General features: G+C 33.8%; 16 protein-coding genes and 1 long non-coding RNA gene across 27 annotated transcripts; 9 read left to right on the plus strand and 8 right to left on the minus strand.

The window, feature by feature from the left end:
• The first annotated feature begins 15,517 nt into the window (after window positions 1–15,517).
• On the plus strand, window positions 15,518–62,480 carry LOC106711417. Its single transcript, XM_045686324.1, has 32 exons — window positions 15,518–15,638; window positions 28,455–30,871; window positions 30,960–31,024; window positions 31,160–31,347; window positions 44,785–44,990; window positions 45,181–45,364; window positions 45,644–45,829; window positions 46,018–46,261; window positions 48,078–48,254; window positions 48,624–48,782; window positions 48,882–49,100; window positions 49,247–49,360; window positions 49,457–49,667; window positions 49,839–49,992; window positions 50,075–50,180; window positions 52,708–52,869; window positions 52,945–53,100; window positions 53,178–54,362; window positions 54,444–54,514; window positions 54,592–54,695; window positions 55,007–55,160; window positions 56,138–56,297; window positions 56,563–56,681; window positions 56,906–57,005; window positions 57,902–57,974; window positions 58,613–58,735; window positions 58,867–59,007; window positions 59,137–59,270; window positions 59,578–59,734; window positions 59,885–59,984; window positions 60,675–60,771; window positions 62,242–62,480. The coding sequence occupies exons 2-32, from the start codon at window positions 28,462–28,464 to the stop codon at window positions 62,317–62,319; spliced, it is 7,737 nt and encodes a 2,578-aa protein (XP_045542280.1). The 5' UTR covers window positions 15,518–15,638; window positions 28,455–28,461; the 3' UTR covers window positions 62,320–62,480.
• Window positions 62,481–64,930: 2,450 nt separating this feature from the next.
• On the minus strand, window positions 64,931–121,560 carry LOC106711540. The gene is made up of 20 exons (XM_045685948.1): window positions 121,367–121,560; window positions 101,392–101,449; window positions 91,107–91,192; window positions 75,537–75,674; window positions 70,792–70,875; window positions 70,379–70,516; window positions 70,090–70,226; window positions 69,692–69,894; window positions 69,353–69,514; window positions 68,768–68,957; window positions 68,338–68,491; window positions 67,689–67,799; window positions 67,253–67,362; window positions 66,876–67,150; window positions 66,559–66,785; window positions 66,253–66,477; window positions 65,962–66,110; window positions 65,706–65,837; window positions 65,293–65,423; window positions 64,931–65,058 (listed from the first exon to the last, which is right to left on the minus strand). Exons 4-20 carry the CDS (start codon window positions 75,666–75,668, stop codon window positions 64,985–64,987), a joined length of 2,634 nt encoding a protein of 877 aa, XP_045541904.1. The 5' UTR covers window positions 75,669–75,674; window positions 91,107–91,192; window positions 101,392–101,449; window positions 121,367–121,560; the 3' UTR covers window positions 64,931–64,984.
• On the minus strand, window positions 109,831–112,204 carry LOC106711868 (cysteine-rich with EGF-like domain protein 2). 3 transcript variants are annotated; one of them, XM_014504302.2, is made up of 4 exons: window positions 111,994–112,118; window positions 110,943–111,917; window positions 110,832–110,866; window positions 110,097–110,169 (listed from the first exon to the last, which is right to left on the minus strand). In XM_014504302.2, the coding sequence occupies exons 2-3, from the start codon at window positions 111,902–111,904 to the stop codon at window positions 110,851–110,853; spliced, it is 978 nt and encodes a 325-aa protein (XP_014359788.2). In that variant the 5' UTR covers window positions 111,905–111,917; window positions 111,994–112,118; the 3' UTR covers window positions 110,097–110,169; window positions 110,832–110,850. The 3 variants fall into 3 exon arrangements, with proteins under 3 accessions (XP_014359781.2, XP_014359774.2, XP_014359788.2); XM_014504295.2 differs by lacking the exons at window positions 110,832–110,866; window positions 111,994–112,118 and adding an exon at window positions 112,136–112,204 and having other exon boundaries at window positions 109,831–110,169; XM_014504288.2 differs by lacking the exon at window positions 110,832–110,866 and having other exon boundaries at window positions 109,831–110,169.
• Window positions 121,561–122,612: 1,052 nt separating the features above from the next.
• LOC106711910 (xaa-Pro aminopeptidase 3) lies at window positions 122,613–127,819 on the plus strand. The gene is made up of 10 exons (XM_014504333.2): window positions 122,613–122,767; window positions 122,841–123,115; window positions 123,306–123,455; window positions 123,906–124,042; window positions 124,486–124,724; window positions 125,131–125,301; window positions 125,892–125,998; window positions 126,075–126,212; window positions 126,743–126,863; window positions 127,453–127,819. The coding sequence occupies exons 1-10, from the start codon at window positions 122,737–122,739 to the stop codon at window positions 127,620–127,622; spliced, it is 1,539 nt and encodes a 512-aa protein (XP_014359819.2). The 5' UTR covers window positions 122,613–122,736; the 3' UTR covers window positions 127,623–127,819.
• A 2,177-nt stretch (window positions 127,820–129,996) lies between these two features.
• Window positions 129,997–145,561, minus strand: LOC106711729 (amidophosphoribosyltransferase). 4 transcript variants are annotated; one of them, XM_045686201.1, is made up of 14 exons: window positions 139,074–139,130; window positions 138,539–138,738; window positions 137,069–137,177; window positions 136,656–136,802; window positions 134,935–135,058; window positions 134,614–134,744; window positions 134,404–134,522; window positions 134,256–134,291; window positions 133,303–133,392; window positions 132,259–132,417; window positions 131,890–132,017; window positions 131,035–131,256; window positions 130,752–130,872; window positions 129,997–130,336 (listed from the first exon to the last, which is right to left on the minus strand). In XM_045686201.1, exons 2-14 carry the CDS (start codon window positions 138,729–138,731, stop codon window positions 130,182–130,184), a joined length of 1,734 nt encoding a protein of 577 aa, XP_045542157.1. In that variant the 5' UTR covers window positions 138,732–138,738; window positions 139,074–139,130; the 3' UTR covers window positions 129,997–130,181. The 4 variants fall into 4 exon arrangements, with proteins under 4 accessions (XP_045542157.1, XP_045542155.1, XP_045542153.1 ...); XM_045686199.1 differs by lacking the exon at window positions 139,074–139,130 and adding an exon at window positions 138,909–139,066; XM_045686197.1 differs by lacking the exon at window positions 139,074–139,130 and adding an exon at window positions 145,447–145,561 and having other exon boundaries at window positions 129,998–130,336.
• Window positions 145,562–148,586: 3,025 nt separating this feature from the next.
• LOC123723479 lies at window positions 148,587–151,365 on the minus strand. The gene is made up of 3 exons (XR_006756762.1): window positions 150,762–151,365; window positions 150,344–150,427; window positions 148,587–149,443 (listed from the first exon to the last, which is right to left on the minus strand). It is a non-coding gene; the product is annotated as an uncharacterized LOC123723479 (long non-coding RNA).
• A 2,319-nt stretch (window positions 151,366–153,684) lies between these two features.
• LOC106711899 (multifunctional protein ADE2) lies at window positions 153,685–158,144 on the plus strand. The gene is made up of 8 exons (XM_045686303.1): window positions 153,685–153,849; window positions 154,407–154,610; window positions 155,643–155,900; window positions 156,284–156,409; window positions 156,632–156,717; window positions 157,053–157,221; window positions 157,407–157,624; window positions 157,902–158,144. Exons 1-8 carry the CDS (start codon window positions 153,831–153,833, stop codon window positions 158,091–158,093), a joined length of 1,272 nt encoding a protein of 423 aa, XP_045542259.1. The 5' UTR covers window positions 153,685–153,830; the 3' UTR covers window positions 158,094–158,144.
• A 510-nt stretch (window positions 158,145–158,654) lies between these two features.
• LOC106711744 (uridine-cytidine kinase) lies at window positions 158,655–165,566 on the plus strand. 2 transcript variants are annotated; one of them, XM_045686353.1, is made up of 6 exons: window positions 158,655–158,850; window positions 159,256–159,515; window positions 159,884–160,026; window positions 161,112–161,209; window positions 161,399–161,447; window positions 165,191–165,566. In XM_045686353.1, the coding sequence occupies exons 1-6, from the start codon at window positions 158,662–158,664 to the stop codon at window positions 165,325–165,327; spliced, it is 876 nt and encodes a 291-aa protein (XP_045542309.1). In that variant the 5' UTR covers window positions 158,655–158,661; the 3' UTR covers window positions 165,328–165,566. The 2 variants fall into 2 exon arrangements, with proteins under 2 accessions (XP_045542309.1, XP_045542308.1); XM_045686352.1 differs by lacking the exon at window positions 165,191–165,566 and adding an exon at window positions 162,228–162,605.
• Window positions 165,567–170,729: 5,163 nt separating this feature from the next.
• On the minus strand, window positions 170,730–194,289 carry LOC106711754 (dual specificity mitogen-activated protein kinase kinase 7). 4 transcript variants are annotated; one of them, XM_045686671.1, is made up of 16 exons: window positions 194,004–194,289; window positions 185,358–185,437; window positions 184,866–185,009; window positions 184,306–184,533; window positions 183,778–183,957; window positions 183,205–183,351; window positions 182,844–182,920; window positions 181,580–181,825; window positions 180,715–180,813; window positions 179,928–180,009; window positions 179,493–179,593; window positions 179,235–179,314; window positions 177,444–177,522; window positions 175,840–175,937; window positions 173,098–173,146; window positions 171,949–172,118 (listed from the first exon to the last, which is right to left on the minus strand). In XM_045686671.1, the coding sequence occupies exons 1-16, from the start codon at window positions 194,143–194,145 to the stop codon at window positions 172,040–172,042; spliced, it is 1,911 nt and encodes a 636-aa protein (XP_045542627.1). In that variant the 5' UTR covers window positions 194,146–194,289; the 3' UTR covers window positions 171,949–172,039. The 4 variants fall into 4 exon arrangements, with proteins under 4 accessions (XP_045542625.1, XP_045542627.1, XP_045542626.1 ...); XM_045686670.1 differs by having other exon boundaries at window positions 173,098–173,218; XM_045686673.1 differs by having other exon boundaries at window positions 172,043–172,118; window positions 173,050–173,218.
• An 823-nt stretch (window positions 194,290–195,112) lies between these two features.
• Window positions 195,113–213,892, plus strand: LOC106711764 (receptor-mediated endocytosis protein 6 homolog). Its single transcript, XM_045686322.1, has 31 exons — window positions 195,113–195,585; window positions 196,322–196,545; window positions 197,699–197,866; window positions 198,100–198,312; window positions 198,781–198,964; window positions 199,371–199,556; window positions 201,224–201,330; window positions 202,021–202,161; window positions 202,281–202,495; window positions 202,963–203,080; window positions 203,460–203,601; window positions 203,707–203,813; window positions 204,417–204,525; window positions 205,112–205,235; window positions 206,380–206,483; window positions 206,591–206,692; window positions 206,952–207,016; window positions 207,124–207,268; window positions 207,351–207,445; window positions 207,734–208,384; window positions 208,987–209,123; window positions 209,197–209,368; window positions 209,668–209,779; window positions 210,199–210,419; window positions 210,711–210,856; window positions 211,011–211,100; window positions 211,584–211,698; window positions 212,125–212,272; window positions 212,745–212,858; window positions 212,929–213,093; window positions 213,731–213,892. Exons 1-30 carry the CDS (start codon window positions 195,274–195,276, stop codon window positions 213,073–213,075), a joined length of 4,914 nt encoding a protein of 1,637 aa, XP_045542278.1. The 5' UTR covers window positions 195,113–195,273; the 3' UTR covers window positions 213,076–213,093; window positions 213,731–213,892.
• A 3,512-nt stretch (window positions 213,893–217,404) lies between these two features.
• Window positions 217,405–220,302, minus strand: LOC106711889 (40S ribosomal protein S23). The gene is made up of 5 exons (XM_014504311.2): window positions 220,203–220,302; window positions 219,693–219,852; window positions 218,284–218,482; window positions 217,788–217,877; window positions 217,405–217,485 (listed from the first exon to the last, which is right to left on the minus strand). Exons 1-4 carry the CDS (start codon window positions 220,204–220,206, stop codon window positions 217,809–217,811), a joined length of 432 nt encoding a protein of 143 aa, XP_014359797.1. The 5' UTR covers window positions 220,207–220,302; the 3' UTR covers window positions 217,405–217,485; window positions 217,788–217,808.
• A 515-nt stretch (window positions 220,303–220,817) lies between these two features.
• Window positions 220,818–221,275, plus strand: LOC106711998 (DNA-directed RNA polymerase II subunit RPB9). Its single transcript, XM_014504437.2, has one exon. It carries the CDS (start codon window positions 220,860–220,862, stop codon window positions 221,238–221,240), a length of 381 nt encoding a protein of 126 aa, XP_014359923.1. The 5' UTR covers window positions 220,818–220,859; the 3' UTR covers window positions 221,241–221,275.
• A 2,586-nt stretch (window positions 221,276–223,861) lies between these two features.
• LOC106711771 (ectin) lies at window positions 223,862–239,846 on the minus strand. The gene is made up of 7 exons (XM_045686478.1): window positions 239,590–239,846; window positions 238,926–239,066; window positions 236,230–236,308; window positions 225,174–225,323; window positions 224,557–224,686; window positions 224,272–224,361; window positions 223,862–224,184 (listed from the first exon to the last, which is right to left on the minus strand). The coding sequence occupies exons 1-7, from the start codon at window positions 239,778–239,780 to the stop codon at window positions 223,994–223,996; spliced, it is 972 nt and encodes a 323-aa protein (XP_045542434.1). The 5' UTR covers window positions 239,781–239,846; the 3' UTR covers window positions 223,862–223,993.
• Window positions 239,847–241,049: 1,203 nt separating this feature from the next.
• LOC106711959 lies at window positions 241,050–242,566 on the plus strand (the record flags this gene model as incomplete). The annotated part of the gene is made up of 2 exons (XM_014504394.2): window positions 241,050–241,270; window positions 241,583–242,566. A coding segment is annotated over exon 2 (984 nt), but the record flags the coding sequence as incomplete, so codon positions are not given.
• Window positions 242,567–243,751: 1,185 nt separating this feature from the next.
• Window positions 243,752–247,793, plus strand: LOC106711786 (casein kinase II subunit beta). 2 transcript variants are annotated; one of them, XM_045686016.1, is made up of 8 exons: window positions 243,752–243,849; window positions 244,099–244,174; window positions 244,246–244,348; window positions 244,803–244,902; window positions 245,093–245,184; window positions 245,691–245,880; window positions 245,998–246,095; window positions 247,663–247,793. In XM_045686016.1, the coding sequence occupies exons 2-8, from the start codon at window positions 244,103–244,105 to the stop codon at window positions 247,692–247,694; spliced, it is 687 nt and encodes a 228-aa protein (XP_045541972.1). In that variant the 5' UTR covers window positions 243,752–243,849; window positions 244,099–244,102; the 3' UTR covers window positions 247,695–247,793. The 2 variants fall into 2 exon arrangements, with proteins under 2 accessions (XP_045541972.1, XP_045541975.1); XM_045686019.1 differs by having other exon boundaries at window positions 243,800–243,892.
• Window positions 247,794–247,887: 94 nt separating this feature from the next.
• LOC106711970 (BTB and MATH domain-containing protein 43) lies at window positions 247,888–249,203 on the minus strand. The gene is made up of 2 exons (XM_014504406.2): window positions 249,017–249,203; window positions 247,888–248,939 (listed from the first exon to the last, which is right to left on the minus strand). Exons 1-2 carry the CDS (start codon window positions 249,020–249,022, stop codon window positions 247,959–247,961), a joined length of 987 nt encoding a protein of 328 aa, XP_014359892.2. The 5' UTR covers window positions 249,023–249,203; the 3' UTR covers window positions 247,888–247,958.
• Window positions 249,204–249,455: 252 nt separating this feature from the next.
• On the plus strand, window positions 249,456–255,869 carry LOC106711803 (protein SMG7-like). Its single transcript, XM_045685991.1, has 17 exons — window positions 249,456–249,606; window positions 249,777–249,876; window positions 249,946–250,071; window positions 250,171–250,289; window positions 250,400–250,729; window positions 250,829–250,981; window positions 251,328–251,421; window positions 251,572–251,755; window positions 252,136–252,297; window positions 252,453–252,606; window positions 252,738–252,869; window positions 252,954–253,153; window positions 253,257–253,366; window positions 253,440–253,550; window positions 253,664–254,917; window positions 255,164–255,274; window positions 255,670–255,869. The coding sequence occupies exons 1-17, from the start codon at window positions 249,575–249,577 to the stop codon at window positions 255,754–255,756; spliced, it is 3,459 nt and encodes a 1,152-aa protein (XP_045541947.1). The 5' UTR covers window positions 249,456–249,574; the 3' UTR covers window positions 255,757–255,869.
• Window positions 255,870–261,223: the final 5,354 nt, after the last annotated feature.

Genomic DNA, 261,223 nt, shown 5'->3' on the forward strand with positions numbered 1-261,223 from the left:
AAATGTCTCACAAAGTGTATCGTTCCAATTTTAAAATGAATTACTGACGTACACATCGAAATTTTCTTTTATATAATAAAAGATAAAATAACGACGTTTGCAAAAAGTTAAATGTCAGTGTTGTCGCGTGCCGTGACTAAAAAAAGATATCCTAGGTCATATGCGGTTTCCTAGCTCAATAAATGTTAATTGCATTAACCGTTGGCAGATGTTTACGTATAATTTGCAATAACCTTTAAGTTACCTTTAAGTTATAAATTACTTCGTTCTATTGAAATGAGATCTTTTCTTTATCGATTAAGTTAAGAATGTAAAAGTTTACTGATTTTAAAATCTGTCAATCTATCTGGTGAACTTTCGGTTAAACATACATTTGACATTTGTTTATTGATTTTTGATACATATATTAAAATTTAACCGGAAAAATCAACTGTCGTAACACTTTTATTGATATGTACAATTTATCATCCACTACCTTTTGTACGCTACTCCGTCCGCGCGAATTAAAAAACTTAATTTAAAAAACTTAGTGCCAAATATCATCTAGATCTATTGAGTCGTCCCGGTGAGACCTTCAAACAAGCATCCATCCATCCAACATATAAACATTCGCATAAGATTGTTTTTGACAAAACAGAGACTGTAATAATATGATAAAATATAGTATAGTATGTCTCTTTCTATATTAAATCCGACGTCTTAAAGATTTAAACATAAATAACGAAATAAAAATTCAAAAGAAATGTAGTCAAAATTCACACTTTAATTTATTAATCGTTCGTAATTATTGTCGGTTTTCAAAACATCGAATTAACGCACATCTGAGTAGTATGCAAATTGTTACAAATTATTTATTTATTTTTATTTATTTATTTATTTATTACATGGAAAACTTACAGCTATATTAATCTAAATAACTCTAAAATGGATGACTGAAAGCCAATAACAAGTTTTCACTTATAGCAATTTTATATCTGAGATGAGCAAACAAATACCGCAACTATTAAGCTAAAATAATATAAAACAATGTAAGCTATTTTAAAATATATACATATATATTAACAGCAACAGTTCACATGTACATTTTATTTAAAGAAATCAAGAGCCAAGCACTTTCGTGCCGAGGATACACTCGTCATGAATGGATCGAAATCGTGTTGCTTACAAATTTTGTTAAAGTTTGCAATTGCACGCACAATATAACTATTTTGTCTGTAATTTGATGACGCTTTAGGCAATAGCAAAGGCGGTATTGAACGAATTGATTTGCATGGGACGTTTATATATAATTTGGACAATAAATCTGGGCAATCTATTTCGTTATTAAAGATTTTTAGGACGAAGATAAAATCTGCAGTCTCGCGTCGAATGAAAAGCGGCAACAGATGATATTTACGACAGAGTTCAAGGTAGTTCCCGGAGTGGTAAGAGATTTTCTGATGGAAGCAAAGGTACTTTATGAAACGTTTTTGGATGTTTTCAATACGATCTATGTAACAGTGGTAACGCGGATTCCAAACTTGAGAAACGTATTCTAAAAGGCTACGCACAAATGTACAATACAGAATTTTAAGGGTTTTGGCTTCATTAAAACAATTGGAAGTACGCATTATAAACCCAAGTGATTTAGACGCTTTTTTAACAATAGTGTCAATGTGAACATCAAAAAGCAACTTACTATCGTGAAGAACACCTAAGTCGCGCATCGCATGACATCTAGGTAAAGGTTGGCCAAGTAGATAATAGTTTGTGGCCAGAGCAGTACGCTTTCGAGTGAATGTGACTACTGAGCACTTAGAGACATTGAGGTCTAATTTATTGACGCAGCAGTACTCTTCAAGCCGCGAAAGGTCCGCCTGAAGTACCGCCATATCGTCCAACGACGATATTGTGTTGAAAATTTTCATATCATCTGCGAAGCAGAGTAGTTTAGACGATTTTAGACACAAGGAAATGTCATTAACATATATTATAAATAACAACGGACCGATCAAAGAACCTTGCGGAACACCGCTAGGAACATGGACCCAGCTGGACATGTAATTATTGAGAACAACGGCCTGCGTTCTATTTTCAATATAAGACAAAAACCATCTAAGTAGATCTCCATGTATACCTATGCAGTTCAACTTATGCAATAGGATTTTATGGTCTATTCGGTCAAATGCCTTGCTATAGTCCGTGTAGATGACGTCAACCTGTTGGCCATTATCTAATGCAGATGTAATGAAGTCGTTGAATAGAATTAAATTAGTTGTAGTTGATCGACCTTTTAGGAAACCATGTTGAAAGGTATTAAGCGACCTAGCAAGAGTGGGATATAACTGACTATACACTATTCTTTCAAACACTTTGGCTATTATACATAATTTTGATATCGGTCTATAATTTGTGATTTCCGTTTTTGGTCCTTTTTTGTGCACTGGTGTAATAAAGGCTGACTTCCAAATCTTAGGGACTACACCTAAGGACAAAGATTTCTCAAATAACATGGTGATAGGTATAGAAATAGATGATGCACATCTTATTAGTAGTTGTGCTGATATGTTGTCCGGACCGGCGGATTTAGAAGTATCAAGATTACGGAGTTGATTCGACACCTCCTCAAGTTTGATTTCAACAGACCAGATGTCTGCTGTAGAGTTAGATGAATGTAATATAGAAAGAGGGGCCCGATTCGAGTTAATGTTACTAGCAGCAGTAGGATCGAGAAAGTTAGAATAAAAGTATGAGGAAAATGCTTCACAGATAGTTTCACCTGAATGAAGCTGTACGTCGTTGTAAGCAAGCGTACTAGGGATAGCGTTAGAATTATGGCGGTTTTTAATAAAGGTCCAAAAGTGTTTCGGATTAGCTTTTATAGAATTCTCTGTTCGGCTTAGGTAAAGATTGTAACACTCCCTTTCCATGAGCTTCACTCTGTCACGTAACAATTTGTAAGTCTGTTCGTCTGATTTATTGCCATATTTCTTGAATTTCTTAAAATATTTATATTTCTCCCGAATAGATTTAATAAGTGATGCATTGTACCACGACGGATATGAACTTTTTCTTATGTATTTGTGCGGAATGAATTTATTTTGAAGTTCAATAATTTTCTGATTAAAATATTCGACAGACGCATCCATGGATCGTAACGAGAATTCATGTTTCCAATCAACCGCCAAAATTTCAGCATTAAGTGATTGAAAATCACCTTTGTGATAGAAATAACGAACTCGCGGTGCACTGTCTAACTTGGGTATAGCAAAAAGGTCAAAATTAATTATCAATGCTTATGTTATGTTTATGTTATGTTTAAACTAAATTTAACTGAAAATAAAAGTTTGTTATTTTTATACAATAATAGTTATTAATGCTATAGAGATAGTTTCTACATTCGCTAGAAACTAAATTGATACATTAATTCAACGAGCTATTCTACCATTATTGGTAGGGCGTAACTAAAAATCAAAGCGGTCGTTATTATAAAAGATTTTTGCTCCAAATACATAACTGTCACATTAATTCAAAATGTTTAAAGTACTAAGCATCACCCCTATCTTAACTGTCTTTATACTGCAGTTTCCTTAGGGTGGTGTTTAAAAAAACGTGGGTAAGACATAAAAAGTCTGCAGGAGGACGAAAAAAAAATTAATAATACCTGTCTTGTTTCAGAATTGATTTAGGCTTACACTTGCAAAAAACGCAAAGAGATAATGTGATTTTTTTAAAAGCATGTCTAAGTAAAATTTATTCATCGTACATCTTTTAAAACTGGCGGGTTTTGAAAAGGTTTTTTTCTTTAAAAAAAATGTACTTACGTGTACACCTTTTTTGTAGCAACCACTATAACGAATGCGACATGTATTTTTAAAGAATTAATACATAAGTATATTTTATATATTATACTTATTCCTAAAAAAATAATCCATCGAAATAAAGTTCAACTTATATAATAAAAAGCTGTCGTCCGCGACTTCATTCCAGAGGAATTAAAAAAGTCTATATGTTCTTCCAGACTATGTTCGACATCTGTATCAAATTTCATTAAGATCCGTTGAACCGTTCCGGAGATACCTTCTAACAAACATCCATCCATCCATACAATATTAGTAAGATAGCTTATACTTTTCACAAAGCTGTAATTTTAAGAAGCATTAAAAACAATTGTACTGTTGTTTTTCTAGCGTGAATTAATTATTATTTGTTTCGTCGATTTAATTTCTTTCAAGTTCATAAGAGACGGGATTTTATCATGATTAGCCTTTTTGAGCTCTCGATCTTTAAGTATAGTTGCATGTGCCCTGATCACGGTCACGAGCTGAATATGGGTACCTCAAAAAGGCTAATTGTGGTAAGAATCCTTTCAAGAACTTGATGTCAGTAAAATATCATTACCACTAGAACGGCAGCATGGATCTCGATGAAATATGTTACAGATGTAGAACACAGTCTGGAAAAACACATATGTGTAGTACACACATATGTTCTTCTTCTTTAATCAAGTTTTTTTTTAATTCCGTGCAGACGGAGTTGCGTGCGACAGTTATTAATAAAATAAACTAGAACGTACTCTACATTAAATCTTTTATTCATAATCTGTATAGGTAAGTGGGCGACATTAATACGAAGTCGGCACGCAATCCCTTTTAGTTACAATTTCCGTTCGTTTAGTACTCACCCCAACACCGACTACCATCACCTCGTAACGCCTTGCAAAGGTCGATCGTGAGTTCGTTACATTCCAACAATGACCTTTGTTTTTTTGCTGTATTATGCTGATAACGTCCAGTTACGACTTTATTTATGGGTTAACTATGTTACTACGAAATAATGTTACTTTAATTAAATGTATTTTTATACATTATTGGCCATTTTTATAGAAGAGGAAAAGGAGCTGCTTGTCGTTTAATGTTTAATAGTGCCCATGAATCGCAACATCCGAGAAACTGCAGATAAGTTATTAACATTAAGGGAGAAGTGCACTTTTATCTTGAAGGACCATAAGTTGCAAAGTATGGCAAATTGTTTCAATATAATTTTCGACGATATTTAAATATTGCTCTATGTAGAGCAATGGAACAACAACTTAATAAGTTTTCATTGTTTATTTGTGAATCGACAGCTTTATAGTGATAGCAAATAGAAACGCTTGATAAAAATTTTCTTTTCATAACCCGCTAAAGTAGAGAATGCTGAAGAATGAGAACTGAGTAGAGTTGCCAAGTATTAGGAATTAGATAAACATATTTTTATAATGTAACAAAACAATTCTATTCCTAATTTGTACAACAACTACATGTTAAAATCGGAACGAAACAAAGGAACATCGATTTACACAACTACCCCTGACAGTGGCAACACATCATAATGAAGTAGTCGACTATAATGTTACATTTATTCCGCGAACACCTCTCATTGAGTTCAACCCTTTGTCCACCGGAGTGGAGGCGGCCCACTGGGCGCAGCGTGGGCTCTTTGTGACCTCGAACAATCACCGGACGAAGGGTTGAATCGACGTGTAATGAGCACAGTAAATCTTTGACACGTGCACATTGGAGGGTTTTGTTTCGTGTTTTGCCGCTTGAGGCGAATAAATAGACGCCGCGGGGTGTTTTGATGAAATTAGATGCGTACGTAATGAATCAATTATAATGTAAATAAATGCATAATTTTATCAATGTAGCTGATGCGTGTGGACATTGCTAGAAACATTTCAAATGCATATCTGGTATATGATAAAACATGACACGACTATAATAAAAAAATGAAGTAATAAAAAAGTGCTTCACTTCATTTCTTTTGAAGAAATGTACAGGTTACAACAATCTACAAATTAGAAACATTTCTTGGTTTGCCATTTACTCTCAATTAAAAAAAAAAACTTTACTATCACTAAGAAACCTAGAAAAGCCCCAGGAGTGGACGGACTTCGAGCAGTCGATATCATGAAATTGTCGGATAAAATTGTACACGTGATAACGCGATTAGTTAACGTCAGTATCCAAACGGGGGTTTATCCCAAAGAATTAAAAACTGGTATCGTACGACCTATCCACAAAGGAGGCAGTACTCTGCATTACGATAAATATCGTCCCATTACTATATTACCAGTAGTTGATAAAATCGTTGAAAAGCATATAACCGGAACAATCCAACATTTCTACAGATCTCACAAAGTTTTATCTGAAAAGCAATATGGGTTTCAAGCTGGAAAAAGTACTACTCTCTTATTATCTAAATTCACCGATGATATTAATGCTTGCCTTAATTCAAAAAAACATGTCATATTAATATTTATTGACTACAGCAAAGCCTTCGACATGCTTAAACATGATCTGTTAATTGAGAAGTTAGATAATAATGGCATAAGAGGAAAATTTCTACAGTGGTGTAAAAATTATCTTAATGATCGCAGCTACCAAGTAAAAGTCGGAACGTCGTACAGCGATAGTGTACCTGTTACGTTAGGAACAGCACAAGGTTCTGTTATCGGTCCGCTTCATTATCTGACCTACGTCAACGACATCACCATGGTCATTAAACATTGCACTGTGTACCAGTTTGCGGATGATACATGTCTGATGGCTGCTGACAGAGACATCGCGGTGGCTGAACGCCAGATACAATCGGATTTTGAAGCGCTTTGTAAATGGTCGCATGATGCTGGTTTAGTACTCAATGCTGACAAAACTAAATTTATGCATGTGCATTCGAGCCACAATCGGTGCTCTCCGAATAAAATTATTAAAATTTTAGCACACAGTCACATGTGTCTCCACAGTAGAAAGTGCACATCTAATTGTGTGCCTCTTGAGCAGGTCCATGAGCATAAATATCTTGGCCTGGTTATAGATGATAGGTTTAGTTGGTCGCGACATATAAATAAGACATGTGATAAGCTAAGGGCAATCATGGCTAAATTTTATATAATAAAAGATAGAATACCTTACAATGTTCTAATAACTATGTATATGGCGTTTGTAGAAAGTATAATATCATACGGATTAAGTAGCTACGGACGAACTTATAAAACATACCTAAAACAAATATATAATATACAATATAAAATTTTAAAACTAATAACACCAGCGAAAATAAAACAGAATTATTCTAAAGACCCTATAAAACTATTTAAACATTGTAAAGTAGTTCCAGTACACAAAAAAGTAGAATATAACTTATTAGTTGAACAATATTTTCGGAATGAAATTCAGCATCCAATTAATCATAAACTTACAACTAGGAGTATAACAAATAAAAAATTGTCAATTCCAGAACATGTCAATGTCTATGGTATACGTACATCAGAATATATAATTCCAACATTAATAAATAATTTACCTTCTGAAATTAAAAATAACATAAACTACAAAAATTTAAAAAACATACTTAAAGACCACTATCTTAAATCCTGAGCGTTATATAATTATTACCCGTTGTGCACCCTGTATATGACGGTATGAGCGATCTCACTTAGTTGCTGTTTAAAAAAATTAATCTAAACTTACCTTCAGTTATATTTCATAGCGTAGTACCAAAGTGTCTGGACAAACCCACGATAGGTTTATAGACACTTTTAATATAACTTTTTATTTTGTACCCTGTTTAATATAAATAAATAAATAAAAAAAAAAAAAAAAAAAAAGAAAGTAACGACGTACAGTTAGTTTATGTTGTCTTTCTTGTATGTTTATTCTCTAACAATAATGAGATAAGATTGTACAATAAAGATCATGGTATGCTTTCTACTTGTATGAACAAATAATAATTACAATAAACACTATAGTTTGGTAGTCAATGACAATTTTGTGATCTCCCACAGCGCGACATATTAAAGATAACGAACAATGTGATATCACGGATGCTTATAAAAATGCAATGATTGGGCAGTTTTCTCTACATTCAAGTATCGCTGCGATTTTCTACTTTATACCCTTGTGATAAAGTTTAATTTCGCAGTTGTTATTTGTAAGTTTGTCATAGGCCGCCCGCAAGGTACGATGTCGAATTTGATAAATGCACTTCGAGTGAATGTGTTCGTAATTTAGATGTTGTAAATGGACAATGTATCAATTTATCGGCGATATCAAACGCCTTTTATACCGCAAAAATGTTATGTCATTCTATTTAATATATTTTATTATAAAAATATTATTTATATATTAAATTATATCATAAAAATTACACGGTTTTCCGTTACTTTTTATTATGAATTTTTTTAATCAAAATATTATTTGCTTTTACAAGCATAATATTATTAATGAGCTAAAAATATTTGCTAAAATTGGCCCATAATTGTAATTTTAATAATACTATATTGTTTTTTTATTTTTTATTTAACCGTTTACCAGAAATTATTTTGATAACTTCATTAGTTCACAATTTTATTATAAAAACACCCTATAAATTATAATAACATAAAAGGGCAACACTAATACCATTTATTTTTATTGCTACAGTGTATATCAACAAATTAGATTATCTGTATCAAACAGATGGCAAGCAGCAGTTGGTGTCCAAATAGAGATTTAAAAAAATAAAATAACCCGAATAACGTTCGGGGAAATAATAGAAAACTTTTATCATAATTTTAATGCTGCTGACAGAATGATAAAAAGGTATAACGATGATTTTTTTTCATTATATGATAGTTATGTGAAAAATATTAAGTCGAAATCAAACCAATTACTGTAAAAAGATTTAACTTCTTAAATATTGTGCTGTTAATTCAAGCTTTATACAACTAAACTTTAATAAATTATTTAAACTAAAGAGTCTTATATAAAAAACGTCTAAAACGATCAGTATCAGTCCGCCCTATTTCGTGTTGATTTTGACAGTTTAACAAATACTCGGGGCGCCATATTGGATAACAGGTGGCGAAACGGAACAGATTTTATCTTTTAATCTAATTATATAACCGTGAAAACAAAAAAAACGTTAAAAGTTGACTGACATGATGTGTAATTTGATGTAGACAAGACTTTATAATAACAAGATGAATCTCGAACAATTTTCTAGGTTATAAAGTGTAATTAAAATAAACAAGTTAATAATCTTTAAACTGCTATGAACCGATAACTCTAGATAGTTTTTCTTGGTCGAGAAAACTAAGATGTAACCTAAATAATTAGAAAAAAGAAGAAACAAGAATAAAAGATGATTTTAATTATGTATTCCCTAACATTCTCCTTTATGGCTTGCTTCTCTGTGATTTCTTCTTATCTGTTGTCTCGCTAAGAAATTTCATATTGTCAAGGAGAGCTTTGAAACATAAGCTAAATTTTGCTATCATAATTCTTTTTTTTTTTTTTTTATTTATATCATAAGGTGGCAAACGAGCAAACGGCTACCTGGATTCGCCGCAATAGCGAGGCGACCGTTGCCCATAGACATCCGCAAATGCAGATGCGCTGCCTACCTTTAATCAACGGAGAAGAGGACGCACAGAAAGAGGATATTTCTCTTTCCTATGCGTCCCCTCCTCCGCCAAATCCACTTCCCCTTCCCATCATTTTCTAATAAGAAAAAGGTGGGAAGGGAAAGAGGACTAAAATTAGGCCTCCGGTACCACACTCATCAGACGAAACGCGGAATTGCTTCCACTTGACGCCTGTCTTCTGTGTGGTCGTGGTATTGCACCGGTCGACCCGGCCAATTCGTGCACCCAACAAATATTGTTGTTGCGGGATCTACCACTGTTAATAATTCTTACTAATATTATAAATGCGAAAGTTTAGATGGATGGATGTTTGTTAGAAGGTATCTCCAGAACGGCTGATTTCGCTGAAAATTGGCATAGACGTAGAAAATAGTCTGTAAGAACACGGGCTATAAAGCTAGAAGCTTTTACTTTAAATTCCGCGCTGAAGGAGTCGCGGGCGACAGCTATACTAAAATTCTAAAACCAAGATAGTATGTAGATTTATTTTCATAGCTTCGATATGTTACACTTAAAGTTTTAATGATAATTGATCACACGCACCCTCTTAACATTAGAATCACCCCCTACCCCACAATTAAAGCACTCAACATTATACCGATCGTACATTATTTTGGTATGTCGCGTAAATTGGTAATTTTCTCACGTGTTTAATTGGTACGGACCACTGACACCTGCGGTCACGTACCGGAACGAAGTATTGGTACAAATGCACCGACTTTGTTGTGTTGGTTTATAAGTGACCAGTTACCGTTATATTTGAGTAATGTGATATTTTTTATAGTTAGATGCCTTAGTAAAGAAATAGTACTTCTTCAATCTTACTAATATTATAAATGCGAATGTTTAGATAGATGGATGTTTGAAGATATCTCCGGATACTCTACGGATCATGATAAAATTTGGCACAGATGTAAAACATAGTCTGAAAGAACACGTAGACTACTTATTACGTTTTTTTTAATTCCGTGGGGAAGGAGTCGCGGGTGAAAGCTAGTGTTTTTTTTATAATTTGTCTAACATTAAATCTAATGAATAAGGAAACAATTTACAAACGATTTTGTTTGTTTTAATGATTTTAATGGAATGATGATAAATGGATATAACTTCTGTTACGGACACAATGCTCTATTACATGTTGTTACACTTTTTCTTGAGATAATGTCAAAAATTTATATTTTAAAAAGCATTAACATTTGTTTGTAAAAGTCCTCAACATTCCTTAAATAAATAAAAGGCAGGCTAAATGTTACGTAACACCTGTTGTTGACGTATAATTAGGAATTTGTAAAAACTCTTCCTTGCAACATAAACACCGACAGACAAATGGATGTTAAACTGTATGGTGTTCAAAGTGTTTCGTTATTTAATTTATTAAGTATAACAAGTTATTTTACAGAAACACAATACATAAAATGCATGTAGCATAAATAATAATTTTAAAACTAGAATCGCAGAAGTCTGAAATCCTTTTAGACAGTTGTTCCTTTACTATAATTATTTAATTCTGCATTTTATAACGTAGATTTTAAGTAAAAATACAATAATTGGTATATCTGTAAATTAAAAAATAAAATAAGAGTTATTTTATGAACCTTTACCTTCCCGTCAAAGTACCGTGAAAATCGGTGCAGTCGTTCTGGTAAAACAACCCGGAACTAACGCGGCCAGATAGACAGACGGAAACTTTAAAAATTGGTTTTTTCTTATCTGCGTGTGTACAAAATATGATTTTTACATACAGACTCTCTATTACTTGTCATCATCTCATTAATATTATAAATTCGAAAGTTTAGACTGATGGATGTTTGTTTGAAGTTATCTCCGGAACGGTTGAACGGATCTTGATGAAATTTGGCACAGATATAGAACATAATCTGAAAGAGCACGTAGGCTTATTGAGTTTTAAATTCTGCGCGGATGGAGTCGCGGGCAAAAGCTAATAATATATAAATTCTTACTTATACGCAGGAGAGTTTGAGCTCCACTGGTCTACATTTATTTCAATAGCAGGTGCATAACATAAGCACAAGTCAATAAACGGTATGTTGTATTCTAATATTTTTTGCGTGCTAAAATATACTCATTTCTTGCATCCTAATATTTTACTCCATATCTTGTACTCCTAATTGTTAACAAATACTTTTTAATTCAATGTCTTATAATGTAATTTGGAGATGTATGAAAAGTTAAATAAAAATTGAGACATTTTTGACAAAACACTCGTAAATATTAATTGCCTTACATATTGCCTTCCCTCAAATTTTCTTTGAAAAAAAGAGACAAAAATGTAAAATTAAGTTATAATTATAATGAAAACTTTTATCTTAACTAGCTTACGACCGCGACTCCGTCCGCGCGGTATTAAAAAAAACATGACAAATAGCCTACGTGTTCTTGCAGACTATGTTCTACATGTATACAAAATTTCATCGAGATCCAATGAGCCTTTCCGGAGATACCTTCAAACAAACATCCATTCATCCATCCAAACATTCGCATTTATAATATTAGTACGATGGAAGTAATTTATTGTCATATGGATAAAAGAGAAATGTACTTTTTGTGTATTTTATTTACAAAATAACGTTCGTTCAATTTTTTGAAAATTTATCGTAGTTTTTTTTTTTAAGTAAAACCGTTGTCTGTTCATTAGATTGCGTCACGGATGTATTAAATTCGCGTTATATTTCGTTCCGGAGTCGATCTTTAACGTTTTTGCTCATTGAAAAATATTTCTTGTATTGTCTTGATGTTTTTAACGTACACCTATATTGTCTATTTCAAGTGTGGTTTTGCTAGAATGTAACAAAATAGACTTATATTTAACACGAATGACTGATGAAAAGAAATATCTGAGATCATAAAAAATATTAAACAAAAAATAAAAACCATTAAACCGTATAAGCGGAAAAATTAACGACTACAAAAGTTGTTCCTCAAAGTACAGTTTTCTATACTTTTATTTGTCTATCTAACTACATAACGACTAAAGTTTTTGTAGCTCTTTCAAACTAAACACTTTGTTCACACATAAATTGTTTTAGAGTTTCTTTTTTTCGCCGCTAGGGGATTTTTTTTAGCATTTATAGTATTAACGTGAATCCCGAGTGTTTAATGTCAATTAATCGTAAAACAATAGACAGTAAATTACGGTTTAATATTGAAAAATATCATCATCAACCTGCCCTTATCCCTATGGAGGGTCGGCACAGTATGTACTACTCCTCCATACTATCAGCCGTCATATCTGAATTGACCCTCTTCTTACGCATATCCTCCTTCACACAATCCAGCCATACTTTCTTTGGTCTTCCTAATATTGAAAAATATCCAACTGCATATTATGAATTTTGAAAAAAGTATATAATGTTCATTATTTGTAGAGATATAATAAGCTTGTTCATACAAGCTTATTATATCAGTGCGACAGAAAAAAACTACCGTAATCTGATATATTTATTTTCAAATATCTTGGCAGCTCAAGGACATCAGCGTGTCCCGCTACACGTAAAATTGTGTTCTGCGCAGTAAAATTAAGAGCCACAAATATATTTGAAAACTATTATGCCTTAACTATGTTACTACTTATAGATTAAAAAAAAAATCACGTCTGTATACTGAACCCCTTTTTAAAATATTTTACGATCTCGGTTATATGTAATATCAAGTTAAGTCGAGGTTTATTAAACTAGCATTAAAATGTTTTGTAACTTATTTTATTACGGGTATAGTTGGGGTTCTATGTTATTATAAAATTTTATTATTCTTTATTATTACTTACTAGCTTTTACCCGCGACTCCGTCCGCGCGGAATAAAAATAAAAATTATGTCTGTTTCCTGGTTCTAAGCTACCTGCCCACCAATTTTCAGTCAAATCGATTCAGCCGTTCTTGAGTTATAAATAGTGTAACTAACACGACTTTCTTTTATATATATAGATTATTAAAAAACATCTGATTGAAGTGTTGTTTTTTTAAGAACGAAAAGTGATATCGTGTTTTAGGACATGTAAAAAATCTTACTTCTTACTAATATTATAAATTCGAAACTTTAGATGGATGGATAGATGTTTATTTGAAGATAGATATACGGAGATCCGGAACGGCTCAACAGATCTTGATGAAATTCGACACAGAAGCAGTACAGAGTCACTAAAAACACATACGTAATTATTACGATGAAGTCGCTGACGACAGCTATATCGTAATAAAAGGACTTAACAACACTAGCCGGTGTACTTTATACTTAAGATTAAGTATTAAGTTAAAGTAAAGCGTTACAATTGGTTGCTATGGTTACTTTTAACTATTGGAAAGCGTTACTCGACATAGTTTAAAATGATCATCTCCAATCCGTTACATTTCGCTTGCCGTAAACTAAACGGTGTGGGTAAATAGTTTTAATTACGTACGGTTCATCGTGCTTTGCAAGTTGAGCAAATTGTTTAATAACAGTCAAGTGTATCGGGCCCACTGACCAAGATACGTTGTGTTACTGTTAGATAGTGAAAGCCGCCCATTTGAAATTCGGCAAATTATAATAATAGTCAAATTGCATAAAAATTCACACAGTACTTTTTCAACGCTAGTAAAAAGATCGATATGTACGTTATAATTTTCAGTGCTGGTTGGTTAAAATGGAGGTACTGAATAACTTTTTAAAAAGTTTATTTTTTACTTAATTTAGAGTTCGTTTGATATGGGATTTGCAGAATTCATATTTTGCACAAAGCAACAGTATTCATAATTTATCAGTAACATGTCTAACGATACGGAACAGCTAACGGATTCCCGATGACTTGAGAGTTTTGATACTTTTCTCTCAGCAATGCGCTACTATTTACAACTGTACGAAATGTCTTGATACTTTCACTTTTGTAGTCATACCTGTAAAATTAAAGGCTATATATAGATAAACATATTATTATTTCTGTTTTGTCAGAGATAATCAGAGGGACAACTATATGTTTTATACACAGATTATGGTCTCAGAAACCAACGATTAATAAACTAATATAATCGCTAATCGGTCAAGGCGCTTAAAGTATTCCATATAACGAACATACGTAAGAAAGAAGAAGAAACAAAAAAAGAAACTAGTTTATTACCACACAAGTACAAGAGAAAAAAAAATCACACCACATATTTATGAAAATAATTTAGAGAAATGTGGTAAAAGGAGCCAACTCAGCGTATGCAGAGACGGCCTAAACAGTCCCTGCGCTGGTTTTCAGTTGGCTCCTTTACATCCACCTGAATAATTACATAACATGGAGGGATAACTCAGTCTATTATATTATATAACATCCACTTCAATGACCGTACGAAAAAACATACAAATGACACGTAAAAGAAAACAAAAAAAATAAGGTAACCTAACATGAAAAATACGTACGAGTAAACTAATAAAAAATAAATCGTTGTCACACTTTAATTGTAACATTATATATCAAACTAGCTTTTACCCGCGACTCCGTCCGCGCGGAATAAAAAATAGAAAACGGGGTAAAAATTATCCTATGTCCGTTTCCGGGTTCTAAGCTACGTGCCCACCAATTTTCAGTCAAATCGATTCAGCCGTTCTTGAGTTATAAATAGTGTAACTAACACGACTTTCTTTTATATATATAGATAGATATGAACGACATATCAATATCAATATAAATATATTACACGCGAATTAAAAGGGGTAAAATATACTTCAAGTAAAAGGAAGCTGTGAATATTTTATATAGATACTCTTATCAGAAGATCGTCTAGCAAACGATAAGGCGCCAAAACAAAACAGCAGAAAAAAAAACAACCCTAAGGTATATGCGACCGTTCTATTACAATACTTCGGACATCTCTGTCGCATATATACGTAAATGATTGTGTAAGAAAGAGATAGAAGGTATATAGCAATGTGACAGTCCCCAGGTAAGTTCCATGCTTGAATTTATTTGGACACGAGCTTTTCGCGCGAAAGCACGTCCGCGTTCAGTTGTTCGATTTGTCCGGTTTAAATCAAAAAGTGAATTGAAGATTTTTTTTTTAATTTCGAACTTATTGTGAAAATTTTTAAATAAAAGAATTTTTATTTTTAAATTTTATAAAAGACACGTGTTGTAATGTGATTGTGCGACAGTTGGATTTTAAAAGTGACATCGGGAAGATCCTTTTGTGCAATGCAATATAGGGATATCCTTTGAAAAAGGACACAGAAGCGGTAAGTTTATTGTAAGATTATAACATACGTGGAGGGAAGTTTCTATAATAAAGTAGTGAATAAATCAAATAAATTTCATCTAATATATAAAATTCTCGTGTCACAGTTTTCGTTGCCATACTCCTCCGAAACAGCTTGACCGATTCTCATGAAATTTTGTGAGCATATTGAGTAGGTCTGAGAATCGGCCAACATCTATTTTTCATTTTTTTTTTAACTGCGCGCGGACGGAGTCGCGGGCGACAGCTAGTATTGTTATATATTCTTTCAATTAACTTATACTTATTTTATATACAATTCCACTAAAATAATGTTATTAAACCAATGTAAATACTGGTTATATTTAAAAAATGTGGCTAAACATTTAAAATAAAAATAAAAAACTTTTAAAAGGTTCAGTTCTATGTTTGAATAGGATTACTGTTTACAATCGAGTTTGGCGCGTAAAATGCAGGTAGAAACATGAGGAAAGATTGGAGTGGGATGAAGGTTTAGTTTTTTTTTAAATCATTAATTCCGACCGTCATTTATAAGAGTCATTTAGACATTAGCATACTAACAGCCAGGTATTTGAAAGTATAGACATCTTTTGGATAGTCGTATGTTATCTTTTTTTAAGAATATTGATGGATTAGAGATTAGACTTTAACTGGTTTGAATTAAAGTTGAATTTCATGCAATCCATATTTAAAATAATTTTATTTTAAGGTTCCAAATATATGGTAATAATATATTGTAATGGTGTAAGAGTTCACTAGCAATATAAGGAATAATATTACAAGAGGTACATCTAAATTATTACATTAAAAACAACGTATGTATATATATCTTCATTTGTAAATTATGTAATGAACAAATGGATTAAGCCTTAAAAGTTCATCGTTAACATTGAAGTTACCCTTTCATTATTATAGATGGCGCAAGCAGTATCTAAAGTAGCATTTTAAACGGAACTGTTTTACGGAGAGGAATAAAAAAAACACTTAATTTGTGTCCCATATTTTCTTCCAGGCTATGTTCTACATCTAGAGCCGTTTTAGAGAAAAGTTCTAACAAATATCCATCCATCCATCTGTACATCCATAGATCCAAAAAATCGCATTTAAAATATTAGTATCACAATGATTGCGTTTTTATACATTTAGCTCTACCTTACATTACGCTGTAAGAACCATAAATTCCATGAAAAAAGTCTAAATAACATTTTGTACATCATGTAGTCTTACTTGGATATACATTAAACTAATTCTATAGAATTCAATTCAATGCTATGAATAAAAAATATAAGGGCCCTTACACACTCACTTGAGGAAACAAACAATAAAACAAAGAGTCATAACAACCACTTCTCACGCTCTCCTATATCAGCTTACCTTCAAGGGTCAGTAATTCCATTAATTAGCGATAGACAGAGACAAACAATTATTTTCACCGTCTACAAGAAAGAGTGAGCAAAGTAAATAGATTATTACACACCCTTACAGTTTAGCGGAGCGTACACGGATTTTTTGCACGTTTTTTCTTTCAGTCTGTGAACGGCTTTTACAGTCTGTTGCATTCGCATTTAATAGAATTTAAAAAATATAATTATTGTTTTAAAAATGTGGTTAACATATAACTGTTAACCACATTTTTATGGACCCAAAGAATTATATACCTTAAAATAAAAATCAGGATCATAATTGAAATTTCAAATATTAACGTGCCTTAGTTTTTCCCTCTGATCGAAGATTCACAATGTTATCGCTAAAAAAACATCGAAAACATGTCAAAGAATTCAGTAGTGATTTTAATAATCATAGTCAAAATCTGTTATAACGACATCGAAGGGACTACTCATATTGAGTCGTAAAAACCGATAGTTGTAACAACCGGTGACAGGTATTAATAGGAAAGATATGTATATAACATTCAGCCAGGACCTTTGATTTTGGTCAATTTAACCGGTATGTTGTTCTAAACGATGTCGCCATAAACGGTTTTGACTGTATTTTTATTACTAAACAACACACAAAGACAAGCCCTTGAAGGTAGGGTAAAAAAATTAAACAAATCGTTATTTTTAGTGACAATAACTTGTACACACTTAAGTCTTCCTTATGGCGTCATGCGAATCGTAAAAATGTCTTCCCACTGCATTGTTATTGTAATTTATGTGATTAGAATATTAAACCGGGAGTGCGCATTTAATTAAAATGGGGTTCATTTTTTTGTTTCGACGAACCCAAGGATCAATTTTTAATTTTATAACAACTCTCAAGGGTTTTTAATCCACCAAAAAAGAAAAGCCGTTTAAAATTACTTTAAGCTGAGGCATCTTTAATAAGGAGGCTTAATTTTTTTGCGTGCGATTTTTTGGTAGGCGCTCTAAAAAATAGAGCATTTTTTCATTCGGAATAAGATTTTAATAAATTGAATAGCTTTGATATGTTTTTTTTACTATTCTAAACGGCCAGTCATAAATTTTTTTTATCGTTCTCACGAAAAGGTACCCCTACATTTTGATAACAAGTGAAGGTTGGAATAAAAAATATGTCAAGATATTGTAACGAAATGCGCAGCAGTAAAAGGGGTTGAATCGAGTGCACCCAGGAACTAAATTAACTGATACCGATCGAACTTTTAAACCGTTGTTGCTCCACAAGACTCCATTAAGAAGAAATAACATCCGCGTGCTCTTTATTATTGCAACACTGGATACTTGATTTTTTTATGTTTTATTTCTGCAAACATCTTTGTAAGAATAAAAAAAAAATGATCTGGTAATTGTTTTGATAATTTTATTTTATAAAGTGTATTAATTAATTGTAAATTTATATTCTATCTAATAGGACTATTATATAATGATTCGCTTAAAATTGTACTTCTCACAAGAAATATGTCATAGAAATTTTATATCCACTTTTCTTCATTAACTTAGGTAATACATTTTTGTATTGATTTTCACACGAAGTACAATAAAATAATAAACAAATCAAACTAACTTCCGAGTATCTTCTATATCACCAAAACCGCAAACACTTACCATATATAACAAAACTATCTAAAAAGCTATAACTTACGATCTGATATACGTTTTCAATGACATTAAATTTTGCTACATGTCCCCAACCCCCAGGTGTCCGGCCCTGTAAATCACCCTGCTTGGCCTCATGACCTTAGGGTTTTAAGGATTAGGGTACGATATTCCCAGGATATACGAGGTGGTAAAGTTAAATAGATAACATGCGTAATAAAGATATCCATGTATATTTTATCTATTTAAAATGAACATTGTTTTTTAAAAAAAATTGATAAAAAATTACCAATTTTTTTTATACCAAATGTTCTTTTAGACTTCAATGCTTGTTCAGATGTTTCTTATTATTGCTATATAATTACATTGTCAACCAAAAAAATCGCTGGAGTTTTGTAAATTTAGAAAAATGTTATAAATTTTTTGATTTTTTTATGTTTTATTTCTGCAAACATCTTTGTAAGAATAAAAAAAAAATGATCTGGTAATTGTTTTGATAATTTTATTTTATAAAGTGTATTAATTAATTGTAAATTTATATTCTATCTAATAGGACTATTATATAATGATTCGCTTAAAATTGTACTTCTCACAAGAAATATGTCATAGAAATTTTATATCCACTTTTCTTCATTAACTTAGGTAATACATTTTTGTATTGATTTTCACACGAAGTACAATAAAATAATAAACAAATCAAACTAACTTCCGAGTATCTTCTATATCACCAAAACCGCAAACACTTACCATATATAACAAAACTATCTAAAAAGCTATAACTTACGATCTGATATACGTTTTCAATGACATTAAATTTTGCTACATGTCCCCAACCCCCAGGTGTCCGGCCCTGTAAATCACCCTGCTTGGCCTCATGACCTTAGGGTTTTAAGGATTAGGGTACGATATTCCCAGGATATACGAGGTGGTAAAGTTAAATAGATAACATGCGTAATAAAGATATCCATGTATATTTTATCTATTTAAAATGAACATTGTTTTTTAAAAAAAATTGATAAAAAATTACCAATTTTTTTTATACCAAATGTTCTTTTAGACTTCAATGCTTGTTCAGATGTTTCTTATTATTGCTATATAATTACATTGTCAACCAAAAAAATCGCTGGAGTTTTGTAAATTTAGAAAAATGTTATAAATTTTTTTTATATACCTTAGGTATTCTTTCACATTTTTTTCCGTTGATTCTTAAAGGCTTTAAAAACATGTTAAAAATTACAACACCTGTCTTTTACTAACAAATATCAAATGCTGATAACAATTGCACCCTTTAAATATCCAAAAAAAAAACTTTTAAAAGTCTACCGGTATTTACTTTTAAAATTAAAACTTGTTTTTCAAGTAGACAATAGACTAGACTACTTTTTGCAAATAAAAAATTACGAAAGGAACGAGGACGAACGACAAAGTTTTGTTAACAATTCAAGTTAAATATCAAAGGGTAGAAAACGAACAACACTGAACTGAACAATACTGTATCCTTGTAGACTACATCTATGCCAAATTTCATCAAGATCCATTCAGCCGTTATGATGATACCTTCAAACAAACATCCATCCATCTATACATTCGCATTTACAATATTATAATATATATTAAGTAAGATAAGTAATTATCACTTTAAGTAAAATAGTACTTTACAATATTTACGACTTCCGTGACCATTTCTCTATCGTTTCCCACGTCGATGCTCCCGCGTTACTTTCCATCACCTTAATGATATAATTCACAGATAGCGCAAACTAATTACAGATTAAAAATAATTGCCTTGTTACTCGACCATAGAGTTACTTTATTAATACAACCTCTTTGTTTAGTTTCACTCATTATCTTCCTAATTGCTGTTATAATGATGTAGTTTAATATTTTCTACATAATTCATACTTTTATTGTAATAGTTCCTATGTTATGTAGATAAAAAAGTAACATACTCAGAAAAGTTCGTCATCTTACTTCTTACTAATATTATAAATGCGAAAGTTTAGATGGATGGATGGATGTTTATTTGAACAGATCAACGGATCTTGATGAAATTTGGCACAGATGTAGGATATAATCTGGAATAGCACATAGTTTACTTAGTAAGTCCGCGCAAGAGGAGTCGCGGGCGATAGCCAGTTTTAAATAATTTTGTGACAAACGAAATACTACACTATGAATTCTCGTTAATACTGTTTTAAAATAGTTCAACTTATCGTTCTATACTCATAGAATAAAAATGAAATTTCAATCAATTTAAGATATGGGACTAGTTTTAAAGAAATAAAATTATAAATCAAACTAATACATTAAAAGATATGTATGAAAAAATTAGTAATAACTCATCCAAGGGTAACGAAAGCCCCACATATTCCTTATAAGTTACATGGAATAATAATTCTATAATTCGTAAAGACTCCGATATTCCCGCCCCTAAATATTGCCTCGTAAATTTCCCATAGACCGAGACAACGGCAATTGTTGACGAAAATAAATCACTACATTAACATGAAGTTTGTTTGGTCAAAGAAAAAAAGTTCGAGAAAAAAAAAAACTAGATCGGATTTTTTAACTTGTAAGCAAATTTAACTCTTACTACTTAATAGTTAAGGTTGAAAAATGTATTAAACTTCTTAAGTAAGGGCGCATCTGCAATCTTCAAAGATTTTTGCACACTTCCTCAAACAATAACAAAAGAAATGTGAAGTTAGGTTAACAATACACTTGGGAGATGAGCCACGATCAGTTGCTCTAGATTGCGTAACAATTAAAAATTCTTATTAAATCACCGATCGAGGTATCTATTGTGTATACAACAATAGACCCAATTTCGAAAGGATGAAGGTTTCTTTACCTTTGACATCTGCTTTTGAATTCACATTCCGTTATTTCTTGCACAAAGTATTGCTGTTGTTGAAGTTTAAGATTATTACATTAAAAAACTTTAGAAAATTTTCCATATTAGATTCCAGTAAATAAAAATATTGATAACAGATCCAATGTATGCACAAGTTTGAATGGATGTATGGATGCTTGTCACTACATAACTAAAGGTATGAGAAGTAAATTTAGAACAGCTGAAATAGCACATAAGCTACTCAGTTTTTAAATTCCACTCAAAGTCGCCGACGATAGCTAAATAAAATAAAATACAAATTTCACTCGCTCCCCTTAGCATATTATCATAGTGTCCGCTAGGTGGCGCTATCAACCACATGTCATGTTTAGATTTACGTAATAGATAAGGCCTTGTAACATATTGCTAGGACGTTAACAAGACATGTTTTAGTTTATTGACCTAGGTGTGTTTTGAAATAGGTGACATCTGGACAAAAACCTTGAATTTTGGCCGGATATAACGGAAAGTTTTGGCCAATGTTCGCCAAAAGTACATATGTTTATGAAGCCATATTGTATCATAACAAAATGTTAATTATAATTAATATTTTTAACGGTCATTTAAATTCTAATGTTTCAGAAGTAAATGAATATTATTATCTTCTAAAGATGACGAAAAAATTCGAAGAATAGCATAATAAAAATAAATCCCTAACAAAACAATCTTACGTTTCAATTTGTGACCGGCCCATTTCCATCGCCCTTCCCACTTCTCCTATTGTTTACGTATTCTCTTTTTTATTTCTAATTTAAAACTCAAAAACTACGTTATCTATCGCTGAAACTGTTCTTACGTTCTTATATGTCTATATCTAATTAGATTCCAATTAGAATATTTATTGGTTTTAACTTATATTTGAATCAGTCATCGCAAACATATTGTCATCCCACTCGTTATCTCAGAAAAAAACGAAGACGACACTATGTTTCTTTGGAGGTATTACGACAGTGGAAACACCACTCAATAGACGTATGAAGTTATAATTTGCATGTCTCTGATCTGATAAACATAGACAATGCGTAGGAGTCAAAACAATAAATGGTGAAGTAAGCGTAGAGCATTGTTACCCAATTCCTTTGACTTTTAAAAGACGGGACTTGTCATGCGCGTACGTTCCGAACTTTCGAATGAAAATGAGCAAGTTTTAAACTTGTTTATCTAACCGTTTTTGTGAGTATAGTTTTCAGTTTATGATAAACTCAACTAAATACGTCTCAAATTTAAGTGTCAGTGTGATATTCACGAAAAGTTGCAGAATTGATTTAGTACAATGGCGATTATTTGCTTAGTTCGTTACTCTATAGTCAAAGCCTAATCGTTGGCCTTGTGATTTGCCAGTTATGCTGTTGCAATCGATTCCTTAACGGACACAATGGGTAATCTGTGTCGCCTTCGAATGATTCATACAAAATGTATCAAACAATGTTGCATATAATTAAGAAAAGTGACACCGAAACAATGATGTTATGCAAAAGTATACCACTACCATAAAATAAGAACTTTGTTAGTTTCTTCCTTATTTTTTTCTAAAAGTCAAATTTATTATAACATTGAAGAGAAATAAAGTAATGAAACTACATGTAATTGCTAACATTTATCGCGGCGGCGGCGCTACTAATTTGAAATGGGGGCGTGCGGCAGCTGCGCCCGCGTCTCTTGACTTGCACACTACTGCTCCAAAGGGTTACCTTACAGGGTTGCCACTTTTAACACGTTTTAACTCTTAAGTCTGGAATGTTATTGAATTTGATAGTTGATAGATTAAATTATTTTTCTTCCAAAAGTACTCCACTAAAATTCAAGTAGGTTAACACATTCAGTGCCAGCGTCTCATCTAGCGAGTTAATTTTTGTCCTAAAACTATTTAGTGGCATTGTATGTGTTAGGTAAAGGTAACAAAGTTCAATGCAATATCTATTATAATATTATCTGTATCTATAATCTAAAGTTTTCAAATAAACGTTTTTAACTACGTTGGTATTCTTGAAACTGACGAGACTACTTAGACTAACTATTTTTTTTTTAATTTTTACCTTTGTTAGAAATTATGAATAAGAAATGAAGCCGAAACGGTGTCAAGCAGGTTTAATCTTATTAAATATAAAAAAAAGACTTTACATTTAATGACATTATAAACTCATATTGCTATGAAGGTGACAACCCTGCTCTTAAAAGTACTACAACTTTCACTGCATTTGTAGATCGTAAATCTATTGAGTTAAGGTTCTGTTTTGTTTTTATTAAACAAAAGCCATACAATTGTGTTAATTTGTAATAAGTGATATTTAGTTTGGATTCAGATATCAAATACTGAGTGGTTTATTGGATAATGTTTACTTTGTTGAACGCGGTTTGGTATCACTTTATATACCTATCGAAACAATTACGATTTGATTTACGTATTAATTTATTTATAATAACTAGCTGTCGCCCGCGACTCCGTCCGCGCGCAGTTAAAATGGGGGGGGGGGGGGTTATGAAAAATAGATGTTGGCCGATTCTCAGACCTACTGAATATGCTCACAAAATTTCATGAGAATCGGTCAAGCCGTTTCGGAGGAGTACGGCAACGAAAACTGTGACAATTTTATATATTAGATATATACATATTATTATACTTACAAAATGTTGTGAATGTTGGGCCACCAAGGTTTCAGATGAAAGAAGATTGCATGTAGCTGAGATACGTATGCTATGATGGATGTGTGGTGTGGCAAGAAAAGATAAAGCTAAGAATATGTATGTCAGAGGAAGTTTGAAAGTAGCGCCAGTTATTGAGAAATTGAGGAGCAGAAGGTTAGCGTGGTTTGGATAGGTATGTTATGCGGAGGGATGATGTCCCATAAACAAAAAGGTAAGGAGATTGAATGTGGATGGCTATAAAGGTAGAAGAAGACCAAAGAAAGTATGGATGGATTGTGTGAAAGAGGATATGCGTAAGAAGGGGGTGAATTCAGATATGACGGATGATAGAGATGTATGTAGTATGTGTGTAGTGTGTAGTACATACTGTGCCGAACCTTCATAGGGATAAGGGCAGGTTGATGATGTTACAAAGTGATTGGAGTCTTAATTTATTGATAAGGGGAGTGTCATTAACAATATTTTCAATATAACCGGTGATTCTTAAATTTATATGGAATTAAATCAAAATTTCGCTATAAATCAGATCACCATCACCATCTCTGGCCTTTCTGCCCAATGTTGGACAAAGGCCTTCTCCGACAAAATTCGTAAAGCTCGTGTTTTAGTTTATTCAAATTTAATGTAGGTACCTACAGTCAAGCACATTTACATTAAAAATAAAATTTTACGGGTCACAGTCATGTTCATGACATTTTCCGGTATCGTTCGCATATTAAAATATTTCCGAAATAAATATACCAGAAATGTATTTAATTTGTCGTAATAAACAAGGCAACGAGGGAAACGCACGCAACAATGTATATATTTTTACTGAATTATTCATGAAACGTACGCCACCTGCCGGCGTAACCGACAAACATTGTCAATCGATAAATGATATGCTAAGAACAGTGCCTAAATTAAATTAAAATATTATGTTCAAGAACACTTATTTGGTAGGTTAAATATTTCAATAATCACAGAAAAAACCGTAGTCTCAAATACAAAGAAAAAAAATGCTCTAAAATTACAAAAACAAAAACGTAACATTAATGATTCAGTTACAGTAAACAAAAGTGATGGGGTTAAAGTATTTAAAAGGAAATTAACAAATAAAAAACCTTTTCAAAACATTAGTACAAGAACTTCAATTTAAAGATTTCCCAATAAACTTTAGTACGTGATTATACCAATGACCTAATTTAGCATTCAATTAATATTCGATCCATATGGGACAGAATCTTTACATACATTCAAAAGCCGACGACAAACTTGCACTGTCAAATCATCCAAGACACTTACAAAGGAAAAAGTATCCGTTTTGGCACAAGCCGGTTCCCGTACTTGGCAAATGTTGCAATATTAACTTCCTTTATTTGCTATTTATGTCACTCTTAATGACACCACCTCTAGACCGAAATTTACTTATTTTGATATCACTTTATTCTTAGGTATACAGCTTCTTTCAGATCTCAAATACAAAACTAAATTCAAGATTCGAATCCGCTAAAACGTGTTCCATTCAGTACATACGTTGACATTATTCAAGCAATGTTGCCAGTCTAAATGCGAATTTTATATCATTCTAAACCTTATGCAGTCACAGGATCATGAACTTGATATTATCGAGCCGCAATATAATCTGTGGCGCATAAGAAACTTTTTGTTCTGCCACCCCAAGTTTCAAGTCGAGACGTGAATTCGATATTAAAAAATGCTCCAGAAGAAATCTTAAATTCAATAGTAATTTGACGTTAACGCTAGGGAGAGGATAATAGTCGTACGCCCTGTTTTTGCGGTGTTGCATTTAGTTCGCAAAATCTCCGGGGTCGTTTTGTGTGTACACTGGTTTCTGAGCACAGCATGTGTCTGTCAATGTACTGAGGGAATGAATGCTCGCCGAGATTCAAATTATACACTCAATTTGGTTAGTTAAGGGAAGTATGAGTTATTGCCTCGGCGTAACCGAAGTGAAATCGGCCATTTTGTAAGGTTTAACAAAGCTTTAATTCGCAGCCAATTTTTTGGTATAATGCCCTGCCTGTTATTTATTGTATTCGTAAGCAATTAGGCATTATAATTAACTTATTGTATTTAAATATTCCTTAAAGTAATTAAAATAATATTACTGCATACATTATAATGTAAGTATAAAGGTCTAGTAAAGGAATAGGTGTCGCTCGCGACTCCGTCCACACAGAATTAAAAAACATAATAAATAACCTATGTGTTCTTTCAGACTATGTTCTACATCTGTGCCCAATTTCATCAAGATCCGTTGAGCTGTTTCGGAGATACCTTCTAACAAACATCCATCCATCCATTTATAATACTCGTATTAGTAAGAAGTAAGATTTAAATGCAGTTTAATGCATATTTTTTACTCAGTATGTATTTCTTATAACAGAAATACACAAATATACAAAAATTTTAATTAACGCTTTTGAAATGTATTACTGTGTATTAAGTTATAACTTTAAAGCGGTATAACTTCAAATTTTATAGATCTGTAGTAAAACTATGAGAAATACAGCTTTTACTGTGTTATCTGGGACACAAGTTATAATTTACTTGTGAATAAGGTTATAACGGACTGCTTTTAACTTAAGATTTATTACTTAAGTGCTTTATGATTGTGAGGTTTAAAATAAAAAAGTAAGATGCTTATAGAGGTAGACAGAGATTCTGAATTTTCATTATAAATAATCTCTGTTATCGTCACCAAAATGTATGTACATTTCAGTTGCTTTGTATAAAACGACATTTCATAAAGCCATTCGATTACAGATACTTTGGTATTGTTCAATCTCGAATCTATTTCACACATTTCAAATGGACTCAATCTAAAGCGTGTCTAAGCCATGGCTCACGAGGCTGCCGTTATAACTATCAAATGCACGAAGTCGTAGTATACGTCGCAGAACCTTAGCTAATCGCCAAAAACGACCTGTGCAATTTGTACTGTCACTATTGTATTGTTGTAATTTAAACTTTAATTCTATTAGAAATAAGTGCTAGTTTGTAGGATCATTAAATTTATTCATTAATGCATTATTGATGTATCTAGATACTTGTGATTTATAAGTCTACTTTAATTAAGTTACCAGATTTGGTTTTGGAATTTGATTGGTATTTCTGACGTGTTAACTTTATGCCTACATCTTGCAATCTTTTTAAATAATTCTACAAATTATTTATCTAACATAACCTAACTTGTTGATATAATTCACAAATATTTTATTACTAACTTTGGCTTTTAGTTTTAATTGGTAAAGGAATCTAACCTGATATATTTACTAAATAAAATTGAACACATTTAGTATGTGTTTCTATATTCTTATTTTGACAACTTTGTTTGCGAAATACAATGATATGGTAGCTGTATCTATATAAAAAAAAAGAAAGTCGTGTTAGTTACACTATTTATAACTCAAGAACGGCTGAATCGATTTGACTGAAAATTGGTGTGCAGGTAGCTTAGAACCAGGAAACGGACATAGGATAATTTTTACCCCGTTTTCTATTTTTTATTCCGCACGGACGGAGTCGCGGGTAAAAGCTAGTTTCTAATATCTCTTACAAGAACATTCCTCGTATCTAACGGTTGTGGGAATGGTACAGAGTCGTGACAAATCGACACACTGTCAGCGCACGATGACAGATTACAATGGCGGCCGGCTGGTGACACGGCGCAGCAAAAAGCGCGCCAAAGAAAATCTCATCTGTCAAATTGCTCGCGCTCTTTGTATTGTTGCCTGAATAACGTTAACCATATAATCTTTCTTTTCTTCTCTTTTTTCTATCTTTCTTTTATTCTTTATAATTCATGTGAATTAATTATCAAAAGAGCTGTGCTAAGAAAATTGACAAACACTTTTTTTTTACTTCAATTTCCTTTGATTAATTTCGATAATAATTACAGTAATTTTATAATTGCTTTTCTGCTTTTTCAACAGTAGACAGTAGAGTAGTAATAAAAATCCTATTCTATATTTTATAATCTTGCTTCGTAGGTGTAAGTTACTAAACATATAACTGATATAAGTGTTAAGAAATAACAATAACATTTTAATACGCTTACGATTTGTCTAGAATTGATAAGAAACTAAGTTGTGATCATGCGATGTAAAGTTCAAGGAAACCTTCACAAAGTTGCTTATCTTGCTTTATAACATCTATTAATAACTAAGTTAACTTTAAACTTTCGTGTTAAAACTTCCATAATTCAACTTTACGTACATGAAGACATAAATTTTACTTTACTTTATTTTATTTACAGGTGCAAAATGCTGAAGTGGGCAGTATACAAAAAGAATCAGGATGGTCAAACGATTATCCCGCAAACAGAAGTTGAAGACAGTAATTCAAATAAACGTTACAATGAAAGAGCTCGTAGATCGTTAGATGCGCAAGTGGTCAAGAAAAGCAAGAAACCAAGTCGATATCAAAGGCGTTCTATGGGAGCAACTGGCAGAAAAAATAATAACAATGGTATAGATAAAGAAAATATAAATTGTATTGGCAATACTCCTAATTACTATAAACCAGGATTCATTAAGAATACTGAAAATATCGCCTTGAAAGATGTTAGCAATATAACGCCTACTTCTGTTACTCCTGTAAAAAAATTTGGTAAAAACAAATTTTATGCGGATAACGAAAAAGATGAACTATCACCTAAATTACCACCGACTCCTCCGTCATACAGTAGAAGAGTTAGAGAAGCAAAGAAGAGAAAATTAGAAATGAGTAGCTTAAACAATAGCGAAACTTTTACTAGAAACCTTTGCGCGTATAAATCTGAAAGAAGAATAAATAATGTTGACAGAAGTCTTTTATGTTCACAAAAACTAAGTCATAGTACTTCTGAGCCATCTTTAAACGATCTCTCGGACAGACTTAGTGCAACAACGACCAGTAGTAGAAATTCACTTAATATGGAAAAGTATACAAGAAAAAATAAACCTATATGTACAATTAAAACCACAAATCAGGACATTGTTGAAATAGAATACGATAAAGATCTAGTTATAAACTGTTTAGAAAAACCATTAGTCATCGATAAACATGAAATAGAGAAATCTACGTTGCCCATATTTGGTCACAGTATATTTATGGACAATCCTGTTTATTTAAAAAAGAATGAAGATTTGCCAATTAGTATAAGACCTTTGAAAAGAACGAGGAAAAAATCAAGTGACTTTGAAAGTTCCTTTAAATCGCCATGCGGGGATAAAAAAGATACACATTCTCTTGTTAGAGACGGATGTTCGCCAATATCGATGACACCGTTGTCCGTAAAATTAGAAGCACTAAGATTTAGTGCAATGAGTACACATGAAATTAATTTAACTAAAAGGGCTACTCCTGTAAGTGAGGTAACTCAATACTTTCCTAAAATTGAGAATCCTTTCAACTTAATCTTAAAAGATGAAGAAACCTCCACAGAGATGGAAAATAAATTTATATTAGGAAAAGATTCGTTGACAAATGCGTCTGAGTCTACGGTGTCGACTACTCAAATGGGTGATGTAACGCTCGAGAGAATGATAGAAGACATCATAAAAAGTACAAAAATTATCAAATCTAAACGACGAATACTAAAAAATATTCCTGATCCAAAATTGACTGTGGAAGAAGAAAGACCTCCTTTAGACACTGTCAAAGATTTGTTTGTAAGACCTCAAACCGAGCACAAATCAAATTTAATTAAAGAGGCGAAGTACGTAAATTTATCTCGAGAGAGTTCGGTATCGCCTAAAAATAGCCCAACAAAGAAGATGTTGCCTGTTCATAAAGTCAATGATAAGTTACTAAAAAACGTCCCGATAGGTTGTTTTCTATTAGACGATGGAGATGGTTACAACGAAAGAGAAGTTCGTACACCTAGCAAACTAGATGATGAAATAGAAATAGAACAAGATAGGAATGTAAATAAACCATTAAACAGATCATATTCTTTAAGTGCCTGTAGTAGTAGAAGTAACTTGAATTACACATTATCAGAATCTACACCTGATTTATTTACTTCAAATGCGAATGTCCGATTAAGAAGACAGAGATGTATACGTAAAAAGAAAACTGCAAAAAGCAATGAAAGTCTGTGTAAACAACAACAAATGGATCGAAACTCCCCTAAACCTTCATTACTGCGTACTCTGGAAATGGGCATACCTAGCCCCGCATTAGAATTGCAAAATGTATCGTTATGTGAACCTCTTAATTCCCCTTTCCTGTTTCACCAACCCAACGTATACGAAAATGAAAATATGCATAATACATCCATTTTGACAAATGTTTCGCACAGCAGTTTAATGTCTTATAAACCAATTCAACAAAATATAAGATCTAGAGAATTATTTGGTTTAACTTTGGAAAATGGTATACCTAGCCCTATAACACCAGCTATGGGTGTTAAACGACAAAGCAATGTTCTCAGTGAAGAAAGGGCGAGTAAAACTAGCAAATTAGATGAAGACATAATAACTAACGATGCATTAACTCCTGTATTAGAATATAAGTCTACAAGACGATGTCTGACGTATTCTCTTGAGGAAAGTAGTATTAATAGCAGTGAAGAAAAACGGAGAAGCGTAGCTAGTAACCGCTTAGAGCGTAGTACTGATAGATTTCAGACATTAAAAGCAACGATAGATCTAGAAATTAAAACTAGACAAGACACAATAGATGTTCACGGTGAGTGGTGACTATCGAACTCCTTTTTAAACTTTCTGTTATTTTTTAAATAGTAAACACTTTTTTCATTATCTGTTTGTATTTGCAGTTATTCGATGTCGAGATCTTCAACGACCATCAGGACAAACGGAAGACATTAATGCTTATGCTAAGGTAATGTTAATAAATAAAGAACATGATTTTTTTTTATAGTGAAGATAATCTATTTGGATTAATTAAACAAGATATTATAGACAGACGACTTAAGTAAATTTATAATATTTTAAAATAAATTCATTATTTTAACAGGTCGTCATAACTGATGTGAATGAGAGCCAGTCGCTACCATCTCAGAGGTCAATATTCCAGCGCACCTCGGTTCTGTACGGGAAACGAGAGCCGGAGTTCCAACGGCATCTGAAGCTACCTTTACCGATTGCTGTGTACGATTACCAGATGCTGCACGTCTCTGTCTGGCACCGTGACAAGAAATACAGGTAAGATTTAATGAAGAATTCATTGTCATTTCACCAAGACAAGTATGTGTCCTTCTATGAATAATAAGTACCGATTAGTTATTGTCTTTAAATTGTTGTCTGTTTTTAAGACTTAATTGGTAGTTACTATTGATATTTGATTTTTTATTGTGACAGTGTTTGTTAGACCGCTTTATAAATAAATGTGAAAAGCGAATTTCATAGTTGCAATTTTAGTTAAGGGTATAACAATTTTGTGACATCAACAAAAAAATTGGTTAGATATTTTTACAAAAGACGGGATACCAGATTTCTGAACTAAAACTAATGAACTTAAATATTTATTCTTATCGACACCGCATCTAAATCTATCGAAAAGATCACTATCGTAAAAGGATCGCAAATCTCATCGGTAGCTGAAAGCACCTTTTGAAAGGGGGCTTGGTGGCCGCATGAAAAATTTTTCACTCTTCCCCATCAAGTACCGTTCATACATAAGATATCGGGGGTGGAAATGACGCGAACGTGGGACTGCGCACATCGATCGATGGCAGGGCGGCGCAACCCCGGCCAGTCGTCGTCCTAACTCCACGCTGTGAGTGTCCATTTTATTTGCGACCCGGTGTTTTAGAATTACGCATTGAACATAGCTGTGTTGTGTACGATCTCGTTTGTGGATTGTGTGTGCACGACGGATTTATTGTGTCTATCGGCTCCGGTGTCAATTTGCTGTGGTTTAGGAGTAATTTTGGTAAGGGTCCCAGTGCCGGGCGGCTACTGATAGTGTTTGACATGTATCCGAACACGTTTACGATTTCTTTTGTTTGATCGCTACTTAATTTTTAACAACTTAAATATGACTAAGTATTATTTAAAATATTATTTTACTTTGTAGTTAAAATATCTTTCATTTTGATTTTAATTCAAATGATTGATAACTGAATCATTGTTACGTATCTTGCCGGCCGTATACGAATATTAAGTGAAACAAAATCAATTGAATAATTTTATTAACCTTTCGTACATATCTGAATGGTAAATTTAAATGTAACTATGTCATACATCTTACATAAAAATCTCTCCCGTATCATATTTATGAGTTTGCCCACATTTCGGTTCAATATTTGACGACTATAATTTGACTCCATTACAAATGTCAGAACATTGAGCTCATTCCATTAGGTAAATATTATTTTATGGTTTTCTTATACGATTAAGCTTTTATGCTTTATACAATAAAATACTATTAAAACTAAATTATTATAAGATAAGAGCGTCGGTGGCTCAGGGATTAAGCACTTGACTTGTAATCTGCAGGTCCTGGGTTCGAATCCCGCCAATGTGTTTTTCGATTTATATACATATGTACCGACGTTCTTACGGTGAAGGAAAAATCGTGATACAAACTGCTCATATCTGAGAAGAAATTCAAAGATATGTGTGAAGTCAATCGACTAGCACTGCGCCAGCGTGGCCTACTATGGCCTAGTCTAGTCACCCCTAATTTGAGTAGGCTCCGAGACCCTCAATGGGGTCGTAATGCTGATGATAACTAAATTATTAATACTCATCATAGTAAACAGTACTTATTTTAATCTCTCTCTCTCTCTCTCTGTGTCGGTCCCTCATTTCTGAGGATCGTGGTCAGCATGTGCAGGGTCACATCTGGAGCGGATGATATGCCTCCACCGGCTCCTGTCCAGCGCGTCTCTCACGACGGTATAAAATTTTGTGGACGACAACTCCTTCATTTGGTCAGTCCATCTTGTTGGTGAGCGGCCGCGTGCGACTTATTTTAATAAAAAGAGAATAAAGGAGTATTAAATGTAACATAGAATTTAAACAATTTTGTAAATTGGGTTTCCATAGCCCAAAGATTAGTACAAACATATGACATAGTCCTTTTTTCCTTGCAAAAACTGAAATATTAATATGTTTACGAGTGGAAGTGGAAACTGGTAAAGTTGAATCACAAACAATGGAACATATCCGAGAGAGATATGTCATAATGCAACGACTTGTAGTGTCATTAGTTGGAGCGCTGGCGAGCGTCCAATTTTCCGAAACCTTGGAATTTGATATTGTCATGAGTGACAGATATTCTTTGCTATTATCACTGTTACTAACCAAGGAAAAAGAGGTCATTGTAGACTGACAAAGACCCGGTGGGCAATCCAGATAAATTTATCTTACTATATCTAACTTTAAGAGGGGCAATTATAGACCGACAGAGTCATAGTCATTATAGTCAATATAAAAAAGAGTCCAAAGATCCTAGGAGGACAGTAGCTGACTTATCAAATATGTCATTTTCTATGTTTTATGGTTGACTTATTTTGTAACCGCGATAACAACGTATCTCTACAGGGTCAGTTAAGTTAATTAGTCTACGAAAACGAGGTTCATTATTAAAATAGACTACATCGATACATCTACGGCGTAGCATTAGTCTACGTCTTGAAAAAGATTAATCGATACTCGTCGTATAACTTTACGTAAAACAAACCTACGTAAAACTCTTAACAAACTTTAACTCGTAAAACCTTAAGCGTAGTTTTCAAGTCTCAATTAAGATTTTCTTTTATAAGATTTTTTTTTACATAGAGGTTGTTTTGCAAAGCACTAATCGCATGTTTTTATATCATAAAATTGTAGAGTTCAAATTTCATCCGCGATTTTTAAATAAACTAAGTAACTTACGAGTTGAGATTATCGTTACACGCAGGGTAAATATCAAATAGTAGTAATATAGTATATTTATTTTTCCCCTGGCCTAAAAGGATAGCGTTTGTGACCTTTTTTAATCTAATCTTAGAAAAATCACCCATTTGTGTAGATTCGACCCATATTTTGTTAAATAACACATGTGAGAAAATAAATAGATTTTAAATGTTAATAACTGAAACGTTTAAATAATTCAGTATTAACGATCTGTAGTCGACTTTCAAATGAAACAATGTGCTCCCCATTCCGAAGGTTGCGCAATAAATAATAGAATAGAGCGAATGAAACAGTTGTGTCGACCATTTTAAATATTAAATTACTCATGTCCGTATGATGAGTTATAGAGGTTTGTACCATTTATGCTCAGTCCTTTTTAATAAATTGCTAAGTTAACCTAGTACATGTGTGTTATCAAACCGTGGACTTCCACTGCTTATTAACACACATATAAAGATAACAAATAAAGATGAGTTTTATACACATAGTTACAGCTACTATGTTATATATAAAACCAATTAAAATTAAAAACAAGTTATCATTTAGTTTACAAATTAAATTTAAGGTTTGTAATTACAACAAAATCAATATAGCTAAACGTGAACGAGAGAAAACATCCCAGCCTCGGACAAGTCAAATAGACTTTCCACTCGGCCATTGTTGGTTTACTTCTTAATCAAACACGATATTTACCTTTGCCCCCGTACAGTGAAAATATTATAGGGTTCGTTTGTACAATACAATTTTTATTTCTATAAAACCAGTAGATTATTGCAGGAAAATGTATTTAAAGTTTAGAGATATTACTTAGTTACATATTATTAAGCAATTGACTGAATATGAACACTGTTCGTCTCCACCTCAAAGTTCTAGAAGTCTTAAGTGTTTTAAAATTACATATATGTTAAGCCCAACTGTAACGTTCTGTTTTGCATACGTATGTCTCAACTACAATCTAACTGAACTGTTAAAACTGAAGGTGTAATGGATTTTAAACTAACAAACATTTCATGCGATTATAGTTTCTGTTAACTATTACAACAATATAATAGTAAAGTAAAGATATAGAATTATCATCTCCCTGGCCTTTTCCCACTCACGTAGGGTCGGCACAGAAGGTTTTACAAACCTTAAAGTTTTGGCTTAATTTTTTACGGCCGGCCGCCTGCCTGTCGCCAACCCTACTTGGGAGGAAAAGATAAAAAAAAGCCAAAGAAGTAAAGATATAGAATGTAACTAAATAATAACACAAATAAAATTTGTAGGTAATATTGACCTAGTGAGACGATACAATAGCATTTGAGGATTAACCGACGATAAGCTGTCCATTTGTTTCCAATCGTTTACGTCACTGTCTATTGTGTTTTGATTTGATAGAGTTAAAGAGTTATAATTTAGCATGTAAAGAAGAATTTGTTTAAGTGATTGATGGAATGTATGCTTCACTTACAGTTGGTTTCTGAGACCAAAATCTCTATATAAAATATATCATCAAGTCATTATCTGACAAAACAGCGATAACAATATATTTAAAACTAGGATTTTAGAAATTAGGACACAATTTTCATTTAATTTATAAGATTCCTAGTGAGATTGTGACAACGATCCAACGCTCAAAAATGTCAATTTTTTATATATAAGTTCAGATTAGTAGTTCGTCTACTTATATTTTTTTTAATATTACTAGTCGTTAGCCACGTGCTTTCTTGAGCTAGTAACCTTCACTCTACTGTAGATGTTCCAGTTTCCAATTCCGTCTACATTGGAACACGAAACATTGTCTCTGGCATAGTGACTGACTCTCAAAAGATACGTTACTAGAATTTTTCTTAACGTTGAGTAATAATTGAAGACGCTTGGGCACACTAAAGGGCACTTTTCATAATAATTCAGGTTTTTTGTTCTCTTTTTTAGTAAACTTAAATGTTGACGTTACATTTTTAAATTGCAGTTAAAAAAAAGAAAACATAAGATGTTTCTTTTTGAACGTTAAAGTAAGAAAAGCTTATCATCACTATGGGAAATAAATAGTCAAATATTCCTATAGTAATTTTTAAAACAATTTAATTCCTTTTAAGTCATTGGAAATTGAAGAATTGTATACATAACTACGTAATGGAACCTTGCATTCAAATATTTAAAATAAACTAACCTCAAAACATTCAACATTTTATCATAACAAAGATGGCGTTTTGCACATAGAGTTATGAGTAAACATTTCACCGAAATAGATAAATACAGCACTCAAAATGGAATTACACTATTAATTCGAGGGTGTAGTAGCGGTTTACGATCATGGCCATTTATGGCTAGTGTATTTGTGTACAAATCGCGTTTATGAGTGTACATAAAACTACTATGCGGACTCGTGGGAGCCGAGTATAGGGGATGTTTCTATTAGGTTCTACTAAATTCTTTCGTTTTATATGAGTGATAAGTTAGATTATATACAATGTTGTGTACCTATATATTCTAGTTTTAAAAAACAATAAGTAAAATGAGCGAGCGTCGGTGGCTCAGAGGTTAAGTACTTGATTTGCAATCTGCAGGTCCTGGGTTCGAATCCCGCCATGTACAGATGTGTTTTTCGATTTTCGATTTACATACGTATATTTGACTTTTTTACGGTGAAGAAAAAAATCCTGATGCAACTTGCACATATCTGAGAAAAAATTCAATGTCATGTGTGAAGTCAACCAACATGCACTGGGAACAGCGTGATTGACTATGGCCTAGTCACCTCTAAGTTAGGGTAGGCTCTGAGCTCCTCAGTGGGGACATACAGTGACCTGATGATGAATGATAAAATGAGCGAATTAATTATGTTGATATAATAAATCCTATCAAGCTAGGAAGCGTTTTTTCAATGAGTTTCTTAACTATATGTTTGATCCGAGACAATATGTACGTTAAAACCGTTTAATAAAGTCGAAATTAATATTATATTTATAAGAACAACAAATAATCAACAAATGTGTGTACCACATATTGCATTGTAATCACTAGACTACAATGCAATATGTGTAATTACACACTACTAAGTTGCCAGCGACTTCATCCGCGCAGAATAAAAAACATACTAAAAAAAATGTAATATAATAAACGTGAATTAATCAAATCGGTTCAGTAATTTCGGAGCCTATTCAATGCAAACAATCAAATCTTTTTTCTTTATAATATTAGTATAAATATTAAAAGTCCGTGACGACGTTGCTAATTTTGACTTACTAACCTATCAATTAATATTAAAAAGTTAACTTGCATTAAAAATTAAGTATTAAAGTATTATTTTTTCCGTCATAAACATGAAAAGCTACGTTAAAGTTTCATTCTCATGTAAAGTGTACAAGCGAGAATGTCGGTTCATTTCAGTGTTATTGTGTACAACGTAAAGGCAATGTGGCGTACATAGACAACAGTTCTTTGTGCATTATTGTTGGAAATTCAAGTGTTACAGTCAGCGTTTGACTGCGCTTTGCTATTCTTCAGCGTTGAATGTTTTGATGCTTTTATTTGTTACAAACGTTCACTTTGAAATGTTTGGACTAAGGCTAATGCTATACAGACTTGCTTATGGGAACTTAGATTATAAGTTTAAAAGAAACTAAGTCAACAAAAAAAATTGTACATAATATAAGTTTGTCTAATGATTAAGCAAAATAACTTATTGTAAATAAATAATAAAAAAAAAATGAAGTCGTTAAATAAATATATTCTATACTAGCTGTCGCCCGCGACTCCGTCCGCGCGCAGTTAAAAAAAAAATGAAAAATAAATTTTGGCCGATTCTCAGACCTACTGAATATGCTCACAAAATTTCATGAGAATCGGCCAAGCCGTTTCGGAGGAGTAAGGCAACGAAAACTGTGACACGAGAATTTTATATATTAGATTTAGAAATCCTATATTTATTAAAAAAAAACATACAATGTTATTCTTGTATTATAATCCTTTACCTCATTTCAACATGAAAACATTTCCTTGTACTCAAAACAATGCGAGAACTTTACATTACAACTTCACATAATGACGTTGTTTTCATCTATTATGACCGTTAATACTTGCTTGGGAAAAGAGGAAGGGGAGGGGAGGTTCAATTACCTCGTTGTTACGCGTACTTTTTCCCTTTCCATGAATTTCCGTGGTGTAGCCGCTCGTTTAAGACAAATGAACATCTGTAGACTGCGTTATTTATGTAAATGAATAACTAATTTTCTTTTCAAAGCTATTTCTGTGCATTTATATGAGAAGGAAGAGCGTCAGTGGCTCAGGGGTTAAGCACTTGTAATCTGCAGGTCCTGGGTTCGTATCCCGCCATGTACATTTATCCGACGTTCGTACGGTGAAGGAAAACATCGTGAGGCAACCTGCACATATCTGAAATGAAATTCAAAGATATGTGTGAAATCAACCAACCCGCACTGGACCAGCGTGGTTGACTATGGCCTAGTCACTCCTAAGTTAGGGTAGGCTCCGAGCCCCGGAGCCTCCGGTGGGAACGTATAGTGAGCTGATAATGATGATATAAGAAATTACATATTATTGGTATGACTAAGAGTCATAATAACTAGTCTAATATTGACGTTTTTTAATCGAAAAGATATGAATTATGAATACCCAAAAAAGAGCAACATTTAAAAGAATGAGGTATAAAAATCTGTCCATACCTTTGTCTTTGCTTAAGAACGGAGACAAAGACCGTTGACCCGGTGTCGGTTGATTAAGCAAGCATTCAGAAGTGTGCCATATAAGACGCACCCTTCGTCACGGCGCGCCCTCCGCTAACAACCCGCAAAGGTCAAGAATCCTGCATCACTTGACAACAGACCGAGTCGTAACATTATTTACAGAAACGGGTAATTTTTATGAATAAACTCTCTTACTAATATTATAAATGCAAATGTTAAGATGGATGGATGTTTGTTTGAAGGTATCTCCAGAACTGCTTAACGGATCTATATGAAATTTGGCATAGATATAAGTCATAGTCTGGAAGAATAAATAGGCTATTAAGTTTTTTTTTTAATCTCTGCGGAGGGAGTCGTAGGCGCCAGCTAATAATCCATAATTTAAGAAATCTAAGGTACTTTTTTGTGCCATCAAAACTCAAGGTTTTATTTAATAAGCAGTATTGAATCTCTCAGTGGGGACGTATAGTGAGCTGATGATGAAATTCATGTTGAATACTTATGTTTCATAGGGATATATACGAGATGTTTCTGTAATTTTTCTAAGGCTAGGTGTGCTTTATTTAGCCTCTAACCATCCCTAATATTGATCTTTCAAATACCAAAAATACTACCCAAAATCAATACTATTTAAGATTATCACGCTGAATTTCTTCCGGTGTATTTAATTCTAGCATTATGTTATTTAACGTAACAATATAACAATTACGAAACGACATTTAATGTATTTACAAATTAGATTGACGGACTTTTTTAATCTATATTCAATTAGTAAATTAACTCTAAAGCAGAAAAGTCGGATCTCGAACGAATTTGATTCGAGCGAGCATTGATTCATTATATAATACATTTACGATATTGGTTTGGAAATGACGTTGTTAGGAAAGAAAGATCAAATGGAACATCAATATATCTCTACCACGTTCTTTGTTTTCTTTCATGTTTTATTCCAGTTATAGCTTTCAGATGTTTTACGATAATGGCATTATTATCATAAGAGATGAAAACTTATGACACAGATAAAAATAAACAATGATAACTATAATATGTCTATGTCTCTTTAATAACCATGTTTACGAACATAACATCAAGCAGCAGACACTGAGAAACTCTTAAACACTTGTCTTATTATTGTAACTATTTTTGTAACATATTAATTAAGCAGTTAATTAAACTTAGGAATACTATTATTTTTCTAGGTAATTAACCACAGTGGACACTTTGTCTTTCTTTTAGAGTTAGAGCTAAACAGCACTCAATTACGTTCACGAACGAAAAGATTTTATTATGCAAACCATTACTATGGACGTCCGAAGTCCATTATAAGAGTACATCGCTACATTCCTTCCAGTGCGCCCCAATTCATAACATTATATTCTACAATATGTTGCAACACCGGCCCCGGAGTGTGTTGACAGTGCACACCGCGCATCATAGTTTAACCTTTTTTCAATTTTTTTTTTGTTAGTATTCTTTCATTGTTTATTAAATTAGTCATGGTCACTAAGAAAAATCTTCACCATAAGTCTTCAGAAAGTATTTTATTAACAGATCTTTTATTCATTATCAACAAGCACATTGATCGAATAACTAAAGAGTCCTTCGCGTACACATCAAAAAATAATTTGGTATAATATGTGTACAACTAGTATGTTTTGTATAAAAAATATTCGTTTAAATGACAACGCTGAAGGTAAAGAATTTTGGTACAAAATCATTAAATTATCTTTTCACACAATTGCTTCGACAAACATTAAAGTTTGTAAAACTTTGTGCGCCAACACCATGTAAGTCAGATTAGGCCTGGAAGATGATAAAAGCTACGACAAACTGCATGTTCTTTTTTAACTGTTGGGTTGCATTTCTAAAACACTGAATCATTTGTTGAATACTGGAAGACTAGACTCTAGAAATTCGTTTACGTAATTTTATAATTGGAACAAAACATCTTAATACTTTGAAATTGTGTTTATGCATAATAAATTGTATCAAACATAACAATGTTTCCATTATCAAAGGAAGCATTCATAGAAGCAATTTATTTAGATTGGTAATATGTCGAGCGGTCGCGTGTTTTTCAAACATTTGTAATAAAACAAGTCGCCATTCGCTCAAACGGTTATTTAATACTCGAATACAAGCGCTGACATGGAAACCTTGTTCAGTCTCGGTCAAGGGAATTGGAAATAAATTATTAAAATAAGAAAGTATCAAATTGTATGTTATCTAATCTTTAATTAGATAACACAATTTATTATATAGTAAGTAATTAAAATCTAGGATATACTTATTACATTATATAAAAGAGTGAAATTATTATTTGTTCACGGAAAATTATTTTTGATTTAAAGAAAATTTCTTAACTATTCTTCTAATAAATTTTACTGGTTTTGTGATTTTAGTCGATTTCAAGATATTTTCCATTTAAATAAACATGCGCAGTGTTCAATTTCTCTTTCATTATTGCTGCTACAAAACTGTACTATTTACTATAACAATATCTTATTGAAGTAAAATCTCAAAAGATTATACTGCACCATTCACAAAATGTTTAATTATATATAGTTATATGGCAATTAATAATTAAAAAAGTTTTCTAGTTTATTCAGCATATTCATTAGCTTTGTCTTTTAAAAGAGCTCAAGATAGTTCAGCGATGTTTTAATTTTCCATCGCCTCCTTTGTTCTTTATTCATTTGTTGGAAAACCTTTATGTACTTTCGTGATCAAAAGCTTTTAAAAAAATGTTTTCACTTTTGTGTAACACCAGTATTATTATTTTAAGCCTAGTTTTAAAATGTTTTATGAATTATACATTTGGTTAGTCTTGAATAAATTACATTTACTAGTTTCTTTGAACTACTAAGCTAAAAGCGACTTCGAAAGCACTTCTTGATGTAAAAAAAAATAATATACCGATATACTCCTAGTAACAGAACACTAAAATTTTTCAGTAAACACCAAATAAGATAAATTGTTAACCTAACAAGAAAAAGACAGATATAGAGATGTCTTTTGTCTCACAAACCGTTGCCGGACTGAGTCAGACGAAGCGCGAGGAGCCAGTACCTCGTCAGCACTGCTCCCACCAACACGCACACCGCCACTTCGAGCTTTGCAGGAAGAATAGCTTGCCCGAGCGAGATCCTCCCGAACCTAGGACCAGAAAGAACAGCCTGCCCGCCGATATCCTCGATAGACTGACAGAGACTTCGTCAACGACATCTATTAACGAAGAGTGACAACTATCGCCGTAAGTCAATAATCGGTGTCCCCCCTGTCACTCTATAGTCGCATGGAACCGCACAAGAGGGACAGGCTTCGTGGAACAGGCCCCTTGCATGCTTAGAAGCTTGTGTGACCACCTTAGGGATGGAAGTTGCACGAAAATGTATAGATGTTTTGTATACAAAATTGTGTTTATGTTCAATGTTATACATAATTATGTATATATTTCAGGATGTTATACAAACAAGGCAAAGTAGAAATAAAAATGTTGATTTGTTTTAATTACTTTAGAGTGTTTATTTGTCAAACATTAAAAAATGAATACGAAGAACTTTATGGTGATCGTAAAACTGCAAATTAGTTTGTAAAGTTTATAACGCAATTAATTAAACGCAAAAAAAGAATCTACGAGTTTTTAAAATTAAACGTCTATTCGTTTATAGCTCTATAATTAGACTAGTACCAGGTTCAAATAAGGAGTTGTGCTAGATTAACGTTACGCTAATCATTATTTAATAATTATAAAAATAGTAATAAAAAAGCTAGTTAATATAATTAAGGATATAAATTGCAAATAAAATTACAAACAAATTTTTTTTTTAGTATTAAATAACTACTAACAAAATATCGGCTATAAAAAAACCTGTATTTAAAAACAACTTTTCTTGGCTCACTTATAATGTAGAGGTTGTAAATGTGAACTCATTGTGGCGCGGGTCACGCGAAGTTTTTCTTTCAGTGTAAGAAATACTAAATAATGCCGACATGCAATCATACACCCATCGTGGTTAAAGATGTGTATATAGCATTTTATAAGAAGCATTAATAAATGAATACTCATAGATATACGTTGTTTCAAGTCGAAAAAAAACTATGTAAACGAAGGCTTTATTTCGAAGGATTGAGTTCATGTAAAAGTGTTAAGAAAAAGTCTATTTAGAAAATTATTTTCTTGAGAATAAAATTTCGTAAACCATTTATGAATATTTTTATAAGCTGAAACTTGCGTTTGACCACCATCCAGATTGAGTTGAAATGGTACGTGTTAGTAAATACCTATTTACTGTTCTGTTGAGTTTACGTTACATTACAGTATTAGTTTCACAAACATATTATATTAAAGGATAAGGCCCTTCGTACACAAGACAACATAAATTTTCAAAACCAATGTTGTATGGTTGTGTCGCGATATACGTAGCGTTTGCTCCGTACACACAACATTAATCGTCGACGCGAATCGTCTATTCGGTCAGTACAGGCATGGCGAATACATTTCAACTGATAATAGATTTGCTCCGCCATCTTGAAAATTGCAGCGACTTTTCTCCCGACAATCTTGACAAACAAATTGCGAGCGACTCTATTTGGCGATGACAGTTAGAAATTTCGTCAATGCGAGCTATTGCGTGATTCGCTTAGCGAGTAAAATCACCGGGTTTTGAAGAATTAAGTTGTCTTGTGTAAGGCTAAAATCAACTGTCGTCAATTTTACAACTTTTTTAAGGCCGGTCAAGATAGTAGATATTAAGGAGTTTAACTACAATAATTTGCATATAGCTGAATAAATAGGCAGCTTCTATATTTTAATTGACTGGAGTATTTGGAATGTATCATAAAAGATTAAGTTATAGTTTCACGGTCACCTAATCTACAAATCTATTTACCTTATAGCACAAAGTCATGGTGCGTTAAGATAATTCAATGCGGGAATTTTCTACCAGTCATCGTCTTACGATCAACCCATTCTCCTTACATTTATTGGAGCTTTCGCCGAATCATGTTCACTGAGTGAAAATTGATGTCGAGAAAGTCGATTCTTTAGTGCATATTTCTTGATTAACTTGAAACCTTGTCTTAAGTAATCTTATCGATTCGATGCTTTTGATCGATGCTTGGATTTTAAATGAATAGTCCATATCTTAAATGCCTGAAGAGAAACTCTATCTCAATCTATCAAATTGTTTAATTCAATTTCTATATATCTACGAGTATGTTCAGATTACACTGTTCTATAAGTATTATTTTATACTGCAAAAAAGATTACAAAGAAAACCTATAACTCTATTGTGGACTTAATCTTATTTTGATTTCGAGTTTACAATTTACGAGGAAAATTTTAACAAGAATCGTACATGTTTTATCGATGTAGTACAAAGAAAGGGAAGTTTTCTATGATCTCACAAGGAGATTAGACACGTTCTTTATATCTATATCTTTCATACTTTATTTGTGAAGAATTTTTATCTTATAAATAGCGTAGATCTTTTCCTTTTTCTTTTTAAGAAAATATGTAATTTAACGTTCGATCAATTATTATCAAAAGTTACTTACTTATGAGTTCAAATTAAATTTTTACCAATCTGTGTCGTACAAAAATGAGTCGGGACAGTAAATGAATAACTACTAAAATGATTTACCTTCTCGGTGCTCTGATCACCACTTGTTGGTAATCGGTCACTCTGGTGTCAGTCGAGTTAGTAATCAATAGGCACGAGCAATGCTGCCCTGATAAAGTAAAACCTCTATTGCATCGTTCCACGTAAGCACATCAAATCATCTATCTGATTCCACGGCTGCTAGAAAACTGAGACCAACTACCCTTCCAGCACAAGCCTTACCGAACCGGTGGAACCTGTGGAATTAATGTGTTAAGCAACAGAATACGCAAACAAAGAATATTGTAGCAAAACCGCCATGTTGTTGAAAATTGCCCACTTACTGGTTTTAAAGAACTAATTTCGAGATTCTGATACAATTTCGAATAGTGTACGTTTTTAAACTTATGTTGATGATATGAAAGCATGTCTTTTTCTTGTTGCAGGCGGAGCGAGTTTCTAGGATGCGTCTCGTTCCCGTTAAAAGATGCGATTAAGAGCGACGTCAACGGCACGTATTTCTTACAGTCGGGGCGGCAAGGTGCGCCTGACAGATGCGCTAGGGACCGCGTGACCGACGATCGCCGCAACATGGCCACCGATAATACAGAGACAAGCACCAGTGAAGGTGCTAAAGAGAACCAAGAAAAAGGTAAGAATAGCTGAAAAACGAACGAATTAAAACGAGAATTTGCGCTTCTGCAAATAACTTGGCTTGTAAATCGAACATCCATTCTGGTTCATGAATTGTGGCCATTTATAAAATTCTTCTTTCGCGGTTTTTCTTCTATGAATATAGAGTAGTATACTAGTTAGATTCAGAAGAATCATGTATCTTCTAGCAGTGGCAGCGAATGGTCCGGCATCAGCGTCCGGCAGTCAAGCACAGGCGGTAGCTGCGGCACTGCAAAGGGAGGCGGACGAGCACCTCTTTCTGAGATATCTCGAACTGGACCCACCTGAAGACCCGTCAGCGCCGCGCCGAGCGCAGAGGAACGGGAGGACTCCATTCACAACTACGAGGAAGTAAGTATAATAATGAAGGTTAAAACAATCATTCTAAACGATCGTCGATTAACAATGGAAAGGACAATTTAAAATTATTGAATAGAAAACTTTGTACCTCTAGTAGAAGTATTCACTAGCGAAGGAAACGTGCAAAATAATAAGTTTGAGAGATCATAGAAAAACCAAGTAAATTAACTTTTATTTCAAAGTTACTTTGGTTAATTTCCAGGACTTCCTTGTTGTTTTTCAAATTTCGAGTACTTCGGTTTTCTTTAATATTGAGTTATATCTTTTCAGACTGGTTCGCGGTACTGGTGGTGGATTCGGCTTCACTGTGGTCTGGACCAGACCACCTCGAGTGGAGCGCGTGGCGGCAGGTGGCGCTGCGGAGCGCGCTGGCCTCAGAGCCGGAGACTACATCGTTTTTGTTGGCAACAAGAACGTCGTCACTGCTAATGAAGAGGACGTACGGAACCTTGTCAAGTGAGTGCTGATACCTACTTAGTTTCCAAGTATTAAAAACTCACAATACCCTTTCACACCACTTCTAAATTTGCTAAAATTACTAGCCCGAAGTTCAATGCATTAATCAGGTTGATGATAGGTGTGTGTATAAAACGACCTTATTAGTAGTCTATCAAATCTTACAAAGCTATTCAACCTCATTTCAGATCAGCGGGTCAAACGTTAACACTAGAAACGTTCAGAAGAGTGCCACAGAATGGCGTGGGCATCCGTCGGATGGCCCAGGTGTCGATACCACCGCCGGAGTCGACGCCCCCCGCGCCCCGCTCGCCCCGCGCCGTGGCAATGACGTCCCCCGCGCCCGCGCGACCTCCTACCGCTTGCTCATCCACCAGCCAGTCCCTTGATAGACGCAAATTGCATCTGCCGCAAGTTACCTTCTCCAAGGAGGTCGGTAATGGTATTATTGTTTGAGAAGCAATGTTCTTCAACTGTACACATTCAACGCTCGACATTCACCGGCAGTTCCACTCATCTCAGATTTTCCCAATTACACATGTCAACTGCGAAATTGTTATTAAACACTACCTATTATCATTAGATATGGTACGGTCATCGTCCAGCATAATTTCTATTCGCCTTCTTATCTTAACCTATATTAGGGTGTTCGAAGGCCTACGATTTTTTTTAATTTATTCTTATATATCTATATGTACCACTTAGCATTAACTTGTACAAGTATACCTTGTACTTATTTTATGTATGAACTTTTGGACTATTGAATTTAATGTTTCGAATTTGAATTCGTGCTAGTCATGTGTAGAAGAAATTTCAAATTATTATTTTTTAGTAATCAAAATTTAATGTGGTGCTAGTAGTTAGTATATTCTTAGTATCTTTATTAGTCATTAAAATCTAGCATTTATTGATTTCTGTGTGGACATTTTGTTTTAGTTTTAATTAAGTTCTGTTTTGTACAGTTTTAGGGTATTATGTTATTTATTTTTAAGATCATATTATGGAGACTTCGTAATACATTCCATTACGTATAGATTTATTTATATTTTTTTAATGTACAGTTATTTAATTTAATTTAAGTATATTAGGTTTTATCAAATTATTCACAAATGGGGAATTGTTACGTTTAAGAAAAACACTCTTTTGTTATTTTTATTTTGTTAATTTTTTCATTTAATTTGTCACATACAGCGTGTGTTATTTTGTGAATATATTTTTTCTAATATTTTTTCTTTAGTCTTAATTTTGTGTTGCTGTAATGGTTAATGGATGTAATTGGTTAATGGAACCGTTGGTCTCCTCTGCTGAAACACCTGTACAAAAACATTTCTATCTCTGTTTTCAAAAAGAATTAGAAAGAGACGACAATTTGTTTTGTACATGCTTTTCTGTGGTGGAAACCTGCAGTAATAATCATGATTTGTAATGAACATTTGAGTTAATTTTTTTCATTTCTGTTAACATTATCATTTTTTTTTCTTTAATTTATTGTTCGCTAATTTATGTTTTTTTTATTTAAGTGCAAATAAATTTTTTGCTTTTGATTATTTTCCGTTTTATTTCTTTTTTTGTAACACTTTTACTTTAAAAATACATTGACTAATACTAAGAACACCAAAATGGCCGCTAAAATATTTATTAAATAAAATAAAACATACAACAACAGTATTCAAGGACATTTGCACTGTACCTTATCAGTTAAGTTTGAAATTGAAGGATCAAAATGCATTGGTAGACTTAACCAAGTACCTTTTCACCGTGAAATAAACGTTAAATATATTCATCATTCTAAAATGCAATGAAAGAAATAAAGAATCTATTATGATTGAAAATGATTTTTCTAAAGAAAATGATAACAAAATAAAAACGTTTTTAACGTACAAAAATACGATCTATATACTGATTTTAGAAGACCAATTTTGAAGCGTCAATAGACTGGCCTAGTTATGATATTAGATTAATATCAAGTTCCGCCATTCTTCTACTAGCGTAAAACATACCCTAGAACATGTCTACAATCTTTTAGTTTTTTTAAATATACAATAAGCCAATAAATCATTTACATTTTCACAATATGGTATAATACATAAGGAGCCATTATTGAGCAACATTTGCACATTCATTGTAGAAACTAAAAACGTTGTAAAACATACTCTTTATATACATTACTAAAATACTTTTAGTACATAATGACCTAAACATGCTTGAGTAAAGGACCTTTCGTGACCTATTATGCCCATGTTATCAGACACCAGGGGCATCAACTGACGGCAGAAAGCGCGCGCTCCTCGCTGTGGTAGCGCGGGAGCAGCATTACGCGACATGCCTACAGTTTGGTCTGGTGAGGTTCGTCTCACCTCTTGCCGAGAGGGCCGACCTTATCGCCCCTAGTGATCATCAGCTGTTATTTCAAAATATTGAAGAGGTGAGATATGATACTATAAATTCAGTAAACGAGGAACTGATGAGATTTATTAAGTGACTACATAATGATATAGTCACTTAAGAAAAAGGAGAAAGAGAAGAGAAGAGAAACGTAAGAAAGAGGATTAGTGAATCGTATCAATGGTTACGGTAACATCGATAAATTACAGATACCTTACAAATCATTATATGGGACAAATGAAAGAAAAAGATAAAAAGCTGCACAAAATCCTATGTTAAGTTTTGTTTCCCATCTCCAACAAGTAGTCATTCATCGAGTTATTTTTTCACTTATTAATAAAATTCTTAAGCATGTACTACAACAGAAGTTTGAAATATCATTAGCAACAGTACCTTGTTTTTATTCCAGATCTTCAGGTTATCTGAAGATATCCTCGACCAAGTGGTGCAAGATGACGGAGAGATACAGACATCGACGGTTGTCGCGGTGTATTTACAAAAGACCCCTGTGTTCCTTAGTCTTTATAAGAAATATTGTTTAGGACTTAAACGAGCTGATTGTGTATTGGTAAGATATTATCATAAAATTATTTAGAATACAAATTTGCATCCACAATCCCCAAAACCAAATTGTAGAAGCACTCTTAACCAATTCCACCACTTTCAGGTAAAAAAATCAAAAGACCCAAGTGGGGCGTTTTCTCGTTTCTGCACAAGTCCTCCAATACCAAGGAGAAGACCTGACATCACGTCATTAGTGCACAAGCCACTGGAGCAGTTTAGAGAATTATTGAGACTCATGCGCACCGCCGCCATTTCTAATGGTGCTGGCCCTTATGATCAGCTGGAAAAAAAACAGTTGCAAATCATCGTTGAACAGTTGCAGGTAATATCTTCATTCTGAAAACACAACTTTAGAGACCTTTACATTGCTTGTAAATAGTTTAAAAAAGTCTTAGCGTATGTAGTTTTCAGCGTTTTTTAAATTGGAAGAAACAGATAACTGCTAAGATTGTGTTTATTCCATTTCAGGGTAGTTATCAAGATGTTACCGCTGGTTCCGGGTTGATGGGATTAGCTGGTGATGGCAAACCTTTGCTGTCTGTTGCTGATCTGGAGAGTAGACTGGTGTTCACTAGGTGTAAGGTAAAGTAACAAAATGAATAACCAATGCAGTTAATATTATGGCCAAAGACTGCCTTTTGTCATTCGACAAACTCTAAATAAATTGGTTGTTTTCAGCCCTTCGTGTTAAGCACTGCGGGTAGGCAGTGGATATTCGGTGGCGAGCTGTCTCGGGTAGAAGGTAGAGCGGTTAGACCGTACTGGGCGCTCCTGTTCAGCGATCTTCTTCTATTCGCCACCGTGTCAAGAGACCGAGTGCTATTTGTCACCGAAGAGCCGGTTTCACTAGGATCGGTATCGGAAGCTCAATTTAATATCAGGAAAAAAGGTAAGCGCGATTTATTTGTAACAAGCATCGTTTTTAATAATAAAATCGGCAGCTCAACAACAATCTAATGATATACAAGGATGTGAATCTTACTTTGCGAGTCATATTCTTTAACTTAAACTGTTTTGACAAAAACAATAAGTATCTTATAGTAAATCTTCTTACATTTAGCGACGGAATTCCGGCTCATACTTGGCCGTGCGGGCGGAGAAAGTCCGTTGGTGTCCTGCGCTCCCAGAACGCCCGGGAGATCCCGTCCTATTGTTTTACGTGCGCCATCCATAGACTTGAAAGCTGTCTGGCAAAGTCTACTTCAAAGGCAAATGTAAGTATTAAGACTTTGTACACCTTTAGCGCTTCTAAATGTACTATATGTTGTGTTTATTACACGAAATGTTGCTTTCCAGTTATCGAGCACACACAATGTCCGGGACGCCACTCGGATCACCGTTGGATTCACCAGACCCACAGCTCACCTTCTCGCTGGCTACCCTGGACTCGCAACAACGCCAGGTATCAGGATCCAGCATCCAACGTCACTCAAGCATGGCACTCTTACCAGCCAGCTCTTACCGGTCACATCTTAATATGTTGGTAGAAGAACGACCTGAAAAAGAAGTTAGAGTTAGTTTCGACGTTCGATCTTACTCCGAATCTCCCCTTCCCCAACCCGTTAGAGGTCCACTAAGTTCAGTGTGGAAAACCGCACCCACTCCCGAAACACCTTCGGCTAACCTCTCCCCTGCTGAGTCGCAAACTTTTTCTTCGCATTTTGTGTCTTCGTCCAGTATCGAAAAGAACGAAGAGAGACCTACTTCGCCCAGTGCACAGGTTACATCTGATGGGTGTGAAGATTATTCGGAAGTGTCTCCTTGTAGATGGGAATCATTCGAGGCGGATCTAGCATTAGCCGATTTAGACGTCGACCCTTCCTATAAGCATGCCGTCGAAGAACGTATCTTTCTTCCCGATGACACTCTCTTGCCGCGCGTCGCTTTACCGGAGCGGCCAACGCCGCCGGCGTACTTGGAACTTTGATCCGCGGAGTCGGATCCGGAGTTGGCAGAAGCCTGCCTACATCGGATCCTAAGTAGAAAATTCAGTTAGGCTCTTTACCAAAATAATTCCCCTCGGGTGAACCTTTATTGCGTTGACCTAATTTAAATTCACGTCCTGTCCTACCTTTTATAAAGTCTGACTTATCGTTGTTTTCTGAGACCGTAACACTTCTATAAAATATTTTTATCTCTGTTTTGTCAAAGATACTGAGAGGGATGATGTTTTAAACAGGGATTTTGGTCTCAGAAACCAACAATTTCTCGATAAAGGAATATTTGCAGCATAACTTGAAAAAAATTAACTTGGATTGAAAAAAAAATTCTCAACGATGAGAATCAAGGTTGTGGTAGTAAATTTTGAGAGACATATTTTCGAACGTAAAAGATATAAAAAAAATAATTCAAATTATTTTGAATAAAATAGCGTTATTCCTAGAACTTAAGCCCCTAAAACGAGTAAGATACCTTTTACTTAGTTAATCCCAAATGTATTTGATAACAAAAACCCATAAGTAATATCAAGCGCTGGTTTTGCTTGATCATTCCAATTTTTATGCCAACATTTTACAATTTACAAGAATTTTGTGTCAAATGTAATATAGGGTACCAATTAGTAGCTATTTATATGGTCTCATTACGTACTACATTTTACAATTCGTCGCTTTTTAAGTCTTCCGTCCTTTTCTTATGATGCAATGTCCTTTTTTAGTATTTTATCTGTAGCAAATGAAACAAGCACTTATACCTTATTCCATGTATTTCTGTAACATCATTATGTATGTTAATTCGCGGTAAATAATTATATTTCTAATAGTCTTTTGATAATGTTACAAATTAATGTGAATTTTCAGTTGATGTAGTGTTACTATTTTGTACAGGTCATGTGGATATTTGGCGATCAAATTCGCGATATTTCTTCTCATGTAATCCATCATAGAATTACTGAAGTATTTTTTTTTTCAATATCGCTTCTTTATTGTTAATATGAGCACTCACCAACATTATCGTCACATGTACATATGTATTACAATGAAAAATGGTAGTCGAATCGTGTTGAACGTAGTTGATGCTTTCTATTTAATAACGTATTACGCATTTAATTTTAAAAAATCCATACTTAGATAATAATATTTAAAAAAAATCGCTAGTATCGTGAAATGTTCACATAACCTATTCCGGGGACTTTTTTGTATGTCTTTTTTACAAGATAAATTCGTAGTTAGAATCGATAAATTTCGATGTCTTTGGCTGTGTGTAATTAAAAAAAAAAAGAAAAAAAAATTGATGATAATTTTGAGAAAGTCTTGGTTCTTGTTTACAAACAATCTTGGAGCAAAGGTAAAATTTTTGATGTTTGTGTTCAGTTTCGATTCGATATATTTCTAATGGGTAAATAAACATTATCAGTGGCAAACTACTCTTTTTATTTCGCAATCTTTATAAGAATCCAAAATTCAACGACGACAAACCTTTTTATATTTTTTTATTAACGATCTACCATTTTTCAATGTATTACATAGTAAAAATTAAACAAAATACTTGCATGTCGCATTGTATTCTTTTATTTTACTGTAAATAAATTTTTTCTTTGCACAACTTTTAAAAATAGTAGTCAATAATTAACTTTATAATTAAATATCGTAGTTTTAATAAGAAAGAATCGTTAATATTTCATAAAAACACCTATAAAATTACGTACACAAAAAAAATTAAATTTTAAAACATTATTACACAAAACAAATTACTAAAACAATATATTTGTTGCCTAAGATAATATTTCTTTATTAAAATTTTCAACTATTTTATAATGAATTGTATTGTAAATTAATTATAAATTATCTATCATATAAAATGAAATCATTACTTTTCACATTTTTATTGGTAAGTAAGTACATAATTTATATTACCAATTTGGTTAAGTATAATATACAACTACTTAATCCAATATGTATATATGTTTGAAAATGTGTATGTCTGTACAGCAAACAAGACGTAGTTCTGCTGAAACTCAAACGGGTGCACATGGCAGTGCCGTGGACGGGGCTAGAAGTACCCGTAGTAGAGGATCTACACTCCATTTGCAAAGATGGATGACGCAACTCCCTGAAGCAGAGGAATTAGACCCACCAGAACCTGATATGGAGGTCATTAAATCAGTGATTCAAATTTATTGTCATTCTTAAGACAAAAATGACCAATATCATGATTATTTTACACAGATGTGGAGCATAGAAGAACTAAGGAAGAGATCCAAAGAATTGAATCTACTAGAAGTAGCTGATATTGTAGCAAAGAATGACGAAACGAAAGAATCATCGCCAGAAAAGAAGGAAAATGACAGAAGTCCTTCAAAAAGTAGTAATTCTGACAGCCAAGTGAGTTTGTAATTCTAGTCAAAATATGTTTACTGTTTTAGAATATAATTTTTTACATTTTCTTTATTGTTTTACAGATAACAGTGCGAACTAGTCCCGTAGTGGTTGATACGATACCTGTATGTAGACAGTGCCACAAAAAATGTCTATCGAAACCAAATAGTCCGTTAGTATCACAAAAAGAACCACCTGTTACACCTAAGCCCAAAAATGAAACGTCACCGCAAACATCAGCTTCAAATAAAAGCACTACTAGCAGTTGTAGTGCTAACTGTGATAATCGAAAACAAAAATTTTTCTGCCATTTAGAACGTAAAGGTGCAATTAAAATACGCCCTGAAGACGCTCCGAAAGCTGCCCTAAAAGTAATTGACTCAATTGAACAAAGCCAAAAGATGCTAAAATCAACTTCGTATGACTTGAACACTGATTCAGCAATATTAAATAGTGGTATGACACGAAGTCGCACAAAAAGTCGTTTGGAGCTTAGAAAAGACAATTCAATTATGTCACCTAGCCCTACTTCTAGCAGTAGAAATAGTCCCCTTTCAACTAGTCATACGACTTGTAGTTCTATGGTTTTTAATTCTAGTTCTAATGACTTAAGAATTTCTAATTCAAATATAACTAATCAAGTTCAGTGTGTTATCGCTCAAGAGAAGTATATCAATGAAGTGAAATGTGTTGAAAGTATTACGTTAAGTAAACCTCGATCATCTTTATCGAATTATTCGTCTCCAGCGTCAGCAAAGAAGGAACAAATAACAAGACAAAAAGCGGAAAATGTACTCAATAAAGTATTAGGAATGAACATTATAACAAAACATGAAAATGTTGGGACACGTTTAAAAACTTCTTCAGTGTTCTTAGATGACGATTCACTGCACGAAGATGATAACGATTTTAAAATAGGACGTGGAATGCGAAGATCGCCCAGAATGGGAATAGCGGCTGTTAGTAAAATGAATGGAGATATAAGTAAAAAGACTGATATAATTGATGATGTTAATGATAACGTAAACGCAAATGATACGTTGTCAGATGAAGAATTAGAATTGGGACCACTTATGTTAATGGGTCTATCTGCGATTAACCCTGCTGCTCATCTCATGCGTGTGGAGCCTTTTAAAAGAAGTTCTGATGTTAGCCTCAACAATATACATTCGAGACCGGCCAGCCTTTGTTCTGTGAAGTCTGAATCACCCGTGCCTAATATTGCTATAGTTCCACCCACACCTGATTACAATTCAACAAATAAGACTGTAAGCTTAATTACTTTGACGTTTATTCATTTAAGATGTTTTTCATCAACGCCTTTATTTTTATTATTGTTTACTTTTTAGGATGGTATTTTAGATGATTCTCCTGAATCACCCGATGTTCCAGAAGACCTACCCTACGTTTCATTGAAAAGGTTTTTCTTTATTATTTTATATTCGTAACTTTTTAAATTAAATGCAAACGTTTTATTAATTACTAAATTCATTTTAGGTATGGTACAATGTCAAGCCTCGAGAGACTACCGTCTGATGAGACGGATGATGGTAACGTAAGACTGACAACACAAGAGCCTGAGCCGAAAATGCACAATTCAGGTACAATATCTTTACCATCATCAACGTTATTTGAAATCATCTATCTTATATATATAAAAGAAAGTTGTGTTAGTTACACTATTTATAACTCAAGAACGGCTGAATCGATTTGACTGAAAATTGGTGGGGAGGTAGCTTAGAACCAGGAATAGGACATAGGATAATTTTTACCCCGTTTTCTATTTTTTTTTCCGCGCGGACGGAGTCGCGGGTAAAAGCTAGTAATACATAAATATTTGATATTTATATTATAATATGAAATTTTATTTGTAAATACACATTTGCAATCATTAATTCATGATTAGTTTCAGCAACAAATACGGTAGCAACTAGTACCGCTGGCGGTATTATGGGATGGACGGCAAGAGCTGGTTCATTTGTTGTTGAAAAAATGAACATTTTTAGTTACACTGAAAGTGTTCCAAATACTTCAATAGCTCATAAGCAACCTTCTTTCCTGGAAAGGTAAGCTTAATTTTTTATTCGTATATGAATACGCTTCCTACAATATACTTATTAAACGTTAATTATTCTAAGCAACTGATATTTTAATATAACGTTGAGCGTTTTCAATTTGTTTCTATCCACAATGGGTTTATCTAATAAAATCTTTTTTTCCTTCTTCTTCTGATATCACCTTTATCTCTATAACAAAATATATTAACTATTCCAATATGTTAACTTTCTTAAAGATCTATATCAATTTTGTAATCATATAACATGTAACATTTCGTAGGTGGACAAATGACTCAAGATTCCAAAATTCGATAAGTATGTCGTGTGAAGATCCAAAAAATATTAATTTTTTTTTGAGTGTTTTATAGTTTGAATTAATATCTTTTAATTAATTTTTAACGTTATGTATATATTTAGTTTTACTCATATTTGTAATAACAGTTATATTTTATAGGAAGTTTTTTCTAGCTGTTAAATTAAGGAATTATAGGAATAAAATTGTAAAATTTCTTATAGATATTTAAAACCTAACTTTAGATTTTAGTTTACGTTTAATGTTATTTAATTAAAGGGATTAAAATTTATGATTTAGTTTTAGTTGATTTGCAACTTTAATTCAAAATACTACTTAGTTAAACTAGTTAATTATTTCAAAGTTTTTCTTAAATTAAAAATTAGAAAGTTATTAGTTCGTTACTTAACTAATTTAAGATAATTTTAATTCTGATTAGTAGACATAGGATCATCAATTTTACCGTATATTAAAAAGAATTTATTATTTAGAAAATGCAATATTTTGTACATATAGATCATTCTCGAAGTAACTGTATTAGGGTAGAGTTCTACTGCCGTAACATTTTTATTAAAATACAGTGGTATCTGTTTTAAAGTGATGAAAGACATGACAAAAACAAGTGTCGCGGCAGTGGAGTACTAGGATTACGATTCATAACCATATGTGTATTAATATATTATTAATTAATCAGATGTTTGGGAGTAAGTGATTGGAAGTCAACGTTAGGAACTGAGGAAGGTACCACTGAGACTGGTGAAGGTAGTGGTGCGAGCGGTGAAGAAGCGTGGGGAACACCATCCTCTGGAGACCTATCAGACAATCTCCCCGATTCTGATCATGGGACACTTTCGGTTAGAAAATTTGTATAAACATCTTATAGTAGATACGTAGACTTAAAATGAACAAACGACAAATGTAAGTAAGAAATCAACGTTCCGCTGAAATACGCCTTCAAAGACTAGCAAAACCTCAATTTTTTTACTCATTATTTTTTTTACATTTCTTTTGATATCAATTCGGCTTGAAAATTATTACATGTGACTTGTTTAATTCTTGTTGTTAAGTTATAGTTGTAGTGGTGTTAAAATTGTGTGAACAGAAGCATTACCATTACAGTCATCAACTAAGTCATCATCATCGTACGCCGGTGACGATGACACTGAGCTTATGATGGACGAACTGTTGATGGCACCCACACTAACTGGCCCAACGACTTTAAGACCCTTATTACCCAGGTGAGCCTATTATTAATTTTCACATAAATTCAGCTTTTTAGCAGCTTTATCTCTAAGTTTTGCATTTCGTTTCCTCCATTTTACCCCACATTTTGCTTGGAGTATTGCACATTTCTCTTAAATTCGCTTCAGTGTAATTTTAATTATTTAGCTTTGGTAGATGCTAATTTAAAATATGTACATCAGAGAAGATCAAAGAAACTAACTCATAATGTGTGACGTAGGGATGTTTTTAGGAGAAGACTGGAGCCTTTACTAGAAGAAGAATGTTCAGACAGTGAGAGTGAAGATAACAAGCCTACCCCTACCAATTCTGATGACCAGGTGAATACCTTCAATGAACCTTATAAAGTTATTGCTAAAATCATTAGTCGACATATGAAACTAGACAACATAAGAAAGGGTAAAAACCAACTTAGTTATAAAACGATAGTTCCGTCGATTATTTGTCGTCGTGTGAATTTGTACCTGAGTATGTTAAACTCGATATGTGGATAATGTAGGAGACAATCATAGCATGTTGTTAACCCCAAACCCTTAAATGTAAAAAGCATGTGTCATTGCACGATTCCTGCATAAGAATTGCATTGGAATATCGGACTCGTAGTTGCGGTGATTTGTTTCTAGGTCTAGATTTATTTACAGATAAAATGATAACTGTTACACAGGACGAAACAAATCCACAAATGTAGGTAACAATTTAAAACTAAAAAAATACGAACGGTGACTATCTGATCGGGTCTTTAAGTCTGTGCTAGGCTCGGCCACGTCCCTAGATATCTGCTTAAAATATAAATCTACGTCAGAATGTACAACTTAACCAATGGAAGATAATATCGAAAAGAAAGAAAAGAAAGAAAGAAAAAACATTTATTGCCACACAAAAAATATAAAATCCAAAAAGAAAATACACACACATACAAGGCACAAACTTGGTACAATAATGTGGCAAAAGGGAGCCAGCTCAGCGAAGCAGGGGCAGACTAAACTGCTCCTGCGCTGGTTTTCAGCTGGCACCTTTACTAAAAAATAATAGTAATAATAAAAAATAAAGGAAAAAAGCTTCTGTTGACATTCACCAGTGGTACATAGTCGTAGGTTAGTTCGTGATCGAGTCTCGAGTCGACTTCATCATCATTGGCAAACCGCTTTGAGGTGTAGACAGTAGCTAGGTTATGTCTCACGTTGTGACTGGTCCGCTGGTGCGGCGCTTGGCGCAGGGCAGCGGGCGTGGCCTCGGTGCTGACGACTGCTGCGACGCGCCGCGCCTGCCGTCCTCTGCTTCCGGCCAAGGTGAGTTACAAAGAAAAACAACCAATAACTATCTAACTATTATATCACTCTACAAATTAAAAATATATCGACACAAGCATTTAGATTTCATGACGTATTTTCAGTAAGTAACTTTTGTTTAATAGATCTTTCAGATATTTTCACAAATATTAAGGAGTCTACATTTATCTTTCAGCATAGAACCAAAATTTATTATAAAATATTATCTGAAGTATCTTTTCGAGATATCCACAAATCACAACATGAACAAGTAACGCAAATACCCAAGCAGCATGAAATATGCATGATTTATGTATTTTAAACACCGTAAATCTAAGCAGTATATTTGCTTAATGTCTCTTATCCCATACCTTATTTTAATCGGCTCAGCATGAACAATGTCTGCAGGCATTTCACCCACCTTTTCTTTTAAATGTTTAAATGCAATCACAAATATCGATATTTATAAATAATGTCAATCTCTTTAAATATTCTTAATATCTTTGCAGCTGTTTCATTTTGTTAGACTTTTATTTTCATGCGCACACCACTGACTCCATTTGCGATAGCAGATTCAAGACTTTTATATTAATACTGTATAGACATAGTTGCTTTTGCTGTTCCTTTGATGACTGCTAGTATTGGGATGTTACCAGCAGCAGAGGACGGGGGTGCGGGCGACGCACGGGATGCTGGAAGGGCGGCCGGTGGTGCCGTCGCGTCAGAGCTGAGCCCAGAGCGGACGCCAACCAACGAAGCGCCCTTGATGCCCTTACAATCTGGTAACTAACATTTTACTTGAAATAGTAATCATAAAATAATAATTTAGAAACAAATCTTTGGCTTGGCTAAAATTGATTCCTCTTTAACTAACAGCAATACATTGCAATGCAATGACATGTGTTTTGTTTAGTTTCAAAAGAATGTGCGGAACGAGCCGGTGCTGGTGTTGGCGGTCGTCGGGGCTCAGCCAGCTCGGCCAGCACGCCCTCCACACTCGAGCGTACCACGATACACAATCCCACGCTGACCCCACTACATCAGCTGTCACCAGGTCAGTCTATGATAATCATGAAGTTGTTATGAAATATGTGACCTTAGCATACTAATTTTACGGTATTAAAGTTGGCTTTTGATTGAAGCGATGGCGGAAGCTTGATTTTCTAAATATGTCTGGTGCCAGCTTCGGAGCCCCCCTCAGTCCCGGAGCCGAGCCCGCCGGAGACCAGGCCGCGGTCGCCGGAGGAACGACTCAGTCCTCGCGCCGAGATGCGCTTGGCACTGGACCAGGGCAAGGACATGCTGGCAGAACAGGAGGTAAATAGCTTTTTCTTTTATTGCCCTCCATTGTTGTCCTCTTTGGTTGGCCGTAAGTTTAGCGAAATTATCCCTTTTAACTATGATAGGATTATAATATTTAGGAGACTATACTATTTACTATTGGTAATACTATCAAGAAGGCTGAATGATCGGATATGAACGAAATAAATCTTTAAAGCCAGAAAAAAATAGTTAAACCTCAGACAAACTAACGAAAGTTCCAGTAATTTAAAGTAACATATTTTCCAATAGTCTTGCGGCAGAATCTCTGTCTCTATATCTTCTGCCTGCTCTTGGTAACTAGCAGGGTGGCGTGTCCGACCCCTGGTCGTTTCGCGTGGCGTGCCAACGGTCGCTGCTGCGACGAGTGGCGAGCGCCGACGCGGTGACTCTGTGCCGCGCGAATCCACGCCGCACCGTCCCGCATACTACTTCGCGCAGTTCTGTATATGCTTGGAAGCGTAAGTTTTGTATAAATTAAATGGTCTTTACTTAATAATTATCTTTTTTAATGTTAGTCTGTCTGATAATGTAAGTTTTTATTTATTTTCTTTATTGTAATGGAATATTTGCGTTTCTTTTAAAACAAGCTATATTTGTGAAACATTCAGTTCCAGAAAACGAGAAACTTATGGAGATGGAGCAACTGGCACGAGCGGAAGCTCAGACGATGCGTTCGCGGACGCGCTCTCAATGCCAGAACGGGAAGATGTACGTATTCAATACTTTTTTCAAGTTTAGTTAATTTACAAGACACTTTAAATGGTAACTTTTTTAACAGTGGTAGTCGACAGCAACAACATTTTCCGTAATTCCACGTACAGTCTGATGGGTGTAATGCCGGAGTCCTAATTTTAATCTTCTTTCCCTTCCAACTCTTTTCTTATAAGGAAAGGATGGGAAGGAGAAGTGGATTTGATAGAGGAGAGCACGCATAGGAAGGGAAAATTACTCTCTTTCTGTGCGTCTCCTGCAATTGCAGATGTCCATGGCCATTTCGGCGAATTCCGGTGGCCGTTTGCTCGTTTACTATAATGTAGAAAAATACTTATGGACATTACGGATAAAATGAAATATAAGAGGGTCATTTTTAACCAGGATGGTTGAAATTATCGCGATTATAGATACCAAAAAAGATATTATTAGATACCAAAAAAGACGTATGGGACAAATTGAATAAAAAAGGAAGGAAGGAATGAAGGCGTTCGGGCTTAGTTGAAGTTAATAGAGTAAGTAGTTAGTGTGACGTCATTGAAGAAATAAGCAGATTTTACCATGATTTCTGACAGCAAAGAGATCCCATACGTTCTCGATTTTCTTAATGTTCATGGGCTTATAAATATATTTTTAACTTTGGGGAGAAAATTACAACTCCTCACCCTAATGAAGTTCTGTTTACAGATTGGGTTTCCTCCGGCGCCGAGCGTCATCCGATAGCCCCCGCCGCGAGCCGTTCATGCCAGGAGGCGAGCGGCCCTTCTCTCCCCGGCGCACCACCGTGAGCAACCACGGCTATTACAAGATTTGCTTTGTAAATGGCTCCCTCTGAACATTTCACCTACACACATTAGCTTCTGAGCGTGGGTGTAGCTATTCGGACTACCGATATTTATTGAAATCCTAATCGTATAAGAACCTTTTTATTAATACTTGATATAGTGACATAATTATTAATAATGTGAAATAACAGACCGGTACATCTTTGGTAAAACTTTTTGACCAGTTTATCGGTGGTGTAGTCTTGTTAAGTTTACGTAATGTTTTAGCCGTCTATAGGTGGCTATTGTGCTGTGACGATAGTCTATGTCTCGTTAGTTGATATTAGAATGTAAAAAAATAGTTAAATATGTCTTTACCTTCAGATTTAGAGGTACTCGTGCATTCTTTGCGCCAGCCAAAATGAAAGCTTAAAATCAAAATAATAAACTTACAGAAGAAAATTAGAGTAGACGAATAAAAATAAGGAAGATACTATAATTAGGAATGCCTAGACTTTTACAATTTTAACATTTTTGGATTTTTTTTTTTTAGAATTATTTCTTCATTCGGTTTTGAAGACCAGAAAGTCTATGTTGGTTTAAACTAATTTAAACTCCTCGAACGTGAATTTCAAATTATATTTCTTTCTTAGCTAGTGATTTTTTTAGTATAAGACCTACTTAGATAATTGATGCTCAAAAATAAGTGAGGATAATTCAAAACAAATAATAAAAAAATTATAAATCAAAATTGTTATAATAATAAATAATTTAGTGATTAGAGTTTTATTCAAAATTAACTTGAATGCCTTTCGGATATAGTTATTAAAAATGTTATTTCTAATTGGATGATGTTTAAATTAATTGGAAATTAAAAGTTTTTCTTGACTTACGATTGTTAATATTTATGCAAACGCTAATATAAAATGTCCATTGCTTAGTAATTTTCAGCTTAAATATAATTTTGTTCTATGGAACTGATCTGTCCATTTTATTCGGTACGATTTTTAATTGAAATATATTTTGTAATAAAAAAATCCATTGCTCTTTTCACTCACCCTGCTGCTTAGCATCCCTTTCCTTATAACCTCACAGAAACTTATATATTCTTTCAAGTAGATCTTTGGCATTATTTTTTTTAACAACACAAAACCAATTTTTTTTTTATTTAAATTTATCACGAGGTTCAAGCATTATGGCGGCTTACGATTAGCCACATATGTAAGCAGGAGGAGAATACTCGATGGGCCCACTGCGGGAAGTAGAAAACTTGCACACGGTGATGCCACCGCATCCTTTTACGTCTTGCCGATACCTAAAATTTTCTTCTGTGTAGCATTTCATGCTAAAATTGTAAGCCGCTGTAAAGTTTGGATGACATTGTTGCACTTTTAGGAAAACACTTCCTTTGTCTGTCGCACACACAAATAAGAAATGAGTTAAAATTTTGTGAAAATCAATCGAAAATGTGTAATATTATTTTCTTCCAGGAGAAGCACATGGACAAACGATTCTGGAAGCAGGTGAACAGAAGACGACAGTCTCTCGGTTCTATCAGTCAAATATAAATATATAGTGAAGTGTTAAACTGTAACAAATTAAGACATCTTAGATGAATAACGTAAACTAGCAAATACTGTGTCATGGACAATTAGTGTGAAGTTAGAAGTGCGGACGTATTTTATGGCTTTGGTTGAAATTGTGTGTTAAAAAAAATGAGGATACAATACTTTTAAATGAAGGTTAGAAAGTAAAGGATGCCAAAGTGTCAAGGATATGAAAGAAATTGCCAAAATATTACGAATGGGACCTCGCGATTTACTTCATATCGTAGATAGATCTAATAATTGTTATATTAGGCTCTATCATTACATAAAACGCAAGAGTGGTCCTACGTTAGTAGTAAACGCGACATGGTGAGATAGTTAGCGACACGATCGATCGAAAATTTCGAGTTTTACATTTTGTCGAATTACGTCACCTTGTCCTTTTTCCTCTCACGAAGGACCATCAGGTGAGGCCTAATATTGTTATTTATAATATAAAGTTTTTGTTTGACTTTTCTTATATTAGTCGTAAAAAAATGCCTTCGTATTAGGTGATATCTTGTAGGAAGCTTGATATCTTTGTATAAAAACTTTAGCTATTTCTTTGTGATGCTGTTGAATTTTAATATTAAACGTAAGCTCTTTTTTATAGAATTCATTGTTATCTAGTTGTCTTTAGGTATATTTACACGCTATATCTAAAAAGTTTTCTTAGTGTTGTATTTTTTAAATCTGTTGCACATTCTTGTATTTTGCTTTAATATTTAACTTTATATCATCTAATCGTTTTTCATTTATCTTATAAAAAGAACTGTTAAATGGACGTAAGTTTTAAAACGAATTTTGTAGTTGAATTACAAAAAAACATTTCACCTTCGAATTTATTTAGTTATAATAAGTGCATATAGATGTTAAATAATAAAATTCGATAATTATTTGTGATTCATTTAAACAACTTTACTAAGATCAAAAATAAATAATTTTTATTTGTCAAAACTTTTATTTCTGCCTAATAAAATTTAACGAAATCATTACTCTACGAAGGAATTTTCTATATATAGTTAGTCTTCGGATCAAACGACAAATAAAAAACATTCAAATTGTTAAAAGTCATGTAATTTTTGCTTACAAATATCAATTATACATTCTCGTACATAAAATTCATACATCAAAATTAAGAGCGGACTGTTCAAAAATTGCTTTCCATTAGCACCACTAGTTTACTCGCTTTAATTCTGTGTTTCACAACATTAGAACGTCTAATTAATTCTTATACTAAATTTAGATTTAGATTATCGAAGTACTTGAATAAATTTATGTCATCTGTCTCGTTCCCTTTAAAAAAAAGACATCAATATGTGTTAATGCAAGAGTTAAGGCAGTGGAGGTGATAAACAGCAATGTGGTTATTTGTTATAATGTTATAAAACTACCTATTTAAGTATGATTAAAAATATACTATTTTAAAATAGTTAATTGAGCGCATTTCTCAAACTTATTCATACCTCGGGTACATAGCAAAGAAGGCAAGAGGTTAATTTTACAATACGGAAGGAAAATTTACTATCTTGCCTAATCTGCTAGGTTTTTTCCCAATAAAAGAAACTTTTATATACAAAATAGAAGAATATATTGTCCTTAATAATACAATCTAAAAATCAGATTAAGTTTAAGTTAATTTAAAGTTGACTCTCGTAGGTTCTTCCCTCGTAAAGAACCTACGTCCTTTCGAAACTTTGCGATTTAGAAAGAATGAAAAAAAAAAACAGGTGATGTAAAACAGTAAATTTTTTTTTGTTCATTTTTTTTAAATGCTTTGTTCTAATAAAAATTTCGATATGTATATATTTTGGCACGTTGTTAGTAAATATTAAAGAAGCCTTATATATATTTCAAAATTAAGTTATTTATGTTTTCGTTATATTACTGGTAGAGATAGTACATTACGATGTTAACTTTACGTAGTTTTACATTTTATTTAAGTTTTATTTTCTTAAGGAAAAATATTTTTTAAAGGAAGCACATTCATTTGTTATTGAAAGCAAAACATTATCAATATTATATTATGTAATTAAAAAGTATTACTTATTGGAATAGAATTTTTAATGTGGCTTAATTTTTTTATTGTTTTACAATTTTGCTAAGCCAAAAAATAAGTTAATTTGGAATATAATTTTTCACTTTAAAATTAAACATAATTGGACGGTATTATTTCATTTCTAAGTAAACAAAAATTCTGTATATCACTAAAGTTTTATGAAAAACCTTAAATGTCTATTTTCAGTGATAGTGCAAATATAATTTCCAAAAAAATAAGAAATATAAAAGCGTAAATATATTTCTTTCAATTTATTTAATATTACATAGATCACATTCATCTGCGGTTTATACTTAATTTATAAGTATTATTATTTTAATATTTAAAAATAGAGAATCGCTTAAAATGTTTTTGTATAAAATATTGAATAAAAACTAATTTTACTTATTTATTACTTTTAGCTTTTCAAATTTTCTAATGGAATATTTTTCAATATTTATATTTTTTTTTTTTCAAATTTAGTTATCAAAAAATTTCCAAATATTGTAAAATTAATATTTATACAATGTTATTTATTATGACATTTTATTTTATATTAAAACTTATTGTATTTTTATGCGTTATTGGCAGCAAGACTTGTTTGTAGGCTTATTCGCGCCATTCTCTTGACGCCTGGAATGTTCGGACCTCTGATGAAGTGAATGTTGTCAATCCTTGAGCACCTGTAATATGAACTTATATATTTCTGTCCGTACTTCACAACGGAGTAACGTTATTTAATATAATTTCATTTCATCTATTATAAATAATAAAGCGTAAAGAAACACTTCTTTACAACGCAAATATATCTCTGCGCATATACTCGTATATTCTTCGATTTTATATACTCATTTCTTTAATTTCTCACCTTTACTAGTGTTTTTTAAAAGTAAATCTACCAGTGTTAAGTGTGTTACCTCTAATCCGGCGGCCAGGTGTGGGGGTGACATCGCCATCAGGCGCCGTCCATTGCTCCACCACCTCAGTGTTGGAGCGCGCCAGCGACGGCTGGCTTACAGACCGGTTTAGCGAGTGCCGGGACCAAGATCTAAATAATAGAATTTTCTAGATAAATACACAATTTTTCTCTAAATCAATTGTTTTACTGCATACCAACTGCAATAACCCTTACAAGAAGAGAAGAAAATTTAGAAAAGATGCATAAAATTCAGAAAATTCATACAAAAATTCATATTATGCATATTTTTATATAAATATTATTATGTAACAAACATACAAATGATTAAACTTGGCAAACAAAGCAAACGGCCAAATAACGATTTATTATACACTTTTCACTTGACAAACTTATTATAAAACAGTATCTTACTGATGATTGTTGAAGGGTTGTTCATTGTCGCTGTCGTCGTCATAGTATCTGCCCAGCAGCGTGCCTGCAGATACCTCTGACTGTGTGTCTGCCTGCTCCCGCGCGTAGTCCACCATCATCTCGGACATCGACCTGCATCATAACATGACAGTCAAAAGTAGAAAAGAGTCATCGCCAGATTTAGACTGTAGAAGAAGTCAGTCAGAAGTAACTAGTTGCTTTGTAGAAATGGATCCTACTATATAGGTATATGTACCTCATATCGACGTGGTCGCTGCGGTATGAGGAGCGACGTGAGCGCTGCGGCTCCCGGAGTGATGTCGCGTCGCTGTCGTACTCGTACAGCGTCGGCAGAGAGCTGCGCCGCGACCGCGAATCCCACTCGGTCTTCTTGCGGTAACGGTTCTACATGGACATACTAATTTATTGAACGTTCTTCGTATCAAGAAGACTTGGCTAACTATGACTAAATCAAAAAGTTGAGATTCTGCAAAACCTAAAAAAAAGGTATCGTTATACACTTTTACAGATTTTACATTGGCTTTACCTTAGGTTTATCCTGTGGTGGAGACAGGATTCGTATGATGACTTCCCACTTGGGGGGCGTGTAGAGCGGCGCGAAGCGGTGGTCGTGTGCCACTCGGGAGAAGTCCTCGCGAGTGGAGGACCTGGCCAACTCCCGCCGCAGCGTGCTCTCATGTGTGATCAACTCACGCCAACGAAGACGCTCCTCGCGGGTCAGCCGATAAGACCGCTCAGATTCTGCTAGTACCTGCAAGACATGAAAAGAAAACATAAATGAACCTATGTATACACATACCCTACATTTTCATTATTTTTCTTTTACACTTACCTCATCTTGAGCTTCTGTCTTCAATACCCTGGTGAGAACAGTCCAGTTAGAAGGCACAGGTGGCGCCGGAGTGGGGTCTGGCACGTCTTCATCATCTTCTTCTCTGTACAGTGGATTACGAGCCGGTGGAAGCTCCGGCAACAGGGGAAGGTCGGGAGATGACGGCTGGTATACTTTTCCGGTTTGCTTGATCAGCTCGGGAGAGAACAGATCTGGACCACCTTTACCTGTTCAAAACAAAAACATATAATTAGCAAAAATTTACACTTCTATATGAATAGATATCGCTTGCTGGTATAACTTATGCTATTACTAACCAATAAACTTCTGAGGTGGCAAAGACAGTGGAACTCTTTCCATCTTGGGTGTCAAAGTCATTCCTGACGCGCTGCTGATATCCGAGAAGTTTTCCCACTGTGCCTCAGGCAGCGTGTGGTTCCTTATGGTGACATCGAACTGTGGCGGTGGCGCCGGCACCTGTCGGTACTCTGTCACCAAACGTTTGTGTCGCTCGATGTCTTCTATGGTCTTCTTCTCAGTGATAGTGCGAAGGAACACGTCATCTACTACGTGAGATGTTATTTCTGGCTTCCTATAAATCAACATCATAGTTATTAAAATTCTAAAATCTTAAAGATACTCTTTATAAGTACTATAATATTTATTGCCTTTTCACATTAGCCTTATTCTTTACCTTGCAGGTATCATTGGGGCATCCGGTATAGGTTCCAGGCTTTCCATGGTCAGTTCCTGTTCCTCTGTCTCCAAACGTTCTGTCATCATGGGTGGTGGTGGAGGAGGTTTCTGAAATGTATCCAATTTATAACACTTAAAGTAATTTTAGTTAAAGTAATCCGTAGTTATAAGCTTTTAATTGCTGCTAGAGACAGATTATTCTATTAATAACAAAGCAACTAAGTACATACTTTACTAGATTGTAGATATGAGCATAGATAAAAACACGAAATACAAAGAAATACATCAAAGATATAGCATACTCACACAATAGAATAAACAAAGCGACAGTCACTAAAAACTATAAGAAAAGTTACCATTTGGGCTAGCTAATGGTCGTTACACTTTTCATACCATCACCAAAATCAAAGTTTGTGGGAATATCTTGTTGCTACCTTGATGTGGAACATCCTTGCATGTGTCGCATCGGTGACCTCGGTGACAGAGTGCGTGTCGGTCATCTCAGTATTGAGAGAGACGATGGATCGCGGCCGACGAACCCATTCCTAGTTAGTCGGATGAACGTGATGTTGGTTATGCAGTGGTGATATTGTTAAAATTAAAACATATTTAGTTTTTTTAAAACATTTAGGTAATTAATAATAGAATATATTATAATAGGAGTTATAAATACATTAATAATTATGTTGCCAGAGTTTAGCATTTATAACTCGAATGCTCTTTTTTAGCAACTTAATGTTATTTGCAATTCAAGATAAACAGTTAAAACGAGTTGTGCTTTTGTGAGATGTTAAATGATAGTGAGTTAAAAATTATTACTTCTTTATTGATGTTATTTCGTAGCTCACTTTAATAAATATTTTTTGTAGTTTTAATGATTAATTTTATTGATTTACTTTCCATTTAGTCATTTATTTCATTAATTTATTTTTACTTTTATTTGAATAATTTATTAGACATATGGATTCATATTAAGATAAAATATTACAAGCAAATAAAAATTCCAGTGTAACCACATCAAACGTGAAAGGTAAAGTGTAAGTCACAAATCCACTCTTTGCAAAGCAAGCGTGTGTTAGTTACCTGTCGTTCGCGGTTGACCTGTGAGTATAGTGCGGGGTGTCGCGGCGGGCGGGCGGGGGGCGCGGCATGTGCGGCGCGGGCCGGCAATGGCAGCGCGCCCGGCGACACCGTGCGCACAGACTCTTGGCGTTCATGCTCTTCAAACATTACATCTCTGTGAAATAATGCATACTGTTATGAGCTGATAAAAATATAGATTTACTAGTGTAATATCGAATTTGAACCTTTAGTCAAGTTTGTATGTTTAACTGTCAACGTCATATGGAAACGTTCAAATTTGATTTATAAGATGGCCATTTCAGAATTCATTTTTTTTTTTATTTTAATTCTTTTTAATTCTACAATTATTAGTAGAGTACTTACTGTTTTGTTGTTTGCTGGTAACTATTTTATTAGTTCACTACATTACATTGAAAGGTTCTCAACTTACCTAATACTTCCACCATCAACTTCCTCGGTGGCTGTGATGGTGGACGGTGGCGAGGGCGGTGCGGGCGGCCGCTGCACCCTGACGCGCACGTCGAAGGCAGGCGGCACAGCGCCGGAATGTCCCGCGTGAACGTGCGCTGCGTGCGAATAGCGGCCGTTAGATGCGCTCGTCTCGTGCATCTCACCGTACCCTGTTAGTTGTTATGGTGTTATACACAATATGGAATGATATGATGATGTGTCGAGTGGCATACACATATATGTACTATGTTAGACAAGGTGTGCGGGAGGACTCATACTTTGGGTGCGATTAGTACACCGTTCGCTATTCATTCATCAGTTTGCCCATATACTTGTACTTGTTAAATTAAAACAACATAAATATTGTAGTAGTGAATGAGGTGATACTTAAACGAAACTTTAATAAATTTTTACAAAAAATTAGATATGAAACATAGATAATGACGATTGATCGATTATTTGATGAAATTTGTTAAAAGATGATGTATTTGTAATTAAATTTCAACATATATAATACACATCACACAAATGTGCAGAAAATACGAGCCGAGATGGCTTTACTAACCTTCACTCTGATATGACTCGTCCATCATGAATGCCTGGTTGGTGTGAGCCTCCGCCTCGCTTGGCGTCTCCGATGGGTAGTCAGAAGGAATCGTATCAGACGCTACACTAGCACTCTCCGCCGCCACTGGGTATACAGGGTGTGCTCGAGGTATTTTTACTTCTGTACGAGTAAAATTAACAACATCACTTTCAGTGCTGCATTCACATTCACGTATTACATGCGAAAAACATAAGCCTAAGTGGCTACTTGTTGCTACAGGAAAAACACAGGACTTCCTTTAAAACCGCCATTTTTGAATTTAGACTTGAAAAATGTTTAGTATCGTAGGAGACCAACCTTGTATACTCTCTCTGCTAACTATAGATGCGGAGGAGTCATCAATCAGCCTCCTCGGAACCGGCAACGCGCGTCGCCGTAGACACAGGTAGGAAACGCCAAGCCCCAAGAGCAGCAGCGTTAGGAATAGGATCGCGCAGATGATCATCAGAATGTGAGTGCCCGCCAAAGGCGCTATACCTGGCGGCGGAACTGGCTCAGGACTGTAAGAATTTTTGCAAATTATAATAATCGCACAAAAGTGATTCTAATTTTAGAGAACATTGTGAAAGTCCAAGTTTTTATTCAGGTTTGTTAGAGTTTTTGTAGCAAAAGACATAGAACTACTTTTACTAAATGAGTCAATTAGAATGGACAGGTTTTCTAAGAGTTTCAAAATAATTAGTTAAGTATCTTACATAGAAACGTAAGGTATAGCCTTTGCTACAACGGGCGGCGGATAGCGACAGACAATGGTGATGACCTCGTCACCGTCCATCTCCAAGCCCGGGTGGTAGCGCACAACAATGTTGTTTGTGAACACGCGGAGAGGATCCTACAGAAATAATCAGATATTAAATAAAGAAGTTATTAAACTTACTAATAGACCACATTTTGAGATCAAAAGTTCAATTTCGCAAAACTTTCGTAGCTGAATGATTCATAAGGGAACGGTTAGATATTTTCTGAACAGTACAAGACACCAACCTGATTGGTCCCACATCCTTTGAGTGGCACCTCTAGCTTGTAAGAGGTCGCTCCCTTGCCTGCGACCTGACACGCTGAGTGTCTATCGAATTCGGCATACGCGATGCCGTAGAATTTTTCGTTGAACTTTAATTCGATCTGCAAACAGTAATAATATTTTTAAACATTACATTAAGATTTGAAACCTCAGTCAGTATATGCTGCACAGATTGGATACTGATCTGAAGTGAATAATTACCCCCCAGGGCATAGTGCATTTTTAATGCATAGCTAATGTGTATGATTGAATGAATGGTTCAAAAAGGTGGCGATCTTTTTTTATAGGTTTAATACTTTTTTTAATTTCAGATTAGTGTTAATATATTTTTTGATTTATTCAAATGTAATAGTGATATAAATATTAGTTTACTGACCTGCATTGAACCCGCTGAACAGTTGAGCGTCGCTCTGGTCCTATTTAAGAAGATAACGGGACTCAAGTCATCGAGTTTAGTCACCTGGAAGTAAAATATTATAATATCATTTATCTCATAATTGTAGAATAATTCGCTATATAAGAAATACCATAAAAAATGACGATTATGATGAAAAACTCAACAACAGTGAAAACTTGCTTTCAATTCCTTTGTATCGTTTTCCAAAATTAAAAAGGTAATACCCAACTAGACTGCTAAGTATTACAAAATCACTAAGCATTAATACAAAAAACCCCTTTTTAACCGACTTCAAAAAGTAGTACTGTCTCTGTTCTCTGTTTTATCAAAGATTACGACGATGATATTTTTTTAAGATTTTGGTCTCATAAACCAACGTTAAGTCATTGAAAATATAGACAAATAAAAAAATACAGTCGAATTGATAACCTCCTCCTTTTTGAAGTCGGCTAATTAAAAATAAACAAGTTTAAGATTATCCGGATACAAATTAATCAGAAAAACTTCTGCTGTGTAACAAAAGAAAAATAAAATAATCCAAGGAGGATTTATTATTGGGCGCGATGTTGGAACCGAAAATATTTAAACAGTAATTCTATATTTAGTCTCGCTGCAACCGTCGCTATAAATCCAAAAAGCTAATTATTGCCTCGCGGCTGTATCTATCCGATAACGTGTTTCCATTGTATCATCCGTATGATGCAGTGAAAATTCAGGAATTTAAGAAAGTTGAATTTGATTTTTTTTCATGATCGAACCAAAATATTGAATGTTCCTTTAAATAATTACATATATTTACTATTCAAAAAATCGAAACAATCGAAAAACATTTCTTAAAATTGAGAAAACAATTCGGAAAAATGTAATTCGGATTAGAGCAAATACGGAAGAATCCACCGAACGAATGTACTCATCAACATGATATAAAAAAGTGATTAAGACTACTACAATTAATTATAATATATCTAAAATAATATTCATATCGTGACGTCTCTTACAATGGAGCTTTGAAATACCACCACGGGCTATTCTACAACGATAGCTGTATCCATCATTGCTCTGTCCAGCACACAACGATATCTACTCCCAACAATGCCTCCTTGCAAATAATTCTCCGCTCGAAGCCCTCCATTAAGATAAACCTTATAATACCTACGGATTTATAACTCCTTACGTTCTACTTGTATGTTTTATTTACAACTTTTTATCAGATTTATTAGTCAGTAGATATCAAGAATTATGAGCGTAAAGTATTAACATAGTCTGAATTAATATAATGGTGCGATTTATGACTTCTCTCTGGCAGATTACAAAGTTCTATTAAGTCTTATAAAGTTTCAAGCTGTCGCCCATGACTCCGTCCGCGTAGAATTAAAAAAAAAACTTAATAAGTCTATGTGTTCTTCCAGACTACGTTCTACATCTGTGCCAAATTTCATCAAGATCTGTTCAGCCGTTCCGGAGATACCTTCAAACAAACATTCATCCATCCATCTAAACATTCGCATTTATAATATTACTAGCTTTTACCCGAGACTCCGTCCGCGCGGAATAAAAAATAGAAAACGGAGTAAAAATTATCCTATGTCCGTTTCCTGGTTCAAAGCTACCTGCCCACCAATTTTCAGTCAAATCGATTCAGCCGTTCTTGAGTTATAAATAGTGTACCTAACACGACTTTCTTTTATATATATATAGATTAGTAAGATATCTTTGGAAATACAATTATGAATCCGTATTGATATGACCTCATTTTTCAATGATGATTTTAAACATTTAGAAATGCCACTTGGATGATAACAGTTATGTTAACATCAGCGACATCTAATGGTCACTGGAGAGTACTACCGTAGCTATAACACAAGAGTAATGCTGTACGCAATACATCTCGGGAACGGTATCTCTCGCGACATGTTGTGTTCAACATTGTTCAACGTCATGTCAGACATAAACTACTCCTACAATGTTGAATAATTTTATACTTTACTCTGCTAACATAATTATGTAGAATAACACAGAAGTAATGATGATGATGAGGAACATTTAAAGAATGTTATTTGAAAATCTGTAAATTATTTATCTGTGCTATATAAGCTGACGGATTACGACTGACGAGGAAAAACTTAAGATTCTAAAATTGGTGAGAAAGAGCCTTACAAAAAAGAAAATACTTGTTTCGTATAAAAATTTAGAGATCCACATTTTCTATATTAGATCGGACTAACCTTAATTTGGAGCAAATTCTAACAAATACAAGTACAATGATTTGTCAATTTGGAATTCTCAGTTTATTTCTGAGATCAAAATCTCTATATAAAACATATTGTTATCGCTGTTTTTGCCAACGATAATAAGAGAGAAGACGATGTTTTATACAGAAATTTTAGTTTAAAAAACCAACGATAATAAAAAGAAAACCGCTCCAACAAGTGAACAACGACAGAAAGCGTGCAAAGAAAAACCGCAGTTATCCATCAAAATTTACAATATGATTTGCTCGTCAACAAAAACCCACTTGACAGATTCCCCGCTGTTAACTAACTTGAAACCTGTTCTAATATTATTCGTGAGCAAAATACTTGCGGTACAAGGAAAAAATATATTCACAGAAACGCATTGCAAATATAGCGCGCTCCTGTCACTATCTTCTACCTTGATCAACATAATTTAAACTTACAGCCCGTTTACTGGTACTCTCAAATGTTACCTTGAATAAAGTTGTAATTTTTTTTTCTTTAAAAAAAAACATTAAGCAAATTATTTGAAACTTACTAACATTTACTTCAAAGAAAAGCATATAATAGCGCATTTTAATCTATAGTTAAAATTTCCATCTTATATTACAATCTAGAAAAGATTAACAAGTGCGTTTTACGAAGTGTCACATTTTGTATATATCTCTAGTTATAAAACCTTTACGGAGTTTAGTTCTGGAAAAGTTCAGTCCTTAAAAGAGTATACCTTTTTAAACCTAAATACAATCAGAAGACCACATCAATCGACAATAATAGTATTGTTTTGTTTTGCGTAACGGACAAATAATTACGTCTCAGAGGTTGCTGTAGCCCACATTCGATGCCGATTGATTGTAATAAGCTGTGCCGTTGCATTACGGATGCTGGTCATTACAAAGTAATTATTTTTTTTTTATTTAACGGTATACAGTTTTGGTCATATATCCAGATGCTTTGTTCGATATATTCTAACAGACGTTGTCTCTCTTAGAATATGGAGTGTGTCTTAAATAATATTAAGACCTGTGAAGCAGTTCTTCAAAATTTTTATTATTATCATCCAAATTCTTTTATATTTGTTAGATTTCTGTCTTCTAAGTGTACTTTCCCAAATATTAACCCTTAACTATTAAATGTACTGAATTAGAAGTTTCAGACGAAATAAATGCCATGCTCGTGCATTATGAATCTACTCGTAACATATAAAATTCTCGTGTCACAGTTTTCGTCACCGTACTCCTCCGAAACGGCTTGACCGATTCTCATGAAATTTTGTCAGCATATTCAGTAGGTCTGAGAATCGGCCAACATCTATTTTTCATAACCCCCCCCCCACATTCAGTTTTTTTTAACTGCGCGCGGACGGAGTCGCGGGCGACAGCTAGTCTAATATATAAAATTCTCGTGTCACAGTTTTCGTTGCCATACTCCTCCGAAACGGCTTGACCGATTCTCATGAAATTTTGGGAGCATATTCAGTAGGTGTGAAAATTGGCCAACATCTATTTTTCATAACCAGACCCCCCCCCCATTTAGTTTTTTTTAACTGCGCGCGGACGGAGTCGCGGGCGACAGCTAGTAGCTTATAAATTTTGCGTTTAAAGATTTCGTGTTCCTCCCTTCAGGGATTGTATATTGTATATTGTTCTTCAGAACAATATACAATTCGAATGAATGTTATCTTAAACTCGACACATAAATGTTGGAAAAAGTTATGTAAATCCGACCGGCTTTCTCGTCCTCTTCCTGAGTTAAAAATAATGAACCTTTTATAGTTAAAGAATTAAAATCGCTTCCCACTTATATTGGCATATCATAAAAACTTTCAACCATAAGAACAATTTTCGACCTAATTGCATCGTGAGCGTCAAATGAATCACTAAAATGGACAGGTAATAAACGTCCTCAACTGTACACCGTTCGAAACACGAAAGCATTTAGCAATAAATTTTTCTAAATCAGACTGCCATCATTACCATCACGGTACGATAATTATCCAACTCGAAGTGCGATATTTTAATCGACTGTTCAAATCTAACGATGCTTCAAATTTGTTTTACTTTAATGATCGATTGCCAGAAAAAACATCGCTTGAATGATTACAGTTCATTCGCTAAGACTCCGCCTAATTAGGGTTGCCAGGTCGCCAAACCTACTAGCCGGACAGACCAGCCAGTATGGCCGGACATTTGGGTAGAAAGGTCGGACATCCTATATAATTTAGAATTTTGTCTCAGTATTAATAGGTACACTCTAGTTTGGGAAATGTAAAAAACCTAACAAAAGTCGGAAAACCGTTTATTTTGGCCGGACATGCAATCAAAAAGCCTAATGTCCAGCTTTATCCGAACGCCTGGCAACGCTACGCCTAATAATCTTAGCAAAGAAATCTTTTCGCAGACAATTACAATAATATTATTACTGATTTCGTACAGGAGACTAAAGCCTGACCCACAAAGGGCTGTAGAGTGGAGAAGTATGAATACTGACCTTCCCATCCAGAACTGTCTGCTCCGGCAGCCCCTCACCCTGATACTCAATATTGTTCGCCTGAGAGTCATAGTTCGACTGCGCATACGCAGCGGCCGACAAGCATGTCAATATACACCACAATAACGCCATCTTTATCTGAAACAAACAAATCGTTCAATTAAAATTTATAAGAAGAAAATAACTGATTTTTTTCTAGAAGACCAATCGTGCACCAGTTTTTGCGTCGTAGTGCAATGTAGAACATGTTTGGGCTAAAATATACATTATTGACGGTCGAGTTGGCGATTGTAGCTTTTATGGCGAACACAATTATATCTAAGGACTTACTATCCAAAGTTTAAAGTTGCGGAGAGAGGAGTTTTTATTAAATAAAATCGTACTTAGGTTAGTTATTTTCACTACTTTTGATGTAACTTTGACAGTTTTATTTTATAAGTGGTCAAAGGTTTTTATTTTATACAGCCATAAGTCATGTATGCTACTAAAATAAATTAAAAAAAATACTCTATTTAATTCGATTAAAGTTTTTTAAACCAAACGTATTATTTACTTTAATTTTTATTGCGAAATGTATCTTAAATTGATTAAAAATAATAAAAATCTGACATTTATATTGTTTAATTATTTCATAATTTTGAAGACACGGAACGCAAAACTACGAAGTAGCAAAGAGTATGTAACCATTTCATAGTATACTAGCGAAATGTTTACATACTCTTTGGCATTATCTATTAACGGTTTTTCAGTTGCGTGGCGTCATTGTGGTATTAAATTCTTTGTAAATTTGTATTGTAAGGTTGGATATGAGTCACAGAACCGAATCAGTCAACCCCGACACCACGTGGTACTTTCTGCCCTACCCCTAGAGTGTTTATGAAAAGCCGGAGGCGCGGAGGGGGAGCAGCCCCTGCTGCGCAGGCGAGTATAGGCACCCGCGCCTTGTTACGCTAGGGCGGAGGGGCTGCTCATCCCATAGCGCCGGAGACGTTGCAAATTTCTTTTGTTAGGGAATCAAATTCTGCCTATTTCATATGTTTTTTTTTGTTATTTTTTTTTTAATTTATTTTAGTAGCATACATGACTTATGGCTGTATAAAATACAAACCTTTGACCACTTATAAAATAAAACTGTCAAAGTTACGTCAAAAGTAGTGAAAATAACTAACCTAAGTACAATTTTATTTATTAAAAACTACCAGTCTCCGCAACTTTTAACTTTGGATAGTAAGTCCTTAGATATAATTGTGTTCGCCATAAAAGCTACAATCGCCAACTCGACCGTCAATAATGTATATTTCAACCCATGTTTGATTGTTTGTTTGCTGCTCTGAAACTACTGAACCGATTAGAAAAATTATTCCAATGTTGAAAAGCTACACTATGAATAGGTGATATAGGCTATATTTATTACTAGACTTCAATGAAACCGCGCGGACAAAATCTAGGACTGTTAATCGGTATTAAATGTGAACAGTTGTAAATTCTATTTTCTATAAATACGAGTATTAGTTATACTTTATGTACCATTCGTACAAGAAAGTTGGTTAAAATCCCGACTACTATCCAGTTCTCATCATTTCTACAGCGTCAGTTTCACTAAGAAGGTTTACGATCGGTTACTGTATACAGTATCAGTTTCAAACATACTCTCTAGCTTGTTGCCTGTGTTACGCGATATCGGGTTTAAAACGAAAGTTCTTATCAGGTTTCTACTATTAATTATCTGACCCCAAAAATTGTCCTGTAAATACAATGAAAAATAAAAAATAATATGTACCCCAAAAACTTTCCTTTGCGTTCTAATGCTGGTTGTATAGTAAAAAAAACATTTTACAGGACATATTTTGGTTAAGACAGCTGCAAGATAAACCTTACTCTAAACTCATCAGTTCTCCAATTTCATTACCCTTTTCTTCCCTTTCGAATTTTATCCAAAAATCTCGAGGTAAAAAAAGTGCTATATTTAATCTCAGATAGCATTCATCAAATGCAACAAAAAGCATAAAACATAATTTCAAAAATTAATATTCACCATCTATCATCATAACTTTGGCCGAACATCATAAAGTAATAATCGAAGCGAAGATATTAACATACGGGCAACATAAAGCACGACATTTCAAAAGTCGACAAGGACATCAACTAGACCGCCCACAACGACTACTAACCTTTCACTGAGCAAGGCTGTCGGTAATAATTTCATGCTGCTGTAATGAGCGCCATGTTTGAATAGCGTTCTATTTGGTTTTTTTTGTTCTATAATTTCTACCACCGTCCGATTTGTTTACGGCCAGCCTTCTATCAACTAATGTGTTGTACGTATCTTTATTACTCTTGTACGCTTGTAATATCAATTCTGATGTCTTGTAACTTTTTATCTTCAATGTTTTAGATATCTTGAGTTTATTTTTAAATTTATACTCGTAGTTACGACGTAGACGCGTTTGCTCAGTATTTAGAAGGCGAATGAAATAGAAATACTAGGATTATTATAGAGGCATACTGCATCACATTATGAGTCGAATCGTTAGCACTTCGATAGCAATTTAGTATAGTTTTTGCTTTGTTTCCATTAGGAGATTATTTTAACGCTCGCAGTAATGCCTTAGGGCGGAGATACGGGAATTATACAAATGACTTCCAATGACCGATTCAGGGAACGCGTTCAAAATTGTTACGTGAACACTGATACCCTAACATTAACAATTTGCCGGCGTATTTACCTTAATTTTACTTCATTCCTTTAAAGGAATATGATCTTTACTTCGAATTAGTGTTGGAAAAGTTTGCGAACTACTTTGATGTCTATAGATATAAAAAAATATTAAACTATTTTAAGCTTATATGTTTTATAACGTATATTTTTGCTTCTAGTCTATTGAGTGTCATGCCACGTTTTGTTCTTTTTTTTTTCGATATACTATCTGAAATTAAATTTAAAAAAAAACAACAGGAAAATGTAATATTTTATTCCTGAAATCGAATGTATCAGTGTCAAAAATTGGTATACTAATCTGTCACGGATGCACATTTCATTACGTTGAACATATCACGAAATTGGTATTTATGTATGTACACCATGCGATGTCAAACATTGTTGGCAGGCACCCTCTGACTTTTGCCTCTTCAAGGCAACCAACTATCGATATTGCCTTAATGTTTGCAAAACTATCTTTGTCTTTGCCTTATTCATCCTTTCTATTTGCTCAAATCATCCAACAACTATTCTAGAATTTATAATTTAGTTACTATCCGAAAATCCGAGAGCGCGTAAATAAAAAAAAAAATTATTAGTGGCCAGTGTTCTTCCAGACTATATACTCCTTAATAATAAAATTTAGTAGATATACTTCAACAACTTCAGACCATTACTTATAGTAATACTAAAACAGAAGAAGTAGTTATTTCTTAATGTATTAACAATCAGTAGAACAAATGTATTAAATAAAAAGACAAGTGAAAACACAACATTACGTGTTCATTAAAAATATTACGTATAATCTCATAACATTTCATGCGGCTGTTCATTAAAGTTTCATCTCTAATTAATCCCTTTCCATACTAACACTTATCGCAACCAAACCGGTCAGCGGTTCTCAAGCTGGTACTAAATTGAACAAATCTCACGTACGCACCCGCAAACATTAACTACCAAATTTATGATCACATAAAACACCATTCGAGATATGAAAAGGACGTTGAACTCGAATTTAAAAGCAAAGCAAATGCAAAATTCAGCCACCTTTTTATGTTTGTTGAACTAAAAAAAAAAATGAATACTGATAAATTTTTATGTATAAACTTTTATTATATGCCTTATTTAAATGTAAATAATTGAAAGAGCATTTTACGATTCAAAATATCATTTAATTGAGATTTCTTTTAAAAACAAACAACGTAGTAACTGGCAGCTAAATAAAACCAGCTACTGGATAAAAATATGAATAAAAAAGTCTATAATATTAGGTCCTTACATATGAAATTGGCGTTTTGTATGGGAGGAACAAAAAGTCGAATATTTTTTTATATAATGTATTTAATTAATCAAAGTATGAACCATTATTTTCTATGCACTTTTGCCATCTCATAGGTAGTTCATTGATCCCTTTACTAAAAAAACCAGTCGGACGGGAATCAATAAAATCTTTGAAGGCGATTTGGACTGTCCCATCGGAGTTGAATTTTTTCCCTTGCAAGAAGTTATCCAAATTTCGAAAAAAATGGTAATCTGTTGGAGCAAGGTCCGGGGAGTACGGAGGATGTCTTAGACTTTACAATTGAAGCTCTTCTAATTTAGTAGCCGTCTGTTGCGCAGTGTGTGGTCTAGCGTTGTCGTGAAGCAGCAGTGGCGTGGAGCGATTGACCAGCCTAGGTTGTTTAGCCGCTAGCTTTTCCATCATGGTTTGCAATTGCTGACAATAGACATCAGCCGTAATAGTCTGGCCAGATTTGAGAAAACTGTAATGAACAATACCGGCACTAGTCCACCAAACGCTTACAAGTAACTTTTTTGGGGTTAATTTTCGCTTGGGACAGGATTTGGCTGGCTGGCCAGGATCCAACCATTGCGCTGAGCGCTTCCGATTATCGTAAAGAACCCATTTTTCATCACAGGTAATGATTCGGTTTAAAATACCTTCATTATTGTGCCGGTTTAGTAATGTAACGCAACAGTCGACGCGCGTTTGCCGGTTTGCTTCAGTCAATTCGTGAGGTACCCACCTTTCAAGCTTTTTAATCTTCTCAATTTGCTTCAAGTGAATTAAAACAGTTTTATCACTAACATCGCAGCCTGCAGCTAACTCGGACGTGGTTTGCGATGGATCCGCTTCCACAATAGCCTTCAACTCTTCATTATCAACTTGAGTCTCAGGCCGTCCACGGGGCTTGTTCTGCAGATCGAAATTTCCAGAACGAAAACGTTGGAACCAAAAACGAACTGTGTTTTCTTTTGCAACACGACCGCCATACACATCATTCACCCTTCGAGTCATTTCCGCAGCACTAGTGCCACGGCGGAACTCGTACTCGTCAATAATACGATATTTTAAGTTTTCTATTTTGTAAAATGAGTGACGCAAACAGAAAAAAACAGAAGAAAAAAAACAAATGAATGACGGTCATCGAACCACAAATACATGAGTCTATAGCTGTACAAATTTGAATTTGGAATTCCTTACCAAAGAGGAGAAATTCGTGATTAAAGTGGCCGGTACGAAAAACGCCAATTTCATATGTAAGGACCTAATATTTCTAAGTGTTAACACACAATAACATGCTTTGGTGGGAGTGATGCGCGGGGACTGCTGATTTAATTAACACATTTATAAAGCTTTCGCGTAGACGGATGCCATCTCCCACGTCGTACATTTATGAATATTTTACACGAGTGTTTGCATCTTTCATTCAACGCGTCTTTTTATAATAAACTAGCTTTTACCCGCGACTCCGTCCGCGCGGAATAAAAAATGAAAACGGGGTAAAAATTATCCTATGTCCGTTTCCCGGTTCTAAGCTACCTGACCTGAGTTATAAATAGTGTAACTAACACGACTTTCTTTTATATATATAGATTGACGCAAACTTACTTAGCATTCAAGTAATCTTAGATGAAACTTACTATAAATTAACAGTATCGATTATGCTTATTTATTTTAGTATTCACTGCCGTCAAATAACGGCAATTAACGAAAAGATTTTTCTTGAGAATTTCTTTGAAAGTTTCCGCTCGGAACATAACTTCAATATTACTTATAATTCGGTTATAGAATTGACAGACGAAATATAAATTATATTTCATTAGGGTCTTGCGTTAATCATCTAAAATATGACGTTAGCGTTGAAAAAAGTCCAAGCTATTCTATACGTACGAAGGCACGACTGATCGCAAATCGTGGATAAAAACATGAACCCATCGGTTAGGCACGCACCAATTACATATGATGGATTATTTCTTACCCTTATAATTTATTAATAAAAAAAATTGTTAACCTCGAAGCTGTTAGTAGCAAGATAATGTAACTCACGAACTAGGACAACTATGAAAGACAACGTAGATTATAAAATTATTAAATAATAATAATTCCAAAGCGTATCCAACTTATTGCCAGTCTCAGAGACATTTAACACTCAAATAGTCCCTTAGTGTAGTTCAGTTATTGTTCATACTATTTTAATATTACGAAACTATAAGTGACGATTTAATCAATCTGATTTTATCAGTGTCCAGAGTACCAGTTCCCTAACCTAATTAAAAAAAAAGTAATCCGAAGAAGTTTCACTCAAATTATACATCGAATAAAAAATTTTTGAACGATAAATACTAATGCTGTAAACCCGTAAATCAAAATAAGAAGATTCTATCCAAAAAAGGATTAAAACAAAAATAAAATTAATAGGTCCGAGGAGGAAGCTTTCGCCTATAAATCAACTACCTATTGACATTAAGTTACTAGATTACACGCAGCAACTGAGGTTTAAATATAAACTGTTCAACTACAAAGTAAAATAAAACCACTTTCGTATCATAAATTTAAACAAGCTCAACGCATTTCCGTATCTTTAGACATTAAAATAAGTAATCGAGATAAGTGACAAAATGTCTTGATGAACTTATAATATTAACATTTACTAGAAGTCCATTACCTGAACCTAATCTACTGAAATGATCAACATCTCTCTGTCCTCCACTTACGTGGGGTCGGCGCACCAAGTTTCCGTCCACCATATCAACCTATCTAACGCCATTTTAGTCATCATCTTCTTAATTTCTTAATTAAGTCACCCTTCATGCTCATCTCTTCCTAGGTTTACTTCTACCGGTGTACCCTAAACACACATACTTAAAATTCTCCTTGAAATCTTCTGAAATCATGCCAACTTAAATTACTACAAATAGGGCTGCATCAGAACCTCATATGCAATTACATTTGTAGGAAAAAAAGAAAAACTCATTTGCCAAGAAGATAATGGTGAAAATGTTTAAACAGTTCGATATCGTTGGCATATTACTCGTATAAGAGAAGAAGATTATTTTGCTCTTCGGAATTATAAACAGTATTTAATAACATCCCGTACAATTACGTACTTCCAAGTAAAATTATATTGATCGATGTTTAAAGTACTTTTTATAAGCATTCGTAACAAAAACCAACTCGGGGGCAACAATTTTATAAATAAACCGAGCGACTCGGTACGTACTGGAATGTTAAGTGTCCTGCTCGCTATTCAGATTTCTTTTTGTTTTTATTAGTTATTTATTCCAGTTAATATCCAGCACTGTTCTCATAATTTAAACAATATAAGTTTGACGGTCGTAAGAAGCAGTTAACGGATTATATAGTACAATTTTTATAGCGGGCTGATAGGTTGCTGTCTAAAAGTTAGTTAGAAGGTTTGTTTTCCTGGTCATTCAATTTAAATTTACTTTTATCTCCAAACATTTTAATAACCTTAAATGTATCTTGGAATGAATTTTTAAAGAAAAAAAACAAAGCCCAATGTAAAAGACAGGTCAAAGACATATAGATGGCGTATTACCTTAAAAAATTTGCAAGCCAACTTCAAATGGGCGACTGTGGCACAATACAAAGCGTGTTTTGTTGCCTGTTTATGATATTGCGTTGGCGTAGGCGGGATAATTAACTACCGCCCGCATCTGACACGGTGTTGTGTCAATGTTAGCGAATGTGGTTAATACAGACGAGGTTAACAACCCACTTCTTGCATCATTAATGTTGTATTTTTATGTAACATAAGAGCAATACCTTTAAGTCATAAATATCATACTAGTTCACCTAAAAACTAATGGTGTTCCTCAGGGGAGTAATCTAGGTCCCAATTTATACGTAATAAATATTACGCGCGACAAAAAACAAACCGGATCTGTTATTAAAATAAATATAAATATTGCAATAAACGAGACCAAAAAAATAATACATGATTGATACTAAAGCAAAGTAACTAATACAATCAAATCTCGCGATTTTCAACTCTATTTCCTCTACTTTAAAGGTTAAAGAGGATTGTTGAAGTTGCAGATTACTTGTGGGCAATGTGATGTAATGTGAGACGACCTCATCCATTCTTTTTCGGCTACAAAGACTTTCACTTTTGGCAAGTGCGAGATACCTGTAACCTTATTGATGCGTTGTTAAGTACTTAGTTATTTCTTAATGTATGTGCATAATTTGCGAGTTGATTGTTTTGTTTTTGTCACTTTAACGTTGCGTGATTTACGTAACTTGTTTAACTGACAGACATTCAACAAAAATAATTATTGTTAAGCTGTAGAAACTCAGTAGCTAAAATTTAAGCTTATAAAAATTGGCTTAGGTAAATATTAGATACATTTATGTTTTGGCTTTTCAACAAGTTCAACTTTCATAAAATAATCGCTGTTCAATCAACCACTAAATCGATGGCTCCTACGAATAAGGGCCAATGTGCAAATTGACAACTTTTCAGGAGAGGCTCTCATAGTTTCAACCATGTAGGAGAAGATGTCGCTTAAGCTCTTTTACTTTAGCAAAAAAACACGTTCACACCTGTAAATGTGTATTTTGTTCAGTGCATGTTGTTAATTAAAGTTAGACGTAGCTTTAACATAAAAAATTATAAATCATTAATTTGTTACTTCGGCCCTTATACATAGGATCCATCGAAATATAATTCTAAACGTCCAATATAACTGTTACGTGCTTTATCGTGTCAATGCGTTAACAACAGTCGCGGTAGAGTACTTTAAAATATTTCAACCAGTCACGCCGTCACGTCACGACCAATTATTTAGTTTACTCAAGTGTCCGAGTCAATACTGACACTTCTTTATAACTCACGGACCTACTATTTTCATTATTAATAATCTAATTTTTTGGGACAGAAAAATTAAGTTAAAATATTCTTTAGTTTAACAATGAGAAAAAGAGATGAGATGTGAAAACAAAGAATGAGAGAGAGACGATAAATTATGCTTATTGCATTGCTTAAGGCATCCCATTCCTAGAGCAACGTCTCATGAAAAATATGTAATGGGCGTCAAAACGTACATCTTAACACAATAACGTAAGGAAAAATCTTTGTAATTTTATTATTGAATAATCAAAAACGAAATAATAAAGCAGAGTTAAAATTAATCAAATTAATTACGTTTCGTTCCCGTGTCGTGTACTCTAAATAGATTTCACCAAAACTTGTACAAATGCACGTGTCGGCCTTGCAGCAATGCCCTACATTCAAATAATATAAATACCAATATAAACGTCTTTTCTTCCGTTTTTTTTTTTCATATCTGTAGTTTATTTGATTTGAAATTAACAACTATTTAATGTTACTATTCTAAACAAGCTCTAGGCTTGTTTCTGGGACACAGTTCACGACAAAATTTGAATGGTAAGATTCAAGACCACCATCGGATGTCCGTAAAGTAGTTGCAGATATCTTGGATCGCTGCGCAGAACATAATTTAAGAAGTAAAGGAGCGTAGTGAGTTGCAGGTTTAGGTCGCAATGCGTCGATCACCTTGGGTCAGGAATTTTGAAAAGAACCAAACCTTTAAACATTTTTAGACTATTCATTTACATTTAAAATGGAATATATTATTTATGAAATGAATTTTAAAACTGTACGTAATATAAATTCAATGATAAACTAATTATTTTATCTTCACCTATTTTAAAATTAAATAATCCAATTAAGTAATAATTGTTACTTGCAGTAAAATTACGCGAGGTTATTACTTCCGTTTGTAATAACCTCAGTTGCGTTACATAACCTATTTTATGTGCACTCGAGTGCAAAATTAACAAGGAGAAATAGTTTTGCAGACATATCCTGCAGTATTTTTTTGCATTGTACCAATTATTGTTCTATATAAAGATTGAAATTTATAGCGATTCTTTATATTTTCAACACTACTGTGGCCCCGGATTTATTCGTCGCATCGGGAACATTGTAAGCATCCCTATTCCTATAATTTAAGAAGCCTGCGGCGCCCTTCGACTTAGTATGAAATATTTGCACGTTTTTGCTTGAGGGCAACTATTTCAAACGCAAATCCATTTTATAAGGAATGTGCCTATTGAAGCATTATTTATTTTTTTTATTCCAAAATACTATATATACTTATAGCTAAATGACAATAAACTTCTTCGGCACAACTTTTGAATATCTAAGTAAATTAATCGTTAAGAGAATGTTGTTAGAATATTAGAGATCTTTTTCTTTCAAAGACTACAATTTAAAGAGAATTTAAAAATAATTGAACTAAAATACTTAGGACCGAAATGTAATAAAGTACTGAAAATCTTTAAAAAAAAATCCACAAGTTATATCATTACTGGCCAGTAAATAATAAACTACACTGCAAGTTGAATCTTGTTATAAAAACATTTTAAAAATGTTACGGTCAATAAATATAATCGAATTCACGTCTTGAAAGTTTACGATGTACATTGATATTAATAACAGGCTTTAAAGGATCAAATCTGCCAATCGAAGACCGAGAATGCATTCTCGAGCCGCCAATTTTTTCTCAAACGATGATCGCAACAGACTAACGACCAAAAGCATATCGAACATAAAAAAGAACATCAAAAAAAATTAAATTGGCAGTTTGATGAGCTTTAAGATCATAAACCACCTTCGTTATTTTAAAAAATAAAAAAGTTTGTACCTTTTTTCAATCTCTCTTACACTTTTAATGAACTTATCATAAAAATTAATATTATGTTAAATTACATAAATTTTATGTACACATTTTAAAGTAAATATTTATGAACACTCTTTGCTCTATTTTTTATTAATGAAGAATCATTTATTTCAGGTCTGTATATAAATAAATAAATATGAATACATAATATATTACATAGGCACAACGCAAATTATTAAAGTCAAAGCCTTTGTATTTATAATTTAGTCTAAACAGCGACAATCTAAATTACAAATAAACCATTGTTAGAACAAGACTAAACAAATCAAAATGCATAGATCGGTATGCGGTGTCTAAGCTGTGGGCTAACCAGTTCTAGCTAGCCTGTGACCTAGTATTACTAACGCACCTGGGTTGTTCAACGTGTTCTAAATGTCGTAACATTATTACAAGATTTTGCTTCATATGACATTGTAGTTTTATTTTCCTTAATTTAGGCATACCGAAAAGATTACTAAATTAATTTTAACCCCTTACCCATCATATATATTGTCAATTTAATCTTACTGATATTATAAATGCGAATGTTTGGATGGATGGATGTTTGTTTGAAGGTATCTCCAGAGGTCTCGCTGAAATTTGGCGTAGATGTAGAACATAGTTTGGAACAACATATAGGCTACTAATTATTTTTTTAATTCCGCGCGAACGGAGTCGTGAGCGACAGCTAGTTGTAAATATAATATATCTGTTAGTAATTTATTCTATACGTATCTAATTAGCTAGTTTCAAGTATCAAGATCGTTTTAAAAAACACTCAGCTCAAATATTTCATTAATGCATTATCTTTATCTTTTCACCATTGAAATTCAATTAATATTTGTCAGATGAAACATTTGTAATGATTATTTTTAATATTACAAAGGTTAAAAATAACATATCGACGAAAGATAAACGAGGTGTCAACCGATTTGTACCCCGACTGTGTTGGATCAATTTATTTTATATATAAACTCGAAATAAAGCCATAAATAATAAGCCATGTAGAGGTTAACAGTTAGAAGCGAAAAATTACTTTTTGCAAAAAGTCTCTATCACAAATTCGAAGTTAAATCCTAATTGATACGCAAGTTATAATTTTAGTACGAGAGTGCGTATTTTTTCCTAAACATGTAAACATACTAAGTCATTAATTTCTTTAAAGTAAATATATGAATGAATTTCACGAATGTATAGTCCATTGAAATCCGTAAATTTGTCTACACCTTTGGTACCTTAAGGAATTGAATTATAAAAAAAAACTTGAGAGGTGTCAAGGGACACCCGGATGGAACGAAGTTCCTTTCGATTAATTAGTGAAGAAACCAATGTTTATTCTATAAATAAAAAACTTAAGTCTTCACAAGAAGTATATTTTATTTCTATGAATTTTCGTTATATATTGTCACGTCGTTGCCATGGTGAAGTAGCGCTCATTCGTCGTTAACAAACTTACTATAGCAAAAAGTGTCGTGACAACTTTTCGTAAGAATTTTTTCCGTCTAGCCCCCTTTCACAACGCGCGATAAGGAACTTCGTTCCAATAAATATGTTTTCATTTACGATTATAAAAATATATAAATAGTGTTACATTCATGTTAACCAATCAACGGAATAATATCTTTATTCATAAATCACTTGTATTTGGAGTGCTGTCAGCGCTTTAATCAACACCTTATCGGGAGATAAATTATCGCTTGTCAGAGATCGTGAGCGCGTTTTTCGCTTTACTGGATAAATTAAAACGCAGGTAAATGTCACTGTCTGTAAATGCGATGTTAGTAGTTATCTATGGAATCGTTCAATTAAACTTTTTCTTTCATTTGATATTCTACTAGTTTTTGTAAACGAATATGTGACAAGCAGAATGAAATAATCTAATAATAAATATAGCCTAAGTTACTAAAAACATATAAAACATTCAGTCAATATCTTTGACAAAATAGAGACAACAATATGTTTTAAACCAGGATGTTTATCTCAGAAACCCACGATTAGTGATAATGGAAAAGATGTTTTAAATCGGTTCACTTGTTTTTGAATTTATTCGTTACATAAATAAATACAAAATTAAACTCTTTTACCTACATAATATTACGTACAAACAAGTAGTGTCTCAAAACAAACAGCTTAAAATGTAACGTTATTATTTATTTTGTAACCTAAATCAATGCTGACTAAAAACCTTATTTATCGTACTGTCGTTATTCATATCGTTAGTCACTGAAAGCTTATTGTAGTTTTTTATAAGAAAACAATAAGAAGCTAATGAAGAAAACATTTTTTTAATTAATATTTTCTGGCCTGGATACTAGTCCTTTTGGCCAAGAAAACATTAAATGATTTAGTGTGACAGTTATTATGACTACAAATACAAAAAAAAACTAAAAACAATACTTTTAAATAAGAACGTTGCTAAAAATAGCGTTTAAACAATAAAACCCCACCGGTTATATTTAATAAACTTTGTAGCTTGTTTCAAACGATAATAACCTGTTAAACAAAGCGTTTAAATCGAAAAAAACGTAATTTATTAACGAGTCCCGCCGCGAAGGGGTGAAATCAATTATGGCTACGATTAGCGAAAATACGTGAAGAGTTTGCACGCTAAAAGTTGCCATCCGTCATGCTGTTCTTGCAGAAATGTCAACGGTTGTTTTTTGATGGCAATACTGCATTCCGTTTCAAGTTTACGGCCATTTAAATAGTAATTTTAATGAACAATTTAATCAATAAAAACATTTGTTAGTTGAAGATTAAATTCTATTTATTATTTTAGAATTTAAATTGATACATTAACAGTCTAATCATCTTATTCTTTTCTTTCAGAGAATGTAATTCAAAAAACATTTTTTTTTTCATAGCAAAAGGTGGAAAAAGAGTAAACGGCTACTTGAATTCGCTAAAATAGCGAAGCTACCGTTATCCACACATATATGTACAAACACATATGCGTTGCCTACCTTTAATCGACAAAGGAGGTAATGTACAGAACATCTGTCTCGATTTAAGGTAGAGGATACTTCCCCTTCCTATGCGTACTCTCCTATGCTAGATCCCCCCCTCTACCCATCCCTGAGTAGTGAAAGTGGGAAAGAGTACTAAAATTAAACTTTATTTAATATTTTTTCAACATAAATTTGATAATAAGTTAGTTACAAAACTTGTATCTTGCTTTAATATTCCCCCTATAATATCAAAAATATTTTCATATTAAAAGGTTTGAATATTATCATACAATGGGATGAAACAAAGTAAAGCCGACGCAACCTGAACAATTAAAATAAGTTTGTGCATCGGTACATATGTCTCTTCAAGTTTCCAGCTCCATTCATGTGTCCGCCGTAACGAGTCGATTCCTGATAATGCCTAACATTCTTCTTCCAGCTTGTTAGTACCCCATTCATAAAATAAAATCATATTAAACCTTATTACAATGGATTAAGAATCATATTACAATCTGTTCTACCAATTTAAAAGGATTCAAGACTTAACTAGTACTCGTGAATTTTTCACTTACATCGCCGATAGATAGCGATCATGAGAAATAAAAAGGTGAATTGTTAAGAATGCATTCATCTCGGATGGTTTGAAAATTCTGTTTAGTATGTTGACCATAAGGCCATGTTCACACGGAATGTAAAAACTGCCTACCGACTATACGCAGGCTCACTACGCCTTGCGTAGCAATTGCGTAAGTATAGATGGATGGATGGATGGATGTTTGTTTAAAGGTATATCCGAAACGGCTCAACAGATTCGTACCTCTTTATAGCTCTTTATTTTGTAATAATATAGTCAAAAGAAAAGTTCAGTAAAATAACCCTTTAAAATACAATATTCTAGAGATTCAGACTATACGAGTACTGTCTAATAGGGCTAGGAACAAACAAGACAAAAGGCTACATTTGGTTAAAAAAAAACTTTATATAGAATTATAAATTCGGACATTAAAACCGAAGTCTCGCTTTGTTACCATTTTCGATTTCCACTATAAATTAAATTGGCGGGAAAATGTGAGATATCAATTATTTGCAAACCGTGACAAAAAGTAAACAGTAAAATATTACGAGTTTTAAACACATACAATATTGATGGCAACACGTGCAAAATGCATTACGACATCTTTGTAATATTTATGAATATAAATTATCACATTTGTAGATAATGAATCATAAATACGTAACTACTATCTAAAATTATACCATACCATATTTATATTAATAGAGAGACAAATTATAACAAGTCTAAGGCCCGTTGTACACAAGGCAACGTAAATTGTCGAAGAAGCAAGAATCGCGTTGCGCGCTCTCTCTACACAACGTTAAATTGTACACGCCAGTCTATTCGGCCAGAACAGGCATGAAATCATGTCAATTGAAAATTACAGTCACTTTTCTCACGACGATATTGACATATAGGAGCGTCGGTGGCTCAGGGGTTAAGTACTTGACTTGTAATATGTACAGATCCTGGGTTCGAATCCCGCCATGTACCAATGTGTTTTTCGATTTTCGGTTTACACATGTACATTTTTCCGACAACGTGATGCAACCTGCATATATCTGAGAAGAAATTCAATGATGTGTGTGAAGTCAACCAACCAGAAGTGGGCCAGCGTGGTTGACTATGGCCTAGTGACCCCTAACTTGGGATAGGCTCCGAGCCCCTCAGTGGGGACGTATAGTGAGCTGATGATGATGATATTGACATACAAGTTGGGAGCGATTGTCTTTGACGATGGCAAATAGAAATGTCGACGACGCGCGCTGTGTACTAACCTCTATAATCGCTTAGCGACTAAACTCGTCGGCTTTTTAAGATTTACGTTGTCTTGTGTACGAAATGCCTAAAATATAGTAAATACGATTTTTATTTACCTTATAGTATTTATCAGAAACCAATTAAAAATGGTGGACAATCACGTATCGGAGGGAAAGATGGCTTCATCACATTGTCCTAAAACCTGTAACAAACGAAAAATACATATAAGTATTTTATTTCATTACATACTGAAGTTCACATAAAGTTAGTCTATGTTGGCAGTATAGAAACATATAGCAAATCTCCGGATTTTCTACATGGATTTTGCAATAAAGTTAGTATTGGAAAGGCTTATTTTACTATATCTAAGTAAATCCTGAATAAGCTAATTGGAACTAATTTGTCAAATAAAGTCGTCATTAGTACAGTACATCCAAATAAACCGTGAAATACAAACTATTTTGACAGGAAGTATTATGTGGCAGATACTTAAATATATACAATGTTGTGTATATAATGTTGGTTTCTAGATAACCTGTCGTAATAAAAAGGTTAACCGTTACGCCGCTGTAGGCACTATTCCAAAGTATCCCTTGTTAACCCTTTGTATGCAGATGTGATGACGGGGACACAATAGTACCGACTTGTTGACGTTCTTTAACGCCTACTGTCTTTTGTTATAATCTAATATATTCAAGAAATGTGATACTGGTTTGAGTGTTTTAAGATCCTTATCACGATGTACAGGTATTGAATTTTTTATTCAACTGCTGCCGATTCTTTATAGAATCTATATTTTTTTATCTGTACGCGTTATGTTTTTATCTATGTACATTTTGATAATCATCTTTATGGTATACAATGGCTAATAGTAATAGAATAAAAATTCTTATAACAATAAAATTACTTCCTTCAAAATTCATAACCATATAATTAATAAATTTAAAGCTCAAGCTACGCGCACATCTTAATCGGCTAAATTAAATCAAGAATAAGTTAATTATTCTAATTTTAATTGAGGAGCGTGTTATAGTAAACTGCGCTTCTTACGTGATGCAACCTGGAAATATACGAATAAATTTAAAGTTGTTTGAAGTCAACCCGCACTGGGCGAGTGTGGTTGGCTGTGGCCTAGTCATCCCTAACTTCGGGTAGGCTCGAGCTCCTCGGTGTTGAGGTTTATGAACTGAAGACATATCCAACCATATAATATGCATTAAACAGCAATTCTTAAAATATCCTAGCTCGATTAAAAAGCGGGTAACGTAACGGAAGCGTGTCTTATAAACGCATTGTATAACAATGTTCATTCCTTCTTTGTCACGCATTACACCAGTGAATCACGGAATTGTACAACTATTGTGATTCCAGACGCGTTGGTCGCGAACATGTCAGCGGTTAGTGCTTAGTCACTATCACTGACATTGTCTGACGTTCACTTGTTTGTCGTGATGGTTATTTAGAAACTATTATAGGATGTTTATATGACCTAGGAAGCTGTCAATCTTTGTAAAGCGAATCTTTCTAACCGCAAGTTTCTATTGTTCAAACTTTTATTTGTAAACAAACTGTTGTCTCTAACATTCTCTTTGTAAAAAGAGAACAATATGTGTCAAAATAAATGTCACTACAGTCAAAATCATTTAGTAGTTAGTGCTATGGACGCCGAGTATCTATATACTAGTTATTGCCTCAACATAAACTATGTAATATCAAAACAATACAGTAACTTTATTCAGTTTTGTTGTAAAAATAATTTAATCAAGTGGTTTTTTCCTTTGCTTCACAAAACGGATGTTTAGGAAGGTCAGATTCAGAGGACCGTAACAAACATCTCTTTATTTAATATTTATCAAAGCAAAGACGTTTCAAAGTCAAGTAGTGTAATGTACTACTATGCTTTATGACTATTTTTATAGTTTTAAAAGGTTTCCGTGTATTACTATTACTATATTGATTTAAAAGATTAAATTCCATACTCAATGTAAAAATTCTAAGGAAAGTCCCTGCTCTATAATTACTATAATAAATCAACACTAAAGGGCTTCTTAACTAAATATTAAACTGAGTATGATAGTTACAAATAATAACAAAAAAATACAACTTAAATTCTAATTCAATACAATTCGAGTTCTACTTTACAGCAGTCATATAACTGTTCAGTTAAAATGCGACAAATCCTCAGTAGTACTCGCGTTTGTAGAATTCTCCGCGAACGGAATTTGATATGAGACGGTAAGTTGGTGCGACGTGATAAAGCACTTAAATTTAAGACATTTAAAGTAGTTAAAATAAGTTGAAAATAGTCTTTGCAGCAATTTCAAAACATAGTCATAGTTAGGTTGAAAACTATACGTAAATCTAGATAAATAATTAGAATCTGTAACTATAATTAAGACAGTAAAACTTCATCAAATGTCATACTGAAATACGTCTACAAAACTATATTGTCATCCCTTTTTACTATCTTGAAAATAAAAGAGATGGAAAAATGTTTTATACAATTATTTTGGCAGTGGAAACGATTACTTTGTCCTGTGCATTTTACAATATTCTAGTCCTACCATTTAATAATGCACCTTAATGGACCTGTAATAAAGTTTATTACGGAGAATTCAATATGTATCTAACCGCAACCTGCCGTGATCGTTTCTAAGAACGGCAGCAACCGACGTGCTGTCATCGCACGTGATGCAATGCCTTAATGAGGACGTGCCATACGAGCTGCTGCCAGACGGAGATGAAAGATGTGTGACAGAGGCATGTGCATAACGAAATTTTAATTTGTTTTAAAGGTCTTTTAAACAGTATTTATATTATTACTATCTGTCGCCCGCGACTCCGTCCGCGATGATTTAAAAAAACGCGTAGCCTATGTGTTCTTCCAGACTATGTTCTACATGTGTGCCAAATTTCAAGATCCGTTGAGCTGTTCCGAAGATACCTTCAAACAAACATTCATCCATCCATTCATTTAAACTTTCGCGTTATAATATTAGTAAAATAAACTAGTACATTTCGACCATATAGCAGCATAATATCATTAACTTGAACCAATAATATTGACCTAATTATTCACGCTCTAGTTACGGGTCTTAGGGCGGAGGTCGAGTCATCTCTGATGTACAAGTACTCTGTGCTTGCGATGTACTCCGATACACGATATGATACCGTTGGGATAATGATCCGTTGTATAATGTCCTACACCTTCTGGATTTGTTTAAAAAAAATATTAATCTAGGTTGACTATTGTTATTCCATGGCAAAATACAACCCCAATCACACCATACATAAAAAATTTGCCAGGCCAATAAAGATCATACGTAAAGGACAAACAGACTTGAAAATATACAACACAAGAAAGAAATGACGTATACAGTGATATACAGAATAAAATACGAATATAAATCATCATCATCATCATCATCAGCTCAATATACGTCCCCACCGAGGGGCTCGGAGCCTACCCCAATTTAGGGGTGACTAGGCCATAGTCAACCACGCTGGCCAAGTGCGGGTTGGTTGACTTCACACATATCATTGAATTTCTTCTCAGATATGTGCAGGTTGCATCACGATGTTTTCCTTCACCGTAAGAACGTCGGATAAATGTACATATGTAAATCGAAAAACACATTGGTACATGGCGGGATTCGAACCCAAGACCTGCAGATTGCAAGTCAAGTGCTTAACCCCTGAGCCACCGACGCTCTCCTATATCGCTCGAATATAAATGAAAATTCAAATTAACACATACCAAACAATTATATCAACAATAAAAAAGTTCAATTGAACAGTTAATTTAACACCGCTTCCCACAAACTCGTCTCTAGCATAATTAAAGACGTATCTGAACATTTGCAAAGGAATAATAAAAAGCGCACGAAGCCAACTCGAATGTAAAAACGCGTCGGCCATCTTTATCTCGCTTGACATGCGCCCCTTGTAGCTAGTCACTCGCGCGAGTTACTTGCGCATGCAAACGAGGCACAACAAGATACGTTGCATTACGACATATCTATGTCGCCGAAATATTGTGAGCATCGTCAGTTAATAATCTGACTAGCCATAGTATAAACTGATAGTGTACTATGTAATTTTAAAAACGTTTAAATTGAAGTTCAGGTTAGAGACGACATTTTCAAATTAAAACTAATTATTTTCAAAATATTTTTATGATCAAAACTTATTGCTATATACATCCAAATTTCAATAATTAATAAGTCTAATTTACGATTTTATACATTGATATATTTTAGTTTTTAATGTGTATAGTGAGATTTTAAAATGTCAAAATTCACAAACTATCTGTGACGTCTATAAAAGGATATCGCCTGTTAAATAACTAATTGCCGAGTTCCCAGTACCAATTCTTAAAGACCATTAATTTAAATTAAACAGTTTATCTTTACGAGAGTACTGACGCAGTAAAACGAGAAGAAATGCTTTTATACATACACCTATATAAATATAATGTATATTACATAATGTCAGTAATCATCATAAAATTATTCGTATCTGAAAAAAATATACTAAAATAAAATGTGTTTTATATTAAGATCATAATGCATTTATTTTAAAACTAGATGTCATTCGCGAAGCTGTCCATGAGGAATTAAAAAAATAATTAGTAGCCTATGTGTTCTTACACTGTGTTCAACATTTGTACCAAATTACATCGAGATCCGTTACGACGTTCTAGAGATACCTAATAACAAACATCCATACCATTCATCTATCTAAACAATAGCTCGCATTAATAATATTAGTAAGATGTTTTTTTTTTTAATAGAATTTAAAATTACATTAAATTATGTTAAGTTAAATTAAAAATAATCTGTAAAGTTTTCTTAACTCTTTTAAGATCAAGACGAAAGAAAGTCGACGCATTCCAACGAAAATGATTGCCCTACGAATTAGTGACCATTAAAAACAGAATGGGACTGGTGTCGGCGTGATCAAAGGCCCTTGCGGTTACAATCACACAATTTAGGTTTAGATTAAAAATTTAAGGTTATTTATTTCTATCAATTCAAAACATAAAGCATACTGTTATTTTAAATGTACACACTTACGGCGTGTTTTCACTGTGAGAAGAAATGGATCACAACAATATTGCTATTCCATTCTGAAAAAAAAAACAAAAAAAAAACAAAAATAACAATGACCATATAAATATACAAGTATTACAACAGTTGAAATTGCAAAAAAACATAACCTTTTTATTCAAAAAACAAAAAACTAGATGTTTATTAATCTTCTCTGAAGTAAGTTACATCTGAGTTAATATTAAAGCAACATCCATATAAGGTGGCGCGCTTAAGCTTGTATTTGCGCAAAAACAATTCGTCACCGGAAACTGACTCACATGGGTGACGGCATTTTTAAAAATAACTATAAGACGGTGATGCTTAGTATTCTACAATATAACTTAATTCATAAGTGTCACGGGTTCTGTGAAAATATATAACCACCATATTGTACTTTTACAGCATGTTAAATAGAAAAATACAAACATATATATATACAGTACATATGTGTGTACTTTTAATACGACTTATATACTTAATTACTTAAATTTTCATTTTCCTCAACAAGTTGCAAGTAAACAAAATGTAATTAACTTCTTTCAAACCCCATATAAATACGTACATTACATTATCTATACAATAAATACATTGAAAATCATAACTTCTACCAATACAATATTTTATACCAACTTAGTAAGGAAATAATTATTTTACGATCAACCAATGCTAATAACTAAGTAGTAAACAGGAAAAGAATCAGAGAATTGTGCTAATAAAATGTGCGAATTCCTTCATGTAAATTTAACTAAGAATCTCGGTGGTACATAAAAAGGGTAATTAACTATCGCTATAGTATTAAATACGCTATGATCCCATTTCGCAACACTGATCCATTTGTCGGCGTTTAATACTGTAACAAATAGAATTGTAAATAAGTTTCAATCTATTTATGTAAACAAAACATACTATAATAGTTTAGGTTATGCTTGCATTCACCAAGACAATTTCTGCTGAACTAAATAAAAAACTTTAAAAACATTTCAACCTTTTGCGAAAACTATGGAAAACATTTTTAAAAGATAATACTTGTGTGTACCGAGACTATACAGAGAACCTTATTTTTATCTCTTTTTATCCAAAGGAAATGTAAGGGACAACATATTTGTTACTACTTAATTACTTTATTCAGCCTAACAAAAGACTTCAACGAGTCATTCCAAAATATCATTGAAAATTAAGATTATTTTTAAAGACTGCAATTTCGTTTATTATGTTCCGTGTGCTAATTGACATGCAAAAAGTTCATAAAAAAGTGTACCTTATAATAAAAGGGACAAAACCAGTTAATTCAACCTATTTATAATACTTTGAACATACAATATTATGCAGAAATATACGAAAATAAAAACATATTTACATACATTCACACAAGCTCTGTAAATATTTGCTTAGGTTTTCAAACAAAAGATTCTTCGTATCAGTCAGAGATAATGGTTATATCGATACCTGTCGATACGAAGAAACTTATCGGTGCAATAAACTTTGCCGCTGCTAGTGACGTTCCCATAGTTTAGTATCGATAAAATAAAAATAAAATCTGATGCTAACAAGTTACCATTACGGTATGTAGTACTGCATCAGTACATCTCATTACAATATTTAAAATGTAATAATCATTTTAACTGTTTTTCATAATATAATGATATCACAAAACAGACACAAAGTTGTCCTTAATTTTAATGTTATTGTCCACCTAATCCATTCATATACTACTCTCAAAAATGAATATAATATTAATATTTAAAATAACTAAAAAATTCCAAAGAAAATTGGACACCCCTATTGGCTGTACCGCAATCTATTAGCAACGGGTTGTTCCGTAGTTATTTTTTTGTTTTCGCAGCGTCAATGAATGGAATCTTTGCCACTCAGTTCTATTTATTAAGCCCTTTGTCGACTACCAGCTATAAAATTGCTAATATTTATGAGCCAGATAAGAACTGTTGGATACCTCATTAAAACGTGTGCACACAACTGTACGAACAACAACCTGTATAAAACAACAACCTTCGGAAATGATTGACTAATTTTACTTGTTGTAACAATTTTGTTCCCCTTTGTAAGTTTAGTAATTTTTTCCATATGATTAGGGTAAACAAATTGTACTTGACAAAGTACAAAAACTACGGTAAAATACATTTAAAAAGTGATAAGCTAATGGTTTTACAGTTGAAGTAAATATTAAGATTACTTCTTCTAACCTTTACTTTAGGTTACGCAATATCGAGAGCTGACCGTGTTATCGACCGACAAACGGACAGCCGCGCCCTCTACATTATGTCATGCGGTTACATTTGCATAGTGCTTATTTAAGAAACACCGAAAACCACAACTTTGTGACAAGGAACGTCAACTGTCTTATAAACCTGTATTAAATCACATTTTTAGACCACATTTTCCTGTTTGTAAAAATGTCAGAAACATACAAAATGTCAAGTCATAATAAAAAATGATAAATGGTAAAACCAATGATAAAAATCACAAGGAAAATGCAGTAGTGACCTTTAAAATGTTTACTCAAACTGCATATCAAAAGCCTGAACGTCATATGACTTAATAAAAATCCTTCGTATGACACAACAAAACCATAGGTGGCGTTAGTGCGTCGATCAAGGCTTCCACAAGAGATCTATCATAATAAACAGTACCGTAATAACAGTAAATGTAACCGCCATAGCACAAGGCAGCACATTCCCGACGGACGCGAACCCGTAATGTTTTGATCAAACAGCTTCTGAAATTATCACGCTCATGATAATTCAGTTACCATTCCATCTTGAGTTTCAGAATAGACCCCCAAAACAATATACACTTCACGTCTTACTTATGCATACCTTTGTGAGAAATTTTCAATCATTTTAGGGAAAAGGGAGACCAAAGAACAATTGCTTCACTTCATTTGTGACTTCCAAATTACATAATAGTAATAGAACTGGCATTTTTACTTATTACTCTAACCGTGGGCTTCTGAGATGAAAATTTCCGTATAAAATATATTGTTATATCTGGGATGACAATATGTTTTATATACAGAGATTTTGGTGTCACACTTTCTTCGCTTTTCATAAGACACTTCGCACACAGATTAACTTCTGCAGCATCTAGCAAACGTTCAATTAAATTGCGATCGGCAATTGTTGTAATTTTCTTAATACGATGACTAAGTTGAAATTAAATAAAAAAATTGCACTTAATTTCCACACGAAAATTACAAATTTTAGTATACATTAAAGTGTAAATTTAAAATTAAAGCAAAGACAGTGACAAATTAAATATTGACAACCGATCCCAGAAATGATAGCTTTCCTTTCCAATAATTACCGCACAATAACCAATAAGAATTTCCTGAACAGTGTCAGAAAAAAAATACTGGCAACATTCCTCGGTAATATATTATAACATGTATTACAACGTATTATTACAGAATTACGGTTCATTATATCAAGTATTACAGTGTTTACAACTTGACACGCTGCTTAAATTCTCTTTAGACACTTTAAGTACACTTAAGTTGTTTAAAAAAAAACATTAATTAGAAGACATTATAAATGATAATGAAAATATTTTATAATGAGCAATTTAAACCCTATTACAACAAACTTTTGAATGTAAGTTTAATTAAATGGTAAATTTTCCCACTTATTTCGCTAAATGAACTTTTTTTAAAATTAACTAGCAAATGCCCATGACTTTGTCCGCGCTGAATTAAAAAAATCTAGTAATAAATGTACAGGCTACACGTCATCCTATTTTTCAAATCGGATTAGTTTTGGTACCTATTCAATGAAAACAAACAAACAATCAAATGTTTCCTCTTTACAATATTAATATGGATTAATACTATATTAGTTGTATTCATACAGACATACATACATTACTCACTTTCAACAAATATATTGTTGAAAGTGAATAATGTTTTTACTTTTCACATATAAATTAATTACATTCTCAAGAAAGAATCCACAAATTACACTAGTTATATCTTTTTATAACATACCAAGTCGCTCGTGTTCTGTGCACATTACTTCGAGAGAAAAAAAATTAAATAACGCATGCTAAGATGCAAAGAAACGAAACAAACATAGCGTGGGCGCGTAAACAATTAAAAAAATGTTACAGAATAAATAAGAAAATTCTTTTGAGACAGACCAAGCTCGAAATAGACTTCGTTTAAAAAAGGATTGCAAAATTACAGACTCGTCTGAGCAATAAATATTTTTACATAGACAAGCAACATGGGCGCTTGTTCTATATTGTCTCTGGTCTGGTCACATATTCATTTTTTATGCGTACATATTGAAGGATATACGTTTCTTTTCATTTGCTACTTGAACTCGATAAATATGACTTTTTACAATTCATTTGTCAAATTTAAAAAGCTGCAATTACGCAAAGATAATCCTGGAGGGAAAGAGTAAAATTTAAGAACTATAAATATAGATTCAGAAATATTTAAGGTTATAATATACACATACAAATAGAGCCATAATTATACCTATGTCTATAAAATGCGACGCTTTTTTTTCATAAGATATATCTTCACCTATTCTGTGCCGTTCCCGCGAATATGCCACAGAATAAAAATAGTTTAGATTGATTTCAACCACAATCCTATCAATGTACTATAATAATACGTAATGACCATAAGCATTTTTTTTACTCAGTCTTGCCAATCCAAAACCTAAATATTTTCACCTTATACAAAATGTACATTTTACTTTGAATTCATAAGTACTAAAACATATCAGAAAAAATACTTAAAATTTGTCACAATTTTCAAAAATGAATGGAATAAAAGCGTAATGCCCACCTTGCTTAATATGGCATTTTAATTTGACGTCTATTAATTAGCTTCTTATTGATAACTAGCTTTTACCCGCGACTATTCTGTATATACGCTACTAATCTGTAATTTGTGGCAAAAAAAACAAGTACTCGTAACATTTTTACAAAACTATTTTACTAATATTATAAACTAGCTTTTACCCGCGACTCCGTCCGCGCGGAACAAAAAAAAGTAAACGGGGTAAAAATTATCCTATGTCCGTTTCCTGGTTCTAAGCTACCTGCCCACCAATTTTCAGTCAAATCGATTTAGCCATTCTTGAGTTATAAATAGTGTAACTAACACGACTTTCTTTTATATATATAGATTATTAATTGAAGTTATGTCAATAGTTATTATAAATATTTTATTTATCGTGGGCACTTCTTCAAACAATTGTCGATTCATTTCAAAAGATTGTTACATTTCAGTTGGTTATTTTGAATGTCAGAAACATTTACGTGCAATATTAATTATAAAACCTACCCTTATGACGTCACAAATTAAATATCTCTGTGGGCCGCATCGAAAAACGTGTCGATATCTGAAAAGAAAAGAAAAATATTAATAACCTTTGATATACAAGCAAATTTAAGACCCTGTACATTGGTCTTTAAATTTAAATTTCGAATCAACATTAAAATTTTGATGGCGACCTTGAAATTTGGTATTTTAAAAGTGCCAGAGAATCTCGTTTATAAAATGATGTTACGTCATTTATTTTATTTAAAAGAATTGATTATTATTTTTTATTAAAGTTATTCGTTATTATTAAATTAATATTTTTAAACCAATATAGACAATTGTTATTTTTTTTTGAATAATTATTATGGTAATGGCCATTGATTTAATAAAGCTCTAATAATAAATTTTGATTACTTAAAATTATATTTTCTAAACGGGCTTTGCTTTCCCGATTAAATTTAAAAAGATTATATGGAAAAGTATGGAACGGACAAAATTTCAATTTGGAACGGCCTCGTATCCCTAAATATTCCAATAAGAGACCTTTTTGTCAAGAGCCTTTTTCTCGGGAGTGCAGCCAAGGTCCTGTCAATGTGACTTCTTTGACATTTAGTGGCCGGTTTCGACAGCCTCATTTAAACGTACAACCTACATTGTAATCTCAACTTTAAAACATCTTTAAATAAGAGTATCTATAAAACGAAAGAATATGGAAGGATTTTTTAATGCTAAAGGAGTAATACCATGAAGTCTGTTCCTTTTTTAAACTGCATCTTTGCATGTGAACCTTAAAAATTATACGCAATAAATTATAAGTATGAAATATTAATAAAATATGTTGTATAAACTTTTAGTATAACTCTTTATTATTAATAATTTTCTTAACTCCACGGCTAGAGCTCATTTTGTTACTATAACCAATCATATCGAGGGGTGAAAGGCTATTTGTTTTAAGCGACATTTTTTGCGATATTGACTTATATATATATTCAGAATCAGGGAATTTTTCTGATTCTGAATATATAACAAATAGGCTTCGCTTAAAACAAATAGCCTTTCACCCCTCGATATAAACCCTTGTAATCATTTCCTTTTAGTGTTTTACCGTAAATAATTAGCAATTTACGAGTTTCAGCGTAAACTTTACAGTGTGTCTATGATGTAAACGTTAAATCTTTAAACTTAAATGCATAATAGCACTTGTTAGCTAAGATATACGATGACTTGTCTCTTAAGTCGTGTAATTTTCTAAGCCATTCAAACGGACACACTGCACTTGAATGGAAGATTCCTTTCCGCATTCCCCAGGGCACCTACGCTATATCTATGACTAATAGTTAATACCAGGGTAGAGGTATGGACTTCGAGTTGTATATTACTAAGATTAGACGCTTTGCATAAACTTAAAATATGTGCGTACGTCGTAAATCTCTATTTAATAGCTATCCTTAATATGTACTATTCATAGAATAGTACATATTCCCTAAACACAAATCTCAAAATCATGAAAAATAAAACAGATACCTTAACCTTAAACCTCCTTACCTACCTTCCTAAACCTTGCCTAAAGGGACTCCTTTTAATGTTATATTTTAGTTTTTATATTATATTTTATAAGGTTTTTATTTTTAGGTTCTAGAGTAATTTTAATAATAATAATAATAAATGATTTTATTTCTTTTGTATTTAGTAAAGTTATTTAGCTATTTATCGCACAATTAACCTGAAATAGATTAAAAACACATTGATCATAGAGTAATAACACACGACTCGTATTTCAGATGATTTTATTAACGTCAGATACAAGAAAAATACATTTGCATACTCATTTCAAGGTTGTCTCCCTCTTTAATTATACTTAGACGACTGTTTGCTTTAACAGGTTTTTAAAGATGACTATAAAATCAAAGATAACGATTCCAATTCGTGAGTCATTTATCTAGGGTATTTTGTTTGACTATGATAGCAAGATTCCCTGTACAATATGTACAATACGTTTTATTGTACACTTTAAAAAATATACTCTGTATTTTTTACACTATATTAGTAATACCAAGATCTTGCGAAGTCGACAAACTCAGAGTGAACTCAGAACGAACGATATAAGAAATAAACACAAAAGCATTTCTTACGCGACTTTAAAACTTCTCGAGTGTGGTAGCATTCTATTAATTTTCGCAAATCAAGAAAACCAAATTGAAGGTTCGTTCTAAGAGCAAGACAGATTGTGTCGTGACGTGTGAAAGGCACTAACTGTAATGGGCGGTCGTGTCAGCGAGAACGGTAAACCACGATCGTACCTGTTACGGGGTGCGAGGGATGCGGGACGCGGGGGCACTATAACAATGCCCTCGGAAATAATGAATGTTATTCGCTAGACCTGTTCCGTTACGCCCCTGACACTATCACAACATGTGCAGTCAAACTTTGACAGCTGTCAACTCTTAAATATAACGCGTTTTTTTTGAAAAAAAAACTAAGTTAATTTTAACAAATCTATTGTTGATCTTTTGGAAATATTGGTTTTTCCGTTTAATTCATAATACAGATAGGCATACTAACCAAAATAGGATAAGCAGTACTAACCAAAATGTTATCATAATATAATCTGTATTGTACAAGGAAAAGCCCCAAAAATGTGTGTTATAAAATATAAAACAACTAGCTGTTGCCCGCGAATCTATTCGCACAGAATTACAAAAAACTTAATTAATAGAATATATCTTCTTTCAGGCTATGCTCAACGTCTATGCCAAACATACAGATCCGTGCAGCCTTTCCGGAGATACCTTCAAACAAACATCCATCCATCCATCTAAACATTCGCATTTATAATATTAGTAAGATAGTTTTGTAAAAATGTTACTTATTTTATTGTCACAAATTACAGATTAATAATAAAGTTATCTAACTGAAAGAAAGTGATACAACACTAACGTTACATTAGTTACGACGTCTAACACGTTCCCACAAAATCAACAATAGTGGCGATTAGTTCAAACACGTGATAGAAAGCAGCCGGGTATTGTTTCCCGTGAGCTTTTTACATCTTTACGCTCGTTGCAATAATTCATCTTTCACTAACTTTCTACAAACGATCTTACGATATTAAAGTTATCAACAACAACCGATACGCATAACGCAACGATTTAAATAACAATATTTTAGTTATTCGATTATCATTATAACTCGGTGATTTCCAAAAATCTTTGCTTTTTGATCACAACTTAAAGAATCAGACAAATAACTGTTTGTTAAGTAAATTATATAAAACCGCCTAGTCTATCTTAGATATGTTCGCGAAAGAAAACTAGTAGATCGTCTAAAGGTTATATTTTGTTACTTAAACAACTTCTTAGTTTTTCTTATTTATTCCGTAATCAAACAACTCTGGATACAGCAGTTGATTTGATTCAAAACTTTTACGTAATATCCTGTTAGCGGAATAAGCGGAACAGAAGATCGACAGAGTCGTGATACCGGCTGCTAGGTGTTAACTATGCGGGCTCTTTGCATTACGAATGTTAAAAGTTGTTTGTTCGCTGCTCACTTAGCGTTGAATCCTCGCGGAAGGGAAACGGGTCGGACCCGTTCTAAACCGCTCGAGATTAGATGTCCTATGGATATCTAGTTTGCTGTATGTTCACAGTATCTATGCATTCTTAGCATTAGTTTCTACTGCCGGAAAATTCATAAAAGAATACTATCATCTCTCTGATTCTATGTAAAAATTTGAGATAGCAAAATATTTTTGTACAGATTATTTGGCAGTAAAATCCAACGATTACATTTATTTCCCATACAATTTACCAACTGTCTTCTGGCGAATATCTTGCGCATCTTCTTTAATTAAATTAAGAAAAGAAAAAATTCCACGAAGAAAATAAGATGATAGTATAGGCAATCGGACAATAGGTACTTTTCTTATACGTTTATACGAAAGTTTACAAAATGACAGTTCAAGACTATCGACGACTTCGTTAATAGTTCGCTTGTAGTTTGGAGCAGCGAGTGACCGCCAGAGCGCGTGGTCGTCTCCGGCATGCGTGCCGCACGCAATAACCCAACGATTAGCTGCAACTAATTGTTACCTTCAGACAACTTCTACTATCGTTGTTTTAATCTCTAACTAAAGTATATCTTTACATAGTCTATACAGCTAAAAGAAAAGAAGTTTTGAATGAGAGAATCTTTTGAAAGACATTTTAATTGTACCCGAAGTAAAAGTAATATTATCTTCAAAAACTTGCATGTAGAAAATAGGAGATCAAATTCATGTCGTAAATAAATAAGCTGTTTGAAAAAATCGCATATATATTTACAGTCATTTTAAATAATGCAGTATGACTATAAACATTACCTTGTAAAGTCCGGCTTGCGGCTAACGTTTAGTGTTAACCGAGCCAAGGCTAACAAATGGTACTTAAAACACATTGTACAACTCTACAAGTTATGACATACCACAACGATATATCACTAAAAAGAAAACAAAAATACTTTATAGAATTAATTAAAAAACAGTCCTCAATAACTCTATAAAGACAACACTCTAAAAGAATCCTCGTTTGTCATACATCCTTACGAAGAATTAAAAAGGTTATTTTTGAATACATTTTAAATATCTGGTAGAAATTTAAAAAAATCAAGTGAAACTCTAACTAATTCTTCTCATTACACTTGAACCGTATATGATTTAATAATAAAACAACGGTAGCAATTTACATAAATGTAACAAGTCATTATATAACACGTGGCCATTGATCGACAGATAATGGCGTGCAAGTCACGAACGAAATATAGCGGTGTAGTGTTGCACAAATAAAAAAACAACATTGTAAAAGTTAAGCATCTATTCGGAATTTATCAATATATTTTCTTGTATTTTTCATTAATAGGTATTGTGCAAAACAATTTCAGAATGACCTTGTTTGTTTATAAAGTACAGTGAAACCTGGTTAAGTGAGACATCAAGGGACCTGCGATGTCGTTTCACTTATAGAGGTATTCCACTTACCCAGTGTCTCAGATATACAGGTATAAATAAATATCTGTCTCATTAACAGAGGGTTCCATTAATAGAGGTGAGAATACAGGTTATTTCAGTTTATCTCAGTTATTTCAGTTTGACATTTTTCAAATAAACATCTGTATGATAGTAAAGCGAAACTAAAACTGAAGGTAATTGAAGCTCAAAATTTGTACTTATGTACTTGGAATTACGTGTGGAATTTGTGGGTAGAATATCTCAGTTACAGAGGTTTATGCATATAAAATTTACTCGCTGTCTCAGTTATAGAGGTAACTATGATGATAAATCGAAAGAACAAATCCCAGATATAGAGGTTTACCTCGTCCCACTAACAGAGGTAATTCAGTGCCAAAGTGTTGGGACCTCAGCATGAGTTCCAGTTATGGAGGTTTCTCACTTATCCAGGTCCCACTTAACCAAGTTTCACTGTATTAAGCCTACGTTCACCAGTGGACGAACTCAGGCTGATGATGATGTTGATTTAAAATAGACTATAGAATTTATTTTCATTGCAAAAATATGTCAAAGGTACAAATAAAAAACTTGGCTTTGTACACATATTTATTTTTATTTAATTATTAATTACAATTGTATAAAATAATTAAACTGTTTTTTTTTTACAATTTAAAAAGCCCATGTACAACACAACGTTTGAAGCGAGTACATTTAAAATGCGAACATAAAAACCGTGTCATGGTCGACTTACAATATTGACAAGCGTGACTCTGTGATACAACTTGTAAAAGATTTTTTTATACTTTTAAAATTATTTGCGATTGCGGGTTTACCAGATAAAAATCTCTGTATATTACATAATGTCATCCTCATCATTATCTATGACAACAGAGAGATAATAATATGCAGAGCTGGGCATTAACTCGTTAATCCGTTAATCGTTAATTAACGAAGTTAACATTTTGCTTAACGGATTAACTTTTAAGTTAACTTCAAAAAGTGTTAACGCTTTTGTTAACTTCCGTTAAACTCAACTTCCGTTAATCGTTAAATTAGAAACTTGGAGACGTGCTGTCATTTTGTTTAAATTACGCGCCACGCCAGGTTCGTAAATTCAGCTATGTTAGGAGACTGTCGGCGACTCGAATGGTGAACTGATAATTGATATGTGAGGTTCACGTGCAAGTGTGATGCATCAGAACGTCCGAGAAAGACGTGACCAACAGGACAAAATCAAAAGAAGGTTCGAAATAGTATATTTCATAACGAGTATATAAAAGCACGAGTATGTAATAGCCCACATTCCGAACGCTCTTCGTCCCTGCAATACGCCACTTTTTGAGCAACTGTATTAAAACACTTTTTTACTCGTGCTTTTTCTTTAGCTTTTCCAAACTCGTGCGTTCTCTTTCCCAACTGTCAAAATAATGTCTATTAAAAAGAAAAAACAAACCACGAAGTTTATACAAAAAAAAAATGTTTGAAGTTTTTATGATTCATGCAAATATTTCTAAAAAGAAGCTCCTAATTTGTTACAATATCAGAGTTAATGATTTGATTCAATGAATTAGGTTGGTTTCATTTTATCTTATCTCATTAAATTTCATTTTCATTTCATATAAATAAAAATAATCTACCGAAGACTTCGCTGTTTGGCATAGTTCCCGTTGCCTACCCAGAGTGGGTGAAGAAAACAAAAAAAAAAAACTCTGTTTGTATTCTTTTACGGTTGGCGACATTTTCCAAACATTTTAGTTAGTTGAGTTTAATGCGTTTTTATTATAATATTAAATTGCTTCATTTTTTCGCAACTGTATTTAGAATAGTTGTTTAGTACATGGGCAGAACTGCCATTACAACTTGTTCCAACTGTCAACCCTCACCTTCGGCTGCGCCTCGGCTCGGGTAGACATTTGTCGGAACTCTTTGCAATGACTGGCTTTCCGCACTCGTAATGAAATATACTATAATGCATTCATACTTGTCTCTAATGCTAATGTTTTATAGAATTAAGATTAATTTTTATATTCATAAAAATTAATTTTATATTAATGAAAATTAATTTTCATAATTAAAAAAATCAAATTAATATTTTAAACAAGTGTCGCCACTATAAATGTGAAATTAGTATGTATAATTTTGGTATGGTTAACTGTTAACGATTAACTTTAACTTGCGTTAAATTTTCCAGAATTTAACGCTTTAACGATTAACGAAGTTAAATTTTTTATTAACGAATTAATGATTAACGAAGTTAACTTTTCGATTAACTGTGCCCACCTGTGATAATATGTTTTAACCAGAGATTTCGGTCTCAGCAACACACGGTTAATCAATTAAATGTTTAATGCATTAATTTTTAATAGGCGTAAATAAACTATTTAATCTTTTTCAAAATACAGCTCTGGCAATGAGCTGTTTCATCATTAAAATAAAAATATTAAAAAAAAATGGCTAAATTATTTTTAAATGCACTAATCTTAAGAACAAATTCTACTTATAACAGAAAAACCTTAAAATAAGCAAACGAAAATCTTAACATACTTTCACGATCAAAAGACTTAATAAAATCACCTAATTGTCTTTTGGTTCAATTAAAAATAACTTAATTTTTAACATGCAATCGTGACAAATCACACTGTTTCAAGTTTTTATTTTAAATTCGTATGTGTCATTATCATTTTTAAATGACGCTAAATGCCGTTTTGCCCACTTAAAATAAAAATACCGAACAATCGCTGTTTAAAAAAATAATGTACATTCTAGAAAAAATTATTACATTTAAATAAAAAAAAAGATTCTAAATTTAGAGAGACGACGATTTAAATTCAACATCTGCTGCATTAACAAGGCAACAAGGCAAAGCAAAGGCGTCACGGCCTTCAAGAAGCGCTCAAGGTAAAATAAATATCGGAAATTGTGCAATATGAATAAAAACCTACAAAATATAAAATAACCTCCAACAAACTCCCAATAGACTCATAAACTAAATAAATAGTACCTTGTTTTTAATTATCAAACTCAATTAACTTAAATCTCAAATATAAATATCACTGGTTAATAATAAAAAAAATTAACTGGGTGATTTATTTACATTATTTCGAATAAATATAAATCTAAGTATGATCCTGTTGTTTTTTTTTAAATATTACATTTGGCCAATTAAAGGAGACAAAAGATAATATTTTGAATTAAATAAATTTGTAATAACTACCAATGACCTAAATGGCCAAACATATAATGCTTTTGCTTTTAAAAAAATGGTATTGATTAAAAATAATAAAAATATTTTTTGTAAAAAATTGTACTCCTATTTTTGCATTAATATTTTGTACATTTTAAATAATAACAGAGTACAATTTCAACAATTATTATTATTACATGTGATAATTTAATGATAAATACAACCTCACATATTAACACATAACATTGGAACACATTTATAATTAGGAATAAATAGGATGTAAAATGTCCCAAAGTGCTATAAAAAATGTCCAAAGATCATACAAACCTACAAAAAAACAAATACACAGCTCATACATTTTACAACTAGATTTAGACTTGACCTAGCTTATTAAGGGTAACCTAACCTATAAACTTTTTATCAGATGTTTTATTTATCAATTTATGTTCTAAATAATTGTGATAAATCATAGTCTTTAAGATTCACTAAGCCAGAGTGTCCATTTATCATGCAATAATATTCAGCACCTACTATATATGTCATTACCATGAAACCTACCAAACTTCCGAGTGTTGTAGATTTTGGTAGTAAAATACCCGTTGCTATAATCAGACCGACATAAGTCATATACCTGAAATAAATTATATAATTACAAAAAAAGTAATGAGATTGAATGATGGCTATAAAGGTAGAGGAAGACCAAAGAAAGTATGGATGGATTGTGTGAAAGAGGATGCGTAAGAAGGTGGTAAATTCAGATATGACGGCTGATAGAGATGTATGGAGGAGTAGTACATACTGTGCCGTCGCTCCATAGGGATAAGGGCAGGTTGATGATGAAATTATATGATTACTTTTTGCTTTGTTTTTTGTTTATTTTTTATGTAATTAAATAAAAATTATATTTATGAAAATGTATGTAACAAATATGACAACATTTTTTAATATCTACAACAAAAAATTCCCATATTAGTGCTACAGTAATAGTATTTTTGGTTAATAGACTAATATTATAAATGCGAAAGTTTAGATAGATGGATGAATGTATAAATGTTTGTTAGAAGATATTTCCGGAACAGCTCAATGAATCTCAATGAAATTTGGCACAGATGTAGAACATAGTTTGGAAGAACACATAGGCTACTTATAACGTTTTTTTTTTTAATTCCGCGCGTCGGAGTCGCAGGCAACAACTAAATAGTGAAAATGTCCATTTATAAATATATGCCAAAAATATTATATAAATAACTTATATTCATTTTATAAACCACCACCAAAATAAAATTGATTTACCTATAAAACACTCAATGAACTACAGCTCCTCTTTTCTGTAAGAAATTCATGGCAATTAAAAAAAAAAGTCATCAGAAACATTATGTTTAAAAAAGATTTAAGTAAAATTACCTTGTTGTAGTCAGGCTATCAGATTGGTCCTCACCCTCTCTATCTGCGATACAGAGTTCTCCTTTTTTAGAATAACCTTTGGCACATTTACGGCACAGATCTGGCCCATCACCATGGCAACCTTCGCAAGACTTGTCACAAGCCATGCAAGCATACGATCCAAGGGAATTCACACAAAACTGATCCCTTTTACATTTATTAATATCATCACATTCATTTATATCTTGACAACCTTCTTCAATATCAAATACATAGCCTGATTTACACGCTACACAGTCCTTCTGTGTACCTTGACGACAGCCACCTAAACAGGATCTGTGACAACGAGAACATAGCATCTTGTTCTCATCTTTATAAGACAAATAGTAGCCAGCATCACAATCCATACAATACTCTCCGGTATATCCCGGATCACACAAACAGGTCCCATTTCCTTTTCTAGTACCATCACCTCGGCATTTACCATTTCCATTGCAGATATTGGCATGGTCACCAGGACATGGAGTACAGTCCTTACCATAATGATGTTCAGGGCAACAAACTTGTATTTTATCTATACACAAGTATGTAAATAAGTCAGCTGACTCATCGGGGTCTTGTGTCCACCATTCCTCAATAAATTCCTCGGCTTTTTCAGCCATATGGTGACATTGTACTGCATGTTTCTTCTCATCTTTGCATACTCCGTCTTGTATATCTATAAGACGCATTTCACTTCGCTTGTACGATTTTTTCAACTTTTCCTCCTCCCATGCTGCATCACCACCTTCATATTTTCCTCTAGATGTCCGTTCTAAGCCTCTCTTAAAAGATTCTATGAACAACTTGCACGCTTGGCAATCGCCGAGGTTCTTCGACTGGGTAAGTATGCCCGGGTTAATGATAGGTGCGTGTAAATTACCACAAGCCAAATTAACAAATGATAACACAAAGAAGTATCCACATAAATTGCCAAATTCCATGATGAAAATAAACCTGAAAATAACAAGTTCCTATATAATTTAAAGACGAATAATTCAATGGAATAATTAAACGAATTTTTTGCACGTACACGAAATTCCGATAGCTATTGATTATTTAATTATCTATTCAAAAATAACACTAAATAACCTCGCGAATCACACAGTCACTTTTATTAAATATAAAATGATATTTTTCGGCGTCGGCATCCAATAAATATACGAAATACTGACGTGTTTTTTCGGTACTCGCTACAAACTTGACGTTTATTTTAAGATCAGCTGTGAGTTTGACAGTGCGCCATTTCAAATACGTTCCGTTTTGCAAGCAAATGCAAACCGGTTTAAATTTAAAAAAAGGATATATTTATTATTTTAAAAATAAGAAATCAACTTTGCTGATTTCATGTAATGTAATATAGTTAAATCTTAATTAAGGATAAAAATGTTTTACTGTGTAAAGTTTATAATTATTTGAATAGAAGTGTAATAACCCAGCGAAAATTAAATGCTAATGACCCTGATATCCTTATTCGAACTAAATTAATTCTAGCTATATAAAAAAGGAAAGATCTAATCCTCAAGTTATATAAAAGGCTTGTCCGTTTGTCTCCTACACACAACGCCTACTATCATTGGATAATGTTATACGTGGGTTTGACTATGAAATTAAAAAAAACAACTGTCTCAAAATAACATGTTTCCGTTTTTAATATTATTTTATTGATTTAACCTGTTTTGTGATACTTTAAAGTACACTACACAGTCTTTAAGAACACTTCTAGCTCATGAGCGTGATTGCTTATCATTTTGTTATATAATGGTCCTAAGACATAAATTTATTCTTTTAAAATATGTGCACAGCAAAGTAAAGCTTCTTGTGTAGTGAAAGCAGGAAATTGCATAGGTGGAATTGTGTTGCTTGCACGTGCCCGCCATTAAGTAAGTCACTCTAATAGAATTAAAAATAACTTAGTACTTTAAAGTTATCGTTTTTTTTTTCAATACCAATTATTCGTCTTGCTTGAATATAAGTTGCTCTATATATTTTAGATGTTTTAAATATTTAATTAATAAATAAAAAATTTAAATAATGTAATTTTTCAAATGGCCTCATTCAATAGAGGGTTATTTTAGACAACACAATTATTAAAAAAAAACTTTTATTTAAATGAAAGTTTTAGATTAAAGGCTTCATGTAAATAACAAAAAAACATTTATGTATTTATAAGGTGCATTCAAAAGAGAATGTCAGGCTTATAAAATCCTTTTTATTTTTTAAGGCCCTGAATACAAGAAATGAATACGAGCGAATTGAAATGAATGGTATAAAGCTGAAGAGCTTGAAGTACTATTATTCATTACCCGCACAATGCACTGATAGGGATCGTGCGATTTGTATCGTGGCCATTATCGATCATACTGATCACGCCCCACACTTTACATGCCACGATTTTTTTATACAAATGATAACTTAATACTGCAGATGCTGGGACTCGAGAGCTTTCGATGCATTTACTTTCTTTTTATTGTGACTTTGAATCTTTTGTCGTAGTAATTTTATATATTTTTAGCAGCAAGTACCTGGAACTTGTATTCTCTATATGTCTGTTTTATTTTTTAGTGACCGATGTCATGTTTCGGTTGAAAGAATTCAATCAAATATTCAATCGATCTAGAAAAGTCTACTTTTGATAGAATCTAAAATTTTACCAATGTAGAACTTTGCCTTGGGCGTCTATTTAAAATGAACTATTTACGAAACCATATTAAGAAAATTTCTATTAGTGAAACAAAAATAGCAATTTTTTTAATAGCACCATATAAATAAATCTATAATAAGTAACATGCAAAAACATATCTGACCAACTATGATAGAGCAAAAAAGCTCGTCGAGGGCTATTTGCGTCAAGCATGGTACTATTGTATTAATAAGATAAACAGTTAACAAAAGAAAATAAAAGCTTGCGTGGATCGGAACGCAGTATAAAGGCACAGGGCGGGTTCCGGCCAGCCACACTAGCTTATGGCGCGCATAATTTAATATCGGCGCCACTTTAAAAATAAGTTTGTATTGTGCAGAGAACCTTCGGCCGCTCGATATCAATGTATTTTTAAAATCATATATAATTACTTACAAGACAGGTAATCAATGTGTACTTTCAATTTGGTATTAAATATCAATTTATCTGGTCATTTTTATTTTTTCTAAGTTACTCTATACGAGCTTTTGACCGCGACTCCATCCAGCGGAATTAAAAAAATTAAGAAGACTATGTGTTCTTCTAAAAAATGTTCTACATCTGTGCCAAATTTCATCTAGATCCGTTGAGCCGTTTCGAAGACATCTTCAAACAAACATCCATCTAAAAATTCGCATTTATAATATTAGTAAAATATCTCTTTACTTCAATTCTTATATCATTGTAAATATGAAACTGAAAAGTGTAATTATTTAAGTGTAAAAGTGTACAAACTTCTGTCAATGTGGACAAAATTGTCATAAAAAGTGTGTAATTATACAATTAGCATAGTCTAGCGCAATGTTATTAAAATTATAGCACCCTGTATACCACTGCTGGTCGTTTTCGCTTGTTATGTTGTATAATAAGCTTGCAATTATATACTTTGTTTTAATAGGTGGACATTTACTTAGAATCACACTATAGAAGTGTGTCTGCTTACTCGCTAAAAATCGTGATAACCGTCAGTGTAAGATGGTTTATAGGAAAGTTTTATACATATTTCACAGGATGGGTTTACATACGAATTTGATTTAAAGAAATATATGTGCAAACGTCCGACCACGACTTAAACTAAGCCCTCGTTCTCACAGGCGCTTTTTTATCGCGCGTTAACAAAGCGTTCAAACAGAACAAATACATTTTCGTTTTTAATACGGTAACGATTTTGAAATACTACGCTTTTTTATCTATCGCAGAGTTTTAATACGGCATTAAAAAACACCCGTGCGAATGTGGGCTAACATTAATATTCGCGTCTTGTCTAATAAAGTTATATTTCACCATTATTTTTCTTAAAAAATCAATGTTGTAAACTTTTAATCTAAATAAAAAAAATCGTACCGATAAATTCTGTGGGTATCCACCATGTAAAGCCAGTAAAAGTAGTTCAAACTTGCTGTTATCATTTCTTTCAAAGATACTGAGAAGCATGACAATATGTTTTAGTAGAAAAAATACGTCCAGTGGAAACCGACCGCATTGGCCAAATAACAAAAGCTAGAAGCGAGCAGCTACCACAGATTATCACTCCATTAATTGCCGAGATAAATCTCTTAGTTTTGCGTCGTCATCTCTGCTATAAGAAACTGACATATCAGATCGCACGAGTAATTAAAAGCTGATTTGAGATATGTTAATATAAAAGATATTCTTTGTATTAAAGATTATGTACCCATGTTTGATGGATGTTTTAATGAAGTTCACTGTGTTTGGAATTTAAATTGCTCTATTTCTTCCTGTTAGGTAATGTTGCATTCAATTTAAACTAGTTTTATATTTTATCAAGCTTTTTAACACTTACTATAGTTATGGAGCTTTTGAGTACGCATTAATAAAGTTTGAAATCTGTTTAGAAATGATGACTGCGTAATAAAAAAGTTTTCATTCATACAACTTCAAAGGATTCGTGCAAGGAAAAGACATAAACGCGTGGAGGATAGAAAAACAAATGAAAAGAATTTATCTTGGGAAACGAACAAAAAAGAAATATTTTGTTTTAATAATAGTAATTTTGTAATTTAAATTTACAACTTGAATCAAGTTTAAAGTTACTTTTTTCCACAATAATATAACTTAAAAAAAGCATAAAAATAGAGATACTGCCAGTTACATCAAGTTCAATTGTTAAATGTTTCTCAATTCCAATAAATGACGATTTAAGTAAGAATATGATATAGAATATACAATAATGATTATTACAATAAAGATCTTATATATGTGAAGACGTAAAACGTTTTATAGACGGCGGATCTGAGTCATGCATGACGTCATCATTGCAAATACCGCCCGGACCGGACAAGGTCTTGCGACAACTCCGCAAGGTACCTACATCTCGCCATTTATACATGCCACCGTAAAATAGTAAACAATGTCTGTTTGTAAGCTCACCATCAAAACGGCAACTAAACGGAATTTTGACGATTTAACGTATCGTTTCTATAAATAGTAGTATCAAATCCTCGTCCTGACAAACCTTTAAAATATACTTTAGTATTAAATTGGACATACATACTTGTTATGTAGTATAAAAGAGTAGCAAGATTGCGAAGTAACTAAATTCACAATCTAACGTTGACATACATAAACATTGAATTGGTGGACAGATTTACACAAAATTAATTCATTGAGTAAAATAGACTTTAACCGTTATCTCAATTTAATTGATTCCAAACTAGTTTTTTCCTCGGATGTAATTAACCGGAATAACATAAACAACTGTATTGAAGATAAACCGTCCCGAAACACACGTACACAAAACATAATATTGTCATTACAAAATCGCTGTTCTATATGCTATACTCGTACGTAGTCATGGGATCAGTATTTTTCCATAAAAGAATAGAATACAACAAACGTAAACATTTTATTATGTGGCTATTACAATCGTACTACTAATACAACTGTTAAGACTGTAATTTTATATCGATTTTATAAAGTTACAACATTTTATAAGAATAAATATAACTGGTAACTTTATTTCCGTAATAGAACGATAAAATATGAACTTTACTGGTGGTTGCGATTGTAAAATATTACGGGACAGTACATGCTGTGATGCGAAATATTATGTCTAAAAAGTTATGGCCTATGTTCATTGTAAACCGCAGATAATGCGGCCATACACAGACCGCTTTATACCGCAATGTGCAAAGTTCGCTAAAAATGCAGCTGTACACACCGACCGCTTAAGACATTCGCTACCGAGTCCGTGTATGACCGCCCTTATTAAGTTTTCACACGGGAGATATCGCTACATTTGATTTTATCACAGAAATGCTGCGAGAGCTTACAGAGCTTTATAGCCGACGAAAGCGATAAAACTTGCTTACCAAATATTTTATAATCGACTTCAACTTAACTGCCACTTTAACTTAAATATTGTGTATCTTTATATATAACTTACTAGTAGTTGCTAGAGACTAAGTCCGCTAGCGCAAAGTTAAAAAATCTTGCAATAAATATAACCTACTGTATAATAATTAACTTCAATGTTAAATTAGTTCAATTCTTTCGAAATTCATGAAATAAAATTATAGTATATTTAAAATCAAAACTGGACAATCCAGAGCTGAACAGAAAGAATTTGTTCAGTGATCAATATGAAGAAATTTTTTTTTCTTGGATATTATCTCGCTCAAGTCTTAGTTACCGTTGCAAATGAGTTTTTTTTGCAAGTGTGATATCAAAAACTTTATCATACAAAATGGCGAAGGTGTTCTAACTAATAAATAAGTCACGTAGCGACGTCCTGCAGTCGCGTCGTGTCGCCTTGCCTACAAAAAAGCCACAGCTAATCGCCGGTCATCGCTCTTTCTATTTCCTACTCAAAAATATCATATTTTATTTCCAGCCAGACGGTTACGGGAAAGACTAGTTTTACAACATGTTTTGTGTACACAAGTGTACAAAAACTGTGTAACTTCACCTAATTTGGCACGGTACACGCATAGTTTTATGCCTCAGGCTTTCGAAACAACGTATTATTTGTTTGAAACTAAGAAAAGCCTCGGGTTACGGTTGTTTGTTGAACGATGTTTGATTATATGGTCCCGGGACCAGTCATTAGTGTTAACATACTTACGTATTCGTATTTATCTTAATTAAGTTTAATATTTCAAAAGGTTTTTAAATTTACTTACTACTACTCTAACTAAAATTTAATGTGCATATACTATTGCACCGCGAGTACACCACCCTGTTATTATTATTTGGGAATATAGGAAAGGGTGCGCAGTAGACCATGTTGCCGAATTCGTTAAAATACTGGTAATGACGACGCACGCAAATCACGACGCACGCCGCCACCATTTTTTGGAAAGACAAAAAAACAAATTATAGTATTTTAAAATATTCTAAAGTACATCATTACTGAACAATTTTTTTCAATAACATCTAGACATGGATATAGTTTGCATTCTAAGTTAATACATATTTCTTAAGTGCTAGACAAAATTACAAATTAAAAAAAAATTATCAAAGACAAACACTACTTTACCTAAAACAGTTTATCCTGAATAACCTAATAATAATAATAATAAAAAATCTCTTCGAAGATTAGTACATAGAACATAAATAACACATCATTCATATCGGATTTATTTCACACAATCATAATGCAGTCGGTTCAAGAACCAAAGGGCATAAGGTCCATTCCTCAATTAGGCATTAACAAAAGCCTTACAAAACACTTGGGGGCTCTTAGAAAATAGAAAAAAACTCATTACCATCAGAAGTTAACGGCTTACTCTCCGCATTCATTTCGATAATAACGAGGGAATAGTAAAGGTTTTACGGTCTTTGACGTGTGGCTTAAAACACAAACTGCAAGCGAATTAAAAAAAAATTAAAACTATCTTGTTTTTATAGTCCAATCTCCTTCCTATTAAAAGGCAATAGAAATTAAATTGCCTGTTAACATTTATTTTTATCATAAATATCAATATAAATGGTATGTCGTTAATAAACTTGCCGTAGCTTAATCTCTCTATAAACTAACGAAGTGACTATATTTTTAAACTAAATAAGGTGTACACAAAATCAACAATGAATAAAAATGCATCACCGATAATATATTATGATATATTCACGCATTCACTAACACATGTGCCACGCCACAATCTAAAAAAAAAATAAGCAATAAAAGTGACAACTCTACAGTTTTGTACTTGATACAAAACAGAAATTGCCCGCCATTCTAGCGAGGCGTCGACTGCGCCGGCGGCGCATCCGAGTGCCGGAACTCATGTAATAGACGCATACCGGGGCTGTGAACGTTATCCACTAACTACCAAACTCAGAGTCGTTAATTAATCACTAAGAGGGACGCTTAGTGTACATTTCTCATACTAAATTTGCATTGAGACCACAGACGTTAATAATAAAATAACCTACATTTCTTTTCAGATACCATTTTAATAGACTAGACAGACCTTCGAATGTACATACTACTTTCTTATCTTCTCCACTTGTGTTACGCCACACATCCATCTTAACGTTCGCATTTTTCACCACATGTCTCTCTTTTTATCCGTTCCTTTATCGCCCAACATTCTGATCCATAAATCATGACAAATCTTACGATGGATTTTTAAATTCTTCCTTTTTTATAAGGGAATTTTGTGGGTCGCATATTAACCTCGTGCCCTGCCGTCACTTCATGTATCCCGCTTTTATTTTGTTTTTCGCGTCACGGTCAATATCGCTGTCGTTTTGGATTATCGAGCCGAAGTACCGGAAGTCGGAGCAAACTGAAATGTAAACGCCATCTAAGGTAATCTAGATAAAACTGGATAAGTCCCCAGAGTCGCAGAATAATTGTTCCGTTTTAGTTTCTAACCATCTTAAGTTATATCACTAGAAAACGACGATCAATTTGATTCATAAATAACTTGTGAATGCCCATAAATAAAGCTACAAATGAACGGACAATTTGACAAAAAAAATCAAGCCAACAATGACTATAGTATACTGAATATAAGATGAACTAGTCAAGATGTCGTTATGCCTTAAATGGGCTCTACAAATAACGCGCATTGAGCGTAAATAACTACAGATCCTTAGTTGCAGCTACCATTCATATAATTTAAGTACACATTAAAGATTACTAAATGATCAACATTCGTTTGTTTCTAAGTCGTCTATTTAACCAACCTAACAACAAAAAAAGCGCATTTATTTCGAAGGGTCGGGATAGATTTCCAGATGTTGTTGTCTATTTTTTTTTTTTTAAATAAAAAGTGTGAGATGACCTCTAATGAAGAATTCTAATGACAACATAAAATTAAAAACATTTAATTGATTAATGAATGAACATTTCTAAACCTTATTTATTGTTTGATTTGTGTACCAAATAAAACAAATAATGATTAATATTTATACAAAACACTATTTGGAAACAATATTGATAGACTATTGTCTGCAGAAAATTGCACAAACCAAACAACACAAAACAAAAGGGAAATCTAAACAACGAGCAGTAATACGTTCAGTAACCGTCGCGTCGTTATATTTAAAGAGACTTGAGTTTAGAAAGGGCAAAGGCGTATACTATTCAGCCATACGTTTGGAAACCTGATTTATTGCATTGCATATTTGTAGGATAAAGTATTTTAAAACGATCTCATTATATGGCTTATTGATTCAATTAGGAACATAATTAATTATCAATATTTTAATTTCTATCAGTGACTATCAGATCGCGGTAACTCTCCTAGAGTCGGCACGTTCAAACCATTGAAGGTTTTATTTTATCTATAAATCCGTGACTCCAAAATGCACAAAAAAAACAGTCTTACTTAAGTTGCAGTCAATTATTACATGTTAAATTTATTACAATCAAAAATATCGTTAAAACTCTATTTGTACAAACGACATATATAATGGAAATTAATTAAGATACCAATTTAAATTCTTCATACAAAAATCACATGTATGTCTTACAGCCAGATCGTTTTAATTTTTAAAGTTGAACAATAGTTAATTCAATATTTATGTTGCGCGCGATTTAATGTTGCAAATGTTATACTTTAAAGAAATGCCTTAATTTGTTGCATTTAACTTTATAATGTAATTTTATATTAAAATAATTTATTTCCAGATGTAAAACCTAGTTGGTTTATTGCTCAGTTTTAAATGTACTTGTACAGAGGCAATTAATAATATTAAGTATGATTTAATGAAGAATAAGAAATGCGAAGCCGTCGGTCAATATGCCCTGCGTGATGTGAATACGTTTCCGCATAATGACGTCTACGATATAATTATTGAGAGAATACATTATCTGCGTTGGCGCTAGATAGTCCGCCATTGTTCGTGGAAATCTTACTTTCCCGCGCCGAAAAAAACGCGGCTAAAGTTACGTAGCGTGAAATTTTTCGCAAACATTTTTAACAGCATATTAACAATTGATATTATTAAATAACTTTAAAGCGATGCCATATTTAATTTTCTAATAAGAAAAATCCACAACTTTCATTATAACTTACATGTCATAAAGTATTTATTCCAATTATTTTGTGTTAAATTAAAAAAAATACTGATAAAGCAAATAATACCTACGATGTTTTCGAACGAAACCGCAAGGACGGTTGTTAGGTAACAAATGCAAACGTCCGCAACAAATAATGAATGGCTTACAAAACGAAGAGAATGCAACCAAAACTAGGACCGAACTCGCAATGTACTAGACGCAACTAGTCTTTAAAATAAATATAAAACAAACCTTCGTATTCGTTCGCCGAGCACCGTGACTCCGATATTAATGTGAAAATAAACAAATCACTGAACGGTGTTGAAACACTGTATAACGGGCACGACACTATTTTCGCGATCGCGTTGCGATGACGTCGTTTCGTTAAGCGACGTGCGCACACGCCGACGGTCCAGCGCAGACTGGCACCGATCCAAGTCGAGAGGCGATGGTGAACGTAACGACCTTCCTTCCCACAAAACCTAGGTAGAACCTTTAAGGATATGGAGCCCAAAACTGTAGGTACCTTATATAAATCTAGCTAAATGTCGAAGTCGGTGACATAACAAATATAGTACCTACTACGTGACTGATTCATGTGTTAAAGGTTTTTTTTTATTTTGACTGAAGACGGAAAAAAATCAGTGATCATCACTTATCGTGAATTACTCTAGTCTACAAGTACTCTTCTACCCTGACGTGTTTCATCTGTGAGGAAAATGGCAGTATTGAAGTAGGTACTACTACTACTTCGTAGTTCAATGGTATTGTACACGGAGTTATGATTTTAGAAAAATGCACTTCATATGACATAAAGTTCGTTGACAGTAAGAAAAAAATTTCTAAATAATTCGGAAAATCCGTGACGCTGTGACTGTGTTACACACAGAATCAAATAATTTAACTTCGAGTATTTACTTATAGCCCTTTTTATTTTAGTGTAAGTCAGGGAAACTTCTTTAAACTTGACATTGGTGCCACGGAAATTTTAGAGGGTTAGGAATTACTTGTAAAACCTAATTAAATCGAATATTTTTTTCTGAAAAAATTTTTTTTTTGTTAAAAACATCAAACTGCATTTTTTTTGATCCTTTCCTTTTTTCAGGATCCCTATACAAGCATCAACTTCTCGCAGTTTGCACCTTGACTTTTCTATAAGATGATCAATGTCTGTAGAAAACAAAGTAAACCGATTCACAAAATATCACCTTGACTACATTAACTGGTAGGTATTTAAACCTCTAGCGATATTGTAAACTGACGGATACGGAACAGAAAACAGACGTTTCATTTACTATTGACAACGTTTAAATTAAACACAGTAAAACTAGATTGGTTAGATATTTGAAAAAACAATCCAACTTCGATCACTTATTAAAAGATAAGATATCAATAAAATGCAATATTTTTAAAATTGTAAAAATACAAATTTTTCAAAGATTTTCATTTTAAATGTAATTTTCGAACTGTTCTATAACCGTCGATGTCACTTCACTGTCAAAAAAATGTCAAAGTTGATAAAAGTTCCTCTGTTTATTTTGACCTAGATCATTTAATTCCTTTAAACAAGGACATAAAGTATTGTAATATATCTGAATTCCACTTATTTTCATAACTTTAAAATGTACAATTTCCGTAAACTTTCAGACCTTGGTAAGTTAGGTTATAATACTAAATGTTCATGTTCATTTTTTTTCATAATGTATAATGTAGATCAATTGTTTAGGCATAAGGCGAGCGAGACATCTGTTAAGGAAGAATCTAAATCAGAATAAATGGAGGTGTATGTCACAAATGGAAACTCCGCCAGAAGAAAAGATTGTACCACAATTTTCTATTCCGAAAGGAATCGTAGGCCAGCCGACATACCACACGCATCCACATATGATACCTAAGGGACATTTGACCTGTGGGATCACTCAAATGGAGTATAAAGAGAGACGGGACACTTTGGTCAACAAATTGATTGCAGAAGTGGATAATATCCATAAGAATCATGTTGTAAGATCACCTTGTCTTACCTTAACATACTTTTACATAGAAATTATTACTAAAACTAATTTTTTTCGTATTATTTTACATAAAGTATTACCTAAAATTACAAGTTTTCATGACATTCCAATCATTTGTTGTAAGATACTTTTTTTCTTAATAAATCGCAAAATTGATTATTTTGTTTGAAAATTTTCAGATTGTAATCCCCGCAGCCCGCAAGCAATATATGTCTGACAAGATCCCATATGTGTTCCGACAGAATTCAGACTTCTTTTACCTAACAGGATGTTTAGAACCATCTGCCATACTTGTTTTGGTGAAACCAGCACAGACTGATAGTTACAATGTAAGATTTAATAATTATATTGATAAATAATCTGCTTTCACTAGAAATTAATTGAAATGTTTATTAATATTCCTATTGAAACTGTCCTCGGAATTAAATAAGTACATAATGGATAACACATCTCCATTTTTTAGCTGACTTCAAAAAGAAGCAGGTTATCAAGTATTTTTTTATGTATGTTACCGCAATGCTCCGCCCCTGGTGCTCCGATTTTGATGAGATGGGTCCCATTTTTTTTTAAATAACTAGAAGACTAGTAGATTTTGAATTTAGCTTCAAAATGTGTTGCGAAAATTAGGGACATTTTTGTAAATATAACTCGCACAAAATTGTCTTTAATGAAAATACATATAGTAAATTATTGACTGAACTAATAAGGTTACTATTTGATATAAAAACTCCTTGTCATAAAAAAAAGCCACCAGATCAATGTTGGAAATATATTCACAGAGTGTACTGTTTGTGCATGAGAAAGATGCTCATGCGGAGCTGTGGGAAGGTCCTCGCAGCGGCTGCAGTGTCTCTACACAGCTGTTCAGTGTAGATGAGGCAAGACCAGTGGAAGGTTTCAATCAGTATTTAACAAAGTGAGTCATATCATCAGCTCACTATACGTCCCCACCGAGGGGCTCGGAGCCTACCCCAAGTTAGGGGTGACTAGGCCATAGTCAACCACGCTGGCCAAGTGCGGGTTGACTTCACACATATCTTTGAATTTCTTCTCAGATATGTGCAGGTTGCATCACGATGTTTTCCTTCAATGTAAGAACGTCGGATAAATGTACATATGTAAATCGAAAATCGAAAAACACATTGGTACATGGCGGGATTCAAACCCAGGACCTGCAGATTGCAAGTCAAGTGCTTAACCCCTGAGCCACCGACGCTCTTGTGAAGTGAAGAAGTGAGTCATATAAATGTCTAAAAATGTGTGTACATTAAGGGAATTTGCATAAGTTCTAAATAATGATAGAAAAGTAAGATAAATGAGTGTATTCCTTCAATAATTATCTTATTGTAATAATTACAGAGTGACATCATTGTCAAAGCCAGGTATCCTATGGTACCATAATGACAATCCAGCAAACCTCGATATCCATGACAACATCCGTTCTGTTCTACGTCACGGTCAAATCGCACTCGAAGATCCGCAGAGGGCACTGCATCAAATGAGAGTGATCAAGTCGCCCGCTGAGATTGAATTGATGAAAGAAGCATGCTATATAGGTTCACAGTCAGTTAACATGGCTATGGCTTGCACTAAACCTGGTGGGTAGGTTATAAATATTTAACTTTTTTGTCTGGTATTAATTTTATTAGACTGATTATTTTATTTGTTGATAGTTGTCGCCAGTGACTTCGTCCGCGCGTAATTAAAAAAAAAAAAAAATTAGTAACCTACGTGTTCTTCCAATCTATGTTCTATATCTGTGCCAAAATCAAGATCCGATGAGCCGGTTCGGACATATCTTCTAACAAACATCCATCCATCCAAACATTCGAATTTATAATATTAGTAAGATCACATGGAGTCTACTGTATGTTAAAAATTTTTAAAATAATGCAGGATCACAGCGCCATCTACATGTACTATGAATTTATTTTAATAATAACGCCATCTATTGATGGAAATATGTATTAGATGGAAAGTTCTGGAACAGTAATATACATATAGGTATATCTGAGCGTACCGTGGACGCGGTGCTGGAGTACACTTGCCGGCAGGCTGGGGCCGAGCACGCGGCCTTCCCACCCGTGGTGGCGGGCGGAGCGCGCGCAACTCACATACACTATGTCGCCAACAACCAGCTGCTGCATAAAGATGAAATGCTGCTTGTTGACTCAGGTAACACACACACACACAAACAGACACACAGGCATACGCACTTCAATAGTACTAGTATGCACACATATGCATATTGCACACACGTATCGTACCCGCGTGTACACACACGCCATGGTATGACATGTGTGGGTACTAAAAAAAAATTGCATTTTAAAATTAACACGTTAACTGCCACGTCAGGCACCAGTGCTTGACAGATATGGTATCTGTTAGGGCCATGTCAGTCACGAGTGCCTGACGCAAACGCATGTAATTCAAAAATTCAAATGAACCCAGGGAGCTGTCAAGCACCTTTCGGGGCTTTTTCTCTATTGAAATTGACTGACAAGGCCTCCAAAAACTATATTTCTTGGCCTAACATTTTTACGTGTAGAACTGGTTTTTATGTACATAAACTTTTTAAGGAAAATAAATACAAATAATTGATGTCAATATAACACCAAAAACAAAAAAAAAATGCCATCATCAAAATTATACTATGGCAGTTAACGTGTTAAACATCATGAAAAGTTTCAACTTAATGTATCTTTTAAAAATTAAATACTTTATGAACTTAATAACTTTAATGTCTTAAATTTCACGTAATACAGGATGTCAGAGATGGATGTACAATTCTGATATATCAAGGACTTGGCCCGTTTCTGGAAAATTCTCCAAATATCACAGGATATTGTACGAGCTGGTACTTACTGTGCAGGTCTGTTTCATTTTTAATCTTTGATTAAATGTCTAGATCAACACAGCTAGAATAATATTTCATTTATTTATTACAGAAACGTCTAATAGAACTGGTCGGAGAGCAAAGACCGCCATTAGATCAGTTATTTGACCAGATGTGCCGGCTGCTTGGCACACATCTGCAGCAGGAAGGCATCCTGCCTAAGAACATTGAAGGCAATGACCTCATCGGTGTAAGTATATAATATTAATATGGATATAATTATCTATGTTAGGGTGGCCCAAAAAAATAAAATTTTTGTTTTTTTCGATTCTCGTGTGAAAATATGTGAGTTTACTATGTTTTAAGAACCTCCACCAAAGGACAGGTTAAAAAAAATTCTTAAAAGGTCGCTCAGAATTTTTGAAAAATTCCAAAATTGCCGAAAATCTGATTTTTTTTGTTTTAATTTTTTTTTTCTCGTCATGTCAACTTTTTAAGTGTAAAATAATATAAAGATTCTGAAAAAGCTTTTACCCGCGACTCCGTCCGCGCGAAATAAAAAAATTTAGGTACACAAAATAAAAAAGTTCCTATGTCGTCTCCTAGTTCTAAGCTACCTCCCCATCAATTTTCAGCTAAATCAGTTCGACCGAACTTGAGTTATAAATAGTGTAACTAACACGACTTTCTTTTATATATATAGATTAGTAATGTTGGATATAATTAGTGTCCTATTGAGGTTATAGCAAATATCAGAATAGTTGAATAATAATTTCATAGCGCGCGTACCGTCTGTGCCCACACCACGTGTCCCACTACCTAGGTCTGGATGTGCACGACGCACCACTCGTGCGACGCCGCGTGCCAGTTGCTAGCGGAATGGTGGTCACTGTTGAACCAGGTAAAATATTTATATTGCCTTGGTTATTTTAATGCAATCACCTTTCTTTACATTCCATTAGTCGTTTGTAATCCAATATCCGACTTGCAAAGGACCAATTTTTTATGTCTTGTTATTAGTAAAATATTTGTTGTATAGTCAAATCTGGATATTTGAATCGTTGAGAGACGCTGCTATCGCAGTTGTCAGAATATATAAAAACTACTTAGACATAAAAAATTACATGACAGCTACAGTACAAAGATCTTGTGACATTTTTAAGGTGACAGGAGGGCGTTAGTGTGCTGTCATAATTTAGTTTGACTTATACCGGTTCAGGTACTTTTGTCTATACTAGCTTTTACCCGCGACTCCGTCCGCGCGGAATAAAAAATAGAAAACGGGGTAAAAATTATCCTATGTCCGTTCCCTGGTTCTAAGCTACCTGCCCACCAATTTTCAGTCAAATCGATTCAGCCGTTCTTGTGTTATAAATAGTGTAACTAACACGACTTTCTTTTATATATATAGATTTAGACGACATTTTTTCATCATTATTTTTTTTTTTTAAATTTTTAATTAAATATCTACTGTTATTTTCAACTTTTAGGTCTTTATGTAGCTCCAAATGATACATCAGTGCCGGAAGAATTCCGAGGCATTGGCATCAGGGTTGAAGACGATGTCCTGATAACTGACGGGGAGCCGATTGTATTGACTGAAGCATGTGTCAAAGAAATAGATGATATTGAAGCTATAGTTGGCAAACATAACCTTTGAAATTGAGTTGTTTTATACTTTATATGGTGAAAATGAATTTTTAATACCTCTATACATGGACAGGCTAAACACCTTGGTTTTTTGTGCCTATTTGGTTTTCGATATTTTGGCGTTGACGGAGATAGAACTGCCAGTAACATCAAAAGCTGCGTTTGAGTCTGAAATTGTCAAAAGTTGTAATTTTCAAGCAATTAACTATTTGTAGAGATTAGGGTTTTTTAACAAAACCTTTTTGCAGTCAGTGGTCGTAATTGTCCAATAAAGTATAAATTAAATAATTTGGAGACTGGCCAGTTATAATTTTTGAATATAGTCTATGACTTGCTTTAAAAAGAAAAATACTAGAAGTTTTAAATATAAACGGCAATTTTAAGGTCCAGTTAATTTTGAAAAAAGAACATTATATTATTAGGAATCCTGAAATTCTTAGATGTAGTGTTCTTATTACTTTTTTAAAAAAATAATTTTTGTCTGAGTACTACAACAATATTTCATATTTCAGAATATAGGATTTTTACCATAAAAATTAAAAAGAAAATAATTCTATCATAAATGTGATACAATTTAAGTTTTAGTACAATTTAAACAATAAATCTCTTTTATGTTTGTATATAGGCGTATTTGTTTTATACAATATAATAAAATTTAATAATAATTAAGACATTTTATTTACTGTCATCGAAAATTTTCTAGTAATTATATTTTTTATTTCATAATTGGCAAACGAGCAAGTTGTCATATGAATAAACATCCGCAAATACAGATATGTTACCTTCCCTCAATCGACAGCGGAGGGGACGTGAAAGAGGATATATCCCCATTCTATTCTTCCACACCACCGTCAAATCCACTTTCTCCCCCCTTCCATTCCTTATAAGAAAAAAGTGGGAAGGGGAAGAGGACTAATAGTCCACCAGCACCACACTCAGACGAAATGTGGAATTCTGTCTTCTTTGGGTCATCGATAAAATTTGTATTGTATACATACAGCGCCCCTAACGGGTGTAAAATACAACAAATCTGTCGATGACGTCACAATAACATATCGAAAATATTCGTGATAGACCCTCTAATATCATTAAATTCCTTTGTTTTTGATTTTTTTAATGAATACTTTTACATATGGAAAAAAGGAATAAATAATACAAATTAAATTTAATCAATGTTATTTACTAGAATAGGAAGATTTTCTTTAAGGTGAACATACACTAGAGCATTTTCTCAATAATTTCTATATAATGTAACGTTCTTACGAATGGTATAGGAAAAAGCATAGTTTTCAAAGCACGTCTGGTTCGTGAAAGTACACTAGAACATATAGAGCGGCTTGTTTTGTTACAAGTAAACGCTCTAGTCTATAACCACCTTTACATATAAATTTTCCTACACCAAAGCCCTAACTTATAACTAAATAACCTAAAAAAATATTAAATATAGGAATGTACATAGAGTAAATAACATCGAAACTTCTGGATTAAAAATTATATCTATACATATATAAAATAGGGTTTTGAGGTTTATATTTAGGTATTAGATCCTCTTATTCGAGTTAAGGCACTTTATAGGTTTAGAATCTAGATTTTTAAATAACAAACAAAAAACTATATTATATCTATTATTTAAAAAAAAACTAATTGAAGTATCTGACAATTGTGTAAGTATTTTAACATACCAATATGACTTCGCATTATAAATTTATTGAAAAAAAAAACTTTAATATTTTTGGAATTGAGTCCAAGATCCGATGTCCAAAACAATAAATCTAGTTTATATAGAAGCTTTTTGTTAAATTTTTTTACAATTTCTTTTGGATATTATAATAACTGTATAAAGGTATACATAAATGTAATTCTTTTAGTCGAAACCAGCACGACTTTCTTAAATCTATTATTAAAGACCTTACAAAAAATATGTATATAAAAATTTGACACATTCTTGTAGTAACAATAATTTCTCTCGTTTTTTAAAAATAAATGCATTGATTGTCTTGAAATTTTTTAAACAGTTTTTTTATATCATGATTAATTCATATTAATTTTTAAAAATAAAAACTACGTATTTTATAGGAAATAATAATTATTAATATAAATTAAAAATAAAACGTAGATTATTTCGAAAGGCATATTCCAACAAAATATTTAAATAGAAATATTTTTCTTATATTGATATGTATTTAATAATTCTTGTTTTAATTTTTTTTTTTTGGTTGGACCCTTCAATTTCTTGTGGCAATATAAACTTTCAATATTTTTATGCATTTAAAAATATAATATTTTATTTTACGTGTACAGACGGCTTTAAAAATTTCAATAGTCTAAGAGCTATCTGTTAAAAACAAATCACTAACCCAACATTATAATTTCTATTTTCCAACCAAAAACTTTCCCAACTAAACCAACTTTCCGCATAGGCAAGTGTTATTAAAAAATATATAAAATGACAATATACAAGAAATTTTAAACCCATTTTCCACTAACCTATATGACTATTTCCACTGTAGTCGATCGTGTAACTAGTCGCTTAGTGGAAAAGGTAATTTAGGGTCTATGCAAGTGTATTTCACCAGTCGACATCGTCAGGTAGTCCACCAGGGTATTCCCCAGTGAGACAGGCGGTGCAGTGACCACCCAGACCAGTCTCCGCACACGTCTTCATATTGTAGTGTACCGCGCTCACTAGTCCTTCCACACTGAGGTACTCCAGACTGTCAGCACCTATCATTAACACTATTTATCGATACATTCTTGTATATATTCTATACTAGCTTTTACCCGCGTCTTCGTCCGCGCGGAATAAAAAAAATGCACACAAGATAAAAAAGTTCCTATGTCCGTCTCCTAGTTCTAAGCTACCTCCCCATTAATTTGCAGCTAAATCAGTTCAACCGATCTTGAGTTATAAATAGTGTAACTAACACGACTTTCTTTTATATATGTATATAGAAGATAAGATTAATATAAAATAGATGGAAAATCACCAAAGTAGTTATGAAATGAATTAATAAGAAAATATAACTGAGTATAGTTCATATCAAATATCTTAGCGGCTCAAGATATATCTTGGCACATCCCACTACGTACTGATAAGAGCCGCAATATATTTGAAAACATATACACCTGATTTACTTACCAACATGTTCAGCCAGCTTGAAGGAGTCCATTTTGTTGGCGATGAGTTCCTCTCTAGTGGGAATGTTGATGCCCATATAACAAGGATACTTGAGTGGAGGCGACGCTATCCTTATATGAACCTAATAAAAAAATAATATCTTCATTTCATTATTAACATAAAACTGGCAAAATATAGACATCTTTTTCGTTCTCTAATAAAAAAGAGAGATAACAATATTTCACATTTTCAGCTTTAACAACCTAACCTAAAAAAAAAATTAAGTTATAATTTAATAACTGACCTCAGCAGCGCCGGCGTCTCTCAGCAGCTTTATAATAGGTCCGATAGTATTTCCTCTGACGATGGAGTCGTCAATCAATACGATACGTTTCCCGCGTACGTTCTCTGACAACGCTCCGAACTTCTTCGCCACACCCAACTGTCGCAGACGAGTCGATGGCTGGATGAAGGTGCGACCCACGTACCGGTTCTTACACAACACCTCCATGAATGGTATACCAGACTGAAAAAAAACACAATTTTGAATTTACTAATATCACAAATGCGATAGTTTAGATGAATGGATGGATGTTTGTTTGAAGGTATCTCCGGAACGGCTGAATGGATCTTAATTTTTTATATCAAAAGATGACACAAGCAAACGGCCACCTGAATTCGGTGACCGTTGCCCATAGACACCCGCAAATGCAGATGCGTTGCCTATCTTTAATCAACGGAGAAGAGAACGCTCAGAAAGAGGATATTTCTTTTTCCTATGCGTCCTCTCTTCCACCAAATCCACTTAACCTACCCATCTTTTCCTAATAGGAAAAGGGTAGGAAGGGTAAGAGGTCTAAAATTAGTCCTCCGGTACCACACTCATCAGACTGTACGCGGAATTGCTTCCACTTGACGCCAGTCTTCTGTGTGGTTGTGGTATTACACTAGGCGAGGCCCATTCGTGCACCTAACAAATATTGTTGTTGCGGAATCTACCACTGTTACCAATGAAATTCAAGTAGAATATAATCTGAAAGAACACATATGCACAAGTAATCGGTCAAGTGTGTACAAAAATGAACATATTCAGTTATAACCACTACAAGTTAAATTAGACCTTAATGTAAAGGTGAATAAGGTAGAGTACCGCACGCACCTGTCGGGCGTATCCGTGCGCGGCGGCAGTACCGGACTCGGGCACAGAGGACACGATGTCCGCGTCAACTGGAGACTCGCGCGCCAACATGCGCCCGCACTGCAGCCGCGCTGAGTACACCATTTGACCTTCACCACAACACATCAAGCATTAAAAAAAAACTTCAAATAAATTCTGTAACATGTCGTTGAAAAATATAAATCAAAGTTATAATTAGACATTTTTTTAAATTAAGTGAACGTAAAAAAGTTTCTTCTTTAAAATGAACTTGCCCCTTCTTTCCTTTCTAAAAAATGGTGAAAAAAAACTAATTGAATTATACAAGTCAGATTAATAAAAAATAACTTTTTGTAAAGTGGCAACACTCACCTTCAAATATACTATCAGCTCTCGCGAAGTAGACGTATTCGAAGATGCAGAATGCCTGCTGCTTGTCAGGCGGGCGCTCCACCACCGCCACAGTGCGGATACCTCGCCGCGACATCTCCACTATCTCCCCCGGCAACACCTCCCGCACGTAGCGAGCGCCTGACAACGTTATTGTTACAAATTCACTCATATAATTGTATTCACATATCTTAGCGGCTCTAAGTTTGCGCAAGTCGATGTGTAGAACACGTCATAGGTAAAGCACTGCTCAGTACGCCTATGACCTTGGACCGCCACGATATTTGAAAAGTAACACAGACAAATTGTACGCGTAAACAGCGTTGCCAGGCGTCCGGATAAAGCCGGACATAGGTAGACTTTTTGATTGCGTGTCCGGCCAAAATAAACGGTTTTCCGGTTTTTTTTAGGCTTTTAACATTTCCCAAACGAGAGTGTACCTATTAATACTGAGACAAAATCCTAAATAATACAGGATGTCCGACCTTTCTACCCAAATGTCCGGCCAAACTGGCTGGTCTGTCCGGCTAGTAGGTTTGGCGACCTGGCAACCCTACTCGTAAAGTACAAAGTATTTCTCTTAAAATACTTTTTTGAATAACTTTATACCATAAGCTAACCCTTATTTTACAATATCATTTCACTTTAGAATAAAAGAACTGAAATAGTATATCTTATTGGTCGCCATGGATTTGACCTTCCTCTGATTATTAATTTCGTCGTTGGATCGAAACCGAGTAATTCAAGTGTCTAGTAAATTATGTTAAAAAAAACCGAAAAAAAACTACAAAGAAGGAACAAATCTCTTTTTTTTTCTTAAAAACAAAAAAGGACAATTTTAAAATGTCATTTTAATGTATATATAAATAAACTAGCTGTCGAAAGCGACTCCGTTCGCGCGGAATTAAGATAAAATTTTAAGAAAATCAGTTGAGCCTTTTCGAAAATACCTTCAAATAAACATCAATATACATCCATCCATACATCTAAACTTTAGCATTTATAATAATGGTAAAATGTAATTACCTATTGAGAGAAAACCACAGGACTCCGAGGAGACAACCCAACCTTCAGCTTTATCATCGACTCCATTCTTAGCTATGCCATTTGTTAAAACTGAAAATAAAACACATCATTTAATTTCTCTTTGTTAAAACTGACGACCACTAAATCTACTGTTACCTAGAAATGCTAAACAAAACTATCTTTAAAAAAAATCTATAATTATGTAACAAAAATGTTACATCGCATACAGAAATAAGCATAACGTAATACTGAAATGAGATTTTTTTTTTAGAACATGCTTCAAACATTGGATTCTGTTAAATGAAAGTAGATATATGTTATTTTTTAATATAATTCCCACACATAAAGATATAAGTGAAACATGCAAACTCAATATGTCTGTCTCTCGCTGAACTTATAATTATATGTTGCGTCTCTTTCGTGTAACGAAAATTACGTGACACGTACTTCCATAAACTATTATTGACGAACAATGAAAGAACCTAAGTATCAAATGGGTTCTATTGTCGTTTTAATGCGAAAATTTAAAACAACTATTTTTCCCTAATGATTTAAAAAGCTATTTTATTAATTAACTAGCTTTAACCCTTTTTTTTTTTTAGCTTTTACCCGCGACGCGGAATAAAAAAAAATAGAAAACGGGGTAAAACTTATCCTATGTCCTTTTCCTAGTTCTAAGCTACCTGCCCACCAATTTTCAGTCAAATCGATTCAGCCGTTCTTGAGTTATAAATAGTGTAACTAACACGACTTTCTTTTATATATATATATAGATATAATCTTACGTACATAGTATATGTGGTATGATAGATGTATGAATGTAAAAGAAGCGAAAGAGTTGTGTCAAGACCGAGTTAAATGGAGGTGCGTCTCTGCCTACCCCTCTGTGTTACGGGTGTGAGTTATGTTGTTATTGTTATATAATAGTGAATATGAATGAGTGCATGCATTACCAGCTGCATGCTGCGCCGACGACTGTTTGTAGACATCTGGAAATGTTTCCTTTATTAATGGACAGAAATTATTAATATTAATATGGAAATATAATGAAAATTAAATTATGTAACGATGATTTATTAATATAATATATTTCTAACTTACAAGATGAGCCCAAAGGTAATATTTTTCCAAGACACAGCGGCCTGTTGCCGTAAGGGTCTCGTACTGCATAGATTTTGTCCTTCAACATTATAACCAACGAGTAACTTAGAGGTGCCAACCTAATGAAAAGAAATAAATTGTTTTTTAAAAATAAAATTAGCTTTAAAGTAACTCCAAAGAGGTTTTATTTGAACTATAGTTAATGTATACCTCATAAGATTGTTGATTCTGGCAGGCCAGTCGGGTCCATTGGTCTCTCCCTCGGGTGGGTTCAGACACAATGCCTGTGTGATCAGCTCCGAGTCTGAATGTGTGGACAAACCTACACCTCTACCGAGCACCTAAGATGATATAATATTGTAAGTCACAAATAGTAAGCAAGAACTCGTAACGAAGGAAAATGATTAAGTAGAGTGTTGATTGCGTAAGAAAAGATAGAAAAAACTACCTAAAATAATTGTAATATTGTTGTCATGTAGACTTTTCATATGTGGCTACACTATTCAATGACCATAGAGTAAACCATCTCACCATTTTCCTGAGGCTGCTGCAATTGACAAGCTCGCCATTGTGCGCGACAGCCAGCGCGCCGTGCGCCGTGTGCACCACAAACGGCTGGCAGTTCACCTCCTCTGACGCGGCTGACGTCGAATACCTACATAGATTAAAAAATAAAAACATTTTGCTCATGTTGCTAAATACCATAGACAACTCTACATGATGTTAATGGAGATGCGATCGAAAGATTTCACTACTTTAGCTTTTATCTCTGTACCCTTATAAGATACCCTCATATCTTAAATTTCATCATTTATTATACACTAAACTGTTAAAATTAGTAGCCTCTGTTTTCTACCATACTATGTTCTACATCTGTGCCAAATTTCATCAAGATCCATTGAACCATTCTGGAGATACCTTCAAACGAACATCCATCCATCTTAAAATTCGCATTTATAATATTAGTACGATATCAAAGTACGTAGGATTATATCTATGAAATATTTACAAAACAAACATGTGCACAACAACACAGGTCAAACGCAAGACTTCCAACAATTACATGGAGACAGTAACACTGACGCAAATTGCGTCATCTTCTACTATCTGTGGTGACCTACTGCTCTATTTGGACATCTCCACGTCAATCTTACTGTCACAATCAAACCGACCACATTGTAAACAAATGCCTGATTATCGCCAAATTAAGTCTAAATTTAATTTAATTTAAATGTTTTTTAAGAGAAGATTTAGAAACATCAGTACTTATTGAAATCTGAAGACATTCATGTTTGAATAAATAATTATATAACCAGAGACTATCGCACCAACATTTTACGCACGGGAAACGTTTTTTGTCCAACTAAGTTTTATAAATGGCTTCATTTTTGAAAGCATTTTTTTAGTATTGTTGTTATTGTTTCGTTTAAATTTCTTGAACTAACTCTGGGTTTCTAAGACCAAGATCTCTGTGTAAAACATATTGTTATCTCTGTTATGTCAAAGATAATAACAGGGATGACGAGGTTTTATACAGAGATTATGGTGTCAAAAACCAACGGTAAATCGAATTCATCTTACCGACGATTCCATTTTCAAAACGTCATTTGGCTCTCATTTTAATGACGTCACCAACGTCACTATCATTACGTCAGCAAAGTTAAGGTCAGGAGAGGATGTATTTATTAAACAACACTCAAGGCCGAAATCAATCATAAACAACAATAATAGAGCAATTTAAGTCTTGTCCAATCAAGAATTTATCTTTGTAGATCTAAAGTGACGAATGTATGTACTATTACTTTGGAACTTAACCTACTATAGGTTGGCTAAAAATCCATTGCGTTCCATTGGAGATCGTGGGATCCTCGCAGTCACATTTGAGATTGGCCACCGAGGGGTTTTTATTAAGCAAAGATCTCACATAACCCTGTCTTTCCCCCAAAAGGCAAGGCACTTAGGAAAATTCCCCCGTCCCGATACCAAAAAACGGTTGCCTTTCTATTATTTTTTTTACATTGCCTTAATTCGATTATACGTTAAAATAATTTAAACATATTTACTTATTAATAACAATTCTTTAATTTTACGGTTTGATCGATAATACTTAAAAAAAAAAATAGCATATTTTACAACGAAAACCCTTTAAATAAATTGTTTATAAATACGATATAAGGTCGTAATTTTTTATAGCTCTATTTGTTAGGGCCGCTACACACAAAGGTCAATAACATTGTCACTTTATCACTTGCCTGGTGTGCCCTATGCCAAGGTTTCCCTTCAACTTCTTCATGGCTTCATCGTTGAAGATATTATTGATCAGGCCCATGCCCTTGTGAGAATTGAAGGTCCGTGCACTCTTGCCCTCTGACGTCACGATCCCCGCCGACTCTTGACCTCTGGGTATAAACAATTATAGATTTTTTCCATATAAATAATCGTTATCTATAGGCCAAGTGGAAAAGTTACAAAGATAATTTAAGAAATAGGTCTGTTATTGATAAGAGGTAAATATTATGCCAGTTTATAATATTAATTTTTGGTAGTTACGGTAATAAACTTAAAAAAAAATATCCTGAATTGCCTAAATCTAAATCGCTTAGTAAAAGCAACAATTAGATGTAATTTTTATTAAAAAATAAATAATTTTTTATTAAAAACTGACCTGTGTTGTAACGCCACAAGCCCCAAACATATAACTTGTGCGACATCCACCTGTGTCGGCCAGTCGCCAGTACCTATAGCCCCAAACACGCCACATTCGTGTGTTAAACCTGACAACAAAAGCAAAACAATTAATAATACATTTATTGCAAATAAAAAAACATTTCCACATTGAACATAGTATTGCCACACTCAGAGTATATCAAAATGCGTTTATACTAGCTACTCCGTCCGCGCGGAATTAAAAAATATTGAATTAGTAGCCTATATGTTCTCCCAAACTATGTTCTACATTTATGGTAAACTAGCTTTTACTCGCGACTCCGTCCGCGCGGAATAAAAATGCACACAAGATAAAAAAGTTCCTATGTCCGTCTCCTAGTTCTAAGCTACCTCCCCATCAATTTTCAGCGAAATCAGTTCGACCGAACTTGAGTTATAAATAGTGTAACTAACACGACTTTCTTTTATATATATAGATAGATTTCAGCGAGATCCACGAAGCCATTCTAGATACCTTTTAAAAAACATCCATCCATCCATACATTCGCAATTATAATATTAGTACTATTATTACTTTACAGCACTCACGTTAAATTCAAAAACGCAGAAAATATTATCTTTTAAACTGTTCAATATTTGCTAAACAAAAACATAGATTGTATTGTTTATTTTCTGATCCGATCTTTTTCAGTCGACGAAGAGCCTCTCCTTATATAGTCAATAGATCATATGGGAAAAGAAAAATGATATATTACTTATTTATATTTATATTCGTATTGAATAATCGATTCCTAACAATACGTTGTCCGTTCATACAGTCGTTATCAGTATGGGTCGGCGGTGCGTTACGGCTGACCTCCGTGGAGAGTTTCATCATACCCTGATAATCCTCACTTGTTATACGACATCACGAGATATGCACGCCTAAACTTATTTAACAACATTACCATGGATTTCCACTGTCAAAATATAGATAGACGATCTTCTATATTAGTTTATGGACAGATAATAACACACAGCCATCAAAGGTATTGTAATAGCAAACCAGGTGTTTCGTGGCAAAGAGGCAAAGGCTTATTAAGCCAAATGCCAGAAGTATACAAGATTCATTCTTTGAGATAAATGACTATCACACGATTCGGCTTATTCGTATCTTTTACGAGCTCGACTTCGTCCGCGCGGAATTAAAAAAAAAACTTATTAAGTAGCCTATGTGTACTTGCAGACTACGGTTTACATGTAAGCCAAATTTAATAGACATCCATTGAGCCGTTCTGGAGATACCAAACATCCATCCATCCATACATTCGCAATTATAATATTAGTAAGTAAGATTTTAGGTGGAAAAAAGCCTGTAGGCTTATTCATACGTTACGTTATGGCTATTAAGCGGTTAATTTGTTTTAAATGAAATGAAATCTAATAGCGATTATCTAAAAATCTTTGTTATGAATTCCGCAAACCTTACCTGACTCCACAGCTCCCCTGCCGTACCTCTTGCTCCTTATTTTGACTTCCCCTTGCGTCTTGTCACACTGACAGTTGGACTGACAGCTGTCATCGTTCGCTTCCCGCGCGCCCAGCCTCGCCGTGTGAATATCACGTGACTCCTCACGTCCGCTGCTCGGCTTACATGGAGATGGTCCAACGGGACCGTCCATGTTGTGTCTGGAATACAAGAATTTAGTTAATTAGAAGAACACAAACAGGGCCATCTTAACCCAGGGGTGCAAGAGCTGTGGGGCGCCCAGCCCTCCCTAAGGCTTTTACACATTATGTTTTACTGTCAGTCTACTTCTGTCGAGAGAAAATTAAAAATTAATACGAATGTTAAATACCTGATTCTGGCAATAACTAGTCAAAAAACCTAATTTTTTTTTCCTAAAATAAACCAGAAGTCAACCAGATTACATAAGGCTAACATGTATAAAACGTGTTTGTTATTAATTAAAAAAAATCGTATCATTAACTCGCACGCGACTTGAATCAGGGCGGTGACTAACCGTACTCAACCCCCGACAGTGATTATATTGCACGAGAGTAACCAAGATCTTAATAACAACGCGTTTAATAAACAACAAACTTACAGATTACACCGAACGAAACTGATGCTTAATGTTACGCCCTAAAATCACTGATAAAAATAATTTAATTGACGTCACTTAAATGAAAATATTTTCGTCTTAAACTAAATAAGTACCTACTTAGAAAATCTACGTCATCGGGGTTATCAAGGTATCATGTTCTATTACCAAACAAAATTGTGTTATTAATGTCAATTCTATAAACTTTGACTCCTGTCTATTTTAACAGTGATGGGTCCACAAACAGCTGTTAAATAATATAACACTACGGTCTAAATCAATATTGATCAGTCTTAAAATGCAACGAAGAATCAATTAATAAAAAAAATGAACGAATTAGTTACTGGTACATCAATGGCTATTGTCAATTGGTAGAAGGCACCTTCACTGAAGGATTATCCCAAAGAATCATAAACATGCATAGGGCTCTAGTAAGAGGCGGTCAGTGCAGACGTAAAAAGACCTCAAGAATTTAACATCATCGACTTTGTCCTGGATAAATATTGTTATAGATTCATCTCAATGACTGACTGGACTGGTAAACATGGTATGCGCATATTATAAATGGGTAAGAATTACATCTGACACTGAGAACTTTATAACTATGAAGATGTACATCGGTGGAGGTTGACCTAAGAAGAGATGAATGGACTGCGTGAAAGCTGACAAGGAAGTAACGACTAAAACCATAGATCCGGAGGATCACTACCTCGTGCGTCGAATCTGCGTAGAACAGGATAAGTACATGAAGATGTTGTTGCAATCCGTAACTGTTTGTTTTTAAATCATAGATTTAATATTTAGTAAACAATGTTCGTTTCATGATGTCAAAGAAATTATGTTGCTATGTGACTGTTTACAGTTTAATATTCATTGTACTGAGACTGTAATATTATTTTTAAATGCATTAAATCTTCACCATCATCAGCTCACTATATGACCCTTCACTGAGGGGCTCGGAGCCAATCGTAAGTAAGGGGTAAATAAACCATAGCCAACCACGCTGGCTCAGTGCGGGTTGTTTGATTTCACACATAACTTTGAATTTCTTCTCAAATATGTGCATGTTGAATCACGTGTTTGCCTTCACCGTAAGAACGTCGGATAAATGTAAATATGTAAAAGCATAATCGAAAAACACATTAGTACATGGCGGGATTTGAACCTAGGACCTGCAGATTACAAGTCAAGTGCTTAAACCTTGAGCCACCAACACTCTTACTTCTTGTAAATACGATGTTTGGATGTATGGATTGATGTTCGTAAGAAGGTATCTCCAGAACGGTTCAACGGATTTCGATGAAGTTTTGCATAAATGTAAAATATTTTTTTTTGGCAAAAGTTTAGATAGATGGAGCTTTGGATGAATGGATGAATGGATGGAAGGATGGATATTTGTTTGCAGGTACATATCTCCAGAACAACAAAAACGGATAAAATTTACACAGATGTAGAACTTAGTTTGGAAGAACACATAGGCTACTTATGTTGTTTTGGTAATTCCGCACAGACGGAATCGCGAGCGACAGCTAGTTCATAATATATTAGTAAGAGAAACGCAACTCTAGTAAGTTGGACGTCAGATCAGCCGCGGGGGGTCAGTTATCTGCTGACATTTGGGTATCTTTCCACAACATGGCAATAAAGCAATTGTGCTATAAACAACAGATAAGTCCGGTGCAAAATTAACGCCTAGACTACATCATAACTTGGTTTTATAATATAATATAAACAATACAATATAAATTTGATTTATTCATATTATTTGCGCGGAATTAAAACTAGCAGCTTATCTGTTCTTCCAGTCTGTGGTCTAAATCTATGCCAAATTACAGAGTGATCCGTTTAACCTTTTTAGAGATGCGTAATAACATCCATACATGCACCTAGCTTAGAATTTATGTGAGATTCATATTCATAGGAATAGGTACTGCATTGTCTTACTACTCTACCTCATTGTTCTTCCCTAGTGTGAAAGTTATTGGCATAATTTGTTTACAACCTCTATATGTTTTAAATAAAATACATCTAGTTAGCTGCTTGCTTGTTTGTCTCAGACAAAACATATTCTAATAAGAAACAAAATTATCAAATGCTTTTTATATCGCAAAAAATAATCGGTTACATGTTCTTATAAGAACGTCTCATAGCAGACGTTTCGGCGGCGATACTGGCGAAACTAGTTTCAACTTTAAATGAATAATCACGTTTCCACTGCAAAAACATACTGTTATCTAAACTTTTTCAAGGTGCTTCGACAAGCGCTATTATTAGCAGTTAACTATAACAAGTTTTTATCCAAAAAAAAATACAACAAATAATATTATTTAACGCTCTGTGCTCTGGTTGTGTCGATAGAGAGTTTTGCTTTAAGCGAAGAAAATAAACAAAGGTGATGAAAGCATTAAACACAAAAAGTACTTTCTGGAATCACGACACCAGACCTTACGTTAGATAAACTAAAATTACAGGAACATCGCTAAAGATCGAAGTTAATTTTCTTATATGCCAGCATTAAAAATGTTTCCTACTTCTACGGGTATATCCTAACCTCAAAAACTAGGAGGTTCTCAATTAGTCTGTACGTTTTTGTTTTTATTATTGTTATTTCATAACTCCACTCCCTATTGTCATAATATTTTCATAATTCTTTTTTTATTCGAATACACCGGCTACGAGAGAAATGCATTTTGTTTGAGAATGTTTTTTATCGAAGTCTGTTGTCTTATTTAATCTACATTTAACATAACAAAAATGGAATGTTTTTAAACCTAATAACTATTCGATTGGGCAATATTTTATATATTGTAGGCGTAACTAGACTACAACTATGCAATAATAATAAGTATTAGCGACAGCTCGACAATTACGTAATTCTATTTCAACACCTACTCGATTTGAATATCAATTGCGAATAACCGTGGGTTTCTAAGACTAAAATCTCCGTTTAAAACATATATATCTTTTATGTAAAAGATAATGACATTGATAACGATGTTTTATACAGTGATTCTGACATCAGAAACTGACTGTAAGTCAATCAAACACATCCATAAAAAGTAGATTCAGCAGATATTGCTAGTTTTTGTATACGTTTGGAAAACAAGCGGTTAATTACGTCGTAAATAATTGTATGTTCAAATATGTCATTTGTATCTGAAAAAATGCGCAATAACGTAATGTTTAAAGCAATTTATTTTTGTACTATTACATATTTCTAAAACTGTACCACCCAGTATTTTACGCCAATCAGAAGCATACTAAGAGTCATGCGTAGAATGAAGTTACATCTCCTTAAATATATCATACGAGATGTAACTCTATTCATCCCAGCCCTCCAATTCAGCTAACAAAATCTTTTAAAGCGCAACTTTCGTCATCCGAGAAATCATTGTTATCAAGTCGACATAAAATAATTTACCATTTAGATAACTTTACAAAAAGATTATAAAAAAATATTAATTTAACATTTAAATCATTTTGGAACAAGGTGCATATAAATAAACTCAAGAGAAACGTGCTTGTAATAAAGCACACCATGTACAGTAAGATTTCTGACACCAAAAAACATATCGTCATCCCTGCCATTTGACGAAACAGAAATGGCAGGGATGACGATATGTTAATAAATAAGTAAGTAAATAAGTAAGTAATAAGTAAATAAATAAATAAATAAATAAGTTTTAAACGGAGTAAACGTAACTCAAATAAGTTCATATAAGTTAATCCAAGCACAAGTTTTTTCTCTAACCTCTATAATTAAAATGACAAACAGACAATCTGTAATTGAAATTTTAAAAAAAACTGTTGTAATTTTTGTATACTAAATAATAACAGACCATAGTCTAGAATATAATAGAATACGAAATTAATTTTCGTACAAAATAATTAATAAATAAAATGTGCTTCGATTTTATACGTGGAAATATGTTTTAATGCATAATATATTTTTATTACTTATGTTAATTAGTTAAATATTATTTTATTAAATTATTTATTATTAAACAGTAGCGATATAACCCGGTAAAATTAAATATTGAAGCTGCTAAACTTCGCATACAGCTGAGAATTGGTAGGGAACTTCACAAAGTCGATTTATTTGGAAAAAAAACCAAGGTCAAAAACGTCTCAAAATAGATTTATCGCGTTTCATCAAAAAATTACCTTAGACTTCAAACACGTGAAAAAGTCGTATTTTTCACCAGCCAGGGATCGAGATTTCGTCCATGTAAAATCTACTGAATTTTAGTCACTAAATTGAAAACAAATATTGTTGTTATGTTTGTTTGTTATTTAAAGTTATCATATCATAATGGTAGAGACCTATTGACAGCGAACAACAAAAGTAGGCCAATACCACATTCAAGTCAATTCAATATATTGAAATATACTGCATAGTTATTATATATTTTAATTAAACAATAATATCTTTAATTATCTTTTACTATCCAGCATCAATGGCTCAGGGGTTAAGCACTTATAATAATAATAATAATATGTATGTATAGTGTGTAATTTAGGTTTTATATATATGTATTTATCGTAAATACGTAGTATATTTATTAGTTTTTATTTTACCATTATTTATTTACTTTATCTATCATATAAAAACCAGCCAGGCGGAGACAAAATTAATATAAAAGAAATAATAATAATAATAATAAGACACTTGACTTGTAATCCTGGGTTAGAATCCCGCCATATAATAATGCGTTTTTCTATTTTAGATTTACATATATACATTTATCCAACATTGTTACGGTAAAGGAAAACATTGTGATGCAACCTGCATATATCTGAAAAGAAATTCAAAGATATGTGTAAGTCAACCAACCCGCACTGGGCCAGCGTGGTTGACTATAACCTAGTCACCCCTTAGTGTAGGCTCCGAGCCCAATAATGGTGATGTAAGCTGATGATGATATCTTTTACGATAACTAATCTTTTACCTGCTTATTGAAAAAATAATTTCACCAATAAATTTTCTACTCTGTTCGTTGCAAACCAATTTCGATACTAAAGATAAACACTTGAGGTTGCAATATAAAAGTTACATCTCATAACACATGTAACTCTTTTCAACGGATGGGTCAATAAGTTCACTAATGTCTTACTTACTCAATACCATAAAATTAAGTGAACAATACATTAAAGTTAGTTCAGTTTCAAAAGTAATAAATATAATATTTTTGGTATTTTCTATGCAATTGTCAACTAATAAACTACCCCGTAACTTTTAAATTACAAAATACAAGTATACAATGATTATGTTGAACCTGTAATTGATAATTTTCTTTAAAAATTTAAGGCTTCTAATCAAATATTAATCTTTTATTCAAATGTGACAAACAAGCGAGTAACCAGTTGGTATCGTAAGCATAAAAATAAATAAAAAGGCAACAAAACTGAAATCAGAAAAACAAAGTCTCTGACGCTTGATGTCAGAGGTAAAAGAAGGAAGGCACAATGCGCCTTCTCAACCAAAAAAAAAAAAAAAAAACAGTTGGTATCACTAAAAAGAAAAGTGATCATTGCCCAGAGACATCTGTAACAAGCTGAAATTTTACACATGTTGATTGTCCATTTGTAGTGAACAGAACAAGGGATGTAAAGAAAAAGTATAATTTCCTATATGTTATATTCCGCTGTTTCAATTAATAAAAGTTTGACATAAATACTAATAAGGTTTCTCTGAGGAAGATTGAATGAATTAAGTTATCTTATTTTTGTATTGAAATATAAGACATCATCTTGACATAATAAAAAATTAGTAATGGCAAAGTACAAATTAGAAAAACATTCAATAATAACATAAAAACAAATTGTATTGTAAGCTAAATATTCATATTCTTTAAGAATCAAAAACGAAATCTTGATATTTCCTAAAATAAATATAATTTTTCTAATTTGTGTTATAAAACTAAAATGTTACATAAATTACTATGTAACACTGGAACTCCATTAAAATTCAATGCAAAATTGTTAAAACTTCACAAAACTTAAAGTCGAAAAGAAATTTTAGAATAAAACTTAACTTGAATAATTGGATAATTCAAAATACATGAAATAGTTCACAACTTTCATGTAACAAAACAAAAAGCAATAATGCCATGCGGGGCACCACATTGTCTGTTGTTTGACGTTTACATAGCAATATTTATGATAAGTAAACTTAACCTGAGAAACTTAACACAACTTAAATCTGCACATTGCGTTATATTTTTAAGGTGTTAGTATTAATAATGTCTTAGACTATTATAAATAGAAACATTTAAAGCATTAATGCACGTACCTGAATAAGTAATAGTAAACTCAAGTGAATAACTTGCAAAATTGCGGCAACAACAACTTTGATTTATGAAGCGTATAGGAGCGACAAGTATCACGAAATAATTGAATGTCCATACATAATTGGGAGGCAATAATGTACAGCCACGATAATGCACGACCTGATAATGTACGGCCCAATAATTCATGTACAAACAATGGTTTGTTTGTACATGAATTATCAGGCCGTGCATTATCAGGGCGTACATTATTGGGGCGAGCATTATCGGCACGGGCCGATATTGTACAGCCAAATAATGTACGACCTGATAATTCGTGTCCCATAGAAAGTAGGTGTACACGAATTATTGGGTCGTACATTATTTGGCCGTACAATATCTTGCACGGACTGATAATGCACAGCCCAATAATGTACGGCCTGATAATTGGAAGCCAACATGGCGGCCACTCAGCTGTCAGAATCCTACTAGCCAATCAGGAGCGTTTAATTCTCTATGATTATGCTTCGTTTAGACTACTTTACTAGTTTAGTTGATGTTTTTGTATTGCGAAAAATTTCAAATCTCGCGCCCTTTTCGACGGTGAAAATTTAAAATAAATTAAATTAATTTAGTACATCATCCATAGGTTTTAAAAATTACTGGACAATAAATGTCCACATGATATTTGCATACTATTTTATTTTATTTAGTATTATTAATTTAGAAGCAATGACGGTGTATTTTTGAATGAATGAATTTTACAGTATGACATCCATAGTACTTCCTATTTGTAAAATTATTTCCTAAATTGATGATATGATTATGTATTTTGTATTCCCTTGTCTTTTTAAAATGTTTCTAAAATCATATGTTTCTTGAAATAGAGTTCTCACTTTGGATATGCTCGAGTTTTTATGATTTTATTCAGCGATAATATGGAATTTTAATAGTGAGAGAAATTTCAAATTAGTCCAGTAGTTTTGTAGTCCTTATAAAGCAACCAAACAATTAATCAAATTTTTCTTATTTATAATATTGGTTACCAGTTAATTTTATAATACATTATTTTATTCTATATTTTGTAATATAGCGATTTTACATAACATTCAACTTATTAAAATGTTTTGATAAAGCAATTCAAATCAAGATAAGATTTAGATGATGATATTAATTTATTTTAGTTTCTATTGAGTGTATATTTATATAACAACTCCAGGAAAATCAATTACAATCAAAACAATACAATCTACATATTTCGTTTTCCCTAAATTGCAGGCGGCCGACGGTAAAAAGTTTCAGTCAAAATTTTAAGTAGAGAGAAGCCCGAAGAGGAGTTATTTTTTTATTTTGTTTGCGAGGTTAATTTACCAAAATCATTTATATAAACAAACTTAAGTTGCTATTTGTAAGCTCAATTGTTGTTACAAGCTTACAATAATTTTCCTGACGTTTGGCGCCATAATTGTGAATAATTTTACCTGTTTTTCATAACTATATTTCTTGGTTATATAGAGGGGTGGGTTATATATCCTTGGGGACATTTTGGTAGAAACATAATTCAACACATCTACAGTTAATTCAAAAATTGACTGTCAACAAATTCCAGTTCAGTTCAATTTCAAATTTTTGTTGGATGCACACTTGCTATGAGAGCTCATTAAGATGAGTCATAAAAAGGTGTTAAAATGGGCTAACTCTACTCAGCTAAGCTTTTTGTAAAATCAATAACTTTAGCCTCCAAAAAAATTAACCAGTTTATATTCATACAATGGGTAAGGATTAATCTTAACATTTGTAAACGCGTGAGCATTCGTGGTAGGACGCGTTACGTTCAATTGTATGTTTGCCTTAATTTTTGGAAAAAATAATTTGAAATGCTTTTTCAGATATGTGCTAACATTTTTTCAAGCCCCCATACCCATTATAGCAAATAACCCCACAGAGCAATTTACTAAATTATCAATTCACCGGTTGGCTCTAGCCATCGCATAAAATAATATGACGGGAGGACTTTGTAACAGGATGGCCAAGAGTAACAGCTTTCTGTGACAGTTATTTTGTCGTTACTAAGCTTTCTAAAGGCAGGGGCATGTGGGGTTCGACCCACTAAAACCCCCTCGGTGGCCAGACTCGAGTGCAAAACAAGAAGGTTCCGGGATCTCCAAGAAACGCACCGGAACGTTGTAAGACTTGTAATGAGTAATAAAAAGAGAGGTTATTTTCAATCTTTTATTGCTTTATTCAATAAATAACATTTTACAGAACGGGATTCCATATGTAGATCCTGGGAAACAAAGTAAAAAATTAACCCATACTTTAAATTATTTAATAAAGTATTGTGATTTATACAATACAACCTAATAGAGAAAACTTTACAAATCAAAGGTTAATATATAAAACATATGTATGATAACAAAAAACTATATCAAAGAAACATTTACATAGTGATAATGAAAACAATTATCTCCTTACTACATTAACAGTTTATTCATATGCAGTTATAGAATATGATTTTATTTTTTTTGAATATTTTTTTATTGGGAAAGTTGTTAGTTATCGGTACTTGTACTAACTTTGACGTCAAAAACTAATTACATGTTTTCCAATTTTTTTTTTTTATGAGAATATTTTAAACATACTATGTGCCTCGGGGGAAACAGTTATGTGGGAGTCTCTCCCGGAAGGGAAGCATACCCACTAAACCACCTCTAGTTCCTCCTACGCATGGTAGTGGAGATACCCTGATGTATCACCACTATGAAGCTGGATCAACTACCTTAGGAAAGGCACATCGGAACTATAGTGCACTTTCATCCCGGCCCTTAGTGGGAGCTGGCGGGTCCCCCCATACCCGCCATCTCAAGGCTATTGTAACTATCCTTTTTAAAATATATACAAACTCTCGGTTTATACAAAATTTTGAAGTAGACTAGGACATCAAAATTTGTATATCTTTCCAAAGGTAGAATTTGTTATTTGTGCCAGGGATATTTTATATATGTGATCGTCTAATTTAGGACTTTGTTCTACATTGTGTTTTTATAGTAACTGATTCTTTTAGGTTATATTAGGAGTAATGACTATTCACTTTCATTCTCGAATCCGAGTTTAGTATCTCTTAATAATTAATTTAAATTAAATGAAAATAAAATTTATCTCTAACATACTTGTAAAAGGTTTACAAGCTATATTTACAATACCCATTACAAGTATCTAGTCGCTCCCCTCATTTCTTAAAAAAAAATTCGATTCGAAAATTGAACATTAGAGCGACAGACTGGGCAAATTACATAATTGAATTCAAACAAACGGTCCAGACAAGTTTGGCATTGCGTGTGACCGCATGGGATCAACACCACTTCGAGTGGGTTAGTCGCACAGATGTTGCAACGAAGGGGTTGAGGTTCGCGATCATTATCGTGGCGGGGGGGAGACGCGGGCAGGACATCGGCGGGTACCAGAATAGGAGCCTGGACCACCTCCGGTGCTACCTGCTCAATGTTATCTGCAATGACAACTTCTTGAGCGAATTCTGGGACGTTATCTACAACAGCCTCAACGCCTACGTCCAACAATCTGCTCGTTTGCACTCTCTAATCTGTTATAATTTGTTGTGGTCTTGGATTGCCAGCTGCTTGCCAAATTCTAAGGAAAACTGCCTCATACAGAGGAAGGTTCTGCATCAGGACTACAGCAGGATGAAAATTGTGTCCAGCAATTATACTGTGTACCGTTAAAATTTGGCAAATTGACAATCCAGCTGGGACAGTCAGGAATGTTCCATCGATGACTAGTACTTCACTGTCAGCGATGCAACGTTCGAAACCGCGCATGACTAATATGACAGCTTTTCCTTCCGCCACCGACACAGTGGCGAAAAGAACAGGACTTAACAAGCCTTATTAGGCCACCGCATATTCCTCCAAGGTGAGTGGCTGAGCCGGCTGTGAGTTTCTCCTCCACTTCCGCATCGATGGCAGCACACTCTCGTAGAGCAGGTGAGATGCAGCATCCGGATATCTGTAAAAAAACATTCCAAAATATTTATTTCAAACTATATTACAAAACATATCATCTTGCTAATTTTTTTTTTTGCATTGAATAAACTACTGCACTGTTTGAATATTCTTTGACTTAATAATAATAATAAAAAATGTTTATTTAGGTTACACACAAATGTAGATACATAAAATAAACAAGGTACAAATTAGTTGGAAGGTGGTAACACTAAAAGGCCTGGGCTCGGCGAATAGCTTGCCCAGAACGACAACACCGATTTTCAGCCCTCGCCTTATGGAGAATAAACCAAAAAGGAAAAATGAAGTTTTTAACTGTTGGTAAATTGATTAATCAACGAATATTCCTATAGGGATGTTTCAAATTAAAATTATATAATTAATATAATAAACTGTTAACTATGTAAATAATATATAATAATGTGAATAATAGAAAAACATAATGTGTCAAGAAAAATATCAAATCGCTCAAACTGTTATCAGGTACAGGTGTTATACCACTAAGTATTCCTAGTTTTTGGCTAGAGCAGACTTGATTGACTTCTATTATCCTATGTTACTCCTAAATAACAAAGGACACTTTTTACATAATATTTACTGTATTATTTCAAAACACAAATGATTGCACTGAAGTAACTTACATAATCTCAACAACCATTGGTAGTGTTTCTATTTACACAACCACCAGTGTATATAGATTGCACTGAAGATTTATATTTAATATTTGCATCACCTTACCTACTAGTTAATAATGCTATCATAGTTTTTCATAGTAAATCATCAATCAAAAGAAAAAATATACACACATCACTTTGGTATTCTGAACTAATTGAATGTCCAAATAAAGGGTCCATAAATAAGGTGGTATAAACAACACAATTCTTAAGAAATAGTTATCACTTACCTGGCAGCTTCTTCCTCATATATGGCATTCAGAGGAATACTCTCCTCTGAAGCCCTCCTCTTTAGTTCCTGGAACATTGTATTGCTGAAAAAAGAGAGGGTTATTTTATAACCTTGAGTAATTACTTTTAAACCGGGAAAATCCATTCCCACAGAAAAGGACCAAAAAATATAACATGGGCAGGGCTGTCTCAGAACAAAATATCCAAAATATTTTATTACATATACTGTCAAGCAAAAGTGCATATACAAACTTTGCACATCACCATGAAATTTACAACAAAACAAGTGACTTTTAGTTGTAGTTGGCTTTTTACAATATTACTTACAGTATTCTTTATGAACAATAAAACAAGCCTGCAACTCAGCCTAAAGGTCATACACTAATAAAAACAAAGAAGGTATTTTTGTTATCTCACCAATTAAGCACCCAGGGAGTAGGGGAATGATTGTGCTGCCCAATCGTCGGTCCAGCTTTAAACGTTGAGTGTCGAAATCGCAGTTTTTGAATTACTTAGAGTAATAAATCCCATCCCGCAGTATCCAGTGCGCTGGACACCGGTCGCTGGCGCACCTCATGATTGTCGAGGCCCCCCTCGAGCGACTGACCACATAAAAGTTATCATCCCGAGAAAACCACCTCGAGTTCCCTTTGTAGGGAAACTACAAGAGGAGCTCCAGGTGGCCTGGGAGCCTCAGGGTGACGGGGATCGGGGACAGCTTGCTGCTCAGCCATTACTAAAAAAAATCCAAAATTTATAGTATTTAGGTGAATATAAAAAACGTTGTGTCGAAATCGCAGTTCTTGAATTTTAAATTTGAATAAAAAGCACGAGTGTGGATAATCCAGCCAAGCACTTTAGAAACGAAATGACAGACCGCGGTTAGATTGGCGGTTCGGTTGGGTTTGAAAATAGTGTTGCCACACAAACAGTATAAAGTTTTTAAAAATTCCATCAGAACAAAAAAGAAATATTTGATTATCGTATTAAGTGAATCTAAAAGCCTCCGCAGACAAGAGACTTATTCGCACAATAGTCTAATCGGCACATAATGTGAATAAGCATGTATTAAATAAAATAAATAAATAAAAATCATTTAATTCAGACCATAATAAGTCCATACATTGTTAGTAAAATAATACTTCAGCGACTGACTATCGGTCGACCAAAAAATTGAATTGTGCTTAACTTTTAATTTTAAACCATATAAACATTAAACTATCGAGACTTCTTCATGTGCATAGCTGCAATTGGCGCATATACACTGCCGATTGTTTAGTTTACTCGTCGATTAATTCCTTTGCTGCATTTCCCCTGACGGTATTCACATAAGATGTGTACTAAAATTCTAATGCTGAATACGGCGAAAAATTCGAGTTGCTGTTGCCGCGATAAAGCATCGTCTTCACTCAAAGACGGACTGCTTGGGCACACTATAATCTTCGATAATGCAAACGAAAACTTTATTTTAAACTTTTACAACATGTTCCTTTTAACAATAATCAAAATAAACAACCAAGTCGTCATAGTAATTTTATTTAATTATTTCAATATGATTTTCTTCCTTTCTTTTGTCATTGTCATTCATTGTCTCACGTCTCTCGCCAGTAACATCAACGTCCTCCCTCGACGTGAAGACCGATAAGGTCGTACAATTTTCTCAAACTCTCAGATGTCTTTCAACTGGAGTTCAGTGGTTACTTCTCTACATTAACCTCACCATATATTAGAAACTGTCGTCTAAAGAAGTGTCGAATCCTTGTGTGTTTGGTTCGTCTGTGGAATCGTGACGTAGGTCATTGGGAGGATGTTTTACTAGCAGTTCCATCAGATCATTATTATGCACCATCATTAATGCTTCCGCATGAAAGATTCTTTAAACATCCTCGTAGAACAGTAGACGGAGCACTCTTCTCGGGAAAATTCAGAACCTGCAGGAGGTAATGAAGTTGTGTGAAACGATGAAGCTACTTCTCTTCGGCGATCCTAAAGGTGGTGATGTGGTGTTATTTCAACCTTTGCATTTTTCATAATTTTTATATTTAGAAATTGTTACGTTGACATTGTCACTGTAATTTTTAATGAAATAAAATCAATATATTTGGTGTGCCGTTTATTTATTACATCGATATGTCTGTTAAAAGATTGGTATTCTTGCTTCAGAAATTTAGTGCAGTCTTAAATTGAGGTGGAGTGTTGTGAATGGGATCTTCTTGAGGATCGAAAGAGGTTGTTGCACTATTAGGTTGATTCTATAAGGAAGATATATTTAAAACAGTAGAGAAAATATGTGCACGAGATAGAATTTTAATTTTATTATTTTACGTTGTTGTTCAATCAATTTATTAGTTTAATAATAAACATTATTTAAGTAATTTACAGTGTGTAATTCCTAACCAAATTCTATCAAACTGCGTTAAATCAAATTTATTATTTTTTAAGTATTTGTTATAATTTGTGTTACATTTTTTGTTATAGTGGCAACAAAATTTCTTTTCTTCATCCCAGTCTAAACGAGGCACAAACCATAAATGACAGAATAATCTGTTGACCAATAAGAGACCAGGTGAGCTGACCAATCAGGGAAGTGGTCATGAATTATCGGGCCGTGCAATATCACCCCCGTACCGTTAATGTACAGCCAAATAATTCGTGTATAAGTAAAGCACGGCCTAATATTCCGTGACCAGTGGTCGCCAATTATCAGGTCGTACATTATCGTGGCTGTACAATATCGGTACGGTCTGGATAATGCACAGCCACGATAATGCACGACCTGATAATGTACGGCCCAATAATTCATGTACAAACAAAGGTTTGTTTGTACATGAATTATTGGGCCGTGCATTATCGGGTCGTACAATATACGGACTCACATAATTTGAATTTGAATTGAAGTTGACTGCGAGTGAGATCAAATACGCCCATTGAGTGACCGAAATAGCAATAGATGTACGACGCATAGCTATACATGATGCTTGAAAAATGCAACACCATATTTAAAGTTTAGGAAAATTATCAAGATTATTAAGTCTGTTTTTAAGAAGAAAGATCAAATTTTAAATAGAACATTTTGACTTCAGACTTTACGGCTTAACTATGTACTTGGTAACTAATATTAACTTATATTGTATATAGTATTTCAGTAAATATAGCATATGAGTAAGATATCATTATTCATTTTAAATACTTACCTTCTTTAATTAATGTTTTTAGGATAATAAAATAACACGCAAGGCTTTCTACCTCCAAAATAGTTTTTGAAAAATTGCTTCCAGTATCAAAATGATTTAGTCAAGTTATAAATTGTTATCACAAACTCGTCAGATAGTTAACGCGTAGCTTCGAGCACGTGGTTGTATTCGAATAATATTCGTCGTCAAAACTTTATAAGAGGTTCTCTCTGTTAAATAGGTTGGTCGCGGTGCATAAATTCCTGTGTTTAGACCGTTCCATTACCAGTTTATCATACAATAATTCAGAAAAATGTCTTATCCTAAAGAAGGTAAGAATTATAATTATTTCTTTTAAATCTAGTATTATACGACTAACTTACGAAGTTTTATGTTTCGTATTTTTTTCCTACATTATTCATTGTATTGTACCTTTGGATTTGTTTGTTTGGCCTTGAACAAAACTTTTAATTTTGTTAGTGGTACGGATGGGTATTTGACTAAAGGATAACTTTTTCATTAATCCACTCATTTTTGACCTTGACCTAGAAAGATGAATAAAATTTAGTTCTAAATTTGATGTATTAAAATAGAATAATTTCAATTTTTCTGATAATTTCCATGGATAATAAAACTTTATTTGATTTCCTCCGATTCAAATATCGCATATAAAGAAGCGAAGCTTTATAAGTAATTAATTGAAGGTATAAATTAATATCTAGACAAAGTATTGATTGATATACTTTTCTTTAAAATTATAAAAGTATAGGATGTTTAAAACTTACTGATCAAAATGATTTTAAAAATTATTGATCATAATTTATAATAGAGCATTATCCTACCCTATCTTTCTACCGTAAGACTTGCTTATTTTTCTGATGTTTTTCAGTTGGTGGTCTGAAGCTGGGCACTTTGCTCATAGAAGGCAAGACAAAACAAGTGTTTGATTTACCTGAGCAACCTGGTCATTGTCTGCTGTTGAACAAGGACAGAATCACCGCAGGAGATGGCGTCAAAGCTCATGACTTGGAGGGGAAAGCGGCCATATCTAACCAGACGAATGCTAAAGTTTTTGAAATACTCAAAGCAGCCAGTAAGCACATTAGTTTTTTTTTTAACTTAAATTACTCAAATTTACTCGAATCGCAAATCATGAAGGTTAGCTTATGAATGGAGAATTATGGTTTCGAGTTTCATGAACGATGTCCTAGCTTAATTTTAATATTAAAAGCTTAAAATATGTACCAACCACCTGTTTTTGTATAGTAAAAACTATAAAAAAACAGGTGCATAAGCAAAAAGTACTTAGTGGACGGTAAGACAAAAACTTTTTGGTTTAATTGTCTCTGTAACCTCAGCTTACGACGCGACGTATACTTGCCTCTTTAAATAAAGCCCGCTACACACGAAGGTAATGAATAGGTAAATAATATATCCTATTTACATGCTACAGAAACATTTCATTATTGTATTTGTTCTAGATATATTTAGCAATATTCTGTTTGTATTACATAATCCGATATCATTTCACTTGTTTCTCCTGACCTCATATAACACCGGAGTATTATCTCGCTTGTTTGTAATTACGAAACTTAAACTATACATAACTTAAGGTCATATTCCAAAGATACTATGTAATAAATAAGCTGCTTATATACTATAATGTAAACATACCTATATCCGTTACATAAATTACGACAGGATGGTTTTGATTTTTTTTTTGTGACATAGTAGTCACTATTTGCCTTAAAGATGCATTTACAGTTTCACCGGGCTTGAGGTGACCGGGCGCAGATGGCGCTTAGCCTAAACCTCGTTTAAAAGTAACTAGGCTCGAGGTCTCCCTCGAGAGCCTCGGCTCGTGCTTTTACTTCGTTATTATTACCGGATTGGTTATGTTTTGATGTTGGTATGTCTCAGAAACTTTTTGTGAACCAATAAAAAAAAAAGCTTTTATTGAAGACGTTATTGCTTTCGCCTTTCGAAACAAAAATTCAAACATCCCTGTTCAACGTCTGACAGATAAGGACAGTGAGAAAATTATTCTTATTCAACATGGAAAGAAAACGAATGAATACACTTTTCAATTTAAAAAAAAAACTGACTAGTATACTTGTTTTTTCAGACATAAAAACAGCATTCGTCAAAATAGCGTCACCAACTGCGTTTATATCAAAGAAATGCGACATGGTGCCGATAGAGTGGGTGACGCGGCGGCTAGCGACTGGCTCCTTCCTCAAGAGGAACCCCGGTGTGCCCGAGGGCTACAGGTTCACTCCCGTCAAACTGGAGACATTCTTCAAGGATGACGCTAATCACGACCCCCAGTGGTCAGAGGAACAACTACTGTCCGCAAAGTTGAAAGTTAACGATGTTGTGATTGGTAATTTGATATTTTTTTGCAATTTGATATTTTTACTCTTTACAGTTGTACTATAACCCAGAATAGTTCCTGATAGTGAAAACCCACAGTCCATAGTTGTATACCTTTGTGGAAAGGAGAATAACTGTCTCCTCTTATGGTATCATTATTAATCATAATTTTTATTAGACTAACTTTAATTTATAATGAGGTTTCTAGGAACATACAAAATGGGGTTTGGTCCAAAATCGATTGGTCCATAGTCTGTACGGCCCAACGGGAATTACCTAACATTTTTCGATTTCTATCGTTTCATCGAAGGGGCGTACACTTATCCAGTTACCTATTTCTTATAATTCTGTAATTTCTGTTTGTTTATAAAACAAGCTTTCCTTCTTTCGCAGGACAAGATGAAGTCGACTACATGAAGAAAGTCACAGTATTGGTTTTCGAAATACTAGAGAAGGCGTGGGCATTGAGAGATTGTGCTCTAATTGATATGAAAATCGAGTTTGGTGTTGACACTGAAGGTACAAAAAAAAAAAAAATTAATCTTACATTTCTACATAATATAAGCTTTCGAATTTCGAAAAAAAGGGAATACTATAATGGCCGCCATGTACGAAATTTCGACACATGACACACGTATCTAAGATTTATATTTAAATTTCGAATAGATTTATTCTTACTTGATTGTTACTCAATTCTTTAAGTATTTTTTTTCTTTTATTTATTACGCAATATCGTTCCAGGCAACATTCTGGTGGCTGACGTCATCGACTCTGACTCCTGGAGGTTGTGGCCTTCGGGAGATAAGCGTCTAATGGTCGATAAACAAGTAAGATTTGTTTATCTCATTCTGGCAGCTATTATTATTTACAACGATGTTATTTTGTACTTAGCTATGATTGCATCATATGTACTTATTTTTTTAGAAGACACATTATTTGGTCAGATTTCGTCATCATTTAAAAATTTAAAAACAGATATTGAACTACTCTTAATTAATATTTCGCATTACTTACTGTCAGTTATAGTCTACCTTTGGTTACTTAAATGGCCGCTTAGTAAATATTTCACATAAAAATATACTAGGAGAATCTCTTATTGCCGACTCAACTGACCCTGTATCATGTACAAACAAAGCTTTACTTTTAAAAACTTTATTAACAGGTATACAGGGACTTGAAGAACGTAACCGCCGCTGACTTGGACACCGTAAAGCGTAACTTCGCTTGGGTCAAAGATCAGCTCGACCACCTCAAGCCAACAATACACCACAAAGTCGTCGTTTTCATGGGCTCCCCACAAGACAGGGAACATTGCAACAAAATTGCTAATGGTAAGTTCAAAAAAAAAGTTAGTAAATAATTCCTTTATTTCTGTAGGTATAAAATAAAAAGTTCACTATTAAAATTTTACAAATACAAGGAAACAAGTCTAGATAGTATGATACTGGGCGGCCAGAAAAAGGTAACACCAATAGAAAATAATTAAACGCATTATTTTTAATAATCCAACCAACAGCGGCCAAAGAGCTCGGTCTGGAGGTGGATTTGCGCATCACGTCAGCGCACAAGGCGACGGAGGAGACGCTGCGCATCATGCAGCAGTACGAGGACACGCACGGGGCGCTCGTCTTCATCGCGGTCGCCGGCCGCTCCAACGGCCTCGGGCCCGTGCTCTCTGGCAACACCAGCTATCCTGTCATCAACTGCCCGCCGCCATCTGACAAACTTGTACAGGTTAGAATTTCAGAATTGTGTATAACGCAAATTATCAGAAAAATGGAAAATGTTATGTGATTTTTGGATAAGATTGTGTGTGATAACATTTTTAAAATATTTAATAATAACTGAAAATTAGCCCAGTTAATGAACCTCTGAAGTTTCATATAAACAGATTTTTTCTTTTTCTGTTTTTCTTAATAATGTTACCAGTGTTAAGCCTACCTGTGCTGCCACTTGCCAGTGATAACTTATTATTTATTTTGTTAATTTTCAATCAATGTTTACCTTTAAGGACATCTGGTCATCTCTGTCCGTGCCATCTGGTCTCGGGTGTGCCACAGTGATATACCCCGACAGCGCTGCTATCATGGCTGCTCAGATCATCGGTCTCCAAGATTACCTCGTCTGGGGCAGACTCCGGGCTAAGCAACTCGAAATGAGCGCATCTCTTAGAAAAGCTGACAAACAAATCAGAAATATGTGATTTATGAAATATTACAACTATTGAAAAATTCAATGTTGTAGAATACTCGAATATTTAATCGGTTAATACCGATAAAATTCGCAATATATTAAGGTTTTTAAAATTTATTTCGAATATGTTAAAAAAATTTGTAATCATTCCAATAAATTTATTTTAAACAGGGTGTGTCTCCTTCTTCATTCTTACACAACAAAGAAAAAAACGTAGAGTTCTAAAGAGTCAAATAGGCGGTCCATGATCTCCGACGTACAAAAAGGGTAGAGTGAAACCTTGGCTATTAATTCCATCTAGCAACAGAAATTATTACTTTTTTTGTAGTGCCATTACCACAACCTGCACTAGAAATAAACGCTGATATTCCACGTCTTTCTATACATTGTCATCACAGTTGATAAGTCACCCTACTTGCAGCTGGGTATAGCACTGAAAAAATTAACCATCTTGCATTATATTATGCTACAAACAAATAAAAGATTTAATTAAACAAAAAATGTAAATTCGTTTTTTTATAACTGTAACAGTGAGACATATGACATAAATTCTCATCTTGGCAACATTAAGTCTTGAGATGTCAATATCTGCGAATTTTTTGCGAAGTCGTGTTTGCAGTTTTGGTGCATTGGTGAAAGAAGTTCCTTCCAGATATATTTTTACTATTAGAATGTCTGAAAAGCCGGCAGATTACCTTGCTACCAATGGTTTTGAAAGCAAAACTCCATTCTTAATCGGTGTAGCGGGCGGGACAGCGAGTGGAAAGGTTAGTCTCTAACACTTCAACAATTTATTGATTTTTCCTGATTCCAAGACTTGCTTACGTAAGTGAAATGAAAATGCAGACAAAAAGTTAAATAATTTTTTTACGATTTTGAATAATTATAAAGTAACATTGGTAGAAACGTGCCATAACCTCAAGGTTTGTTTGGTTCATTGTTCAAGTAACAGTTTATAAATATTTGCAGTACATCCGTTCTATGTTATTGTTTTTTTAATGGTAATGAATTGTCTTTAACACATAACTATTTGAAAGTTCGTTGTAGAAATCCTATAATTAGGACAGATTTGTTCTTTTCATTAAATTTTTAATATTGTTTCTAAAATTAGTTATTGTAACGTTTCTATCAAAGAGGATGAGTTCCAATAAGGTAACATATGTATATTTCAGTCAACAGTATGCCAACGCATAATGGAGAAATTGGGACAACAGCACAAAGAACAAACAGAGAGACGAGTTGTCTGTATCAGTCAAGATTCCTTCTACCGAACTCTCACACCGTCAGAGCGGCTCCGAGCTGAACGTGGACAGTTTAACTTCGATCATCCTGATGCTTTTGATGACAAGAAACTGCTTGCCATTCTGAAAGATATTCTAGCTGGAAAGAAAGTTGAAGTCCCAGAGTATGATTATATCACAAATTCTATAAGGTAAGTCTTAACTGAATTATGTCAAAATATGAAAGATGTTTTCTATGGTTTAGGTATGCCCGTAAGTAGCAAGTCTTGTTAACTTGTTAAGTGACTTTGTTTTAGTAAAATAAAATAAAAAAATAATATAGCCTTTATTGCTTTACAACTTGTTAACATTTGATATTAAATGCCTATTTACTAAAAACTAAATTGATTTAACTGATTTTTATTAACAGTTAAATACTTAAACCATTTTTCCAGTTTTTAATGTTCATAGAAAAATTCAAACTTTTAATAATAATAATTTAATTCCAAAAACAATATACTTAAAGCTCATTTTTCAAAAACTCTTGAGTTTATGTTGACATAAAAATATTTTTCCAAAGCCCGCATCGCTCACACACAATCTACCCAGCTGATGTTGTGCTGATTGAAGGCATCCTGGTATTTTATTTCCCGGAGGTGCGGGAACTCTTTCACATGAAGCTGTTTGTAGACACTGACTCAGACACACGACTTGCAAGACGAGGTAAGAAAATTTTCTTTTAACAGTTTACAATTTATTTTTATAAGATATCAAATTACAGATATACAACAAACTCATCTCAATAAGTAATATAGGAATGGCTAAAACGCTCATACATATGTCCGGTGTCGGCACCAACTAGTTCCTAGTAGCCGTTCCTATATTAGTTAATGATAATGTCTCACATTTGAATAATTTAAACTCATGTTCCGTTATTAACTAATTCAAGCAATACATACTATTTTATTTACATTTTATTTAGTCTATGAATATGGTACATTAATCTCTACTAATATTATAAAAAGAGTTGTTTGTATTGTATAGGCTCCAAAACTACTCAACCTATTTGAAACATTCTTTCACTGTTGTGAGGTACACTATCTCTGAGTGACATAGGCTTTATTTGTTAATAGACTTTTTTTTAATTCGCGCGGACGAAGTCGCGTGCAACTGCTTGTAGTATATAATAAAAGTTCTTTCACCATTAGGGAACTGAGATTTACTTTATAATGTATTGTAGAAATGCATTGTTTAAATTCCTTTCAAACCTTACTATTTTTAAATTTCACATCTTACTAATATTATAAACTAGCTTTTACCCGCGACTCCGTCCGCGCGGAAAAAAAATAGAAAACGGGGTAAAAATTATCCTATGTCCTTTTCCTGGTTCTAAGCTACCTGCCCACCAATTTTCAGTCAAATCGATTCAGCCGTTCTTGAGTTATAAATAGTGTAACTAACACGACTTTCTTTTATATATATAGATAGATAGATAGATAAGAAGATGTGAATGTTTAGATGAATGTATGGATGTTTGAAGGTATCCAGAACGGTTAAACGGCTTCCGATGAAATTTGGCATAGATGTAGATCATAGACTAGAAGAACACATAGGCTACTTATTAAGGTTTTTTTACACTGCTTCGAAATTGAATTGAAGGTTTTTTTAATTCCGCGCGGACGTAGTCGTGGGCGACAGCTAGTCTTTCTTATATCTTTTACTTCGTTATAAAATTATGAGTTTTATTTTTTTGTAACATTATTATGTCTTAAGATAAAATTGTCTTAACAAAGTCTTGTATATTGCAGTCCCTCGTGACATAATGGAGCGTGGCAGAGACTTGGAGCAAGTACTCAATCAATACATGAACTTTGTGAAGCCTGCATTTGAGGAGTTCTGCTTACCGGTAATAATAATTTTATTTACTATCTAGATTTCACGATAACTTATTATTTACTTGACATCCAATAACTGTACATAACCTAAAAAAATAACAAGTTATTTTGTTTTGTCAATTTTTGGATTGTTAAGTTTCCATACATAACCAAGTTACGTTTTAAGTTAAAATTAAACCTACATTTTTTTTTCTTTACAGACTAAGAAATTTGCTGACGTCATCATACCAAGGGGCGCTGATAATTTAGGTAAGATAACTCTAAAGTTTTCAATAACAGCATGTTATAGTTTATTTAATTCACAAAATACTTTTAGTATAGTTCTCCTCAAATATCTTGACTGCTCAAGGTGATCGGTGCAATGCATCGCGCGAAGTTAAGCGCCTACAAGATATTTGAAAACAATGTTTCTTTAGTTATTAAATACCTTTATAGTTTCCTTACATATAAATAAACAAAGGTCTTCCCTTGATTATTATCTAGACTTACAACACTCATAACACATGTTTTTTTTTCATAATGTGTGTTAGACGCGTATTTACTTAGGGTTGCCAGGTCGCTAAACCTACTAGCCGGACAGGCCAGCCAGTTTGGCCGGACATTTGGGTAGAAAAGTCGGACACCCTGTATTATTTAGAATTTTGTCTCAGTATTAATAGGTACACTCTCGTTTAGGGAATGTAAAAAGCCTAACAAAAGCCGGACAACCGTTTATTTTGGTCGGACACGCAATCTAAAAACCTACCTATGTCCGGCTTTATCAAGCCTGGCAACGCTATATTTATTTAAAAAAATCGGTAAAAAAAACTTTATACAATCATTATTCATTATAAAAAGTACAAAATCGTAAGTTTTACAATATGTGAACCATAAAAAGCACTAAAGGTCATAGCCACTGCAATTAACTAAAAAAAACCTTAACTTCAAACCTACCTCTTCTAAAACTTGTTGCAGCGGCTATGTTCTTATGTAGCTGCTAATTCGAATTTTACGGCAAACGCGTTAAAGTCCAATTTCTCGTTGTTGCAGTGGCTATTGACTTAATCGTACACCATATATGGGATATTATGTACAAGAAGAGACCAGCGGCGAAAGTTGCGAATGGGACTTGCAATGGAACACATCTGGAAGTTGATGAGGGGAATGGAAGAAGGATGTCAGGAAGTTCGGAGGATACTCTAAGCCGATAGCTAATGCACAAATCGGGATGTTCCATTTTGGATCTGTGACTGACGCGGTTCGGAATATTTTTTTTTTCTTGTCTTATATTCCATTTTATTTCAGTATTTTCTAACAAAGTCTGTTCCCATTTGATCAATCTTAACTATATAAGTGTCATAACTTCAAGAAACATTTTTCCAATTCGAAAGGTAGAAAAAGATTCGAAAAAAATACAGATTTTTTTAAACACCGTATAATTGTTGCCTAAATTTAAATCTTGTTATTTTTTTATTACGTAGAAAAGTAAAAAAAATGTTAGAAGTTTCCCCGCATTAAATTTTAATCATTTCTCAAGTATTTCTAGATTTAAGGATGTGTAAAAATGGTCGTATTTGCCCCAATTTGTTGTATACGCACATATGTATTGCTTTCTATGTAGTATATACATGTATTTTAAAAAAAAAATCAATCTTTATGCATTTTTAATTTCTTATTTATAAGGCTAGGAGGTTTTATAATATAGTAATATTTTAATTAGTGAGACTTAATTGACACACGTCACACGCAAATGTCAAATTTTAAAGTGTTGTCAGCATTTTTTTTGTGTCAATGATATCTGTTTTTTTTTTTAATACAAGATGACGAAAATTTAAAAACTTATTATGCCTATCACATAAAGTGGATGAACAAAATGTTTGTGTCTACATTATGACATATTATTAAAAATGTATTTCGCCTTAGTTTTTGATTATTTATTACATACTTGATTTGTATTATTACTTTTTAAATGAGAATCTATAGTTTTTATAAAAAAATTAAATTATTTAGATTTTTTATTCCTTGAAAAAAAATTACCACCTAACTATTTAAAAAGTGCAAACATCTGGCAGCACACAAAATGTCATTTTAGTCTCTCTAATTAAAAAAATTAACCTTATGATATAGAATTAATAAGATGAAATCAACTAAATAGTTGTTATAGGACCAAAAAAATTCTAAAAATTTGTAAAAAAAATAAAAATAGTTTTAAATTTGTAAACAAATAATTAAGCAGATTTTCCAATGAGCTTCTGAAAAAGATATATTTGATCCCGAAATATATAGTTATTGCTTTTTTAATTTTCTTAATATTTTTGGTATTGTGGTTAACATTTATAAGATCAATGGCCAAAAAAAAAATGAAAACAGACTAACTTTTTACCATCGTATTATGTATAGAATAAATATTATTTCATTATTTTTATTATTACTTATAAGTGTCGTTATTTTTAGGTTAATAAAATCGTACGTCACAGATCCAATACTATTTTGTAATATAAAATTTATGCTTTATTCGAAATATTAATATTGTTACGTATTTTACGTATTTATTTTTTAAGTTGGCAGTACCAAGCGGCATTTGGTTTAATAATGACGTTATCTCTTTCACACCTTCATGTGTCTTGTGCGTTTGTTTCGCTCACTCCTTTGTGATATTCGTACATTTTCCTAGAAGCTAGTTATGACGCAAATATTCGACATGAGAATATTATTTTATCCCAGTTACAAAATGTATGCGTAATAAAAACACGCACACAAAATAACAAATCAAAAGATTTGGGTAAACTATAAAAAAATGGAATTTAGCCGTTCTCGGTGGTCGTCTCACACAAATTATTTCAAAAAGGTTTAACATTTTTTAAATCTCGCATAGGGATAAAAAAATATCATCCCGAATTTAATAGATTAGATAAAATTTAAATTCTAGACAGCTATAGCAATAGACAATATTAATTTGTTTTTAAACAGCAATTTCTTTTAATTCCTTGCGCATGCGCAGCAATCGTTCCAATACATTTATGTACTGCTTTTATGTATTATTTAGGTTAGGTTATAAACTATATACATTATGTATAAGGCTGACGTTTTACAAAGTACATAGAGTAAGGAATAATTTCATTTATTTGCTTCAAATAAATATATCGCGGAATAAAGTCATCGTAAAACATAAACAAAAAATCAAAAAATTTGTTATTTTTCTATATTTAGACAAAATATAGAAAAATAAATATGGGAAAGTTGGTTCCAGTTATAAATGTTAAATTTTTACATTGGAGTAATTGTGTGTAATCTCTATATAATACAGTTGTTGTTTATATTTTTAACTATAATAAAAAAAAGTTTTCTTTTTTAAATTAATTTCTTTTTAGATTTGGAAACTGAACAACACTTAATGCATTTACACTTTTTATTTTGTTTTGTAAATTTGAATGCACAATTTTGTGTTAGCATTTTATAAAATAAATTTTTATTCCAATAAATTAGTTTAATTTTTTAACAAAAATTATAAATTGTGTTCAGGCAGAGGCTGTGCCAAATAAAACTATAGTATGAATGTAAAAAAAATGTTTGTTTTTTTTAATTTAATTTCGTACTTAGGTTAAATTTATTTCTGCTATTTGGACAAATCAACATGTAAAGTTACCTAACAAATGACTTCCTATTAACTAAGCGTTTTATGTATAAATTAAATATAACATGAAAAGAAAATAAACGGAGTTTAATTTGTTACAATGCCTTATTAATAAATAAAAAAAAAACATCATCAAAGTCTTGGTTTTATTTGAATTGCTCGCTCTAATAGTGTTCTTTGACTTATATACATATGTATTATTTTCTAGTTTTAGTATTACATAGTTATTCCTATATTCATAAAGGATACCAAAAATCACATACTAATTTTAATATAACTGATGACAATACGAAAGCAATTGCAAGAAATATTCATGAACTCCACTGGTCATACTGTTTCACAGCTTTGTTTAAAATCTAGTTGTCTATATATTTTTCAGTGGCCATAGATTTAATCGTGCAGCACATATCAGACTACCTGCGACGTAGCCCGGTGGAGAAGTTGCCTCCTCTAGGCATGTCCTCGTCTGTGCCCGGCAGCCCACAGCGCAGCGGACAGAGCAGCCGGCCGCATTGAAGTTACATCCTGTCTATTTCATTTAGTCTTATAAGGTCTGTAGTGTTATGGCTAGTGAGATACCGCACACGTTTAGATTTACATCGCATGCGATTTTCAGATTCATTTTTAGTTATAATATATTTTCTTAAATGTTTTTTCAATTCTGAAATTTTTCGTATTAGTGAAGTCAAATAAATTTGGCGCCAAAATTAAATTTTGAATAGATTAGAGTAGCGTCTTACGTTCGAAATTCTATCACCAAAGAGCAGATAGTGTGTTACTAAGTAAGAAATAATCACTAAAATAATTATTTTAATATTTATTTTTTTATTATATCCTTTAAAATATAATGAAGAAAATTATTTTCAATATTATTATTATAATAAAAAAAATGATAGTTTTAATATTTTAATTAAATTTTAATAGCTATAAATCACATAAGAAAATTATATAGACACCATAATTTATATTCTTTGTAAACATACAATTTTAAAGTATATTTATAACCTTACATTGCACATTTTTAATATTCAAATTTAAAATAAGAGCTAAAGCTAGACATTTAGTAAATAAATAGTCGAGATTTTGTTAAATATTCACGTAATAAATAAACCTTTGTGAACTTTTATTAAGAATCGAGTTGCAATAATTATTAAATGCTTTTGTCTTGTTGAAGAGGTTATCTTTTTTAGAAGTTATAGAGTAGAGGCTTTTATTTAAGATAGATTTATGTTAAAATTGACCTTAGGTCACTTGTACAGTCGGGGAATTTTATTTCCTTACCACTCCTACACTTTCTATATAACCATACATTTAATACTAACAATGTAATGAGATCAAAAACTATTCAAAGCAACACGTATAGAGCTCTTATAGTCACTATTAACTGCACTATATTCGATCGTAAAGGGAAGTGATTTAAAACCGTCAACGTATCTGTGACTCTACTGGCGTTGCGGATATCAAATAATTTTAGGCAGTCCGTTGCTCGTTTGCCCGTTCTATAAAAAAAAGTGTACTTAATTCTTTGACTGTACTGTTTGATAGCAATTTTTGTCAACATGTCGATAACAAAACTATTTAATTAATGTTCACAAATCTAAAGTAACTTAACATATCTGCACTTAGATTTTAACTAGTCATTCGATATAGCTAGATTAATTGCAAGGAAAGTAGTTTATAAAAAAAAAAAATCGCTCAAATTATTCATTATCGGTACAAAATAATTTTTTTTCACTTGCAGTTTATTATTAAAAAAATTTAATTATAAAATTTGTACTTATAAAGTTCGTAAAGATTAAAAAAAATGTTGACTGAATTTTCCTAGTCAATTGTGTTTGAAAAAAAATGTAATTTATTTTTAAATATTAATTGAAGTAAAATTACGATTTCAATAGAAATTTCTGATTAAAGAATTTTCTTTCTATACTTATATGTTATTTTTTTTTACCACTATACTTGCTTTGTTAATTTAAACCCATCGCTATCTTATTTATTAAAAAATGTGACAATGCAAATACGCGCAAATTACTTGTATATTTTTATTTTTAAAAGTAGCACTTTAACTTATTGTATCGTAGGCACATTTAACACATAGATTTCTTAAATATAATTTATACAAACCATATAAACAAATAAAAATCAAATCGTTTTAAAACTTATTCTAATATTGGACTTAGTTTCTAAACAATAATAAAATTATCTCACAATTTGCACAAAATTACAAATGTTCTGTTAAAAATGTCAATGAGTGTAACAAGTGCCTTTTAATTTGGTGACGTTTGTTTACGAAGTTTAGGTGTTAAGTTTGAATATAGTTTTGATGCTACAAAAGACATTTCGTACACAACGCAACGTAAATCTTAGAATCTTATATTTTCTGGCGTCGCGAGTTTCTTGTTCCACGCGCTCCGTACATAAAAAGTTAAAGCGTCGACGTAAGTGGTCTATTCGATTAGTTAACAAGCATAGCGATTCTGTCAACTGTATAGATTTCTTCCGCCATCTTGAAAATCGCACTGACTTCTGGTGACCATCTTGACAAACAGGCTGTGAGCGACTTTAGCGACTAAATCAAAATGTCGGCGACGCGTACCTGTTAACAAACCTCTATGATATTGTATTACGTTGTTCACTTACCGATAATTTCCTATACCAAAATATCGTCATCTATGTTTTGAATAGAGATTTTGGTCTCAGAAACCAACGGTTAGTGACTAAAGTCGCCGAATTTCGAAAATTTTACGTTGCCTTGTGTACGAAGTGGTTAAAATTTTATTACGTAGATTTATTAGGCTTGTTAGACAATTATGACACGATTGCTTTTTTAAGATCAAAATGTTTTTAACTGACCCTTTCGTAAGATGTAATTAGTGTTAATTATTTTATTAATATTACTTGATAAAAAATATTAGATTTTCGGAAAACCTCGACGCCTACGAACCAAAGAGTATTTATTGGGTACTTATTAAATAAGCAACGTCCAATTTAGTTAAAATAATTATTAATGAACAGTGAGTTATTTATTTTAAAGTAAAATTAAAATAATTTATTCCGAACATTTTAATGACGTTGTATATTAACTGTTGACATGAGGCTGTTTAAATACGGTTTTTTTGCTAATTCGTAGAATATAATTATGACAATAATTTTTATTATTTTCATAACTACAGTAACATTTGATGATGTAGCTTTAGCAATTTAATTTATTTCTTCAAAATTTAAACACTTAAATCTCAAACAATTTAAAAAAAAATTGTTTTAAGAAACTTGTTCTACTTTTAAAGGTGTTATTTTTTATATTTTTAGGTACATAAAGTGTTTGCCTTTTGATTTGTTATTTTTATAGTATTTTTTGGTGTAATTTTGTCCGTTGCATAGTTCGTAGTTAATTGTCATTGCTGATTATTGTAAAAATTCATGAACACAATAAAGCTATTTCATTTTTAAACTGTTGTATCTTTTCCCTACCTTAAAACGTTACGTCGAGTTTATGAAAAAATTATATTGTTGAATTTGTGAAAAAAAACATACACGATGTTTTTTTCACAACCAGCCAGTATGTCCTCTAGATCAAAAAAGTTTACATAGGTATTACCTACTTGGTAAGAAATGATTTAATAATTTGAAATAGTATGTGTTGCTTAGACTTTTTTGATGTGTTTATTTTGCAGACTTCTTCTTTGTTCTCTTCGTGTTTAGTCGTTTAAGTGTTTTGTAACACAGTTTATCAATGTACTGAGTGATAAAAAAAAACAACAAAATTAAAATTTGATCCGCCTTTATTACATGACACATTTAAATAATTATCGCAAAAAGTTACAAATGAACAATTTACAATTCAATCGGGTCTTAAATAATTTCGTTTTTAAATATAAACACGACTTTGATAGCGTTTGCACGTGTCGCGGCGTGTGGACTAGAGGGCGCTGCGGGCGGCGGCCGGCGCACGCGCACACTATTGTACAAATTATGACAGAATATGTTAATTACTTAATTCTTCAAATAAATGGAGAGAAAATAAGACATTTTTTGTGCAATAATAATCACTAAATATATTTAATTTTCAACAATTTCCATACAAAATTGGACGATTTTATATTTTGCTTTGTTATAAAACAGGAACAATACTTAAGGCAGAATATTTTGCTCTGTTTTGCTGAAATATTTTCTCTCCATTTATTATTGGAATGAATATCAAAATGATTTCAACAGTTTATATGAAACACATGTGAAAAAACATGTCATCTCTTTTTGTCTAAAGAGAATTAGTGAGATAACTGTTGTTTTAGTATATGTGTTTCGATAATGAAAACAGAAGTTATCGTAAATATATTGACTATGTCATATATATTCAAACAAGGATATCTGACTCGGTGAGAGGCGCTACTATCGCGGTTAGTTGTGTCAAATCTAGATGGACACAGAAAATAGCATAAAAGAAAAAAACATGACATACAAAGTCTTGGATTCATTATTTTATAGCTGTCGCTCACCACTCCTTTTCGCACGGAATTTATAAAAATACTTGGAAGTAGATTACGAGTATGTGTATTTTCTTTACTACCTATGTTCTATATTTACGCAAAATTTCATCGTGATCTGTTGATTTAATTATACAAACTTTCGTGAAACATTATCATTCACTAATATAGAAACGGCTAAAACAGTGAGCTTCGGGCCGCGTCCGCGAAATAATACCAGTCCCACTCATCCTGATGAAGGGCTCGAAACTAGTCGGTGCCGAGATCCGATGAGCCGTTCTGCAGATGCTTTCTAACAAACATCCATCCATCCATACATTCAAACATTCACATTTATGATACTAGTAAGATCATGAGGTGACAAACGAGCTAGCGGGCACCTGAATATGCCTATTAACATTGACAGGAGGGCGGTAGTGAGCTATCATAGTTTAATTCGGGGATCCCCAAACTATTTTGGTCAAGTGACCCCCACAGACCCCCCCATGGCCAAATTACCTACTTTTAAGATCAATTATTGTTATTATTATTATTTTTCATTCTGACTTAGGTCAATAGAAGAAGACAGAGTGAGAATTAGCAATGCTTTAAGTTTAATATAGACTCCTTTCGGAATACCTGGTTTAGTTTGTCTTATACCCACCGAGTCAGATAATTTTGTCGGTGTACAGTTTAATGTGAACGCGTCGCCAACCTGACGCCCAAAAATAGACACGCGGTGCTTACAAACTTTGCTCTCTAGCAAACGGATTCTGCTACAGCCGTACATAAATATTGTCAATTAATAATTGCGTTTTATTTTTAAATTACGACTTCATTTCAATCAATAACTATTGCGTAAAAACATAAGATATAATTTTGAAAAATACATTCATAAATTTGTGTTAAATTTAAATTTTGTAATTCAATAAATGAAAAAAAAAACGATTTATATAAAATAATCTATACAAAATATTACAAAATGATAACTTAATTAATAAAAAACTTTTCTTATGTGACATTGACTTTTATGAATTAACGAAAAAATAATATATTTACAAAACAGCACCCTTGAAGACAATTTTTTGCGTTTTACGAACATAAAAGACAAATAAAAATGAAAAAAATATGATATGAAATAAAATGTTTCAATAAAAACGCAAAAAATTACAAAATGCGTTTCCAATTGCACTTGCTATAAAGATAGAACAACTATCTTAGAAAAAAAAACTATTTCGAAAAATAAAAATGTTTACGAAAACTGCGTCATCTCTGTCCATAGACAAACCGCATTCATCACAATTGTATAGAAAAAATGAATTGAACATATTTATTGCATTTCAAACGTATCTTAATAATATACACAATATTTACATCGAAATATTTTTTTCACTATATTATAAATGATAAATAGGAATATTCCCACAATTTTTTTAAACTTTACCAACTTCAACACAGTTTTCGAATTCGACTCTATTTATTGTCTCTTTAGTACTGAAAATTAGCAAGAAAAATATTAAATTAAGAGTCTTTTCGCACAAGGTGAATTAACAAGCAATGATGTTTAGCAAAATTATACACTATTTCTATTGTACATAAGATTCAAATTCGCTCGCCGTAATGCCTCCGCCATACTAACCCTAGCGCAAATCTCTTCATTATCAAATATAAGCGAAACTTATTAATATATTTACATTAAAACGTAATTGTCTTGAACTTTTTGGTGTTTTTAGCTTAATATATCGCTATTTGTGAATTGCACTTAGGTATTTTATAATATTCAAACACCAAACCGACCTTACATTCCACACAGTGCTGTTTCAAGATAAACTTTCATTACTCCGAGGTTACAATTAACTTTCACACAATTTTAAAGGATTTGTCGCTTTAAAAAAACACTATAATACATTTTACAACAATTGACAGATATAAAAGATTTCGACGACCATAGACAATTTAATTTACGTCACAGTCACAGACATTAAAAGACAGAGTTATAGAAGTTATACAGAAAAAGATTAGAATTGAAAGAACAGTCTTTGGTTTATCGAAATCTTATATCTTTAAAAAAATATTTAAGCCCGAACAGTATATACTTCAGTCGTTACAACATTAGCTAGCCGATCTCCTAACTAACGCAAACACGGTCCAAAGGTCGAAGGACCAAATGTAAAAATACCGAACGCGATACGAAAATTACAGCCATTACTATTGGTCTTAGTTAATATTAAGCTATGTTTTCACTTAGCTTTATTAAGAGAACAATTTTAACAACGAGTATTATAATTCCGCGATTAAATATATTTCAAAAATACACATTTTTACAAGTGAATCCGCCATTTTTAAACTGTCAATACATTTCGCGCGCATTTTCAATTACAGATAACGTGAGAAGCTTTGCCATAAATTCATAAACTTGAAGTTATTAACCAAACAAAGTGTATATTTAAAGCTGTAGAAGCCAAGTGAAAACATTCAAAACATTGTCGATACAATGGTTAACCGAGACGATATCAGCTGTCTACTAAACGCTAGCAATATCAAACTAGCACAATAGTGACCACAATACGGCTGTGATCGACCGCTGTCTCGGCTAACCAAATAATGCATAGGTGGTCTAAGAGTGCACAGTTTGTGGGTCACGGCGTGATAGAGGGCGGGGTTCTGCCCAGGCGGGGCGCGGTGAGACCGCCTGACTGGTGCACCACACAGGGCGAGTCCCCGGGCGCAGCACGCAGCCCTGCGCCAGCGGGCTCTGTGAGGGGGCGCTAGTCGGTGGGACGCGAGGGCGCTGATCGCGGCGGCAGGGGAGACGCGGGAACGCTCCAACTCTCGCTCGTGCCCCATCTATCGACAACCGCTAGTATTATACAATTTAGCTTTCCTTATTATCACACTCAGACTTATATTCACTAAAGCAGTTCTTTAATGTAGATTTCCATAATATATCTAAATTAAGGATCTCCCTTAGTGGTCAAACGAGTCTGAGTGCGTTTTGTACACAGAAAAAGCGAGTGCAAGCTTTGTAAAGAAATAAAAAATGTACTGAAGTTGATTCGTTATAGTTAAATGTAATAATATGATGTTAAAGTATTGATAAAATGTTCATAATGATTATGAAATAACTTGAATTATTTTGATACATAATAAAAGCGCAAATAAAGCACTGAGACATGCGCATACTTTGATGACATTTTCACAAGATAACAAACTGCTATTAGATGTTTATTTCCAACAAGTTAACAGTAACAATAGCAAAATTGTAAAATCAAATTGACTGTTGACAATGTTTCTAAAAATTAAATTAAACCTAGCTTACGCAACACGTATACTAAAAGTGCAACATGGAAGGAACATGTAAAATATACTACGACTACTCACATTGTGTTTCAAACCTGTGTTTTAGAATTATCAGCACATCCACACGATTAATTTAATAGTTACCTAGCAGCTATCAACTTCGCTGGCATCTAGATAATGTCGACACAACGAGAATCCAGAGTGGGAGTTATGGAAGTCAAATTGGTTTTAGTCGGAAAACATACTCAGAAAAATTGTTTTCGCCTGTTCTAACAAAGAGTTTGCAACAGTGTAACAGCACGAATTGCGCTCGATGTGTACAAAATTATGACCAAACAGAAATCGTGCTAGACAATTTTAGCTCTCTTTCCTCCCTCCTACCCTTTTTTAATGAGAAAAGGATAGGATAGGTATGGGAACTATTATTTCTCCCTCCCAGGATTCAGCGTCGCGTGTTACGAGATCTGTAAACACGTACCTAGTGGTGCATGTGGTGGGTCGCGCCGTGGCCATCTCCGGCACTCACCTGTGCAGCGGCTGCTGTTGCCCGCGATGATGAGTGCGGTCGCGGCGCGCTGCAAGATGGTGCCACTTCACGTAGCCGCTCAGCCGGCGCTTCACCAGCCCGGCCAGCGAGTGCAGCCAGCCTGACCACGCCCACAGTTACCGTAACCCCGCCCCGCCCCACACCCTCACGCGACACGCTCACCACTCAACGAGAGCCCGATCGTTCAGTTATATTTCAACAATTCCAATCAGATAAAACAAAGTTAATACTAAACATCGACCGTACAAATTCAAATATCGTGTATTTAGCAAATTATTTAACACTTGGTATGCGGGCAACATATATCTACGTTTTTTTTTCAGTCTGTCAATAGAGCGCGAGTCACGTAAAAATACGTATTTAGTAGATTTGTAGTGGATACCCGCTAACCACCACAAATCTACGAAATACGTACAATTACTTGATATGCGTTGTGAGGCAATGGGTTGCATTTCTTCTTACCACAAGTTCTGATTGTCGAGTTACTCAGTCTTTCACCGAGTTATTTTTTCTTCAATCGAATTCGTAACTCTAAAACGTACAAGGCGTGTTTTGTCAATTTGAACGATGCACGTGTAATTCGGGAGCGAAGTATGCCCACATGCCAAGTGTTAATAGTAACTTTGGTACTTAAAAAATACGATGCTATCCATTTTCTCTGGTGAAGCAAGGCGATATTGACTTACATCTCAACGAGCGAGCTCTCTATTGCGGCCGGCTACAGCGGCGCTAAGCCAGGACAGACCGATGACGATATATGGTCACCCACACCTTGCTACTAAAAGCTGTTCAAATACAACCGTTTGGACCGCCCACCACTTTACTACATTTTTTTTAATCTTCTAATAATTTTTTCTATTTATTTTCTATATATTTATATGGTAAATCAACATTTAATTAAATATCTTTTAGTTGCCATTTTTATAATTAATTTTTTATTTATTTTATTTTATATAAATATCAAATAGCAGTAACTTACCAATACAAATTCTGACGAATCAACATTAAAAATCTCGTAGAAATTCCAATAAACGACAAACCAATTTAGCTCTTAATCCAAAAGGAGTAAGGTATATTTCGGAATGCATAAAGCGGTCCAAACACTACTTAGACACGATAGACCGTTCATTTGAAGCGTGTTTAGCGAATTTAGCCGTTATTAGCGAGGTGTTAAGGTTGTGTTTAGTGTAGCGAGGCGTGACGTACAGACGTACAGGCGATATGGTCGCGTGAGGACAGCGGCAAGAAGCACAGCTATTGTTGACAAACTGAGAGAACTCGAAATATCCATATAAATAAACGATTGTCTACACCAAAGTATTTTTTTTAATAATTTAAGTGTCATTTTTAGATTTTTAATGGAATATAGACCTTCAATATGCTCTCAGTTAGCAACAAAACAAATACACAAAGAACACATCAAAGAACAGTAAAAAAAATTAACTTTTCTTTTGTGATTGAAGTTAGATTACGTCACTTTAAGTTCCATAATAAATTTTAAATGTTTAAAATATTTTAATAATAGTTTATTTCTTCGAAAATATATAGCAAATAATAATGTGGTGACGAAATGATAAAACATAAACAAAATGACAAATACAGAACTTGGATAAGCGAGAAACCTCTATAAGCGAGAGTCCGGTTTTAACATACGACCTTTAAAAGCGAGAACCTCGATTTAGAGAGAAACCTGTAAAAGCGAGAAAAACGTCGCGATCCCTTGAACTCTCGCTTATCCAATAACGACTGTTAATATTTCCATCTCTGTTTTTTCGTAAGAGAATGAATGAAACAACATTATACAAAAAAATATGTATAATTTTTAAGTGACATAATCAAACTTAGAATACTTGATACTACAATTTGCAATTGTTAGTTTAGCTTAATGTACAAAACGTATTTCCTTACAACCCTTAATTAAAACTACCCTCAAAATTAAAAAAACTTAAAAAAGGTAGATTTATTATATTATCTTGCTATAAATCATAATTATTTCTACATTTTTCTTAAATCCCATTATCTTAAGTAAAATAACTGCGAAGCAAAGCACGAGTTATTTTGCTGGCTTTCAAATTTACTGTTCCCGTACATTTAATGATGGTAAAAGAAATATGAGATTTGATGGAAGATGAATAAAAATGATTGTATTATCTCATTAGTTTCTTATTTATAGTACTATCGGGGCGCGGCTGTGCCCACGCCGATATGATAAATACATTTACAAATAAAAAAATCATTTAAACAAATTCTAAATTAAAATTTACTAATGATATAGCTTTTTTTCAAACTTCAAAAATTAAAAGTAAAAAAAAAATAAAGTGCTTTATTTATGAATTCACAAAATTTGATTCTATCATTAGATATATTTATATTTTTATATCTTATATATAATATAGACAATACAATCATTTCTCAACACAAATTGAATGGCAAAGGAAAGAGTGGCAAGCGCAGCAATAATATTAATTTAAAAAGTTATCACAACAAAGGCTGGCTGCCCTCGGATTTATTTACAAAATTACCAATAATAAAATACACAATAACAATTACAAAAAAAACATAAACATCTATTATCCGAATTATATTTGAATTTAAATATCAAATATTAAAAAAAAATACCAAATAATTTATTTTGAAATAAATGTCAAAGATAATTTGTATTATATATTGTTTGTATTTATATTTGTATGTATGTTTGTATGAGTAATGTATGATATTTACCTTGATCATCGTGGTGTTTGTTCGGCGCTGCGACGTCAGATCGATACCCGTTACGTAATTCAGCTCGCGTCAGACTCTGACTACGACCTTCTGACAATCTGCGACAATAAAAATGTCAATTTAGAACTGTTGATTTGTTAAATACAGTCAAAACTGGATAAACGAGAGTTCAAAGTACCGCAATATCTTGTCTCGCTTATAAAGGTTTCTCTCTAACGTGAGATTCTCGCTTATAGAGGTCGTCCGGTTGTACCGAACTCTCGCTTATCAAGGTACATTTGTGTCGCCAAGGGTAGTTCGTCCTAAGTTAGGGATATCTAGACCATAGTGAACCGCGCAGGCCGGATTACAGATATCTTTGAATTTATTCACCAATACATTATGTACAAGTTGCACTTTTCCTCCATTTTCTTTCACAGTAAGAACCTCGGATTGTACACACGTAAAGAAACTTTTTTTATATAAAATAATTGTTAATATTGTTATATATATATATATATATATATATATATATATATTAGGGTGATTCAAAAAAATTTTTTAATTTTTTTTTTAACCGATACCCTCTCAAATGTTTCTATTTGATATAAAAAAATTTTTCACCAAACCTGAGCCCTATAGCTCAACTCTAAGGGGTCGCTACTGTTTTTTTATTTTCCCATTTAATTAACATGGGAAAAATCGTTTTTTGTTTTAAATTGAATTTACACATAATTAACGCAATTTTTTATAAAAAACGATTTTATATTCTTAAAGTAGAGTCTTCGAGCTTTCCAAAACTCTATTACAAAGTACAATTATCTTTACATAAAGACTAATTACAGCTATTTAAAAATCACTAAATTTCAAAATTTGAAAAATGCTTGTCAATTATTTTAAACAACACTTGTTAATGCAGAATAATTCAAATTAATAGCATATCAGAAAGGCGTATTTATCTTAACTGCTACATTGTACTCTAATTATCATTAATAAAAAACTATTAACTAGAATGAACATGTTCAATTTTTTATTTAGATTATTAATATAAAAAATATGTGACAAAATTATATTCCATGATTACTTGTAATCATACACTTAATTCATTTATCTTATTGATATCATGTGTGCTGCAACTTACACTACGTACTAAAAACCATTTTCGAAATTTGTAATATATAAAAATTCAATGCTTACTAATAGTTTAAGTAAAAATTTTGAGGATTGTGCAAAAAAAAAAATAATTCCAAGCATTTTTCAAATTTCCAAATTTAGTGATTTTTAAATAGCTTTAATTAGTCTTTATGTAAAGATAATTGTACTTTGTAATAGAGTTTTGGAAAGCTCGAAGACTCTACTTTAAGAATATAAAATCGTTTTTTATAAAAAAAATGCGTTAATTATGTGTAAATTCAATTTAAAACAAAAAACGATTTTTCCCATGTTAATTAAATGGGAAAATAAAAAAACAATAGCGACCCCTTAGAGTTGAGCTATAGGGCTCGGGTTTGGTGAGAATTTTTTTTATATCAAATAAAAACATTTGAGAGGGTATCGGTTAAAAAAAAAATTAAAAATTTTTTTTGAATCACCCTAATATATATATATATATAATCAAGTATTACCTGTCACTAAGCAGTAGTGGAGAGGGGGGATGTAACCGCTCGTGTAATGGAGGGGGTTCCAGTTCTGAGCTGCCATTCGCTGAAATTATATGTACAATTGTAAAACATTTTTATATATATTGGACTATATCTTTTTAACAAATATATTAGGTCCTTACATATGAAATTGGCGTTTTTCGTACTGGCCACTTTAATCACGAATTTCTCCTCTTTGGTAAGGAATTCCAAATTCAAATTTGTACAGCTATAGACTCATGTATTTGTGGTTCGATGACCGTCATTCATTTGTTTTTTTTCTTTTGTTTTTTTCTGTTTGCGTCACTCATTTTACAAAATGGAAAACTTAAAATATCGCATTATTTACGAGTACGAGTTCCACCGTGGCACTAGTGCTGCGGAAACGACTCGAAGGGTGAATGATGTGTATGGCGGTCGTATTGCAAAAGAAAACACATTTCGTTTTTGGTTCCAACGTTTTCGTTCTGGAAATTTCGATCTGCAGAACAAGCCCCGTGGACGGCCTGAGACTCAAGTTGATAATGAAGAGTTGAAGGCTATTGTCGAAGCGGATCCATCGCAAACCACGTCCGAGTTAGCTGCAGGCTGCGATGTTAGTGATAAAACTGTTTTAATTCACTTGAATCAAATTGGGAAGATTAAAAAGCTTGAAAGGTGGGTACCTCACGAATTGACTGAAGCAAACCGGCAAACGCGCGTCGACTGTTGCGTTACATTACTAAACCGGCACAATAATGAAGGTATTTTAAACCGAATCATTACCTGTGATGAAAAATGGGTTCTTTACGATAATCGGAAGCGCTCAGCGCAATGGTTGGATCCTGGCCAGCCAGCCAAATCCTGCCCCAAGCGAAAATTAACCCCAAAAAAGTTACTTGTAAGCGTTTGGTGGACTAGTGCCGGTATTGTTCATTACAGTTTTCTCAAATCTGGCCAGACTATTACGGCTGATGTCTATTGTCAGCAATTGCAAACCATGATGGAAAAGCTAGCGGCTAAACAACCTAGGCTGGTCAATCGCTCCACGCCACTGCTGCTTCACGACAACGCTAGACCACACACTGCGCAACAGACGGCTACTAAATTAGAAGAGCTTCAATTGGAAAGTCTAAGACATCCTCCGTACTCCCCGGACCTTGCTCCAACAGATTACCATTTTTTTCGAAATTTGGATAACTTCTTGCAAGGGAAAAAATTCAACTCCGATGGGGCAGTCCAAATCGCCTTCAAAGATTTTATTGATTCCCGTCCGACTGGTTTTTTCAGTAAAGGGATCAATGAACTACCTATGAGATGGCGAAAGTGCATAGAAAATAATGGTTCATACTTTGATTAATTAAATATATTATATTAAAAAATATTCGACTTTTTGTTCCTCCCATACAAAACGCCAATTTCATATGTAAGGACCTAATATTTGGCAAATTACAATCAAATAAAACATCTAAAATCTCTATATATAAAATTAATCCCTATTACCCTTGGTCACGCCATCACACGTGAACAGCTGGACCGATTTCACTTTTTTTTTTGTTGTGTTTGTTATTGTCAGAAGGTTCTTATGACAGAAAAAAATTTGATGGATGGATAAATGGATGGATAATGATGTTTGTTTGAAGGTATCTCCAGAAAGGTTAAACAGATCTTAATGAAATTTGGTATAGATATAAAACCCTAGAAGAACATATAGGCTACATATTAAGTTTTTTTTTAAATTCCGCACAGACAAAGTCGCGGGCGACAGCTAGTATGATATATATTAAAATTACTCACCGTCATGTCCTAACATATGATGTCTATTAGTTCTTGGTGGAGGTTCTGGAGATCTTCCTGTGCTGTGTTCTCTGCTTAAACTGAAAACAGTTATTTTTTTCAGTTTAATTCCAGAATTAATTAAAAAAAAAAAACAAAGATTAGGTATAGAAAATAATTAAGCCAATAATTAAAGTTTTGTATTCAAAATGTCTATACATAACAATTTATACAATATATGTATGGATAATAACTGTTACATTCTCAATCATTATTGACCTTCTATGCCTAGGTGTAGAATGCAGGTCGACCCTGGATCTCCTCTGCTGACTCTGATGGTAGAACCTCTGCAGCACTATAGGACTAGTGTTGCCTGAACTCTGCGAATTAAAAATATTTGATTGAAAAAAAAACACAATTGAAACAACAAACAAAAAAAATACTTTAGCACTCTTTTTTCTGTAGTAAAAATAAAAAAAAATAATTTGATATATTACAACACCAAATTAATAGTGACAAATAATTTTTAATATTATTAATATTATAAATGCGAAAGTTTAGATTAATTTGGATGGATGGATGGACATATATGTAGAACATAGTTTATAAGACCAAATAGGCTACTTATTAATTTTTTTAAATTCCGCGCGGACGTAGTCGCGGGCGACAGCTAGTTTTAAATACTTGACAGGAAAAATATTTAATATTACTGACAGCAGGTGACGCCCTCCAGCGGTTCTCTGCTGAAACTCTGCGTACAGGCGGAGGCGGAGGCGACGCACACGCCTCTATCGTCCTAAAACAAAATAACTATCATCACTAACGCCCAAATTGATAAATACATCTCGAACAATATCTTTCTTTAGTTCTCTCCCCTTCCCACCCTTTTTTCATAAGGAAAGGATGGTAAAGGGAAGTGGATCTGTCGGTGGAGTGGACGTATAGGAAGGGCAATTAAAATAACAAAATAAAATAACATTTAACCCTTTTTGTCCGTTCCCGTCTCCGTCGTTAAAGATCGGCGCATCTGCATTTGCGGATGTCTATGGACAACGGTCGCCTCGCTATTTTGGCGAATTTAAGTGACTGCCTTCTCGTTTACCACCTTATCATATTAATACAAAAAAAAAAAACCCTTCCCATCCTATTCCTATTAGGAAAGGATGGGAAGGGAAAGTGGATTTGGCGGGAAAGGGATTGCATAGGAAGGGGAAATATCCCCTTTCTGTGCGTCAACTTCACCGTTGATTAAAGGTAGGCAACGCATCTGCATTTGCGGATGTCTATGGACAGCGGTCGCTTCGCTATTTTGGCGAATTTAAGTGACTGCCTTCTCGTTTGCCACCTTATCATATACAAAAAAATATCCACAGCGTTTAACACAGCATTTAAATCCACTCAAATTTACATAACCATCGCAATATCAATAGAAAAAACATATTCACAGGGTGTTTGTATAATTTTTGTAATCAGTTTTATACAAAACAAAATAATTTAATACCTGCGCCTGGGGTAGGGAGAGTGGTTGGAGAAATCTGTCTCCAAGCTGGCCGGCTGCGAGCTGCTACCACCTGCATGTGATGGCGACGCCCATCTAGCTCTGAAAACAATTTTTTAAACATATAATCTTTAAAAAAAACATTATTTTACAAATATAAAGGTTTAAATTTCAAATATCTAGCATCTATATTATATACAATGACAACTAGTCTTATTGTATTATCCTTCATATTTCGAGAACTTCCAAACTGAAGCAAGTTACGAATATTGTCAAGAAAAAAAAAATCGTACCGACTTTAAAGCTACATGAAATCACATATAGCATATTGCCCTTTATGTGGTGCAAAAATTGTAAAAAATTAAAATCTTAATTCCCATTAATATACTATTAACAATATTATTTACACGAGCACACAATAGTTCGTTGTTTCTTCTTGAGATCACTTTTTTAAATCTTCGCGCCTAAATCTTTGTTTTTTTTTTAATTAAACTAGATGTAAGTATTCTCAGTGGCCAGTATGACAAAAACATTTTTAATAAAAAAATAATGATTACATAAAATTCGTAACTCTAAAATACAGTACTGTATAAAATATACTTAAATACTAGCTTTTACCCGCGACTCCGTCCGCGCGGAATAAAAAATAGAAAACGGGGTAAAAATTATCTTATGTCCGTTTCCTGATTCTAAGCTACCTGCCCACCAATTTTCAGTCAAATCGATTCAGCCGTTCTTGAGTTATAAATAGTGTAAGTAACACAACTTTCTTTTACATATATAGATTTAAGATAACATCTATTTTTCCATTATGTTTTCAGCGCCATCTTGTGATAAATTATTGACTGAAGAAAAACATAAATCTAACCGTCCGGGAGTTGGTGTGACCTGATCCGGAGACCAGTGGTGCGCGCTGGTGACGAAGTTCCTCACAGGCTGAGGAGTTGGCGGGCTCGAGTGTCCGTTGGGGGAAGCGGGCGAGGGCGGAGCACCACTCTTCGGTAGAGTCGCGTACCACTCCTCCACTGACACATTACTGCGACATGATTTCACTACGAAAGGATGTTCCAGAAGCTTCGGGTACTTCGGACGTTGACGATAGTTCTTTGTTAGGCTGTAACAAACCAAATCTTTATATAATTAAATTACCAAAAGTATTTAAAAAAAATAACCAAACAGCAGAATATCGAATTTAACTCTACTTCTAAATAATCCTCGCAATAAAATAAACTCAAACAGCTCGTAAATAAAGTAAACTAGCTTTTACCCGCGACTCCGTCCGCGCGGAATAAAAAAAAAATGCACACAAGATAAAAAAGTTCCTATGTCCGTCCCCTTGTTCTAAGCACAAACCAAACCCCCTATCAATTTTCAGCTAAAACAGTTCAACCGATCTTGAGTTATAAATAGTGTAACTAACACGACTTTCTTTTATATATATAAGATGTCAGACGTTCCGCGATGACGGATGGATAAAGATTGACATGAGCAGCAGCGGATGCTTCCTTATAAAAAGTTTTATAAGACTACCCCCAATAGTACTTCCGTTCCTAACACAGTATTATTCCAAAACAACATGGACGCCGCTATCCTACTTCATAATTTGAAAAATTCACTAAAATAACTAATTAGTGATAACAATTTAAATGAATTAATATTTTGTATATACTAAACCGGATGCGTACATCTTCTAAAAAAATCACAACACTTATTATAATAATAGTAGTCCTAACCTAAAATCGTTTCAGCCATTCCGGAAAAAAACCCGGAACAAACGCGACCTTACAGTCGGATACACATAAAAATCTTAAAAATTTGTATTTTATTATTAAATCTCAAATGCATCTTGTGTAAGAATCATGTTTTTTTTTCTCGATACAAACACTCCAATCTTACTAATATTATAAATGCTAATGTTTGGATGGATGGATGAATGTTTGTTTGATGGTAACAGAACAACTCAATGGATGTTGCTCAAATTTGGCATAGATATAAAATATAGCCTGGAAGAACAAATAGGGGTACTAATTAAGTTTTTTTAATTCTACGCGGAGGGAGTCGCGGGCAAAATATATAAAAACAATTAAAATCGATTATTTTTTAAAGTATTGATGATTGATGATTATTGTTACCATTGAGATACGAAAGACTTGAATTCAGGCGTAAAATCGCTGGTATCTGGCAGCTGGGGGGGGTCGTCTGCTATTACCTGAAAATAAATCAAGAAAAAAAATAACTTTTTAAATTTATAACATCGAAAAGTAAAATTTATTATAATCTTACTAATATTATAAATACGAAAGTTTAAATAGATGGATGGATGGATATTTGAAGGTATCTCCAGAACGACTCAACGGATCTTGATGAAATTTGGCACAGATGTAGAACATAGTCTGGAAGAAAACATAGCCTACTAATTAAGTTTTTTTAATACCGCACGGACGGAGTCGCTGGCGATAGCTAGTGTGAAATAAATAAATAAAAACAACTCACCCTTGTAAGGACTTCAAAATCATTTTGGCAGTTTCTATATGGGAACACTCCGGTGGCGAGCTCAACTAGTGATATACCAAGAGACCACACATCTGCTCGAATGTCATAGTCCGGTCTACTGGGATCAGGCGGGTCTATCCTTTCAGGCTGTGATAACAAAATATTGCTCCTTACTTTATCACAATTAATTTAAAAGAGACAAACAAAAAAAAGCAAACAGAGCGTCGGTGGCTCAGGGGTTAAGCACTTGCAATCTGCAGGTCCTGGGTTTGAATCCCGCCATGTACCAATGTGTTTTTCGAGTTTCGATTTACATATGTACATTTATCCGACGTTCTTACGATGAAGGAAAACATCGTGATGCAACCTGCACATATCTGAGAAGAAATTCAATGAATTGTGTGAAGTCAACCAACCCGCACTGGGCCATGGTTGACTATGGCCTAGTCACCCCTAACTTAGGGTAAGCTCCAGGCCCCTCGGTGGGGGCGTATATTGAGCTGATGATGATGATGAAGTCAAAGCGGTATTAAACATTTCAAGAAAACAGTAATAATTATAAAATATAGTTACAGCCATGTAAGCAGCACACCCTGCGCTTCTCGTCTTTGCCTTGCTGTCTACTAGACGGCCGCTGATACCAAAGTCGCAAAGTTTCACATTGCCGCGCTCATCCAACAAGATATTGCTCGGCTTCACATCTCGGTGGATCACACCGTGACTCTCCTTTAGATACGACAGCGCTTTCACAGTCTGCAAGTGAACATCTCATGTTAGAACTGATTTTTTGCCCTTTAAATAGTCCTATCTAAATATAGATTGGATTAATATTGCCTTTTAAGCTTGTAAATTGTAGTATCTAACAATTTAAGGTTATATGTGAAAAATTTGATTTCTGTAATCTTTTTCCTACGTATCTCACAATTTTGAAATTAAAAATATTTGCATTACTTTTATTAAATTTACTTTGTGTCACACAGAGTCGTTGATTGGTTAATAATGTCGCCCCTTAGCGTTAATTTAATATGGGAACACTAAAGGCCTTTGTAACCATTAAATATCTGTTAAGACAGTTAAAGAATCAATTTATACCATACTTACTGCAACAGTGACTTTGCCAAGTATAGCCTCCGGTATCGGAGCACCGAGACGTTTGAGTAGCTTATCGAAGCATGACGCCATCAATTCCATACATATCCATACATCAGCATCCGTCACAAAACAGCCCAGGCATCGTACAATGAATGGACAATCATGCGACCGAACCACCACATCCAAGTCCATTAAAATTCGTTTGGTTTCCTCTGAATTGCCAGAGCGTCGCATTTGCTGGAAAAAGAAACAACAAATATCTTTGAGTTGTTTGATAAATAAAATGGGCAGTCTAAATTAGTCAGTGCGCTATTGATCATCATCAGCTCACTATACGTCCCCACCGAGAAGCTCGGAGCCTACCCTAACTTAGGGGTGACTAAGCCATAGTCAACCAGGCCGGCCAAGTGTGGGTTGGGTGACTTCACACATATCTGCATGCAGGTTGCATCACGATGTTTTCCTTCATCATAAGAAACCTTCCAAGAATTTTTTTCTAAAATATCTGTCCCATGTCAATGACATCTATATTAAAAACATATCCATATTAAAAATAGTATGACAATTACCTTAACAGCTATGACAGCTCCGGAAGGTTTGTGCAACATCTTGACAACATGTCCGCATGTACCACTGCCCAGCTCACCCATGTGTTGTAATTCATCTATGCTTGAGCGGTACTCCACACCACCCACATTTAACTTTCCACTCACCTACAATAAACAATACAGCTTACAGTTTTTACAGTATGACAGAACAAATCTAAAGTATTTTATAAGAGAAGGGGGCAAACAAGCGGCTGGAACACCGAGGTGATCAACTGCACACATGGACATCCGCAACACCAGAGGAACTGCAGATGTGTTGCCGGTCTTATTTAAAAAAATCTATTAATGATTTAACTTAACCTCTTTATATGTACATAATATTTATCGAGTTAATTATAAAAATATATAACTTTAACAGCACAAAATTTAAAAATGACATGTTCATATATCTTAATGATTTTTTTTTTGCATTAGACGGTAGACAGTTAAGAGAACAGACAGTAAATTTGTTACCTTATACACTTCCCGCATACGGAATTCAGTTTCTGTTGCCTGAGGTGATCTAGGCGGTAGTGGTATATCTCTATTGAACACTGGAAGAGAATGGTACAAACTTTTATACTTCGATTTTTTTTTTTAATTAATAATCTGTGAGGAACATTCATTTATAACATGAAGGACTTAAAAGACATTTCTATAAAACATAATAAACCCAGTGTACATTTTCTTGTATGAATGTTGCATGACTTTAAAAAAAACCTAGAACACTTGTTATTGTCTATTAATTTAGGGGCTCTGTTAATCAAGTTTTTTTTTTTTTATACAAGGTGAGAAACGACAAGCGGCCACTTGAAAACGCCGCGAAGCGACCGCTGCCCATAGACATCCGCAATTGCAGAAGTCTACGTTGAATCAACGGTGGTGGAGACTCAGAAATAGAGAAAATTTCCCCTTTCTATGCATCTCCTCCTCCATCAAATCCACCTCTCCTTCCCATCCTTCCCTTATAAGAAAACGAAAAGGGTGGAAAGGGAAGGAAGACTAAAATTAGGCCTCCAGCACCAGTCTCATCAGACGAAGTACGGAATTACTTCCACTTCACGCCTGCCTTCTAGGTGGTCCAAAGGTAGTTGCACATAACAAATGAAAAAATCATATTAATTAAGATTATGACATACTAGCTGTCGCCCGCGACACCGTCTGCGCCTATGTGTTCTTCCGGACTATCTACATCTTTACTAAATTACATCAAGATCCATTGAGCCATTCGGATATACCTTGTAACAAACATCCATCCATCTAAACTTATGCATTTGTAATATTAGTAAGGATAAAATAATAAAGACTGTGACCCTCAATGTCATACTTCCATAAAACATATGACATCCCAATGGATGTGAAGTGAGTCAATACTTCAAGAAATGGAGCAATGAATATAAATGATGGCATCATTTTTAAAACTGAGTCAAAGGTAATAAAGCATTTCTTAATGATATATGATGTAAAGAGGATACCGCATGAACTCATATCTTTAAAACAATGTGTAAATATATCTTTTAACATATTTCTTATGCAAATTAAAGTTTGTAAAGACAATAGACACACTTCTACAACAATTGCTTGTGTTGAACGAAACTTGTGACTGACAGATGACATAATACGACAACTGACAGATGACATTAGCACATTTTTAAAGTAACGCAATCGCAACTTTTTTTCCCTTCTTATTGCAACCATTGTAAAACGTGATTGAAAATTATACATCTTACACATTATAGAAGCATTTTATTCAAAAAGTTCAAGAACCACATTGCAACCCCAACATTTGGTCCCAACTCGAGCCGAATATCAGCAAATTGCAAGATATAAGTACTTGATTACGAAGTTTTTTTGTGAAAATCAAGATGTCGTCTGCGACGCAAATCGTAGCTATATTGGAAGACACGGCGTGTTTGATAAGAAAAACACAATCTAACATCAAGAAATGTCCAAAGTCACGATTAACGCCTGGATATATTGGTTCCCGATTAAAATTAACAAGTGATTACTGGGAAACATTCAAGAACGCACATCACGAACTTGTTAAAATTACGACAAAAGAACAAAAGGAAACATTGCCGTATTTTACTAATGACGAGTACTTTATTGTTGAAGATTTATTTATATCTATAGACAGCGAATTAAAAGATTTATTAAATAAGTTGTCAAGTGAAGCTAGCGAAAAAACAAACATGGCGTTACACGCACACAATGACTTTGCACAATTACCAAAAATAAAATTACCAACTTTCAACGGAGACTATCAGTCCTGGCCTTCATTCCATGATATATATGTATCATTGGTGCACAACAATGAAGCATTGAGTGATGTTGAAAAGTTGCATTACTTGAAGTCAAGTGTCACCGCTGAAGCTGAATCACTATTAACACACATACAAATTACCAATGATAACTATGGTCATGCATGGAAAATGCTGAAGAATAGATATGGAAATAAAAAAATTATATTAAATTCAATCATGAAGAAACTTTTTAACCAAAAAAGAATAATGTCTCCTACCGCTTGTCAATTGAAATCCATATTAGACACTACACTAGAATGTTTGAATAATTTGGAGAATATGCAAATATCAACATCTTCTTGGGATCCAGTTATAATTTATTTAGTTATACAAAAATTAGACCCGGACACACACAAAGGTTGGGAAGAATATTCATACAAAGAGGATTCATCATTATTACCATCATGGATGGATTTACAAAAGTTTTTAAATTCAAGATTCAGAACATTAGAACTTACAAATTCTGTAAAAGACATGAAACCCATCAAACAGAGAGTATATCATGTTTCCGCACCCAGTACAACAAACAAAACATGCATAATGTGTTATGAAAATCACACATTGTGTCATTGCAAGAAATTTACAAGTATGAGTCAAAGTGAAAGAAGTCAATATGTATTATCAAAGAAGTTATGTTACAATTGTCTTATACCGGGACATTCTGCATCAAGATGTACATTACCCATCTCATGTAGAATCTGCAAACGTCGACATCATTCTCTTCTACACAACAACAAGGAACAGGAGACTGCGGCTTCAACAAGCTACTCACCACAACCGCAGGCTTCACAACACAAACTAGAAGATGAACAACCGGTACAAGTAGACACTACTATTGCATCCCATCTCACAACCACTCAAGGAACTGCGCTTCTGGCCACTGCATTGGTAGAAGCACAAGGGCTTGGTCAAATCATACCGCTGCGAGTACTCATTGATCAAGGCTCTCAAGCAACATTTATTACTGAAAAAGCAACTCAATTATTGAAGCTACAAAGAACACATATGAAGGGAAGCGTCATAGGTGTGGGGTCATCAAGAACAGAAATTAAACATGTGGTGCAGTTATTAATAAAATCACGCTGGGATAACAACTTTAGTTTACCGATACAAGCCTATGTGATGCCTAAGCAACTGACCACAATGATACCTGCAAAAACAATCAACACTCAACCGTGGCCACATCTCAAGGGCCTCAACCTGGCTGATCCTAACTATTTCATGCCAGGGTCAATTGACCTGTTACTCGGGGTCAAAGAGTATGCACAAATACTACAACAAGAATTCATCAAGGGTCCAACAGGCACACCATGTGCACAGAAAACAAGCCTTGGTTGGATACTTTTTGGAGAGATTCAAACAAATCCACAAGATACTTACCTCGTAATGCATCATCATGTTGACATTGAAGATATTCTGAAAACAATGTGGGAAGTAGAAGTGGACATCAAAAGATCATTAACTAAAGAAGAAGAACTCTGTGAACAAATATATCAACAAACTACAAAAAGAAATAAAGAAGGGAGATATATAGTGTACTTACCTTTTAAAAATAACAAACCTATATCTGCAGAAGGAAACACTAAAGATATTGCCATAAGAAGATTCCTGCAGTTAGAAAAAAAGTTTCATAAATTACCAGAATTAAAAACAGATTACACAAATGTTATAAATGAATATATTACAAAAGGATACTTAGAAAAAGTTTCTGAAACAGAAAAGAATATAAAGAATTCAGTGTACTTACCTCACCATGCAGTAGTCCGTAGTGACAAAGAGACTACTCGCACACGAGTCGTATTCGACGGTTCCTGTAAGGGCACAAACAATATATCATTAAATGACGATCTGCTTATAGGTCCTCAGTTACAAGAAGACTTAAGATATCTTCTAATAAGATGGCGTACCAAGCAAGTTTGTTTTATGGCTGATATTCAAAAAATGTACTTACAAATATTAGTCACCAAAGAGCATACAGATTACCAACACATTGTTTGGAGATCAGATGAAGCCGAAGACCTGCAAGAATATCGCCTGCTTAGAGTAACGTTCGGAACAGCCTCTGCACCATATCTGGCTGTCAAAACTTTACAACAAGTTGCTCATGATGAAGGAAAACATAATCCACTTGCTTCACAAACAATTATAGAAGATTTCTACATGGATGATCTTCTCTCAGGTGCTGATACACCAGAAGAAGCAATAATTTTAGCTCATGAAATTACAACTATTCTAGAAAAGGGAGGCTTCCAACTAAGAAAATGGTCATCCAACAACATTCAATTCTTACAGTCCATTGAAGAAAACAAAAGATCTGCAAATGTTAAAATTGATATGAATTTAGACGGCACAATAAAAGCATTAGGTATAACATGGAATTTAAACACAGACAGCTTTGAATATTCACTAAGCCTATCACAAATCGGAAAGTCTATTACAAAACGAAGCATCTTATCAGACATACAAAAACTTTTTGATCCGCTTGGCTGGATTGCACCAAGTATTGTTTTGGCAAAAATGTTAATGCAAAAACTATGGCTACAGAAACTAACATGGGATGAAACAGTCAGTGAAGAACTAGAACAAGAATGGCGACAATTAAGATTTGATTTTGCCACAGTCCAAAATATTAAAGTGAAAAGATGGATTGGAACAACCACTACTAACAAAGATAAAATACAATTACACGGATTCAGCGATGCTTCAACACATGCATATGCTGCAGTAGTTTACATTAGAACTGAAACAAATGGCAGTATAGAAACAAACTTAATTGCTGCAAGGACACGAGTAGCACCACTCAAAACAATTTCCTTACCTCGCTTAGAACTTTGTGGAGCCTTGCTACTATCCAAACTTATGAAGCAAATTGGTGAAGCACTAAGAATACCTACCTCACAGATGTATGCATGGTCAGACTCGTCAATTGTCATTTCTTGGCTTTCTGGAGATCCCAACCGCTGGAAACCTTTTGTAGCAAATCGTGTAATAGAAATCATAGAGAATATCAACCACAACCACTGGAACCATGTACAATCACAAGACAATCCCGCAGATCCAGCTTCTCGAGGAATGCTGCTGTCAGCTCTGAAGACATGCGATTTGTGGTGGAATGGTCCAAAATGGTTATCTGAAAAATATATTAAAATTATTAAACAAGATATAGAACCAACACAATTAGAAATGAAAAATAAATTAATGGATAAAAACAAACCTGAAATTACTTACCTGATTACCGATGAACCTGTAAAAGAAGAAACAACATTAATATCACAATTAGAAAATTTTGATAACTTAAGTGAATTACTCAATACAATTGTATATTGCAAAAGATTTTTAAATTTTAAAAAACATATTAAAGCAAACGCAAAAGAAATCACAGTAAACGAGGTAGAAGAAGCATTAAAATTTTGTATTAGAAAAGCACAAGAAGAAGAATTTCACGCAGATATTAGTAAGCTAAAGAATAAAAAGCAAGTAAGCAAGAAAAGTAAATTAAAGTCACTTAGCCCTTTCTTAGACGAAGAAAATATTCTCAGGGTGGGCGGTCGTCTCAGACACGCAGACCTAGATCAAAACAGAAAGCATCCTATAGTTATTGGAAACACAAACTTTCTTGTTCAATATTTAATAGCAGATGCACATGCCAAAACGCTGCATGGCGGCGCACAATTAATGTTGTGCTATTTACGTTCAAAATACTGGATATTAAGAGTAAAATCACAAGTTAAACAACACGTACACCGTTGTCTAATATGTGCAAGAATAAAAGCAATATCAAGAACGCAATTAATGGGAGACTTACCTAAGCAAAGAGTGCTGCCATCCAGACCTTTTCTGAAAACAGGAGTCGATTTTGCCGGTCCTTTTCAAACGCTGATGTGCAAGGGTCGAGGAAACCGAACGACGAAAACTTACATAGCAATTTTCATATGCACAGCTACCAAAGCTATCCACATCGAATTAGTGGGCGATCTCACTTCCGAAGCCTTCATAGGTGCTTTTCGACGTTTCGTCTCACGAAGAGGCAAATGCAACCATTTATGGAGCGACCAAGGAAGAAACTTCGTTGGTGCAGATAAGCAACTGGCCGATGCCTGGAACGAGGCTAAACTACAATTTTCTGGTCATATCGCACAACAACTAGCCACAGAAGGCACTCAATGGCATTTTATTCCAGCTCACAGCCCTCACTTTGGCGGATTGTGGGAGGCTGGTGTCAAGTCTATAAAATATCATTTAAAAAGAATAATTTCAACTCACCTTACGTACGAAGAAATGACAACAGTTTTATGCCAAGTAGAAGCTTGCTTAAATTCACGTCCATTATGTCCAATAGATGACACTGATCCGGATAACCTTACTCCGCTTACACCTGGACACTTTTTAATAGGTGAAGCTCCAATCGTCGTGCCTTCACCAGACCTCAAGGACGTCAAAATTTCACCCTTAGCTCGTTGGCAACACACACAGAAGTTAGTACAAGATATTTGGCGGCGCTGGCAAAATGAATATCTGTCAAGACTACAACAACGCCCCAAATGGCTGAAGCTAGAAAAAGAATTTAAGATTGGAGACATTGTACTAATTAAAGATTTCACTCTACCGCCAGGAAAGTGGTCTCTTGGTAGAATTACAGCCAAACATCCAGGAGGAGACGGAATAACCAGAGTCTACAGTGTTTGGAGTAGCAGCGGATCTCATGGTTCGACCGTCAAGAGACCAGCAGTCAATTTATGCCCATTGCCTATCAATTATTAATTTATTTTTTCTTTAACATCTTTTAATTGTATTAACGTTCTTTCATTTTATTAGTTGATTTCATATTTTGTTTGTATAACTTAGACAGCTAGAAAAGGATCATCTGTCCTTTTGGTGGGCGGTATGTTGAACGAAACTTGTGACTGACAGATGACATAATACGACAACTGACAGATGACATTAGCACATTTTTAAAGTAACGCAATCGCAACTTTTTTTCCCTTCTTATTGCAACCATTGTAAAACGTGATTGAAAATTATACATCTTACACATTATAGAAGCATTTTATTCAAAAAGTTCAAGAACCACATTGCAACCCCAACAGCTTGCTATATTGTATAACTTGCTGTCGCCCGCGACACTGTCCGCATGGACTTAAGCTGCTCTGGAGATACTTTATAATAATCATCCATCCATCTAAACTTTAGCATTTATAATATTAGTAAGAAGTAAGTATGTTTTAGTATACAGTGTATATGTAAAAACATATGTACATTTGCAATAACTTTTATGATATCAATATAAATGTTTTTATAGTAAAGTAATCTTATTAATATTATAAATGCAAATGTTTAGATGGATGGACAAATGTTGATTTGTAGGTATCTCCAGGACGGCTAAAGGGATCTTGATGAAACTTGGCACAGATGTAGAACATAGTCTGGAAGAACACATAGGCTACTTATTATGTTTTGTTTTAATTCCGCGCGGACGCAGTTGCGGGCGACAAATAATAATTTATAAACATATAATATTAACTATAATATATTGTATATAACATTTAATTTTAAATATTTAATAATTGTTAAGCTTTTATAAATAAATAAATATAAACATGGCTTTGTCAATTAATTTAAAGCAACAATAAGAACACACAAGTGCAAACTCTGCAGAACAATGTTTTTATATGATGTTTGCATACTTTGATCCTTTTTATTTAAAACTTATATTATTGGTTCTTAGTTCTTAAGAATTAATGTTTGATAACCATACTGCAAATTTCTTATTGTCATATAAATATGTTTTTTACCACATGCATAGTTAACAAATACAAAGGATGTTTCCTATTGTGCCAATCAGTCTACTAATCAATCGGAAATAATTTTCATCGGGATTTTTTTTGGGGAAACACACAGTACCAAACTCCGAGATGAATAACTACTATATTTCAGTCATCGTTTCACAAGCCAGATATTGCTAACTGTTGTACTTTTTAATAAATATGTGAAGTGAAAACTGTCTAACTCTTATTATGAAATTAGTTTGAATGGATAAGCATGAAATTTTAAATACTTAAAGTTAATGTGGAAAAGATGTGCTGAAAGCTATTTTTAGAGAAAAAATCTTTGAAGGTATCTCCAAAATGGCTGTATGTATCTTTCTGAAATTTGATATCAATATAGAACATAGTCTGGAAGAACACATAGGCTGCTAATTAAGTTTTTTTTTATTCTCCGCGAACGGAATCGCGTGCAATAGCTAGTATAAAATAAAGTCGAACTAAAGTCTTTACAGGTTAGTGACTATCAGTAATGTATGCAGTTAAATTTAGCAGGACAGGATGTTTTGCCAAATCCCATAGTTAATGTTATTCCTTTCAAAACAATGGTGTCTATTGACACAGTAAATATGCACATATACTTAAAATTGTATGTTTGTCTGGTTGCACACCACCCACAGTGTCTTCAATGCCAAGTTATGCAAATAATATATTTACGTTGTTACTGCTCCCCGATTCAAAAGCTGTCGTCGCGAATAGCAACCAAATTTATCTCAAAGATGCTACCTAACATTGACAAATATCAACCTCAAATTGTAAGCATATGCTGCAATACTTATATAAAACCTTATAACTTTTTTTATAGGACGGCAAATCTTACATCTTATTTGTTGAGATATTTGGACACATTATATCAAAATATATTTTTTATGACATGTAATTTATGAATTTGAAACAGAATGTTATGGCACAAAACAGATGTCATGAGAACATCATACTGTAATGGAAAACTAATACTATCAATTAAAAAGGCTTATCGCAACAAAAGGACTTACGGGGTCTAAACTTCCGGCCTCCAGACTTAGGTGTTCCGAGACCACCTTGGTTCTGTAAACCACCATCTCCCCGCGTACGCATTTCATTTTGAAGCCGTTCTTGCAAACCTTTCAATTTCTCGTCAATTGAACTATTGGACATTGTAACGAGTAAAATTTTTCACGAATCACATTTAAGTACCTAAATCTAAACATCTATTATAATATTTACAAGAAAATTACGAAAAGAATTGCAGTAAGCAGTCCAAAGAATTCCTTCTAATTCTAAACCATCACTCACTTTTAGTAAAACACAATTCGTTCATTTTTAATCTTTATTTATGTAATTCTCCATTCGTTCTTTCATTCTTTACATCTCCTATAAGGCTAAGTGTACATGGCCTCAAAAAATTTTAAAAACAAAAGGATGTCTATGGAATTTTTTCCTCAAATTTATAAAACTGAAATTAAAGATAAAGCATTCTAGAAACAAAGTTAGTCGAATATATTTGCTCCTTTTTATAAATGATGAAGGTGCCGCATGTTATGTGTATAAAATATGTATAAGATGCAGGCATTTTCGCCTCCAGGAGCCTTGAGTAATAATGTAATGGTTTTTAAATGAGCATTTAAAGCCCTCAATCGTTTACCAAACCTTACGCTTGGACTCTAACCACGCATAATTTTAATACAACCAAAATTCTGAACTTAAGGTGAAGAAGGCAAGATCTAGTATTGCTTTAAGGTTTAATACAAATAACGCTATAAGCACTAGAATGAACGGAAATGGCATTCCTGCTTGCAAACAACTTGCAAAGGCTAAATTTAAATAAGAGTAATAATAAGCAATATATATTATATATATGAAACGTTTATTTTCGTGATATTTGTTTTATCGATTATTTCTTTGAGATCCGGAATAAGGTTGTACATTTTACTACGTCATGAACGAATTGTATATTTCTGAGTTTCTGAACGGAATAACTTTTCATTCATCTAATCATTAATGCTCGTGTCGATGTCGATTTCGTCTCATTTTGCGAACGATTTGCATCTTTCTTTTTGCTATTTGATAATAAGTGTACAAAAATTATGTTAAAAATTATTTAAATATCCCGATGTCTTACAATAAAAAATATATCCATGGTATATTAATGTGTCGTATTTTCCGATTGTTTTTGTTGTCCTTTGTTGACTTTTAAAATCAAGTGAGATCTAAAAAGACTTTGTGAAATGACGTGAATATTTTGTTATTTATTTCATAAAAAGAAAATGTGTCGTTTATAAGTGTATGGGAACAATTGCAAGAATGATGCAGCCAACATCTGAGGGCTGTATGAACATTGCGGAGTTAGCGAATCAGCTACGTCGGGAGAAAATTTTCATCAATTCCGAGCGACAGCTGCTTCATAATCTCAATGAGGAAGTGGAGAAAACTGTGCAGGAACTGCTACAGGCTGCATGGATATGTTCTATGCAACGACAGAACTTAACGAATCTTATTTCATCTCGATGTGAAGCTGAATCCATAGCAGCCTGTCAGAGAGCAAGCTTACTTGAGGGCACAGTTTTTGTAGATGCTTACAAGGTCTTGAGATATAAGGTATGTTAGGACATAAGTAATTTAACTTGACGGTTAATAAGCTAAATAATGTAAAAGATAGTTTGTTGCATTTGTTGCAAAAATAATGTGTTAGTTATAGGGAATGCTATTAGTGGGTGGAAATCAATATTTTCCTAACCGGAAAAATTACCTTCTGTTTATTATTATATTCTTATCACTGATGTAATGTGGGTAATTGGTATCCACCCACTTTGTTTCATTATCCATATTTCTATTATATATTTTTTTTTAAATTAAAATGGATTGACAGTTTTGTATCATTATACACTTTTCAAACGATATATAAGAGTTCAATGTTCTTATAGACAAACAAAACATTTAGTTTTATATATTACATAAAGGGCAGTGTGTTCTAACTTATATATAAAATATCCAATAATATAAAAAATAATGGGTTGTTGATGGTTTTGGCGTCAGCGAAATGAAATGGTTGATTTTCTTTGTTTTACAACTTGATTTTTTTTAACTAGATAATCATAGTACATTCAATAAATTAAGAACCGAAACTAGCGAAAAAAATATGACCAGCAATTCCTATGTAAATTTGGATAGGTAAATGAAAAACTGTCTGGCTGAAACATTGAATTGTGATCAATGGTTGATACAACTAAATCTTTGAATCGACGCCCATCCGCATAAATACAAGCAGCAAGTGGAATTATCTAAACTAATTCCCTACCTAAAATGGCTTAGATCAGAATTTTATTTATTGCAGGAAGCAACTGCACTGGGTGAGCTTCTAGGATGGCTTCGAGATACACCCCATCTAGTTGCGTTGAGCTTAATGCTCGGAGAGGATCACATGCCACAGTCTTTGCCATCATTCCTGATAGCAGGCCTTTATGGCAGCTGCCGCTCTACTACAGACAGAACACGTTTGTTGGCCGTTATACGTTCCTTGATCAAACATCAAATGGCAACTTCAAGCGATCCAAGGAAGTAAGTATTTTATGTTACTGATTTTTTTTTATATCATAAGGAGACAAACGAGCAAACGGCCACCTGAGTTCGCTGAAATAGCGAGGCGACCGTTGCCCATAGACATCCGCAAATGCAGATGCGTTGCCTACCTTTAATCAACAGAGAAGGGGACGCACATAAAGAGGATATTTCTCCTTCCTGTGCGTCATTTCTTTTTCTATGTGTTTATGGTTTCTAAATTTGGGTGAATTGTTGATATTGAACATTGAAGAATAAAGCAATTCTCACTTTATAGTAAACAACTCTAAATAACTATCATTTTATATTTTGGATTTTTTTTCTTATTCTGATGATAGAGCTGGCCACTTTTATGTGGGTGTCAAAGAATAAAGAGTAGTTAAATTTAAATTCTATGTATGTATTATATTTACTATGAAGAAGTTAATGATCTAAAGGTCTCATTACAATAATTATATAATTTGTGATATGTTTCGAAACCTAGCTTGTCCTCCGCATAATCCTTATTTCCTTTAATAATATTAGTTTACATTAAATGTGGTACAAATATATTTATTATAACTTTGTGCATACCAAGAAATTTTGAATATTCAATTTAGTAAATAGTCTTAAGTCATTTTAATTTTTCTTTTCTATATAAATGCGTACTTGAGGCAATTAACAAAACAATTGAGAAATGTATAATTTAAAAAATAACTTTTATTTAAATCTATTAATGTAATACGTTATATAGTTTGCTTTCGCATCCTAATAAAACGGCACAATCAATTGTTCCCTACTCACAGGATGCGGCCGGTACATACACGAGATTGATTCAATGTTGGCAGGAAGTATCGTAATTTTATTTTCAATGTCGTCATTACGAATTATTTTCTGATTTTTAACTTTTAGGAAAAAAAATTAATATTGAAGAATTTACTAACCAAAGAAATGTAGCTAGATATGATCGAGGTATTAAATCAAATTATCTTGAATACTGAAATGTAATTTCTTAACTTCTAATGTCTTTATTAATAATGAATTCCAAGCATACTAGAATAAGGGATTTACTGTTAATGCGGCACAATCAAATATAGTAAATTTTCAATATTAGTTTGATAATAAATGTCAGAAATATTGTGAATATTTCTGTATGTATGTATTCGTTTGTAAGATTGTTACGCACGAGCAAATGCGCGCTGGCGTCGTTGTGCTCGACGTTCCGAGACGGGCACGCGCCGGCGCGCCGTTTCCTCGCGGCCGCACTGCACGCACCCGTCATGGCTGTGCTGCACGAGGACGAGTTCTTCCTCGACATAGACCCGGACAAGGCCATGGAGAGGTAATATAATACATCTCGATATCCTTCAATAATTGTGTACTATCTGCGACTTGAAAGTGTCAGTCAACTACTTTGACTTTCTGATTTTTCTATTGAAGTAAGGAAGCGATGTGTAGACTCACTTCATTAACCTGAGCTTAGGGTACCTTTGAAATACTTCAGTTCATTTAAGTCGAAGTAAAATAATTGGTACTCAAAATTGATATTCAAATCTTCTATCTTTCAAATTATAGATTCTCTGCGTCGGATCGTCTCAAGAAGTTCGGTCAAGCGAATAGTAATGAGTACTCGGCGAAGGTGGCCCGGTACCGCAAGTGGACGGTGCAGTCTCTGTACAACCTGACCAGCAAGTTCATCGCCTCGCTCAAGGAGCACTGGCCCAACTTCCCCGCAGCCATTGCGTGGATTGTGCAGCAGATTGTACATCTATTGAAACAACATTCCAGGTAAATATACTCAGGGAATTCTCTACTGTGATTAAGTACTTAGTTCTTTTACGACCGCGACTCCGTCTGCGCGGAATTAAAGAAAACCTAATAAGTAGCCTATGTGTTCTTCAAGACTATGTTCTACATCTGTGTCAAATTTCATCAAGATCCATTAAGCCGTTCCGGAGATAACTTCAAACAAACATCCATCCATCCATCCATCTAAACATTCGCATTTGTAATATTAGTAAGATATGCTCCTTTTTCGTTCTTTTTATTGTTTGCTATCTTGTTTTAGGATATAAGTGCAGTTTAGTAATATTTCAGGTCAACGGTTAATTGATACACATTTAGATTTCTTTTTTTATTTAATTTCCCCGTAATTGATATAGAACTAATATAAAGTTAAAAAGCGGTTGGATTGTTGACTTTTTTAGTTTATATTCTTGTTTAAAAAACTGGTATTGCCATAATTTTGTTGTTTAGGACAAGTGAGCGTGAGTTGTACGCTATCTGCACGGACCTGGTGCTGAGTCAGCTGATCTGTCCGGCTGTGGTGAGCCCCGAGGCGCACGGCGTGGTCGATGTTCCCGTCTCATACGTGGCGCGATTCAACCTCATGCAGGTCGCGCAGATCCTGCAGGTGCTCTGCCTCAACTGCTACCAGGAGGTCGGTACTATTTCTCATAATACCTAATTCTTCTTCTTCAGTCCTTGACCTTGTCCCATTTACTTGGAGTCGGCCTTCCTCGTTTTCATTCTCTAATTAGCACGATCTTGCGCTTTGTCTGGTGTTAAAAGAATATAACTCTCTCATAATACCTTATATGACATAAAAAAAAAGGAATTCATAATAAATTTAGTAAAAAAAATATGTGTACAAAAGAGTACGGACCAAGAGTCTGTAGATATAGTAATAAAAAAAATATGTCGCAATAACTAAAAAAAAAAAAAAAAAATTACACAAACACTGAGAATAACCCCATCTAGTTGGAAGTGTGTTAAATAAAGATTTTTTAATTGTAATATCAATATGTCAGTGGTAAAAAATAAAAATGTCAAATTTTAATATACAGGTGGATCCAAAAGTTCGGGATTTATATTCCAAGTTTGATAGAAGTTGCGTGTCGTCGCTGATAGAGAGTGTGATGTCGGAGTCTTGTGCTCCTGCTCCAGCTACCTCGCAGGCAGATGCTCTACGCACTGATGTACCACCACGAACTACTATAGCACTCTTCACGCCACATGATGCCCATTTATTGGTCAGTTTTTTTTTTTTTTACCCTAGTGACTGTATCTATGAGGGTTTGTATTCATGTAATTTATTTTGTAACCACCTGTAGGTTAAACGACTGATATATATTCTTCTGAGAGTCATGAAGTTTTTTTAATCTTACTAATATTATAAATGCGAATGTTTGGATGGATGGATGTTTGTTTGAAGGTATCTCCAGAACGGCTAAACGAATCTCTATAAAATTTAGTATAGATGTAGATCATAGACTAGAAGAACACTTAAGCTACTTATTACGTTTTTTTTTATCCCGCACGGGCAGATTCGCGGGCGACAGCTAATTACCAAATACCAGGTCACTCAGAAAGTATTGCGAAAAAAAGTTTTTATGTATGTGAGACTGGTCTGTTATAATTTATTTAAAAATATGATTAGTTATAAGTAAAAATAGGTACGTTCTAAATTCAAAACTACCCTACACATTTTCTGCGAGATTATTAAAATTACCTTGTCTCATTGAAAAATGGATTTGCGTCGACAACATTTTCGCGCTATGATTTTTTACGATTTTAAATGTCGCCTGAAACCGGACGAATCGTACGATAGACTTCAAATGGTATTATTGGATGAAGGCCCTTCTAAGGCAACCGTGTATCGTTGATATAATGAATTTAAGCGAGGTTGACTAACTTTGGGGGATGAAGAAAGAAGTGGTCGCCCTTTGACGGCTGTTACGGAAGGAGACGTGCTAGCACTGAAAAATTTGGTCCAAGATAATAGACGAATTACATATCAAGAGATTCAGCATATACTGCAGATTGGATCAGGAAGCCTTAACGGGTTTCTACATGTGCATCTACGGGTGCAGAGCATAGTTTCACGCAGGGTGCCGCACAACCTCACCGATGTTCAAAAGCAGGCAAGGGTGGATTGGTGCCATGATATGATAGACAAATTTGAAGCAGGCTAGTCTCGGCGTGTTTACGACATCGTTAAAGGTGATGAATCCTGTATTTATCAATTCGATCCAGAAACAAAGCGCCAGTCGACGGTTTGGGTGTTCCAAAACGAATCAATGCCTACCAAAGTAAAGCAAGCTAGAGGCGGGGGGAAGATTTTGATCGCGAACTTTTTCAATTTGACTGGCTACTTGGTGTCAATTCCTTTACGAAATCAAAGAACCATTTACGCCGAATACCGAACTACTACCAATTGCTTGGCAGAAGTTTTCTCTGTTGTGAGCAACAAGCGACCAAAAGCGGGCTACTGCTCTACCGCGATAATGTGCCCGCCCACACCTCAATCACAACGAGGGACTTCCTAGACAGCAGACTGGTCAAACTCCTAGGTCACCCTCCTTACAACCTTAACCTAGCACCGTGTGACTTCTTCTTATTCCCAAAAATAAAAAATCAACTCAAAGGGATTCAGTTTTCGTCGCCAGATGATGCGCTCTCAGCGCTCGAGCAGGCTGTAAACGAGGTGTCTGCGGCGGACTGGAAAAAGTGTTTTGAAAACTGGTTCAGACGCATGAAACTTTGTATAGAGAATGGTGAAGAGTACTTTGAAAAGATGTAATAAAAATATATTTACCTATAGAACATTTTTTTTTAGTTTCGCAAAACTTTCTGAGTGTCCCACGTATGTGACCTTTTTTTTGTATTTACAGTATAAGTGATTTAATTTTTCTTTCAGATAACATTTCTAAAACGAATCTCATCCAAGTTAAATAATAACACACCGAGTATCACATCAGAAGAAACTAACAACTCAAGACCAGTTGCAGAAGCCGCTGGCTTTAGGTACATTATTTAAAGTTTTACACAAAACAGTTGACATAATGGAAACACTAACTGGCACCAGTGAGCCAAAACAGTACAAGCCGGACCAGCGCTACTGTCTTACTGTACTGGCATAATGTAAACTAGGCATAAAATATATTTTAAATGAAAACAGTTGAAATGTATACTTTTCGCTTTGGATTTTAACTGACGAAACATCTGTTCCAAAATGTGTTTGTTTTTTCTGAAGAAAATGGGAAGGATGGAAACATTTTTAGTGGTAGATTTCGTAACAACAATATTTGTTGGGTCGACCGTTGCAATACCACGACCACACAGAAGACAGGCGTCAAGTGGAAGTAATTCCAAGTACAGTCTGATGAGTGTGGTCCTGGAGGCCTAATTTTTGTCCTCTTTCCCTTCCCACCCTTTTCTAACTAGGAAAGGATGGGACGGGGAAGTGGATTTGGTGAAAGAGGGGACGCATAGAAAGGCGAAATATCATCTTTCTGTACGTCCCCTTCTCCGATGATTAAAGGTAGGCAACGCATCTGTATTTGCGGATGTCTATGGGCAACGCTCGCCTCGCTATTTCGGCGAATTCAGGTGACCGTTTGCTCGTTCGCCACCTTTTGATATAAAAAAAACATGTTTCCGTACAAATGTTTTAGCGATGGCCACCTACTTTACGAAACCTGTTGTGTTTAACAGCAGTGAGGGCAGTGAGAGTGAGAGTGCGGAGGGCGCGGCGCGACTTGCAGCACTGATGCAGACCATGGAGCCCAACTACCGCGCCCGACTGCACGACCTGTTGCGCAAAGTGCCCGACCTGCAAGCCCTACTCGCGTGCAAGTACGTATATATGAATATACTCCTAGAAATACTAAGTTATAAAAAATTGTTTGTAAATGAAACTAAAAAAAAAAATCCGGCTCGAAGGATCTGACATATTTTATTATTTTTATCAATAGATCATCATCATCAGAGCCGAAAGACACGGTGTCAGAGAACGGTCACAGCAGCAAGCGTAGTATCCTGGCCAAGGTGTCCAAGCCGCGCTTACCTCGCAGCGCCAGCTCCAGCTCCTCACTGGAAGATAAAGCGGCCAATGGTGATAGAGAGGAGCTGGAGGTACCTGAAGTGCTGGTGATAAAGCTGGCCAATACAGAAGAGTGTGATTATGTCGGTATGTGGGATTATGATTTTTATTGTTTTTTTTATAATTATTTTTTACTCCGTCTATCCGTTGGCCTGCCCAAGTCCAGACAATATTGGGACTCAACATTCCGACCGCCATGAGACAAGCCGCGGACAGAGCGGTGTGGAAGCAGCTCGACAACACATCAGTGAAGGCACTTCAAGATGAGCACGACCTTCAGTAATGAAGAGTACGAAGAAGAAGAAGAAAAATTTTTTACTCTATTATAATGGAAAAAAATATTAGAATGTAATGAATATAAGTTTTGTTTTTTTTTTATGGTCCTTTGAGCCGGATTTTGAGATAACGGGATTTTCAGGTTGTATTTTTTGTGGGTTAAGGCAATTTTTGTCCGAGAACAGAGATGGGTCTCAAGGAATTTTTTCATATGTTCGTTCAATTAAAATAATTTGAATCAGTGTGATATTGTTATTTTTACTGGTTTTACGTTTTAGGTATGATGCCGGAATCGAAAGTACTGGAATGCTACTACGTTGGCTCAGAGGCGGGTGAAGAGGACGGGGCCTCCGAACTCGTTGCACCCGGACAGACTCCCGCACAGAAACGAACCAGGTACGTACACGTGCACGTATACTAACGTACACGTACGTACCTCTGGCTCACTCTTTATTACGATTTACTTAACGAATACATGCGTTATTTTAATAGTTTATATTCCACATTAACCTCTATAAATGGACTGGCTAAAATATGTAGTTTTTGTGACTATTTGATTTAGAAATAACTGTCACGTAACATCAACAAGCGCGTTTAAGTTAGAACGAAGCAAAAGATGTAATTTCCAAGCAATCGCCTATCCATTTATTCCACATTTCCTTTGATTTATGGATGTTTATGACTATTGTGATTTAAATTGCCCGACATTTTGTCTCTGTATTAATATTGATGTGATAATAATAATTTGTATTTATAATATAACGTTGTTGGTTAGGTTCTCAGTGTCACACGATGAGGTGTCGTTGGGCAATACATCAGACAACCTGGAGGCGGTGTCGGAGGCGGCCTCAAACCACAGCGTCACCTCCAGCCTTGAACTCGAGACAGAAGACCAGAACGACAACCTCTCCGATATGGTAATATTATTGTTTAGACTAAGACAGAGAAAAGACAATCTTTCATCTGTAGTTGCTAGGGTTTTATTCGTTTTTTTTAATCTTTACCAATCTCTTTGTGTTAAGGTGTCTGCTAATGTGAGTGGTCGCGGTAGTCCCAACATCTCTGGTCGTGAGACACCCTCATCACAGGTCACAGATGGCGACGCTGCGGGGGATGCGCCCCCCAGAAGGTCAGCTATCTTAGAATATTATCATAATGTAGGATGTAAAATAATTGTTTAAGAACTTGTTTGGATGGATGTATGGATGTTTCTTGAAAGGTATCTCCAGAATGACTGCATGGATCTCGCTGTAATTTGACTAATATTATAAATGCGAATGTTTGGATGGATGGATGTTTGTTTGAAGGTATCTCCGGAACAGCTCAATGGATTGTGATCAAATTTGGCACAGATATAGAACATAGTCTAGAAGAACATATAGGCTACTAATTATGTTTTTTGGAACGAAGTTCCTTATCGCGCGTTGAGAAAGGGGGCTAGACGGAAAAAATTCTTACGAAAAGTTGTCACGACACTTTTTGCTATAGTAAGTATGTTAACGACGAATGAGCGCTGCTTCACCATGGCAACGACGTGACAATATATAACGAAAATTCATAGAAATAAAATGTACTTCTTGTGAAGACTTAAGTTTTTTATTCATAGAATAAACATTGGTTCCTTCACTAATTAATCGAAAGGAACTTCGTTCCATCCGGGTGTCCCAACACACCTCTCAAGTTTTTTTTTATTAATTTCGCCCAGACGATGTACAATATACTTTTGTGTCAGGATATCCGCGAATGCTCCAGTGAGCGCGCAGACTGCCAGCAACCAGGCAAAGATGCTGAAGCAGACGCGCAACGATATCGAGGATAAGTTCTGTAAATTCGAGATCAAGGTAAAACTTCCTTAATGTAAATTAAGTAAAGTCCAATCGCGGAGGACGAAGAATTTCGTACATTGAACTGTCATTACCTGTCTCTGTCACTCCTTCGTAAATACAATGAGTCTCGCTCGCACAGATACAATGGCCGCCGTCCTCAGGGGTTGTAAACCTTTTACTGGAGGCTATAAGGTTTGTTCTTGTTTGCATTATGTGGTTTTAGTTGGCGTTGAGTCACGACAAAAAGTCCTTTTTTTGCTTGACCTTGACTTTACTTGTAATATAAAATCTAAATAAGTAATTTATATAATAATAATAACTATATTTCATAAGTTGGTTAATTTTATTTCTCCTTCAACTAGTTCACCGCACTAAATACAAAAATGTTTGTGACCACTGTCAGTAGGTAAAGAGGTCATTGTACAAAATTCTTCGTGCTCCGCGACTGGACTTTAGTCCTTGTTATCTATTTTCGAATCAAATTACGGTTTACTTAGTAACCGCATCATCTGCACTAAGGTACTCCTATAATGATCACTTAATCTCTCTGATTGAACAATTAGTGATTGAGAGGATGTATATGTCGATGTAATTTGTACAGAAATTGCTGGAAGGTGATGAGACGATCAGTATAATGTCGGATACTTGGAGTACGGATGTACTGGCCTCCGACTCGGAGACAATCGGTGACTCCTGCGACCACACACAAGTCGCTGCTAACCAAGGCAAGTATCTAATAAGTAATTATTATGTAAATACTAGTTGTCGCCCACGATTCCGTCTGCGCGGAATTAAAAAGAAAACTTTATTAAGTAGCCTATGTGTTCTTCCAGACTATATTTTCATCTGTGATAAATTTCTTCAAGATCTGTTCAGCCGTTCCATAGATACCTTTAAACATCCATCCATCCATCTAAACATTCCCATTTATAATATTAGTAAGATGACAAACACAGATTTATAGCCATTACCATGGATTTGAAATTAAAACCTGAGAACACTCACGCAAAAGATGAAACTGATTTCATGTAAACTTTAAAACACATACCTTCTTAAAACAATAATCTTATCTTAATAAAACTCAAGGTATCTAATAAATTAAGTAACGTCATCTATGATCTGCATTTTAAAACAAAGATTTTTTTTTTAAATTGTCTCTTAGAATTTAATTCTCTCATGTTTACTATACGTTTTTTATATCGATGTAAACTTTACGACATTTAGAAAAGAAGAATGGAATCACATCTCACTCGTTAAAATCGGTTCAGGTCTATTTTGTCCCGTCATTTCAATGACCAAACCCTTGGGGTCATGGGTGATCTTGGTAGGGGCTCTGATTGCTAATTTAAACGATCCCGGGAAGACAGTAACATAGAGTGGTCCTACGTTATCGTTATAGTGAGGAGCCACAGGGATCTCTCCTGGAGAGATAAGTGCTGAGCGTTCCTTGGAGATCCCGGAATCCTCTTCTTTTGCACTTGAGTTTGGCCACCGAAGGGGTTTTAATGGGTCGAATCCCACACATTGTCTTTTCCCCTAAAGGCAGGGTATCGTTAGAAGATTTCTCCCACGACACCATTAAAATTACAATTTAAATACATACAAACTAGTGTGAATATTACCCTATTTGATAGTGGGGTAAAAATTAAATCTAATATATAAAATTCTCGTGTCGCGGTGTTTGTGGTTAAACTCCTCCGAAACGACTTGACCGATTCTCATGAAATTTTATGAGCATATTCAGTAGGTCTGTGAATCGGCCAATATCTATTTTTCATACCCCTATTTAGTTTTTTTTAACTGCGCGCGGACGGAGTCGCGGGCGACAGCTAGTTAAATATATAAATGTTATGTTGTTTCGTCTGTCAGGTGGTGGTACGAGTGGTACGAATGCGCCCGATGTTTCAGAGACCGCCAGCGAGTCCGCCTGGAGTATGGACGTCCTTGCCTCAGACAGTGATCGTAATACAGAAGTACGTTGATATATTACTCAGATTACGTCTCATCTCAGTAATTACATCTTGGTCCTTCGAGCCGGATGTAATATGTAATGATACTAAGATGTATTTTTGATTACTAGGTGGATACGGACGATTGTGTATCCGTTGCGGCGCGCTCCGATACGTCATGGCCGCGCCGTCCTTCGCACCAGGAGGAGGTGTTGCGACAGCCATTGCCTCAGGTATACTACCTCCTACCCCCACCACCTATCCCTTATTATCGTTTTAGTCCTATCAAATTGTTAGTTGTCTCTTATTAATATATTAATTAGTCTATTAAAAAAAAAACTTAATAATTTAAGTAGACTAGGTTTTCTTCCAGACTTTGTTCTACCGATAGCCGAAGATACTTTGACTAGTTCCGAACATACTTTGAAATATCCATCCATCCATCTAAACTTACGTATGTATATTATTAAGATATCTTGTGTTATTTTACAGAACGGCACTAAAAGACCAGACACTGGCAGTCCGCGGCATACGTCTAGATATCTACCTAATAATAGGTAAGAATTCAATAGTTCAATTCGAGTCTATTATAAAAATCACTTGATAAATAAAAGTGTTTTAACTTATTTAACTTGATATATTAACTTATTACTTATGTTTGTAGGTACTTGAGTGCGACTGCAGCGCTATCTCGCGGCGGTGAGCTGGACCTGGCGCAACTTGCGCACTCCAACACGCACAATGCAAATGCGCAAGCGCACGCCGCATTTGTTGAGAACAGGAAGAGCATACTCGTTAATGGATATCCAGTATGTTTTATATAGTTTGATTTAGCATTAAATTTACTAGTAATAGACTTCAGAAGATTTTTTTATGTACGTTTTTAACTAGGTGATGACTTGTTACGCGACGTCAGCTCCCGAGAGTCCGAGTACGTCTGCGCCCGTGCAACTACCCACCGATGTGTTTGATTTCGCTCAGAATGGGTAACATATTAATAAACTCATTTAATCCATTCAGAAAAAAAACAAACCTGCTGAAAATAGGGAAAAACACAAAACTATGTTTAAAAAAAAAAACAACAGGTATATTTACAAGTATATAAAATCAAAGTTCCTACTAGGTTTGCAATGTTGAATTGACAAGGCCTTTTTAGCATTGTGCTTATTACTTATCAGAAATAAGCGCTGATATTCAGCAAAAGCCATTATATTACAACTTAATTTACAAATATGTAAACAATTTATTTTATTTAATTTTAAATATTTTTACAGCAACAGCGCACAAACCGAATCGACCCTCGATGATGCGACAGTCCAATCAGACGCGACGAGCCAATGGGTGGATGATAGCTTCCCTCAACCGAGCTCCTCCCGCCCCTTCCCTGCCAAGTACGACCTCCCCTCCACCTCCAAACCCTACGACCACCCTTCCACCTCCAAACCGTTCGACGACAACGATCTTATGGATAGATCTCTCAACTCGAGCGAAAGTTCCTTCAACGCTCTCTCCGTATCGCAGTACGATCGCCGATTCGATTCCGGTATCGATACCGAACGACCGGAATCGGAATCGAGATCAACGATAACCGATTTAATGACACGAATGAGTTCCGCCACTATTTCTACGTCCGCGAATTTGGTTAACAATTTGACGAATAGAATCGCCAAGTCTGAGATACGTACGAGTATTGTTAATATAAGTTCGTCTCGTATCGAGAGGAAGAGGGAGACGAGCAACATGTCTCTGAGCACTCTGTCAGTGAACAGCGCGGAGACTTCGGTGTCAGATCGCAGCTCCAGTCAGGATGTCAACTCTGATAATGTGACAGAACGCCGCGTCAGCCCCCCACCTGTCAAGAATGTCTCCACTGGCGCTATACCGAAGAGTATCAGCTTCGATGCCACCGCTGAGAAGTCACAGAGGTAAGTAAATCTTCATATAGTTCGCGGCATGTAAGTTGAACTAAAATTGCGGTCGTTTGCGCAGGTACAATTATGGACAAAAATGTTAGACACATGCTCCACAGTTGCCTGAAAAATTCAAAAATCTTAAAGGAAAAACCGGGAATTCGTCGTATTTAAATATATTTTTTAAATACAGAAGCAGAATATGCAGTTTTATTCAGAGAATCAGTTATAATATTTTCTTTTAAAAAATAATTATACACATCAAATATCATTCTTCTCCCCTGTCTCCTTAAAGTTGGTTGTGGTCGAGTAATTTTTTTTAAATTAAATTAAATAATCATGCAATCGACAGAATTATAAATGTCAAAGAGTTGAAAACTTCGTACGCGATTGTACATCAGGGCCGCGCGGTGAGTGCGACTTATTGGGGTCTAGCGTCGCCACGTTGCTATGGTTACGCGCTGCCCCTCGCGGCGCACCTCTTACCGCACTTCGATTGAGACCCGAAAATGTGTTACTGTGCATACAAGGTCATAGTTCAACTTACGTGTCGCGAATAATACCAGTTGTAATTTTTTTTTTAATTTATGTGAACTTGAGTTTTTGTATGTGTTAAGGCGTCGTGCTAGTGGCGAAGATGGTCTGGTGGGGAATCTGGATGAGCTGAAGAACAACGTGAAACGTTCCGGTGGCAATCTGCTGCACAAAATCAAATTCTTCCGGCCCAAGGGACGTCATCATCACCATAGCAACGGTCCGTTTGAAAACAATTTAAGCACTGTACCATTTGATAATTTTTTTCATTTCATCTCATATTTGGTCTTTAGATATAAAACTGGCGGAAGAGGAATGTCGCAGTGACGACGGTCGCGCCGAGCTGGAGGCCGGCGGAGACAGCTCTGAGGATATCCTGGCCAAGTACAGGCGCAAGGGCTCCGACGGGCGCACGCGCCGCCCCGCGCGCCGCATGTCTGACCTGCCTGATCCAGATCTAGATAGGTACAATTTCTATAATAATCGTAATTATTAAATCTTACTAATATATTAAATGTGAATGTTTTGATGGATGGATGTTTGTTTGAAGGTATATCTGGAACGGCTCAATGGATCTTGATGAAATTTAACACAGATGTAGAACATAGTTTGGAAGAATACATAGGTTACTTATTAAGTTTTTTTGTTAATGCCTCGCGACTAGAGTCGCGGGTGACAGGTAGTGTTTTATAAATATGATTTTGAAGTTCTTAGCTTAAGTTTATAACTAATAACGGTAGGGTATTTTGTTGGTGATTGTTTAGATGCGAGGGTGTGGTGGACCTCAACGATCCTGAAGTGTTCAACAGCATGAAGCGACGTCTGCGCGCTGTTCTCTCAAACACTGACATGCACTGCGTTGAATATGTGCCTAATGTAAGTCAATACAACTCCTTAATTGTATAACAAACAATACATTTAAAAAGTTACTGCTCTGATTTCGTTTCATATACGCACTTAACAAGTGATTTAGTGTCTAATAGTGAACTAGAAACAACGACAATACTAGCCATTTCATTTTTTTTTCAAGTAAAATGAAAGAGACAGATATATTTCTGTATTTTTTTTTGTTTAATTAATTAAGAACGGCTTTACTCACGTGTGATCGTCCGGTGACGGCACCGACTAGTTTCGGACCCGTTGCGGTTCCATCTTCAGCTTGAGTACTTATCGACGGGTCCGAAACTAGTCGGTGCCGTCACCGGACGATCACACGTGAGTAAAGTCGTTATTAATTAATTTTTTTTTGCATTGTATATCCACAGAGGTAAACTTTTTGTATGTTTGTTTTGTAGCGCTGTACAGCAACATCGCTGGTGGACTTTGTGCGTGCGGGGGGTTGCGCTGAGAGTGCGGCTGTGGGTCGTGCGCTGTCGGGGGGTGCGGGGGGTTCGAGCGCACGCGCAGCTCGGCTGGCGGCGGCGCTGCGGGCTGACCTGGCTGCACGTCGCCCCTACGCCACATACCTCGCCTCATGCCGCGCTGCGCTTGCGCATGCACAACATGATCTACGAGCGTAAGTGCGCATAATACTTTTAGACCAGGGATTTCCAAAGGGGTCGATTTAGAACTTAATGCATTGTTAATTCTCAATCTGTCTTCTTCTATTGATCTTAAAAGTAGGTAATTTGGCCATGGGGGGTCTGTGGTAACGATTCATTTTGGAAAAGGGGGTCACTTGTCCAAAATAGTTTGGGGATCCCTGTTCTAGACTTACCAATAGACCCTTGATTGCTTAAAATTATGTAAGTTAACTCAAAATACTATCTTTTCTCACGATATACTCTAATATTAGATATATTTTCAGTCAGATAAAGTTGGTGCGCGAGGAATGCCAGGCGTGTGCTCGTGCGGCTGCTGCGGCGCGTGTGCTGGAGCAGCTGGAGCGCGGTAATGCACTGCGCCGACTTGCGCGACATCACCACGCCCACAACAACCACGCCATCCTCAACGGTACGTACTACACACAGCTCAACATACACTGGACACATATATATATATATATATATATATATATATATATATATACATCAGTTATATTGTAAAAATTGTGAGATAAAAAAAAGTAAGGAGTATATGTTAATAATATAGTTTTTAATATTACCAGGCGGCGAGCTGATGGATGAGAAAGCTAAAAGACTGACTGCCAGCATCAGGGTTATAACGGCCGAGGTGAAGGCGGATCCTTCCTGGGAAGGTTTGTTCTTTTGATTTATTTTTTTCTTTTATCTATATATTTTATATTTTATTATTTGATGACTTATTGACAACCACGAATTTAAACATTAATATGAAATATTTCTTCAAATTTAATACAGAAATGTTATTAATAGCTTCTTAAAGCAAGTGAAAGGAAAAACGTTTGTTTACAAATTTTAAGCTTTCATTTGGTACAACTTATGACGTATGGTGACATTTTGGTTACTATAATAGTATCCTTTTCCTATAAGGAAAGGATGGGAAGGGAAAGTTGATTTGGCGGAAGAGAGGACGCATAGGAAGGAGAAATATCCTCTTTCTGTGCGTCCCCTTCTCCGTTGATTAAAGGTTGGCAACGCATCTGTATTCGCGGATGTCTATTGGCAAAAGACGCCTCGCTATTTCGGCGAACTCAGGTGACCATTTGCTTGTTTGCCACCTTTTTATATAAAAAATATATATATATATATATTGTATGCAGGAGCTAGTGGGGCGCTGGTGGAGGCTCTGGAGGTGACTGTGGAGCGCGCTGCGTTTGCACGTCTCTACCTCCACGTACTCTTCCCCAACGGAGATGGTGACATTGCACGCGACCAGTCAGTCACAGATTTTATATAATATACCTGTTTAACAAATTACTTTAGTCCCATTTCTTAAGGAACTTATGGTAGATTTTTGACACTGAAATCTTTTAAGGCAAGACATGTTTTAAGGGTTGCCAGTGAGGAAAAATTTCCTAACTTCTTCCGAAAACCGATGACCGATATACTTATGGAATATTACAATTATGAAAATGGCAACATTAAATTGTGCAGCTGCCGCTCCCTCATTGGTCTAAATATGACGCTGTCATCATGACATTATTCATATATTTTTTGATTGCCATAAGCTATTTGTGAAACTGTAACTAGTGCACTAACTATAAGTGGTTAAATAATTGCTCATTTAATATTTTTTTCGTGTATAAAGTATTTTTTTGTTACTTTTTTACATTGAAATGTTACTATTTGTGTGTTGTGTAGAGTGCTGAGTGAGCACATGCGCCGACTGGCCGCGTGCACCAGCGCGCTGAGAGCGGGCGTCGCGCCGCGCCATCTGTGGGCAGCGCCCTACCCACACGCACAGCTACAACTGCGACATCTACCTGTGTACCGCACACCTCGCGACAAGGTCACAACCTTACACCTTTCTCACCTACTTACAATTTTCTCATCTGCTTACACATTTCTCACCTCCTTACACCTTTTTCACCACCTTACACCTTACTCACTTTCTTACACCTTTCTCACCTACTTACACCTTTCTCACCTTCTTACACCTTTCTCACCTACTTACACCTTTCTCACCTCCTTACAACTTTCTCACCTAGTTACGTATTTCTCACCTCCTTATACCTTTCTCACCTACTTACATCTTTCTCACCTCCTTACACCTTTTTCACCTCCTTACACCTCTCTCACCTTATACCTTTCTCACCTACTTACACCCTTATCACCTTTATCACCTCCTCACACCTTTCTCACCTCTTTACACCTTTCTCATCTCCTTACACCTATCTCACATCCTTACACCTTTCTCACCTCCTTACAACTCTGAATAAATTCACCCTTGTGCCCAATTAAAAATGTTCATTTGTCAATAGATATCGTGCATAATGCGTTGCGTATCCTCCATCATGTCGGTGCTGGCGCTGACCGACGGTAGCGCCCCCTCAGCGGACGACCTCACACCAGTTCTCGTCTATGTCATACTCAAGGTAACATTACAAAAGACCATAGAAATTAGAACTAGAAAAATTTCTTCTATAATACTTTTAAATTTATCAGGTGAACCCACCATCGCTGCTTTCGACCATCGAGCTGGTGAACGCGCTGGGCGGCGCTGCGCTGTCAGGTGAAGCACTGTACTGGTGGACGCAGTTCTGTGCCGCTGTCGCCTACATCAAGACAATGGACTACGTGGGCGACTCCTAGCGCCGGCAAGCGCTCTTGGTACTTAACTCCCACACTACACAGACATATACTAATATATCACATACAACGACTTAATATACATCCCTCAGTAATCACATACAACATTATATGTTTTGTTAATCAACTTCTACATACATTTTACTAAGAAAAATTTGTTCAGTAATGTAGGTTATTACGACTTATTCATCGGCCATCACATACGTCATACAGCCAAGTGTAAATTTGGCGGGAAAATAACACTTTATAGCTTATAATGTTAAAAGTTTTTCTTTGCTTCTTCCTTTATTTATATTGTCTGTTTTAAATTATTCAAACTTTCGTGAGACATTATCATTAAATTATATAAACGGCTAAAACACTCACGTATATATATCCGGTGTCGGCACCGACTAGTTTCGAGCCCTTCATCAGGGTGAGTGGAACTGGTATTATTTCGCGAACGCGGCCCCTCGTTCACTGCGCGCCTGCGCTCTTAGGGCCACTCACTCTGATGAAGGGCCCCCGATGGGAAACTAGTCGGTGCCGACACCGGACAGATATTCGTGAGTGTTTTATCCGTTTCTATATAATTTAATAATTGTCTGTTTTATTTTCATACAAATAATAATTAAAAAAAAACGTTTTTTTTATACTTTTTTCTCTTGTGTTATTACAGAGTGCAGCGCTTCTCAGGGCTAAATTGGAAATGTACCGGAGCAGCTCCACGCGCCGCGAACGTCGGCACACGATTTAAAACATTTCATATATAACTCGTATCTCATTCAAATTAATCAAACTTCATACATACATTTTATTCTAATATTCAAATAACAGTTGCCGTCGTGTTTAAATTTTTTATTTAATGACAATGTCAAAGTGACTTTTATATTTTTAAAGCTTTTTAGTCAAACAGGCAAAGGTTCAAATTTATACAGCCAGAAAAAATAAGCATAAAAAAATATTAGATAACGATGGTTAATTCGTCAATGCTTGACTTAATTTGGAATTAACAAAGAGATGCTCGTGATTTTCCGTATTTTTCGAAACATAATTTAGGTACGCATCTCTGAAATTGGTCTTATGTGCAAGACATGTCCAATTAAAAAACATAATGGAAGATAAATTTCTTTTTTGCATTGTTTAAATGCGTTTCTTGTGCCAAATGTATAAAAAATCGACTGCAACTGTTATTTTTCGTAACATTTTATAGCATTCGATGTTAAATGTAGCCGCTTACAACTTTATATTTCAGATATTATTCATAATATATTCTTGTATTGTAGATTTAAGACTAATTATTCCAACTGTATATCCTATAAACTAGATCGTTTTAAAAATAAGTTTAAAAAATTATTTTTTTTGCTAATATCTTAAAATTATTTTTAATTACTATTACAAAGTAAATCAACATTTCATTATGATAAGTAAAATGTATACCATCTATATTTATAAATATTAAATGTATACTCTTATTAAATTATTTAAACTTTCGTGAGACATTAACTTATATAGGAACGTCTAAAACACTGACGTATATATATCCGGTGTCGGCACCGACTAGTTTCGAGCCCTTCGGGGGCCCTTCATCAGGGTGAGTGGCCCTAAGAGCCCTAAGAGTGAGTCCCACTCACTCTGTTGAGGGGCCCCCGAAGGGCTCGAAACTAGTCGGTGCCGACATCGAATATATATACGTGTGTTTTAGCCATTCTTATATAAGTTAGTATACTCTTATATTTATATAATCTGTGAAATTTAAAATAATATTCCTTCGTCACCTGATGACTGTGATTTTAGAAAAAGGTTTTGTAATGCATCGACTTGATGAAATTGTATTTTTGAATGAAATGGATTGTGTGATAGTAAAAAATAAAATCTTAAGGAAAGTTAATATTAATGGATGAGAGCGAGGCAGTAGAGAATGGAAAAGGTAAGGTAGTTTGAGATTTATATTAACAATAATTTGTCTCTATCGAGAAACACTTATATCCTGAAACTTTTTACTATTGTATGGATAAAAAACCCGGTATTATTTTACTAAATGGCAGTACCCTGTTTTATTTACGATCAAGTGTATTTTATTTTATATTCGATTTCTGCAAAAAACATTTAGTTTTAAACTAAATTAGATTTAAAAAATGAGTCTCTGAAGTGGTTTTGTTTATTCTGTATAATTCAAACGTTCAATTACTGCAGTTTCCATTGGAGAAACATGTTTTCTTGTTTTTTAACGATACTGAAATGGACGATGTCTTTATAAATATTTCATCACAATTGCCACCAACAAATTAATACTACGGGAAAGTAAATAAAATCACAAATCGGAAACAATTTGAAGAGGCTTTAGTAAAAAAAAGAACACATTTATTATCTGATCTTCGTAGCCGGTTGTAAAATTTTTGTGTAGGTACATAGAAAAAAACCATCTTTTTGTTTGTTATTTTGCATTAACTTTATTATATTAACTTCGTTTTTACCCGTTAAATTTAATTACATTTTATTTTTTACGACATTTTTTGTAGAATCTAAAAAAATAATTTTCACACTTTTTGTTTTTAATCACTTGTGTAGATTTAAAAAATTCTACTGTAAGATCTTCATTATCTGTATTTTTACTTTGTTTTAAGTATATTGTTATATTTTATCTTTCGTAATTATTAAGCTTTACTTTATTGTAAATACAATCGTCTTTTTATTGTACATAATGTGTACAATTTATAATATAACGGTTTATTTTTGTCTCTTTATAACAGTATTTTTCTTTCTAAACACAGCACAAAATATGAGTGAAGGCGCTTAGGATTAATTGCTTAAATAATTTATTCCATTGTAAAAATAAATGTTTAAAATCAGCTTCGTTTTGTTTAAAATATTTTATTCTAATAAAAAAATGTTGGCCTAGTTTTAATGATCTTATTGTAATGTACGAATTTCTTTATATAACTCTAATCAAAAACAGGGCGTGCCATTTTGATTGTATGTGGAGTTAATTTGAAATATAGGGATGCATATAAAATGTGTTCTTTTAAGTTTGTCTCGAATTTTTAATGTGATGGTTACGTAGTGCGTCAAGGTTGAGTCACGTCAATTAGCCAACAATTTATTTTACTTTATGAAATCCATATATTAGTGTGATAAATAGTAGTGAATTTATTCTGGTAAATGACACGGAATTATGAATAGCTGTCTGCTTACATTAATGTTGTAGTCAGCTCGTTTATGTCCACAACGAAGAGTTCAGAGTGTACAAAAATAAGAGGTTACCAGGCCATTCAACCATGATGGTCCAGTGTTAGTTGGTTGACCACATATTGTTAAAAAACTCTTAGATATGTGCAAGTATGTACATCACGAAGTTAAGAAATCGTAAGTTGATTTAAAAAAAAAAATTTATAACGTGGACCAATGTTTTAAATTTTTAAAATTATCGCGATTTTACGTGGTTCAACCTTTTCAAATTGAATAGACTACGCGCTTATGGATTGATATGTTATGGAACATGTTGCAAATGTATCTTCTATTTTCAATGATATAGGCTGTTATTTTTAAGTTACATTTAAGTATGCGAAAAACACAATCTGAAAGCTGTATAATTTTACATATGTTTTTAATTTTGTTTAAATGTATTAAATGCTTCAAATTAATTTAACGAAACATGTTTTGTTTTACGCATAACGAGTATACGTAACGTATTTTCGTGTTTGGATTATATGTAGTAGGAAAACGTATTTAGTAGTTTCGCTCTAAGTCTATCTCAATGTACATTAATCAGCAAGTAGTAAATATGTAATCATTAAATGTATACCAATAAAGTGTAATCGTGGTCAAGTTTCAACTTTATTTACCTTTTTTAAATTATTTTCCTCAAATTGAAAGATAAAACTCCATATAATAATAGTCACCTCAGTCTTGATATATTTTTAGACACTTAACACATTGTTGACTGGTAATTTTACTGAAATTCAATCGGATAAAGAATCCGCGTATAATTCGTGTTTTTTTTTAATTATTAAATATTTTTTAAAAAGATTTGGCGGGTGTTATAAGGGAGAGAAACAGCTGTTGTTATACTAACAATTGTACTGTATGCTCGCAAACAGAGGAAACAACAGCGATGCGGAAAAGCGTATCACGAGTTAACTTGTGACCAGTCAACAAAATGTTAAATCAACCTAAAACTTCTGGTTACATTTCTTTGTCAACATAAACACACAATATCTGACATGTGTTTATTCGTACATTACATTCATTGAACATCTTTATATATGCGAGTTATCAAATTCTTATCTTATGCTGTAAACAAACTGAGGTTATCGAATCTTTGTATTGTTTTGCAGCAAAAATAAAACAAAGTTTTGACGTACACAATTTATTATGTACTTGATTTTACATTTTTTTTATGACTCTTATGAACAACACCACTTCGCAGCAGCACTGAAACAAAACATCTTCATTAGACAGCACGACAAAACAATCAACGTAAATAAAATTTAAATAATGACAAACAAATCAGTCAACATTTAACGTCATGGCATTCAGCAGTAGCAAATAATTGTTTTTTAGCATCATTTACAATGTTTACATTAACTGTACTTTAACAGATATCAGAGGACTTCGGTAGACATTTTTTATTAAAAATCATAAATTTATTAAATTTTTCATGATGAAAAAGTAACTTTATATTAGGAAATTGTAATTTAAGCTTAAGTTAATACAAATAATTAGATTATGTATACCTTATCACAATGGAGTAAAGCCTATGATCTTGGCCTCTCCTTTTTCTCTTTGTACAGGGCGAGAAGGGAGACATTGGCGACCTTCACCACCTGAAACAAATTACGAAACATGTTTAGTTGTTTTGACTACACAGAGAGACATGTTGTACTCCATGTGTGTTCTAAGTCAGTATGGCTGACTGCATCATTGCACTCAGAGTAGCAAATACTCCGGATTTTTATGATGATCATCATTGGCTTACCAACTTAGAATAATTTTGTCGGGAAATTAACTTGTTACAAACATACAACAAACTTCACAATCTTTGATATAAATGGATTTCCAAAAATCCAATGTTTCAAGGAAGATAATCTAAACCAAATGGTTTTTGCTCTTTCATTTGTACAAATTCCACCATGAAATCGAAAAAGTACTCCGAATCCAGGTTCTTTTGCATCAATGGTGAGACAATGTTAAAAAAACTTGTGTTAAAGAATCATAATCTGTCATATTTACCTTAAACCTGACTCCGGGAATGTCACCAACGGCGTGACCTTTACGACCGAAACCCGCAACCAACACTTCGTCGTTCTCCTCAATGTGGTTGAGGCAACCGTCCCGCGGCACGAATGCAGTCACCTTCTTGCCGTTCTTGATCAGCTGTACCCTGACACACTTGCGAATGGCAGAGTTAGGCTGTTTGGCTTCTACTCCACTGTAGAAGAGAAACAAAAATTATAATGCATTTAAAAACATAAAACAATATCTTAAAATACAACTTGTACAAGAGTGATGTGAAATATGGGTTTATAAATGTAACAGAACAAAAAAACTTACCGTTACATACATGGAAGTTAAAAAACGAGATGTTTTTTATCCACATGGCACATTTGTTAATTTTATGCATTTGGTATAATTTTAACCATGTGGTCAATTTTTGCCATTATAAATATGTAAATAAGTAAATAACAAACAAAAGCCATTGCAAATTACATGATTGAGTAACATACTTTAAATTTGAATTGCAAAACATTCAACAAAAGAACAAATCTACAAATCACTTTTTTGTCATTAATCTATGAGTTTTCATTTATCGTAACTTATATGGACATTCTACATAATGATTGAATGAAGTTGAAAGCTATGAAAAATGTGGTCTTTTCTTAGACAATAAATGCCACATGTCTCATATGCACTTGTAATCCCAAAGTGTGTTAAAGTAAAGAAGCTTGTCAATTAACATTGTGTTCAAGTGCTTGGCTTATACAAAATACAATTTTACAGAGATATATATTGAAAACCAACTTTAGACTTGTTCAGAAACAACTATGAAAAAATACATCTATACATTTAGTACATACAAATATTTAAAAATTATATTCAACAGAATCTTCACAGTACTAAATACATCAGACATTAATTATTAAATACAATGCTTATCAAATTAGACTTATTTATAAATAATTACGTTATAAATCAAAGTATTCACAGTAATTGCTCATCAACAAGTTTAATTGCAGTTAAATGACGAGAGTACTGCAAGACTCTATTGTAAACACAAGTAGCGTAAAATAACGGTTTCAAATGTAAATATGTTTAATGAACCTCCGCGTGCGAGTTCGTCGACCCCGGCGTGCGCTGTCCCTGTATTCCTTGAATTTTTAATCTTCCTCGGAGTTACACGACGCAGCCACTCGCAGTATTATCCTGTGATTGTAAATGGAAAACATTCACAGGAATAATACCGCGAATGGACGCGCCCGCCTCATACGACCGATGCCGGTCGCTAAACTCTCGACACACTTTCTTGCACTTCAATACGCATGTCTACACATCCCCCCACGCTTCTCATTAACATTCTTTACGCTAATACAACACTGATTATCACTGTATTATTCATGCCGTTCAACAAGAAATGTACTCACACTTTTTCCAAGACGATGCCTTTAGCGTGAGATGCACCACCGAAGGGATTAGCCTTCCATCTCGTGCCCATGTGAGCCTTTTTGTAATCTTTGTCCGCCCATCGTTGCTCGCGACGATGGTTCACGTGCTTCCGCGCGGTACGAATACCACGGGGTTTACCTGAAATTCAAGTCGCCGGTTATCACTTACATTTGAAGTAGAAACTGAAATCTTTACAATATTATTTACGAGCAGTTTTCAAAACGGGGAATCTAAATCAGTACCTCAAAATTAGTACAAAGTTTGTGAGATGGAAATAGATTTAAATAAACACCACGAGAAAAACATGTCTGCGCCATGGCCGACACCTAGGCACACAAAATATTTTTGGGTAGACATTTGGCTTGGAGTATTCATTTAAAGAGTTAGGCACACTTCCACACATGGGGAAAATAAAGCACTTATAAACACAACATAAAACAAAAATTATAAATAAACTGCAATTTAAACAACACAAAACTACTCCTTACCCATTTGGATAGCACGACAGCAATCGGCTACGGATGGGAAAAGAAATAATCAGCCCGCTAACCAACCACTGCTTTCATTTCCTCAATGCTGCCAACACTTAAATTTTTTTTGTTGAAAGTAGAATGTAGACTAAAAATAATTTATAAGTCATAGACAGCGTAACGGAATTTTATAATATTATGATTTTATTGTTATAATGGTATATTAAAATTACAAATGTGCGTGTTTTATACGATATTAATGAATTAATGAATATTTTCGTGGCGCTATTTTGTCTTACACCTTTATGTCTTTACTGTCGTTTTGTGTGAAATATTGTCACTTTAAATAGAATTTGCATTTTAGAGTTTTTCAAAAAAGGTAACGCTTCATATTTTGCTCGGGAAATTAAAGAATTAGGAATTCATGTCCATTCGCTTCTTTTCCGTCACAGAAACGTTTTCATCCAATTGTGATTACTGCTTATATCCCATTTATGAACTTTTATTAGATCTGTGCAGATTGTTCGAGAAGACAGCTTTTGTCAATGTCAAGAAGTGGTACAAACTCCTCGAGTGACATGTATTTGTTTCTTGTCAAATTTTAATGGCTTATAGGCTTTATTTATTGTTGTAAATTATTAATTATTTATTTAAGATTAAAGTCGGAAAGTCATAATGACTTTAAACTTAGGAAGGAAAGACGGTGGACCAGGTTATGTGGGCATCCAGTTTTGTCAAGAATGTAATAACATGCTTTACCCGCGCGAAGACAAAAACAATAAAGTTTTACTATATGCCTGTAGAAATTGCGACTATAAGCAACTGGCAGACTCCAACTGTGTGTACGTTAACAAAATTATGCACGAAGTAGATGAATTAACCCACATTAATCCTGACGTTGTTAGTGATCCCACTCTACCTCGTACAAAAGATCACATGTGTCCTAAATGCAACCACAGAGAAGCTGTGTTCTTCCAGGGTCAAACTAGGCGTGCTGAAGAGGAAATGAGATTGTATTACGTATGTACAAGTTGCAAACATAGATGGACTGAGTAAACTTGTGTTAATTTAGGAATAAATAAAAATATTAAACCAAAATCTTGTTTTTATTCTTAAAAAGTAGGCTCGTTGTGTAGTCTGCTGATCTAATAATAAAAAAACATAAGATGAATTGATGAATAATGAAACAGACATAGTTATATTTATTTATTTAACTAAAATATTAGCAAGCCACATCTGTTCTAATATAACAGTTAACAATTCACAGCCATTGATTATTCAATTAATAAAGCACAAAGTTATCTCTAACTGTACATTACACTGTAAATCTTGCCATTATCTTATAAACAAAATAGAATAAACATCAATTTTTATAGTTAATAACTGGTGAATTCTCTCTTTAATAATGTGTAATGGATAAAGTCGATTTTCAATATATTGAAATATGAATTCATTACTTTTTGATTACAGATCAAGACAAGGATATTTATGCAGTAAAATATTGTAAAATAATAAATGAGAAATTTCTGAAACACAACATTTTCCTGAATTAATTTAACATTGTTTTTAAATTGGAATATATGTGCATATACAAGTTATATAGAAATATTTCTCATATTTTATTTAAAGTGTGGTGAATAATAAACAAAATTACATTTAAAGTAAAAGCTATAATACTGTTATTTTAGGATATAAAGAAAATATATAAAGTTTGATTCCTTTTTAAAAACGTGAATATTAAATAATAATGAAGCAGCTATTTTAAGTTCATTATTATTGATGTACCAATGTTAAACATCTTTAATTACACTACTAAATATAATTTTCTCTCGTAATTTTTTTTAAATTCTAAAAACTTACTTGTCTATGCCATATTATTCAGAATTAAAAAGTGGACAAAATGTGCTGTGCAATTAACTATAGTGGGTCTATATGGCACCCACATGCATATGCATATGCATTAAAGTTCAAATCTTGTAACAACTATGAATCTAGATAACAATTTGAAAACTATTCGAATTTTAAAATATGTTTGTCGTAGTCTATTGTGTTTATTATGTTGGTATTCTATTTTCAAGATAAAAATGTACTTCTTCTTCTTTTTATTTTTGGCTTTGGCACGGTTTGTGCATTAGCCAAAAAATGTACTTAATATTTGCTGCCGAACTTCTTTGGACATCATACAATTTTGCATGTCACAGGTGATATTAAGTGTACATGCACTAAGATTTCAGATGTGGATCAAAAATACTTATATCGTATATAGTACACGTTTTGTATATGCGCTGATTTATTTACCGTAATGACTAAATACTAGGTAGGTATATAATAAATGAATATATAATAAATGATTACTGGCGTTTAAAATATCTACATCTAAAGTGGGAGGATTTATTTTTACTACTATCTGGTTATTTCGTTTCTTTTACTACCCTCATGTTAAAAAAAATCACTATTTACTTTTTTAGTCACATCATACCCCACACAACTTACTTTTAAATCTATTTTCCACTTGCACTTAGCAAGCAGTGAATCGGCTTGAGGAAAAATACTTTTTTGTCACACTCAGAGTCTGAAATGGCCAGTAGGATAGAGAAAGGGGTGTCCCGAATTGTAAGGGACTACTAAAGCCATTAAACAATTGTGAGTGTGGCGGCTAAATGCTTCATCAGCTAAAGCGTCAATCTAAACGTACATTTTATCTAATAATGTCAATAAACAATATGTCATTATTTGTTGGATTTATACAAAACAATTAAACCAGTCTACTAATAACCCAAACAGGGTTCTACTCTCTAATCTTATTTTAGATGTTTTTTATTATTTTTTTATATTTTTCATTTATTCTAGTTTCATCAACTTTCACACAATATAACAAAATATTATTCTAAGATTAAGTACGTATTACAATCAACTTTGTATAAAATAAATATATTTAAAAATGTATAACAACTATATTACTAAAACACTTAAGCGTTGGATAAAATGAATCAACAATTTTTATAATCAACCATTAGGGAAGACAAGTTTTGATGGTAAAGGAAGAGCGCAATATTTAATATTTAAACCTATTATTAATTATTATTGTTGTATTTCTTATTATTTTTTTATTTTCTATCGGTTTAAATTCTATTTCGTTATTACATAATGTAAAAATTGTGTTTATAAAGTTTTTTTTAATTTTTTGTAAAGGCGTTGTGAATGAATTTAAAATACATTTCGTAAACATTTTTTTTTTTGATGGACGAGTAAGTATATATCGAAATGGCAAGTGAATTCCTAACATTATAAAAAAATGTTTTCAATTACATTTACTGTGCGTAACAATATTGCTGTAATAAATATGAATAATTTGTAAAATTTAAGCTCAGGCAAAACAACCGACATTTCTACGTAATACTATGCACGAAGCTAGTGGAGGTACTTTTATTTAAATATTAAACTATAATAGTCCTAATAATTATACCCTAGCCGGCTAACTTTTTAATCATAGGCCTTAAACGTGACTTAGTAACAATTTTATATTCTACTAATAAACAAATTATCTAATTTTTTATAATGAAACTTGTGAATCACTACACTATTAATGTCTGCAATTGAACCAAACAAAATAGGAAAATTGATACACAAGTTTCATTCTTAAATTATGAACTCTCTCTTTTTCATAAGCCGTTGGCATTATTCTAAAATAGCCTTTATATTCTAATGTTCTAATTTCAAAATTGATTTATGTTTAGGCCGTTGTTTTTTTTTTATTTATTATACGTGGCATCGATTCTGAGTCTTCTGCCACGTATTGAAAACTGTCGTCAGTGAACCGGCGGCGGAGCTAACTCGGGTAGATTGTCGGGCAGCGGCGGTAATACGTTTGTCTCAAATTGTCCAGACATGTTACCCGGTGGCGAATAGTTCGCGACGACTATTACCTTACCAGCGCGAGACCTCGCCTTGCCCACGCCGAAGAAACGTGTCGCTACCCACACCATTTGCGTGAAATGACCTGTAAGACATTGATTATATTAGTATATTAAAAGTGGAATTAATTTGGTTATAAATGGTCAAATATGTTTCTATTAACATTCTGTACCTGCATTAACATTGGCGTGAAGCACATCTGACTCCTTGAAGAAGTTATACTGTCGAACTGCCGCATACCAGTACGATGATACTTCTTGACCTAAAAGTCAGATCATACCATTTTGTTTACAATTCGTAGTTTCATAAAGTACCAAATATGCAACGTGGAACTTACAAAAATATTTTTTTAAGAAAGCTTTTAAAAAAAAAAGTAATTTCATGGTATTGTCTCATTTTTAAGCTTTGTATCGATCAGGCTTATTCCTAATTCAAGTTTTTATTTTTTATGAGTTACCAGTAACATCTGGCTGCAGATTGCTGACGGGTCGCTGGTATAGGTTTTGGCCCACGTCACGATCATTGCGATAGTGGAACTTGTTAGTGTGGGCAAGGTGGTTGGCCCAAGCTTGGGCGTAGTCGCAAAGCTGAAAGGAGGCTCACATTTTAATTAAAAAAATCTATGTATGGATTATGAGATACTATAGTCAAAATAAATTAAATTTAGGGATATTAAATTTAGGGATAATAAATTATAGTAAGGAATTGAAAAGCTTTGTGCACTTATTCTTACAAAATTTTATGTAATGTCAAAATTGTTTTGGATTTATGGTTTAGCAGGTATTTTTAGGATCACATTTTTATTGCCATTCGACCTTAAGTGTAGGTACTCAAACTTTGGCGTTTTATGCCTCAGCTAATTGGATGCGGCGGCTTTTTTAATGATCGTTTTGTAGGTTTATTACACTGGGGTGATCAGACGAAATGGATAGACAGGCTGTCTCCCAAAATGTTATCACCGTTACAAAAAAATTATAAATTAATTATGCTATGAATTTTGTGATGTTGTCATCTCTAGACTATTACCCTACACTACACAGACGTAGACATGAGTTCCATAACTATATCTGTTACCTCCGGTGCCATGTAGAGCTGCGGGGCTCCATGCCTCTGCCTGTACACGTTATGCCAGCACAGGCATTCCGTGATAAAGTCGCTGTCCTGCCACGCGGTCCGCACCTCGCTCCATTGCACTACCATGCTCACAGGTCTCGTTCGCAGCACCTAAATGTGTGGTATATCAAAGATTTACCTGAGTTGATTAACAAATAGTTCGTGACCATCTTCATCTCATATTAAATCACACAAAAAATCGACTTATATAGAAAAGATCCGCATATGATTTTGAACATTACTACATATTAATCAAGTTTTTTATTTATGTAGGTTAGCATTAACTACAACATTTTATTTTATTTTAAAGCCTAGATTTTTTCTATGAATATGATTCTGAATCGCTTTTATTTCTTTCATACTTGGCTTCTTCGTCGTAATGAGGTTATAGCATTAAAAGCGTTTAAAGCGCATAGAGACCTTTTCATTAATTTTTTATGGCGGGAAACTTTTCTATGAAAAGAAGGAGCTAGCTTTCAAAGTCGCGGGAAAGTTAAAACGATCGTTCTTAAATTTATAATGAGGGGAGAGCGATGAATTAAAAAACGTTTTATTTTTTTACAATTTGTTAAATTTGACATATGTTTACAAATTTTGAAATCTATATATATAAAAGAAAGTTGTGTTAGTTACACCATTTATAACTCAAGAATGGCTGAATCGATTTGACTGAAAATTGGTGAGCAGGTAGCTTAGAACCAGGAAACGGACATAGGATAAATTTTACCCCGTTTTCTATTTTTTTTTATTCCGCGCGGACGGAGTCGCGGGTAAAAGCTAGTAGAATATATTTATTGACGTAAAGTAACGTAACGTAAATAGATTACATTTTATTGAAAAATAATGTTCTTCATCAACTGAACATCATAAGGCAACGAAAACAAGTTCGTCAAGTCAAGTCTGTTAAAATGTTAGTCTTTTATCATTTTGCCTCATTTTTGTAGACAATCGCTACTGGGAGAACCAATTAGAGCGTCTTGTATTTTTAACTAACAACATCAGACGTAACTATTTCATATTTTATGTATAAAAGTATTATAATAATAAAAAAAATCCATCATACATACCTTAAATAAAGTCGGTTGCAAGGAATTTGTATATTGCAGGAAGGAAAATACAAAAGAATTACAATATACCGTACAGAAAAATGTTATGCGTTTTTATTCTAATTCCAGTAATGTTTGCCTTTTGTTACTTGTAGACGTAAAACAAAAAATAAGATGAAATTGTTTTCAAATTCTATTAAGTTATAGAAGCTAAAACTTTGTAGTGGTGCTGTTATGTAATTGTTGGATATATGAAATGTATATTTTGGTAAAAATATGAAGTGCAGAATAAAATAAACCGCATAATGTCTATCTAGAAACAACAAAAGACGTAGACGTTGCTCATTTGTTTTATAACACGTAATATTCCCAGATTATTATATCCTATGTTAAATTAATTATGTAGTCTGTGTCGAAGGCGATATGCGTCAGTCGAGGGTACCGCCATCAGCACTTATGAAATGAGATAACGTGATTACTTTAGGTATATTTCTTGAACCAATTACTTATGATATGAACAAACAGTCGTATTTCTGAAAGTTGATAAAGATTTTTTTCATAAATAAATTGTAAAGTTTTGATATTATCGTGTTGCATCTTATGGATTATATTCACTGACCTCTATAAATTAACAGGCTATAAACCGTGATATTTTGTGCCTGTTGAACTTTCGCCATTTCGCCGCTGATGGTAGCGGTCGATGGGCGGTTCGAATTAATGATTGAGTTAGAATTAATTGACAGGAATTAATAAGGTGCGTTTAATTACAAAACAAAGCAACTGGTAGCTGAAAATAAACTTGTTCTTCTTGTTTCTTAAAAAAAAGTTTTAGTCTATGTAAAAAAAATGTAATGGTCAAAGAGTAAAGTTATCTACCTATATAATATCGACGAAAAGCTTTCTGTTCAAAAGTTTATCCTTTTTATTAAGGTTATAAGAACTTGAAGCGGGATAAAAGCTGGCGATAATACTGTTAAGTCATTCAATAGTTGCGAAATCTGAGAATGTCGTAAATCTAAAATTATAAAGTAAGGGGGGTAAGGGAACTCTTGAAGAAGAACTGAATACGGTATTACTTTTTATTTACAAAAGTTTTTTGTTTCAAAAAATAAAATAAAAATAAAAGCAGGAAATGAATGTAGAATTAGATTCATGCCGGTATACAATTTAATTGGCACGCAAACGATACAATTTGCACATGACCTCGTTCGCGTGTGCGTTTCCCGCGCGCCGACCGTTTGGATTTAAATTGTTGCTTGTGCATAATAACTTTTTTTATGTAACTTTAAAGTCAGCAGAGAACTATATAATTTATTTAATATCATCACTTTATAAAGGTGCTTTTAAAAGGGTTATAAATAATGGTCCCAGTAATGCTGCTCGCTTGCAATTAAAATATGAAAACATTTCTTTTCAATGCACACCTTTTAAAGTCTAAGGTCACGTTTTCACTACAGCTTTTATGTTGAAATTTTTTGTAAAATACACATTCAAAGAGAAAATCTTTTGAATATGCATTCAGTAAAAGACATTTTTCTGTAAAGTATTCATAAATTTCCTATAAGTATTTAAAATTCATTTATGGCGTAAGTTTTGTCAAATAAGTTAGCGAAAGAAGTTTCTAAGATAGGCGATTTTATAATAAACAAGATATAATGCTTTCACAATAATTAGTAAGCACCTTATGTATGAAAATTGTACACAATATAAACATTTCATACAAACTTCATTTTACTTCGTTATAAAAATATCCAAGGCATGGAAGTAGGAAAACAATAAAGTATTAAGCATACATTGCTTGGAATATAAGGTTTATATTTCATTAAAGTAGATTTAAAGTAAACAAATTACACGACGCCGATGTACAAAGCGACCTCTTTCATACGGGCGTTTCATAATGAACATAAATTGTGATGAAAATGCCTCGTAGGTGTAACGCTGAATTGAATATACACCGCCTCTGCCTCTGCCAACTAAGTTTAATATTTTATAACACCTAATGAGATGTTTGAGATTGAAAACTCGACCTGCATTGTTTTATATTTCACTAGCTTTTACCCGCGACTCCGTCCGCGCGGAATGAAAAATAGAAAACGGGGTAAAAATTATCCTATGTCCGTTTCCTGGTTCTAAGCTACCTGCCCACCAATTTTCAGTCAAATCGATTCAGCCGTTCTTGAGTTATAAATAGTGTAACTAACACGACTTTCTTTTATATATATAGATATAGATAGATAGATAGATATAACATTTTTGTACATCTCTGCGTACATTTGTAATAAAATTTAGGAATATAAAATACATTTTATACACGCAGTTTAGACTAAATTTGGGGACCCTTAAACATACAGGGGATACGCGACTTTATTACTAGTCATTATCATATAGTTTATTTTGTATTGCATTTTACGTTATGGACTTGCACTATGTTTCTAATTTCGCTTTTTTAATTATTTATTGTGATAATTGTGCATCTTTCTTCTTTTTATTCCCTTCAATTCTGAAAGTTAGCCGCCAATTTAGAAAATGTATTCCGGTCTAATCAGTAGCGAATCAATTCCTTTATTTAAATAATAATTTTAAAATAGACAACATTGCATGTGTTAACACGTTAACTGCGAGGCCATTTTGGCGGAACTTTCAGCCAGTGCGTTTGAGGCCTGTTCGTGGCAAAGTTGAACTTTTTTCCAGTGCTATTGAGGCCTCTCCTGCCTCACAAAATTATGTTTTCGAAAAACATTTTTAAAAAATCCAAATTAGACGATATTTGCTTGAAACTTCACTCTTATGAACTTAAATATGTGCATAATATGAATCTAGCTTCGCCTGGAGTTAGGACGTTTCGTTAATGAATAAAGTAAAATTAAAAATTTGTCATCGGTTCTGCCTCAAATCGCACTGAAAGGAAGGTCAATTAATGCCTCGACTAGTGATGGGATTAAAAGAGAGTTGTAGTTACGATAAATGTTTATTGAGTATTAATCACAGAAAATGTTTTTCATTAAAACATGGTAAACAAAAAGATTTGTCACACTGGACACAAAAAGTCACAATTTTTTTAGTTTTTTTAGCAGCTTGCGTGCCATTCAATGTCAATCTTAATTTTTCGTAGCAACCTACGCAGCGCTTTCTTTGACCACCTCTTTGGAACAAATGATCAGCACATCTGCCGATAGGAAATCTTGGAATAAAATATATATTTTAGATCATCAGCAAAAACATTCAACGTTCTCTGTACAAAAACGATGATCAGCACACAATGGTAAAAATTGCCACTATGGACTAAACTTCGAATGGAACTGTGACTTGCTTAAAATAACAGTGAAGAATAATCCACAACTGAGCACACATTTTAAGGCAACACCCATGTGCAAAACAAAATAATGATGATAATTGAGTATTGTTAGTGGTGAATGTGCGTGCGTGCGAATATTATATTAAGTATAAGACGTACTAATCGTGCTATTTAAGTAGAATTAGTTAATAGTAGCTTGGCTTTTAGTGTTGTGTTTCTGGCTCGTAAATACATTCTGTGTCCGATTTATGCACTTTTGGTTCATCATAGACACAGGCCACCCCCTTAAAATTCAAAGTTGCAGTAATTTAGGTTTTGTATGGTATAAGTAAAATTTTTACCGAGGTCAACATAGTTTCTCATAACTCCAATAAACATTTTCAAATAAGTCAGATGAAGTACCATTATTGGTTTAAAACGTTAAGGATTTTAAAATAAAGTTCTACGCTTAATCTTTAATAAATCCTGCCAAAACGTCCTCGAAACTCGAAACGTTATCGAAACTTTCCACAACACTAAGCGAGGATGCGCGGCGCCCGCGCTTCGTGCAGTGCGGCCATGAGGCCTACAAATTTTGAGATAGATTTGACCTCAATCCGCACTAGGCGTAATTTATTTCTTTTTAGTGCGTTTGGGGCCTGTGGGACCTCATTTTTATCTAATTACGCTATTGGGCTAGATATCGCAAGAGAAACATTTCTATATATTTGTCTCTGTCGTACTCATAGAAATACTGATCTAGTAGCCTCCCGCACAGAGCGAAACAACCCGATTTTGACTGCCGCACCAGCGAGAAGTCACGCTTTGGGCCTATCCTGCCTCAATCCGCAGTTAACGTGTTAAATAGATTACACATACCTCAAACCAATAAAAGCTTAATAAAATAATAAAATTCTCTTGCCTGTATGCATTTGGCTACGATCCAAGTTCTGAATCCAGCGCATCAACTTTAACGGCCCACTACATTTTGTAAATGCGCACCGTTAATTTAACTCATGTGCAGTTACGGAGATAAATTGCTTAGCTTAGAATATATATGCACTATAAGTAAATCTATTCCATTAATAATAATTAATATGTCTGTATGTAACGTTGAAAAAAAAATTATATTTCGCCAACATGTTGTATTCGCGATGTTTTTATTGAATAATAAAAACATCGCGAATTATTTTTTTTCTGCCTATCGTACTGTCGGACACACAGTCCGTAAACCCGCAATTGTTCGGGGTTATCCCTCTGAAACGGTTAGAACGATCTTGACGTGACTTGACGTTAGCGTGCATTTTAGAGGCAAATTATTTTTTAAACTCCGCACTGAGGATGACGCGGATGACTCTAATACTGAAATAAATATAAAGCTAACTGAATTTTGACTGTCTCTTTCACTTTTAGCCGACTTCAAAAAGAAGGAGGTTATCGATCAATTCGACTGTATTTTTTTAATGAAATCATATTGCCAATCCTCTCAATGCTTTAAAAACAGCTGTGTTGTTAATACCGTCAAAAACTTGATTCGTTTTTTTTTTTGAACTTTTTAGTTGATTGCGTAACAAGACAGCCCGCAGTAGATGTTCAAAGTTTTCAAATATCAAAGGTTATTTTTCCCATTTCGTTTTTTATTTCGCTATATCAATGTTTACGTAACATACGAGAACGTACAGTATATAGGAAAAGTAGCAATTTTAATTTTTGAATAGTACATACTTTTCTGACGAAATTAAATAAAATTCAATTCTTTCTATTTCTCGTTCTTAAAAAATTATAGCCGTATATGACACAATACTCGTTATTATAACGTACTTAATAAACATTTTTACGCATCATTTAAGCACGATTCTCATTAGGTATATGTTTTTTAAAGAGTTTTTTAGTTGTAATTTGCCGCTCATATTTTTGTCTATTTTATTCTCTCTCAGCATGACACTTTTCAACATTGAGTATTCATTGCGTCCGCAAATTCCAATTAGTTTTTAATTGTCCTCCCTCCGGGTGCTGAATTGGTCACAATTTATCACAATAATTGTAGTGTTCGAGATTTACGATTGATTTCTCGAATTTAACAAAATAATGTATGGTAGTAATTGGATTCAAATATACTGCGGGTTTAACTTGCACTACACATATAACTTTATTTTTTTCCAAAACTTTTCTATACTATAACGCTTGCTTCGAACAGAGTGGTATTTATAACGAAAATTTTAATTGCTTGAAGCTTGTCGTTAATTGCTTCTATTAAACAATGAAATTCTATTGCAATGATAAATAAATGTTAAGTGTACTTTGAATGAATTACATTTTATAACAACCGTTATAATCACCAAGTACATTTATTTAAAAAAAGCTATATTGTATAACTATAATGTAGAGTACAGCATTTTTATCTGAACAAATGAGCTATTTAAGTGAACCGTACAACGAAACTTTCTACGGTATTGTTGTATTTACATTGTTCCAATCTATCTGATATTAAAATTCTTAATGTTCTACAAACGCGAGGGTCGGTGTTTTTAATATAAGAAAAACAACAAATTCCAGATTCTGAGAGATTTTTTTTACTATAAAACAAACGAAGAATACTTAACGCAAATCGTCATAGGCCGTAATCAAATACCGTAGAGGTAGTGTAGCGATTGCGTAGCATGTATGTAGCCAAGTCGTAGTAGCTACGCAGCATAAGTGTGTTATCCGCATACCGCACTAAATATCGATATTGCCAACTTTTTTCAATCAATTAAAAAATATCATTCTGCCAAGTAACATTTGACATTTTCTAGATTTTAATCTATTGATTTGCCTATACCAATAAAAATTGGAACTGGTCCAACTATATCACTTTTTATCACAAGCAAGAAAATTCAAGTGTAGACTACAAAATTACGTAACTTTAATCTTACTCTTACTAGTATTATAAAAGCGAATGTTTGGATGTATAGACGGATGGATGTTTGTTAGAAGGTATCTCCAGAACGGTTGCATGGATCTCGCTCAAATTTGACATAGTTGTAAAACATAGTCTGAAAGAAAACGGAGGCTAATTGAAGTTTTTTTTTTAAATTCCGCACGGACGAAATCGCGAGCGACAGCTAGTATCATTTAATTGAATCAGGCAATATATTGGCACAAATCGCAAAAATAATTTAATATCTTGTGGACAGTTCATTTCTACTAAATTTAGTAGAAATGTATAATAGTATAGTTTTCACTTCAACTAAATATAAAAACAAGTGAAGCGATATTACTGTACTCTATACTTTATTGTTTTCAAACTAGTACTAGTACATTTACTATTAAGGTCGTATGCTAATTTAAGCACTTGCTGCGACATTGAGCTCGTAGCATTATTTGCTTTGTCATATTATATGCTAATGCTAGTTTTATAAAGTGAAACATGTTAAATGCTTTTTTAAATGGAGTGAGTCTCTTGCCTCGAATATACTAGTTATCGAAAGAATATAAAAAAGTTTGTTTGTTTTAACATTCACATTACTTACACTTGCACTTTTCCGATAATTTCCGTTTCTGTTTGGTCAAAGATAAATAAAGGGAAAACAATATATGATAACTAGTGTTACAACAATAGTATTCTACGGTTAGCCGTAGAAGTCGCACAACATGTCCTTTAACTTAGAGATTTTCAAATTTTAAAGCCGAGTGTATTTTGTACCTAAAATTTTAAAAACAAACTGATCATGTAATGTTGAAGTTTAAATTGAAACTGTTAAAATACAAACTTTATTAATTTAATACTTTGTTTCGTTAACCGACTTTACCACGTAAAACTCATAAATCGTGGAATTGATAATATTTACATGCGAAGGTCAAATTTAAAAATTTGCTTATTTAAAAATAATATATAACCTTTGGCAACATCGCAGTTAAAAATTTACGTATAAGTAATAGTAATTATACACATTGCATTAGTACACTGTAAATAGCTCGTCTTAGCGAGGGCAATATCGCGCCTCCCATAAATATATGAACGCTAATAAGGAATATCAGCTTTTAAATTGAGATTATCGGAGATAAGACATACATTTGACATTTTTTACATAATGAAATCTTTCTTAAAAAAATAGACGTTTAAAATATAGACATTCAATAGAATATTATTATTCTTCGTTAGATAGCAGCTTCCCGCGACTTAGTCACAGTCACACGATCAGCTACACGATCTTAGTGTAGCTTCCCAACAGTGAAAGAATTTTTCATATCGGTACAGTACTTTCGGAGCCGATTCAATACAAATAAACAAACAAACAAACGATCAAAACGTTTCATAATATTTGAAAATGTTAGATGACTTGTTTTGAGTGAATGTATTAATATATACTTTTTTTAATCAAAGAAACATTAGAAACTTACAACAAAAGTGCACAATTAAAACTTTATACAATTTCACTAGAAGCGTATATAGGAGCTATTAGTTCTTAGTTCTCGCTACAAACTTCACTGAACAGGTTCAGTATTCGACCGAAATTGCAACAGATTGGTAACGAAGTTAAAACTTTGTTGTTTGTACCTACATTGCTTCAGTAAGACTAATTTTTAAAGTGAATTTAAAATACGAATTTACTTTACTTCATTTCGTATTAGTCTATTTGGATGCAGAAATAGACATCGTTAAATGTTACGTTTCTTTTATTTCGAGACGGTGCTGAAATAACAAAAGAATATTTTTTCACGTAGCACTAAAAATGTAAAAGTAAGTTTGTATGTTTAAGGCTTACTCATTTCCTGTTATATAAATAGAAAGGCACAAATAATTTGAAGTGAATTAGTAATATAAGGTAAATAAAAATAAATATGTAAGTACATAAATAAAAAGTAAACTTGTACCTACCTGGAACTTATACCTACATGTGCATTACTATTCTATCATACTAATGTTATAAATGCGAAAGGTAATATGGATGTATGGATGTTTGTTTGAAGTTATCTCCGAAAGGGCTCAACGGATCTTGATGAAATTTGGTATAGATCACGGAATCATTGGCGACAACCTTTTATTTAAATAAATGACATACTAAATGACTACTCCATCTTTCACCGTTACTATGAAAATAAAAAATAAGTAAAAGCCGTAGAACATAATTTCCTCGTTCTACTTGAAATATATTATTACGTTATGAATGTGTATGGAAATATGCCGGAATCTCGTTCCGCGGAATTGACTCGGCCGAAGAGTAAGGGTGCGAGGGACAAGGTCACCAAATATTGGGTGTAACAGGTCAGGGACATCCCGCTTCGCTTCCGATACGCGATTCTGAACAAGAACCTAAAAATAAAATGCGTAAGAACTACATTTAAGTAGTGTCAGGGCCGCCGTTTTTTTTTTGCTCTCGACTTTAGGGCGGCATAGTCAATATAACAGGAAACAGCCAGCGATCTGACCCTGCTCCTTAACAAAGTTTTAGTTGCCTAAGGGCATTAGTAGCTCTTTCGATCATTAAAAATACTAATGAAGGCAATTAATCTATCCATAATCGTGTTTAAAACAATCGAACTAAGATTATTAGAGTTGACAATGTTAAGTAAGTTCTTAGTCTTAAAGTTTTTGTCATAATTACTACCTATTTCATTGCAGTACCACTAATTGTAATATTAAAACCCTTTGATGGCAACCGATAAAGAACGTCCAAACTTTAACTTACTACATAACTTATTTGGTTTATAACATGTTGTTAATTAAAATTTAACGGAATAATAAATACGTTTGTTACGAGTTTATGAGGCACTTGACATTATTTCCGTAATTTAACACATGTTTTTTTTTTGGTTCAGTACATTTACTTTGTTTTTTTATTTCAATTAGTCACAGAAATAACAAAAATTTACCTCTTTTCGCAATTGCATCTTTTTTTCTATTTCGGCATCGTTGTAAAATTATTACTGTCAAATAATTCTAATTTAATAAAGAAGCAAATTAATTTCACATACTTATGTAACAATTTTAACATGTATAACACCCTCTGGATATTTTTCACAGAGGATTATATAATAATTGTAAATCATACACTTTTCTACGAGTACTATGATCATTTATTTAACTTCTGTTAAATGTCACAAACAATAAAAATATAAAACTATACAACAAAATCCTTTCTCTCTTTACATTTTTTCACAACTTAAATTATTCAATTGTTTTATTTCTTCTACTATTACGCACGGCTTCGCATTACTGGCCAGTACGACTTCCATGTCAGCGTACAACCCCTGCCGTGCTACCAAGGAGGTTCGATGAGTATCAATATGCATTATACAGTAATTAAATAAAGTGGACATTTATAGTATTGACCATTTGTAGTATTGGGTTCGAGAGTGGTAATAAAGTTTTATTACTTGTTAGAGTACAAGCGAAGGGGTCACGTCCTTCGTCCGCATTCAGAATCAATAAAAAGCTTCGAGTCTAAGATCTACACGCGATCATTGAGATTAAGAACTCATGTTTAGCTTTCATCCGTCATTTCATAAAGCTTTTTTTTCAACGAGTTACTTAATCTTGTATCACAATTACTTATAAAAAAAGGTTTTTGACAGACAGACAGACGGACAGATAACAAAGTTATCCAGTAACAGTTCCGTTTTTTCCTTTCGACGTACGGAACCTTAAAAAGAACTCAATTATGTAATAAAAAGCATTGAACACTACTAAACTGTGTATATTTTTTCGACTTACCTTTTGTAAAAGCTTCGGTCTGTTGTCGAGTTGTTCTGGTTTGGCATCGTCTTTCGAGTGGTCGTCGTTTCTTGAATGCCTGTTAAATATAAATTTAAATTGAATTATATTAATAAATATTTCAAAGTTACTATGATTGACGTACAAAAAATTATTATAATGAAAATTAAGAAGTTTCATATAATGTACTAAATGCACGATTTTGATTTGGCTGCAATATTATTATCTTTCTTAATGCATTGACAAACACTTGCTGCCCAAATTCTTTATCTTATTAAATCTACATTTAGGGACTCATTTAGGTATCAATGACTGAAAGTGACAGTATATCTTAAGTACATTAATCATACTTAGTAAGTATTCGTATAGTAATAAAACATAAATAAAATGACCTACCAATTTACCCATGAACTGAATTATCTAAACCCGTTGCTTCGTATTCAGCGTCCAACTTTTAAGCTTTAACGTCCCTGAACTTTTACTTTCCTTTCACGTTTCATCAATGATTTAATCCGGAGGGGAAAAAACATTTTTCAAAAGTGAATCGTATTGACCTTGAATGTAGATGAATCGCTGTTTATGTAGAGTTAGAGATAGAGCCGATTTCGTATTCAAAGCATATACAGCACGAAATACTTTCTCTGTAACTCTATATACAATCTTCTTGGGGTGATTACATAAAATTAAACATTACAAGATCGTAAACTCTCTTACTGTCAAACTCACAGTATCACTCGGAGTATAACTGTTATACTCTTAACATAGTTAATCTTATCAACCTTTTACATCAATTAATATATCTATCGTGCACGTAATTTGTACTTATATCACACGCAAACAGTTAAATATGTATTTGAACACAAGTTAATTTAAGTTTAAATTGCAGTGATAAATGTAAATAAGGCCTGATTTAAATTGTTCCAGTACTGTAGGACAGTAGCGTTGCCTTGGCATGAACTGCTTTATCTCACTTGAGCCACAGTGTTTACGTTATGTTAGCGCTGATTTTGAGCAGTACTGTCCTAATTTATGATGTAAACCAGTCTTGACAAACCAATAATTCATGTTCTCTATAAAAATATAATAAGAATAGTGTAAAAAAAAATGTCTATTGTCCTTTAATAATTAAAAGTTACTAACTATTTAAATTAAAATAAGTACTTTTTTAAAATTTACGCATAATAGGTAAAGATAAATGTCCGTTGAACCTTGTTAAAGTAAATCTCTTGTAATAGTCTGCGATGCGTGTTCTGTGGCAATTGACTGCACGCTATGCCGCAAGCCCCAAGGTTGATCACATGCAAACTGTTGCCTGTTGATTTTTTAATTTTATCGTACCTATGAATACGATTAACAGGACCGTAAAAACTGTAACATTGAAATAACAATCCTTATATAATAAAGCGTAAACATCGTCATTTCAGCATTTGAAATTTGCAATTGAAAGTTTTATGCATGGCAAACAATAAAACAAAGTTTTTCTGTGTATTAAAAATCAATGGAATTTTATGCGGATAAAGCCGCACGGGAACAGCTAGTTTTATTACGTATATTTCGTGTTTCTGTTTCATAGTTTTAAATACCAACTAAAGTTCTTATTAGACTGATTTCGTCTTCTTGTTTTATATCGAAACTTATTTGAACTTTCCATTATTAAAAAAATATCTCTATATATATAAAAGAAAGTCGTGTTAGTTACACTACTTATAACTCAAGAACGGCTGAATCAATTTGACTGAAAATTGGTGGGCAGGTAGCTTAGAGTCAGGAATCGGACATAGGATAATTTTTAACCCGCTTTCTATTTTTTATTCCGCGCGGACGGAGTCGCGGGTAAAAGCTAGTTTAGCATAAAAATGTATAAGTAAAGTGAGTAAATTGATATGAATGTCAATATTTTCAATATCATTGTTCCCTTTCGTCTCGACCCGTGTCATAAGCGAGTTAAGGTAACATTTATCATCTGGTGTCCTTCGTAAGTGTTACTTCAATTTTATAAGTAGGTCACCCAGTTTTAATACAAACAAATCTATTTAAATTATCTTCTTTATTGTATTATTCTAGCTACTTCTTTAGCAAATATCGTACTTGTAGTGTGTAGTGTAAGAAGTTTCCACAGCTGAAACAGCCGTATAAAATTAAAAATATATTGTTATTTCTATTTCGTCAAAGATTATGAGAGTGAAGACAAATATGCTTATGTACACGTATTTCGGTACTGGATTCTAACGGTAAAACATCCAAAAAATTTATTCGTTTCAGTTTTACTCTATGTACGTAGATAATAACGTTATAGTTTTTTTCTTTTTGTAATAACACCTCTAAATAGCGGAATAAGTGTTAAATTACTTTAAACGGTGGTAAACTTTTATTGTTTCCCACCAAAGAAGCGAATGACGAAAAGAGGTGCATTTTATATATTAAAAAGTGACAAACGAGAAAACGACCACAAACACCGAAATAACTTCCGCAATCGCAGATACGCAGATCTTTAATATTTGAAGGAAAGGAAGCATGGAAGCCTTCATATGCGTCCTCTCCACCGTCAAATCCAGTTTCATTTCCGAAAAGGATGTAAAGGGCAAGAGGGCTAAAACCTCGGGGGTATTTTTTTAACAGATGTAAGTCTTTTTATGAGGCTGAAGTGTGAAACCTTAGAGTGACGTTTCTGGGTTGCTTTGTTATATGATACCCACCTGTCGTGATGCAGGAGGGCAGGTGCGACCTTCTTCCTGAGGTTGGCGAGTGCGGCGAGCTCCTCGCGTTTGCGGGACGGCGGCGGCGCCCCGCACAGCGTCAGCAGCGGCGTTGGTGCCGGCTGAGACGCTCGCAGCAGACTGCAAATATTTAACATCGATCATTACTAGGCTTAGTTAAGTAGCTAATGTATTAAGGAACTGTTTATAGGCATAATGCTCCGCCATTCTGACAAAAACAAACTATTGTTATTAGTTAACATTTTTAAAATTTGTTTTTTTGTAGTTGGATTTGATTTCCAGTAAGCGGATAACATCCAGGTTTGTCTTATATCATAAAACATTAAGGACATCATTTTTATAATTTATAAGTTATTATAGTTCTTACTTCATTACTAACTAAAACAAATGAAGTGTAAGCAATGTTAGAGGAATAAATGAAAGAAAATCCGTTAAAAAGTATACGTAGTTTTTACTCGTTTTCGTAATGAATTAACAAAGAAAGATCCGTCGGATCCTTTTTTTATACCTAAGCGTGACTGAAATATACAATATTATGTACAACGATGTTAATACATACAATAAGCGATTTACTAAGCTACAAAATAATGGTAAAAAAGGAATATCTTATGTTAGATAACATAAAATAAAGAACAATACTAACCGTTTTGAGACCGGCGTCCTCTTTGAAAGAAGAGTGTACTCGTAGAGATTGGAAGTCGACGGATGAGGTTGAAAGGCAGGCGTCGGTGGATAATATGCTTCATCTTCTTTGTAATTATTATTCACTAACACAGATTTTAAAGGCAATAATTCGACATTATCGTCGTCACGGCGCTCGCGTGGCGACGTCATAGTGCGGGAAGCATCGTGCGCGACCGCCGGCTGCTTGCAGCCTACTGAAAGATGTGGCCTTGAAAAAGCTGCAGTGTAGTGTCGGGACTGAGATGAGACGAATCCTGTGGCCATAGTGATAAAAATTGATAATTCCTACTAAAAAATTCAGTAAACCTTTTTTGTAGTTGGCAAAGGACAATTTTGCTAATATTTAACTATGAGGCGCGAATTTTTTTTACACATTTAAACAAGTTTCTATTGAGTTTACAATTGAATTATCGTCAAGAAGAGTCTATTACTGATATCCATTGTACAATTTTATCTTGTAAAATAGATACAATTTTATTATATTTTGAGCAATGCTCGACAATGCGGTAATGTTATTTAATCCAAAATGTTCCGCCACATCCCTAGAGCTGCGCTACCCGGCCGAATAAAACGAACCCCAGGCTCACATGCGCAGTGCGATTTGCTTGTATCCGTTTTGGGCTATCGTGCAATTATAACAACTTTTGCACTAAGTATTTAAGTCCGACAAATAATTTAAGGCTCATTACACATTTGAAGTGACTACATTTATAAATGAAGCGATTTATGAAAAGGTAGTTATTTTCTGGATTTTGTTACATTTTTTCAATGATTCCTTTTTTATCACTATTAATAGTAGCAGTACCAAGGAGCATCGTACCCAGTAATATTAATCTCCGCTTGAACGATAAAATACTAGTATCCGCTACTACAACGTCAGTAGGGAGGTCAAATAATCCCGCTTTATTAAAACCTTTTATTTAGTTTTTAATTCTTATTATGTTGAAAGCCAATGTGGTGAAAGATATTAATATTCTCCTATCTGTACATTGTATATTACACTATACTTACATAAAAACTAATGACGCTGCAGCATACATATTCGTTTAATTTACTTTTATTATTTATTCGTACTATATTTATGTTTATTTCTTTCATTTTCTTAAAATGTAAGGACATACTAAGTCCTTATACATTGTAATACATTAATCATTGGACGGGTGATATGGATTATGCTTGTTACCGACAATTTGCTAGAGTTGATGTAATGCTGTAAATGAGACAAAGTATTACGTTTATAATGCTTTTATTTATATATTTGATTTCTTAAAGACTAACCAATGGAATCAATTGATTAGAACCAACGGAAATAAACGTTGTAATTGATAAAAATACGGACGTCCTCTTCGACATTAATTTAGCAAAAACATGGCAACCTTAATTCTGCCACCTCCTTGCCACTCCTGCACTCCTGCATGTCATCGCCTGCCTATCACAGTCAGCAGTTATCTGTCAGTGTCATTTTGTTTTTGTTAGTTTTTGATGTTTTATTTATGCCATTGTAGTTATTAAAGGTATTTTTTTCAAATAGCAAAGAAGGAATATTTAGAATAAGTGTAAATCGAATTTAAATGTTTATCATCTCAGCCATACAATACAAATACGAAAATAGTTTACTGGAAGTACACAACTGGTAAAAGGTAAACTACAAATAAAAAGTTATTAATAATCCATATAATTTTAATTAATTATATTAAAAAAGTAATACGCTTTTAGTCGCAGTGGTCAATATTTTCAATTATGCTGTAATGAGTTATGTCATAAGATTTTGTTTGAATTATTTCACCACATTTTTCATATTTTAGCAATACATATATAAATTATGTTAACAGGGGGACAACGATTTTAATTTAGATTTGTATATGTTTCTATTTTTTTGAATATTCATACAAGTAAATCAAAAGTTGCAATTTTAATATGTTAATAAATATTTAATCTATTCAATTTATCAGATGGAAAATGGAGATGTGTCACCGTTAAATAATTGTCAGACTAAAGAGGCTAGAAGACTATATATTTATGATATTGGTACTAAACTAAATACACCTGGTCAATACGATATTGGTGGCACATATACTGAAGATGAGTCAGATCTATGGTTTTTTTGTTCCACATCTTTATGTCCAGGTTACCAGTATCTACTCAATGTATTTGTGTGCCATAGAAAACCAGGAATCATATCTGTAGGAATAAGCACAAGTGATGTATTAACATATAAAGTTAATATTGGGACTGTAACAAATAATGTTTTACCTGATTCATTGTCATGGCAGACATTAAGGGCTGTGGAAGCTGATGAAATTAACCATATAAAAACGTTTTGCTTCACTGAAACGGATATGGTGAGGATGAAGTATGAAACTTTGATTGTACCTTTGAGTATAGAATGGGAGCCAAAATGTTTTGTATCAGATAGTGTTATAAAAAGAGTCAAACTAAAACATAACTTTGGAGAATTACTATCAAATGAGAGCAGTAAAGATTTTGAGCTTAAGACACCGAGCGGCAAGGTCTACAAGATTCACAAACTTATTTTGGCTGCTCAAAGTCCAGTACTGAGGAAAACACTTAAAAACTTAAATGAAAAATCACTACTTCTGGACATTTGCGACAATGATTTAGAACTGCTACTTCAGTTCTTTTACACTGGAGCAATAAACAATGTATCAGAACAAAACTGCATACAACTACTAGAAATTGCTGGAAGATTTGAATTAAGAAGCTTATTCCTTTTTATGCAAGATGTTGTAAAGAAACAAATAACAGTTGAGAATGCTATGGATATTGCAATAATATCTGAGAAATATAAACTAGAAGATATGCAAAAAAATATATTTCAATTTATAAAAGAACATCCACAAGTCTTAAATACAGAAAGTTGGAAAAAATTGAATGATATAAATTTAACTAAAAAGCTTTTAGAAAACATTTATAAGGGCAGCATTTGATAAAAATATTATTGAAAATCTTGTTATTGTTGGATTTGAAAGTATTATTTTTTTGCTAATGTTTTTTTATAATTTTGAAATGTGAAATATATTTTTGAAATGTTATTAAAGATGATTAAGAAATTTTATTTATACTTTTACTTAAATAATGCCTCATGCTCAGATCATAGATGATATGTAAACCTCCTACAGATGGAGTGGAATGTTTTAACTTTAAACAAAGTGAAAATAACTAATTTACTAAAATAACTATCTAGATTTTAATATAAAATGCCACAATTTAACTAGTGCTGTAAAAGTAACATTCTACTATACTCGGAAATTCAAATAAATAAGTTACAGCCCACAATAATACTGCAATGGAATGAAATCAGTAGAAATTAAAAATGTGCACATGGCAATACTGTCACAGTCATGGGATCAGATCTAGGACCGAGTATATAACTATTAATAAGGACCGAGTATTCTTTATCTGAGGCTCAGATAAAGAATAGATAGAATATATACTTGGTCCTAGGTCATGGGTTAGGATAGGATCTATTCTTAAACTGAGGTCATGGGTAACTCAACCAAAATTGATGATCTGCAGACTGCAGATCAACCAACGTTTCGCATGTGTGAAGCATCAGTGAACCGGCTCGCAGTTCAGCCTAATTTGTATCTGTACAGCTGCATAATAGCGTCATCAATTACATTATACTAGCTGCGAAGTTGACAATTTAGCCCATTTTAGCCTTTTAAAGAAATGCACAATGACCAATTTGAGTCAAAAAATCTCGTTACTTCTAAAATAGGCATATGCTTTAAAAAGACTTTGGTAGCTGGTAGGTAACTGGTAGCTGGTTTATCTTAACTTCGCTAAATTCAATTCCTACAGAAAATATAAAAGTATTGCACTCTGCACAGCAAAACATAAAAAAACAATAGCTTTTGCTCGCGACTCCGTCCGCAATGAATTAAATAAAAATGTTCCTAAAAAATTCTAAACCTAAGTCAAATTTATCGAGATCCGTTGAGCCGTTCTGAAGATACCTAATAATAAACATCCATCACAATATAGCAAGATTTAAATTACATTAAAACCAACGTAATACGATGTAAAAATATTATTTGATTTATAAATATTTTTTGTGTGTAAACACATTTTATTTTTAGTAATTTTAACAGGCTGGTCATAGACAAGTTACACATACACGCGCAGCAAATTGAAATTCTCCCTCATCCCGAGGAGGTACCGTCCCGTCAAGCGTGGCTAATCAAGGCACCAAAAGGTGAGGTTTCCAATCGTTAAATCATCATTTTTATCGTGTATTTGTAAGTGTTTTGTTAATATTTTTCGTTAAAATGTATTCTAGTGTTAAAATGTTACCGAGAGAGTGTTTTAATATCAAAATATACATGTGAAAACATTGGGACGCGTTACAATTTATTGCAGCAGTGTTGATTGGAGAGCGTTTCATTTTTTTGTGTTTAAACCTGTGGTAACATTACGTTTGATACTCATAAGTGTATTATTTTAGGAAAATGAGCAGCTCTGAGGAGGTATCATGGATTTCATGGTTTTGCGGGTTGCGAGGTAACGAGTTCTTTTGCGAGGTGGGTGTCTTTTGATTCACTGTACTTTCGTTGTGTTTGCAGTTTATATTGGTTCGACTATTAACTTTCAGGTGGACGAAGATTATATAAATGATAAATTTAACCTGACGGGGCTAAATGAACAAGTACCACACTACAGACAGGCCTTAGACATGATTTTAGATTTAGAACCTGGTAAGTATGCACCATAGATAATATCGGTGACATTAACATCTATTAAAATTAGATAATTTCATTATAAACAGATTAATATTCCAGTTAAGAATACTTTTATTTTGATATCAAATCACATTAAAACATTTTTACTATATAGATATAGATAAATTAAGAGTTACACAAACACTATAAAAGTGATAGGTGTCTTTTAACAATGTGGTTTATTATAGTTTTTTCTTTGGGTTCAATATTGGAAAGTTGAAAGAATCAAACTAAACACTTACTGAGGAATGTTTCTGTAACACAATCAGAGGCAATGTCTTGTATCGCCAGTACAATTTAGTAAATGCAAATTGTAGTGACATTGAATTGATTAGAATGATTCATGCTGTTTCTTGCTATCTATAGTAATTAATCAAATTTGAAAATGCTTATTACAATAAAGTTATACTTTTTGTTATTATTTTTTTAGATGATGACCTGGACGACAACCCAAACCAGTCAGATCTTGTTGAGCAAGCATCTGAGATACTCTATGGGTTGATACATGCTCGCTACATATTAACAAATAGGTAATGTTCAATTTATTTTATGAGTTTATTTACTTAAACAATCAGTAATGAGAAATTTGCTATTGTTGAAATAATATCATTTTCATGCATTTTTTGCATAAATCAATTTTCCACTCAATAATTGTTCCTCTCCTTGGAAGCTACTTTAAAAAAACATCAATATATTTATGGAGTTTTAATTTTTGTACAGAGGAATTGGACAAATGCTAGAGAAATTCCAAGCGGGAGACTTTGGTCACTGCCCACGAGTATACTGTGAATGTCAAGCAATGCTGCCACTGGGTAACTATTCTTTTACCTTTGAACCCAATAATCAACCTTGATAAATTTTTGTTTATCTGAGGTATTTGTTACTAACATTTGTAATCCAGTTGCTTTTAAATAGAAATTAAAATGTCTGACCTATCATTTAGAGCAGGAATCCCCAAACTATTTTGGTCAAGTGACTTTTCGAAAATGAACCGTTTCCACAGAACCCCATGACCAAATTATCTACTTTTAAGATCAATTATTGTTATTATTACTATTTTTAATTCTGAAAAGTCAATAGTAGAAGACAGAGTGAAAATTAGCAATGCTTTAAGTTCAATATCAACACCAAGGGATCAATATCGACCCCTTTGGAAATCCCTGATTTAGAGGATGATTCATTTTATTTTTCTTCTCCTAAATATGCAAAGTTATTAAAACAATCTATTGTGTGAATTTAATTATCATTTATTGAGTACAGCCATTAAAATGTTGCATAAATAATACAGGGCAAGTATAAAATTTCATTAACATTGTAGGACTGTCTGATGTGCCGGGTGAGGCCATGGTAAAACTGTACTGTCCCCGCTGCATGGATGTGTACACTCCCAAATCTTCGCGCCATCACCACACCGACGGCGCTTATTTCGGGACCGGTTTCCCGCACATGGTCTTCATGGTTCACCCTGAGTACCGACCAAAACGCCCCGCCTCGCAGTTTGTGCCCAGGTTAGTCATTGCAATATTACAATCTATCATGCTATTTCTAGAAATTAATAATGTTTAAGTAATTCAATTGGATCTTGCACATGAGTTAATAAATAATGTTTCTTTTTCCCCTTGTAGATTGTACGGTTTCAAGATCCACCCGCTCGCTTACCAGATCCAACAACAGGCAGCGGCCAACTTCAAGGCACCGCTGCGGAATCTCTCGTACAACAACGGTAAACGCTAGGGCCGCGCCCCCCGCGCGCGACCACGCGCCCCCAACTGCACAGTGATACAGATGCTCCCAATACATAACAAATACAAACTGAGCGGACATACTTTACATGGCCAATGTTCAACTAACAAGTAAATGGGATCAAATTTATAACAACTAATTACTTATTTATAATTCTTCAAAACTTATAATCTTCTACAATGAGTAAGTTTTATTTTAAATGTGATAGTAACTTATAAATTTTAGCATGTCACTTGTGTTTTTAAGACATTTCAGACAAACAGTAAAATATTTCGTACATTGAATTCCGTGTGCATCTGTGTTAAAAGCATATCTCAGCAGGATTTACCCATGTAATGCAGTAAAATTTTTTCACAATACTGCCCTCTTAAACCTGTCCACTCTGTTAAACCTATTGTCACTTTATAACAAGTAAAATTACGTTTTTAATCAACTTAAATAACATAAAATAACACATCTCTTAAATCTTTAATCGTCATCGTAGTTTATTGTACTATTTGTCTTAAGATTAGTCGAAATAAAATTTACATACAACTAATATGTAGGGAGGATCTGTATCAATACAATATTAAGCAGTTAATACTGTGGTGAGGACAACTAATAAATGGGACAGAAATGTTAGTGAGTCATCATAGTTATGTAAAGGTTCCACAACAGACATAGCTAAAATGTTTGGTCATACTTAGTATAAAATAGCCAAGTATTGATTTAGATAATGTCCATTGCTATCTTGTATAGTTATTATTCATCAAACATTGCTGCAAAAAATTCATTTACACAATTCAATCTATTTGATAACAGTAGTTCTCACAAATGGTTCAATACATCTTGATAGAGGTCTTTTAATCTGTGTTCAATTACTGTTATATGGGGCAATGGTAAACTCAACCGGTATATTTGTAGTTTATATTTATAAAATCGCATCTAAGCTAGGCACTTGTAAGTTTTTATTTTTATATCCGATAACACAAATGGTCCTTTTAACATTTGCGCATTTGTGTCTTGAAGACTTTCCATTATTGTATCGGTTCCAGTAATTATAAATAAATATTATCAAAACTATTGGCCTTTTTTTCTTGCTTATCCTGCATGTTAACCATGTTTTCTTCCTGTTCAAAGCAAAATAACCAAGTTGTGTGTTCGGCGATTGTTGATATTTTAATGAAAAATCATAATTGCAAAAATAATAAAAAAAAAATTGTGCTTTAGCTTTATTGATTAGTTTGATCAGTTTAGAGGTAACTGTAATTAGCTAGTTGCTGAACAAAGTAGCTAAACTAGCATAAAAACTCATGGTTATAATATATTCTAACATGTGTTTTGACAATGAGTTTTTAACTAAGTAGGAATATATTTGTTTTAAAAAAATATCGAAAACTTATTAGTCATATTGATATAAATATAACCTAAAATTCATTTAAAAAAACTAGACTTCACAGTAACACTTAGCACTTGAACATTTTATTTATCATAGAAAAAAATAGCTACATAATTATTTAGACCAAGTGGAAAATAAAATTTTAATTGAAGACATTTGTTTGTCACAGAGACGAAGACTTCAAGTAACATTCCAAAATGATCATAGCCAAGCAGCGTGCAGCGCACAGACCGCAGATGCGAGCACCCACCATGGCCGCCTCAATCTACTACTAATGACCAGTAACATAAATAATTATAATATTTATTGAAATAACTAATTTACTCCTTATTTAAACTAAACAGTTGTGTTTTTATTTCAAATAAAGTTTATTTTTACGTTTTATGTATTTAATTTTTTTATTATTTTTATAAAATAGCACCTGTTTATAATTTAATGTTCAACCAAATTTGCAATTTCTGACGTTCATGCAGCAAGAAATCTACATAATTCTCTGACTAGGTCCACATTTTTAATCTCATCAAAGAAAGAGCTGTCTAAGATGGAATTATACTTCTTAATAAATTTTAACGCCTCTCTTTTAAGATAGTTGGCATTATACATATCAGATAATACAAGAATTTCCAGTGCACTGTCATGAGTTAATTGATAACATAATGCATGCTGAGTTATTTCTTTAAGACCATTTAAATTGAATCTATCAGCCAACATAAGTAGATTGTAACAATTCTTGCTTTCTAAATCTTTCACTGTTCCTGAGTAAATAAACTCTAAAATGCATTGAAGATCCTCTTTACCAACATCAACAAGTTTTACATAACTATTCTGAGACTCTGCAGTCTCCTCTTTGAGCATAGCTTTAAATACTTCACTTTGTCCAGCTAAAAGAAGTTTATGGACTGAAAACTTTTCCCCATCCAATGATTCTATTGTGAAATCAGCACCTACTGGATCATTTAACAAATCAATAAAATCCATGGTACTGGAATTTATCTCTGTACTTTGAGAATTTTTAAATGTTATAGCTATATATAATGTCTTATCTTTTAAACACTCAACATCGAGATCGCTGAAACTATAAGTTGTAACAAATCCAGTGCTTGCTTCCCGCTCTCCTACTCTAAGTACTCGAAAATTCTTCATACTTTTATCAAGATATACAGCGCCAGTCTTCTTATCAAAGGTCATTTCATTACTATTGCTTACAGTGACATTTATTGAACCTTCTTGGGGGCTTGAGACAAACAGTTGTAAAAGGAAAATATTACCAACTTGACTTGTCATATACGTGTACCTATGGTCAGGAACATCTGCAATATAGGTGCAACCAATATCGTAGAAGTTAGGTCTATGAAACTTTTGATAAATATCTTCGAGACAAAGCCACTTTGCATTTACGGTTTGACAACAATTGTCGTTGTTACCGGTTACTACACTCCCATCATCCTGTTTTAAAAAACAACAAATATATTATTTACTGGGAAGGCATTGCATGATATTTAGATAAGTTATGAAATTGTTACCTCCATCTTGTTATTCTTACTAATAACAAAAATATAGTAAAAAGTTTGATTTTAAGACTAATACTTAGAAAATTATTTCCTATTGAGTAATAAATACAATTAAATAGATATAAATAAAAACTTTATAAAACTTCTTTCTTCTTTATCCCATCAAACAGACGTCAGTGTCACTCAATTATTTAAGCTCAAGTAACAAAAACCAAATGTCAATTATTAATTATTTTAGAATTAGGACAGAGGAGGCACACCACCATCAGCTAATAAAAGTTATTTTAAGTTTGGGAACGTTTTTTCGTGTTTGAATGTCGAAAAAAGTGCTTTACATTCCTTGCACTAGCCTCATCAGTTTTTTTCTTCTTTTTTATATTTTCACGGAAAGGGACTTAATAATGGCAACTTTGCTAATGTCAAGATGACATTTCACAAAAATATAGTTTTATTTTCCTGTGCATGGATTTCGATTGTTTTTAGAATTTTTTCCTTTCAATATTAGGTTTTGCTACTTTGAATCTTTTCCTAATGCTATGACAAACATTGAGGCTTTAAGCCTCTATCAAAATGGTTTTAAACGCCGCTGTACAAATGTTGAGGTATGCAAAGAAACCTTATAAAAGATATTTACATCATCACTATAACCCTAATTTAGCAATTTTCTCACAATATTTGTTAAAGTCAATGTAATAATTTAAAGCCTTTAAACATACAAAGAATATTCGTTGTTTTATAATTCCTTAATTACTTTTAATTTCTTTCATTTCAGAGAGGCAGATGAATTAAAACAGAAGATTTTAAAATTCAATAGTGGAACGTCAATGCTCCAAGATCGCAGCCTTTGGACAACACAACAACAATTGCAAAATGTCTGTAAATGCTTTTTAATACATGTTTTGTTATTGCTACAATCAGAAATGTAATATTTTAATTTTTAGGTTTATCAGAAAATTCTAATGCTAGACTTAGACTATGCCTTGGATAAAAAAGTTGAGCAAGATCTATGGAATGTTGGTTTTAAACAACAGATTGAAGCATTACAAGCTATCTCTAAAGATAGAAAGGTAAGAATATCTAGCTATATTAACTAACCTTCCCCAAAATGACTTAAATGATTTTAAATGTGCCAGTTATCATATCACTACTAAAAAATATTTTTTTAGAATCCCCTGCGCAGTGAAGGCCAGGCAATGCTGTCATGGGTCCTTCAGGCCGCAGCTGGTTTCTACCTCTGTCTGCTCCATCAGATCTGTGCAACTTTCAAACTGGACTTACCATTTAGGTTTGTATAAATATATTCATTCTTTCCTTAATATATATGATGAACTCAAGAATGGATTGATAACAGTATATTAACATTTATTTGTTACTTGAAAAATATATATTTTGTAGACGGCGTGCATCATTGCTCGGTTCTGTGGAAGCTTGGGGACCAGGAGCATCAGCAGCACCGGCGGCTGCGCGCTATGCGAGTCAGCACTGCCTTGTACACCTAGGAGATCTGGCTCGGTACCGTCAGCAGTTACGCGTCGCACATACGTTCTACCGACATGCACTCGCCGTGTCCCCACATTCTGGTCAGCCGTATAACCAACTTGCATTGGTAGCGTGGCGTCGAGGCAGGCGACTGGCTGCTGTGTACTGGCATGTAAGGTCATTACTCGTTAGAGCACCCTTCCCGCCCGCGCCTGTTAACTTAGCGCGAACCCTAGAGGCCGCTAGGTAAGTAGTTTTGTCAATTGTGTCTAATAAATTGATAACTATCTATGTTTGTGTTGTATGCTTGTGTTTCAAAGTAATCTTTAAAATCCAATGTTATAGCCGTGATGTGAAGGAAGGTCCACCGCTGCCTGTGCTGCCAGGGCTTACCAACAACATGTCCCACGTGGCTGAAGTCAAGACTGAGAGACTGAACGCACACTCCTATGTCACAGAGCTCATCCGAGCCATTAACTACATACACACTGTCGAGCAGTTAGTACTATACGTATTTATTACATTTGTTCTCCTAAAAATGGTCTCACAACTTTTTTTTTTATATATCAAAAGGTGGCTAACAAGCGAAAGGCCACCTGAATTCGACCAAAATATCGAGGCGACCGTTACAAATAGACTTCCGCAAATGCAGATGCGTAGCCTACCTTTAATCAATGGAGAAGGGGATGCATGGAACGAGAATATTTCCCCCTCCAATTCATTCCCTCTTTAGCCAAATCCACTTCCCCTTCCCAACTATTTCTTATTAAGAATGGAAAGAGGACTAAAATTACATCTTTATAAACATTAACTTAATATTTAAAAAAAAATGACTTACTTTCAGATTAGATGCGGCAACAACTCTAGTGAACACTTTGAACACATCACTAACGCCTTTGATCGCGACTGACAGCTTTGAGTCTATGACTCTTATAAAGGTTAGCGTTTAATTTAACACAATACAAAATTAAATTAAAATTAAAAAAATATATATATCCGCTCAATTAATTCCACATTTTATAATAAAAATTTAATGGCATGATGCCCAATTTTGATATTGAATTGTAACATAGTTAATATTATGACAGATGTCGTGCGTGTTGATCTGGCTGGTGCAGTCTTCGAGTGAGGATCTGAGCTCTGACAGTGCGCTGAGTGCTGACGAAGCGGTAGCAGCGCGGCTGGCAGCATCGCTGGCTGCAAACACCGTACTGGCCTTGCTGCTGCCCGCTTACACAGCTCCTGAGCCACCAAAGAAGGCATTACCTGCTTGTGAGCGTTTATATTATAGCTAGTGTTGTTGAGAATACTTTTAGGCAACCTACGTTCCCATACTTTAGTCAGTCTTTTCTTCTTTTACGAGTTTTATCTACTCGCTGTCGCTGACTAAGCTGCGCGGAATTAAAAAAAAACCTAAAAACTAGCTTTAATATGTTCTTCCAGATTATGCTTTACATCTGTGCCAAATTTCATCAAGATCCATTTAGCCGTTCCGGAGATACCTTCTAATATCCATCCATTCATCGAAACTTTCGCATTAATAACATTAGTAAGATGTGAATCGATTAATATTAAATAAGATCAATGTATCTAAGTGCGACCATTAATTTGTGAATGTACAAATGTTAATAGTGAGCATTGTATGTATGTAGTAAAGGTGTGGCTGCAGTGGGCGGCGGCGCGGGGGCGGGGCCGAGGGCGTGGCGGCGCGCTGCAGGGGGCGGCGTGGCGCGCTCGCCCGCAGCTCTGGCCTGCGCTCGCGCACACGCTCACTGCGCTACTGCCGCGCGCCGCTGCTCTGCCGGCTGACCTCTGTGAGTATTATCAACAGCCTGAGTCAGTCCGCTGCTGGACATACTCTTTTCTGATGCCTTCTAGACTAACTAAACATTAAAATAAAGTTTGGTATATAACCAAAGTATCAAGTTTTATTGGTGGTTAATGATTTAACTTAAACTTATGTATCCAGACGACACAGTTCCCCTGCCTGAAGACGAGGAGCTGCACGGATTCCTGCCGCTAGAGGAGGCTTTTCAAGGGCTCAAGTTCTCTTACCACACCACGTGGGACACGTACGGTGGTCGCCTGCCGGACATCGACACCGGACAGGACGGCGATACAGGGTGAGTTGTGATAACAACAGGCACACAATGAAATTAAACTTGTTTTGGAGTGGTTTCACTTGAAGTAAAAGTTATGTTAAAGTGGGTGATTTTTTTTGTTAAATTCTAATGCTGTCTTGTTCTATTCGAAGGAGTCCGTCGAGCATCGCGGCTTCGTGCTTCAGCAGCGAGCCCGAGTTGGAAGACAAGGTGCGCGCGCACAGGCTCGTGGCGCTCGGCAAACAGCTCGCCGAGCAGCACGCCGAACATTTTACGTGCGAAACGTAAGTACAATGTAAACGCAGATTTTGTATGAAGAAATGAAAGCTTATGAAAATCAGGAATTCTTTACTGGATGTTTGTAACAGAGAGGAAGACGGCACGATACGATTTAGTGCGTCGGCGGTGGGCGGGGAGCAGCTGCGGCGTGCGCTGGCCGAGCTGAGTGCGGCCGCGGAGCAGGGGGCGGGGCCTGGTGCGGCGGAGGGCGGGGCCGACGACAGCGAGGACGAGGCCCCGCCCCCAGCACCGCCCATCATCATATCCGAAGCGGATTTCAGAGAGAAAGGTCAGAAGGAAAAAATATTATATTACGTAATTGTATAATTTCTGCAAAATTATATTTTCCTTATATAGTAGTGAAGAAAATAAAAATTGATTGTGTGCTGCAGTGCGGGAGAAGCGCGTGGGTATACTGAAGCCGCAGGGGTCTCTGGAGCGAGCACGAGAGGAGCGGGCACGGGAGGAGCGCGCCACTGTGCACGAGGAACACCTGCCTCTGGTACATAATCTCGTATCAATTTTATTATAAAAACATTATTTCAATAAATTTTTATTTACCATTTGTTGTGTAGGAAATTGAAGAAGAGAGCAGCAAAAGCGAAGACAAGAAGGAGGGCCGAAAGGCACGCGTCAACATCGCCATGGCCGCCATCATGCGCAAGCAGGAGGAGACCAACAAGCAGGTTTGTACACAACATACACACTCGACTTGATGCATACATACATATTGAACAAAAAATATATTATTACGATTAAGTAAGTTTGGATTATTAGAACGTTCTTTTATAAATTTCAGGTGAAGTTTGCATCACCGCCGCCAACACCGGACTCATTGACAGAGGGCAGCGAGTCCGGGGCCAAGGAGGCCGAAAAACTCAAGGTCCTGCAACCAAAGGCCATCAAGTCCCTTAGCAATCTGCCTCTAGGCAGGAAAACAGGCGGCATTCTCTCCCTTAAGGACAAGTCGGCCGGCTACCCTCACCTCGTCAACACAGACCCCGAGCCATCTAAGAAAACTGAGAAAGACGAGAAGAAGGATCCCAAGCCCAACACCAACACGAATCAAAACTCTCAGCAGAGTTACCAACAGAAATGGCAGGACCATCCGCCGCAGAATTGGCCCGTCCAGCCTCAACCATTCAGCGAGCCACGCGTCGCCTTCCAGAAGACCTACGGCATCCAGAGCGCAGGTCTCAGCTACAACCCCAACTACCAGAGCGCGCCCGGCTTCGGCCAGGGCATACGACTACCCGTCGTCAACCCGAAGGAGATCGACGTGAGGACCGCGGCGCTGCAGAAACAGAACTCCCGCCCCGAGCTCTTCCAAGAGGGGCACAAGTTCACGAACCACGGGTACCAGATGTCCAGTGACAAGAAGAACTTCCTCAACGACCTGCCGCCGCGCTTCGCCAACCAGTACCGCTACTGGCACAACGCGCAGGAGACCCAGCCCAACGAGAACAAATTCAGAGATGAGAACTTCACAAACAACGCGACCTTCGAATCCCAACCCTTGCGCAGCTGGCCCACACCCCAGCCCGAGTACCCGCAGCCGATGACCTGGTGGAAGCCGGAGAACTCGCAGGTCTTCAACGCGAACTTCTCCGCTCCGATGAACGTCCAGCCCAACTTCTATTCCCCGTCTCCGATCTCTTCCAACACACCAAATCCCTACTTAAATCTGACCTACAACCAGAACCAGGCGCAGAAACCTGACAGTGTGAATCCTAACTGGCAGGCGACGATCGGTCAGCCTCAGATGCCGACGCTCCAGAACCTGGTGACGTCACCCAACTTCAGCGGTGCACTGAACAACTTCGGCTCGTACGGTGCTGGTGTGGGCTACGACGCCGCAATGTACCCTCAGTTCGCTAACAAGCTCGCCTTCCCCCCCGCACCCCCGAACACGCTCAAACTCGACAAACCCTACCCCAGTAAGGATGTTGACGAGACGATCAACTTTGGTGCCAATGTTATGGATCTACAGCAGAGAAATATAACCTATAATAACGTGAACCAGGACGTGGGCGCAGCTAATACATTGGAGCAGGTCAGAACAATACTGTAATAATCTTACTAATTAAAAATGCCTATGTTTGGATGGATGGATGGATGTTTGTTACAAAGTATCTCCGGAATGATTCAACGGATCTTAATGAAATTTGTGACAGATATAGAACACATAGGCTTATTTAGTTTTTTTTTTAATTCCTGGCGAACGAAGTCCCAGGCGACAGTTAGTAAGACATAAAATAATATGTATTGATTTTTTTTACTATTGGTATTGTAATTTCAGGTGAGCGACAGTGGCGCCGCGGGTGTGGTTGCGGGCGGCGCGGGCAACACGTACTCGTTGTTCAGCGCCGCACCAGAACCCGCCGCCTGGCAACAGCGACACCCACACCAGGTCACCATCAACACAATTAAATGAAATTAATTGTAGAGTTCTAGAATAATTATAAAAAAAATGTGAGCCGTCATGGGACGCCTGGCAGATGTGAAACATCGTGTGTGTACAAGTAATATGCATAAAAGATAATATTATTAAAATAATTTTAAAAATTATGTATACCTCAGTATAGCGTGGCGACGGGTCGCCACACCGTACACTCTACTACACATAAAATATATATGTATACCTTAGTATAGCGTGGCGACCCGTCGCCACGGCAAGTGTCGCCACGCCAACAATTCGGTTTACAAGTGATCCTATAGATGTTTCACATCAAAAAACGATTTCTTTATTAGAGTATAGGTTTATCTCTTAGAAAATTGTTAATATTTTTAAGGGTGTTTTTGCAGTCTTTATGGTCGGGGCCGGGCCCCTCTCCACTGGAGCGACTGCTGGAGCAACAGAAGCAGATGCAGCAGCCTCCCGCCAAGCAGTGAACTCTACATCATGTAATACGTAACTAAACAAAAATATATGATTGTGTCTGTCTTCACCATACCTTATTTGGTTTGGAAGTAATTCAATGTCGAATTTATTTTTATAAAGTAACAACGACATTTGAAAAAAATCAACTTTGTTTTTAACTTTTTTGAGTTTTACTGAGGAATTGTTAAATTTTTTAAATGGTAACATTATAAAACTTGTTCCAAATTTCGATTTTGTTCGAAATGTTTCTAGAATTATTGGAAAGAGATTGAATTATGATCCTTCGTCACATTTTATTTCTTTGTCATATTTCACAGTTCTCGTGTCGTTAGTCTCACTCATTCCTGAGTTATTTTATAGTTCTTTGTGAACTAACCTCATAGTAAATAAAATTTTTATGTAAATATTTTTACTGAATTCCATAAACAAAAATAGTAAAATTGTTTTAATTTTTAGGCGTTTGTATATTTTTTTTGTAATTTGTGAGTAATATTTAAATTAAATCTTATTTAATTTCTTTTTACAAATTATTTCAATCACAATTTATAATATGTAAAAGTTGTAAAGTTTTATTCTCAAAGTACGAGTTGCAATAAACATCACAAATACTTAATTCTCAGAATTAATCATAATTGTTGAGAATAAAGCAATTATTTTATTGACAACAGTTGCAATGTATTTATTTATTGTGATTTAAAAAAATACAGTCGAATTGATAACCTCCATTTTGAAATCGGCTAAATATCTCATTTCAATGTGCAATTCCACTGCCAAAACGTCTCTACAATAAAACTTTTTTTTTGTTTAAAGAAATTAAGCGAGTTGGTGAAACATTTTGCTGTGGAAGCCCACGAGATATTAAAGCCTCTTGTTTACTTGAATATATTTAATGTTATATACTAAATCATTAATACGAAATATAAGTGTTTGTTATCTTTTTGGTTCGTTTTTAACATACCAAATATTACTGTCGGTTTCCACTGTTGTAACACAAGTATTAAAAAACATTTCTCTCATTTTTATAAAAATATAAATATAATAAAATGTTTTAGAAACATGTGTGTCGGCAGTATTTTTGAATTGAATCTACCTTACATTAAGTAAACCGATCTTAGTGTTTACGTTACATTACAAATTGTACCAAATTTTGTTCTAGATGTTTTTTTTTTCTGCGAAAGTTCTCGTACATGTTTTGCTTCAGTAAGCATGAAGTAAATTGAAAGAAACTTTGTGTTATTTTGTATTAAAGATATTTTTGTTATACGTTGAAATCAATTTTGTTTCATTTTAAAAAAACCCTACAATTAACATATTGGAACTTTTAACTTAAACTTCTTTTTAAAATATTTGTAAAATAAAGGAAATCTTCTCTGATTTACATCTTACTAATATTATAAATGGGAATGTTTAGATGGATGGATGTTAGAAGGTATTTCTGGCACAGCTTAACAGATCTTGATGAAATTTGTCACATAGTCTGGACGAACACTTACTAATTAAGTTTTATTAAAACGGAAACTAGAAAAAAAACAACAAAATGTCAATAATTTAAATTTATTCTTCCTTCGTAATACTAAATAATAATAATTAAGGGATACAAATGTATCTAATATTGTAAAAAAGCGTAATATCTATAACTAATTGCATTAAAACGTATTTACATTGCGAGTGTCTCAAACATTTGAACGCAACCTTACATCAAGTCGTGGTTATATAAACCTAATTCAGCTAATCAACAATAAAATTAACGGATAAAATATGAACGCTGCAAGAACAGTTTTCTTCGTGCACTCTCAACTAAAATTATTGCTAGTAGGTAACAATGTCTCTACAGAATCTATTATATTTCTTCACGTGTCTGAAGTTAACAAGGTACTGTGGGTTTCTGAGACCAAAATCCCCATTTAAAATATATATGTTTTGTCAAAGATAATGACAGACATTTTGGTCTTAGAAACCAATTATTAATCAAATATAAAAAAAGATGCTCGAGGCCTAATTTTAGTCCTCTTCCCCTTCACAATCTTTTCTTATTAGAAAAGGATGGGTAGAGGAAGTGGATTTGACGGAGGATGGGAAGCATAGGAAGGGGAAATATCCTCTTTCTGTGCGTCCCCTTCTCCGTTGATTAAAGGTAGGTAACGCATCTGAATTTGTGAATGTCTTTGAGCAACACTCGCCTCGCTATTTCGGCGAATTCAGGTGACCGTTTGCTCATATGCCACCTTATGATATATATACAAAAAAAAAGCCAAACAGCAGATATACTCTGTCTCTTTCTAGACCAGTGTTTCCCAAAGTGGGCGATAACGCCCCCTTGGGGGCGTTTGAAACCTAGGAGGGAGCGATAAGGGGCCCAAAAATGGGGGGCATTGAAATTAATTCAAGTAATGACATTGTGGTTTTTAAGTTTTAGAGCTGAATAAAAATTAGGGGGGCTGTGAAATATAATTGATTTTCAAAGGGGGCGGTGAAAGAAATAAGTTTGACAATCACTGCCCTAGACCTCTACGTTCTATATGTTGTTGTCTTTCTCACTATGAGTGCGCCACTTACAATTGCGAAGCTAACTTCAGACATATGAATATTCTACAGCTGGCTTTACATTATGCAATTTCCTTATGTATAGATAACATAATATGACCATCTTATTAAGGTATTTAGAAATATTTTTCTTCATCACAATGGCGCCTTGAATTTCATACATTTAAAGAGATACAAATTTTGTGACATTTAACTTAAATAAGGTAAATATGCGTTTAATTTTGAAATAAAATAAATTTGATAAACAAAAAAAATATGAAATTTTTAAAAGAAGCAATTATCATGTCTAGTGATGCAACGGAAGTGTCTTACCGGAACCAGAAACGGAAACAGATGTCAAAAATAAATTTTAGCAGAAACGGAAACGGAAACGGATGCGGAAACAGAAGTGTAAATAATAATAAAAAACATATTTACAAAAATATTTTTTTCGGTAAAAACTGTTTGTATTCGTTTTTAATTTATTAAGGCATTGGATATCGGTGTTCTTTAGCCTTCAATGTATGTATTTTTACTGCGCGGCAATAAGTTAAAATACGCGTTTTTTTTTTTAATTTATTTTCAGGAAACAAAATTACACTATTTACAAATTAAAGTTCGCCAAACCACTCGTGTTGACAAACGACAAATATATTTCTAACTATATAATGATGATGATATATTACATGGTTATCACTTATTCAAAAGTACATTTAATAACTCGTAAGAAATAGTCGCATTTTGCCAGTTGTCAAATTTTATATGGACAACAACTAGACAGTTTACTCCAGCAAGAGAAACTGATTGTTTCAAACAGCAGCAGAAAATATTACGCGCTTAAATTCACAAAATAGTACGTAAACAAACAAATGCGACAAGTGCCGAAAGGCCGCGCACGGATTGCCCGTCTCGCGCCGCGCATTTGGATCTCTCAGCCGTCGTAAAGTTCCGTTTTATCTCCGTTATAAAAGTTGCGGAAACAGAAGCAGAAACGGATGTTGAAAAGCACGCGGAACTTCCGCACTTGCGGAAACGGAAACAGACATCCGTTGCATCACTAATCATGTCTTACTTTTTTGTATTTAAATTTTTTTTTTCGTAATTTAAACATTTAAATTTGAACATACCTAGATACTTTGTGCGGAAAAGCGAAAGACATAAAATACTTAACGTACGACATCGTGTTACTAACTGTAGGTTTCTGAGATGAAAAATCCCCATTTAAGAAAGAAAGAAAGAAACTCGTTTATTACCACACAAGTACAAGAGAAAAAAAAATTCACACCACATATTTATGAAAATAATTTAGTGAAATGTGGTAAAAGGGGCCAACTCAGCGTATGCAGAGACGGCCTAAAGCAGTCCCTGCGCTGGTTTAAAATATATTGTTGTCTATTTTGTCAAGATAATGACAGGGATGACGACATGTTTTATACAGATTTGGATCTCAAAAACCTACGGTAAATTAGCTTTGCAGTATTTATGCCAACATCACACACACACAAGTGAAAACATCTTGACGATATATTTTATTAGACAAAAGTGAAAAAAAAAAATTGAGCAGTGACATTTTATAAGCTCTTATACTTTTCACAGATATACCAAAAAACGTGTATCATAATTCATTTAAACCGACATAATTTAATAAATCAAAATTACAATAATTATTATTGAATATAAATAAAAAAAAAACGCTTTAAATGTCAGTAAAAACATGATAGATTTAACAAAATTGATATTCAGCCTTTGATTTGTGTAATTTATATTTTTCAACGTTGAGGTTACGAATTTCTCGCAATTTTTCGTACTAGACTCTCAGACAAATAGTCCGGTAACTCAATTTTTTAACAAACTTGTACTTGCATTGGCACAATCTTAATAACTATTTCAATATGGCGCATACAAATTTTATAAATAAATAAAAAATGTACAAAATAATTGACTATGGAATTGTAAAATTGGCAGCACAATTTATAGTTGAACTAAATATTTGAAATATAATATATTTTGCATGTATAAAATTATTTATATTTATTAAAAATAGAAACAATTGGTTACTAAACGTATATGAAAAATGAAAAATACGAACATCTTTCCAATATCATAAAAAACCTATCAAATTCCTTTTGTTTATGTCATATACATAAACAAAAGACTAAATTAATTGCATTTCTTGCAAAAAAAAAACATGGCCACGGAAAAAAAATAGTCTTAGAAATTGGAAATTAACACATTGATGGACAGTAACGTCTGTGGGCGTTCCTATAGTAAAAAATGATACGACAGAACGCCTTTAGTCGTAATAGTTTATACTCGTGTCACGGCAGTACGGCTGAGGGCGTTTGATTTTCAATACTTTTACAAGGAAGAGAATGTTGTAGTGTCACCGCAAAAGTAATGCGGCTTTCCTACTGTCATCGTACATAGTTCTACAACACGTCAAGGGACACACACATTGACAGAATTCCGGTACCCCTCCCCCCGTACAGTACGCCCGTGGGCGTCATGTTTTCATACATTTAGTCACGTAGTGCGCGTCGGCGGTGGGCTTCGTGTCACCTCATATTTTCGCGCGCAAATAACGGCTCGAGTGGTAAGTTATTGACGTATTTTTGTGTTTTTGTTTATCGAAATATTCAAATTCAATTTTGTATAAGGTAATTGTGCTTCTAAAATTAGTGGTTGTTTGTATTGAATGCAGTTTTTTGGTATTGAATTAATAATGAATTTATCTACAGATGGCGCCTGGAGATCCGTACGAAAGGGAACAAAAACGGCTGTTAGAATTGTTCAATGAAGCTGAAACTCCGGAATCTAGTGAACAGAGCTGGGCATTAACTCGTTAATCCGTTAATCGTTAATTAACGAAGTTAACATTTTGCTTAACGGATTAACTTTTAAGTTAACTTCAAAAAGTGTTAACGCTTTTGTTAACTTCCGTTAAACTCAACTTCC

This window comes from Papilio machaon, chromosome 3, assembly GCF_912999745.1.
Source record: "Papilio machaon chromosome 3, ilPapMach1.1, whole genome shotgun sequence".
Lineage (NCBI taxonomy): Eukaryota > Metazoa > Arthropoda > Insecta > Lepidoptera > Papilionidae > Papilio > Papilio machaon.

What these genes read in the sequence shown, in the direction of transcription:
- LOC106711889 (XM_014504311.2), bottom strand. An exon ending in GGCATCGTCTTGGAAAAAGT is followed by an intron (nt 218,483 to 219,692) that starts GTGAGTACATTT and finishes TCTCTTCTACAG; the next exon opens with TGGAGTAGAAGCCAAACAGC. An exon ending in TTCCCGGAGTCAGGTTTAAG is followed by an intron (nt 217,878 to 218,283) that starts GTAAATATGACA and finishes AATTTGTTTCAG; the next exon opens with GTGGTGAAGGTCGCCAATGT.
- LOC106711729 (XM_045686201.1), bottom strand. Translation starts at nt 138,731, where the DNA reads ATGGACGGTCCCGTTGGACCATCTCCATGTAAGCCGAGCAGCGGACGT. An exon ending in CAGGGGAGCTGTGGAGTCAG is followed by an intron (nt 137,178 to 138,538) that starts GTAAGGTTTGCG and finishes TTTTGTTGTCAG; the next exon opens with GTTTAACACACGAATGTGGC. An exon ending in ATTACCTTTGGGCTCATCTT is followed by an intron (nt 134,292 to 134,403) that starts GTAAGTTAGAAA and finishes AAACATTTCCAG; the next exon opens with ATGTCTACAAACAGTCGTCG.
- LOC106711868 (XM_014504295.2), bottom strand. Translation starts at nt 111,904, where the DNA reads ATGGAATTTGGCAATTTATGTGGATACTTCTTTGTGTTATCATTTGTT. An exon ending in GATAGCCTGACTACAACAAG is followed by an intron (nt 110,170 to 110,942) that starts GTAATTTTACTT and finishes AATTTATTTCAG; the next exon opens with GTATATGACTTATGTCGGTC.
- LOC106711744 (XM_045686352.1), top strand. Translation starts at nt 158,662, where the DNA reads ATGTCAATATCTGCGAATTTTTTGCGAAGTCGTGTTTGCAGTTTTGGT. An exon ending in GCGGGACAGCGAGTGGAAAG is followed by an intron (nt 158,851 to 159,255) that starts GTTAGTCTCTAA and finishes TGTATATTTCAG; the next exon opens with TCAACAGTATGCCAACGCAT. An exon ending in CACACGACTTGCAAGACGAG is followed by an intron (nt 160,027 to 161,111) that starts GTAAGAAAATTT and finishes TGTATATTGCAG; the next exon opens with TCCCTCGTGACATAATGGAG.
- LOC106711540 (XM_045685948.1), bottom strand. Translation starts at nt 75,668, where the DNA reads ATGGCGTTATTGTGGTGTATATTGACATGCTTGTCGGCCGCTGCGTAT. An exon ending in GCCCCAATGATACCTGCAAG is followed by an intron (nt 67,151 to 67,252) that starts GTAAAGAATAAG and finishes GTTGATTTATAG; the next exon opens with GAAGCCAGAAATAACATCTC. An exon ending in AGACAGAAGCTCAAGATGAG is followed by an intron (nt 66,478 to 66,558) that starts GTAAGTGTAAAA and finishes CATGTCTTGCAG; the next exon opens with GTACTAGCAGAATCTGAGCG.
- LOC106711771 (XM_045686478.1), bottom strand. Translation starts at nt 239,780, where the DNA reads ATGACGTCGCCACGCGAGCGCCGTGACGACGATAATGTCGAATTATTG. An exon ending in AGGACGCCGGTCTCAAAACG is followed by an intron (nt 239,067 to 239,589) that starts GTTAGTATTGTT and finishes AAATATTTGCAG; the next exon opens with TCTGCTGCGAGCGTCTCAGC. An exon ending in TCTGCAGCCAGATGTTACTG is followed by an intron (nt 224,362 to 224,556) that starts GTAACTCATAAA and finishes TCTGACTTTTAG; the next exon opens with GTCAAGAAGTATCATCGTAC.
- LOC106711899 (XM_045686303.1), top strand. An exon ending in AGTTAACGATGTTGTGATTG is followed by an intron (nt 155,901 to 156,283) that starts GTAATTTGATAT and finishes CTTCTTTCGCAG; the next exon opens with GACAAGATGAAGTCGACTAC. An exon ending in GTTTGGTGTTGACACTGAAG is followed by an intron (nt 156,410 to 156,631) that starts GTACAAAAAAAA and finishes ATATCGTTCCAG; the next exon opens with GCAACATTCTGGTGGCTGAC.
- LOC106711910 (XM_014504333.2), top strand. Translation starts at nt 122,737, where the DNA reads ATGTACAATTTCCGTAAACTTTCAGACCTTG. An exon ending in TTCAATCAGTATTTAACAAA is followed by an intron (nt 124,043 to 124,485) that starts GTGAGTCATATC and finishes TAATAATTACAG; the next exon opens with AGTGACATCATTGTCAAAGC. An exon ending in GGTGGTCACTGTTGAACCAG is followed by an intron (nt 126,864 to 127,452) that starts GTAAAATATTTA and finishes TTCAACTTTTAG; the next exon opens with GTCTTTATGTAGCTCCAAAT.
- LOC106711786 (XM_045686016.1), top strand. Translation starts at nt 244,103, where the DNA reads ATGAGCAGCTCTGAGGAGGTATCATGGATTTCATGGTTTTGCGGGTTG. An exon ending in GATTTTAGATTTAGAACCTG is followed by an intron (nt 244,349 to 244,802) that starts GTAAGTATGCAC and finishes TTATTTTTTTAG; the next exon opens with ATGATGACCTGGACGACAAC. An exon ending in GAATCTCTCGTACAACAACG is followed by an intron (nt 246,096 to 247,662) that starts GTAAACGCTAGG and finishes TGTTTGTCACAG; the next exon opens with AGACGAAGACTTCAAGTAAC.
- LOC106711417 (XM_045686324.1), top strand. Translation starts at nt 28,462, where the DNA reads ATGCTGAAGTGGGCAGTATACAAAAAGAATCAGGATGGTCAAACGATT. An exon ending in AACGAGCTGATTGTGTATTG is followed by an intron (nt 48,783 to 48,881) that starts GTAAGATATTAT and finishes CACCACTTTCAG; the next exon opens with GTAAAAAAATCAAAAGACCC. An exon ending in ACATGCTGGCAGAACAGGAG is followed by an intron (nt 59,271 to 59,577) that starts GTAAATAGCTTT and finishes CTTGGTAACTAG; the next exon opens with CAGGGTGGCGTGTCCGACCC.
- LOC106711998 (XM_014504437.2), top strand. Translation starts at nt 220,860, where the DNA reads ATGACTTTAAACTTAGGAAGGAAAGACGGTGGACCAGGTTATGTGGGC.
- LOC106711754 (XM_045686669.1), bottom strand. Translation starts at nt 194,145, where the DNA reads ATGTCCAATAGTTCAATTGACGAGAAATTGAAAGGTTTGCAAGAACGG. An exon ending in TTGGCAAAGTCACTGTTGCA is followed by an intron (nt 183,958 to 184,305) that starts GTAAGTATGGTA and finishes GTTCACTTGCAG; the next exon opens with ACTGTGAAAGCGCTGTCGTA. An exon ending in TCTACACCTAGGCATAGAAG is followed by an intron (nt 179,315 to 179,492) that starts GTCAATAATGAT and finishes AACTGTTTTCAG; the next exon opens with TTTAAGCAGAGAACACAGCA.
- LOC106711764 (XM_045686322.1), top strand. Translation starts at nt 195,274, where the DNA reads ATGGGAACAATTGCAAGAATGATGCAGCCAACATCTGAGGGCTGTATG. An exon ending in AGAAGAGTGTGATTATGTCG is followed by an intron (nt 202,496 to 202,962) that starts GTATGTGGGATT and finishes TTTACGTTTTAG; the next exon opens with GTATGATGCCGGAATCGAAA. An exon ending in TACTCGTTAATGGATATCCA is followed by an intron (nt 207,269 to 207,350) that starts GTATGTTTTATA and finishes GTTTTTAACTAG; the next exon opens with GTGATGACTTGTTACGCGAC.
- LOC106711803 (XM_045685991.1), top strand. Translation starts at nt 249,575, where the DNA reads ATGGTTTTAAACGCCGCTGTACAAATGTTGAG. An exon ending in TACATACACACTGTCGAGCA is followed by an intron (nt 250,982 to 251,327) that starts GTTAGTACTATA and finishes ACTTACTTTCAG; the next exon opens with ATTAGATGCGGCAACAACTC. An exon ending in GGACAGGACGGCGATACAGG is followed by an intron (nt 252,607 to 252,737) that starts GTGAGTTGTGAT and finishes TTCTATTCGAAG; the next exon opens with GAGTCCGTCGAGCATCGCGG.